The sequence below is a fragment of the Rana temporaria genome, chromosome 1, assembly GCF_905171775.1.
Source record: "Rana temporaria chromosome 1, aRanTem1.1, whole genome shotgun sequence".
Taxonomy (NCBI): Eukaryota; Metazoa; Chordata; class Amphibia; order Anura; family Ranidae; genus Rana; species Rana temporaria.
The window spans coordinates 317,397,326-317,641,118 of record NC_053489.1 but is presented as its reverse complement, the minus strand read 5'-3'; the positions used below and the strand labels follow the sequence as shown (position 1 = coordinate 317,641,118).

At 42.4% G+C, this 243,793-nt stretch overlaps 2 protein-coding genes across 5 annotated transcripts; one reads left to right on the top strand and one right to left on the bottom strand.

Moving 5' to 3' along the window:
- The first annotated feature begins 3,006 nt into the window (after positions 1-3,006).
- NIPSNAP3A (nipsnap homolog 3A) lies at positions 3,007-55,558 on the top strand. The gene is made up of 6 exons (XM_040359455.1): positions 3,007-3,216; positions 28,529-28,736; positions 45,896-46,054; positions 49,817-49,966; positions 50,071-50,157; positions 55,304-55,558. Exons 1-6 carry the CDS (start codon positions 3,127-3,129, stop codon positions 55,378-55,380), a joined length of 771 nt encoding a protein of 256 aa, XP_040215389.1. The 5' UTR covers positions 3,007-3,126; the 3' UTR covers positions 55,381-55,558.
- Positions 55,559-68,259: 12,701 nt separating this feature from the next.
- On the bottom strand, positions 68,260-217,692 carry ABCA1 (ATP binding cassette subfamily A member 1). Of its 4 annotated transcripts, none has more exons than XM_040359419.1 (51): positions 217,414-217,692; positions 181,538-181,688; positions 175,416-175,509; positions 162,761-162,902; positions 159,117-159,229; positions 134,910-135,031; positions 134,064-134,255; positions 128,454-128,537; positions 122,447-122,702; positions 121,689-121,828; positions 119,908-120,024; positions 117,921-118,118; positions 116,320-116,525; positions 115,779-115,955; positions 115,195-115,417; positions 114,876-115,097; positions 114,109-114,313; positions 113,703-113,816; positions 113,378-113,549; positions 112,711-112,842; positions 109,293-109,432; positions 107,573-107,710; positions 106,496-106,716; positions 104,885-105,022; positions 104,443-104,515; positions 103,415-103,626; positions 102,683-102,731; positions 102,468-102,581; positions 102,222-102,370; positions 100,911-101,035; positions 100,001-100,099; positions 98,588-98,777; positions 95,879-95,973; positions 95,751-95,783; positions 95,502-95,607; positions 93,525-93,599; positions 93,032-93,201; positions 91,995-92,172; positions 91,728-91,843; positions 91,437-91,581; positions 91,178-91,301; positions 88,462-88,591; positions 86,821-86,941; positions 86,141-86,203; positions 83,357-83,463; positions 82,891-83,032; positions 80,957-81,091; positions 77,607-77,710; positions 75,162-75,254; positions 72,143-72,386; positions 68,260-69,598 (listed from the first exon to the last, which is right to left on the bottom strand). In XM_040359419.1, the coding sequence occupies exons 2-51, from the start codon at positions 181,601-181,603 to the stop codon at positions 69,458-69,460; spliced, it is 6,945 nt and encodes a 2,314-aa protein (XP_040215353.1). In that variant the 5' UTR covers positions 181,604-181,688; positions 217,414-217,692; the 3' UTR covers positions 68,260-69,457. The 4 variants fall into 4 exon arrangements, with proteins under 4 accessions (XP_040215353.1, XP_040215361.1, XP_040215370.1 ...); XM_040359427.1 differs by having other exon boundaries at positions 103,415-103,617; XM_040359436.1 differs by lacking the exon at positions 104,885-105,022.
- Between the last annotated feature and the right edge of the window lie 26,101 nt (positions 217,693-243,793).

Sequence of the window (243,793 nt, the reverse complement as noted above, 5' to 3'; positions counted from 1 at the left end):
CCCTTTACACCTGTGACCACAGTGTTTCCCCCTTACATCAGAGTCCTTTCCGTACATCATAGTTCTCACTGTTCCCCCTTAAATCAGGGTTCTCAGAGCATCCCTTATGTTAGGGTCCCCAAAGTTCTCTCTTACATCAGAGTCTGCAGAGTCCACCCTTACATTGTAAGGGAACTCTGCGAGTTCAGATGTAAAAGAGGAACTCTGTGGACTCTGATGTGATAGGGGACGCTTGTGATTAACTTAATTTGATTAGAAATGTTCTGTATGCTCTCTGCCTCAAAAGAAGGGGGGGGGGGCACTGATATAAGGGCACTGTGAGCTAATAGGGGTCTCTAATGGGGGATGCTGAGTGCTAATCTAACTGTCCACCGTATTGTAATATGACGGGTGCAAGGTTGCTCTCTTGTTCTGGTCATATGATGTCCCACTCACGTCGCGCTTACAACGCGGATCGATCGGTGGTGCGTTCTGTCCCTGGGACACGGCACATCCCCGATCTTGGTAAAGAGCCATTGACAAAGCTCTTTACCCTTGTGATCAGCTGTGTCCAATCACAGCTGATCACATGTAAACAAGGAAATACTGGTTATCTGCATTCCTCTCCTAAAAGCATCATACACACGATCGGATAATCCAACGGGAATTGTGTGATGACAGGCTGTTGTCGGAAAATCTGACCGTTTGTATGCCTCATCGGACAATTGTTGTCTGATTTTCCGCAGACAAATGTTGGATAGCATGCTTTAAAATTTTCAGGCAACAATTGTGTGTTGTCGGATTTTCCAATCGCGTGTACACAAGTCCATCAGACAAAATTCCAAAGTACAAACACGCATGATCAGAAGCAATGCTCAACATAACACAACATTAGCAGAAGTTGCCCAAAGGGTGGCGCTAAAGAGCTGAAAAAAACACGTTGTTTTGTGTTTGTTGGCCAACGCCCAACGGCCAACGCCCTTGAAATGAAAATCTGTCCATGGGCCAGATTCTCAGTCAGCGGCGTATTTCTGTGGCGGCGTAACGTATCCGATTTACGTTACGCCTCCGCAACTTAGACGGCAAGCGCTGTATTCTCAAAGCACTTGCTCCGTAAGTTGCGGCGGCGTAGCGTAAATCTGCCGGCGTAAGCACGTCTAATTCAAATTTGGATCAGGGGGGCGTGTTTTATGTAAAACTACTGTGACCCAACGTGATTGACGTTTTTGCGGAATGGCGCATGCGCCGTCCGTGGAATTTCCCAGTGTGCATTGCTCCTAATACGCCGCAAGGACGTCATTGGTTTTGACGTGAACGTAAATGACGTCCAGCCCCATTCACGGACGACTTACGCAAACAACGTAACTTTTTCAAATTTTGACGCGGGAACGACGGCCATACTTAACATTGGTACGCCGCACTTATGCCTCATATAGCAGGGGCAACTATACGCCAGGAAAAGCCTAACGTAAACGTTGTAACTTTACTGCGTCGGCCGCGCGTACGTTCAGGAATTCGCGTATCTAGCTAATTTGCATACTCGACGCGGATTTCGACGGAAGCGCCACCTAGCGGTAAAAAAAAAATGCAGTTAAGATCCGACGGCGTAAGAGACTTACGCCTGTCGGATCTAATGGATATCTATGCGTAAATGATTATAAGAATCAGGCGCATAGATACGACGGGTCCGATTAGGACTTACGACGGCGTACATGGCGCTGCGCCGTCGTAAGTCCTTTCAGAATCTGGCCCCGTGTGTACAAGGCTTTACACTGACAGCGTGTGAGGAGAGGAGAGCTGATTGGCAGCATTTCCTCACAGGGGATATGTTCACAGATAATCAGGGCACTGGTCATCAGCGCCTTGATTATTAGTGCAGCCCCAACAGTGCCCACCACTGATGCCAGTCAGTACCTGCTCATCAGTGCCACCTATTAGTGCTGCATATTAGTGCCGACTACCAGTGCCCTTCAGTGCCGTCTCATTATTACCCATCAATGCAGCCTATCAGTGTCCCTCAGTGTAGCCTCATTAACTTTTTTTTCCCCAGGATTTTTTATTTTTGTTGTCTTTTTAGCAAAAAAACTAATTAAATCCAGAGGTGATTTAATTTCACCAAAAGCAAGCTCTATTTCTGTGATGAAAATTATAAAAATATCATATGAGTACAGTGTTGCATGACCGCGCAATTTTCATTCAAATTGCAACAGCACTGAAAGCTTCAAATTGGCCTTGGCAGGAAGAGGGTGAAAGTGCCCAGTTGGCAAGTGGGTAAAGAAAACCTTTCTTTACCCACCTAAATCAGATAGGTTACCGTAACCTATCTGATTTACGTTACGCCGCGGCAAGTTTTTCAGGCAAGTGGTTTATTCAGAAAGCACCTGTAAAGTTGCGGCGGCGTATCGGAATTCCCCCGGCCGGGTAGGGGGCGTTTAAAATTTAAATCAGGCGCGTTCCCGCGCCGAACGAACTGCGCATGCGCTGTCCGTAAACTTTCCCAGCGTGCATTGCTCCAAATGACTTCGCAAGGACGTCATTGGTTTCGACGTGAGCGTAACTTACGTCCAGCTCTTTTCTGAATCGACTTACGCAAACGACGTAAAATTTAAAAACTCGGCGTCGCTTACACCTGTCGGATCTTAGGGAGATCTATGCGGAACCTGATTCTATGAATCAGCCGCATAGATCCGACCGACGGAACTCAGAGATACGGCGGCTTATCAGTAGATACGCCGTCGTATCTTCTTTCTGAATCTGCCCCGCCACGCCACTGTATACCCCACATTGTTATGTGAAAGGTCTATTACTGGTTATGACAATTGAGAGTTGAGAGAAGTGATTGTTAGTGACAAAGTGTAGCGAGCTGTATGCGTCCTATTATTACAAAGTAACAAATCCGTTATATGCTACTTATTACACCACAGAACACAGTCTCTGCTTCCATATCACTCCTGTAGTTTCCCCAGCAGGAATGGTACAGGCCGCTCTCCCTGTGTGCTGGTTGCATTGGTACAGGCGGGGGCGTTGCCCAGCCAGTGCTCAGGAAGGTCACGTGTTGCACGTCCAGGGATCCCTGTGGAAGGAGAGTCCTGAGAGTATAGAGGGGCTGTAACTGATCATAGCGGTGTATAGAAGAAGACAGGAAAGATGCTGTGTACATTGCGCTGTGCCCTGTCTAAGGGGAAAGCGGCTGCAGCACTCACCTCTGCATGGGCTGACCTGACAAGAGGCGTGCAGGTGAGCAGGGTGCACATGTATGACTGCTGCTACATATCACAGGGAATACTGGACGGGCTCAGTGTGTTCAGCTGGTGGACTTCAAACCTTCCTCCTACAAAGTGTGTGAAAGGTGACAGCAGAAAGGATGGGACTGATCTGTAGTAGCAGTCTGATTTCTTCTCCATCGACCTGGTATGGTCATTACAGGAGGTGTCATGCAGGGGGGGTATGGTCATTACAGGAGGTGTCATGCAGGGGGGGTATGGTCATTACAGGAGGTGTCGTGCAGGGGGGGTATGGTCATTACAGGAGGTGTCATGCAGGGGGGGTATGGTCATTACAGGAGGTGTCATGCAGGGGGGGTATGGTCATTACAGGAGGTGTCGTGCAGGGGGGGTATGGTCATTACAGGAGGTGTCGTGCAGGGGGGGTATGGTCATTACAGGAGGTGTCGTGCAGGGGGGGTATGGTCATTACAGGAGGTGTCGTGCAGGGAGGGGTATGGTCATTACAGGAGGTGTCGTGCAGGGAGGGGTATGGTCATTACAGGAGGTGTCGTGCAGGGGGGGGGATGGTCATTACAGGAGGTGTCGTGCAGGGGGGGGTATGGTCATTACAGGAGGTGTCGTGCAGGGGGGGTATGGTCATTACAGGAGGTGTCGTGCAGGGGGGGGTATGGTCATTACAGGAGGTGTCGTATGGTCATTACAGGAGGTGTCGTGCAGGGGGGGTATGGTCATTACAGGAGGTGTCGTGCAGGGGGGGTATGGTCATTACAGGAGGTGTCGTGCAGGGAGGGGTATGGTCATTACAGGAGGTGTCGTGCAGGGAGGGGTATGGTCATTACAGGAGGTGTCGTGCAGGGGGGGGTATGGTCATTACAGGAGGTGTCGTGCAGGGGGGGGGTATGGTCATTACAGGAGGTGTCGTGCAGGGGGGGTATGGTCATTACAGGAGGTGTCGTGCAGGGGGGGTATGGTCATTACAGGAGGTGTCGTATGGTCATTACAGGAGGTGTCGTGCAGGGGGGGTATGGTCATTACAGGAGGTGTCGTGCAGGGGGGGTATGGTCATTACAGGAGGTGTCGTGCAGGGAGGGGTATGGTCATTACAGGAGGTGTCGTGCAGGGGGGGGTATGGTCATTACAGGAGGTGTCGTGCAGGGGGGGGTATGGTCATTACAGGAGGTGTCGTGCAGGGGGGGGTATGGTCATTACAGGAGGTGTCGTGCAGGGGGGGTATGGTCATTACAGGAGGTGTCGTGCAGGGGGGGTATGGTCATTACAGGAGGTGTCGTATGGTCATTACAGGAGGTGTCGTGCAGGGGGGGTATGGTCATTACAGGAGGTGTCGTGCAGGGGGGGGTATGGTCATTACAGGAGGTGTCGTGCAGGGGGGGGTATGGTCATTACAGGAGGTGTCGTGCAGGGGGGGGTATGGTCATTACAGGAGGTGTCGTGCAGGGGGGGTATGGTCATTACAGGAGGTGTCGTGCAGGGGGGGTATGGTCATTACAGGAGGTGTCGTGCAGGGGGGGTATGGTCATTACAGGAGGTGTCGTGCAGGGGGGGTATGGTCATTACAGGAGGTGTCGTGCAGGGGGGGTATGGTCATTACAGGAGGTGTCGTATGGTCATTACAGGAGGTGTCGTGCAGGGGGGGTATGGTCATTACAGGAGGTGTCGTGCAGGGAGGGGTATGGTCATTACAGGAGGTGTCGTGCAGGGGGGGGTATGGTCATTACAGGAGGTGTCGTGCAGGGGGGGGTATGGTCATTACAGGAGGTGTCGTGCAGGGGGGGGTATGGTCATTACAGGAGGTGTCGTGCAGGGGGGGGTATGGTCATTACAGGAGGTGTCGTGCAGGGGGGGTATGGTCATTACAGGAGGTGTCGTGCAGGGGGGGTATGGTCATTACAGGAGGTGTCGTATGGTCATTACAGGAGGTGTCGTGCAGGGGGGGGTATGGTCATTACAGGAGGTGTCGTGCAGGGGGGGGTATGGTCATTACAGGAGGTGTCGTGCAGGGGGGGTATGGTCATTACAGGAGGTGCCGTGCAGGGGGGGGTATGGTCATTACAGGAGGTGTCGTGCAGGGGGGGGGTATGGTCATTACAGGAGGTGTCGTGCAGGGGGGGGTATGGTCATTACAGGAGGTGTCGTGCGGGGGGGGTATGGTCATTACAGGAGGTGTCGTGCAGGGGGGGTATGGTCATTACAGGAGGTGTCGTGCAGGGGGGGTATGGTCATTACAGGAGGTGTCGTGCAGGGGGGGTATGGTCATTACAGGAGGTGTCGTGCAGGGGGGGGTATGGTCATTACAGGAGGTGTCGTATGGTCATTACAAGAGGTGTCGTGCAGGGGGGGTTTGGTCATTACAGGAGGTGTCGTGCAGGGGGGGTATGGTCATTACAGGAGGTGTCGTATGGTCATTACAGGAGGTGTCGTGCAGGGGGGGTATGGTCATTACAGGAGGTGTCGTGCAGGGAGGGGTATGGTCATTACAGGAGGTGTCGTGCAGGGGGGGGTATGGTCATTACAGGAGGTGTCGTGCAGGGGGGGGTATGGTCATTACAGGAGGTGTCGTGCAGGGGGGGTATGGTCATTACAGGAGGTGTCGTGCAGGGGGGGTATGGTCATTACAGGAGGTGTCGTATGGTCATTACAGGAGGTGTCGTGCAGGGGGGGTATGGTCATTACAGGAGGTGTCGTGCAGGGGGGGGTATGGTCATTACAGGAGGTGTCGTGCAGGGGGGGGTATGGTCATTACAGGAGGTGTCGTGCAGGGGGGGGTATGGTCATTACAGGAGGTGTCGTGCAGGGGGGGGGTATGGTCATTACAGGAGGTGTCGTGCAGGGGGGGGTATGGTCATTACAGGAGGTGTCGTGCAGGGGGGGGTATGGTCATTACAGGAGGTGTCGTGCGGGGGGGGGTATGGTCATTACAGGAGGTGTCGTGCGGGGGGGGGTATGGTCATTACAGGAGGTGTCGTGCGGGGGGGGTATGGTCATTACAGGAGGTGTCGTGCAGGGGGGGTATGGTCATTACAGGAGGTGTCGTGCAGGGGGGGGGTATGGTCATTACAGGAGGTGTCGTATGGTCATTACAAGAGGTGTCGTGCAGGGGGGGTTTGGTCATTACAGGAGGTGTCGTGCAGGGGGGGTATGGTCATTACAGGAGGTGTCGTGCAGGGGGGGGGAGGGGTATGGTCATTACAGGCGGTGTCGTATGGTCATTTAAAGAGGTGTCGTGCAGGGGGGGTATGGTCATTTCAAGAGGTGTCGTGCAGGGGGGGTATGGTCATTACAGGAGGTGTGGTGCAGGGGGGGGGGCGGGGTATGGTCATTACAGGAGGTGTGGTGCAGGGGGCGGGGTATGGTCATTACAGGAGGTGTCGTGCAGGGGGGGGTCTGGTCATTACAGGAGGTGTCGTGCAGGGGGGGGGGGTATGGTCATTACAGGAGGTGTCGTGCAGGGGGGGGGGGGTATGGTCATTACAGGAGGTGTCGTGCAGGGGGGGGGGTATGGTCATTACAGGAGGTGTCGTGCAGGGGGGGGGGGTATGGTCATTACAGGAGGTGTCGTGCAGGGGGGGGGGGGTATGGTCATTACAGGAGGTGTCGTGCAGGGGGGGGGGGGGGGGGGTATGGTCATTACAGGAGGTGTCGTGCAGGGGGGGTCTGGTCATTACAGGAGGTGTCGTGCAGGGGGAGGGGGGGTATGGTCATTACAGGCGGTGTCGTATGGTCATTTCAAGAGGTGTCGTGCAGGGGGGGTATGGTCATTTCAAGAGGTGTCGTGCAGGGGGGTATGGTCATTACAGGAGGTGTCGTGCAGGGGGGGTCTGGCCATTACAGGAGGTGTCGTGCAGGGGGGGTCTGGTCATTACAGGAGGTGTGGTGCAGGGGGGGGTCTGGTCATTACAGGAGGTGTGGTGCAGGGGGGGGTCTGGTCATTACAGGAGGTGTCGTGCAGGGGGGGGTCTGGTCATTACAGGAGGTGTCGTGCAGGGTGGGGGGGTCTGGTCATTACAGGAGGTGTCGTGCAGGGGGGGGGGGGTCTGGTCATTACAGGAGGTGTCGTGCAGGGGGGGTATGGTCATTACAGGAGGTGTCGTGCAGGGGGGGGTATGGTCATTACAGGAGGTGTCGTGCAGGGGGGGTATGGTCATTACAGGAGGTGTGGTGCAGGGGGGGTATGGTCATTACAGGAGGTGTGGTGCAGGGGGGGGTCTGGTCATTACAGGAGGTGTCGTGCAGGGGGGGGGGGTCTGGTCATTACAGGAGGTGTCGTGCAGGGTGGGGGGGTCTGGTCATTACAGGAGGTGTCGTGCAGGGGGGGGGGGGTCTGGTCATTACAGGAGGTGTCGTGCAGGGGGGGGGGGTCTGGTCATTACAGGAGGTGTTGTGCAGGGGGGGGGGGGTCTGGTCATTACAGGAGGTGTTGTGCAGGGGGGGGGGGTCTGGTCATTACAGGAGGTGTCGTGCAGGGGGGGGTCTGGTCATTACAGGAGGTGTCGTGCAGGGGGGGGTATGGTCATTACAGGAGGTGTCGTGCAGGGGGGGTATGGTCATTACAGGAGGTGTCGTGCAGGGGGGTATGGTCATTACAGGGGGTGTCGTATGGTCATTACAGGAGGTGTCGTGCAGGGGGGGTATGGTCATTACAGGAGGTGTCGTGCAGGGGGGGGTATGGTCATTACAGGAGGTGTCGTGCAGGGGGGGGTATGGTCATTACAGGAGGTGTCGTGCAGGGGGGGGTATGGTCATTACAGGAGGTGTCGTGCAGGGGGGGGGTATGGTCATTACAGGAGGTGTCGTGCAGGGGGGGGGTATGGTCATTACAGGAGGTGTCGTGCAGGGGGGGGTATGGTCATTACAGGAGGTGTCGTGCAGGGGGGGGTATGGTCATTACAGGAGGTGTCGTGCAGGGGGGGTATGGTCATTACAGGAGGTGTCGTGCAGGGGGGGTATGGTCATTACAGGAGGTGTCGTGCAGGGGGGGGTATGGTCATTACAGGAGGTGTCGTATGGTCATTACAAGAGGTGTCGTGCAGGGGGGGTTTGGTCATTACAGGAGGTGTCGTGCAGGGGGGGTATGGTCATTACAGGAGGTGTCGTGCAGGGGGGGGGAGGGGTATGGTCATTACAGGCGGTGTCGTATGGTCATTTCAAGAGGTGTCGTGCAGGGGGGGTATGGTCATTTCAAGAGGTGTCGTGCAGGGGGGGTATGGTCATTACAGGAGGTGTGGTGCAGGGGGGGGGGTATGGTCATTACAGGAGGTGTGGTGCAGGGGGGGGTCTGGTCATTACAGGAGGTGTCGTGCAGGGGGGGGTCTGGTCATTACAGGAGGTGTCGTGCAGGGGGGGGGTCTGGTCATTACAGGAGGTGTCGTGCAGGGGGGGGGGGGGTATGGTCATTACAGGAGGTGTCGTGCAGGGGGGGGGGGGTATGGTCATTACAGGAGGTGTCGTGCAGGGGGGGTATGGTCATTACAGGAGGTGTCGTGCAGGGGGGGGGTATGGTCATTACAGGAGGTGTCGTGCAGGGGGGGGGGTATGGTCATTACAGGAGGTGTCGTGCAGGGGGGGTCTGGTCATTACAGGAGGTGTCGTGCAGGGGGGGGGGGCATGGTCATTACAGGCGGTGTCGTATGGTCATTTCAAGAGGTGTCGTGCAGGGGGGGTATGGTCATTTCAAGAGGTGTCGTGCAGGGGGGGTATGGTCATTACAGGAGGTGTCGTGCAGGGGGGGTCTGGCCATTACAGGAGGTGTCGTGCAGGGGGGGTCTGGCCATTACAGGAGGTGTCGTGCAGGGGGGGTCTGGTCATTACAGGAGGTGTCGTGCAGGGGGGGTATGGTCATTACAGGAGGTGTGGTGCAGGGGGGGGTATGGTCATTACAGGAGGTGTGGTGCAGGGGGGGGTCTGGTCATTACAGGAGGTGTCGTGCAGGGGGGGGTCTGGTCATTACAGGAGGTGTCGTGCAGGGGGGGGGTCTGGTCATTACAGGAGGTGTCGTGCAGGGGGGTGGGGTCTGGTCATTACAGGAGGTGTCGTGCAGGGGGGGGGGTCTGGTCATTACAGGAGGTGTCGTGCAGGGGGGGGGGGGGGCTCTGGTCATTACAGGAGGTGTCGTGCAGGGGGGGGTATGGTCATTACAGGAGGTGTCGTGCAGGGGGGGGGGTATGGTCATTACAGGAGGTGTCGTGCAGGGGGGGGGGGTATGGTCATTACAGGAGGTGTCGTGCAGGGGGGGGGTATGGTCATTACAGGAGGTGTCGTGCAGGGGGGGGGGGGGTATGGTCATTACAGGAGGTGTCGTGCAGGGGGGGGGGGGGGGTATGGTCATTACAGGAGGTGTCGTGCAGGGGGGTATGGTCATTACAAGAGGTGTCGTGCAGGGGGGGGGGGGGGGGGGTATGGTCATTACAGGAGGGGTCGGGGGGGGGGGGGGTATGGTCATTACAGGAAGTGTCGTGCAGGGGGGGGGGTATGGTCATTACAGGAGGTGTCGTGCAGGGGGGGGGTATGGTCATTACAAGAGGTGTCGTGCAGGGGGGGGGTATGGTCATTACAAGAGGTGTCGTGCAGGGGGGGGGTGTATGGTCATTACAAGAGGTGTCGTGCAGGGGGGGGGGGGTATGGTCATTACAAGAGGTGTCGTGCAGGGGGGGGGGGGTATGGTCATTACAAGAGGTGTCGTGCAGGGGGGGGTATGGTCATTACAAGAGGTGTCGTGCAGGGGGGGGGGGGGGGTATGGTCATTACAAGAGGTGTCGTGCAGGGGGGGGGGGTTATGGTCATTACAAGAGGTGTCGTGCAGGGGGGGTGTATGGTCATTACAAGAGGTGTCGTGCAGGGGGGGGGGTGTATGGTCATTACAAGAGGTGTCGTGCAAGGGGGGGGGTGTATGGTCATTACCGGAGGTGTCGTGCAGGGGGGGGGGGGGGGGTATGGTCATTACAAGAGGTGTCGTGCAGGGGGGGGGGGTGTATGGTCATTACCGGAGGTGTCGTGCAGGGGGGGGGGGGTATGGTCATTACGGAGGTGTCGTGCAGGGGGGGGGGGGGGTATGGTCATTACCGGAGGTGTCGTGCAGGGGGGGGGGGGGGGGGGGGGTATGGTCATTACCTGAGGTGTCGTGCAGGGGGGGGGGGGGGGATATGGTCATTACGGAGGCGTCGTCCTGGGGGGGGTGTATGGTCATTACGGGAGGCGTCGTGCGGGAAGGGTCGTATGGTCATTACGGGAGGCGTCGTCCTGGGGGGGGGGGTATGGTCACTACGGGAGGCGTCGTGCGGGAAGGGTCGTATGGTCATTACGGGAGGCGTCGTCCTGGGGGGGGTATGGTCACTACAGGAGGTGTCGTGCAGGGGGGGGTATGGTCATTACAGGAGGTGTCGTGCAGGGGGGGGGTATGGTCATTACAAGAGGTGTCGTGCAGGGGGGGGGGGGGGTGTATGGTCATTACAAGAGGTGTCGTGCAGGGGGGGGGGGGGGGGTATGGTCATTACAAGAGGTGTCGTGCAGGGGGGGGGGTATGGTCATTACAAGAGGTGTCGTGCAGGGGGGGGGGTATGGTCATTACAAGAGGTGTCGTGCAGGGGGGGGTGTATGGTCATTACAAGAGGTGTCGTGCAGGGGGGGGGGTGTATGGTCATTACAAGAGGTGTCGTGCAGGGGGGGGGGTGTATGGTCATTACCTGAGGTGTCGTGCAGGGGGGGGGGGGGGGTATGGTCATTACCGGAGGTGTCGTGCAGGGGGGGGGGGGGTATGGTCATTACCGGAGGTGTCGTGCAGGGGGGGGGGTATGGTCATTACCTGAGGTGTCGTGCAGGGGGGGGATATGGTCATTACCGGAGGCGTCGTCCTGGGGGGGGTGTATGGTCATTACGGGAGGCGTCGTGCGGGAAGGGTCGTATGGTCATTACGGGAGGCGTCGTCCTGGGGGGGGGGTATGGTCACTACGGGAGGCGTCGTGCGGGAAGGGTCGTATGGTCACTACGGGAGGTGTCGTGCAGGGGGGGGGGTATGGTCACTACAGGAGGTGTCGTGCAGGGGGGGGTATGGTCATTACAGGAGGTGTCGTGCAGGGGGGGGGGGGGGTGTATGGTCATTACAAGAGGTGTCGTGCAGAAACTGATACATTCTGCTGGAGAGTTTGTGCTGTGAAAAACAGACTTGCTGGCAGTGGATTTGATTTAAATCGTGATGGATTGCGGCAGCAGGTGAGTGGATGCCCGCTAACAGGCGCTGCCGTGATGGATCTGAAGACAGGGGCTCTTTAAATGTAAGGAATCTTTAATATTTACAAACAAAATGAAGGTTTCCTATTTAGAATAATAAGCTGTCGGGTTAGTAAAACAGCGATATCAGAACTGATCTAATCATACAGTTTGTAATGTACATAGATTTGCAGAACAGTGGGATAAAGGAATATTCCTGTTTTATCTCATGGTTACTGTGAAATTGTGTGAATGCATCAATGCAGTCAGGTTATCTCAGCTTGCAGAGCTTGGATTCATTAAATGAGTTTACCAAAAATGTAAATATTGCAGAATATACAGCCTCATGCTACATAACCAAGCCCCATTTAATGCTGAATATACTATAATATTAATGGGTCTTAAATAGAAAAACTATCTTTAGATAGCTTTTTACTCCAAAGACATTTTGTTAAAATAAATTTGAGGCAAGAATTATGCCTCCGCCGTTGGGGTCAGCGGGCTGGAGTTATGCCTCCGCCGTTGGGGTCAGCGGGCTGGAGTTATGCCTCCGCCGTTGGGGTCAGCGGGCTGGAGTTATGCCTCCGCCGTTGGGGTCAGCGGGCTGGAGTTATGCCTCCGCCGTTGGGGTCAGCGGGCTGGAGTTATGCCTCTGCCGTTGGGGTCAGCGGGCAGGAGTTATGCCTCCGCCGTTGGGGTCAGCGGGCAGGAGTTATGCCTCCGCCGTTGGGGTCAGCGGGCAGGAGTTATGCCTCCGCCGTTGGGGTCAGCGGGCAGGAGTTATGCCTCCTCCGTTGGGGTCAGCGGGCTGGAGTTATGCCTCCTCCGTTGGGGTCAGCGGGCTGGAGTTATGCCTCCTCCGTTGGGGTCAGCGGGCTGGAGTTATGCCTCCGCCGTTGGGGTCATCGGGCTGGAGTTATGCCTCCGCCGTTGGGGTCAGCTGGCTGGAGATATGCCTCCGCCGTTGGGGTCAGCGGGCTGGAGTTATGCCTCCTCCGTTGGGGTCAGCGGGCAGGAGTTATGCCTCCGCCGTTGGGGTCAGCGGGCTGGAGTTATGCCTCCGCTGTTGGGGTCAGCGGGCTGGAGTTATGCCTCCGCCGTTGGGGTCAGCGGGCTGGAGTTATGCCTCCGCCGTTGGGGTCAGCGGGCTGGAGTTATGCCTCCGCCGTTGGGGTCAGCGGGCAGGAGTTATGCCTCCTCCGTTGGGGTCAGCGGGCTGGAGTTATGCCTCCTCCGTTGGGGTCAGCGGGCAGGAGTTATGCCTCCGCCGTTGGGGTCAGCGGGCTGGAGTTATGCCTCCGCCGTTGGGGTCAGCGGGCTGGAGTTATGCCTCCGCCGTTGGGGTCAGCGGGCTGGAGTTATGCCTCCGCCGTTGGGGTCAGCGGGCTGGAGTTATGCCTCCGCCGTTGGGGTCAGCGGGCAGGAGTTATGCCTCCGCCGTTGGGGTCAGCGGGCAGGAGTTATGCCTCGGCCGTTGGGGTCAGCGGGCAGGAGTTATGCCTCGGCCGTTGGGGTCAGCGGGCAGGAGTTATGCCTCGGCCGTTGGGGTCAGCGGGCTGGAGTTATGCCTCCGCCGTTGGGGTCAGCGGGCTGGAGTTATGCCTCCGCCGTTGGGGTCAGCGGGCTGGAGTTATGCCTCCGCCGTTGGGGTCAGCGGGCTGGAGTTATGCCTCGGCCGTTGGGGTCAGCGGGCTGGAGTTATGCCTCCGCTGTTGGGGTCAGCGGGCTGGAGTTATGCCTCCGCCGTTGGGGTCAGCGGGCTGGAGTTATGCCTCCGCCGTTGGGGTCAGCGGGCAGGAGTTATGCCTCCGCCGTTGGGGTCAGCGGGCAGGAGTTATGCCTCCTCCGTTGGGGTCAGCGGGCTGGAGTTATGCCTCCGCCGTTGGGGTCAGCGGGCTGGAGTTATGCCTCCGCCGTTGGGGTCAGCGGGCTGGAGGTATGCCTCCGCCGTTGGGGTCAGCGGGCTGGAGTTATGCCTCCGCCGTTGGGGTCAGCGGGCTGGAGTTATGCCTCCGCCGTTGGGGTCAGCGGGCTGGAGTTATGCCTCCGCCGTTGGGGTCAGCGGGCAGAAGTTATGCCTCCGCCGTTGGGGTCAGCGGGCTGGAGTTATGCCTCCGCCGTTGGGGGTTAGCGGGCTGGAGTTATGCCTCCGTCGTTGGGGTCAGCGGGCAGAAGTTATGCCTCCGCCGTTGGGGTCAGCGGGCTGGAGTTATGCCTCCGCCGTTGGGGTCAGCGGGCTGGAGTTATGCCTCCGCCGTTGGGGGTTAGCGGGCTGGAGTTATGCCTCCGCCGTTGGGGTCAGCGGGCTGGAGTTATGCCTCCGCCGTTGGGGTCAGCGGGCTGGAGTTATGCCTCCGCCGTTGGGGGTTAGCGGGCTGGAGTTATGCCTCCGTCGTTGGGGTCAGCCTAAAATAACGAAAATAATGCAGTGATTACATCTAAGAATTGGTAAGCTGCAAATATAATAAATGTTTGCTTTTGGATTTAAAGCAGACTTTTAGTCATATTTTTTTCATCTTTGCATCGATTTAAATCATCTGCCATTATTTTAACTTTAACATTTTTTTTCTGCCAGTAAATACCTTATACAGCCCGCTTCCTGTTTCTTGTCTGGTAAAAAGCCTAGGCTTATGACATCGTGCACAGCTCTCACTCTGTTTGCCACGAAGGGAGGGGGGGTGAGTCAAAAGAGGGCCAATGAAAGCGGCAGAGCTTGTGGTGTTCCTCTGTGCGTCTGTGTAAATCCAGGAAGTGAACAGGCAGCAGCTTCAGCTGCCCACAGTTAAAATGGATGCAGCCAGACTCGGTGGAGGGAGATTTCTGCTGCATATTTGGCAAGTACAGAATCACAGTTTATATAAAATATTATGCAAAGTGGTTGGGGGGAAGCTTCAGAATGGCAAAGATGTTTTTATTACAAATTATGTGAGCAGACTCCTCTCTAACATTCCTTTAATGGTTCAAGGTCCGATCAGCAGAATCTTTGGCACTTTTTTTTTAAAACGCATGCCGATGCAAGGACCAGTAAAAAAAAAAAAAGGTATGTGAACAGGAGCAATTCTCACCAGTGTGTTGCACTGGTTTTTGCAGTGTAAAATAAAAAAACTAGAGCAAGCTTTTTTTTTTGGCACTTTGATGCACAGGGAAAACAGCAAGCCGGCCAAGTTTGGCTCATCTGCCCTATCGTAGATTCTTGGCATGTTCCAGGAAGTGTGGAGAAAGTGCTTGTTCAAACACAAAATATGTGTGCGTTTACCTGCACTCAGCGCACTCTGCATTGGGAATGGATAAGGCTCCATGCACACACTGCTAATAGCTTTTTGTAGTAGCGTCTTTAGGAACGTTTAAGAGTGTTTAGAAGCATTAGTGTTTTATTGGCGTTTTTGCAGTAAGAGGGGGGGAGGCTCAAAACGCTATTGATAGCGTTTACTTGGCTCTTCAATCACAGCTGATATTTAGGAGCAGGCGGGTGGAACATAAGAAGATCCCTATCCTGCCAATGTGGCTGAGAATTCCAATGTGTGTCATGGCATTATTTTTGGGCCAGTGACATTTGTGCTCTTGTACATACACCTTTGAAGCTTATCTAGAACCGTGACCTTCCTGTTCACATGAACCATTTAAACATACATGGGACTGTAGGCAAACGGCTAAGGTAACAGGTAAAATATGTACCTGTTAACTGACTGTACAGCCAGTTTATTGACCTGTGTTTTTTACATTTCTGACGGAACAGGCATGTAGTGAACAACAGCAGAGTCTAAACATCTAGGGGCAGATCCACAAAGAAATTACGCCGGCGTATCTATTGATACGCCGGCGTAATTTCAAATTTCCCGCGTTGTATCTTTGTTTTGAATCCTCAAAACAAGATACGACGGCATCTCGGCTAGATCCGACAGGCGTACGTCTTCGTACGCTGTCGGATCTAAGCTGCAATTTTTCGGCGGCCGCTAGGTGGCGTTCCCGTCGAAATTCGCGTAGAGTATGCAAATTAGCTATTTACGGCGATCCACGAACGTACGTCGGCCCGTCGCTTTTTTTTTTTCGTCGTTTGCATTCGGCTTTTTCTGGCGTATAGTTAAAGCTGCTATACTGAGGCGTACTCAATGTTAAGTATGGCCGTCCTTCCCGCGTACAATTTAGAATTTTTTACGTCGTTTGCGTAAGTCGTTTGCGAATAGGAATTTGCGTAGAATGACGTCACCGTCGTAAGCATTGGCGGGTTCCGGTTTAATTTCGAGCATGCGCACTGGGATACCCCCAGGGACGGCGCATGCGCAGTTCCAAAAAAAGTCGCTTACGTCGGGTCACGACGTATTACCATAAAACACGCCCCTATTAGATCCATTTGAATTCCGCACCCTTACGCCGCAAGAGATACACTACGCCACCGTAACTTACGGCGCAAATTCGTTGAGGATTCAAACCAAACAAAAACAAAAGTAAGTTACAGCGGCGTAGCGTATCTTAGATACGCTGCGCCCGGCGCAGATGTCTGTGGATCTGCCCCTTATGTCCATTTCTTTTCCAGGTATGTAACTCGGTACTGAGACCACTGGATCAGCATGACCGCCAGACAACCAGCATTTTCAAAACAAGACAGAAAAGTCAGCCATTATGTTTATTTTTCATGACAACGTTCTGTAAAGGCCATTTCCCCTGTTTCCTCCTTTGCAATGGTAATGCACACAGCGGCCCCTACCACCTCTCTTGAGGCCCCCCACTGGCACGCTTGGCTCCTCCTCTTCTTGGTCTACCATCATAGGAAGCTGCTTCCTATGGTGTGTGTTCATAGACGCACACAGCTCGGCTTGACCCTGCCCCCTGCTGTTTGCTAACAGGATTAGATTTACAGCAAGAGCACAGTGCTGGATCAAGTGAGGACCCGGTTAAGTATTTAGGAGGGGGAGGAGATAAAAAATGCTTGGACACTTTGAACCTTAATGCAGGGACTACATTAGGTAAAAAAATGTGTAGCTTTTACAACTAGCTGCAGACTTTATGCATACGACACACCGCCAAAAAAACATCATTGTACGCAGGTTGAGTGGACAGTGATGCCTGTCAGTGCCACCCATCTGTACAGCATATAAGTGCCCATCAGTGAAAGTGAAAACATAGTTATTTACCAAAATTTTAATTTGGCTACAGTGTTGCATGACCGTGCAATTGTCATTTAAAGTGTGACAGCACTGAAAGCTGAAAATTGGCCTGGACAAGAAGGGGGTAAAAGTGCCCAGTATTGAAGTGGCTAAAGCAACTTAAAGCGGAGTTCCACCCAAAAATGGAACTTCCACTTTTCGGACCCCCCCCCCCCCCCCGTTGTCACATGTGCTACCTTTCAGGGGGGGACAGATATCTGTGTAATGGCACTTTTGGGCTAAGATACCCGAGCTACCCACGGGTATCTATGCCACTTCCTTCACCCCCCGCCGCTGTCTACTGGGAGACACACAGGTTCCATAAGACAGCAGAGACCAGTGAATCGAGCAGTAGGGCACCAGGAAGTGAAGCCACAATACATCAATACATAAAGGTATTGCTAACTAAACCGGTCCATAGTAGAAATGTAAAAATTGCAGTTGTCCATAAGGGGGTGAACAGGTGTGAGAGGTGAAGTGGTTAGACTAGCTGTGAGTCACCATCCTACTCTATGCCACTCACAGATCAAAAAGGCTAGGCCTGCCTAAATGTACCTGTACTAAAGAACAATCTACCTCCTAGCACCTACCTAAGGTAGAGGGTACTACTCACCCCCCACCAGAAATAGGCTGGCTCCTCAGCTGAGGAATGTTGGAAAAAAATGGTTCCTTAGACCAGAAGCAAGGGCATCCCAGAAGATAAATTGGAGGGAGTAAGGGAAATAACTTGGATGGGAGAAACGTATGTACAAATAAATATCAGTAGAAAAATAGACCTCTGGTTTTGTACAATATATACATTCCTGACTAGAAGTACCAACTCCACTGCCAGTAACATCAGTCTCTTCCATTGGCTCTACATCCATCTCAGACTGCACACTCCAAGCTCGCCAACTGCTGGTGGATCCCTCCTGGAGACATGCCCGACAGTATTCCCAGTTGTCCTCTCCTCCTGTTCAGGACAACTCTTGGGTTGTATGGTGTTCCCAGTCAGCTCCAAGCCCTGACCCAAGGGCACCCCTCCCCCCCTTCAGAGTAGGGGCCTGCCTTCAAGGCCCCAATAGCCTAATACTCTATCTCCAGTTCTTCTGGGCTAACTCTGTGTTTAACCACTTAAGCTCCGGACCAATACGCTGTCTAAAGACCAGAGGTGTTTTTACAATTTGGCAATGCGCTGCTTTAACTGGTAATTGCGCGGTCATGCAATGTTGTACCGAAACGAAACTTGCGTCCTTTTCTTCCCACAAATAGAGCTTTATTTTGATGGTATTTGATCGCCTCTGCGATTTTTATTTTTTGCGATATAAACGCAAAAAGACCGTAAATTTTGAAAAAAAAATGATTTTTCTTATAACAAAAAGTAAAAAAAATCGAATAAACTAAATTTTAGTCAAACATTTAGGCCAAAATGTATTCAGCCACATGTCTTTAGTAAAAAAAATCGCAATAAGCGTATATTTATTGGTTTTCGCAAAAGTTATAGCGTCTACAAACTAGGGTACATTTTCTGGAATTTACACAGCTTTTATTTTATGACTGCCTATCTCATTTCTTGAGGTGCTAAAATGGCAAGGCAGTACAAAACCCCCCCAAATGACCCCATTTTGGAAAGTAGACACCCCAAGGAAACTGCTGAGAGGCATGTTGAGTCCATTGAATATTTAATTTTTTTGTCCCAAGTGATTGAATAATGACGAAAAAAAAAAAAAAAAAAAATGTTTACAAAAAGTTGTCACTAAATGATATATTTCTCACACATGCCATGGTTATATGTGGAATTGCACCCCAAAATACATTCTGCTGCTTCTCCTGAGTACGGGGATACCACATGTGTGGGACTTTTTGGGAGCCTAGCCGCATACGGGGCCCCAAAACCCAAGCACCGCCTTCAGCATTTCTAAGGGCACAAATTTTTGATTTCACTCCTCACTACCTATCAAGGTTTCGAAGGCCATAAAATGCCAAAATAGCAAAAAAAAAAACCAAATGACCCCATTTTGGAAAGTAGACACCCTAAGCTATTTGCTGAGAGGCATGTCGAGTCCATGGAATATTTTATATTTTGACACAAGTTGCGGGAATATGACAAACTGATTTTTTTTTGCACAAAGTTGTCACTAAATGATATATTGCTCACACATGCCATAGTTATATGTGGAATTGCACCCCAAAAGACATTCTGCTGCTTCTCCCGAGTACGGGGATACCACATATGTGGGACTTTTTGTGAGCCTAGCCACGTACGGGGCCCCGAAAACAAAGCACCGCCTTCAAGATTTCTAAGGGCATACATTTTTGATTTCACTCCTCACTACCTATCACTACCTATCACAGTTTTGAAGGCCATAAAATGCCAAGATGTCACACAACCCCCCCAAATGACCCCATTTTGGAAAGAAGACACCCCAAGCTATTTGCTGAGAGGCATGTTGAGTCCATGGAATATTTAATTTTATGGCCCCAAGTGATTGAATAATGACCAAAAAAAAAAAAAAAAAATTTTTTACAAAACGTTGTCACTAAATGATATATTTCTCACATATGCCATGGGCATATGTGGAATTGCACCCCAAAAATACATTCTGCTGCTTCTCCTGAGTACGGGGATACCACATGTGTGGGACTTTTTGGGAGCCTAGCCGCGTACGGGACCCCGAAAACCAATCACCGCCTTCAGGATTTCTAAGGGCATAAATTTTTGATTTCACTCCTCACTACCTATCACAGTTTCGAAGGCAATAAAATGCCAAAACAGCACAAAACCCCCCCAAATGACCCCATTTTGGAAAGTAGACACCCCAAGCTATTTGCTGAGAGGCATGTTGAGTCCATGGAATATTTAATTTTTTTGCCCCAAGTCACTGAATAATGACCAAAAAAAAAAAAATACAAAACGTTGTCACTAAATGATATATTTCTCACACATGCCACGGTTATATGTGGAATTGCACCCCAAAATACATTCTGCTGCTTCTCCTGAGTACGGGGATACCACATGTGTGGGACTTTTTGGGAGCCTAGCCGCGTACGGGACCCCGAAAACCAATCACCGCCTTCAGGATTTCTAAGGGCATAAATTTTTGATTTCACTCCTCACTACCTATCACAGTTTCGAAGGCAATAAAATGCCAAAACAGCACAAAACCCCCCCAAATGACCCCATTTTGGAAAGTAGACACCCCAAGCTATTTGCTGAGAGGCATGTTGAGTCCATGGAATATTTAATTTTTTTGCCCCAAGTCACTGAATAATGACCAAAAAAAAAAAAATACAAAACGTTGTCACTAAATGATATATTTCTCACACATGCCACGGTTATATGTGGAATTGCACCCCAAAATACATTCTGCTGCTTCTCCTGAGTACGGGGATACCACATGTGTGGGACTTTTTGGGAGCCTAGCCGCGTACGGGGCCCCGAAAACCAAGCACTGCCTTCAAGATTTGTGTGAGTGAAATCAAAAATTTATGTCCTTAGAAATCTTGAAGGCGGTGCTTGGTTTTCGGGGTCTCATACGCGGCTAGGCTCCCAAAAAGTCCCACACATGTGGTATCCCCGTACTCAGGAGAAGTAGCAGAATGTATTTTGGGGTGCAATTCTACATATAACCATGGCATGTGTGAGAAATATATCATTTAGTGACAATATTTTGTACATTTTTTTATTTTAATTTTTTTTGGTCATGATTCAATCACTTGGGGCAAAAAAATTAAATATTCCATGGACTCAACATGCCTCTCAGCAAATAGCTTGGGGTGTCTACTTTCCAAAATGGGGTCATTTGGGGGTTTTTTGTGCTATTTTGGCATTTTATGGCCTTCGAAACTGTGATAGGTAGTGAGGAGTGAAATCAAAAATTTGCGCCCTTAGAAATGCTGAAGGCGGTGCTTGGTTTTCGGGGTCCCGTACGCGGCTAGGCTCCCAAAAAGTCCCAAACATGTGGTATCCCCGTACTCAGGAGAAGCAGCAGAATGTATTTTAGGGTGCAACTCCACATATAACCATGGCATGTGTGAGCAATATATCATTTAGTGACACATTTTTCTTTTTTTTTTTTTTTTTTTCTCATTATTCAATCACTTTGGACAAAAAAAAAAAAAATCAATGGACTCAACATGCCTCTCAGCAGTTTCCTTGGGGTGTCTTCTTTCCAAAATGGGGTCATTTGGGTTTTTTTTGTGCTATTTTGGCATTTTATGGCCTTCGAAACTGTGATAGGTAGTGAGGAGTGAAATCAAAAATTTACACCCTTAGAAAGCCTGAAGGCGGTGATTGGTTTTTGGGGTCCCGTACGCGGCTAGGCTCCCAAAAAGTCTCACACATGTGGTATCCCCGTACTCAGGAGAAGCAGCAGAATGCATTTTGGGGTGTAATTCCACATATGCCCATGGCATGTTTGAGCAATATATCATTTAGTGACAACTTTGCGCAAAAAAAAATATATATATATATATATATTTATATTTCCCGCAACTTGGGTCAAAATCTAAAATATTCCATGGACTTAAGATGCCTCTCAGCAAATAGCTTGGGGTGTCTACTTTCCAAAATGGGGTCATTTGGGGGGGTTTTCAATTGTCCTGGCATTTTATGCACAACAATTAGAAGCTTATGTCACACATCACCCACTCTTCTAACCACTTGAAGAAAAAGCCCTTTCTGACACTGTTTGTTTACATAAAAACATATTATTTTTTTGCAAGAAAGTAAAGTTGAACCCCCAAACATTATATATTTTTTTAAAGCAAAGGCCCTACAGATTAAAATGGTAGGTGTTGCAAAAAAAATTTCCACACAGTATTTGCGCAGCGTTTTTTCAACGCATTTTTTGGGGAAAAAATACACTTTTTTTTATTTTAAAGCACTAAAACACACTATATTGCCCAAATTATTGATGAAATAAAAATTATGATCTTAGGCCGAGTACATGGATACCAAACACGACATACTTTAAAATTGCGCACAAACGCGCAGTGGCGACAAACTACATACATTTTTAAAAGCCTTTAAAAGCCTTTACAGGTTACCACATTAGATTTACAGAGTAGGTCTACTGCTAAAATGACTGCCCTCGATCTGCCCTTCGCGGTGATACCTCACATGCATGGTGCAATTGCTGTTTACATATGACTCCAGACGGACGCTTGCGTTCGTCTTTGCGCAAGAGCAGGGGGGGACAGGGATGCTTTTTTTTATTTTTTTATTTTTTTATATATTTATTTCGCTTTTTTTATTTTATTTGTTAACTGTTCCTTCCATTTATTTATTTTTTTACCATTTTTATTGTTATCTCAGGGAATGTAAATATCCCTTATGATAGCAATAGTTAGTGACAGGTACTCTTTTTTTTTTTTAAATGGGGTCTATTAGACCCTAGATCTTTCCTCTGCCCTCAAAGCATCTGACCACACCAAGATCGGTGTGATAAAATGCTTTCCCATATTCTCAATGGCGCCGTTTATATCTGGGGGGGGGGACATTCCCTCCCACTGAATGTAAAAGCAGTCTAGAGGCTAATTAGCCGCTAGGACTGCTTTTACATGAAAGCCGACCGCTGGCTGAAAAGAATGATACCAAGATGATGCCTAAACCCGCAGGCATCATTCTGGTATAACCATTCAAAGTCCTGCAACATACCAGTACGTTGATGGTTCTTGTTGGACATGTATTGTAATCTTTTTTTTTTTCATGCAGTCTGTTGGCTGAACAAAAAAAAGATTGATCGGTGGGTATGCCCACCATTAGAATACCTCCCTTCATCCACCCACTTCTAATGATGGGCATACATGCACCATTTATATATGCCGAAGCATGGGGGCATCCTCCCGCAAAAAAGTTATGCCGCGTACGGTCGGACTTTTCTATGCCGCGTACACACGGTCGGACTTTTCTATGCCGTGTACACATGGTCAGACTTTTCCACAGGAAAGCCTCCGTAGGAATGTCAACCGTATGTACGCGGCATTAGGAGCAAAATCGCTCCTCCGCCCCTAATGCCCCCATGCTCCGGCATATATGCTCTTTTTTGAACTGTAGTGGTGAAATCACCTCCTACAGCATTGGAGTCGCGGCTTTATATATCGTGGGAGCAAACGCTGTTGCTGTCACGCTAAATAAATCCGCACTGCAACTGAATGGCGTACCTGCTAAGCAAATGATGGTTAACATTAAAACAAAGTAACATTCCAGTATAACAGTAAGATCATACCATACCTGCAAAGCAAATACCTATAAAAAACATAGTAAAAAATAAAACATTTTTTAACGCAACCTGTGCCTAAAATATATATATATGCCAAAGCATGGGGGCATCCTCCCGCAAAAAAGTTATGCCGCGTACGGTCGGACTTTTCTATGCCGCGTACACACGGTCGGACTTTTCTATGCCGTGTACACATGGTCAGACTTTTCCACGGGAAAGCCTCCGTAGGAATGTCAACCGTATGTACGCGGCATTAGGAGCAAAATCGCTCCTCCGCCCCTGCTGCCCGCATGCTTCGGCATATATGCTCTTTTTTTTAACTGTGGTGGTGAAATCACCTCCTACAGCACTGGAGTCGTGGCTTTATATATCGTGGGAGCAAACGCTGTTGCTGTCAAGATAAATAAGTCCGCGCAACAGCTGAATGGCGTACCTGAAAACAGTAAAATAAATTACATACCTGAAAAGCAAGCATGAAAAAACATAACAACAATAAAACTTTGCAGAATAGAATACAGTAAAAAAGAGCAGAACAATAGAGAGAGAATAGAGAGGGAGAGAACAATAAAACGACAACTATTTTTGGTTTTTTTATTTTATATTTTTTTGTGTGTTTTTATTTTTTACTTTTTTTTTTTTTTTTTTTAACACTTTTTTTTGTAACTGTGAACTGTAACTTCAACTTTTCGGTTCCAGGTTTGGGTCTCTCAAAATGCGATGGCATCTTGGGAGACCCTGTGTGAGTGTGCCTAGCCTGTGAAATGTTTCACCCTACACTAATAATTAACGTGTGTGTGGAAGCGTTCAAAACATTCACCAATACAAAGACCAGGATTGCCAGGACATTTGGGACAAAAATAACGGGTGTCACGCCTAAATCCGCGCTTGGTACAGACACGACATTTTCTTTGGGGGGCTCGTTGGGTAGGGGTACTCGGGAGGACATAAGAAAAATGCCTCTCATGCAGTCGGCTTACTGCATTTGGTAGGAGATGGTGAGGTACAATACCGCCTGGATACAGGAGTTCTGTGATGATATCCCTCTGGAATTGAAGGAAGGATTCATTCCGTCCTGAAGCTCTGTATACGACATGAGCATTCAGTAGAGCCAATTGAAATAAATGTAGAGACACTTTTTTGTACCAGCGTCTCGTCTTACGGGCAATATGATACGGCGCCATCAACTGGTCGTTGAGGTCCACCCCTCCCATATTAAGGTTATATTCGTGGACACAGAGGGGTTTCTCCACAACACCAGTCGCCGTACGAATTTGGACTGTCGTGTCTGCGTGAAGGGTGGTAAGAACGAAAACATTCCTATTGTCCCGCCACTTCACAGCGAGCAAATTTTTACATCTGCAGCAGGCTCTCGCCCCCGGCCTAACACGGGCATCTACAAGCCGCTGGGGGAAGCCCCGGCGATTAGGTCGCACGGTGCCACATGCTCCAATCTGTTGATCAAATAAGTGGCTAAAAAGTGGCACGCTGCTGTAAAAATTGTCCACATACAAATGGTACCCCTTTCCGAATAAGGGTGACACCAAGTCCCAAACAATCTTGCCAGCGCTCCCCATGTAATCTGGGCATCCTTCCGGCTCTACCTGACTATCTTTTCCCTCGTAAACCCTAAAGCTCCATGTGTAGCCTGTGGCCCTGTCACAGAGCTTATAGAGCTTGACCCCGTATCTGGCACGCTTGCTGGGAAGGAACTGTTTGAAAGACAAGCGGCCAGCAAATTTAATCAGGGACTCATCAACGCATACAACCTGCTGGGGATTAAACAAGGCTGCAAAACGTTCGTTGAAATGGTTTACGAGGGGCCGAATTTTGTAGAGCCGGTCAAATTCAGGGTCTCCACGTGGACGACAAAGTGCATTGTCACTGAAATGCAGGAACCGCAGGATCGCCTCGTATCGTCTCCTGGCCATGTGAGCAGAGAAAATGTACATATGGTCAATGGGATGTGTGGACCAATACATCCGCAATGACGGAAATTTGTGTATGCCCATGTTGAGGGTAAGGCCCAGAAAGGTCTTAAATTCGGAAACCTCGAGAGGTTTCCATTCTTTGGCAAGGCGAGACTGGGGGTTAGCGGCGATGTAAGTACCAGCATATAAATTGGTCTGGTCCACAATAGATCTATAGAGATCTTCCGTGAAATACAGCGAATAAAAATCAAGTGACATAAAGTTCGCTGTATCCACCTGAATACCGGGTTGGCCAGTGAATGGGGGAAGTACAGGTGCTGTAGAAGTGGTGGGGACCCAATCAGGATAGGCAAATTCTACAGGAAGGGCACTATGGGCACGACGGGCCTGTCTCTGTCTTTTTCTTGGTGGCAGCGGGACACTACTTGTGCTTGCCACATCGCCAGCTTCAACTGCACTTATGGGACTCGCCACGTCACCAAGTGTTACTGCAGTGCTGGATAAACGACCAGGGTGTACTAGGCCGCTGGTGCTTGCCAATTCACCAGAAGGAATAGCGGCGCTAGTACTGGATCTCTGCTCCATACGAGGGTCCTGCGGTTCTTGCTGCTCAACAACATCAGAATGGGATCGGGTACGCCTGGCCTTAGCAGGGACCTCAACTTCGTCGTGCGAGCTATCTGACATGGAGCCGCTGTCGTAAATGGGTTCATATTCTGAGCCAGAATCTGTCAGATGCGTGACCTCCTCCTCTTCACTATCTGACATGCACATGAACTCCAAGGCCTGCTTATCATTGTACCTTCGGTTTGCCATTTTGGACTCTAAATTTAGTGGTACAATGGTAAGGATTCACAGGTAAAAAAAGCACCTGACTATAGAAAAGCAAATGTAGAAAACGCTTCAAAAAAACTGTAAGCGATCGCAGGGATCAGGCCTGTCTCTGCGAACGCTGCAGTTATGTGTCTTGTGTTTTGTAAGTGACAGTGATCGATCGATACTGCACTTGGGTGGGTTGGGCTGGGCAGAGGGGGAAAACGCAGGTGCTAGCGGGTATCTGGGCTGATTCCGCTAACAATGCGTTTTTGGGTACCCTAAACTGCTGGGTACGCTAGTATAGATCTGATCAGATCAGGTATCGATCCGTTCAGATCCTATACCACTAAGGGGGGTGTATGCTTAGCGAGTGGGTGTAAGCGGTACTGGCTCTAACCTAACGCTGCCTGGGGTGACGCAGACCCTGACTGGCGCTAAAATTAAATTTATATCACCCGCCGGGTGATCAGGGGGTTAAACCTATTGGGTTATATACGGCGGGTGCTCTGATGCTATAAACAGCAAACTAACCAACCAGCGTCAACCGTAACACTTATACGGTGATCACTGGTGAAAGGGTTAACTAGGGGGCAATCAGGGGGTTAAAACCTTTATTCGGTAATATATGGGGGTACCTAACGCTTTCTAAAAACCTGGTGGCGAACCTAAAATAACTAAATAACTAACTGGCTAACCACGTCACCAGTGACACTTATACAGTGATCAGTGGTGAAAGGGTTAACTCTAGGGGCAATCAGGGGTTAAAACCTTTATTTATGGGGGTACCTAACGCTATATAAACCTGGCGGCGAACCTCAAAAAAAACTAACTGCCTAGCGGCAACAGTGACACTAATACAGCGATCAGAAACCGATCGCTTAGTGACACTGGCAATAGGGGTGAAAGGGTTAACTCTAGGGGCAATCAGGGGTTAAAACCTTTATTTATGGGGGTACCTAACGCTATATAAACCTGGCGGCGAACCTCAAAAAAAACTAACTGCCTAGCGGCAACAGTGACACTAATGCAGCGATCAGAAACCGATCGCTTAGTGACACTGGCAATAGGGGTGAAAGGGTTAACTTTAGGGGCAATCAGGGGTTAAACCTTTATGGGGGGGGGGGTGGGGGGCTACCCTGGACCTAAAGGGGCCTAAACCTAACTGCCCTGACACTTTTTTCTGTCACACTGACACTAAAAGCAGTGATCAGAAAATAAATGATCACTGCAATCAGTGACACTGTGACAGGGGGTGATCTGGGGGTGCTGGGGGGGTGATCGGGGGGGGTTATGTGCCTATGTGTGCTGTGTCAGTGTGCTGTTGGTGCAACTCACAGTACAGACGTCTTCTCTCCTCTGGAATCAAACGAAAAGACCGCCAGAGGGGAGAAAACGTCACTTCCTCCCTGCCTGTGTTTACAGTTACACAGGCAGGGAGGGCTCTGCTGGAATTTCATTCGCCGAGGGAGATCGAGAGGGGACGGCTGGAAACCAATAGCCGCCCCCTCCTCCCGGACCTCCCGTACACCGTTCCCGGCCGCCGCATGTACCGGAGGGGGTCCCGATCGGACCCCCGAACCGAGGTAAGGCGGGGACGTACCTATACGCCCATGTGCCTGTACGTGCCATATTGTGGACGTATATGTACATGCGGTGGTCGGGAACTGGTTAAGGAGGCCTGTCCCCTGCCAATCCAAGTTTGGGATTGGTCAGGGCTCCTTGGAACAACCCAGACAGCTCCACCCTTCTTCCCCACCTTCCTTCTAGCAGCATCTAGAACAGGTGTCTCCAAACTACGGCCCTCCAGTTGTTCAGTAACTACAATTCCCGTCATGTCTGTGAATGTCAGTTTTACAATGCCTCATGGGGACGTGTAGTTCCGCAACAGCTGAAGGGCCATAGTTTGGAGATCACTGCTCTAGAAGCAGAAGGGAGGAAACCGAACGATGAGACTAGCTGTGAGTCACCAGCCTACTCTAGGCCTCCCCCCAGCCCACAGATCAGAGCAAACAGGCCTAGCTAGGTCTGCCTAAATGTACATGTACTAGAGAAAAATCTACCTCCTAGCACCTACGTAAGGTAGAGGGTGCTACATATGTATAAAATATCCATACCTAGAATTGCTGTTTATGTCCAGTCTCACTCCTGCGCTTACTCGTCTCCTGTTAATTTGGAGATTCTTTAGAGTCACCAATCCCCAGCAATTTAGATATAGGTTGCCCTGGCCTAGCAACATTAGAATTTGCTCAGGATAGACTATATCTCTCTAGGAAGGGGGCCAATTTCCTGTGTACTATCTGAACTTTAGGCAGTTCTGCTGTTTTCTGCGCTTAGTTTTTCTTGGTACATTTTTCATTGGTAATGTATGAAGGTCAGGATGTTGGCTGGGAGTTCCTTTTTGAAGATGTTGTTTTATAACAGGAGTGTGTCATAACTTGTCAACTACTGGACATGTGGCGTGACAGAAGTTGCATAAGGACTGGTTCACACCAGAACACGGTGTGGGAAAATTGCATTCCTTGTGCGTTTTCCACATCACACTCAGAACACACTGCTTTTGTGGTCTCCAGCAGGTGCCAATGTATTGTTAGTGGCACTCCAAATGCAGGTTGCAAACGTATGTGATTTGGTATAGTGCATTTTTGCAAAGTAGTGCATACACTACCTTTTCTGCATTACAGTGCGACTTGCATGCAAATGAGCTGCAAAATTACACTGCATGGGAACATGAGGGCATCGTCCTAATGGTTTGTCCCAGTGCTGTAAATTTTCTTATCTAAGTTTTCACATAAAACTACCGTAATAAAAAAAAAAAAAAAATACACAAGTTGTGTTTGCAATATGGGATTCATATTGTCATGCACTGCTTTGGGTGCATCTATAAAGAAATGACCACTGGAAGTTTGTATTCTCAGAACTGCTTGGCTTTACATTTATTTGCTGTATATTGTTTTGTCATATTCAGTATTTGTCCTAAAGATTTCTTTAAAAGGCTTATTCTTCTCCCTTAGGCTAAAGCAGCATTTGCAACAGGCCCACGTCAACATGACACAACTTTCTATGAATTCCGCACTTACACTATCAAGCCTTCATCGATGGTAGAATTCACAAAGCTTTCAAATGAGAACTTTCATATACGCATGGCACGTTCAGAGCTGATTGGCTACTGGAGTTATGAATTGGGTGGTCTGAATAAGGTGCTTCATATATGGAAATACGGTAAGTCTTTGTGGAATGTAATAAAAGATTGTCCTGTGTACATTGGTCTTTCAGCGAGGCTTGTTTGATAAAGATACTGGGCCAGATTCAAATAGAAATGTGTTGCGCTGCGGCGGCGTAACGTATCCCATTTACGCTACACCGCCGCAAGTTTACAGCGTAAGTGCTTGGTTCACAAAGCACTTGCCTGTAAACTTGCGGCAGCGTATCGTAAATCCGCCCGGCGCAAGCCTGCCTAATTGAAATGGGGCGGGGACCATTTAAATTAGGCACGTTCCCGCGTCGAACGTACTGCGCATGCTCCGTCCCTAAAATTACCAGACGTGCAGTGCGCTAAATGACGTCGCAAGGACGTCATTGGTTTCGACGTTAAAGTAAATGGCGTCCATCGCCATTCACAGACGACTTACCCAAACGACGTGAAATTTCAAATTTCGACGCGGGAACGACGGCCATACTTAACATTGGCTAAACCACCTAGAGGGCAGCCTTAGTTTTACGCGGCGTATCTCTACGCAAACAACGTAAATTTACAGCGACGGGCAAAGCGGACGTTCGTGAATCGGCGTAACTAGTCATTTGCATATTCTACGCCGACCGCAATGGAATCGCCACCTAGCCGCCGGCCTAGAATTGCATCCTAAGATCCGACGGTGTAAGCCAATTACACCTGTCGGATCTTAGGGCTATCTATGCGTAACTGATTCTATGAATCAGGCGCATAGATACGACAATCGTATCTCTTTTGTGAATCTGGCCCACTATGCTTTATGCATCCACTTTAGTTGGAAATTGTAAAGATTTTTGCAAGTTATAGTTCCCTCTGCTTGTCTTCCTACCTTGGCCTATAAAGTGTACTTGTGCCCCAGCCATTGTCCTGTGTAAAAACCAAAAAAACTTTCAGCAAGCAGTTCAATTTTGTCTGGAGTGAGCTAGCACTGCCCTGTTGAATATCATACAAGTTCTTCATCGAAGCATCCTTATTTAATTTTTTTTTTTTTCTCACTATGACGGAGGATCTAGTGAGGACTTGGGTAAGTATTTAGTAGGGTTGTCCCAATACCGAGCATTTGTGTGAGTACTTGTACTCGCACAAATGCTCCCGATGCATAACCTGGTACCTGGGAATGCAACTGGAACTCAGCGGGCAGAAGGAAATCGCATTAACAGTCTTGCAGCAGTGGAACTAGCGGTAAGCTGGCAGGGGTACAGGGTGCCACCACATATTCCGTCCAAAACGGTGACCAGAGCCGTTGCATTCGGTAAAGGAAGTGATGTTTCGTGTCTCCGTCGGAGGGTAAACATCACAACGTCCATCAGGGGCAGGAGTCAGTGACTGCTCACTTTGATAGCCAATCGGAGGCTACCACCGTGATCAGTTGACCTGGAATCAGGATTTTCAGGTTCCATGGCTCCTGGTGAGTCCTTGGTTTCTGTGCTGGGAGTAGGCTGTGCAGTGCGCTTCCAGCACAAAGATGGATACAGTCCAGTGAGGCTGCATATAAGCATACTGTCAGCGGGGGGAGAGGTTAAGGTAAAAAATAATTAGCCTTTACAACCACTTTAAAGTAGGGCTGAAACAACGAATCCCAGCCGCTTCTCTCTCCTCTTTGACATCAGCGATTTATAAATAAGGTATATAGCGGCTTACTTTTGAAATAAAGTAAACTTGGCAAAACATATTCATATTGGTGTTTCTGTTGGGGGACAAGTGCCCCGTCGTAGGTGTTTCGGGGGGGGGGGAGACAGGTTCCCCCCACGTCGTAGGTGTTTCTGGGGGCAAACAAGTGCCCTGTCGTATGTGTCGGTTTGAGGAATACACAGACCTCTCCCTTCCACACTCTGGTTCGGTTGATTCCTCCAGCCCACTTTGGTCCGGTACCTTACCCCAGCCCACTCTGCCCCTTTTGGGTCTGGTCCCTTGTCCAAACAAACTCCCTTTCTATCGCAACCCCCTCTGGTATGGTTCCTCTCCCACATGCCTCTCTTCCAAACTCCCACCTCCAAGCTACCCTAACACCTGGTCTCCAAACTAACGAACTCCCTCCCACACTCCAGTACTGTCTCCTCTCCCATTCATGGCCAGCCCCCTCATTGCATTATCGGTAATGAATGAGAAGTTTACTTTAGTAGTTATGTTGTGATGTTCCCGGTGAGGGGGAAAAAAATGCAGCAATAAAAAAATAAAAAAAAACACTCTCACTGTTTCACAGTATACATTAACTGTTCATTTGCATTATCTATCTCCCTTTGGGTTTTTAGTACAAAATAAATATGTAAAAAATATTTTGCAGATTTTCAGACAGGACTGTAATATAATATTATGTATGACAGAGTCCCTTGTCCTATACAGTATCCTGTTACGATTGGGTTTTTAGTACACAAAATAAATAAATCGTAACAGGATACTGTATATGACAAGGCACTCTGTCAAACATAATATTAAATTACAGTTCTGTCTGAAAATCTGCAAAAAATATTATTATTATTATGGTGGTCTGAGAATTGATTTAGATATCTATTTTGTTCCCTAACCATATAGCTGGTTATTCATCATATTTAACACTGCAGTGCATATGAATGTTATAGATTTTAATTTTTTTTTTTTTCACTTTACTCTACTTTCTAATACATAAATTGCACTCCGTCTCCGCAGTTTTTTTTGTTTTTAACTTCTAGCTGCAAAAAAAATGCATTATACAAATGGCAGAGGGTGCTGACAGAATGACTGCTGAAAAAAGTGTGACCCAAGTCTTTTAAGGCATGGGAGCATTTTAATTGAAATGCAAAGAAGGTGGTCACCTGCAAAATTTGCAAAACATGCATTGCATGGAAGCACAACTATGATGAACGAGCACATGAAATGGAAACGCATGGGCTTTACAGAGGAGGGCGAAATATCAGAACGGTAAGTTAAACCAAAATGTTATATTGCATAGATATATTACACAGAAATGGCTTTTCCTGCAAACTAACCATTCATATTATCTTTTTTTCATTGCAGAAAGAAACCGCACACCATGACAGTTTGTGCAGCAAAATCATCCTGCACTCCCCAACAATCAGCAGTTATAACAGTTTCTGTCATGAAAAATGCTAGTTGCCGACATGCCACTGTCCATGGTTGAAGACCGAGGATTTAAAAGCATGATCAGTGTACTGAACCCTGGATATACTCTACCATCAAGAACCCGTTGTACTAAACTAGTGGAGAAAAAGTACCAGGAGGCATTTCGCAATGTGAAGGATTCCATCGGTGCTAATGAAGGCAGAATTGCCTTTACTGCAGACATATGGACAAGTATAGCGCCCGAGGCTTTCCTTGGCATTGCATGCCTCTACATAGTGGAAGATGATTTCTATCTGCCTCACTACTATTCCTCTGGAAGACAGACATACAGCAGAAAATATTACAGATTGGTTGGAGGAGGTTACTGCAAACTTTGAAATTCTGGCTCAGAAAATAATTGCCATTGTGCATAACAATGGTGCATATATTGTGGATGCTGCGAAAATCCTGGCGGACACGCATGGCTGGGCCAATATACTCTGCACTGGCCACACCTTGCAGCTGGGGATCAGTGCTGTGTTAAAGAATTCAGGAATTGAGCGAGCTGTTGGTGCTGCAAGAGGACTAGTTGAACCTTTTTTTTTTTTTTAAAGTGAGCTAGCGAGCAACAAATTAAAGGGGAAGCAAATGGGTACATATGAGCACAAGCTTCTTTAAGATGGAAGCGCAAGATGGAATAGAACTTGCTATATGGTTGAATGATTCATTGAACAAAGGTGCCCGGTAACTGCAACTCTGTCTGACCCATCAGTTGCACAAAAGGGCAAACATTATCTGGACTTAAAACCAGACCAGTGGAGTATTCTTTATAACTTTCCACTGCTCTTAAGCCCCATGAATGTTGTACTGTATACATGAGTGGCCAAGAATGTTACTCTATCATCCATGCCTGCACTTGTGAAGGGGCTGGTGCAGTCCAATGAGGGTGCTTCTTTCGATCCATCTCCGCTGAAAAGCTTCCAAGTCACTGCAGCAGATGAATTTCAAAGCAGATGGAAGGGGATCCTTTTTGAACCTGTCGCAAACAGTTATTCTTTCCTCTGCCCTCGACCCAAGATATAGAAGATTACATTTTTTATAACTGCAGAGCAAATCATAAATATACAGACCGAGGCACTACTTGTCTCACTCCTTGAGTCTGGGGGTAGCAGGGAAGAGGGGCAACTTGAGGAGGATATTCATACTCAAGTTCGAAATGAAGTCCAGGCTTATTTTTCAGAGAAGCCACTTGCGAAGGAGGGAAACCCTTTGAATTGATAGAAGGGTCACCAAGAGAAATATCCTACCTTGGCAAATCTAGTGAAATCCTTGTGCATCCCAGGCAGCTCCACGACATCAGAGCGTCTCTTCTCTGTTGCAAGCAACATCGTTTGTAAAAAGAGAGCCAGCCTCAGCCCTGAGCATATGGACATGTTGGCATTTTTACATTCAAATGCAAAGTTTCTTGAACAGTAAGGCTACTTTCACACTGATGCGCTTTACGGGTGCTATAGTGCTAAAAATAGCGCCTGCAAATCACACCACTTGTCAATCCAGGGTTAAAGCCTGCATGCTTTCACACTGGATCGGTGCCCTGGCAGGGCGCTAAAAAAGTTCTGCAAGCTGCATTTTGTAGGCACTTTAGGAGCTGTGTACACACTGCTCCTAAAGCGCTGCTGCCCATTGAAATCAATGGGCAGTGGCGCTTTTTAACCCTTCAGCCATTGGCGGGGCTAAAAGTGCCCCGCTAGCGGCCAAAAAGTGCAGCTAAAACAACTGTAAAGTGAGGATGCCTCAGTGTGAAAGTGACCTTTATAGTACACCTCTTTTCAGAATGTTTGTTTTTATACTCCTTTTATGAATTTGCACAGTTGTGTAATGTAAATTTTAAAGTTTAAGCTTTTTATTTTTCATTATTTTAAATAAACGGAAAAATGGCATATTGAGTTTTTGATTTTATCCGATTTGATTAATCGAAACAATAATCAGCCAACTAATTGATTATGAAAATAATCGTTAGTTTGCAGCCCTACTTTAAAGCTGAATTTTAGAAATTGATTTTATTGCAAAAATATTGAAGGGTGTGGAGGTATTAGAACGCCTGTCAAGTCTGTTGCCCTGTTAAGGAGATTTGCTCACTTTATCCCATCTACTGTTCTCACCAAATTTTGAGTTGGTTATAGAACTGACATAGAGGTTAAATCTCTAAATTGGGAAGCTAGTTCTGATGATCTTAGATTTTAGTGGAGCACCTTAAGTGTTATTAAACCCAGGACCCTGCATTCACTATATCTGGTCTCTTACAGTACACAGTTCATGAAATTATTTTAGTAAATATAAACTGCTAAATACCTTTTATCATCAGCAATATATAGCAGCGTTGTGACTTCTATCAGTGTCCAGCTGAGCTTGTTCTGTGAGGCTGCAGGACCCCTGACCCTCTGTCTGGACAGTGCGGCTTGGCCCTGTGTTGATCACATGTACCATCCCCCCAAAAAAAACTCTATCAGTACACACCAGGCTGAGCATGTGCACAATGCCTCAAATGCCTCTGTACTTAACAGCAGATGGATTGGGGACAGTAAAAGAAGAGGAGGATCAGAGAAAACAGGATCAAATGGCCTTTTTACACAATGTAGAGGATTAACCCCTTAGATTCCACAGTGAGTATGACAGGCATTCCTTACTGCATATACAGACTAATTTTACTGTTGTGGGTTTAGTAACACTTTTTAAGCTACTAAATTTTTCCCATGTACTGTAGCTCTTGTCACATGTGTCTTTACATTAATAGAGGCTCTTTTATATAACACAAAAAAACTAACTACTAAACTGAAAGGACTGTAACGGTACCAAGAAATAAAGTATCACATTTTATAAAGATAAAATGATTGAAAACCTAAAAGTGTACACATGTGACACAAACATAACATCAAGAAGGCACAAAACCAATCTTCATAGTGCTGATGCCCAACAACCCCGCAGCAGTGGGGGATGCAAAATTTGCTGTGGTTTCGACACAGGTTGCGTTTCACAGGACCAAGCCCGCTTCTTCAGGAAATATCTCACAGTGAAACACTAAAAATTAACAATATATATATATCCGTTACAATCACATTATGTCAATTAATATAATGGCTCAAAGGTCTATTGCCTCATACCTCAAGGTTTATACAAAACGGGCAATAACAGGAGTCGATATGCATGGTCTTCATACAGATATAGACGGGACAGTCCACACATGGCCTTATGGAGAAAAAAAAACAACAAACGAACATTTTAATGATATCCTGTATTTATTGGCGCATAACACTCACCTTTTCACCCTGAAAATAGAGGGTCAACTGTGCCTGCGTGTTATACGCAGGGGGCTGTGGAAATTTTTTATTTCCCTGAAACGTCCCTCTTAAAGTTAGGGTGCGTGTTATACGCCGACAAATACGGTATTATATGAAAATCACCAATATATTAAAGAGGTATCGCTAAATTAATACGCATTTAGTGTGAGGGGCTATGGATATTGTGGTGTGGGGTACCCCAACATTTACAAACTACACCCCTACTCCCAATTTTGGAAACAAAGTCTACTAAGGTCATTAATGTTTCCTATACATAGTGTCAACAATAGGGAAACACTCACCCTCCTAGTACCCCAATCACACAAGGATAATAAAAAAATTAAAAATAAATCCCACAGCTAAGTTGCTGGTGTTCAAGCACGGGCAGGTTTCTGATGAATATTTCATAAGAAATGTATAACAGTAGACAACCAAGTGTCACAAATGGATGTTCCTCGCTGCAAACACTACTCCACCTTCCTTCTTTGGTCAACAAGCATATAAAGAGAAAGGAGTGAAGGCTGACCATTCACAATTAGAGCCACCTATTGTGTACAGGTGAGGGAACAGGGAGGAGCTCACATAGATGGGTCCATGAGTGCGTGCCAGAGCTGCACAGACCCACCATAGAGACATTGAACTGTCAGCCATCAGCCCAACCCAGATCCATAGTACTGGCAGGTACAAGCATTTAAATACATGGAGTATGGGTTCCATATATGTGCCTTGCTGTGTGACTGTAAGACCTAATCATCGCCACTAGATGGCACCAGTTGTACATTTACACATTGAGACCATGCACATATAGTAATATAATATACAAATTTAGCCAAAAATAAATTAACGTGACAAACATATATGAAAACAAACCAAAAGCCTGCACTTCTGGGTCTGGGGTGCGCAGGCATGCTTCTTACGATCTGCTCCTGCTGTGATTAGACACAGTGGGAGCTGATCTGTGGGTACCATGGTCTCAATGTCCGCTGTCCCCCGCCAATCATTAGGCAGGAAGCCAGAATGGCGATCTGCCTGTCAGTAGATAAGGCATTGAGCCTTTGTTCCTTTAAAGCAGCAAAATGGACCAATGCCTTCCCATAGTAAAGGCACCACCCCCACAGTGAGAAAATATTGTTAGGCATGCAGTTAACCCTTTGCCCCTGATGTTGGGCCACTTCCCAGACAGTGTCATTGGTACAGTGACGGTGCATATTTTTAGCACTGATCACTGTATTGGTGTCACTGGTTCCCAAAAAAAGTGTCAAAAATGTCAGGTATCCTATTTGCCTGCTGCAATATCGCAGCCCCCCTATAAGTCACTGATCTCTGCCAATATTGGTAGGAAATGTTAATTCCATAAATGCACTGCTCCAAAAAATTTAAGGAACACTTTTGAATCAGAACTCCTGGGATATTGATCTGGTCAGTTAAGTAGCAGAGGGGGAGGGGTGTATACAGAGGGGGTCGTTAATCAGTTTCAGCTGCTTTGCTGTTAATTGAAATTAACAACAGGTGCACTAGATGGGCAACAATGAGACAACCTCCAAAACAGGAATGGTTTTTCAGGTGGAGGTGTCTGACATTTTTTTTTCCCTACTCATCTTTTCTGACTGTTTTTCACTAGTTTTGCATTTGGTTAGGGTCAGTGTCACTACTGGTAGCACAAGGCGATACTTGGACCCTATAAAGGTTGCACAGGCAGTCCAACTCCTCCAGGATGGCACATCAATACGTGTCATTGCCAGAAGGTTTGCCGTGTCTCCCAGCACAGGCTCAAGAGCATGGAGAAGATTCCAGGAGACAGACATTTACTCTAGGAGAGCTGGACAGAGCCGTAGAAGGTCCTTAACCCATCAGCAGGACCAGTATCTGCTTCTTTGTGCAAGGAGGAACAGGATGAGCACTGCCAGAGCCCTACAAAATGACCTCCAGCAGGCCACTGGTGTGAATGTCTCTGACCAAACAATCAGAAACGGACTTCATGGGGATGGCCTGAGGGCCCAACGTCCTCTAGTGTGCTCTGTGCTCACTGCCAGACACACGATTGGCATTTTCCATTGAACACCAGAATTGGCAGGTCCGCCACTGGTGCCCCATGCTTTTCACAGATGAGAGCAGATCACCCTGAGCATATGTGACAGACTTAAAGGGTCTGGAGAAGTCACAGAGAACTTTATGCCGCCTGTAACATCGTTCGGCATGACCGGTTTGGTGGTGGGTCAGTGATGGTCTGGGGAGGCATATCCATGGAGGGACACACAGACCTCTACAGGCTACACCAGTGTTTCTCAACTCCAGTCCTCAAGGCGCACCAACAGGTCATGTTTTCAGGATTTCCCTCAGATGAAATGGCTGTGGTAATTACTAAGGCAGTGAAACTGATTAAATCCCCTGTGAAAAATAATGCAAAGCCTGAAAACATGACCTGTTGGGGCGCCTTGAGGACTGGAGTTGAGAAACACTGGGCTACACAATGGCACCCTGACTGCCATTAGGTATCGGGATGAAATCCTTGGACCCATTGTCAGACCCTACGCTGGTTCAGTGGGTCCTGGGTTTCTCCTGGTGCACGACAATGCCCAGCCTCATGTGGCAAGAGCATGCAGCCAGTTCCTGGAGGATGAAGAAATTTATACCAAAAAACACCTCTGGGACATTATGTTTCGGTCCATCCGGCACTGCCAAGTTGCACCTCAGTCTGTTCAGTAGCTCGGTCATGCTCTAGTCCAGATCAGGGACGAAATACCCCAGGACACCATCCATATCATTAGAAGCATGCCCTGATGTTATCAGGCATGCATACAAGCACTTGGGGGCCATAAAAATTACCGAGGACCATTTTGAGTTGTTGAAATGAAATTTCAGCAAAATGGACAAGCTTGCTGCAATATTTTTTCACTTTGATTTTCGGGGTGTCTTTGAATTCAGCCCTCTGTAGGTGGATCATTTTCATCAAATGATGTGGCATCCTTTCATTCCTAACACATTACTCAGTCCATATCAGTATAGATATCCCAGCATGAGATTTTTGCCTGTTTTGAGATCTGATATGTTTTCAAAGTGTTTCTTTTAATTTTCTTGAGCAGTATATATCACATTGTAGACTAACTTTTTTTGTGCAAACCATTCAATAAATGCTTATGTTTTTTTTTTTTTTTTTCTAACAAAAATATATAGCAGAATACATATTGGCCTAAATTACAGCATGACTGCAACAATCAGTTAAAGTAACACATTGCTTGGATCTCCCACTTATTCTAACTATAAAAGCTACCATTAAAACCTGGGATATGGCGGTGAAAGTTGCATGTCCCAGTTATCTAGGTTTTTCTCCCTCTACCCCGCTGTGGATGAACCCCACACTGCCCCACTTTAATAACTTTTCAGATCCTATGATCTTTGGGATTTTAAAGGAATAAAAATGCTTAAGGACATTACGTGCTATGGGGACTTGTTGACTTTTGCACAATTGAAGGCGCGCCATGATATACCATACCTAACGCTTGTCTTTTTTTTTTCAATATTTTCCTGGGGCATGACTTCCAGGAGCAGTTTTAAGGTTGTGAAAATAGAAACTCTACCATCAGATTTAGAATCCCGTGCTAATGGATGAGGAGCTGGTCAAATACCTTTCAGTGACCTACGAATAATTATTGAAAAAGACACCACAGGCTCTGACTAGATGTAGGGACAGGTGGGCAACCGAGGTACCAGATGTGCAGGGGAAGGACTGGGATGACCTATGGACCCAACATTTTAAACAGCTGGTATCGGACAGAGACACATTTTATTCAATTCAAATTTCTGCATAGGAGATCTTTTTCCTTCCTTTGTCTCAGCGGAGTGCTGTACGATCATCAGTGCATTTTTATAGCACTGATCGCTGTATAAATCGCTGTATAAATGTCACTGGTCCCAAAGTGTTACGATCTGTCCTCCGCAATGTCGCAGTCCCTTTATCCTAGCAAGAAGTAAAAAAAATATATATTTGTGTGTGTGTTTTTGTTTATAACGCAAAAAATAAAAAACGCAGGTGATCAAATACCACCAAATGAAATCTCCCTTATTTTATTCATTTTTTTGTAAAATTTTATTTTTGAGTTGTTAAAGACATACAATAACAAAAAATGCAATGTTGGGTATATTGAATGGATTAGGCCGAACATAATCCTTCTTTGTCCAAAGCCGTTTCCTATAAATTGCCTCTCTAACCACTTGAACCTAAATTTGGCTTTTTATACCTTTTGATACTCTGAAGGTCATTGCACGTTGAGTGGCCAATTGAAATCAATAGAACATGTCAACATATCAATGTGCTTTGTAAAACGCATCGACTAGTGTAACTAGGTCTGGTAATGCATGTAAAAATGTCTATCGCATCACATTTTGCAGCACACAATTAAAAGCATTTTAATGAGAATGCATAGATGTGAAGCCAGCCATACTATGAAATCTCCTTGTTTATAAATCCTGACTCTGTTCCTGTCCATCGGCTGTTCCACACATCTTTTGTATGTCCCAGCTCCTGTTACGTTCTCCATAGTATAATGTTAAAGTGGAAGCTCCAAATCGTCTCTCAACCACATTCTATAACTAATCTCTGTAACCCTGTAATGAAACAAAATTGCTATACATACCTTTTTCTGAAACAGGTCTGGTCTACAGTGGTGGTTGCTGTGTGCAGGAGAGACCTGACAACGGCTGGGGAAATGCCTGGGAAGTGAAATCGCCCATAGATTTACTATAGGGCATCCTTGTCAACTGCCTCCTCTGCGCACTCCTACACACTGAAGTCACTGCTGACAGTTCAGGGTTGGACCGGAGTGGCTGCAGAATAGGTAAGTATAGCGATTTCTTCTTTATAGGGATAGGTCGATTTGGGTTTAGAATGTGGCTGAGAGTAGGTTTAGCGTTCGGTTTTGATTGAACTTCCACTTTATAGTCAAACGTGTTATACAGTACTTGCCTGGTTTGCGCAATGGTATTGCACAGAGTGGCAGCCCCGAACCTACCCTTTTGGGGTCCCCTGCAGGCGTTGTCTGCTTTTACTGATGTGTCCCGATGATAAGCTACATCCTATGAGGGCACAGCTGTTGACTCCCTCCCAGCTGGACTGTTCATCTATTGACTCGTGCAGCATGCCTTCACCCCACCCTTACTCCCTCCTTGCATCATTTGACAGCAGCAGGAGCCAATGTTTTTCCCCCTGAAAACCAGCGACGGGCACAGCGCAGGATCAATACAGAACTCGGGTAAGTGTTCAGGGGGTGGGGTGGGGGGGAAACAGTGGAAGGTGTTTTTACTTTAATCCAGATAATGCATTAAGGTAAAAAAATCCTCCTGGCTTTAGAACCACTTTAATAAACCAATGCAGCAGGGAAAAAGATGACCAGATGTACAGATTCAGGAACCCATATGTTAATATTTTAGCAAGTCCCCAGGAGCTATAAACTAATGCCTTGTACACACGATAGGTTTTCCTGGCGGACTTTTTACTGCCGGGAAAACCGAGGGGAAAGCCGAGAACCTGGAAAACTGCCATGAGAGCTTTGACCGGGTGTGTATGCGCCACTGCAGGCTTTCCACATGGGGAAACTGTCGAGAAAAATACCGCCGGGAATCCCGGCAAGAAAATAGAAGACATGCTCTAATTTTTCCTGCTGGGATTCCCGGCGGGAAAACTGCCATGGAGCACACACACGGCCAGTTTTTCCAGCCAAAAGCTGTCCTTGCAGTTTTCATGCCAGGAAAACCGATCGTGTTTACGAGGCATTAGGTTTGATTTAACTCGCAGAAATTACCAAAAACTGAAAGTGGATGTAAACCCAATTAATGAAATTTGAGCTGGGCACATATATCTGCAGTGTTTTGTTATCTCTCTTCAAAGAGCTAAGTCCCATAGCTTTCTCCTGACCAGTTCCCCTGTTATAAGCCTGATAATTCGTGACAAATTCTCGGACACATCAGATAAAAGCAGCCTGAAATTTCTGTCCAGGGAGGTTGCTATAAATAGGTTAGCAGGCTGCTGGCCATGTTACAAAACACCTCTGAGAGTCTCTGCCTATGATGAGAGGGGGTGTGTGCATTTCCTCCAATCAGCTGTTTTAGCTATCTTGACTGTATGCTCAGATATCACACTCTGTGTTAAACAGGAAAATAAAATTTCTGAACTTTCTAAACAGTATATTACGCTGAAGACAGCAGATATGGATGTAAAAATTATACAGGGAGATTTGTTTCATCTCAGTGTATCATCTGAGGCTGTTCACTTCACTGGGTGTATTAAAGGTTTACATCCACTTTAAGTTTTTGAATGGCCTTCCTGTTTAAATCAGAATATTTGTAATGATGGTGAACTGCGGTACCTGCATTTGTGTTATAACTGGTTGTTATAGTCAGACCATTTGCAGGGTATATGTTTTAGGCATAGTACTCTGTGCTATCCATATTCCCTTTATATGCAGTGTTGGATAAGTGACATATTCTGCTGCGTTATGGCTGGTTAAAAGCAACAATCTCTAGACTGGAAGGGGTATGTTTATTAGATACGAAGAAAGATATTGTGATATTGTATACTGAACCATCACTACATGACAGCTGCCATTGGTGACTTGTATTTGGGTAAGAGAAGATTTCTGGGCTGTTATCCTCACCTTGGCTTCATCGCCTAAAAAGTCAGACGCATAACAGGAGTTCAGACCTTTACTGCATGTTATGTTGCCAGATCATTAATTCACAAGTTCCTATATTGGTCTTCACTGGTTCACTTTGGCACATGTCTTTAAACCTTGCTTTTAAACAAGTTCTGTGATCACCACATACAATTAAATTTTTATAACCACATCATTGCAATAGTTCTTTTTTCCAAACCTCTTGTAGATCAGAAGACGGGTTCTGTGAAATGTGTGACACAGCAATGCTTACTCACAGGACATAGTTACTATGGGCCAGATCCTCAAAAGAGATACGCAGACTTAACTGCTGTTCAGTCTGTGTCTAACTTTGGAAACGATCCTCAAAAGGCTTTTTCCAAAGTTAGGCAGAAGATCCGGCATGTGTAATTGAATTACACTGCCGAATCTTAGGATGCAGTACCGCATCCGCCGCTGGGGGCATGCCGTTTCTAGTATGCAAATTAGCACTTAAGGCGATCCACAAAGCTTTCCAGCTTCGTTTTTTCGCCGTAAGTTTTATTTTGCAAGTGTAAAACTAGGGCTGATGTTACAAAGTGTAAACTAGTCACACCATGTAAAAGCCCATTCCAGCGACGGCATTTGGTATGCATTCCCGAGGGAGAACTCCACGGCAATTTGTAAAAACAAAACCGGCATGGGTTCCCCCCCAGGAGCATACCAGGCCCTTAGGTCTGGTATGGGTTGTAAGGAGACCCCCCTACGCCGAAAAATCGACGTAGGGGTCCCCCTACAATCCATACCAGACCCGTATCCAAAGCACGCTACCCCGGCCGGTCAGGAAGGGAGTGGGGACGAGCGAGCGCCCCCCCCCTCCTGAGCCGTGCCAGGCCGCATGCCCTCAACATGGGGGGGTTGGGTGCTCTGGGGCAGGGGGGCGCACTGCGGGCCCCCCCACCTCAGAGCACCCTGTCCCCATGTTGATGAGGACAGGACCTCTTCCCGACAACCCTTGCCGTTGGTTGTCGGGGTCTGCGGGCGGGGTGCTTATAGGAATCTGGGAGTCCCCTCAAATAAGGGGGCCCCCAGATACCGGCCCCCCACCCTAAGTGAATGGATATGGGGTACATCGTACCCCTATCCATTCACCTGTAGGCAAAAAGTTAAAGTTAGTAAACACACAACACAAGGGTTTTTAAAATAATTTATTATTCTGCTCCGGATGCCCCCCCTGTCTTCTTTATTAGCTCTATTAGCAGGGGGGGCTTCTTCTTCCACTCTCCGGGGGTCTTCTCCGCTCTCCGGGGGGGGTTTCTTCTTCCGCTCTCCGGGGGGGGGCTTCTCCGGACTCCGGGGGTCTTCTTCCATCTTCTCCCCTCTTCCGCTGTTGACTCGGCGAACCCCGGTTCTTCTGCAGATGTCCGGTGCCTTCTTCTTCAGCGCTGGCTGCCTGCTATCTTTGTGTGTTAGCTCAATTTCTAACAGGCAGCCGGCGCGGTCTTCTGTGACATCAGGGTCTTCTCTTCTGTTCTTCTCCCCTCTTCCGATGTTGCCTCGTCGCGTCTTGTCGCTGTAATGATGGAAGCGCGCCTTGCATCCCATTTATATAGGCATCACCGTCCCATCATGCTCCGGTAGGTACCCACGTGGTGGGTGCACGTGGGTAGGCACCCACCACGTGGGTACCTGCCGGAGCATGATGGGACGGTGATGCCTATATAAATGGGATGCAAGGCGCGCTTCCATCATTACAGTGACAAGAGGCGACGAGTCAACATCGGAAGAAGGGAGAAGAACAGAAGAGAAGACCCTGACGTCACAGAAGACCGCGCCGGCTGCCTGTTAGAAATTGAGCTAACACACAAAGATAGCAGGCAGCCAGCGCTGAAGAAGAAGGCACCGGACATCTGCAGAAGAACCAGGGTTCGCAGAGTCAACAGCGGAAGAGGGGAGAAGATGGAAGAAGACCCCCGGAGTCCGGAGAAGCCCCCCCCCGGAGAGCGGAAGAAGAACCCCCCCCCCCCCGGAGAGTGGAGAAGACCCCCGGAGAGTGGAAGAAGAAGCCCCCCCTGCTAATAGAGCTAATAAAGAAGACAGGGGGGGCATCCGGAGAAGAATAATAAATTATTTTAAAAACCCTTGTGTTGTGTGTTTACTAACTTTAACTTTTTGCCTACAGGTGAATGGATAGGGGTACGATGTACCCCATATCCATTCACTTAGGGTGGGGGGCCGGTATCTGGGGGCCCCCTTATTTGAGGGGACTCCCAGATTCCTATAAGCACCCCGCCCGCAGACCCCGACAACCAACGGCAAGGGTTGTCGGGAAGAGGTCCTGTCCTCATCAACATGGGGACAGGGTGCTCTGAGGTGGGGGGGCCCGCAGTGCGCCCCCCTGCCCCAGAGCACCCAACCCCCCCATGTTGAGGGCATGCGGCCTGGCACGGCTCAGGAGGGGGGGGGTGCTCGCTCGTCCCCACTCCCTTCCTGACCGGCCGGGTAGCGTGCTTTGGATACGGGTCTGGTATGGATTGTAGGGGGACCCCTACGTCGATTTTTCGGCGTAGGGGGGTCTCCTTGCAACCCATACCAGACCTAAGGGCCTGGTATGCTCCTGGGGGGTGAACCCATGCCGGTTTTTTCTTTGAAAATTGGCATGGAGTTCTCCCTCAGGAATGCATGCCGAGCGACGCTGTAATTTTTTTCCCGACGCAACTTTTTAAAGCCGTCGCGATCCTCAAAACTCGGCGTAACGTAACTTCGCGCATGCGCAGTACGGCCGGCGCGGGAGCGCGCCTCATTTAAATGGGACTCGCCCCATTTGAATAGGAACGCCTTGCGCCGGCGGAATTTTAGTTACACAGCCTGAAATTTCTAGATAAGTGCTTTGTGGATCGGGCACTTAGGTAGAAATTTTAAGGCAGTGTAACTTAAATGGGATTTTTTAAGTTACGCCAGGTTTTTGTGGATCTGGCCCCAGATGTCTCAGAATTCAAGAAAGTAAAGGTGTGGGCAACTTCACAAAGTTTATAAGATCTTCAAGAGAGCCTACGTCTATTAATCTGAGAGAAGTGAGCCTTTTTCAACCAGGGTGCCTTGAGGTTTCTTCAGGGGGTGCCTTGGCAAAATGCATACAAATTGCCCAAATATTATTTACAAGTCGGCATTTGGATAAATCTGCCTTTTTAGTTACACAAAGCCACAGGTTTTCACTGTGCACCATTACAACTTTCTAGCTGCCGGTGTCCTAACGACCAATGGCTTCATCAGTTGATATGGAGGATGTCCATTGCCTGCATAACATCCTTGTATCCCCTTCTCCTGCCCCTCTGTGGGGTCACAGCTGAGTGATGGAGAAAACTGAGGGAACTGAGAAACCTTGGTATACTAGTCAGTACCAGTTTGTAAAAGTGTATTTGTTCTCGGAAGAATAAATCCCCTATAACGTTGGGTGTCCTACTTGTGTGGTTGTTTCTGCAATATGTAAAACTATTAGTATAGTTTTTACATTTTAGAATGGGGTGCCTTGAGACTGTGTTGATAATTCTCAAAAGGTTGGGAAACACTGGACTAGATATACTGTAACTGGAATACATGTGGAAATGAATATATGATTTTGCCCATAGAATAACTTTAAGGAGTTTGTAAACCCCTTGCGGTTTTTCACCTCCATGCATACTATGCATTGAGGTGAGAAACCTCTTGTGCACTAGAGCTTCCCTTTCACTTACCTGAGCCTTGTCGTTACTGCGCCGGGGACGAGCACACCCGATCCAGCTATTGTCTCGGGTCCTGATTGGATAGATTGATACCAGTGCAGCCATTGGCTCCTGCTGCTGTCTATCAAATCCGATGACATGGGAGCCGAGTCCTGCTGTTTGTGTCAATAGACGCGGCAGCAGTACAGAGGAGCGCACCTGCATGGGTGCCCCAAGGAAGGATGCTTCTCCGGGCACTCGAAGAGGAGGAGCCAGGAGCACCGCTGAGGGACCCCAGAAGAGGAGAATCGGGGACACTCTGTGTAAAATCATCTGCACAGAGGCGGTAAGTATGACTTTGTTTTTTTTTAATGATCCTATAGATAGCCTTTTAAGGTTTTGTTATCATATGTTTTATTATGTTGCATATACTTTTTTTTTATAGACAGCTTTGCACATCGAACGGCTGTACGGTCCAAGCTACCTCAAGACAAAGAGTGGCAGGAAAAATACATATGCAAAGCATTGCCCATGATAGAAAAGCAAGAAATTGAGATTGCTTACTTGGTTCCATGGTGTAAACTGCAGAAGCCAGAGAAAGAAGGTGAGTGCTGGTTACAATGATTCTACCCGATCCTTGTTTCATACATCTAATCGGTTGAATCAGGGGCATATATCCTTACATTACTTTAAAATAGTAAACCCTGAAGTCCATCCCTCCAGAGTTTATTTAAAATCAAGTGGTCCGCTATTAACAGAAAGGTAACACGTTTTCGCTCACAAAGTCTAACGGCCCGTACACACGATCAGAAAATTGTATAAAAATACTGCCTTCAAAGTGATTGTAGGATAATCTGATCATTAGAGCCGGTTCACACTGGGGCGGCACGACTTCGGGAGCAATTCGGCAAGGCGTCCTGAAGACGACTTCAGAGGCGACTTGCAAAATGACTTCTATATAGAAGTCAATGCAAGTCGCCCCGAATCGCCCCCCAAAGTCGTACAATAACCTTTTTCTAAGTTGGAGCGACTTGCGTTGCTCCTATTAGAACGGTTCTATTGAATACAATGGGACGCGACTTGTCAGGCGGCTGAGTACACAGTTTTCGAGAGCCGATCACAATTCATGTGATTTAACTACTTAACCCCCGGACCATATTGCTGGTCAAAGACCAGCGCACTTTTTGCGATTCGGGACTGCAACGCTTTAACTGACAATTGCGCGGTCGTGCGACGTGGCTCCCAATCAAAATTGGCGTCCTTTTTTTCCCACAAATAGAGCTTTCTTTTGGTGGTATTTGATCACCACTGCGGTTTTTATTTTTTGCACCATAAACAAAAATAATATTTTTTACATTTTGCTGTAATAAATATCCCCCAAAAATATATAAAAAAAATGTTTTTTCCTTAGTTTAGGCCGATACGTATTCTTCTACATATTTTTCGTAAAAAAAAATCGCAATAAGCGTTTATTGATTGGTTTGCGCAAAAGTTATAGCGTTTACAAAATAGGGGGTATTTTTATGGCATTTTTATTAATATATTTTTTTTACTAGTAATGGCGGTGATCAGCGATTTTTTTTTCGTTACTGCGACATTATGGCGGACATTTCGGACACTTTTGACAAATTTTTGGGACCATTGGCATTTTTATAGCGATCAGTGCTATAAAAATGCATTAGATTACTATAAAAATGCCACTGGCAGTGAAGGGGTTAACACTAGGGGGCGGGGAAGGGGTTAAGTATGTCCCTTGTGTGTTCTTACTGTGGGGGGGGGGGTGGCCTCACTAGGGGAAACACTGATCTTCTGTTCATACATTGTATAAACAGAAAATCAGCATTTCCCCTGCTGACAGGACCGAGAGCTGTGTGTTTACACACACAGCTCCCGGTCCCCGCTCTGTAACGAGCGATCGCGTGTGCCCGGCGGCGATCGCGCCCGCCGGGCACACGCACGGGAGTCTGGGGCGAGCGGGGGGCGCGCGCCTCCGGCGGCGCGCACGCGCCCCCTAGTGGCGGCTATACGATAGGACGTATAGCTACGGGCTTTCGCCCAGGAGAGCCGACCTGCCGCCGTATAATGACGGTGGCTGGTCGGCTAGTGGTTAATATCTGATGGGGCAAGCATGAAAATGTTTCCCGTATGATACCAGATTGTACGATTTTCATTAAATCAGTACAGTTGTCGTTTAAAAAAAGGTACGAGAATTTGAGTCGCTTTAGTAAACTCTTCATTTTTGATATGAGACTAGCATGCAAAAAAAAAGGACAATCATTCGTCTGATAATATCATCGTGTGTTCCAGGCATTACTCGTTCATATCGTCAAGAGATCTCATTTATAATCTACTTGTGTGCCTAACTTTCATCCTGTGTGACACAGCTGCTTATATTAGCAGAAGAGATCCCATGCAAACGATAAACATCTAAAACAAAGATGCAATTGGAATCCTGAACATATTGGCACTTGTAGATTATTTTTTTACACCACACATCAGTAGCAGAGAGAACACCAGACCCCTAGATATATGTGGTAAAATGGGTTTTACCTGCATACTCCCCAGGCAGGCTGTAATCTGGCAGTGGTAGTAAATGTAAGGGTGTGCGTGCTTTTTCTGTGTAACATATCTGCATCTGTTTGCTAACCACTTGCTGCCCATTCACAGTACATTTACTGGGTGGGCGGCACAGCAAAGTACCCGTGCATGGCTGTGTACTTCCTGGTTGGGCATGCAAGTGCCCCCTGCTGCCCTGTACTATAATTGTCCGCAGCATGAGTTTGTCAGCAGGTTACAGCCAAAGATTATGGCTGTATACCTGCTGATTGGCTGTGTTTAAAAGCACAGGGCCTGGCTGGATTTCTATCCTGCCGTTCGAAAAATCCAGCCAGATCAGTGAGTACAAGCAGCACGCATACACCTGTTGGGCACACCGTTAATCCCTTGATTACCCTCCTGATCACCCCGGTCACCCAGCCAGTGCCATTAGTACAATATCGGTGTACAAAATGATCACTGATCTCTGTATTGGTGTCACTAGCGACGTCCGTGTCAGTTAGTGTTCTCCTCTGCGCCAGATTGCCCACCACAATATCGCAGTCGCACTTTAATTTGCTGATCACCAAGCGCCAGCATCCTAGCTAAGGGAAACCAGCTTTGAAGCCTTGTGGCTTCATGGCCGGCTTTTCACTGCACATACATACGCTGCTCTGTGCTTTGTGATTGGTCCTGGTCATGTGTCGCAAAAGAAGGGGGGGGGACTTTCGCTCGGATCCCCTAGGTCAGGGATCCTCAAACTACGGCCCTCCAGCTGTTGCGGAACTACACATCCCATGAGGCATTGTAAAACTCTGACATTCACAGACATGACTAGGCATGATGAGAATTGTAGTTCCTGAACAACTGGAGGGCCGTAGTTTGAAGACCCCTGGCCTAGGTGATCCAGGCCGAAACGGATACCTGTCTAACTCCTTCCGTACAATTGGCAAACGGATGTTGGCTGTTAGTCCTCCATACACCTGTCATAGGTGTTCCTTGCAAGTGAGAAAAGGCTACATGGCAGACATGGCACCTTCCAGCGTATGTGGAAATGATCACTTGCTGTGTGTGGAAGTGAATCACTTCCACTACAAAGCCAACAGTTGGCTAAAGAGATGTAAACAGATTGCTGGCTGTGCTGCCACACATCTACTACATAGAACCATGGCAGTGAAAGGGTTAAACCACCTTCACTTTCCTCACTGCGTATATGATAGCCCCTTAACACCCAGCTCAGGTTCATTACCAATCAGCATTCAGTACTCGGTGTATGTGCTTTAAAGTGGAACTTCACTCAACGATGACCATCTTTAATCCTTATGCTGCTACATTCATAAATAGATAGGAAAGTATATTATATTTACTTATTTTTTTATTATTATTATTTTTTATTTCATCAGTTACTTCCCAGTTTCCATACCTAGGCAAATTATGGCTTACATCTCAGGAGTCTTCAGGAGGGGAAAGGAGGCTTTCTGAGCCAAGCACACCCTTCTGAATGCATACCTGAGCTACAGGAAGTTAATGTTACATGAATTATCTGCCCTTACACAAGATGGGCACGGTCAGAAATGCTAGGGGGTGTTTTTTCAAAGTGATTTCTCAGTAAAATAAACCATAGGGGACAAGCTTGCTTTGACAGAAAAAAACATTGGCATTTTTGTTTTGTGGGGCTCAGATGAAGTGTAGTTCCATATTTAACCGCTCTGCACCTTGTTGATTTATGTGTATTCACACCTCTGCCAGCCAGTCTTCAGCACATATGTAATAAACTCTTGATGATCAGCACCCTGCTTATTCTAATCCTGAAATATGTTCTCTGTGCCAGGTGTTTATGAATTGGTCACTTATAAATTTAAGCCTGGGGGACCCGCTGTCTGGGGCCAGGCATTTAAAGCTGCCATCTCTACTCATGTTCACAATGGATACGCAAACCTTGTTGGCATTTTCAACACAGAATATGGATTACTCAACCAAGGTAATTTTTATAAGCGCATCATAATTATAGAGCAGTGTTCCTTCTGTCAATAATTTTTCCAAATACTGTGTATATTTATTTTGGCATTTCTTGTATTTGCACAGTCCATGTCCTGTGGTGGAATGAGAACGCTGACAGCCGAGCTGCAGGGAGGCATGTGGCTCATGAGGATGCCAGGGTGGTTGCTGCAGGTAAGTGTTTTTTTTTTTTTTTTTAACAGTAACGTTTATTGGACATACAAACGCATACAAAAGTTCAATGTATATATTTTATGCACATTATTATTATTAATACAGGATTTATATAGCACCAACAGTTTTTGCAGTGCTTTACAACAACGGGGCAAATGGTACAGTTACAATTCAATACAGGTCATTGTTTATTTGGATGTAGCCAACAATGGAGACCTCTATGAACCATTCACATTTTAATAGGGATGTACGGTTTATTTAGAAGTCTTCCAGCTTCTTCAAACCCCCTGATAACTTGCAGGGCTGACCGCTTCTCACTACCTCTTCTGAAAACGTATGTAAAATAACCAGTGAAGGTGATCCTATGTCCATTTTTTCCAGTGATTTTTTTCAAGTAAATACCATTAGAAGCATAACCCCAGCTGATTCTTTCACTTGCAGAATCTGAGCAGTTGTGAAATATATATATATTTTTTTCCTCTGCCCTCGTATTCTGGTAACCTATAAGAACCAGTTACCCTCTATTTTAAAGTTCACCCAAAATAGACACCTGCTTATATACAGCTTGAAACTAAAGCCTGTTAAGGGCTTATTTGAACACTGCTTGTAGCTTGCCAAAGCCTGCTTATGCCTACTAAAATCTTATTTAAAGCTAAACTCTGATAAAAATTCACCCTTGCATTGTTAGGGGTAAGGCCCAGTTCAAACACGGCGTCCAGTTGCCGGAGAGGTAAACTACTGCGGTTTTCTCTCAGGCAGCTGGCCGCTATGTCTGTGGTAGGCTCACTTTTTTTTTTTTTCCTCCACTTTGAAGTGTACAAAATTGCACTTCATTTTATGTTGCTATACAGCAGCATAATGTGCTGTACAGTGCACTTAGATAAATGCAGCAAGTCTGTGTTATGGTGTGAATGGGACACACAGAAAACAGTTGTTTTCTGGGTGTGCTTGTGGCGACCAACGTTTTACAATGCTGTATAACGCCCGTGACCGCACTATGTGTGAATACAGTCTAAATGCTCATTGCTTTTTCTGTCCGCCCTTGAAAAAGATACTTGCCTTATTCCTCACTCCGGAAGGCTCTCTCCCAGTGTCATTGGTCTCAGGCTCTCCGACACTATCGCATACAATGCAGGGCCAGCAAATCCTTCTTTGTAAATGAGAATGCCAACGGTTCACTCACAGCCTGTGAGTTAAAGAGAGTTAACAAAAGCACCAGATGCAGGACAGGGGAATAAAGGGGTAGGGAAAGAGATTAAGGCAGGGTTCGGCAAAATCTGGGCGCCAGGTCGCAATTGCGACTAGAATTGGCACCTGGGGAAGGAAGCATAGGCCTGCAGAAGGCCACAAAGCCGCGGCCTCAATTACCGTCCGGCACGGCCCGACGCGATCGTGTGGCTGGGGAGGTGGGGGCGCAAAATGATAGAGATAGATAGATAGATATATATATATATATATATATATATATATATATATATATATATATATATATATATATATATATATATATATATATATATATCTATCTATCTATCTAGGGCCGAAACAACTAATCGATTATGAAATTAATCGATTACAATTTTCATAATCGATTAATCGGCCAGTAACATAATGGGGTTAAAAAAAAAATGAGCCCTTTATAGTACAAAAAAGCAAATCGCTACTGTAAATATTACTTTCACTGTCCCACAGTAAAAAAATGAACCCCTTCACAGTAGCGATTATTTGCTCTTTTTGTACTTATTTGTTTTTTTTTAACCCCATTATGTTACTAAACATCTCAGGCCTGGGTCATACCTCTGTTTTTTGGTGCTTTTTGCAGAAACACACTACAATTCATTTACATGTTTTTCTATGGGACACATTCACATCCATGATTTTTTTTCAGCTTCTGCGTATTTGGAAAGGGCAAGGAGTTTTTAACGCAAAACAGTGCTATTTTTTTTTTTTGGTTCAATATACTTCAATGGAGAAGCTGCAGAAAAGCATGTAATGTGTTTTTGCAGCAATTTGTGTTTTGTAATCTGCCCAACAACAAATTGGCTCCCAAATTTTTTTTTTTAAGGCTATTATCCGATTTAATCGAAACAATAATCGACCAACTAATCGATTATGAAAATCGTTAGTTGCAGCCCTATATCTATCTATCTATCCACCCACCCAAAATCCATACCAGACCCTTATCCGAGCACACAGCCCGGCAGGTCAGGAAAGGGGGTGTGGACGAGCGAGCGCCACCCCCCCTTCCTGAACCATACCAGGCCGCATTCCCTCAACTCTGCGCCCCGTACACCAAAGCACCTTGTCCCCATGTTGATGAGGACAAGGGCCTCTTCCCTACAACCCTGGCTGTTGGTTGTCGGAGTCTGTGGGCGGGGAGCTTATCAGAATCTGGAAGCCTTATTTAACAAGGGGGCCCCCAGATCCCAGCCCCCCACCCTATGTGAATGATTATGGGGTACATTGTACCCCTACCTGCGGTTTTTAAGTAATTTTTTTAAGACTGCTCTGGCATCTTACTCTCCCCTCTCCGGCTCTTGTCCCTCTTCTGGTGACGTCTTCTGCCTTTGCTGGGTCTTCTAGCCCTCTGCGGTTCTTTTCCCTCTGTCCGCTGTCTTGTGCCTTTGCTGTGTCTTCTAGGCTCTGCGGTTCTTCTCCCTCTGTCCGCTGTCTTCTGCCTTTGCAGAGTCTTCTCCGCTGTCTTCTTGCTCTTTTGCCGGGTCTTCTCACTCTATTGTTCTTACGATGTTAACGCGACACTTCTAGGTGCGTGGTGTGACACTACTTATATTGGCATGGGGCTGGGGTCACCGGGTGATGTCATATGGAGGCCCTGCCCCTTATAACATCACCGCCTCGGTGCATTGGGTGGGACACTTGCTCGTCCCCACCCCCCTTTCTTGACCTGCAGGGCTGTGTGCTCGGATAAGGTTCTGGTATGGATGTTGGGGGGGGGGGGGGGCCTTAATATCAATACCAGACCGAAGGGCCTGGTATGCTCTTGGAGGGCGAACCCATGCCTTTTTTTTTGGATTTTTACATTTTGCATGGAGTTCCCCCTCAAGATTATCAGAGCACAACTCACATTCCAAAGTCGGATCTGTTAAGACAGTGATCTGACTTTGATTCGACTTCAGTGATATTCAATGGGCTGAAGTAGGATCAAAGTCGAACCAAAGTAGTGCAGGGACTACTTTGAAGTTGGCAGGACTTGAAGTCGTACTAATATAAATGGTTGTCATTGGAAATCATGGGGAACGACTTGTCATACGACTTTTCAGTCCCAAGTCACAGGACAAGTCGTACAAGGGAGAAAGGGGCCTTGCATTGATAGTTTTGCTTTTGGTGACATCATCCGCAGCTCAATTAGCCAGGAGAACTTTGCACTTTTAAAATGTAGAAGGACTGTTACATTTAGTATGCTGCAGCTGTCGGGGGCATTCAGTTTTAGTGTAACCATTTCCTTACATTATACTTGGCTTCAGCAAACCTGCAAGTGGAATTTTTTTTTTCTTCTTCTTCTTAACCCTTATTAAAGCAGAGCTTGCAGTAAAATGCAGTTTGCTTAAACTGTCCACGTTCTCTGCCCCTTCAGAAATCACTTACCATTAGTAGGTGTAAAATATATAGGTGCATTTAACCCCTCTTATCCATGTCTGATTTGTAAAGGATTTAATGCAAGGTCCACTTTAACATCTTTCTCAGCGTCATCTCTTTTGCTATTAGCCATTTACTGTTTGAATGTTGTTTTTATTGTGTATTTTTTTTTTATTATGTTTCATTTCCTGTTCTTTGCAGTATTAGTGATTAAAAAAAAACTATATTAATAGTACTTGATCTAAAACTATAAGGCCTCATGCACACTGGGCATGTAGCCCCAGTGCTCTAGGCTCTGGTGTTTAGGTGTGGGTGGAAGGCACAGGCGCACCATCCAGCCCTGCTGCCAGCAGCCTGTAAAAGTCTATTAGCGGCTGACAGCTGTTGCAGCTGGACGTTACGCCATGTGGTACTACCGTTTAGGGCAGTAGGCTCAGGGTCAATTACCTGGAACACAAGCAGTCTGCGCTACAGGTATTTGTCTCTGGGCGCATACTGCCATAAATGTTGGTACCGCTGCAGCAGGTGGGCCATAAGTGAAACCTATAAACTTACGCAGGGCTTTAAATATATATTGTACATTCACACCAGTCCCTGCCCTCAAGGAACTTACAATTTAAGATCCCTAACTCGCATACACACACACACACTAAGGTCAATTTAGACAGGAGCCAATTACCTACCAGCATGTCTTTGGAGTGTCGGAGGAAACCAGAGTACCCAGATGAAACCCTTGCAAGCACAGTGAGAACATGCAAACTCTGTGCAGGTATTGCCATGGTTGGTATTTGAACCCTGGTGCTGCTAGGTGGAAGTGCTAACCACTTAGCCACAGTGCTGCCCATGTATTTAATATAATCCAGGTAAACTCCTGTGTTCATGTGCATTGTGTTAAGGCAGCCCATTCATTTGTATGTGCTGGTAATGTAACGCAGTGCAAAAAAACAGACCTGCACCAATTTGTATTGGTGTGTTATGATGCCCATTCAAAATGTAACAAATTGTGGTGCATTTGCAGTAAATTGCATTTCTACCACATTCTTCTAATACATAGATCTGAACAGCATCTGACTGATATCTGAAAGTTAACATTTTCTAGGGTAAAACAGGTTCATTATATGAATGGCTCCACCAGCAGCATATTCTCTCCTCTTCGTTCCCCCAGCACTCTGTTCTGTAGTTGAAGCAGGAAAAATGACACTGTACTTCCAGGAGTAGGGAGGCATGTGGCCTGTTGTCATATCTGTCATGCAAAGTGCTTGTGCTTGCTGATTGGCACTTGGTGCTGTCATATGGAGGTGGGTAAATTTATCCAGGACTCACTCTCTTCACTGCAGCTGCTGACTAGAGCAAATAGAAGGTAAGTGGGAGCACCTTGTGGGGTTAACAGTTAAAAAAAACTGTTAATTTTCCCTGCATGGACAAAGCACAGGTTCACTTTAACCTACCACTGTCAGAGTATGTGTGTGCTGTTGAACATAAATATGATTAATTTATTTTTGCTTGCAATTTTGTCTTTTTTATGTGGTGTGTTTTTTTTTTCCTACAGTGAGAGAAAGCGTGAGATTTCTTGACTCCCAGAGAAATGCGCTTCTGATTCCAGCACCCTTTTCTCCATTAAAATAACTACGGTTAATTATGATGCACAATTAAATTGAACAGCTTTAATGGATATGTCAATCACTGTGTGCTTTTATTAAACTAATTTGAATCTTTAAATCTGTGTGTCTGTTACATATAGCTTCAAAAAAATAATTTCTGTAATTGAACCGTTGTGTATATAATAAATTTGCAAATTTTTTTATGCGTTTTGCTATTTTCTTAAATTGGGTTTGTTAAACAAATTGTGAGTTATGTATAAAACTATACTCCATTTTGTAATGCCTTGCTTATGTATTGCACACTGCACTCATTGTGCACATGGCACGAATAACACTGGTCTACAAGGAAAAAGCCTCGGAAATGAAGGAAGCAAAATTTTACCAGAATTGGGTCATGAATAAAGAAAAATGAAGTCCTGAGTATTAATTGGCTCCAGTTTCCAAGATACAGCTTCAGGTTAAAATTGCGAGGGGGATGTGCGATTTATGCTCCTTAACTTTTCTGCGAAACGTGATTTAGCAATGAGAATGGTGTCACATCAATCATTATAAATCTATATTTTTATTGATACCAATAACATAACTTTCCATTCATTTTTTTTTTTTCATGCTCCCTCTACACCATTGGGATTGCTAAAGGCATGGACTCTTTCTTCTTGTTTAGCCAATGACGCAGATAAGTTGCACATTTAATGCAACAATAATGAGAGGCCCAACTCTTGTACTGATTCCATATTTTGCATCCAAAATTTTACCGCTGCCGTCATACTGCACTTTTGAGATGCAAATGTAACCTCGCCACAACTGTAGCAGAAGTTTACACAGTTTAGAAGCATCTTGGCTTCTCAGGGAAAATATCACGCAACTGTTCCTTGGAAATATTAGGCAATGACACTTTCACAAGCCACCAGATGTTACTGTATGATGCGTAGATCTGATCAAGACAAATGTACCTTGCATCAAAAGAACAATACATTACAGTTGGGTAACAACCTTTTAGTCTCAAAGTGAAGATAAATGTATACACTTCCAAAATGTGCCATTTTCATTGTTCTAACGCACTTTGTCAAGGTTACGAGGCATCATGATCATCAGACATCTCCATCCCTTGTAGGCAAATTTATATTGTGAAATATCTTAAACTTTAGCCAACCTGCACCTGTTTTCTATTTCATCTAATCAAAGGGCCAGATCCACAAAAGGGATACGCCGGCGTATCTACTGATACGCAGTCGTATCCCTGTTTCCCCTGTTCACAGAATCAGTTACGCATAGATATTCCTAAGATCCGGCAGGTGTAATTGTTTTACACTGCCGGATCTTAGGATGCAGTACCGCGGCCGCTGCTGGGGGGAGTTTGCGTCGTAATCCAGCGTCGGGTATGCAAATGAGGAGTTACGTTGATCCTCAAAGCTTTTTCGCGTTCGCTACGTCGCCGCTACGTTAGTTTCCCGTCGCTTAGTTACACTTTTGTGAGGCAGCCCTACTTTTACACAGCAGGCGTTCTGGCCGTCCTTCCCGCGTTGAATTTTTAAATTTTACGTCGTTTGCGTAAGCCATACGGAAATACGCTACGCGCCGTTCAAAAAATGACGTCACGTCGCGCAATGCACGTCGGGAAAAAAGCGTCGGGAGCATGCGCAGTACGTCCGGCGCGGGAGCGCTCCTAATTTAAATGGGACTCGCCCCATTTGAATTGGCCCGCCTTGCGCCGGACGGAGTTGAGTTACACCGCCGCAAATTTCCAGGTAAGTGTTTTGTGGATCGGTACCTAACGTAGGAAATTTGCGTCAGTGTAACTTAAATCTAAAAAGTTACGTTGCGCTGCCGGGCTGTGGATCTGGCCCAAAATATTTAAGGATTTACACATTTTATCTTTGAGGTCCATAATTTTTACAAATTTTTAGACCAGTATAATGTTTTCATTCCGTATGCACGTTCTTTTGAGACCGGATAAAGATTAGCCTGCTTATGTTACGCCCCTTTGTTACCATAAAAGTACAACTATAATATTAATGTGATACCTACGTAAGCATGTGTATAAAAAAAAAAATACTTCAGTTGCGCCAAATAAACAGACTAGTGATTTGGAAAGGTTCTGAGTGTATATTTTTTGATCTAGAACTGACATTCACAAGGAAGCATGTGATGTGCATGCGTCACAAGAAGGGGAAATGGGAGGCGTGACTGTCTGGGGAGAGCACTGACTGACTACACTGATGGCTGCATACATTCTCTTACAGTGCCGGAATTCATAAGAAAGCGTGAGACGCGCATGCATCACAAGAAGGGTAAATGAGAGGTGGGATTGAGTGGGGCACAGATGGCTGGCTGGGGGGGAGCAGGGACTGATAACAGTACATGGAAGCATCAGTGAGCAGCCACTTTTGACTGCGCAAATCTATAATTGTCGTCGGAAAGAGGAATAGATAGTATTGTCGTTTTAATTTTATAAATGGGTTATTAGAAATAGAAAAAAAAGTGTATAATGCAAAAGTCGATAGTCCTAAAAATCTAAGGGAGATTATAATTTTTGGCTGGACTTCCACTTTATATAGCATAAAATGAACTGTGGATGGCTGGGCAGCAATTGACAAAATATGCAAGTATGCACACCATACTAACACATGATGCCGTAATTGGTGGTTGTGCTCTCTTTCAGTGATGAGAGGTGTCTTCTCCACACGGGGCACCTGAGCCCCTGCAAGGTAAATCTTGATGAATTTACCCAGCCTGAAAAGTCCTGGTGCTGGATACAGTCACCCATAGACATGAATAGCTGTGCGTGGCTGTATTTGTGTATACACTGCTTGCATATAACTTCTTAATAGCATTCAAGCTTTTGCAAAAATAGAATGGTTTCTTTCTACGTGGGGAAAAATGCAACAGAATTGCATGGGTTCAGGTGCCCGTGTGTAAAAGGTCTTATGTAAAGTAACCATTCTGTCTTTACAACTTTAGTTCAGTCAGTGTAATTTGTTAACCATCTGCTTTGCCTTTAAAGCAGTATTAAACTCAAAAGCAAACATTTATTATATTGCAGCTTAGCAATTCTTTGTGATGGCTGCTCTCATTTTCTTTTTTATGCTTTTTTTCTTCTATATTTATCTGGTGGTACATCCACGAAATCTGGTGTTACAATGATGAGTTTTATTTATTTATCTAAAATCTTTATCCCAAAAGAAAAGTTTGGCTTTACTTTGTCAGTGTATATAAATCTGCTAGTACATCTAACACTCCCCTCCCCCCAGGCTGACAATGCAGCTATCCAAAGGTGCCCCGCCATCCAGAGTGGGATCACTATATTACAGGAGGTGTCTTACTGACCAGATCACCAGGTGCAAACAATAAATCAACACATCTGTGACTAAAGTGTTTTGGAAGAAGTTACTGTTTTTGGACCCCGAACTCATGCTGCGAGCTGTATGCAGCTTAGATGTGAACTCAGGCTTGCCAAAATTTAGGTTGGCTCCATTCTTTGGCATTGTGGTAACACGTTTGACCGCACTATATAGGTGCATCTCATAAAATTAGAATACTATCAAAAAGTTCATTTATTTTGGTAATTAAATACAAAAAGTGAAACTCGTATATTGTATATAGATGCGTTACACACAGAGTGATATATTTCAAGCATTTCTTTATTTTAATGTTGATCATTATGGCTTACAGCTAGTGAAAAAACGAAATTCAGTATAACATTTGAATATTAAATAAATATTAATAAAGAAAAAAAAAATTTTAATACAGAAATATTGGCTTATTGAAAATTATGTGCACTCGGTTGGGCTCCTTTTGCATGAATTACTGCATCGATTTGGGGAGCCGTGTCATCTACTGGTTTTGGTCCACTGTGTTTTATCAAGTCCAAAGTCAGTGCAGCCCTCTACCAGGAAATTCTAGAGCACTTCATGCTTCCTTCTGCTGACCAGCTTTATGGAGATGCTGATTTCATTTTCCGGCATGACTTGGCACCTGCCCAAACTGCCAAAAGTACTAATACCTGGTTTAATGACCATGACATCACTGTGCTCGATTGGCCAGTAAACTTGCCTGACCTAAACCTCATAGAGAATCTGTGGGGTATTGTCAAGAGAAAGATGAGAGATACCAGACCCGACAATACAGATGAGCTGAGGGCAGCTATCAAAGCAACACGGGCTTCCATAACACCTCAGGCTGATCGCCGCCATGCCACGCTGCATTGATGCAGTAATTCATGCAAAAGGAGCCTCAACCAAGTATTGAGTGTATACTATACTGTACATGGACATTTTCAGTAAGCCAACATTTATGTATTAATTTTTTTTTTTTTTTTGGTCTTATGTAATCTAGTTTTCTGAGATACTGAATTTTGGGTTTTTACGAGTGGTGAGCCATAATCATCAAAATTAAAAGAAAATGCTTGAAATATATCACTCTGTGTAAGACATCTATATAAAATATGAGTTTCACTTTTTAAATTGAATTACTGAAATAAATGAACTTTTTGATAATATTCAAATTTTATGAGATGCACCTGTAGTGCACAACGCATCCTAAAACATGAACTGTTTTGTGATACAATGAATTTTTAGTTGTGGCCCTGGATCTTATTGAACATGCAATTTTGCAATGTGCACATTTGTGCCTTGTGGCATGCTGTAAATAAAACATGCAGGTACACTAAAAAGTCGGTTGTGTTTCATTGGCAGTCTATTAAAAATGAATGGTCTGCCTTGTGGGAAAATGAACCACAAAGGTGTTTATCTGGCCTCAAAGTGTAAATTGCCTCATTCTTTATCAAACTTCTTGTAGCAGTTCACAGTCACAGTTATATACATAAAAACAAAACGGTAGCTTGGCATTAGCTTTCTGTAACCACAGCCATAGGATTCATCTACGGATATGGCTAGGTTGGATGGTTATAATGTAATAAATCCAAAGGTAGAGCACAACATCATAGTGCTTAATATTTGATTTACTGATAACAGAAAAGTCTAAAAAATTGTACTTAATGCAAATCGCACACTGCGGAAATATTACTTATCATTACCACTAGTACTTTTGACCGGCGAATAGTGAATTGGGTGCATGTTATGAACCTACTTTTGACATTTAATATAAATATATATATATTGGTCCTAGATACAGGTAGTCCCCGAGTTACGAACACAATAAGGACTGTATGTTTGTTCGTAAGTCGAAGTTGTTCATAAGTGTAACTTCCGGTCGGAACACTGCATTCGTAAGTGTTCGTAAGTGTAACTGCCGCCTGTGCATGGATGTGGTATGTTCCAAGCACTTGCTATGTTATCTGGGGCATAGTACGGCAGTGTGGGATGTGTCTGGAGGTGCTCAAAAGGTATCCTGGACCAGCGTGGAGCACAAGTGGCCGGCGTTTGGGACCGTTCGTAAGTAGGAGTCGTTCGTAACTCGGGACTGCCTGCATCTCCATGTGGGGTGTGTAATAAATCAGGCCGACAAGAGCTAGTTGTATGCCGTCTGTATAATCTTCTTTGTGAAGTTAGAGTATAACTAAAGATAAAACTTTTTTGTTTTCAGTTTTGAAAAGAGTGGAGATGAATTAGACCCTCTCTCAGGTTTTTCACCCTCAGTCTTTGTCCTCATGACCATTATCACCCAAAGTGAATAAAAATCCCAAATGTTGGGTTGTCACCAGAATACAAGAATAGAGAGGAAATCTTCCTATAGGGAAACTAGTTCTGGTGACAACCGGGGATTCCCTCACTCCGGAAAGATCTCCGCTCACTTCCGGGTTTGGCTATGGGACACAAAGTGAAGGGAAGTTTCCCCTTTGGGACACAGAGGGAAAAAACCTTGTGGACAGTCTTCCCAGAAAAGTTGAAGCTGTTATAGCTGCAGAGGGTGGGCCAACTCAATATTTAACCCTACGGACTAAGACTGGGATGCCATTAAAGTTCATGTGCGTGTAAAGGCAGGTGTCCTAATACTTTTGACAATATAGTGTGAAACATACATATATTTTATATATATAGATATATATATGAATATAAAAGCATATATTCTTTATACAGTATGTGTGTGTGTATATATATATATATATATATATATATATATATATACAGTATATATATGTGTGTGTGTGGATAATCCCTGAGGTTAGGCTCTCTGGGATTCTACCATGTGGATTTTCAGGCACTTCAGTCAAAGCACAGGTTTAATAAAAATTATGGCGAACAGCCCTGCAATTGTTTGGGTTGGTAAATGACTCTTGTTACGTTTTAAAATTTTAAGTGGTTGTAAACCTCAGACATAAAATATGAACAAAGTATATACCACTATAGTGTGCACTTGTTTTAATTAGAAGCACTAAGGCCTCATGTACACTGCTGCTGATAAACAGACATTTAGAAGCAGTTGGACTTTTTTTTTCCAGCTGTCCCTGAACTCTCTTCTGTTATCTGTCCATGTACACAGAGTTTAGAATCGTTTAGAGGCAGTTGAGTTTAGTGGCATTTTCTTGTAAGCAAACAATTGCATTCAGGAAGGAAGTTTACTGGCATTTCAAACACCAAATGCTTGTAACTGCTTGTAAACTTGTGAAAATTCTGTAACCCGAGTTGAGGCATGTTTTTGTTTATAAGTGTTTATAAAGAGGAACATGTAAGATATGGGAAAAACACAATTTTCACCACATGCTGTTGCCTGCACAGGGAGGGGAGACAGAAAGACGGACATTGAGAGACAGAGAGAAATAAATAAACAGAGAGAGAGAGAGAGACACACACACACAGACAGAGAGACAGAAAGAGAGAAACAGAGAGAGAAAGAAAGAAAGAGGGAAAGAGAAACAGACAGGGAGAGAGAAAGAAACAGAGACAAAGAGAGAAAGAGGCCGACAGAGAGAGAGAGAGAAACAGACAGAGAGAAAGACAGACAGAGAGAGAACTAGACAGAGAGGGAGAGAGAGAAACAGAGAGAGAGAGAGGACGACAGAGAAAGAGAGAAAAAGACAGAGAGAAACAGAGAGAAAGACAGACAGAGAGATAGAGAAATAGACAGAGAGAAATAGAGAGGGAGAGAGACAGAGAGATAAACAGACAGAGAGAGACGCAGACAGAGAGACTGAAACAGAGAGAGACAGACAAAGAGAGAGAGAAACAAACAGAGGGAGAGAGAGAAACAGACAAACTGACTGACAAAGAGACAGACAGAGAATCCATAGTTAAAGCGGGAGTTCACCCGAAAAAATGTTTTTAACCTTAGATTGATGCTCATTTTGTCAAGAGGAATCAGGTAGTTTTTTTTTAAATCGAAGCCGTACTTACCGTTTTAGAGATGCATCTTCTCCGCCGCTTCTGGGTATGGTCTTCGGGACTGGGCGTTCCTACTTGATTGACAGGCTTTCGACAGGCTTCCGACGGTCGCATACATTGCGTCACGAGTAGCCGAAAGAAGCCGAATGTCGGCGCGGCTCTATACGGCGCCTGCACACCGACGTTCGGCTACTTTCGGAAAATCGTGACGCGATAGATGCGACCGTCGGAAGCCTGTCAATCAAGTAGGAACGCCCAATCCCGCAGCCCGTACCCGGAAGCGGCGGAGAAGATGCATCTCTAAAACGGTAAGTATGGCTTCGATTTTAACCACTTCCCTACCGGCCCATAGTAAAATGACGTCCACAAAGAACCTCTGCCGTTCAGAGTGGACGTCATATGACGTCCTGGGCTTTGTGGGGGGATATCTGAATGATGCCTGCAGCTAGAGGCATCATTCAGATATCCTTCTAAACTGCCGGCGATTCTGCACAACGTAAGAACGATCATAGCGGCGGTTCCGCCGCTAGATCGTTCTTACAGGCGGCGGGAGGGGACATCCCCCCCCTCCCGCCGCCATCCGGTGCTTCTCCGGGCTCTCCCGTGCCATCGGGGGCCCGGAGAACGAATCGTCCGGCGCGCGCAGGAAGCATAGAGATGACTGGTGACCAGATGGTCACCAGTCATCTCTATGACCGTCGGAGGACCCGGGCGCGATGTGATGACGTCACGCCCGGGTCCCCGTAAGTAAACAAAGCCGCGATTGCGGCTGCTAAGCAACAGCAAGCATGAGATCGGTGAATTTTTTTCACCGATTTCATGCTTTCCAGCCTGGAGGAGAGATGTGGGGTCTTATTGACCCCGCATCTCTCCATAAAGAGGACCTGTCACACACATTCCTATTACAAGGGATGTTTACATTCCTTGTAATAGGAATAAAAGTGATCAAAAAAAAAAAATTAAAAAAAAAGTGTAAAAAAAGAAATAAATATATAAAAAAAAAAAAAAGAAATAAAATTTATTTTTTTAACGCCCCTGTCCCCGGTAGCTTGCGCGCAGAAGCGAACGCACACGCAAGTCCCGCCGACATATGTAAACGCCGTTTAAACCACACATGTGAGGTATCGCCGCGTGCGTTAGAGTGCCAGCAACAATTCTAGCACTAGATCTCCTCTGTAAATCTAAACTGGTAACCTGTAAAATGTTTCAAATCGTTGCCTATGGAGATTTTTAAGTACCGAAGTTTGGCGCCATTCCATGAGTGTGCGCAATTTTAAAGCGTGACATGTTAGGTATCTATTTACTCGGTGTAACATCATCTTTCCTATTTTACAAAAAAATTGGGCTAACTTTACTGTTTTTTAATTTTTTTAATTCATGAAACAATTTTTTTCCAAAAAAAAGGCGTTTGAAAAATTATTGCGCAAATACCGTGCAAGATAAAAGGTTTCAATGACCGTCGTTTTATTCCCTAGGGTGTCTGCTAAAAAAACATATATAATGTTTGGGGGTTCTGCGTAATTTTCTAGCAAAAAAATTATGATTTGTACATGTAGGAGAGAAGTGCCAGAATAGGCCTGGTATGGATGGGTGTATAACTGCCCTGTATGGAAGAGGTTAAAAAAACTACCCGATTCCCCTTGACAAAATGAGCATCAATCTAAGGTTAAAAATTAACATTTCCGGGTGAACCTCCACTTTAAAGCACACTGCTGTCTCTTCTCTCATAGAATGGCTGAAATAGTTAATAATTTATACGTTTTCCCTGCATTGTGGACATTTGGGAGGGTCTCCTGAGGTTATCTTTAACAAACGCTTCTAACCTCATAACTGCTGCTAAACTAGTATAAACTCAGTATGTAAAAGCTGTAAAATTGAAGTTTTTCACTGTTGGGTACTATCTGTCCAGTTAAATTGTTCAGGAGAGGTTGCAAAACATCTTGTGTGCATTAAGCCTGTACACAGGACTTTTTTACAATCTCTCCTGAACGATTCAGCTTGACAGATAGTAACCCATGTTTAAAACGTCCATTTTTCCGCGTTTACATGCCGCGTTTAGGCGCGTTTGCATTTAGAACCTTTTTAAAAATGAAAAACTCCTGCAAACTAAATGTGGCTAAATGCGAGTTGAAATACCTCTAAACTCAGCTTCTGAACCTATTTTTGTTGCGTTCTAAAAAAAGCCTGTAAACTCAACTGCCTAGAAAAGACTGTAAACGACCCTGTGTACATTGTGTTTATCAAATGAAGTGTGGAAAATGAGAAATCAATATTGTCAGATTTTTTATTATTATTTGACTTATTACAAGGCAATTAACATGGATCTATATCTAAACAAATTTTTAATACTTAAACAGTTATTAACAATACAAATAGTTTTTTTCAGTCATGGAAATTTCAACTGAAGTATTAAACTTATAATCTAATATACTGTAAAACCTTTTTTTTCTTTTCTGTTTTTATGCAACATTAATGGGTATTCCAGTGCAAAAATAGATCCCATTAAAGACAGCTTAAAGTGCTTGGAATGAAGGACCAAAGAGTGAAACAATGTATGAAAAACATCACATCACCTCACGTAGAAGAAATGTTTCTGAATGGGAGCCACGTTCCAGAAGCAGGAAAAGCTCCCAGACCATTTATAATACATACAGGAAAGAATAGACTTAGTGGCACATGGAGTCTGACTTATCTATTAGTTTTGGATTAGTAGGAAAGAATTCATTTACACAATGGGCCAGTTTAAGCGTTGTGATTACCCACCTACCACGATGTGTTAAGGGAAAAAAGCTGGAGACTTTTTAGACCTTGAGATAAAGACAGACATACACATTACCACAGTTATTCCATGATGACTATACAATGAATAAGGGTCAAGTGGTGATCAGGTATAAATAAGCATCCTAAAAACTCAAAAGTAAGAATTGTGCGTTTAACCTATCATTCATTGTGGTGGACTTACTAAAGGAGAAAAGCATGTTCACTCTGCAGAATTCATTTTTACTTTCCAAGAGAATTTTCCCTTAGCTACACTTTGCAAAGATTACCCAACTATATGCAAGAAAAGAAAAAAAAAAACAGGATTTTTACTTGCACATAATTGGTCCATAGAAGTTAGCAGGTTTTCACCTCATTCTCTAAGCTAAAAATTCACTCTGCAAAGTTCCTTTAATAAATCAGGGTCATTGTGTGGTCAGTGTATGGCAAACCTAGCTGTGGCATAACACCATTGATGCATTTGTCTGGAAGAAATCACAAAGCAGAACTCTACTAATATATATATATATATATATATATATATATATATATACGCACACACACACACACATATATATATATATATATATATATATATATAGTTATGTTTTTATTTGAAGTTCTGCTCTCCCCAGAATGCTGTTCTCTGATGATGTATGCAACACAACCAGTGTCAGCATGGTTCAAGTGTGGCACTAATATGAGTGTAACAATACGTTATCAATACTCTGTTAAAGTTGATCATTATGGTAGAAATATTGATAACTTGGCACTGCACCCATGGCATAATTTAGGCACATGAAAATTGCCACTGATTACTTCAGATAATCTTGATAACCTGTCCTTATCATCCAGCAATAACGGTAACTGGTAAGGCAATGCTTAAAGAACAAGAAAATCAACTTTTCCCCATGAAACATAAGGTGCTGGGCTTTATAATGCTTCTTGCATAGACTGAGGTAAAAAAATAACAATTGCATTGATAAGTACATTAAACTTGTTCTAGTACTTAAATTTTAGGAAGAATTTTTTATTTATTTTTTAACAGTAAAGTTAGGAAGGATTCTTAATAAAAGCAATACCAAATGGCCTTCCTTCCAACGTTGCCTATTGTTGGCTGTTAACTTGGGTAACAATAACCTGCCATTGTCACCTTCATTCTTATTTCCAACTAGCTCGGTAGCTAGTGAGGTAATATTGTCCCATCCAAACCAGAATTAAAGATGGCTGCAAATAAATCAAGATTGTCTCAACAGTGGCTCCATTTGTATGAAGCAAGACTCAGGCTACTTGGAAAAATCTCCTGATGTCCAATCATGAACAGAGGTAACCCATAATTGCCTTGTGAAGCAGTAACAGAAGATTGCATGCATGCTCTGTATAGTGGATGAACATGTTAAATGAAGGTAGCTTTGTTTGGTGTCAGATCATTCAGATTTGAACAGATTTCACTAATATATTGCCCCCCCCCCCTAAAGGATAACTAATAAGTATACTTTTAGATAATCTAAGGTTACCACCCATTATTTGCAATATATAGATCAAACATCTCCCTCTTCCACCCATGCACTGCTGTTTGTAGCTACTTTATAATTCCCTATAGAAAAATAGCTGTGCAGGAGCAGTTCCACTGGCCCTTCAGCTCACAGAAGAACTAAAACCTCCCCATGTGATGAGTAAGTAATGGCATTTGTAAGGTGATGTACTGATGGTGGTCTATGATGGGGCATATGAGTTGAGAGAGTTGAGTTGAGCATATGTAATCAATAGGAAAGACAAGAGTATTTTTCTTCTAGAACAGTTACTCTAAAACACTGATCAAGTAAACTGAGCAAATCAGCCCTAAACACTGCAAAATTAACAAAGACAACATGGTGGCTGAAAATGAGACATTTCTGCTTGCGTGTAGACTGTAACATTGAAGAAAAACACTATAACATTATGAATGGAGTCCTGCATTGCTCTAAAGCAGCCTTTCTCAACCTTTTTTTTTAACACAGAGGAACCCTTAAAATAACGTTCCAGACTCGGGAACCCCTGCTAAATATTACTATATCTACAACTCATAGTACATTAGGTTGATGGTCAGTAGAAAGAATGCTCCTTACACTTATGGTCATTGGGAAGAATTACCCTCTTACAGATAGCTAAAAAGACCAATGGTGTCAGTGGGAACTTATCTAAGAAGCAGAAATTGATCATTGCTCAATGAACCCCTAACAACCTCTACAGGAACCCTGATTGAGAAACCCTGCTCTAAAGGTTGGCTTTCACATAGGCTGTTCCACATAGATTTGTATTAGCAATTCGAAAGGCCTTAGCTAAAACTTAAAATAACAAGTGAGGCATTTTGAAAGTGGAGGGAGGGCTCCATTGCCAGGTCGTGTAAACTAAACCTAATATTAGGTTACATTGCCTGCATCGTGGGCACTGAGGGCCTTCGTCCCCTTTACACTAAACACTTTCCTGATGTCAGCACCTCTGTTTGTGGCTGTCAAAGCACCAGGTCATGTGACACAAAGCATGTCAATAGGGCTCCTTGTTCAGCAAGACAGGTAAAACTCTATTTTACCCAACCACCCACCCCAACACCTCTCAAATTGTTCAAAGTAGGCTTATATTTTAAGTTAGGTCTACTTCAAGGCAAAGAAATTAAGTGATGTAACCCACAGCAATCATTCAGAATTCATCTTTCACCAATCTGAAATTTGATTGGCTGCACGGTTATCGCATCTTGCCCAAAATATAATTGCTCTATCCATTGCCCTATTATAGAATACCATGTATATGCTGACTGTTTGCTGAGGATTTGCTGAGGATGAGATATGACAATTTGTAGCATACAGACAAAACTGAAACACAATCCATTAAGAACATAAGCGGTGTAATGTAAAATGACTGTGGCTGAGATGTATACTTTGGGTACTAAGCTTATCTTCCTCGCTCTACTTATATCCAAGCTTCACGCATGGAAAGACTATTATTTCAAATTCTTGGCTTGTTGATGAAAATGCACTGGAGTACCAAAAAGAGTGCATCAGTTTTTTTCTTTTTTTTTATAAAAGGAAGAGCATGTCACATGCAGGTAATTGCACATGATCACAAATATCCTAAAGTAAACTAGAAGTCATAATCAAAATAAAAACAAAAATATATTACTTGAAGTTCTAAAATTTAAAAAAGCCCTAAAGACATTAGTCAAATGTCAAAATAACAACAAAAGACACCTGTAACAATGCTACAGAACAAAAAACAACTTTAGAAAACATGGATCTAAAGCAGTATAAAAAAAAATAAGAAAAAGTACTATATTGTGGTCTGCATCCACACACGATACGTTGTGGCTCATGTTTTTTGATTTGCTAACATTTATTAATGAGAATATAGTAAACTCTAGATAATTTAAATAAATTACAAATACTGGATGCAGTCAGTCTTTCTATTGGGATTTCACACTGGCCTGATCTGAAATGCTGATAATGGCTTCTCTAGTAGGAGTCTCTGCAAAATTGTGGACTGTGCTATAAAGCAGATATAAAAAAAAAATACACAGGGCAGTCTTAGTGGTGACAACACATCTCCTGAAGCCCACACATATATCCCCAATATTAAAGATAGTCCTTCTGAACAGACCAAGTTTGGTTCTCCTGACGAATATCAAAGCCCCATACAGTAATAAATAGTAACTGGTCAAGATTTGTCAGTGGTAAGATCGTTGCAGTCCTGGAACAGAACATGGTAGACATATGTAGCAACCCCACTTTTCGGCAGGATACAGTGGGTGCAACATTACAGATTCACATTGTCATACTGTTGGCCTCTAAGTTCAAGTCTTCTACTTGTACAGTACAACAAGGCAACACAAGAGGCACTGCCTCTGTTCTGGAATTGTATTTTTCATTTTGCATTGATTTGCATTGCATTGAGTGGTAGCTCTGTAGTCCAGTTTATGATGCCTCCCTCAGTGCTCAGGTGTTAGTGACCTGACCTCTGGCATTCACTTTCCATGACCTGGCCAAGGGAGGCTTTTTATGAAAATCCTCTGTACTTGTCCAGTTTGACTTGTCACACACAGCTTTCTTTAACCTTCTCATCCTGGAGAAATGATGTCAGGACAGCCATATCTACAACAGTCTGGTTTTTGTGCAATGACAAGTCCTTCAAATGATCATCATCACTTTGGTCCTTGGCAAAATTAACAAACACCTAGAGAAAAAAATACAAATAGTCCATGTTACTTTGCAAGTAGGGAAAATTCTATTTTTAAACACTTCTTCTTAAAAGATATTTTGAGTTCTTATTGCCGGGTTCCACTTTTATATTATAACATTATCTTGTTATGTTATTAAATGTATAAGTGTGTAGACTATTCATTAGAGCAATGTTTCTCAACCTTTTATCATTCAAGGCACCCTTCAAAATTGTGCACAATCTCGAGGCACACCATTCTAAATGATAGAAAAATAAAAACTATGGGACTAAACATAATCCATCAACATCCACACTCGTAGGACACCCAACGTTAGTGATTTATTCTTCTGAAGCAAATACACCTTTGCACACTGATACTGACTAGTATTCCAACATTTCTCTTCTCAGTTTCTTGCCCTCACTCAGCTAATGGGACCCCAGTGCTGGCGGAGAGGGGCAAACAAGGATGCTGTACAGGCACCTGATGTCCTCCTTATCAACCGATGACATCATTGGTTGATAGGACGCCGGTGGCTAGAAAGTTTTAATGGTGCAGAACCCCTCCCTCTTAGATTGTAACCTCGCAGGAGCAGGGCTCCTCTAACCCTCTTGTTTTGAACTGTACTGTTGGTGTAGTGTCTACCTACATTGTAAATTGCAAACTTTTGGCGCTATATAAATCCTGTATAATAATAATAATAATACAACAACACACATAGATAGGAACATCAGATTCCTGTCTGAATTCACAGTTGGCACTGCGATCTGTAAACTGGGGGTGTCATTAACTTTGTCTTGACACCCGCAGCAGTTCGTAGAGGGCTGTGTAAACTGCCTGCAGGGGGAGATACGATGCGGGAACCCGCAGTGGAATCAAGCTGGTTCTCGCACTGCAATGGTGTGAACCCAGAATGAATGAGGGAAAATCAATTGATTCCCTTTCATCCAAGGAAAACAGCATACATGAAGGAATCCTCCTTGCCTGCAGCTGTCTGAATACTCGAACAGTGACTGAATTCGACTGGACACAGTCAATGTGAAAGAAGTAGAAGTATACAGTTTCCAGATGCTGTAAAACAGTAATGCCCTGTACACACGATCGGTCAATCAGATGAGAACGGTCTGATGGATTTTTCCATCAGTTAACGGATGAAGCTGACTGATGATCAGTCGTGCCTACACACCATCAGTTAAAAAAACGATCGTGTCAGAACGCAGTGACGTAAAACACAACGACGTGCTGAAAAAAATGAAGTTCAATGCTTCCAAGCATGCGTCTACTTGATTCTGAGCATGCGTGGATTTTTAACCGATGGACGTATCCACAGACGATCGTTTTTTTTCTATCGGTTAGGTATCCATCGGTTAATTTTAAAACAAGTTTCAAATTTTTTAACCGATGGATAAATAACTGAAGGGGCCTACACACGATCGGTTTGGTATGATGAAAACGGTCCATATGCCGCTGTGTACGCGGCATAACAGTTGAAGACACAGACCACAACTGTGAACCGTTAGGTAGATGTACTCATAAAGTTTGTGTCCCGCTACTGAGGGAAGTAACATAGGCACATCACGTGACTAGTCAGTCAAAATGGCAGCGTCTGTAGTGGAGAAGGCGTTTTGTGTTCTCGAATTGAGCAAAACAGAATCTGTAACTGTTGTGCAATGGCATTTTTGATCATGATTTGGAAAATAACCTCCAACCAGAAAATCTATCTACGATTGGCATCAAAAATTTTAAACCATTTGCTGTTTGTGCAAACTTTAAAGTCCTGGACATGTATCGGAAGAAATCGTCAAATGTTTTTTCGCTGCCATTCAACGAAGCCTGGGAAAATCAACACGGAGGGTCGTGAAGTGCAGTGCAGTGCATAATGTTAATCAAAGGCACGATAGATGAAAAGCTATTACCTTCCCTAGAGCCTCTTTCTACCTTAATCTGTCTGATTACTTGACTTTCACAGGCATGTGAACCAATAATATTACACCATTCACATGTATATACTGTAAATATTTAAATGTTTAAAAGAAGGGTAATAAAGCAGTACTCGCTTTCCTTTTATAAAGCTTATTTGTGGACAATGCTGTTTGATATCTAAATGCACTGCATGGTATTTTGGTGAAAATTTGAATAGATACACTAGGTGGCGCCAGTCAGTTAGAGATAACTAATAGCCTAGGCTAGAACATTGAATAAGATGGTAACAGAAAAACTGCAGTGGGCCCCCGAGACAAAAGAATTAGCTTGTTTATGCAGAAAGACCATCTTTAGATTGAAATGTTGACTTTCAATTGCCCGGTTGATGACAAGACATTATTTAATAAACCCCTTTGACACATATATGTATATATATATATAGAGAGAGAGAGAGATCTTTCTCTCTCTATATATATATCTATAGATCTATATAGATAGATAGATAGATAGATAGATAGATAGATAGATAGATAGATAGATAGATAGATAGATAGATAGATCTATATATAGATGTATATATCTATATAAATATATATCTATCTATATAAAAACACACTATTACACACATAGATACTCACTTGGTCAAGAGTGGTCTGAGAGACTGAATAATCTTCAATGTGAAGTTTTTTCTTGTTCTTGGATAAGATGCTGAAGATCCTAGCCAAGGAAGAGTGTGAGGACCGCAGTTGGTACTGCAGCATTCCTCTATGTTTTTCCTTTAACATGCTCCCTGGGAAGGCATGGCTGAAGAAATCCTCCACAGGTTTTAGGTCTGGATTTGAACCTCCTATCCGTACTACAATTGTGTACCCATCTCCAAACCTGTCAGACAGGAAGAATCAGAACACTTTTATTATCTCAGTATATACAGACATCGAGATCAAAGACAAAAGCACAGTGAACAAATATTGTAAACTACTTTTTAATGCTACGTTGTGAAATCCGGACCAATATATAGTAAAAAAAAAAGAATGTGCAAATGTACAGATAAAAGTCAATAGGGCAATGTACAAAGTGCAGTACTCAAATATAAGACTGAAAGGTAATCAATCAGCGCAAATGAAAATAATAATAAATACAAGCAGCTGAACACTCAGGCCCCATACACACCATAGAATCTATCCGCAGATAAATCCCATCAAATGGGTTTCTGCGGATAGATCCTATGGTGTGTACACTCCGTCGGATATCTATCCGCAGATAAATCTCCCCTGGAATGGATTTCCAGCAGATAAATATTTGTCGACATGCACAGAATATCTATCTGCTGGAATCCATTCCAACGGATGGATCCGCTCGTCTGTACAGACTTACCGGATCCATCCGTCCAAAGGGATTCCCCGCACGCGCCGTAATGAATAGACGCATGCGTGGAATTCCTTATATGACAGTGTCGCGCCCGTCGCCGCGTCATAATAGCGGCGACGGCGCGACACGTCATCGGCAGAGGATTTCAGCGCGGATTTCAATGCGATGGTGTGTACACGCCATCGCATTGAAATCCTCTGAAATCTTAGAGAGGATTTATCCGCGGATACGGTCCGCTGAACCGTATCTGCGGATAAATTCTATCGTGTGTATGGGGCCTCAGGGTCCATAAATCAAATACCAGCATGGAATATAAAAGTAGTAGTGCAGCGCTGTGAACAATGAATAGCACACAATGAAATATAAAAGTTCATATATATATATATATTGTGACAGGAAGTCAGGTAAATCTGTGGGTGTTGTCACAGTCGGGACATACATTTCTGCCTTGTTAGACAATACACCAATCATTATTAGGCGGCGGCTGCCAGAAATAGCCAGGAAGGCTAAGGGCCATTGGAAGACTCCAGCTGTTCAGAGTGAGGAAATTAAAGGCCTCTATAAAGTAGCCAAGAGGATAACCACTAATGGGCTGCAACATCCTGAGTCTGTGTGAGTAGGAGAGCAGTGCCAGCCAGAAAGCCTTGTGTAAAGGTGAGAAGAGGATTGATTTTTCTGTGTGATAAAAATCAAAAGACTATTGTTTTGTGCTGTATGACCAGCACTGTCTACCCAGCAGTAGGCTGTGTTAGACTTCATAGATAGGTTCCTGTGTGGAAGGTAGACGCCCAGAGTGGCTAGGATTTATTTTATGTTTGATTTTGTTTATGCTGTTTGAATGCTTGCAATTGTTTTCCAGCAAGATGGAAAAATAAACCAGAAACTTTGTTTTCAACCGTCTTCGACTGCCAGTCTGTATAAATTCAGTGTGTGGTGAACCCAACCAAGGGGTCAAACACCCCGCTACCAAGCTAACCCCTCACAATATATATATACAAAAAACTTGATTTTTTTTCTAGGAGTGGGACAGAAGTTCTCATCTTACTGCAGGAACACAGTGCTATATATAGCTAAGACTACATGACTGGTCTTAATTCAGTCTTGAAAATCAAAATAACATCTATGAAGCTGTGAAGTAAGGCTGGCCATTGACGCCTGCTGATCAAGCGGAGATACAAGCCGTCTTTGGCCAGTCTTCAAACCGCGATAGATAAGGATCGATTGATTGATCAACTTGGGTACAACCAGCCAGCTGGATTTTGGAGGCGATTATCGCTATCAGCTGGTATAGCCTCTAGCAATAATCACTGTCTTCTCCCAGTGGGGATGGCTTACACTTCTTCTGCCCGCCGAGTGAAGACAATGGCCTGGCAGGAGGGATTCCCACAACAACAGTGTTTGTGTTGATGGGGAAATCAAGCAAATTTCTTTCCTGCAAACCATGGTTGCAGGAAACAAATTCAATCAGTGTATGACCGGCTTTAATTCAGTCTTGAAAATCAAAATAACTTCTATAAAGCTGTGAAGTAAGTAAGGCCGGCCAATAAAGCCTGCTGATCCAGCGGAGATCCGAACCGTCTATGGCCAGCCTTCGAACCATAATCAATGAAGATTGATCGATCAACTTGGATACTGCCAGCTGGTATAGCTGCTAGCAATAATCACTGTTGTTCCCCAGCGGGAATGGCTTCCCCGGCCAGGCGAATACAATGGCTTGGTGGGAGGGATTCCCCTGTCAACACTATCTTTTATTGCAGGAAATAAATGAGCTCTGTTGTATGGGCTGCTTAAGCCTTTAAGTCTTCATGCACACTGAGGCTCTTTTAAGCTTCTGTTTTTTAAACGCGTTTAGGCGTGTCAAGCGCTTGGGCACATATTCATTTCATTGGCCAGAACATTAATTGACTCTGGCCATTGCAATGAAAAGACGTATGAAAAAACATGTTTACAGGCGTTTATGTGCGTCAGGATTTTTTTTTAGGTCAGAACGCTCCACTCAAGTAATGTTTTTATTTCTGCCTTTAAACTCCTGTAAATGTCTATAGTGTGCATGGACACTTAGGTTAACATGGAGGGGAGTTTAGAGGCAGAGGGAAAAAAAAAAGCTCAAACGCCTGTAAAAGCGTTTTTGACCACAAGTGTTCATGAGGCCTAATACTTGGGACAAGACAAAATTGCTATTGATTGTGGACTAAGCACTAACCACCAATTTTCGTAGAATAAGCAGATTTAAACCTTTAGAAAAACTTGGTGCAGCAATCATAAGATTCATAAGAAAAAAATATTTACTTGTTCTTGAGATGCTGTACACTTCCCAGACACCTGAACTTTCCATTAACCATGATAGCCATTCTTGTACAGAGAGCTTCACATTCTTCCATACTGTTAAAGGGTATAAATAAAAGGTTAGAATTATAATCACAGTAATGAGATCATTGTAACACAGACATGATAAGTGTGTGTGTGTGTGTATATATATATATATATATATATATATATATATGCGCACATAAATTTCTATATATACACATTTCCATGTCATTTTCTGCTTTTGAATAATTACACAAGTACAGAGAGCTTCACATTCTTCAATACTGTTAAAGGGTATAAATAAAATGTTAAAACTATATCACAATATTGATATCATTGTAACACAGAACTGATGTGTGTGTGTGTATATATATATATATATATATATATATATATATATATATATGTATATATATATGTGTGTGTGTGTGTGTATATATATATATATATATATATATATATATATATATATATAGTGGCCCAGATTCAAGAAGCACTTGCGCCCGCGCAACCATAGTTGCGCGGCGCAAGTGCTTACTTGCTCCGGTGTAACGAGTGCTCCTGATTCAGGAACCTCGTTACACCGAATGCAGCCTAGGATGTGACAAACATAAGCCTCCTTATGCCTTCACATCCCAGGCTGCATTCTTGCGTTGGCCGCTAGGGGGCGCGGCCTTTGTGATCGGCGTGTAGTATGCAAATTGCATACTACCACCGATTCACAAAAGTTGCGCGGGCCCTGCGTACGCAAGGTACGGAGTTTCCGTACGGCGCCTTTAGCATAAGGTTGCTCCTGCTAATAGCAGGCGCAGCCAATGCTAAAGTATAGCTGCGCCTCCCGCTCGCGACGTTCAAATTTCACGTCGTTTACGTAAGTGAACCGTGAATGGCGCTGGACGCCATTCACGTTCACTTACAAGCAAATGACGTCCTTGCGACGTCATTTGCCGCAATGCACGTCGGGAAAGTTTCCCGACGGAGCATGCGCTGTTCGCTCGGCTCGGGAGCGCGCCTAATTTAAATGATTCCCGCCCCCGGCGGGATCATTTACATTAGGCAGCCTTGCGCCCGGCTGCTTAGCATATTGCCCGCGCAATTTACGGAGCAACTGCTCCGTGAATCGCGGGCAAAGCGCAATATTTGCGTGGGCGCAGAGAAAAAAATTTGCTCTTTGCCCACGCAAATATTGCGCGATTCTACTTGAATCTGGGCCAGTGTGTGTGTGTATCGCTTGTCTACTTTCATAGCAGGTGCTGCTGTAAATTTAGAGGGGATCAGAGAGTTAGTTGCCTCTGACCATGTTTATTTGGCTAAAATTTAAGGGCCTCTGTTCCAGCTCTGGCTATACTGTGTGACCATGCTGTTGTCTGGGGGATCCTCTCTTCCCCAGATGGCAGGTGGCGGCAGTGGGGTCAGGGTCGTGTGGATGCTTCTTCTCGGCAGCCAATCAGGAGGGTTGATCGCCTCGCTGTGCATGCTGGGAAGAGGTATTTAGGGGGCAGACGCCATTGGTTCAGGGTCGTCGTCCCGCCGCCATCCGCCTGGGCAGTCGTCCCACCACCCCCGTGTATGGCCCTCCTGGCCGGGGTGTGTGTTAGGGTGTTTCTGGTTCTGGGACCACGTTGGTCCGGAGCCACTAATCTACCTATGGGCCCGGTGGGTATACTGGGTCCGCAATTTGCAAGTGGTCCTGCGATGTCCGTTCCGAGGGAGGAAGCCGATCGATGGAGAACCTGTCTGGGGGATACCGAGCACAAGGCTGGTGTCTCAGGAGAGGCCTACTTGCTCATCGAAGGACACTTCGTTTCTGAGAGGCTGGACGATGGTCGCCTATCAGTTCCTTACATAACTAAAGCTGTTTGAAGGAGATCTGGGTTCTGAATCCAGTTGAGGAGCATTTTGGACCGAAACTATCTCCAACTTTAGGAGGGTCTGTGGCAGAGACTTCACCCTAACATTTCCGAGTGACACCCTGGCTGCTAGGCTAGTGAGAGAGGCCTATCCAGGTGCACTTTACCCACTCTGGCTAGAGTGGCGAGGAAAGTTGTTGTTGGAAGCAGGACTGTTTCCAGTAACCAGTTAACCCTGAATCCGCCATTTTCCATTTCTTCTATCCATTCACCTATTGCTACTTTTACCCGGTTGGGTAATAAAGCACAAAAAAGACATCGACAGTGTGGACAATAACTTTATTACAACTCTCATCCAGTACCGTAGACGGCGAGCTTCTAGCCCCAGCTTGTTCAATTAAGCTTTGGTAATAAAACCTGGAAGCTCATTGGTTTCTATGCAGAAGTGAACCTGATTTTGCACTTTCCAGCTTTAGTAAATAAACCTCATTGTGTACTTAAATGTGGGGTATGCCTGTATACATTTCCATGTCATTTTCTGCTTTTGATTAATTACACAAAGAAAAGCACAAACCTGTGAGATGTGAGTACAACTGATCTTCCTTCTTTTATGATACTTAGGGCACAGTTCCATAAGAAGCGCCTTGCCTTAGGATCCATGCCTGTAGTTGGTTCATCCTGTATAAAAACACATGAACTTATTTTAAAGACAGTTCATATCTTGCAAAGCTAGCATTCCATTTTTCACTTTCACACATGGTTTGTATGTCATTACTTTAGTATAAAGACTGTACGAAGGAATGTACTCATAGAAGTACATATCCTACACCATCCAATTATCATGAGCACAAACAGGAGAAGAAAACTGAATCCCTTGCCCTCAGATGCCACTTAGTATTATCTGTTATTTCTAATAAGTTCACCTTTTGGACAAAAAAATAAATAAATGCACATTTGTAACATATTACACCCTGAATATGGGTGTAACAGTTAGGCTTCATTTCCACTGACGTTTTTACTGCCACTTTTCTGAGCGTTTTTTACAGCTTAAAAACGCCTGTCCATGTTATTCTATGGCATCATGCCCACATAGGCGTTTTTGAGCTGCAAATGGCACTGGCGTTTTTGAGCTGTAAAAAAAACGCAGGACCAGGGCGTTCTGAAGCTCTAGAGTAGAGCTGTAAAAACACCAGACGTTAAAAAATGCTTAAAAACGTGTGAAAATGCTCAAAAACGCTACCACAACGTTTTTGAGCTCCGGGCTCACAAAAAAAAAAAAAAAAAAATTTTTTTTTACAAAATAAACATGGACAGGCGTTTTTAAGCTGTAAAAAAGGCTAACAAGAGTGGCTGTAAAAACGCCAGTGGAAACAAAGCCTTAGCATGATACAAATGTTGAACTTATCCTTCAGCCCACATGTGATGTGTGATTCCAGTGCCGGTTCCCGCATCACATCTCTCCCGCAGGTAGTTCACACTGCCACCTGCGAACCGCTGTGGGTGTCGATACAATGTTAATGACACCCCCAGATCAGTTCACAGATCGCAGTGCGAATTGTGAACTCGCAGAGGAATCAGATCGCATGGGCGAGAACACCCGTGCGATCCAATTCCAGTGCGTGGGGGGAAAAAAAGTCCCTGCACTATTTTCCTTGCAAATCTAATGTGAGTTCAGCCATAAAACTGTATGGCTGAACTCACATTGCACAGACATCGCATGTGATCAGCACCACAGTGCCGGTGCGAATCACAGGCGATGTCTGTGTTCGCATATGTGTGAACCCGGGCTTAATGATAGCATCTGATTGGTCACTACACAAATAATTTTCCAAAGAATTACTAGCAGTGTCTCAATTAAAGTACCTACAAATTTTGGTTTTAATTCCACTATTTACTGATCGTCTGCATTTAGCCACACCACTTATGTTTTTTCTCCCTTTTTGGTCTCTTAAAAATACTCCAAATTGATTTGTTATATCTGCTATAAGAATGCAAAAAATGCCTGTTCATTCTGTCAGTAATGTTGTGACCTGACAACTTCCTTTGCTCTCTGCCTGTGCCGCACTTATTAGTTACATTGCTCTCAGCTGTCTCTGTGGACTACAGAACTCCTCCCCTGTACATTATAAAGAAGAGAAGCAGGAGAAGTGTACAAATCTAGGAAGACAGTGCTGTCCCTCCATACAGTTACAGTACATTGAGCAACCGCTGTCACCCTAAAGCCTCGTACACACGATCGGATATTCATCAGACAAAGCGTAGGACTTTTGTCCGAAGGACGTTGGGCAGGAACTTGTATTGCATACAAACGGCAAACAATTGTCGGTCAACAAACACGAAAATACATGTTTTTTCAGCTCTTTAGCACCACCCTTTGGGCAACTTCTGCTAATGTTGTGTTATGGTGAGCATTGCTTCTGAGCATGCGTGTTTGTACTTTGGAGTTTTGTCCGACGGACTTCTGTACACACGCTCGGATAATCCGACAACACACATTTGTTGACGGACAATTTTAAAGCATGCTATGCCCCATTTGTCTGCGGAAAATCCGACATCAATCGTCCGATGAAGCATACAAACGGTCAGATTTTCCGACAACAGCCTGTCATCACACAATTCCCGTTGGATAATCCGATCGTGTGTACGAGGCTTAAGACAGGGAGTGTGCTACTGGCAGATCACTAGGTGAAAAAAAAAAGCAAAACTGAAAAAAGAAAGCTAATGCAGACACATCTAAGGACTAGTAAGAAACAAACTATTTACCATTTAACTATGCTATAAAGTGGTATTATTTTCCTCTCTGTTTTCACCTGATTATCTGGCCGGTAACACACCTCCTGTATTGAAGTGACCCCACTCTGGATGAATGGGCACAGGGGGCACCCTTTGGACAGGAGCATTTTCAGGGGGGTGGGGGGTTCTAGATGTACTGGTAGATTTCACTACAATAACAAATTGAAGACAAATCTGCAGCTAATACTATATAAGCAGCTACTGCAAACAGTTTCATTTTCCTTTTGAGATAAAGGTTTTACATAAATAAATAAATACAAGCTAGTCATTGTAAGCACCCCTTTCAGTGTTAAATGATTTGTCTTATCCCTGTAACTGAGTGAAGGAAGCGGGGGCACTAGGAATATTGATCATCTAAATTTATATGAATAAATAATGACTAATCAATAATAAAAAATAATCAGCAACAATAATTCATCATAAATAGTGAGAAAATATAAGGTGAATAATATTAGTGATAATAAACAATAATGTCCATCATAGTACAGACTTCCTATTGAGGAGATATCTTTAGCCAATGTGCAGAAAAAAGTCCAAACGGTGAATAATAAACAATTGCTTGCAAGATGATTCCACTTAATCAGTACAGGCTTCGACCTCCACCACAAGAAGAATAAGATGTAATCACCGAAAAAAAAGCGATGCTTCCTGACGACGTGGCAATCACGAAACGTACGTCGAGGCGCACTGGTCACGCAAAAATCTACGTACTTCCGGTCACGCTGGTCCTCTCTTCCTGAGAGGTGGAACGCACGCTGACTGCAGGCTTCCTGAAGCGTGGGATCGTCTCTCCACACGCCATTCAACGCAGACCAGCCTCAGTGCCGGGTTAAGGCACTTTTCAAGTAAGGGGCCATTTGGCGTTACCTGTCTTATATTACTTTTAAATAAAACGTTATTATTCTATGGCGATCTCTCTTTTGATTTACTTCATGTGGTGTTGAATGACGATATCGAGACCTCAGGAGCTACGTGTGGAATCTAAGGTTATAACCCATGCCTATTTGACCTCTTTTTAACTATTGGGGTCAACATCTTGTGGTAAGGTGCCATGAGCACTCCTTTTTTTGCGGTGATTTATTTCATTATTAGTATTTATCAGTGTATTAGAAACATCTAAAGTTTACTTACTAGAAACACCACTGGTGGTCCTCCGATCAAAGCAATAGCAGTGGATAATTTCCGCCTGTTCCCACCACTGTAGCCCCCTGCACATTTCTCAGAGTATTTCACTAGTCCGAGCTTCCGTACTGCCCATTCGGCAACCTAATAACACATAGAGACAATGTCAGAATTGCTGTGGCTGCTGAGAATAGGCCAAGACATTGATATTCAGAACTACCAGTAACAATCAAAGGCACTTGCACTGACACTTGCTTATCTGGTCAGACAATGCATAAACCAACGCTAATAATAATAATTGAATTAGGTATCTTATATGTAAAATACAAATTGGTTATACACTGTGGATTGAGGACAAAATGTAATACAAATTTTTATGCCAGGGTGATTCAGGTTAGTGGGCTTTGTCTGAAAAGTGAGATTTATTAACACTGACAGCGTGCCATCCGGGATCATGCAAAACTGAAGAAATGTGCCATCTAGCCAGGCTGTATCTCACACAATGGCACTGCAGTTCAGTAGGTTAGGCTTGTCTCTATGGAGAGTATAGAGCTCCCAGGCACAAAGAAAAGAGGCACTGTATTGCAATATGATTCGGTATCAGTTGCTACACATACAATCTAACTATTAAAAAAATAGGGTAAAAAAAAAGTGTCTTGTAATGCATGCAGTATTTGTTTAATCACGGTCAATAATAATAGAACTAGGAATGTACCGATACCATTTTTTTTAAGACTATAAGTACGAATACCACTACAAATAGCTATTTTTGTCATGTGACAGTTTTTTAGGGCTCAGTCACACCATACACGCTGACTCACCTACAGAGGTGAGCACACAGGGTGCGCCAGGTGTGCCTGGGCACACCCTAATCACCCTATGTGGTGCAGATTATCCCTGTTTAGACTCCTGATATTTCACCAAAGCCCCCTAACAGGCTCCTAAATTTTTTCTTTTTTAAATAAAATTGTAAAGAAAATAATAATAATAAAAAAAAAATACTGACAGCATCCACTAGCCTACTCACACCAGTCTCTGCCCTAATGACACTGTCCACTGCTCTACTGACATCGTCAGTATATATACACATGCACACACATATGTGTTTAAGATTTGGGGTGCACACCCTAATGCAATAGGCTGTGCCCACCTATGCTCTCCTGCCTGAGTGCAAGGTTGATACTGAACCCTCTGGATGGACTGCTGGATGAGGGAAATCGTTTATATTTTTCCCTTTCATGTAATCCTGATACAGTGTTTTCCTGAAAATAAGCTCAGGTCTTATATTAATTTTTGGCAACAAAAGACACAGTAGGGCTTATTTTCGGGGTAGGTCTTACCATGTAATGTGCTATCTTCTCTCCCCCTCTCTCTCCCAGCCTAACAGGAATCCCCAGTGTGAACCGAGTTAAAACGCTTGTAAAATCCTATGATCCACTCTATTACAGTAGTATATAATGTATAATGTGTGTGTTTCTTCAATTGTGCCAAATACCTTTGTTTATAGCGCCGCTCTGCGCTTCTGTTTCCCGCCGGACCACTCTTCCCTTCAATTATATTACAGAAACACACACATTGTACATTATATCCTACTGTAATAGAGTGGATTATAGGATTTTGCAGGCATTTTAAACTAGGAATATTTTCGGGTTAGGGCTTATATTGCAGCCCTCCTGGAAATTAGCGCTAGGTCTTATTTTATGGGTAGGTCTTATTTTTGGGGAAACACGGTAGCACCTTTACTATATGACAATTTTCAAGTATCTGTTTATCAGCTGAAGGTTAAGATAGAAGGGCTTTACAGACTGACACTTCTGATCTGGGAAAGAGTATATGTAAAAAAATAAAAACTTAACCACTACTCAAGAGGTAAGCTTGACACCAAAAAAATTGACATTTAGATTACAGATGCCCATTGCTTTATCTTTAAGGATTTACATTACCTTGCAAACCTCCTTTTCGGGTACACCACGCAGTAAAGCATAAAGCTCCAGGTGTTCTCTCCCTGTCAACAGCTCATTAATAGCATCAAACTGAGGACAGTACCCCATGTTCTGATGGACTTCCTGCATGTTAGACAGGATGCTGCAAAACAAAGGTAAATTATTTAGTTATCCATATATTCCATCATTACATTATCATTACAACGATGCAAACTTATCAAAACATTTACTAAAATTCATGTCACACATGTCATTCCTTTACAATAAAAAATGTTTTCCGCTTCTCTGCTGTGTTAGCTTCACAGTTATTCATAATGTAATAGGTACTTAGAAAAAGGACTATTTGACTTTTGTGTGGCCCAACCCATAAAGGTGTTTGTTTAAACATTGCCAAACATACCCTATTCTCTACTGCAATTAAACAAAATGATTAATTATGATTATGACAGATATGGTCATTACTCACCTGTGACCCTTCAGGAAAGCTTCGCCAGCAGTCACATCGGTATCTCCAGTAAGCATCTTGAAAGTAGTGGTTTTACCAGCACCATTAACTCCTAGCAGTCCAAAGCACTAAAAGTAACACAGCATTAGGTAAGCTCTAGTACTAGGTAACAATAAGTTCACAATTACATTACAAGGATTCACATAAACACATATAAGTACATTTATGTATCCCCTAAATGTACGAAGATTACGCTTTTCCTTTAAATTGAGAAAAACTTAGAAAAATTTTCTTAACAATGTATTGACTTATAATAAGAATGTTGCCAATATGTCACAGTGGGATCAGCATGTGTTCTTGATTTCGTCTTAAACTTAAATGCTCAGAAAACCATGGTGCTGCCTTTACTATCGCAAACAAAAATATGTAAATATTCCTTATGCTGGCCATAGACATAACAGGAGAGTTGGACATGCAAGTATTTTCTGACCTCCTCGTGAATTCCCCTTTACTAGTTTCTCCCCTTAAAGGGGCCTAATAGTCGCATGAGAGTTCCTGTTTAGGGTAATGGAAGTCAATAGCAGACCGTTCTGGTTCTAGAGGAAACAATAGTGAGTGGGTAAGGTTTTCTAACCTTCTCAACCGCTTTGTTCCTTGTCTCTCAATTCAGTCAAAAAAAGTTTGGTCTGGAGCAGGGGTCTCCAAACATTCTAAACAAAGGGCTCGTTTATTGTCCTTCAGACTCTTGGAGGGCCGGACTTTGACCAGCGGGAGTAGAAATTTTCCTGGCATCATTGTTAGTGGTATTAGGGGGAAGAATAGTGCCCTATTGCTGGTATCATAGGGAGTAATAGTACTCTATTAGTTGTGTCAGTGGGAGAAATGATGCTCCATTGTCGGTGTCAGATGGCAGAATAGTGGGAGGGATAGTGCCCCAAGGGCCCGATAAAGGCAAGAAAAGGGCCGCAGTTTGGAGACCACTGGTCTGGAGGATAGTAAGTAATCTGTTGTGTATCATTACCTTAAAGTGGAACTTTAGGCCAGTATTGAAGATGGGCAAACAGGCAGGAATTGTGATGTAGAACAGACCAACCTGCCTGAACCCCTTTGTACAGTGAGTTACGCACCCACTGCACACTGTACACAATCAGCAATGTCGAATCTTAGCAAATCTCCATCTGGCCAATGACAGCGGCTGGCAATCGAGAACCAGAAGCTAGCTGCCTTAAGAGGTCAGTGGCTGGGCAGGGAGCTTGGGGATGCCGCATTGCTGAAGCCCAGAGAAGCATCCATGAAAGGTCAAAGGCTTCTCTGATGCCAGAGTGGCTTTGACTGCTGTTATATTTATGAATACATCAGTGGAATAACCTTTTCAAAATACCTGTGCCCCTGTATTGACAGAAATATGGGGTCTGCCAACGCTTGTTCTGGGTCAGTGAAGGAAGTATACAGACAACAGCCTAACATGACCCTCTGATCCATCTTGTATTGAATCATATTGTTACTATACTGTCTGCATCCATTTTGTAAAGCACTGTCTTTGGCACTATATAAATCTTGCATAATAATAATGAAAACTAATAAGAAAAGAGCTAAGATTTCAGTGCTTCTGTTGTGAACCTTAAAGATTAATTTCTCCACAGTATTTATAACTACATAGGGTGAAAGCTTCCATATATATTTTCTGACAGTTTTTTTTTAAGTAGTAAAGGATTTTTTTAAATTTATATATAGAGATTGGGTGTTAGAAACCACCCACGTCAGGTCTTAATTGCTGTCTGTTTCCCATTAGGGAGATTCACTCTCTCTGACTGTACTGATCACCAATGTCATCAGCAATGAAAATGAGGCTAAATTAAAAAATGTGTTGCCACCCACATTTCTTTCGAATTGGGACACTTGTGCTTATGACATCTGTCTTGAGAACATTTTCCTCATCTTAGAAAGATACCCTCCCACTTCCTGTTGTGTCTACAGGTCAGGAATTAAAGGAGAATATCCCATATGAGATAAAAAATGGCAACCCCCCCTAAAAAAACAAAACACTGGAAGTGGCTTTTGATGCACTTAAAATACACTGCTAGGTGATCTGTCTCTAAGGAGTAATATCAAACAGATTGCTCTCCAGTGTTTCTATTTTAAAGTCCCTAGTTTTGATACAAATCTATATTGGCTGGCATCCGCTGGTTTAAGAGAAACTCGACAATATTCAACAAGTGTGTGCAGCAGCCTGTCCAATAGAAGCCAAACTAATGCCTGGCTTCTGTTGGACCCCCTGTCAGGACACAATAACTCAGCGGGAATATTCCTCTACTATCACATACACATAGGTAGAACAGCAAACTCCCAGAGAGCTCTTCAGTTTTTCTTTTCATTTAGCCCACTGGGTTGAACGGAAAAAAAAACCTACCTCTGTTTACCAGGCCTAGATTCCTCTAATATTTATAGTGCCCACCCTTTAAATTACTGCTTTGCCATTTTCAAATGTAACTCTTAGAAAAATAAAATACATATAGGAACCATAATGCCTAGTAAGGCGTTGGCATTTTAGGTTATTAATGTTCTCCAGAAACACTATAAAATTTGGTCAGTATGAGCATTTATTATTATTTTATACAAAACGCAATGCATACAGTACAATGCATGCATTTTTCAAATAGACAATTGGTGTTTTGTGTTTTACTTATGTATAGAAAAAATTGTGAATGCTGAGTAGTGTTTCAGAAGTTAGGAAGGTATGACACCATTTCTTTGTTGGCTAATTCTATTTTATAAAAATAAAATGGATTGGGCTATTAATCCTACCTCTCCAGGAGGGATTCCCACGCACAGTCTGTCAACAGCTGGCTTTCGCTTTGTTCTATAGATCTAAAAGAGAAAAGTCTTATTTAAATAACACATAATATGCACCAACTATACTATATTAAAGTTTAATGCATGTAATATAAAATTGCATCTACTATACTGCAACACTGAGCTCCTAAACTTTGCAATTAGTTATTGCACCGTTAATAAATAATTGCACTGTTAAAAAATAATCCTAATGACAACTTGAAATATATTTTCAAAATAGCAGAACTAGGAGTTCCAGCATGACTTTTCAGACTCTAATTGCAACATACAACACATACTAGGCTACGAGCTAATGCTGATATATATATATATATATATATATATATATATATATATATATATATATATATATATATATATATAAAAACACAACTCTTTAACATTTACTTACAATAAATTCATAACCAGTGCCTTTTTTTCTAAGTTTTATCTTTGTCATTGTGAGCCCTATTTGAAAAATTCCAGATATTTCTAAAATATTTTCAGTGTCCCTGCAGCGCTGAGGGGGTAAATCCATGGTGTGATGTGAGGCAGGTGTGATGCTTGCCTGCCATGTGCCTCAGGTAACATACTGATCTTAAGTCAGCCAAAGGGAGCAGCATCATAACTTAGCTAGTATGAGCATGTCCTACCTTTGTCAGTCCTTTGATTTCCAGTATATCGCTCCGGCCCCCCTCATTTAATATCCTCTGCCTTTCCCTTGCCACGTCTTCATCCTCATCAATTATTGGCGGAAGCTTTGCAGTCACGGGTCTGCAGAGATAGAAGCAGTGCCTTGTGTATTATTTTTTTTATTGTAAATGCCTGACGACTAGCCAGAATGGAAGATACATTAGCATGACAATTTCAGACTCAGTATATATTATAAACATACAGATGCTTTCCTTTAAAATTTAAAATGTTCTTCTATTTCCCCAGGTCTTGCCCACAAAAAATTCTTCACCCCCCAGATCTTCTATAGCTTCCTGCGATCCCGCCCTACTCCACAGTACAAATCGCCAGGAATGACGGCCCGGATTCAGAAAGGATTTCCGACGGCGTATCTCCAGATACGCCGTCGTAAGTCCAAATCTGCGCCGTCGCATCTATACGCCTATTCAGAAAGGCATTTACGCTAGAATTGGTCCAAGATACGACTGACGTAAGTCTCTTACGCCGTCGTATCTTCGGGTGCATGTTTACGCTGGGCACTAGGGGCGCTTCCGTATATTTCCGCGTCAAATATGCAAATGAGCTAGATACGCCGATTCACAAACGTACTTGCGCCCGGCGTATTAAAATACGCTGTTTACGTAAGGCGTACGACCGGCGTAACTTTACCCCTCATAAAGCAGGGGTAAGTCATGTTAAGGTATGGACGTCGGAAACGTCGGAACAGCGTCGTATTTTACGTTGTTTGCGTAAGTCGTACGTGAATGGGGATGGGTGTAGGTTACGTTCACGTCGACTAAGCATTGAGCCGGCGTAATTTACGGAGAAAATTCGACGTGATACTGAGCATGCGCGCGCATGCGCCGTTTGTTAGGCGCGTCATTTACATGGGGTCACAATTCATTTCCATACAACACGCCCCCTACCAGCCTACTTTGAATTACGCGGGCTTACGCCGGTCCATATACGTTACGCCGCCGTAACTTCGGGCGCAAGTTCTTTCTGAATACAGTACTCGCCTCTCAAAGTTACTGGGGCGTAGCGTATATGAGAAACGCTACGCCTGCATATAGTTACGCCATTCTATCTGAATCCGGGCCGACATGTTTCTTCCCCCTCAGCCTCCTGGGATACCATGTCACTTATTCCTGGAGGCTGCAGCAGGAGTAGAGGTTCACAGTGGCTGGTTGGCACAGCTGGCACGTATCATTGGATACCTGCTGCCTGAACGCGGAAGAGGCAGCCAATGTCCAATGAATGTGGAGGACCAAGACGGTAGCAACAGATCTCAGCAGGACAACATTGGATCTGCAGGTGAGTAACTGAATTTATGGCAAAACTGAATGACAGATAAGTGGAAAATAAAAAAAGAAACAGATAGTGCTTACATGCTCCTACGGCTAGAATTGCCATTACTTTCTATACACATGTATAGTGCATACAAGCTTAGGCATACAAGGACAAGTGTAGGAAATAGAAATACAACTGGTTTGGTTAGCCCTGGACAAGCTGAACATGCCACTACATAATAAGTAAGCTCTTTTGTGCTAATAGAAAGGTTGTGCGAAAGCAAGAAAGTCGATCACTGCATACATTTAATTTTTTTTTAAATAATGACCTACCTTGGTTTAATGAAGAAACGATATTGGATAAGCAGGGTTATAATGAAGAAAACCAATCCCTCCACAGCCATGGCAAAGAGATTCTTTCCAACCAGGTCCCAGGACATGGGGGAGACAAAACGGTTTTCACCTGTATCAAGGGTACATGTCCAAAATCAGTCAACCCATAATATTAGATAAGCAGTGCAATAGAATAAATTAAGCTGGATATATGAATTTTCACAATGATCTACCTACTAGGTTTATTAGGAATCTTACACTTCTATTGTGTGCTGCTGACAAATGGGAAATGTACAATATTTTTAGTACATATACATTTTTGGACAGTATTGTAACATTCACCCTTAATTATTTTTGATGTAAACATTTTCAAATGTGTGGTGTTTGGCATTTTCCTAAAAGCACACAGCATTGTAGGCTCTCTCCAATAATATTACATATCACACTACAATTAGCATTTCTGAGAAACGCTTAGAAAAAAATAATCAATACTGGATAAGCCAAAAGAACAATAATGATGTTGCTCCTCCACTAAGGGCTAAGTGTATTTTCTTACATAATTAACTACTGCATCATCCCACTGGGTGCAGCAAAAAGGAAAAAACACAACCAGGTAACTGCCACTGACCAGCCTACCTGGGACTAGTGCAATGCTTATTATCCTAAGGGTTTTTCAATAAAGGCAAGGTTCTTCACTTTTACACATGGGCCAAGTATAAATGGAAAAAGGTATAAGACAAATATAAATTGAAAATATTACTTACAAGCAGACTACATACATAATACAATTTATTTATATAGTATCTCACAAAAGTGAGTACACCCCTCACATTTTAGTAAATATTTTATCATATCTTTTCATGTGACAACACTGAGGAAATTACACTTTGCTACAATGTAAAGTAGTGAGTGTACAGCTTGTGTAACAGTGTAAATTTGCTGTCCCCTCAAAATAACTCAACACACAGCCATTAATGTCTAAACCGCTGACAACAAAAGTGAGTATACCCTTAAGTGAAAATGTCCAAATTGGGCCCAATTAGCAATTTTCTCTCCCCGGTGTCATGTGCCTTGTTAGTGTTAGAAGGTCTCAGGTGTGAATGGGGAGCAGGTGTGAAATTTGTTTTTAACGCTCTCACTCCCTCATACTGGTCACTGGAAGTTCAACATGGCACCTCATGGCAAAGAACTCTCTGAGGATCTGAAAAAAAGAATTGTTTCTTTTCATAAAGATGGCCTGGGCTATAAGAAGATTGCCAAGACCTTGAAACTGAGCTGCAGCATGGTGGCCAAGACATACAGCGGTTTAACAGGACAGGCTCCACTCAGAACAGGCCTCGCCATGGTCAACCAAAGAAGTTAAGTGTACATGCTCAGCGTCATATGCAGAGGTTGTCTTCAGGAAATAGACATACGGGTGCTGCCAGCATTGCTGCAGAGGTTGATGGGGTGTGGGGGTCAGTGTTCAAACCATATGCCGCACTCTGCATCACATTGGTCTGCATGACTGTCATCCCAGAATGAAGCCTCTTCTAAAGATGATGCACAAAAAAGCCCACAAACAGTTTGCTGAAGACAAGCAGACTAAGGACATGGATTACTGGAACCATGTCCTGTGGTCTGATGAGAGTAAGATAAACTTATTTGGTTCAGATGGTGCCAAGCGTGTGTGGCGGCAACCAGGTGAGGAGTCAAAATGCAAGTGTGTCTTGCCTACAGTCAAGCATGGTGGTGGGAGTGTCATAGTCTGGGGCTGCATGAGTGCTGTCGGCACTGGGAAGCTACTATTCATTGAGGGAACCATGAATACCAACATGTACTGTGACATACTAAAGCAGAGCACGATCCCCTCCCTTTAGAGACTGGGCCGCAGGGCAGTATTCCAACATGACAACAACCCCAAACACACTTCCAAGATGACCACTGCCTTGCTAAAGAATCTGAGGATAAAGGTGATGGATTGGCCAATCATGTCTCCAGACCTAAACCCTATTGAGCATCTGTGGGGCATCCTTAAATGGAAGGGGGAGGAGTGCAAGGTCTCCAAAATCCACCAGCTTTGTGATGTGGAAGAGGACTCCAGTGGCAACCTGTGAAGCTCTGCTGAACTCCATGCTCAAAAGGATTAAGGCAGTGCTGGAAAATATTGGTGGCCACATCAAATATTGACACTTTGGGCCCAATTTGGACATTTTCGTTAAGGGGCGTACTCACTTTTGTTGCTAGCGGTTTAGACATTAATTGCACTGTTATACAAGCTGTACTCTCACTACGTTACATTGTAGAAAAGTGTCACCTCTTCAGTGTTGTCACGTGAAAAGATATAATAATATATTTACAAAGATGTGAGGGGTGTACTCACTTTTGTAAGATACTGTGTGTGTGTATATATATATATATATATATATATATATATATATATATATTCACAAGGCAATGGAGGAGAACTGCACACGGTATATAACGAGTGCCAGCAAACAGGTCTTCCCACCGACCATATATATAAATATGAATACATATATATATATATATATACACACACACACACACACACTACAAATAGTCTACAGTTTCACTTAAAAATTAGTCGGATTATGCTGGTGCCTCTTCAGACTTGCTTACAGAAAGACACACAGGGACATCTAATCTGTCATAGTGATATCTGCTTTCATATATCCAGTTTTAAAGACTTTAAATAGACAATAAGACTACCCACCAAATCTTTCTAGAGCATCTGCCATGGCTTGATTCTTCACCATATCAATAAGTCCTCTTCCCAAGCAGAAGTGGGGGAAAACCAACAGCACTGACTTTAATATATCATTGATGTTGTTTAGTTTCTAATAGGAAAAAATACAATTCTGTTATCTAAAGCCATGTATAGTATAGATTTAAGTACAAATAATCCTAAATCAGTTTTGAAGCTGGTAAAAGAAATTGCTTTGCTTAAAAATCCGGTAAGCATAATTACTTACATTATTGGTAAAAAGTTCCAGCACAAAAGTGGCCACGCTGCCATTGATCCCAATGAATAGATTAACACTAGTCAACACTACATAAGCTGTACTGGGGATCTTGAACAAAAAGGAAGCTGGGTACATCAGTGGGGTTATGGACCATCTGTGAGATAAAGACATTTAACGTCATCTCTCATGTTAACAAATTTTAATTTAATTATTGTTAACAACTAACTTGAACAACAATATTTCAGAGTTCCTAAAATGTAAATAAACCTATATGTGTAAATAATTAAACACATTTCTCACCCATAAAGCAGAAGCAAAAGGGCCAAGACAGGTAAATTGGAAGAAGATACGTAGGAGTCTTGTTGGAAGCAGACAAATATTATAACGACCAGTGTAGCTGGCACTATGTAGTTACACTAAAAGAGAAAAAAAAATCAACAGTTTATACCTTTTCATAGTCATCCTAATAAGTTAACAAAATAATAAGTTAACAAAATAACTTAAAAAATATGTCACCCCCAAAATAAAAAAGAGCATATTTTTTAGATAATTATTTTAGTCTCTTACCATATCCCACACAAAGTTGGCTAACCAGTAGATAACTGGTTTTACTCCACTGATGCACTGCATGTGTTTGGCCTTGCTCACTCTCTCTTGGATCAGGAAAACCACAAAACTGGCTGGCACAAAGGACATGGCAAATATAACACAGATGGAAACCAAGACGTCTACAGATGTGGTCATCCTGAACAAGAACATAAACCATATGTAACTGACAATAGCACAGAAAATATAAATAAATGCATGAAATAGTGTATGAAGTATGAAGTATTTAGAAATATCTAAGCTGAACTCCAGGCAAGCAGCTATTTGAAAAAAACATATATGGAAAATGTTTACTGGCAATAAATCAGATTCAGGAAGCCCTGTCAGACAGCACTGCAGCAGTAGCACATCATGGTTGTGAACAAACACCTAGCCTGCTGGCAAAAAAGAAGCTAGAAACCTCTGCTCACTATGTTCTCTTCACCTGTCTGCATGTTTACTGTCAGCTTCCACTCATTCTCCCTGTACTGTTATACAAGATATTACAGAAGACCAATATCTGGACAAGTCTATCCATTAAAACGAACAACATTTAGGAATAGCCGTTTATTTATTTTATTAATGGATGTAACTTATAGCTCAGTTTTGTCGGCGGACCTGAACGGCTGCTTCATGCAAGCCTATGGAGCGTCGGATGTCAGCGGAGACATGTCCGCTGACATTCGACACGATCCAATAAAATCAGAGGTATGGCTATACGTCGCCATCCATGGCGGATCGGGTGAGATCTGATGAAAACGGACATGCTGTCCATTTTCATCAAATCTCTCCATAGGAGACAGCAGCGCTCGACAAGCCCTTCCCCGCTCAGTGAGCAGAGAGGGACCTGTCCTCCGCCAGCTCAGCGGAGATCAGCGGAGAGATCTCCTGCTGAGCTGGCGGACTCCGTAGCAACGTCTGAATGAAGCCTTATACACAAATGTATTTGCCTGGAGTTACTAATAGCAAATAAAAAATTATATATATATATCGTTTGAGACTTGAGATTTGGTACTTACAGTGCAACCTCAGAAAGTTGCTCTTTAGTGAGATTTAGTGGGTGATTAAAAGCCGTGATCCCATATTTGGCAGGATTTTCTCCTTCAGGTAGCTTGGAGCGCAGGATGGCATTATTCATCACGTTAAGAAATGAAGTAATAGCATGCCAGCCTTTGTTGTTAAACCATACCTGTAATAACAGCAATGTTGATATGAGACCACACCAACCAGTGACACTAATTTATGTAAAACAATGCATTAAACAATAACACTTCTATCTCTTAACAAGGAAGTGAAGCATGTGGACAGTTCATTCACATACAACACGAAACCAGCATGTATAGTATGCCCATTGCAGGGGTGAGGATATCTTAGTGCATACCATTGGTCTTTAGCAGTTACACCCATTCCACACTGTTTGTATAGCTTGTACAACTCATTCACAATAATTAGATTATACTGTGTATTGCAATATGACAAGATGACAAAAAAAAAAAAAAAACACACACATACCTTTACATTATCCTTTGCATCTAGTCCTTTCATGAAGACCCCAAAGCTATCAAGGAAACGATTGGCAGCCCCATTCTGTATAAACAACAAAATCACAGAAATGCAATTTCAGATATAATTATTTCAGATTCACGTCTAGTAAAAGCTGAAATGTACAGGGCCAGTGTACTAAGTAATGCTATAAAATAAAATGTCATGCGTTAATGATTTCTTCTAGCATGAAATCATAATTTCTTAATTTATGCTGTATTGTAGTCTACAACTTATTTTTTTGAAAATACTGTAACAAGTCTATAATATGTAATGCTTTCTCAAGCTGGAAAACAACTCTGAAATGTGAATGTGCGTATAAATGATTATATTCAGAAGCTTGACCTAGAAAGTCAGACTCAGTAGGGGTTTGTTTGCTAAATGCAAATAGACTGTTAACTTTGCAAGGGAATTTGCACTTTGCAATGGAATTTTCCATTAACTTGGTGAATGAAGTGGAAATTCACTTTGCAAAGAATACCCAATCATAAGCAATGACAATAAAACACATTGGGTTTTTGCTTGCACATGCTTGGATGATGGAAGTCAGCATAGCCTCCCCACATGCAATAAGCTAAGGGAAAATGCCCCTTTTGCTTTTAAGAATCAACCAAAACCAAATGTTTCAAAAGCAAAGTCTAGGTTTTTAATTATTTGCTGTTGAATTCAAAGCTGTTCACAAAGTTACCTAGCTGGAAATGTTGATAACCAACAATCATTTTGACTAGAGTTACCCTTTACATTTTCCTCTTAGTATTTTACTTTTGGTGTCTTGCTTTCTTGATGTATATACAATAAAGACCCAATATTTAGATACAATTGAGATCCCTGCAAAGATTCTTGATACCAATTACGCAGAATCATGACTCCTTAGGCAAACTTCCTCTGGGAAATTACTATTTCAAGTCCCAGAAGCTTGCCTCCCCCCCCCTTTAATTCTTTATTTAGGTAAAGAATTCAGAGTTTACAACAATTAAGCAAGTGTTAGGCCTCGTACACACAACCGTTTTCCTCGACAGAATCCATCAAGAAACTTGGTGGCAGAGCTTTTTTGCCGAGGAAAACGGTTGTGTGTATGTTTTTCATCGAGAAAACTGTTGAGGAACTCGATGAGAAAAAAAGAGAACAAGTTCTCTTTTTCCTCATCGGGTGTGTCAATTTCCTCGTCGGGCTGGTTTTTGACGAGAAACACGTTCGTGTGTATGCTTAGAAACCCGCGCAAGCTCAGAATAAAGTATGAGAGATGGGAGCGCACCTTCGGTAAAAGTAGCGTTTGTAATGGAGATAGCACATTCGTCACGCTGTAACAGTCTGAAAAGTGCAAATCGTCTCTTACCAAACTTACTAACATGCAGTAACATGAGATTAGCAAAAGCAGCCCCAAGGGTTGTGCCAGTGGAATCAAACTTCCCCTGCCATTATATGTGTTGTACGTCACCGCGATTGAGAATGAGGAGATTTGGTCTTGACAGTGTGTACACAAAGAAAGCTTGTCAAGTTTCTCCACAAGCCTGACAAGGAACTCATCGAGGAAAACGATGTGTCTTTTACGACGAGTTCCTCGGTCGTGTGTACGAGGCCTTACAGTAGTAAACAGGTCGATAACAAATGGGAGGATTTAACCTAATAAGACGTGGTGGTGGAGTTCTCCTAAGTATACCAAAGGGTAATGGGTTGCATACCAAAAAGGGAAGCATATTCTCACAAATTCTCATTTTTTTAAGTATGTATAGGGGGGGGGGGGGCAACTATTCCCATCCTTTATGCATCCACGTGTTTCAACAAGCTATGTTCTTAATATGGGCCCAATAAGACACACTCTCTCTCAAATATACTCCACATTAAAAACTACACCTGATGGCTATAAGCCATCTTACATTCAAAATACGGAAGATGACCTCTTGTCAAATCTTTTGACTCAGAACAATGCAGATGTTTTTTTTTTACCTGTGCTAGGTCCAGGCGTCTTTTGATGTGTCTAATGGAAGCAACGACCTCCTCACTTGGTGGAAGTGGTGGGGAACTGCTTGCCCCCAAGGAGAAACCTCCATACCTAGGAAGCCAAACAATTTAGAAATCTAGTCAGAAATCTATATAAGATTTAATGTCTACATTATTTTCAGATCATTTTGTATTTATAGTATTGTTGCATCTAGTCCGATGAAAAAAAAAAACACCTAATGATTAAGAACATACCTGAACTCATTGACCAAGATCTTGTTCTTTAAGCTGAAAGAAAAGATACAAATGTATAAATAAAATAAAAAAATTATGTGATCTTGTAAAGCAAAAATGTAAGTACTAACAAATAAGACAACGCTTACCTTTTCCCAATGATTTGCGCATATGTTTTCACAAGATAATCAGATATGTTCCTGCCTGTGAGATTCTGCAAGGTGTCTGATGTGTTTTGTACTTTCTGTTTAAAAAGAACACAAATATAAGAATAATTTACACACTAAATTCATTGTTCTGTATGTCTGTGTACTACGTCTAGCAGAGATTTATCTTTAATTTATACATACAGGGCTAGATTCAGAGAGGAGATACGCCGGCGTATCTTCAGATACGCCGTCGTATCTCTGAGTCCGGCCGGTCGTATCTATGCGCCTGATTCATAGAATCAGTTACGCATAGATTTCCCTAAGATACGACCGGCGTAAGTGTTTTACACCGTCGTATCTTAGGCTGCATATTTACGCTGGCCGCTAGGTGGCGCTTCCGTATAGTTAAGCGAGGAATATGCAAATGAGCTAGATACGCCGATTCAGAAACGTACGTCCGGCCGGCGCATTTTTTTACGTCGTTTACGTTAAGCTTTTTTCGGCGTATAGTTACCCCTGCTATATGAGGTGTATCCTATGGAAAATATGGCTATCGTTCCCGCGTCGAGTTTTAAAAATTTTACGTCGTTTGCTTAAGTCATTCGCGAATAGGGATGTACGTAATTTACGTTCACTTCGAAAGCAATGACGTTTTGTGACGGATTTTCGAGCATGCGCACTGGGATTTTTTTTTTTTTTTGCGCCTTTTTTTGCGCTGTTCGTAAGAAACGTCAAATGCGGGGTCACAGTTAATATACATAAAACACGCCCACATCATCCACATTTGAATTATGCGGGCTTACGCCGACACAGATACGTTACGCCGCCGTAACTTAGGGCGCAAGTTCTTTCTGAATACAGAACTTGCGCCCTAAATTACGGCGGCGTAACGTATCTGAGATACGTTACGCCGGCCTTAAAGATAGACAAATCTATCTGAATCTAGCCCACAGTACCTATAAGTGATATTTTGGGCTCTGTGTTTTCTTGTAAATAGCTATACAACTCAAACACATTATATTGAATTAAACACATTACAATACTGATTAAACATCTAATATCATAACATATGTTGTTTGAAAAAATGACAGTACAGGCAATTTTATACTCTATTAGCTAGATTCACAAAGAGTTAGGCCGGCGTATCAGTAGATACGCCGACCTAACTCGGAATCTGCGCCGTCCTAAGTTTAAGTGTATTCTCAAACAGAGATGCACTTAAACCTATCTAAGATACGACGGCTTGCGCCGTCGTATCTTAGGGTGCAATATTTATGCTGGCCGCTAGGTGGCGCTTCCATTGAGTTTGGCGTAGAATATGTAAATCACTAGATACGCCTATTCACGAACGTACGTGCGCCCGTCGCAGTAAAGATACGCCGTTTCTGTAAGAGATAGGCCGCCTAAAGATAAACATGCCCCTTAGGTGGCGTAGCCAATGTTAAGTATGGCCGTCGTTCCCGCGTCGAAATTTGAAAATTTTACGTCGTTTGCGTAAGTCGTCCGTGACTAGGGCTGGACGTAATTTACGTCCACGTCGAAACCAATACGTCCTTGCGGCGTACTTTGCCGCAATGCACACTGGGATATGTACACGGACAGCGCATGCGCCGTTCGTAAAAACACCCCCCATTTACATAAAACACGCCACCCCAGCCTAATTTGAATTATGCGCGCTTACGCCGGCCACATTTAAGCTACACCGCCGTAACTTAGCAGGCAAGTACTTTGTGAATACAGTACTTGCCTAGCTAACTTACGGTGGTGTAGTGTAAATATGATATGCTACGCCGCAGCAAAGATGCGTCATTGTACCTGAATCTAGCTATATGTGCATATATCCCCGATAGTCTGCTGCATTAAACACCAGTATAACATTCACTCTTAGATTATAGGCATTTGCCTTCTATTAAGATGATGTTTGTGGTTTTTCACTTTTACCTGTGTAAAATAAAGGAGAGCTCTTCAATTGCACCTTACTGTTTCGATCCATGTATAGGCAGGGAAGTTCTATCCATCGGCTTCTGTACAACTGCCCTGTTGTATTTTCCACACTCAGCACCACAGACTATAGCCTGCAATGCCGATCAGTGTTTTCTGATGGCAGGGAAGTCTCCCTGCTGTCACAATACAATAGTCCAGAAGAGAGGATTGCTCCATCCTCATTGAGGGTGGGAATGAGGACTCGGGTCAGTTTTTTCTTTCAACCAGAAAAAATCTGACGCATCTATGGGCTTCCTAAAAATGTACTTCATCCAAAAGATCAGGATGACATTTCTTTTAAATAAGCAATACACATGGATGCTAAGTACCCCTTTTCATTATCACTCAACAGTTAGCTTTAATTCGTTTTAAAGAATTCTCAAATAATCAGCATGCAAACTTAGGCAATATTTATATGTAGGAATACCATTCAGTTTTCCGGCATTTAATATATCAGGCTCAGTGTCTTTAATGAAATGTACTATTTATTTAAAGTTGCTTCTAAAAAAGAATGGACCATAAATTATATAGCATGCTCGGTGCCAGCATATTCTCAGAATAAAAGGTTTAATGCACAATGTGGAACAGGATATGCTGCAATACATTTTTAAGGCAATGGTCTACTATCTGTACATCCACAGAATAAATAAACATATTAAAAAATCGAAACCAATCTCTGATTTTAATGCACCCCAACCTTATTATTTAATGTAATCTTTAGCATACCTGAAAGGGTGGCATCCCACCAGCCCCAGGTGGACACACTGGAAGCATCTTCTTTACATTCTCATTGCTGCATTCACAGGCTGGTGAAGGGTTTTCCATTGTCCAATTCCCATACATAAATAGATCCTCTACAGACTGAGAGACAAACTGAGTTCTCCATTCTCTATCTTCACCAGAGCAAGGGACACCCCTGTTAAATATACAATAAAGGGTCAGCCCACCCAAAACTGGAAGTTTTACATATACCTCCAATTTTAGTAATGCAATTTCTGATTTCCTAAGTCTACATATCTGTCGTGGAAATTACGAAGGGTCCGTGAGGTTCTACAGGTACCTTTGCGATCAGTCAACATCTCCATGTGCCAAGGGAGATCACTTATCCTAGGTGCATAATTTTGCTGACTGGGAGCTATGTAGTCTCAGCTGACAATGAAAACATACTGTATTCTGTAGATAGTGGTACAGTGGAGTATGGGGAATAACTCTAGTCAGAAAGTCATGGCTTTAATTCGTTTTTTACACCTGGCCATAGATGGATTGAAATTTGGCCAGTTCAGCATTTTGATTTATCAGTTTTTTTCCCATTCAACCTAGTGAATGACTCCTCTTGAACGGGATGAACTGTTCGAAAATTTGTGTTCGATCAGCGCATGCAGCCAATCAAATACAGCCCTGGTCAGTGTAATACAATAGTTCAACGCTGAGGATTCCTTCATCCACTTCGAATGTGTGAATGGGGAAATCTGTTGGCCAGCTTAAAGCAACATAAATTACTCATAGTAGTTCCCTGTATCTAAAGAGGTAATATATGTACCTCTTTGGTGGCCCAGGACTCCTATCGTCACTCTATTGAAATGCTGCCACTTCAGCTCGAATCTCTAGCCTTTGACACTTCCAGTAGTGTTCGGTGCCTAAGTCCCCCACAAATAATGTGGTTCCTCCCATTAACCCCACATCAACGCTGTGTTCTCTAGTGCATCTGAAATATGGAACCACAGGTCACAGAGAGGGAACAGACACCAGATACTCCTGAAGTGCCGAATGTTAAGTTTGATGGAAGCTGCAGGTTCAAATAAGCCAGAAAAATTATGTAAAACTATTAAGATGTTTCTTATATTACAGGGAATTACTTTGAGGAATCATGAGGGGCAATGACAGTGTCACTTTCATAAATGAGGTACCCTGTAGGAACTCCACAATTACTCAGTATTGTTGATTAGTAATATAAGGAGTCCAAGGCTTGGTCTTTTTACTTAATCTCAACTACCTACTTCATAAATCACTGAATTGATTTATTTTAAAAAAATGTATAATGTATCTTATTACTATAAAGAAATTAAGATGCCTTGATGCTATTGCAATGAAACAATAAGTACAGCAAGTGATGTGAAATGCACACAAGGCCACACTTACTTAACAGAATAGCCATCCATGCATGCAGTTCCAAATCCAGGTTTTTCAAGCAAAGCTTTCAAGAGAGTCTCAGTACCAGGGTCCCCCGGGGCATCATTACTACAAAGAAGAAAAAGAAACGAGTCACAGAAGGCATGCTCTTTAAAAAAGAAATTTGGAGTATAATCTTGTATATTGTTGTATATTATATAATCTTGTATATTGTTCTTTAGAAATATGGAAATATTAAATTCCTTTCCTCCAGGTACCTAAGTATATACAATGATATACATTACCTATTCTAGAAATGCAATGCACATGTTTGAAATATAATATATTATGCCACGTACACACCATCACTTTATGTGATTGAAAAAAACGACGTTTTTAAAAACGTCAATTTTAATGACCGTGTGTGGGGGAAAAAAATTGAAGCATGCTTCAATTTTTTGTGTCGTTTTTCAAAACGTCGTTTTTTGTTTCACAGAAATTGACCGTGTGTAGCAAAAAACGACATTTAAAACAACGTTTTTGAACCCGTGCATGCCCAGAAGCAAGTTATGAAGCGAGCTTCAATGGAAAAAAGTGGTGAACGTAACCTCGCTTTGCTAGAGCATTGTGAAAAAACGATGGTGTGTAGGCAACGTCGTTTTTGGAAAATTGAAGTTTCAAAAACGTTGTTTTTTACTTCACAGAAAATGACGTTTTTTTTCATCACAGAAAGTGATGGTGTGTACGCGGCATTAGAGCCATGAATTTAGACGTTTTTGATTTTTTTTTCCTTTGAGTTACATGACAGTATGGATTTCATCATGCAGGTTTAAAAGGGGAACATTTATCATGTTAAGCCTCTAAACTCAGAATTTGGATGGCCAGGGCAAGAAAAAATAACACATTTGTTTAAGCATAATACATCTGTCACATGACATACCTGAAGAAGGTATACTGTTCGTCATACATCCAAGGCTCAATCTCAAGGCTGGGGTATTTACCAAACGGGGGCACTATAAGGCTAAACATCAGTGCAATGAGTACAAACACAGCTGGAAGCACAATCTGAAAGAGAAAATGAAGCAGAGAGGGGTTTATTTTTATTTTCTATTAAATATAGGAAATAACATGAAAACAATCTCATATCCTACTTTTGTAGAATTTCTAGCCTCTAGGTTTTTGTCCCTGATTGTGCTGTTACTTACAGTTCTAGAGCCTGACTAGGAAAAGTTTCACTCTATACACTGCTTATGTTTCCAGCTCTGAACACTCAGCGTCCAAGAAAAGCTGTACTGAGAAATATACGTATAGGGGTTGATTTACCAAAGCTGGAAAGTGCTCTGCATAGAAATCAATCAGCTTCCATTTTTTTTTTGTCAAAGCATAATTGAAAAAGAGGAAGTTAGAAGCTGATTGTTTAATGCACAGTTGCACCAGATTTTGCACTTTCCATAGGGCAGCCTTTGCTAAACTTGCTTCAGAAACTGCTAACTGCTTGGTGAGACACAGGGCTTAGTGACTGATTTGAAGTATGCAGATCTATGATTAGGCCCTGTTATGGGTGAAAGGCCTTAGAGCAGGGGTGTCAAACTCAATTTCATTGTGGGCCGCATTAGCATTATGATTGCCCTCAAAAGGGCCGGTTGTGTCTGTAAGATTAGATGTCCAGCGCATCCCCTCCCCTTACATTAGATGTCAAAAGCCACCCCACCATCAGAAGTTGAGTCCCCCACTCTCCCTTACATCACAGTGTACCCCCTTTCCTTATGCTGCTACAGGAAGAAGCTGGATGCATTGCTTGAAAGCAGAAAGTAAGGATCTGGGGGAGAACCAGAGGAGGGCTGGAGCTCTCCAGCAGTTGCAAGAGAGATGCGAGGGCCACATGAAATGGCCTGAAGGGTCGGATTAGGCCCGCAGGCCTTGTGTTTGACACCTGTGCGTTAGAGTGAGACCACAGGTGGGAAGTCTGCAGTGTGTGTTGTATGTTATTTGCAGGCTCAAAAAAAAAAAAATAGAGATTGAGTACATCTATCTTTGAATTTGCAGATCAGGAGTTGTGACTTCACTCGGACGTCTCTAGCTGCAAACATAAGGAATAATCCAGCCACTAATAAAGGAGTGACGTTACAGACAGCCAGTCCACTGTGACTCTCAAAAGGTCAGCCCAGGTACAAATTTCTTTCCTTACAGATTTTTTTTTATTTTTAGAAATTAACAGGGAAAAGGCATCCTCACAAGTACTTTAATTCACCTGGGCAAAAAAGCCTTTCCTGCTGCGTTTGGCATACAGCAACCTCTTCCAAAGTAAGGCGGTGAACTGCTGCCTCATCAAACTCCAGCTTTTCATGCGGTAAGAGCCTTTGCCATCAACGCCACTCAGATAATCTGTCTCTCGGGACTCTGCAGATACAAACGTACAGTGATTGTAGCCGCTATAGTATTCTTGTAGGAAAACATTTGAATACTGCAACTAATATATCATATATCTCATATATACCAGGGTCCAAGTCAGAGTCATTGGTATCAAAGTTGTCATCCTCAGTAAACGGTTTCAGGCAGCTTTGATGGTCTCCAAATGCATATCTCTTTCTTCTAGCAGGGAGTAAGCCATCTATGAAGATGATATAAGAGATTCATATTTTCAATCATTCAACTGCCTGTAAGAGGTCATCAAGCAGACTGGAATTGATATAGCAGAATAAAGGAGATTACCTGATGTTTCCGCATCCACACCAGTATCCTCAGCCACTTTCAGGAAGATCTGCAAAAACAAATCACCGATTAGGAAACAAATATAATAAAACCATATTTATTTTAGATGGTGTTACATGCTCACAAAAGCCTGTAGATGTTGATATTACTATTCAGAAAATTGGATTTACATTTCTTTTTCGCTTATAATACAAAAACATTGAGGTATTTCCTTTTGGGACTACTAGTTAGCAAAGCGTCTACTCATCATTTTGATCTCATGTGGTGTTATGTTTTTTCAGGTAATCGCAATGACAACAATAGCAATTACACACAAGTAGATTAATGCATTAATAAAGTCTGCAGCTTGATAGCCTATGGCTTTGCCTGTATTATTAAGTTTGTGAGTCACCATAATGAGCATTCCAATATTGTTTACAAATAGGATAAAGATATATATAATACAATGTATGGGGTACAATAGAATGCTCTGTCCAAAGGATTGTGTTTAATTATCTTAAAAAGCGTGGTTCCTATAAAGTGAGAAAAGCAGGGGTGTTGGCCATACCATCTAATCAGACTGCCATTTTTGTAAAGCAGCTATAAAAGGATCTGACTCGTAGACACTCTACGTCTTCCTCGTTTTCAAAATGCCTATGTGATCATATAGTAACAAACCAAATTTTGTCATGATGGTATGTGCAAACAAAAATTCAAAAGCAGAAAGAAGATATGAAACATGAGTCATCTAACCTCTTCTAGGGTGGTGTCTGAGACTCCGTAACTGGAAATTCCAAGGTCAAAGAGACGATCATCTATTTCATGAAAAAGTTCCACAAAGGCCCCTTCCTTGGCAGCTTCGTAAGGTAGGACGTAAGTCAGCTCGTGTCCGATGTCCTCCACAAGCCGTGCGTCAGGCACATGTTTGTTGATGAGGTTTGAAATCACAGAGACGTCTGTCAGACCCATACAAGACAACATAAAAAGTATTCTATGAGATTTTATTTTTGGAGGGAGCAGTGTTACTTTTTCCATATTGTGGCATCTTGTAGCCCTTTATGTGACCCAAGGAATCCTGGTTGAAACGCTGCTTTATTTTCAACAAGTTCACTGTGCTTCTGCCTCAATTGTCCCAAAGGAATGGGCAGAGAGACTGGCTTTAAAAGTGAACACTGTTTAGGAAATTCTTTATGCAGGGCAAAGCAACAGGTTTACCTTATTGCTCTCCTCTCCAAAGCTACTTTCCTTGGATCTCCCAGTGACTGTCCAGCCAACAGTCCAGCATGTAACTCACTCTCCTTTCTCCCATGTGACAGTGCTGTTGCTTAGGCCAGCCATACACGATTTGAATCTCAGCCGGATTTGCTTGCAATTATTGTAAGCAGCTGCTATAGCCGTTTGCGATAATCACTGTCTTCTCCCAACAGGGACGGCTTCCCCTGCCCTTCCTCACCGATAGAAGACAATGGTCCGGGCGGAGGGATTCCTGCATCAACACTGTTGATGGGGCAAATCAAGTGAAATTTGCTTTGCGTTTGGTGTCCTTAGTGATTGGCACAGTGCTATGACATGGGGAGGGGAGGCAGACCAAACTGAAGCTTGCAAAGGGCTTTCTCTCCTCACTTCCAGAGGATAAAAAAAGAGTAAGTTTGAAAGTATGTGCTACTGGGGAGGGCAGCATACAAGTTATACCTGTAGCATTACCCTGTATGAGAACAGCAAAGGTTACATTTTTGTACAAGGAAACTACCAATGCATTTAGAAGTATTAGTTATAATTACCTATTGTAAGAGTGTCACTTTCATGGTCACTACCGAGGCCTGCATCCGAGCTACTCTGAGAGACGCTATCCTCCTGAAAATTAAAAATAAATAAATAAAATGAAATAAATTGCAAACTGAATTAGATCAAAGTAGCCCAGGCAAATTAAGCTCACTTTAGAAGGACAAACAGCAGCAGATGTACTTGTAGGAAAAGGAAGGCAGTGAAAGATTGTTAGTTTCCGATGTTGTGCTCTGAGCACTTTCATACCTTATACAGTGGTAACAATGAAATCAGTAGCCACTGTAGTTTGGTGTGGTTGCTGGATAAATCTTATTCCAGCACCATCAGTCTCAGGGATAACAGTGCTGGTGATTACAACAGTTATTGGTCGTATTTCTGATTGGACAGAAGGAAAAGTTAGGTATGAGGTTAGAAAAGGAGTTGGTTGCTAATAATTACCCCACTCTTGGCTTCTCTCTTCCGTTGCCCATGTTTGTTATGTTTAGTAATCACCGTTCCTGTAGGCCCCACTTCTGAGGGTGCTGCCAGCATCGGGCTCTGACTCTGTTTGGAAGCAGGAGCTGAAATGCTGCTGTCCTGACCACAAATGACGGGGTACCGTCATCCCAAATGTTAATTTAGAAAACTAATGTAGGCCCTTTAAGCGATAACCAAATTACTGAACTTTCTCCTTTCATTGTAAGAAACATACAGTATTTCTCTTGTTATGTGGTAATATGCAGGATAAATGTACTAAAGAATACCATGCACACGAAGCAAGCTCATCCTTGGGAGCAGCCAATAGTGCCCCACAGTGCACATATACAACAAACATGTGGATTTTTACAGTCTTGAAGATCATTATTTGTGAGGATTCCTTTATGCCAGGCACACATAGTAAATGGTAAAATACAAGCAATGAACACAGGATAAAAAAATGTATTACGTTTTCTTGCAGCAACATTCATCATATAGGAGTGCCATTGATTTTTCTAGCATTTACAATATTTTCAATATACGCTTACGATATTGCTATGATTTCATGGTAATACAAATTCATCATCATTATGCAGGCATGATGTACACTCAGGGAACAGGACCTACTGTAGATCTTATTTTGACACAAAGGCCCTGTACAGTTTACATTCACCACGATAACATTTGTATTCTTTAATAATGTTTTTTGTAAAGTAGTTATATTCACTGCAACCAACTAGGGGAAGCATAGTTTAAGGCCTTGTACACACGACCAAGAATCTCGTCGTAAAAGAAACATCGTTTTCCTCGACGAGTTTCTTGTCAGGCTTGTTGAGAATCTTGTCAAACTTTCCTTGCATATACACTGTCAAGACAAAATCTTGTCGTTCTCAAACGCGGTGACGTACAACACGTACAACGGCACTATAAAGGGGAAGTTCAATTCCACTGGCGACACCCTTGGGGCTGCTTTTGCTAATCTCATGTTACTGCGTGTTAGTAAAAGTTTGGTGAGAGACGATTCGCGCTTTTCAGTCCATTACAGCGTGACGCATGTGCTATCTCCATTACGAACGCTACTTTTACCGAAGGTGCGCTCCCGTCTCATACTTTATTCTGAACATGCGCGGGTTTCTAAGCATACACACGATGAGGAAATTGAGACTCCCGACGAGAAAAAAAGAGAACATGTTTTCTCAACGAAAAACATACACACGGCCGTTTTTCTCGGCAAAAAAGCTCTGCCAGCATTTTTCTTGATGGATTTTGCCGAGGAAAACGGTCGTGTAAACGAGGCCTCAGACCACAATATTTTAAATTACCTTATTACCCTTCACTTTCTATTCATGCGACACCAAAAAAAAAAAAAGGATAACAGGGTCACCAGGACAGCAAATCAAAGATGGCAACCAGAACCACACGGTGGTCCTAACAACCCACTCATTTAAAAAAGCATTTCGCTATATATTTAGGTGAGTGTTTGCGTATTTATTGCTATAACAAGGGTACACATACAGTATGTAGGACATACTTTTTTTAACCATAAAAACATAGGAAGCTGTTTTCACAGGTAAAATCTTGGACTAAACATACCTTTTTCAGATAAGACATTGTACTGCTGCTGTTCCTGCAGGAACTAAGTGAAGAGTCGGTGTCTCTCTTCACTAATGTTAGGTAGTAGCCAGTCCCCAGTTGGTTCTTTAGAAAGAGAGATGAGCCAACACAGCACAGTTTTCCATGGGATATTATAGCGATCCGATCACCCAGAATGTCAGCCTCATCCATGTGATGTGTGGATAGGATGATTGTCCGTCCTGGAAAAATGTTGTTGATTGGAAAACTTTGAGGCATAATACATAAACATAATACATGAACAGTTTTTGCATATAAAAACTTGACATATAGAATAAACCTGTCGGTTTACTTTTCCTTTTATTTTGGGCTTTTTAAGCAGGGGTGGCCTTTAGTAAAAACTGCATGTCAAAATTATCAATGGTTCAAAAGATATAGGTAAGTGAAGTTATAGGTAAATCTTGACTTTTCATGTAAAAGTCAAGCTAGACCTTGCCCATGCCCTAAGCCTCCCTATTGGTTGATTAATGTAACGGGAGACTTCACAGAGCAACAAGACAGTAAGAGGGGGTAGTGCTTGAGTGTTACAGGAACAATTCTAATTCATATATAAATTCTGCTACTTTAGTCCTGCATGTTTACATCATACACTCAGAATTAAACAGGTTTGTTATTAGCTTACTTAAATATACCTCTATGGTACAGATCCACCAAATGCTTTTTTTCTAAGTTCTTGGCAGATCTCTGACATGTCATCTGGGAGGAAATCTACCCCAATGTAAAAGGGCTAAAATGGACATATCAGTCATTATACCAGTAGATTATACCTTATATATTTTATTGCTATCTTAGACCCAAAAATCTTTCAGCAAGTCAAAGTGAAGGCAACAAATAATCTTCACTGTACTCATAGTGGTTTGTCTAATGTAAGAAAAGCCTGACCGCATCTCATTATCTTATTCCTTGGAAAGGCACCATAAAAATGGCCTCCAGGTACATAACTGAAATCTGGGCAGCTGCCAATATACATTATATTTTCCATTATAAACAATGAATTATACTACAAAAGATGCACAGGAAGTTATAAACATGGATTACCTTGTCTATATTTAAGAAGCAGGTCCCAGATACCTCTGCGGGAATATGGGTCAACTCCAGCTGTGGGCTCATCAAGGATGACAACATTTGATCCACCCACAAAGGCTAAGGCTACTGACAGCTTCCTTTGCATACCACCTGTAAGACAAATGTCAAGTTCCTTTTTTAACACCATGTAAAGCCAGGATAGCATTGGGTTTGTACATTCAATATTGAATGATTAAAGGATAATGAAGCAGAATTAATGTGTTCCCTGTTACCTGTTGATGGATGCATTTATTGTTCAGAAATAATAACACTAAATTGAATCCTTTTTTTTTCTAATACTGTTCTTCCCTAACGCAGTACACATTTATAAATAAAGGGTATTTACACATAACCCTTGGTTAAACAGGGTATTAATATGGTAGGCTTGTTAAAATGTATAGTAATACAATTGCTGTAGTCTCATGGTAATAATCCAAACCAAACAGACATCTAAGGTCATTTAACTATCTAAATCTGCCTATATAAGGACATTTTTTCTGGTACTTGCTGAACTGAACATATATCTGGGGCCATGTATGGGCACTGTGGGCATACAGAGGTCAATCTACCAATCGACTTCTTTACAACCGCACTGCTGGGAAATTAACTCTCAATCAGTGCTGCAGGCTACAGCCTGTGGCGCTGATCGGTGTATTCTGATGGCAGGGAAGCCTCTCTGCTGTCAGAATACACTGACACAGCTGGGAGAATTCCCCCATCTGCTTTAAATGTGTCACTGGGGGAATTGGGTCAGTTTTTTTGGTTGAACAAAAAAAAAACAGACTCACGTAAGTTAATTCTAAAGACAGGAGTGCCACTCCATGCATCTACCATTGTAGTGGTGCAGTTGTAAAGGCGTATATATATATATATATATATATATATATATATATATAAGTCACCAAACCGTTTCCTAAAAAGATTTGTGGTATTTTCCTTGTGTGACAATAATTGTACAGAATTTCTGCTGTGTTGAAAATGCACAGCAGCTCAACAGTCTTGAAGAGATTTATGGGAGATGTCTTGACAATAACAATCCTGTCATGCGAGTACTGTGGCCATGACAATCAAAGGCTAAAAACCTGTTTCTATTTAATCTTGCCTTTTAAAATGAAAACCCACATTTGCCATTTATGTGGCCCACAGGGGTCCCTGGGTCATTCAAGATCATATCAATACCCCTAGCCATGGCCATGCTCCACTTTTTCAGCTAAGTTAGAATTGGTCTTTAAATAAAACAAACGAAAAACAAAGCCACACATTCTGACTGTCTATGATAACCTGTCTGTACTGCTGAGTTTGCCCAATCTGGCTTTAATTTGAAAAAGATAGTTGCCTGGCAGTGTACAGATTCAATACCTCTGAATTACCGTACTTACCTGAAACAAGCATGGATTCAATTAAAAAAAGGAGTAGTCAGATTTTCTTATCCCTATGCTTGTCAAGGTCAGGGACTTTGAAAGTAATGAAGCCAAATCATCAGCATACCAGCCAAGCCTCTAATTTTTTCAAAATCAAAGGTCAGCAATGGTAAACCTACCTCAGGGACTTCAGTTCATTTACTATGGGTAACACATCAGATATTTGTTTCATTTGTTGTAGGTTTAAAACAAATGCAAATAGTTGCATATTCATTAATTTATTAAATCCACACTATATATATATTATATATATATATATATATATATATTACCTGACAGCTGATTTGTCTTGCATTTTTTCTTATTGGGAAGGCCAACGTCAATTACCATCTGTTCCATTTCTGTTTTTACCTTCTCTTCTGAGAGTCCTTTCAGTCGTGCATAAAACCAGATGTGTTCTTCAACAGTAAGCCTAGAGGGAAATGTAGAGAGGCACAGATGAGGAAGCATATCCGCATGCCTCGCTAAAGCTCCATAGACACGGACGTACGCTAAAGGAAAAGGGCCTACGACTCGCAAATGTTGACAGACTATGTTCACTTACAAATGAGGAACCTTATTCCCATGTATTTTTATATAGTCATATGCAGAGTCATTATCATTAACAAAATATATTCCTTCATTTCTGAAGTGACAAACTTAAAAAGCAATTATGTAGATAATGCACACAATGGCTTTAAAAAGAATACACAAATCTTCTTCATGCATGACCTATTATTTTTCTAAACTATATGAACAGTACTTAAAATACATCTGCAAAATACCTGGGAAATTCTAATTGACAATAGGATAAAAACAATGTAGAGGTGACCTCCGCTGTAAACTATGTCACTGCTATCAATTGATGCAGTTATAGGCAGCTTAAGTTACCTTTAAATCTCTACTTATCCAGTAGGAGCAAAGCTTATCCCACCTTCCTCAGGTCTCCCTATCGAGCATTCAATGTAATGTGTGGCTTCTCTGGCTCACAGAGAATTTTGGGAGGCAGGAGGGTGCTGCTGCATAATCATGTGTTTTTCATTGGGCCTTTGTAGCCCATTTTGACATATTTTAACATGCTTTTTGATGCGTTTTCACACTTTCCTCATTTTTTTAAAGCAGAAGGAGCTTGGTTGTTAAACAGAAAACCCTGACATAAAACACAACTACATCCATTTTAAATGCACTTTTCATGCAATCCCATGGAGGTCTATGGGGCCAAAAACACAGTAATCTGCACCAAAAATTTTAAAAAATTGCACTGTACCATATTGCATTGATCTGAATTTCCATTGCCGTGCATTGCTGCTTTTTCCTGTTATTGCTTTGGTTGGGCCAACAAATAATTGCCCAGTTTGAAGCTATAAACCAGTTATTGTAACTCAGACTTAAATGATAAAATGGAAGCACGTTTCTATATAAATAAAAATGTGAACTAAAAGATAATTCTAAGAAATTAGTTCACAACCGTGTAACAGAGCTGTCAGTTTACAAAGTATAAGATGAGCTCATTATCTTGAATGAGTTAATGCTCAAAGAGTAAAGATGAATGCATTATCGCAATCTGTTTATTGCTAAATGTTGGAACTGTAAATCACCACAGATAACTAAAGGCTTCTAATGCTGAATCACCAGTTTTCTTTACAAGTCACCTTACATTAGGCTTATCAAATGATCAGGTATTAGAACATGGGAAAATATGCAGGTGTCAACATACATTTTTTACGCGCTTTTCATTTTTTTAAAGACGTGACTTAACAAGTTGCCTGTAATTCACTCTGCATTCTTTAAATGTCTATAATAATGGAACTCAAGCTCTTTGTAATATTGTAAGATATGAAATATACAGCTGAGTTATAACAACAGAGTTGTACAGTTATGTACCTATGTTAAGTAAGCCGCCACCAATAAAGCACAGAGTACACAGTACTGATATCTCCTTCAGAAATACTATACTATAATACTTTTTCCTTGGCTCTCATGTTGTTCCAATGGGGTTAAAGGAGGTAAGGAGTAGAGCATGTTGGCTTTGCAAAGGAATTTTCATCTAGCTTAGTGAATGTGGTGAGAATTCACATTGCAAAGATTACCCAATCGTACAAGCAAAGTAAAAAACAAGATTTTTCTTTGCACATAACTTGATTGAAATCAGTAGTGTTTCACAGCATTCACTTTGCTAAACATTATAGCCATTACTGCTATAGTAAATGAACCCCAATCTCTCTTTCTCTCATATATATATATATATATATATATATATATATATATATATATATATATATACACACATACATACACACATATATGTAGAACAGCCATAAACATGCCAAAAGCTGCAATTAAATAATGCAGAAAAGATTATTAGGACACTTTTAAATGAAATGTGATTTTTTTTCTGCTCATGTTTTGCCTTCCCTGGGTTTGCCCTTCTTCCTCAACACTTGAACTCGCACCCGAATGGGCCCTAAAATCATACAGGATTCTTTTTCAAAAACGGCAGCTGTCCCGGACATATGTGAACTGGCTCCATTGAAAGCCGGTTCGGTTCACATGCCATGCCAATGGGATGCGGTTCTAAATGCTTCCAATTCACATATATATATATTTACAGCTAATGCCGTGTACACACGATCGTTTTTTCCGATGAAAAAAGTCAGATGGACTTTTTTCATCGTAAAAAAACGATTGTGTGTGGGCCCCATCTGACTTTTTTCCATCGGTGTAAAAAAATAGAAAATGTTTTAAATTTTTCCGATGAAAAAAAAAAAAACGATAGGAAATTCCGATCGTCTGTGTGGAACTCCATTGGAGAAAAATCCATGCATGCTCCGAATCAAGTCGACCCATGCTCGGAGGCATTGAACTTCATTTTTTTTTGGCTCGTCGTAGTGTTTTACGTCACCACGTTTTGGACAGTCGGAATTTAGTCTGAAGTGTGTAAGCAAGACTGATGAAAGTCAGCTTCATCGGAATTCCAACGAAAAATTACATCAGATTTTATTCCATCGGAAATCCGGTCGTGTGCACGCGGCATAAGAGTAAGGCTGAAGTTCAGCTTTAACAATATAACCCCTTATTGTGAAAATGTCAGTCACATCAGACTTTGGAGGCAACAGAAATAGAGGTCCTGTGTTTACAATATCAGGGGATTACAGGTAAGAAAATGATGGTAGTTGTCCACTTGGCAATCACAAGTGAATACAAAAAAATGTGGAGTAGCGCTTAAATAAAAAATAATAATTGAAGGCCTCCAAATGACGAAAGGCTGTTGTGAAAATGTCAATCAAGATACCAAAGTACATGTGAATAAAATCAATTAGTCAAACAATCAATAGTCCAAGTGAAAAACAAAAATGGAGCGTGACGCCCCAGGCAGTAAATCAGATCTGGCTCCAATGTGGATAAATGCAACTTGCTGACCCTTACCACAAACAAAGGTCCTCCAACAGCCTTTCGTCATTTGGAGGCCTTCAATTATTATTTTTTATTTAAGCGCTACTCCACATTTTTTTGTATAAGATTTTATGTTAGTATAACATTTTTGAGTTAGCAGCTTGTTCACTATTGTATTCAATTTTATTGGTAAGCGCACTTTTTCCCTTTCTCAAATCACAAGTGAATGCATCCCATTTTTCCTTAAAGGCCTACTTTGTTTGGAAAACCAAGTATATACAAATTATAACGCAAGATAAAAGCATTTCAGATACTCACATATCAAAGAGTACATTATGTTGAGGACAAACTCCCAAGTTTTGTCTGATAGAATTGAGCTCTGTTCGAATGTCTTTTCCCATTATGTAAGCTGTGCCAGAGGTTGGTGGGAATAGCCCAGTCAATATAGACCTTCAAGAAAAATTATAAAAAATAGGCATTGTGTTTTATTGTTTTTAAAATTATTATTGTATTGACTGAATTATGAAAAACACAGACTTTAACAAATGTAAACCCTACCACATTACCAAAACGTATACATGATTATGCCTTAACATTGTTTAGAAAATTCTAAAGCTTCATGTTCGATCGAAGAGTTATTATAGAAAATAATAACTCTTCGATCGAACATGAAGCTTTAGAATTGCTCAGTATCTGTATTTTATATGTGGGGGCACAAGGCTGCCATGTTTGCTAAACTATTATAGTTGATATACTGGCTACGAACCTGAGCTTGTAAAAATGCTAACCAGGTTGTTCTATGCTTCTATGTTTCAGTCCTGTCCAGAGGCACCTGGAAAGCTTGGATAACTTTGAATGAGATTATGTAACCCAGATACAAAAAACTAAATGGGTAGACTTTCTACAATAAGAACATACGCTTTGTTTACTGGATAGGAGTTCACTGGTTGATTTTACTTTCTGTCTGGAAAAGTACCCTACTTACATTGTTGTCGTTTTTCCAGCTCCATTGTGTCCTAAAAAGGAAGTGATCTGCCCTTCATAGAAGCTCAATGACAGGCCATCCACTGCCACTTTTTTTCCATCACGATAAATCTTCACCAGGTTCTGGATGGAGACTCCTAGCTGAAGGTGAGCAGGTTCTTCTTCCATGCAGACTAAAATATAAAATAATATGTTTTCTTCAAATAAATAAAACATACCTGTATGTCTGATATAATTTAATACTATAATATATGATTTAATATATAATAAATAATCATGTTAGTTGTATATTTTGTAAAGTAATAAATGGCTTTAAATTTGATTACCTTCAGATGGTCCTTTTTGTAAGGACGGGTGGTGAAAGTTCTCATTCGGTTCTTCTCCACACCAATATGACTTTGTGAAGGGGAAGTACCAAGCTCTAGGTATTCCATACTGGCCTATACATTAAAGCAATAAAATTAAGGTGGATAAAAAGAGGAACAAAGAAGCTTAAAACAAATACATGTGTTGTCTTCTTCCTATTCATTCTATCTTTTGAAAATCGATTATATGATTACATTCAAAAGTTATAATAATCAGTGGACATGGGAAGAACATACACTAAGGGCAACAAAACAAGGTCTGATGTTAAGATTCCATAAAAAACTGAAATGAGTGGGCCATATTCTTCAAGTTAATATATATCATATACCACGATGTGGTATGACCAGATTAATAATGATAACTCACCTGGAAAAACAGCTTCAAAATACCAAGTCATCACTCCATACAAAAGTGTGTCAAAAAGCATCATGAAGCCAGAGGTTGTGAGACTGTACCCATCTTCCTGGAGAGGACTGTCCAAAAGATTGGACCACTGTACGCCAACACCTTGCTCCTCAAAGAGGGCAAAAACTTCACAGCCAAATCCAAAAGCCACAGGTGACAAAAAGCTCTGCAAGAACAATGTAGACATAAAAGATATTAGGAAAGACTAAAACAGTTATGTCAGAAATGAAATGTACAAAACAGTCTGAAAGAAGCCCAGTATTTATGACTGGCACTAACCACGGTCCAATGTATATTTTAAGTCACATGGAACATAGTAACACAGTTTTATTAAATTTTTATTGCGATTTGTAAAAAAAAAAAGTATAATTGTAAAAGTTTATAAAATGTCCTATACCTCAGTGGTCATCAACCCTGTCCTGTCCTCAGGGCCCACTAACAGGCCAGGTTTTATGTATTACCTTGAGGAGATGCAGACTAGAATACAGCAATCACTGAGCAGCAAATGATATCACCTGTGATGTATTTCAGTTATCTTGCAAACCTGGCCTGTTAGTGGGCTCTGAGGACAGGGTTGATGACCACTGTTATGCCTCACAAATTAAAATAGCAATTTACATTTTATATGAAGTATGTGATTTCTACTCAGAAACTATTCAAAATAACAAGCATATATAACTGCACAGTAGATTCAGATTCTAAGCAATATCAGAAAATAACATTCTTACAGCAAAAATCTTGAGAGAGAATCCAACGTAGTCCTGCCAAGCTACACACAGAACATAAGGCAAGTAAAGGGTAAAGTAGATGATGCCACCACAAGCTGCTGCCAAGTTGGCTCTTGAGAAAAGGGTGCTGATCAGAAAGCATTGTGAGATGGTCACCACTCCGAAAATAGACAAGAAGACAAAGACCACACTTGGATCACTATACGGTAGAAGGTTTCCCGTCTGGTAACGAAATATGGAAATATGATTAGTGAAAAATAGACATACATTGCATATTATAACATAGCTCATGTACATTATCTTTTTGTGTTGACATTACCTTCAAGATTAGGACCAACAAAGCAGCACTCATTAGAAGAGGAATAAAACTACTAATAAACCAGCTCAGCCATAGAATTCCATTGTCAAGACCCATAATTCTCATGGTTTCTTTCAGACGAGCTTCTTTCTCATAAACTATACCCTTGATGATTACAGCTACAGAATAGATCCAGGCTAAGGTCATAAACAAGGGCAGTGATCGACTCATAACACGAAGAAATCTAAAAAAGAAAAAAATGTCTAATTAAGCTTCATTGAGACAAATTTACAATTCAAACATCTTACATCCTTCTTTTCGCAAGACTGTTCATATATAGAAGCCAAGATGTTCCTCACCAGAGGCAGAAACTGAGCAGATTTAAAAGGTCATGCAAAATTAAAAAGCAAACTATAAAACACTATGAAATCACAAAATACATAGAAAAAAGGTAAGTGACTTCTAATCTTACCATCAGAAGGTATGAATAACAGTTCCTATACACTATCTATCTAATGTTCTAATGAGAAAAATAAGGTGTCCAACTAGAAAACCAACAACTTTAGTCTGAATGCTCCAAACAGTGACCTTTAGTTTTTACATACATGTCATCCACATAGCATGGGTAGGGCATTTGCTGGACATAGACTCCTGTCCTCTTCTCTGTTCCAGTCTGTATTCTGATGATGGCTTGTTCAATAACATCCTGCAGGTATGCAAACCCTCCCCAGATGTAACGCATGTCTTCAAATGGATCAGCACGAGGGCCTGGATCCCAATAGCTAATAATACATTTAAAAATAAATTGTCAACTATTTATTTGAATTTTTGTTTAATATATATCAATATAGTAATATATTAAGACTGAAACAATGGCATAGAAAAACAATTACTAAACTCAGAACAAAAGTTTTCAAATAAAAAAAAATCTGTCAACATCAGAAATTGTATTTTTTATTTTTTTACAAACATAGTCAGGGTCAAGGTTAACATATCACTGGCTTCTTATCTAGTTTGCTGGTAAAGAACTAGTAGCAAGATATTGAAATCATCTCTCCTGTGAACTCTGGACCTGTGAGATTATACAGTGTAGAGCAGAGATCAATAACATAAAAAATAAAAAATAAAAAGCTTAGGTATGCTCACCCATCCTTAATTTTATTGGTTCTTTCCACATTGTCTATATCCATGCGTATTTTATACTTTATGTGTTGAGGCAACACTGTGTCATTTTCTGGAAGGTCCACAAAGACTACACCTGCCCAGAACTTTCTCTCATTTAGAAGTTCCGCGGATTTATCAATAAGCTTTTCCTCTGTATCCACTGGTTCTAACTTGTCCAGGTTGACACACTGAAAAGGAAAGTTGTTAAAAAAAAATTACCTTGTATTCTTTTATGAGCGATTGCAAGGCATATTACCTAATGCATTTGCATTGAAAATATATGTGATCCTGTATTAAAAATTGTATTGTAACTGTACTGTCTGCCTTCATGCTGTAATGTGCTGCGCAAACTGTTGGCGCTAATATAAATCCTGTATAAAATCAATCATGATTGCAATAAAACACCAGTTAATCAAGAAATCAAACAATAAAATTATGTTTGTGTTACATGTAAATAAAGATAAAAGCAATAAACCACCAATTGTAGTGATACCTATAGATATCAGATGTCTTTATCTTTTACAAGTTGTCTAAAGCAGTGGCACTCCAGCTGTTGCAGAACTACAAGTCCCATCATGCCTCTGGGAGTAATTGTAACTGCCAACCTTGCAATGCTTCATGGGAAATGTAGATCCACAACAGCTGGAGCGCCACAGGTTGCCTATTCCTGTTCTAAACCTTTCTCGATTTAAGACGCCATTTAAAAACTCTGCACAACATACACCTTTGCACATTGGTATAGGCTAGTATCCCAACATTTCTCTTCTGCCTCAATTTTCCCTCACAAAGCTAATGAAACCCCAGTGCTGATGGTAAGGGGCAGGAGAGGGGCAAACAAGGATGCTATTCAAGCACTGAATGTTCTCTTTATTAAAGTGGTTGCAAAGGCACAAGGTTTTTTTACCTTCATGCATTCTATGCATAAAGGTAAAATACCTTCTGTGTGCAGGAGCGCCCCCCATACTTACCTGAGCCCCCTCTCGATCTAGCGATGTTCACAAGAGCCTTGCCTTTCCAGGAACTCACACTCCCAATTGGCTTTTGGCAGCAGCAGGAGACCTTCGCTCCCGCTGCTGTCAATCGCAGCCAGTGAGCCAATCAGGAGACGAAGGGGGCGGGGCTGAGCCATGACTCCATGTGTGAATAGACACACAGTGCCACAGGTCAGGAGCGTGCCTGCTTGGGTGCCCCAAAAAGAAAAGGGTTTGCTGTGGGGGCAACCGGCAGGAGGGAAGAGCCAAGAGCACCAGTGTGGGACCAGAGAAGAGGGCAAAACCACTGCACAGAGCAGGTAAGTATAACATGCTTGTTATTGAAAAAACAAAACAAGACTAATAAAGATTTGTCTGATGACGTCATGAGTTGTTCGGACGCTGCTAGCTGGCCCACAACACACTGCCCAGGGTTGTGCATCTATGTTTGCATTTATAAGTGGACTTTTTTCCAAGGGTGGATTGCTATCTCTAATACATAGTATACTAAGTACCCTAAAAACTCAGATTATTAAGGAAAAATAAGTCTTTCAAGACATTAGAAAGCATGAAAGGTAGAATGAATGATTATGTGCGACGCCATCAACTAACCTCCATGAATCGTGACATGGTCAATACAACACGGTCTGTCTCATTAAGAGCTTCTCTCCAAGTGTAAAAGGTTCCACTCCCATCCCGTGCTTCAAATACGTCTTTGGCTAAAAACCTTGAGATGTCTGCTGATGTCCAGCCTGTAGAATTAAGTTGGCGATCTAGGAACTGTTTGCTCCCTTTATTGGTCAACAGAGTCTGAAAGCAAGTTTTGTTTATTGTTAATTACTGTTATTTTCATGGCATACAGGATAGTTAAATTACCATCTACTAATGTAACTTTATATCTGACAAGTTCAATTTTACTATAAGGTTTAGAGAATAGGATGATCCTTAGCCTCGAAAAGGCCATACCAAGTAGGCTGATATTTAGCCATTCATTCGATGTAGAGTTTGAATGTCTAGAGATTTCTATATAGAGCTACAGAATACATTATTTGGTACATATTTAGCATGATTACAGAGAGCTGGCCCTTGAAGTCAGCCAAAACTCTGGTGGGGAACTCTCACTTGAATCGGCACTGATCTTTACTCTCTTGAAGAAAAACCTTCAGTATTCAATACTTCCAGGAGTACTGTATACCTAGAGCTTTTTATCATTCATTATCATGAAAATGTTAATCCAGATCTTCTAAATGAAAGTTGTAATATCCATTTAATAATCCAGTTCTTTATATTTACTGTAATTAGAATGTATAGACTAATATTTACTGTAATTAGAACGTATAGACTGTAATAGCATGTTTCTATTACCTTGCAATAAATATGCTTAGTCCTATTAGCACATTGCTTTAACCACTTCCCGACCCCCGCATGTACATATACGTCCACAATATGGCACGTACAGGCACATGGGCGTACACGTACGTCCTCGCCTATTAGCGGGTGGGGGGTCCGATCGGGACCCCCCCCGCTACATGCGGAGGTCGGGTCCGCTCGGGGAGCGATCCGGGACCACGGCGCGGCTATTTGTTTATAGCCGCTCCGTCGCGATCGCTCCCCGGAGCTGAAGAACGAGGAGAGCCGTGTGTAAACACGGCTTCCCCGTCCTTCACTATGGCGGCGCATCGATCGCGTCATTCCCTTTATAGGGAAGACACGATCGATGACGTCATTCCTACAGCCACACCCCCAAACAGTTGTAAACACATACTAGGTGCACCCTAACTCCTACAGCGCCACCTGTGGTTAACTCCCAAACTGCAACTGTCATTTTCACAATAAAGAATGCAATTTAAATGCATTTTTTGCTGTGAAAATGACAATGGTCCCAAAAATGTGTCAAAATTGTCCGAAGTGTCCGCCATAATGTCGCAGTCACGAAAAAAATTGCTGATCGCCGCCATTAGTAGTAAAAAAAAAATAAAAAATAAAAATGCAATAAAACTATCCCCTATTTTGTAAACACTATAAATTTTGCGCAAACCAATCGATAAACGCTTATTGCGATTTTTTTTACTAAAAATAGGTAGAAGAATACGTATCGGCCTAAACTGAGGAAAAAAAATGTTTTTATATATGTTTTTGGGGGATATTTATTACAGCAAAAAGTAAAAAATATTGCTTTTTTTTCAAAATTGTCGCTCTATTTTTGTTTATAGCGCAAAAACTAAAAACCGCAGATGTGATCAAATACCACCAAAAGAAAGCTCTATTTGTGGGGAAAAAAGGACGCCAATTTTGTTTGGGAGCCACGTCGCACGACCGCGCAATTGTCTGTTAAAGCGACGCAGTCCCGAACTGTAAAACCACCTTGGGTCTTTAGGCTGCATATTGGTCCGGGGCTTAAGTGGTTAAATAAAGATTTTTCTACCGTTTCTCAAAAACACCCAAAAACACCAGAATGCTTTCTGCACACTACCTACAAAAAACTTTTATTGTGTGTCTTGGATAATGAAAGACAGATACTATTATTAAAAATCCAAGCATTCTTTGTATGATTCCAATACAATTAATACCAGTGAAGGTTCATTAATGATGAACTTACCCTAATAAGATCCATTTCCTTGCTGCTTTCTATAAATGTTTTAATCAGTGGCCGAACTTCTTCCCACATTGCTCCAAGATCCTGAAACACGCTCAACTCTTGGAAAGTTTTGTTGACCTGAAATAAAGCCATAGTAAAAAAAAAAAATTTAAGTGTTTGGTAATATCATGTAATAATCATATTGCTATCATAGAACCAAACCCATTGTATTGCTATTATAAGATCAACACAAACAGAATGTGGTAAACATAGTAAGCGGCAAAATTCATATAAAATATTGTAGATTGTAAGCTCTTCTGAACAGAGCCTCTTAACCCCCGCAAATACTGCAGCTGCTGACTTTTAAAAATGGACACTTACCTGTCCAGCGCGCCCACGATGTTGTCAGCCAAGGACGAGCAATCGCTCGTCCCTCGGCTGCACCCGTCGCCATCCTCGGTTAGGGAATCGGGAAGTGAAGCGTTGCGTCACTTTTCCTCGCTCTCTCCTGGGAACAGTGGGCCAAATTCTCAAAAACGCTGCCTAACTTAACTTTCAGCAGTTAAGTTACACAGGCGTTAAATTTCTACCTAAGTGCCCGATCCACAAAGCACTTACCTAGAAATTACACGCCGTGTAACCTAAGTGCCTCCGTCGCAAGGCGGTCGTCTCCTCGAGGGGGCGATTCCTATTCAAATGAGGCGCGCTCCCGCGCCGGACGTACTGCGCATGCGTGACGTCATTTTTCCCGACGTGCAGCGCGCAAACGTAATTTACGCCGGGCTTTGTGGATTGCGACGGGACAATAAAGTTACGACGGGTGAAAAAAAAAATACGCGCCGGGAAAAAAAATTCAAATTTAAAAAAAAATCGCGGCGATCGAAAAAAAGGTCTGGTTTTACATGGTGTACTAACTTTACACATTGTAAAACCAGCCCTAATTTAACGCGTGCAAATCGTAACTTACGCAGAAAACACAAAGCTTAAAAGCTTTGTGGATCTGCCTAAGTACTCATTTGCATACGCTAGCCAGCATTTCGACTCGAAATGCCCCCAGCGGCGGATGCGGTACTGCATCCTAAGATCCGACAGTGTAAGTGTCTTACAGATGTCGGATCTTCTGACTATCTTTGGAAAAATCCTTCTGAGGATCGTTTCCAAAGATAGCCACAGGGATACGCAGGCTGAACAGCAGTTCCGCCTGCGTATCTCCTTTGAAGATTTGGCCCTTAATCTCTTGATTTGCCTAAATGCGTGTGCAATACACAGCTTTAGGCATGTTTTTTTTTAAGCTGCCTTTTCCTACAAGGAGTAAGAGGCATTCAGAGGAGAAATTCACATGGCCAATGCGCATGAGCCCTAAGTATGCAATCAATTTTTGGTAAACAGAAGGAGGAGCATGTAAAGGGTTAAAAAATAAACTGGAAGTTGTTATCAAACAACTAAGTAAGTCATTGCATGACAGCATGTCCATGTGATTTCTAACACAAATATACATTGCACACAAGTATATAGCAGAGAGATCACCTCACAGGATGCAAACATTGTTCTAAAGCTCCATGTGCTGAAAATGTAAACACAGTGCTCAGTATATGAGAATACACCATTGGTATTCTGTATGTTTTATTCACTAAGTGGTGCAAAAAAGGGCTGCTGGGCACCCGAGGAAAACGCTTTGGCTTGCCACATCATGGAAAGAGACAGGCAAAGATAAAGAACCACTAGTTCCTATCAGATACTTGAGTATCATATTATTTTTGCACACTAGTAACAGTAACTAAAACAGTTTCTGAGCTTCTTACCTCTGACATTAACAGGCGCGTGGCTGGAGTGTTTGGCGTATATAGGATTTTGCCGACAAGTAGGGGTTTTAGTGCTCTCCAGATCATTCTGTAAAGTGGGCTGGACTCCAGTGTCATCATCAGATCATTACAATAAGGTGCTAAAGGAAGAAATAACAATTTAGTGCAATAGACTAATATATATCTATATATATATATATATATATACATACACACACACACACACTGAGCAAAATTATAAACGCAACACTTTTGTATTTGCCCCTATTTATCATGAGCTGAACTCAAAGATCTACGAATGTACACAAAAGGCCTATTTCTCTCAAATATTGTTCATAATTCTGTCTAAGGCTAGGTTCACACTGCTGCGAATTCTATTGCGAAGTTGAGCCGCTGCAATAATTCAAATTCGACAATAAAAGGCCACTCTAAAAAAGTTTAATACAGCATTGTTAATTCATTGATTGTATTATAAGATACTGTATAAAAGCATACATATTGCAGCACGTTTTCCCAGAAGGGACAAAGAGCACAACCCATCAATGCATTATAAAATGGTGACCAGCAGAACTAATAATTCAATATGGCAATAGCTGCTACCAAATTATCCCCTCACAATATCCTCACGGTCATGAAAGCACTGATATCATTATATAAAAAAATATTTAGTTCACAATCTCTATTCTCCTCTAAAACAGCCAATAATGCAGAATAAAGTGAAAGATTCTAGAACTGTTGATTAATAGAAATGTACATACTTGTAGAATTGTCATAGGCAGAACCAGAGTCTTCCTCTGTGCCATTTTCTCCACCTTCAGTGGCTCCAAAGAGTGCCTTGTAGTTATTGTCTTCATACCAGTTGAGGGACTTGATCTTCAATCCACCTCCCTCAGGATGGCCACACACAATACGTGATACCGCTTGATATAATGAGGTTGGTGAAGATGTGGAGTTCCCACTAGTAAGGAACATGACTTCCTGCCTCATTTCTGCCCAGCTCTTCATAGTTATAACCTGAATAGATCAAAAAGCTTTCGGTCAGGCTCTGAATCAGGTAAGTTAAAGTGTGACAATGCACAAGCCTCCCAATGCAAAGTTCTGCAAACTAGTAAGGCAAAGGGCTAGTACACAGAAGGCTATTTCTGGTCTTAAGCTGGTAATATACTGATACATTTCATACAGGCTGAATGACAATGACACTATATAGCATGGATGGATAAATATACAGTGCCACTATTGTATTCAGACAGCCGGCGATAGTGGCTGTCAAAATACCTGTATGGTGGTTGCATCTATTTGAATGCCGCTGCTGTACGTCCAGCAACTTTTACCCCAGGTCCTTCGGTCTTTAATAGAAGGATGTCAGGTTAGAGGGTGCCGACATGGCCACCTACTAAGCAAATTTCACCCATCAGTAACCAGCTGAAAAATTCCTGTATGGCCAGCTTCACACACCCTGCCGATATTACGAAGGTACTACAGAACTGCGATATCACATTGTTGTCATCACCGTAACATTGCATACAAGCAGCAACATGTTGGTCTCTCCATGAAGGAGGATCAGTAAAACCTCCACAGACCTTATTATACTACATCATGTTGTAGACTACTTGGGTCCAGTCCAAAGTACTAAGTATAGAGCATCTCTTAACCCCCCTGGCGGTATTCCCGAGTCTGACTTGGGGTTAGATTTTCATGCTGCGAGCGGTAACCCAGAGTCAGACTCGGGCTCGCCTCACTGGATCCACAGACTTTGTTTACTTACCTTGTCCATGGATCCAGCGATGCCACCGCGCTGTGTGAGCGAGCGGGACCTCGCTCGATTCACACAGCGTCCTCCTGTGCCGCCGATCTCCGTTCCCTGCGATGTTACGACGCACGGGAGCGGAGAACGGCGCCAAATTCAAAAACGTAAACAAACACATTACATACAGTATACTGTAATCTTATAGATTACAGTACTGTATGTAAAAAATACACACCCCCTTGTCCCTAGTGGTCTGCCCAGTGCCCTACATGTTCTTTTATATAATAAAAACTGTTCTTTCTGCCTGCAAGCTGTAGATTGTCCATAGCAACCAAAAGTGTCCCTTTATGTCAAAAATGGTTTTAGAGCAGCTAGAAAACAGCGATAATAAATTATAATCACTTGCAGAATTGTGCGATAGCGATTTGTGGGGAAATTCGTCATAAAAAAAAATGACAGCAACAATTCTGCAACTGCAAATTTCAGTGATTTTGATTTGATTACATTATTGAATAATTTTTATTATAATTATATTATTATTTGTTATAATTATTTATAATTATTTATTATATTATAATTTATAATTTTGTTTTTAAAAAAATGTCATACCCGGGATGCCTATTAGACTCTTGTTTGGACAGATTTAAGTGAGTTATTTCTAAAAATTACAGGCCTACAATATAAAACGCCAAATTTCCTTGCAAATAATGGTACCGCTTTCAGCATGTTTTTTCTGAAAGAATCATACCGCCAGGGAGGTTAAACAAACCCCCCCACACCTACTATAAATAAAAGTGTAAGTGGCTCTAATAAAAACTTGGATGCATTTCGTATGCAAGGATAGGCGATTATAATTCATAGAGCTGACTTCCAGTCATCCAGGATATGGAGGATAAGGAGAAGCTTCCTGCTTTGTACATAGAAGACAAAGAATCCTTCTTATGTATAGGTGCCTTCTCCTTAGCCTGCAAAGACAGACATTATTAAAATATCCATGTTCTAAAAGCAACTAAAATGTGCCAAAACATTTACAAAATTGTTGTAAATGAAATAAATTAGATCTTTGCTACCAGTCAGTTAAGCTGTTACAGTGCATGTTTTGACATTCAAATTCCAGTAAGAGAACAATGAGCGTGGGGTCAGTTCAGTAAACATTGAGAAAGAGAGGAGTAAGGCGCAAACAGCACAGACTGTTCTGTACAATGAAAAGACTGAAGTTTCCTCCAGAGCATGGGAATGTTTGTGACGCCCACCCTGGGACTGCTGCCAACTTTGTTTTACGAAAGTCTCATTTAGCCACATCAGCAAGATGAGAAATACAAGCTTTGTCCATCGTTTTTATACTCCTTGCCCAGACCTGGGGGCTGCCTACCACAGGCATCAGCTGTACACAGCTCCCATTAGACAAGTTTCTGCTAGTCTGAGATTTAGGGGTTTTATTTAAAGCGGAGGTTCACCCTAAAAACATGTATATACCATTACATTCAGCATACTTCCAACATGTACAGTATGCTGTTTTTTTGTTTTTTTCCGCTGTACATACCGTATTATTGTTCTTTTCCACCTGGCTTCCGGGTTCTCACTCCCGCAGGAGTAGGTGTTCCTATACAGCGGCACAATGTCACCTGGGACTTAGCCCAGATGATTGACGTGCTTTATAAAAACTTCCCCCCGGCGGATAATTCGCGTCACGAGTTTCCGAAAATAGCCGAACTGGGAGTCGGCTCTATATGGCACCTGCACAGTCAGCTCTACACGGTTCCTATTCTGTGCGCAGGCACTGTATAGAGCCGACTCCCAGTTCGGCTATTTTCGGAAACTCGTGACGCGCCTTATCCGCCGGGGGGACGTTTTTATAAAGCACGTCAATCAGGTGACATTGCGCCACTGCATAGGAACGCCTACTCTTGCGGGAGTGAGAACCCGGAAGCCGGGTGGAAAAGAACAATAATACGGTATGTACAACGAAAAAAAAACAAAAAAAACAGCATACTGTACATGTCGGATGTATGCTGAATGTAATGGTATATACATGTTTTTAGGGTGAACCTCCGCTTTAACTTGTTACACTTAACTGTATTGAACAATTTAGCTGCTGCGATTACACATATATATGGCCGTTTGTACAAACTGCACTTTACTACAAACTCTCTCCCTGTGCGTTAACTCCCATGTTCTATTCCCAACCATCCATATTATGATTGTGCAGTAAAGGAGGGCCTGTAGGGGGAGAACAACAATGCCTATGTCACTCTAGCTTTTATAAATGAGGGCCAGCACTGAAAGGGTTAGAGTTGCTCCTTTACTACTACATATATTATAATGTGCAATCAGCCTTTCAAGTTTTTTCAATAACTATGTATCTAATGTTGTTGGCCTAAAAAATGCGTTCTAGACAAAACTTTATGTTGGCATTTGGATAAATTCGGGAATGGATAGCATCTCTCTCAAATTCTTGCTGTGGTCTGTAAACCCAAAAGAGAAGATTTTGCTTACTTCCTGCATTCTGAATGATCTTTTACTATTATGAATGGACAAGCAGTGCTGGTTGTTCATTCATACCAGTGATAGATCTCTCAGAGCTGTAGGGTTGATTTACTAAAATTGCATGGTAGCTAATCAGCTTCTAACTGCAGCTTGTTCAATTAAGCTTTGACAATAAAACTTGGAATCTGATTGGTTTCTATGCTCTGTATGCCTATTGGAGCTACAGCCCAGGCGATGGATAAACTTTCACTATTTATGAATGGGCGATCAGTGATGTTGAGTCAGTGCCGTTTGTAACACAGCCCAAGATTGCTGATTGTTAATTCATAAAACTGAAACCTCAAACAGTGCTACAGTGTTCTGTGATCTATTGGTCAGTCTAATGGATCGTTTTCATCAGACTAACCGATCGTGTGTGGGCCCCATCGGTTAAAAAACTAGGAACTTGTTTTAAAATTATCGGATGGTTAACTAACCGATAGAAAAAAATGATCGTCTGTGGGGACGTCCATTGGTTAAAAATCAATGCATGCTCAGAATCAAGTTGACGCATGCTCGGAAGCATTGAACTTCATTTTTCTCAGCACGTTGTTGTGTTTTACGTCACCGCGTTCTGACATGATCGTTTTTTTTACCGATGGTGTGTAGGCACGACTGATCATCAGTCAGCTTCATCGGATAACTGATGGAAAAATCCATCAGACTGTTTTCATCGGATGGACCGATCGTGTGTACAGGGCATTAAAGTATCACTGATAAACACACGGATATACAGAGAACAGCTGTGTGATCTGTGCTACTATTAATCACAAATCCATGTCCTCTTTAGCAGCATTATTGGATGGGGATAACCTGTCCGGGAAGACTGCTTAAAAATAAAGGGATGGATTTGAATGTGGTAAAGTCCTATATGCAATATGTCCCCCTAGGGAGTTAAAAAAACAACGTATAATGATAAAAACAAAATATGTGTAATGATGGTTCTTCTTTAAAAATAAACCCCAAGCCTTTGATTCTGTGGATTGCCCTCAAGCAAAGAAAATATTTGAGAATAAATGTTAGGGTTCCCTTCAAGCCTTGCCATTCCATTAAGGTGTACTAAGGCAGTCCTGAAATATGATCTGCGCCATTTTGTCACAATGTCAATGAAAACACACATCAGTGAATAAGCATAGGTTGTAGTGTGCTGCAGCACAAGTGCATTGGGTGTGTTGACTTGGTGTGATTGGGTGCTGCTCAAAAGAAATAGCACTACAGTACATGAATCAGGATAGAGCATGTAAAAACATACGTTACTGCAATGCATAGGTGGGAAGTTGGCCTAAGACACCTAAAATATAGGGGCTGTCATTGCTGATAAAAGAACACTAGTTATGTAGTGGTCTCTACATTTAGGCTCCATTCACACTTGTGCGACTTGTCATGCAACTTCAAAGTTGCATGACAAGTAGTTTCCCATGTTCTCCAATGATAACAATATATATGTGCAGCTTAAAGTTGCAGCAACTTCAAGGTAGTTCATGGTCCGACTTTCAAGCAACTTGAGGGCCATAGACTTCAATGTTAACCCTCAAAAGTTGCATGAAAGTCGTACCTGAATGTTATACAATGCAACAATTGTCCATTATCACTGATCAAAGCCATATCCAATTTGCACCCAAATCAAAGTTGCGTCAAAGTTGTACTCCAAAGTCAGCGCAATTTTGGAGTCGTACAAGTTTGAATGGAGCCCTAGACTCCCACTGCTGAGATCAGACTTTGAGCAGACTTTTAGTGCAATTATGTGATGCAACATGAATGTAATTTGCATATTTAACAATGGATTGATGTGAATGGACACCTTTGGAAACAATGTGAGATTTTGATTGCCATGAAATTCAGTTTGACTCAAATCACATCTCATATCTCACTAGTGTGAACCAGGTCTCATTAATTTTTAAATGAGTGACCTGGAACAACAATGCAGATTGGAAAAATAAGAGAGAAGTAATGCCGCGTACACACAATCAGGCTTTTGCCCAACCAAAAGCTCATCAGAATTCCGACGAATTCCATCGAAGTAAAATAGAACATGTTCTATATTTAAACTCCGATGGAATTCATCAGAATTTCTCCGATGGGGCTACACATGGTCAGCAATGACACCCTACATATTCTTTTAGTACAGGTTTCTTTTTTTTTTATCTCAGACTATATTTTTCAGGATTCTTTATAACATTTTATTTCCCCGATTTTTGTGAATTTAAAGGTGCTAAATTCTAACAATAAAGCAGCAGAAAACTAGCAGTTGCTGGTGACTGAAAAGCTATGCAGTTTTTATCAACCAAAGTTACATAAATACAGGCCTACAAGAGTGAAAATAGCACAAACATTCTCCACTTGGTCATGGCCCACGGCAGATATATAGTGCACAATTTAAACAACTGTTCTGCAACGATTGGAAGCTGGTTGTTTGTGGTTGGGATAATGAATGATGACACAGTCGCTGTAAAATACCCTCAAGCTCTGACAAGTCGCCACCCTATACTTACTTCTTTGGCGAGCTGACCCAGGCTGTGCAGCATGTTATCTGTAACCTCTCTCAGGACAGGGAAAGAGTTTGAAGACATTTCTTTCTATAATTAGCAGAATGAAAAGAAGAAACCACTGGTTACTAATTTTTCCAAAAATAAAATGGTTTTCATCACAAAATGTTATTCTATAGTACCCACAAGTTGTGAGACCCACCTTACATTTTAAAGGAGACTATACCATACACATCACTTTGTTTGCTATGCACAGCATTATGTTTTCTGATCATAAATCTTGTCTTTAAAGCAGGGGTCTGAAACTGGCGGCCCTCCATCTGTTGCAAAACTACAAGTCCCATCATGCCTCTGAATATGGGAGTCATGTTTGCAGTTGTTAGCCTTGCAATGCTTCATGGGACTTGTAGTTTTGCAACAGCTGGAGGGCCACCAGTTTCAGACCCTTGCTTTAAAGCATATCTAAAACCAAAATATATTTTCTCATTCTGGTAAGAGTAATGAGGAGTTACGTCCTCAGTCTGTTTTTTATTGGTAACTTTGTCCCCTTCAGGGAACTCTGCTTTCTATCTGATTGGTGACAATGGTCACTAAAAATTTGTGAAAATACAATATTTTGCCCTGTCACGAGAAAAAGAGGGGACATATTCCAATTGGAGAATTTTTCCTGTGTCCACTATCTAAGTCAGGCCTCGTACACACGACGGGCGAAACACATCGTTTTGCTCGTCGAGTTCCTTGTTAGGCTGTCGAGGAACTCGACGAGACAATTTTCTTCATTCCCGTCGAGGAAAAAGAGAACATACTCTCTTTTTGGCTCGTCGAGTTCCTCGACAGCTTCCTCGTTGAAAAATGTACACACGACCGGTTTCCTCGGCAAAAAAAAAACAAAACAGCACGTTTCTTGCTGGTTTTTGCCGAGAAACTCGGTCGTGTGTTCGAGGCCTCAGTCCTTACTCCATTTAAAAAGAACCAAAATGGCTTTAGATATACTTTACATCAACTTTTTAATTGGAGTACAAAGTGTAATCATTTATTGCAAACTGTTGAAAGAATATTATATATAATGTGGGTTAGAAGCTCAGTGGGAGAGGGGTTCAACAGTAAACTATTTGTTAATATTTTTACCCCTGCAATGTACAACGTGTAATGCTGCTGGCTTCTGCACTTTCACTACTTCCAGAAGGAGTTACAGTGGACAGTGCAGTCTCCAGACAGTCTGTTAGCTTAAAGATGGGGGGAGTAGGATGGTGCAGCAGGGGAGTATCTTGTCATACCAAATATTGACTAGTCCCTCCACACAATGCTGCAAGAGAAAGAAGTCCCCCATCATGATACAAGAAATCTGGGGCAGTGATCACGGAACCAGCTTAAACAAGGCACGGATTAAAAGATAAACAAAGCTGCATCACTAAGTGATTATATCAGCTGCTAAAAGTACTGAAGGGTTTAATTTTAAAGTAACAAATTATTTTATGGATGCACATATAAATTGAAGAAACTGAGTGAATGAAAGCCCACTTTTTGATGTAATAAAACCTTTTGTTGTCTTGGTTCATTGTTGTCCGTACATAAATAATGTAATGGTGGAACTCTAAGGTCAGAACTAAATCACAAGATTACTGTGAATAGTCAGCTATGGTAAGAATCACGCTGGGTTTGACCAGTTTTCATAAGAACCATGCAATTATTCAATAGCCATTACACTGAAAGAAGAACAATGGCACTTTCTCATGATACTGACTGAACTGGAGCACAGTGACTTAATAGATTCTTGGAAGTCCTCACACTGAACTCTGGATAATGTGTCAAAGAATGCTTCACATCCCAGTTCACATACAAACCAAAGCGCACACTGTAAGTGGAGGTACACATCTATGGTTTACCATGTTTGCAGAGCTAATAGATGGCTTGTGGGCTCTGGAAAGGTTTTAGGTGTAATGAATAAGGAATCGTGCATTGTGCTTTTCTGCTATTGTCAGTCTCTAATAAGAATAATTATATATATATATATATATATATATATATATATATATATATATATATATATATATAAAAAATATAAAAAAAGAACATCTGAGGAGCTTGTCATTTATGAACTGAAGAGCATACAGTAGGCTGATGTCAGACAGGCGACTCTACCACTAGCGATCCTGCCACTGCCAATTTGTTGAAATCACAAGGCAGCAGGATTTCTAGGAGGCTGCCTATCTGTGCCTGTAGAATCGCTCCCTCTGTAGCCGAGGCAGAGATGTTACTCCTATCCCTAGTGATTGAGATTCAGTAACGTTGGACCAGCGGATATCATCATCTTGCTGCATCTGGCTACAGAGGGAACAATTCCACAGGGACAGACAGGAAGCCACTGTATCGATCCTGCTGCTGGTGATTTGTCCAAATCAGAAGAACTGCCCAGTCTGATATCAGCCTAAGGCAGGCCATAGATGATGCAATTTTCTTTTCTGTAACCATGGCTTGCAAGAAAGAAAATTGCTCAATTACCCCATCAATACAGTGAGGCCTCGTACACACGACCGAGTTTCTCGGCAAAAACCAGCAAGAAACTGTTTTTTTTTGCCGAGGAAACCGGTCGTGTGGACACTTTTCGATAAGGAAACTGTCAAGGATCTCGTCGAGCCAAAAAGAGAACATGTTCTCTTTTTCCTTGACGGCAATGGAGAAATTTGGCTCGCCGAGATCCATGACAGCCTAACAAGGAACTCGACGAGCAAAACTATGTGTTTTGCCCGTTGAGTTTCTCGGTCGTGTGTACGAGGCCTCAGTGTTGATGGGGTAATTCCTCCTGTAGCGCCATTGTGTTCTTTCGGCAGGAGGGCACAGGAAGCCATCCCTGCAGGGAAAACAGAGTGAGTATTGCTAGCAGCTACTGCCGCTGGTAACATGCTTGATAATCCGACTATCTGGTTCAATGAAACCGTTTTGCACATGTGCGGGGTGGCCGCAGTGCGGTTTGGAAAAGGGTCCTGTGTGTTTTTGAGTCCGGTTAGGGTGCAAATTCAGCTAAGAATTTTCAGCTGAATTGCATCTGAACCACTAAACAGAAACACACCAGACTCCAGACTGCAAACCGCAGTCGCATATGTGTGAACCTAGCCTGATTCTGTCTTTTGCAAAAAGTTCACTATTTCATGCAGACAGTGGTCCACAAGAGACAATTGTAGTGTGAATTTAGCAGGCTGACCCTGCAAACATGTCCTCAAATTTACCCTGTAATTGTGAAGCTTTATCTCAAATAGCCATTCGCAACAGCACTTCCTATCTCACTTATCCTAACAAAGCTAGAAAGAAAGCTAAGTGACTGGTGATCTCTGTGGCTTTTTATGCCATAATCAGTCTCATATATGCTTTGTATTTTTTGTATATATATTTTATCACTGATGCACCAATGTGAGGTGCGGCAATGCCCTTGAATTTTTGCATGTTTAGGTGCATCACGTGTAGGGTAGCTTATTATTAATAATGATCTGTCCTATTCAGAGCAATTGCAAAAAAGAAGTGTGGGTGCTTTTTTTCAGACTACAACGCATGTCAATAAGTTACCCTGCATTGTGGTGCAATTTAGCACATGACACTTTAAATAATCTTTAATTAGGAAAAAATAAATGTAAAAAAATATAAGTAGTGAAACACACATTGCACTGCTCCCTTCCAGAGCCAGCACTGTCACTAGCCCACACAGTAAAACACTGCGTTTTATTGTGGGGCCTAGTGTGAACATAGCCTAAAGCTGGATACACACAATATAATTTTCTTTAGATTTTTTCTTTTAGGCCTCGTACAGACGAGGTGACATGTCCGATGAAAACGGTCCGCGGACCGTTTTCATCGGACATGTCCGCTCTGAGATTTCGCTCTGATGGTTGTACACACCATCAAACCGAAATCCCGGCGGACAGGATACGCGGTGACGTGGCCGCGTCGTCACCGCGACAATGACGCGGCGACGTGCGCGACCCTGGAAAGTCAATGCTTCCACGCATGCGTCGAATCACTTTGATGCATGCGAGGGCTTTCGGCCGAGCAGACATGTCCGGTGAGTCGTACAGACGACCGAACATGTCCGACGGACAGGCTTCCAGCGGACATGTTTCTTAGCATGCTAAGAAACATTCGTCTGCTGGAAACTTGTCCGCTCGGCCGGGAATCCGGTCCGGTCGGCCGTACAGACGACCGAACATGTCCGCAGAAACTGGTCCGCGGACCAGTTTCAGCAAACATGTTCTGTCGTGTGTACGAGGCCTTAGATGTACCAAAACCATATAATATGAGGTTAAACTTAAACACTTTCAATGTGTATGCATTTAGGCAGGCTGAAAGTAAATCTAAAGGAAATCGAACAGCAAAAGTTGTATAGTGTGTATGCAGCATTAGTTTGAACAGAGCCTAATTCCATGTACACACGATCAGGCTTTTGCTCGGCCAAATTACATGGGAATTCCGACAGAATTCCATCGGAAAAATATAGAACATGTTCTATATCTAAAGTCCGATGGAATTCATTGGGATTTCCGATGAAAAAACTCAGATGGGGCTACACACGATCGGAAAATCCGATGGAAAAAGTCCATCAGACTTTTTCCATCAGAAATTCCAATCGTGTGTACGGGGCATAAGTTGCACTTGATAAGCAGAACTACATACAGACGTGACAGTGTGTTACAATGAGTTCCAGTGCAACACTTTGAAAACAGAGAAAGCTAGTGTACAATCGTAGATTATAAAGCAATACTGCATGTAATTTCTGAAACAATGGTTAGTAGGTCATTATTGTCCAATGTACTGGTACAAAATCTGACGCATAACTAGAATTCAGATATATGTCTGGGACTTGGGAGAAAATGTTCTTGGCAGAACCGCACAGTCTAGCAGAACACAACACTTCTGTGTGTGGTTTTGACTAAAGCATTATTGTGTTGCTTATATTTTACTTGATCCGGTGGCTCGTGAATGAGTGGGGTAGCAAAATCAAAATAAAAGCAATACAGTGATAGGTACCATTAAAAGATGACTAGCTGGGATAATGCCATGCACCTGGCCCTGACATATCTGGATCTGTCACCGAGGGTAATATTACTCTTGCATCCCGCATGCCCAGAGGAGAACGTGAGCTAAGCTATTTTCTTATCAGATTGCTAAGCACTGCTAAACTGTGTGACCTTAGTTACATACTCATTGCTTGTCTCGACGTCCCTGCACTACGCACATTTCACCATGCCTTCCTATCTCATGCTGCTGCTGTGCAACACTATCTACATGTGGACAGCACCAAGATAGTGATACAGCAAAGTCACATCTCTTTAAGGAATCTGTTCACTTCAAATAAATGAATCCCAACTCATTAAAACAACCATTAAATATAATATCAAACACCAATTTATCCTGAAAGCAAAATGTACAGCTCCTCTAGTCTAGTGATGTGTGTGTGTGTGTGTGTGTGTGTGTGTGGGGGGGGGGGGGGGGGGGGTTAAAAACAGGTATCGGAAGGTTTTTTACCTTAATGCGGAGAGGCATTTAAATAGAAAACCTTTTGAGTTCAGATCCACTTTAAAGTTCCATTGTTGCACTCCAGTGTGAACGTGCCGTTCTTTTACTCACCGTTATGGGCTTCAAAAGATCAATGTTGGAACGGAACTCATGCTCCAGCAGATTGAGCTTGTCCTCTGGAAGAGCACAGATTACCGTCTGGCTAAATTTTGCAACTTCTTCATTGTGAATGGTGACATATTCTGCCAGCCTAGAGCTATTGCATAGATCCTTCAATCGTATTTGAAACCCAGACACCAAAACCTGAATAAAGAAAGCAGTTGTAGGGTCATTGTAAATTTATATCAATCCTATCCATGCTTATGAAGGACTATATTGAAAAAAAACAATGAAATAAATAGAATAATTATGCTTATATTTCCATATGGGCAATCATTTCAACAAGTATCGTCCTACAATACACACAATGCATGCATTTATTGAGTTTCCGACTAATATTCATGAGAATGCAGCTTTTAACTTAACTTCATGAATTTAGCACAGGCCTTATAAATAATACATCAGAATAAGTGATGTGTCACTGCTTGCTAGCAATTTCATTACTGGAGGGCCCTCATTGAATTATGTGTATTGTATGCACGAGAACCTAGTAGTCAGTTAAAATACTAAAGGCACAGGCCCTTAACTTGCCCTGTGTCAAAAACATATCTATTGATCTGAACAATTCAGAAGCTGGAGTCGGTCTACCTCATTTGACCTAATGTGTGAAACAATATGAACTTGCTTGTAACTGGGTGTCAGCTGGAAAATATAGCTTAGGGATTTCACATCTTGACTAGGAGCATATGACAAGTGCTGTAATTGTAATGTGTTACAAACCATGCCACACTCAAATATCACTTATGGGTGGGCTTAGCCATAAATAGTAAGTACGGTATAAACTGTTTACGCTAGTACCTGTTCCAGTTTCAGATCTGCATCCATTATTTCTTCCACTACAATGGGAGGCATGCTTATGTTTTGCTGAAGGAAGGTAGTGAATTTCCCATTATCCATCAAGCAGTCCCTAAGCTTCAAGCCTGTAAAAGACAGCAGAAATACATTTAATGTAAGTATATATGTAAGTATGAGATCAATATAATGTTTACCAAAAATATATAAATTATAGGAAGCTGAATTATGACCGAATAATGAAATATTGCTATTATGACTCATCCTGGGGCACATTTATAACTGCTGTCTGTGGGCATACATCTCTTGGCAACCCAAGCCATACTCATCTATGCACCAAACATATAGATATGCTTTTCTATCAAGAATATTCTCTGGGTTAGCTAAACATGGCAGAATTGTGGGTCACATTTTATATAACCTGATATTTGATTTTAATGGCAATTTCACTGCTACAGCCTTGGCACATGTGCACTGTGTCTAATACTAAATACAGTACTAAATTACTATATATTCATCTGTATTTGGCTCTGAGTGGGTGTTCTGCAGGCCTTTATACCTCTCTTTACATATTCATTTATATGTTTCCACCAATAGACAACAGCTAGACTGCTCTCCAGTTTAACCAGCTTCTGGTAAAGGAACTACTGGTGTAATGTCGCAAATGTATATATTTTTAATTCTTTCCCCATGTACTGTATATACCGCCGTCATTTGCACAAGACTCTGCCCAAAAGGAACCACATTCACTAAGCTCTGGGGCGAAATTCCTTAGCAAAGTGAAAAGCCTATTTGCCTTTATTAACTCAACCCCCATGACTCTCCTCCCAGCCATCATATAATGCACTGTTTTATGCCTAAAGGCCCGTACACACGGTCTGACTTTTTGCCAACAAACTTCAAATTGAGCAAGTTTGCAAAAAAATCCGACCGTGTGTACGCTCCATCGCACAAACGTTTTCGTTTTTCATTGGACAAAAGTTCGCTCTGCAAACGGACAAACTTTTCGGCAACAAAAGTCCGATGGTGCCTAGTCTGACCGTGTGTACAGCAAGCCATCGGACTTTTGTACAAAGTTCAAATACGCAAGCCAAGAACCAATGTTAAAATCAACCAACAATAGCAGAAGTTGAACTAAAGGGTGGCGGTAAAGAGCAGAAAATGTGATGTTGGGAAAGTTTTAGGAAAGTTTGCAGAAAAGTCCGAGCGTGTGTATGCTATGGGTGTGCCCGGCCAACTCCCTTCAGACAAAAATCCAAGGAAAAGTTTGTTTGAAGTCGGATCGTGTGTATGAGGCTTTAGCATCTAATCGCCAGGCCTTGAAAGCTGTCATGTGAAGGAAGGGGATGAGTCCTAAACTTCAACCCAGTGATTCTGCCAATGGGTTCATTAGACTAGCAGGGGAGAAGGTATGTGATCACCATTCTCACTGATCTAAAGCAAACCTACATGTTCACATTTGATAACATTTTTACATTGCTAGGTTATGGAAAAAAGGATAAGATGCCCGCCCACCCCCCCATACAAAACATGAAAATTCTATACACGTGGGACTAAAACCAAGGTTGTAAATTCCACAAAAGCAGGCCAACCACTGTCACCATGCTGGCTATTGCTTATAAAATTGCACCTTCCAAAGTACTTAAACCACTTTCTGCATTATTCTATGAGATGAACATTTTGCAAAGTATACTAAGCAATAAGAAGCAATGCAAATTTTCAACAGACTTTACAGTAGCAAACTGAAATCTGATTCTTATCTTCATCCCTACTGACTTCTGCACACCAGTGTGAGTGTTTCTGAGGTAAACTCATTTCCAACAATGAAACATCTGAGGCATTTTCATTTCTGAACAATGTCAATTACGTTGGCATAAAACTCAGAGCCATTGAACCCTATGCCATTCATCTGAAAGGCTGAAAAACTAGGGGGTACTTACATTGGCAGTTTTAACTATACCCAGGCTTGATTCAGTCTGGTTCATTTGAGTAGTGTGACTACCCAGACTGGGTTATTTCATGTACTACTTTAATCACTGCTATTTTTGTTATTAAACAAGCCTAAGAACACCTATTAGCATAACTGCTTTAATGTAAAAAGAAGAAGGTATTATTTATAGTAGAAGAGAGAGAACTGTCCTACGCAACATACTACGCTTATCCTCTGATTGCATTTTGCACTCCTGTATTGCACAGCATCTGGTTGTGTAGATCAACATTCTACAAGAAAACATGAGATATCATGTTGGAGTATACATTAATTATATGTGTTTACTAGGATCACCAGCAATTGTGCAACCGCTTTCACTGACTCGGCAGATCTGTACAGTCACAGATCTCTTTAAATAGACACGAAGAACCAAATAACAACAGAAGTATGGCATGTAGTAAATATTAGCCTGGCACACACAGTAACCCGCAGAACAAGATTCTAATGAAGAGTAGACCTACAAACATTTTATCTCAGGCTGTAGCCTTGTGAGTAAGACATGCATAAGTCTGAGTAAGTCTGCATAATTTACTGCTGACAGACATGCTTGAAAAACAATACTTAGCTTACAAAGCAAAAATACAACATGAAAAGGAAGTGATAAAGCGCAGCCGTGTTTTATTATGAACACTCATATACGTCAGCTTCATAACAGTAAAATAAACCCACTTTCCAGGACTTTAGTAGGATGGCAATGCTACGGTTTGATTTGGGAAACATTGAGGTTTTTATTGCTGACATCCTGAAAATTCTAGTTGTCTGGTTGTTGGGGGTTATTTACGAAAGACAAATCCACTTAGAACTACAAGTGCACTGCAAGTGCACTTGAAAGTGCTCTTGTAAGTGCAATTGCTGTAGATCGCAGGGGAAGCTCTGAAATTAGGTGAAGCTCTGCTGATTTGATCATCCAATCATGTGCAAGCAAAAATGCTGTTTTTTATTTTCCTTCCATGTCCCCCTCAGATTTACTGTGACTGCAATTTCAGTGCACTTTCAAGTGCACTTGCAGTGCACTTGTAGTGCAAAGTGGATTAGCCTTTCATAAATAACCCCCGTTGTGTTGACCCAATAGCTTCAATACTTCAAGGCGCTGATCTGGAACAAGTACACAGATCAACAAAGGCAAAAGGAGAAGCCGCTTTTCTGCATATTAGTTCTGGGTCAGTGTCTCAGGAAACTGAATAAAGCAGAAGAGTCAGTCAGCACCAAAGCCAGCAATTTGGCATTTTTTAGAAGGCAGTCAGTCATGTTACTGTTATGACAGATTTCTGTTAAATAACCTTCAATGAGTAGTAATAACATCTACTGACACAAATATTAAAATATTATACTAATTAATTTATTTCTATTTCTGTGAGGTACATGTTCTTGTCTTCATCCCTAATGACTCCTGTACACCACCAGTTTGAGTGTTTCTGAGGTAAACTCATTTCCAACAATGAAACATCTGAGGCATTTTCATTTCTAAACAATGTCAATTACGTTGGCATAAAACTCAGAGCCATTGAACCCTATGCCATTTATCTGAAAGGCTGAAAAACTAGGGGGTACTTACATTGGCAGTTTTAACTATACCCGAGCTTGATTCAGTCTGGTTCATTTGTGTAGTGTGACTGCCCAGACTGTGCCCAAAAACAGTTAGTGCCTTGCGCATTTGGGCCATCTAGGCACAATGGGGTTGATTTACTAAAACTGGAGAGGGCAAAATCTGATGCAGCTGTACATGGTAGCCAAATCAGCTTCTAACTTCAGCTTGTTCACTTAAAGCGGGGGTTCCGCGGGAAATCTGTTTTTTTTTATCTGTGCATCTACCGCTTTTAATATAGTTATCATTGTACTCACGTCTCTGAATTTTATAGCCATTCGCATGCACATTCGGCCGTAAAGAATTATTTATAAAAATTCCTCCTGTAAGGTTCCATCTTGCTTGTGGGCACTGCGAAGCCCACAAGCAAATACTTCCGGGATTCAGTGATCTCGCGATATCTCGTCATTGTGTGTTAGGAATCGTCTCCTGGGAAGCGACACACTGTGCTCCCAGGAGACATTGCGATCCTGTCGCATGAAACACTGGGCCGCTGAGGAACAGAGAGACACGCCCACTCCCGTGGGAGGGATAGCAGGAAGTGGCTGCTATTATCTTCAGAATAAAGGTATTGAAACCATTTAAAAAATTAAGGATAGCGGAATGTAGAAGTAAATACGGAGCTAGTCTGAATAAGGTGTAGTTGATATTGAGGGTGAACCTCTGCTTTAAGCTTTGACAAAACACACCTGGAAGCTGAGCTGTACCAGATTTTGCCCTTTCAAGTTTTAGTAAATCAACCCCAGTTTGTCCCTCTGTGTTTTCGTGTGCCTGGGAAGGACAGGTGCAATGTCCAGCCCGCTGCCTGAAGGGTGTCAAAAGTCTATGGCAGCCAGTAGCCTGATGCGGCTGAACGCTGTACTAAGTGGCAGCCACATTTAGGCCTCTATGCATTCTGGGACTAAGGCCTGGCACACAAAAGAGGGATGCATTGCTCCTAGATGGTCCTGTGTACAAAGGGCCTTAAGCATATCATGCCTTAGAGCACTTAGACGAGGTGGTCCCAGGCATAGTTCACTTCAGTGTAAATGCAAACCATGCCTGAGCACAGAACATTTTCCAAGATAACTGAGCTTGGAAGCAGGAATCATTATGGCCCTCTATACTCCAAAAGGAATCATAGATATTTTTTGAATCAAGCTAAATTCATCATATAATGCCCAGGTTTTCTATGATGATGATGAAGCCTATTTTATCCAATACTAGTCATTTCGCATTATGTGTAGCTCTTAGGCCTCATGCACACTATACATTTAGCCCCTGTGCATGAGACGTCTAGTATTTCTGTGCATTTGTCCCTGGGTGGATACTTTTCTAAATGTTAACACCGCTTAGTGCACCATCCAGCCCAGTCTAACCATATCAGCTTACAGCATCTCAAGCGTTTTACAGGCTGACAGCAGTCAGGCTCAACGTTGCTCCTGTGCCTGCCTGCCACCCCCACAAAAAAAAAAAAACGGAATCTTATGCACAGGTTAAAAGCCTAGTGTGTACGAGGAGGTCCTTACACTAAAATGCATTTATTTACTGTTGTACTATAATAGGGCTTGTGGAAGATATTTTCCTGGCATAGACAAAACTCTAAGCCCGCGTACACACGATCAGTCCACCCGATGAGAACGGTCCGAAGGACCGTTCTCATCGGTTAACTGATGAAGCTGACTGATGGTCTGATGTGCCTACACACCATCAGTTAAAAAAAACGATCGAGTCCAACGCGGTGACGTAAAACACAACGACGTGCTGAGAATATTAAGTTCAATGCTTCCAAGCATGCGTCGACTTGATTCTGAGCATGCGTGGGTTTTTAACCGATGCTTTTGCATACTAACCGTCAGTTTTGACCTATCGGTTAGGCGTCCATCGGTTCAATTTTAAAGCAAGTTCTAAAAATTTTGACCGAAGGATAACTGACCGATGGGGCCCACACACCATCGGTTTGGACCGATGAAACGGTCCTTCAGTCCGTTTCCATCAGTTTTGACCGACCGTGTGTACGCGGCCTCAAAGTATCTGACATGACAGTCAGATTTGAGAATGAGGCATTCCTTAATACTACTATGACAAGATCTGTCTCTGTCTCATGATTATGTGTCCATCAGAATGCACATTTATAAAACAAGTGACAGCGGAAAAAAAAATACACAGCTCTTGGCACTCAGTCAGCTTGGATGCTTTTTAATAAATGCCCAAAGAAGCTCCTGGCACACAGTGAGTTTGCAATAGGAACACTGCTATTTTCTGAGTGGGTGGAATTGTCAGGTTACTGTCGGTCACTGCCCTCTTGAGCATACATCAGCAGCATTTTTTTAACTACTTTTCTCTTATATGACCTTGGATCGATAGGTATTAAAGATCATGCATTGTATAACATTTCATGTGCTTTGAGATAACACTTGTATACCAATGACTCATTTTATTTTATCCCAATTTTAAAATGATGATGATAAAGTAAGAAGATTTTCACCGCTCCAGGTGAGCCCTATAGACAATCAGGGACGGTCGGATTACCAAGGTGCTGGCAATGCACGTAGCAGTAGCAATAGGAGGAAGGAGATGGACAGCCGCACTCCGAAATAACTTTTCAAAAAAGTTGTCTTTTATTTTCAAGCAGGAACATGCATAATCACCACAACCATAAACCAGGACAGCCGACTAGTTTCGCACTCTTGCTAGTGCTTAATCATGGCGAAAATAAAAGACTTTTTTGAAAAGTTATTTCGGAGTGCGGCTGTCCATCTCCTTCCTCCTATTGCTAATGATGACAAAGTAGTTCACCAGAATTAAATATGTAGGTTTAAGGGCCCTTTCACACGGGGCAGGATCAGTAATGATCCGCCCCATGAACCTCCGCTTGCTCAGCGGGGATCGCTCCGTTGATCACCGCTGAGCCGTCGGAAGACAGGGCGGTCCCCGCACAATGTGCAGGGACCGCCATGTCTTTTCTCTGCTCTCCTCTATGGGGGGGATCGGATGAACACGGACCATCTGTCTGTGTTCACCCGATCCGATGACGGATGGAAAAATAGGGTTTTCCTCTGTCTGCAGAATCAGAGGAATGCGGAATCGGGCGAGATTGGGTTGACACCCGCGATCTCATAGGGACCAATGTATGTCCCTTTTTCGGATACACGGATAGATGAAAAAGTGGACATACGGTCGCCCGCGTGAAAGAGCCCTTTTTAAATATTTTTTTTGGTATGTTCTGAAACAAAAAGTAAAAATGTATTTTGTCAGCTAACTGTAAAATATTTGCACAGTTTCAGGCCACACGTGGAGTTGTAGGCTTCTTTTCACATGGTTACCTTAAATGCGTTGACAAAAAAAAGCCTGTTGTTTACTGAGGTCAATAGCCCAAGCACTAAGTACACATACATAGTTGTATAGGTCAAATAAATAACAGTTTCCCACTTCCCCTCTCTTGGCTCTGTAAAGTTGCCTGCAGAATTACAGTTAGAGAGAGACCATCTGAAGAAAACAGCTTATGTTGCATTTTGTTTTTCTAAAGCACATAATATAAGCATATACATAATAATTAGGTATAAACCATTGTTAGGATTTGTAAAAAAAACAAAAATATGATATATATATATATATATATATATGAGAGAGAGAGAGGGAGAGCGAGAGTGTGTGTGTGAGTAGGGGGACAGCCTCAACTGGTATTGGCATCGGTAAATCATATAAAGACAGGGACACCCAGGTCTGTCCTGGACTTTTATTCAGTAAAGCAGTAAACAATGGGAGTCCAAAGCCTACAACAAATCGAAAATATGCTTGCCTGACCCACTTACTATACTCAGGTCAGTTCCTGACTCAGGCCTCGTACACACAACCGAGTTTCTCGGCAAAAACCAGCAAGAAACTTGCTGGGAGATATTTTTTGACGAGAAAACCGGTCGTGTGTACATTTTCGCCGAGGAAACTGTCGAGAAACTCGACGAGCCAAAAAGAGAGCATGTTCTCTATTTCCTTGACGGGAATGGAGAAAATTGGCTTGTCGAGTTCCTCGACAGCCTAACAAGGAACTCGACGAGGAAAACGATGTGTTTCGCCCGTCGAGTTCCTCGGTCGTGTGTACGAGGCTTCAGGCTTCATGTACACTGGATGTTTGAAAAGCTCTTCTGAACGCTGCAATTTGGCAGGTAGTAACCGACATTAAAAAACGTCAGTTTTGCCACTTTTTCCATGCTGCGTTAAGGGGAGTTAATGAGCATTTTTGTTTAGAAGCGTTTTCAATGAGGAATCATTCTCTCTCTCACATAGCTGAGACTATCAATGGGTTCTAGCTACAAGGAATGGAGGCTTTATCCCAGCCAAAGCTCAACAAAGGCTCTGGGCTTTAGGGCCCAGTAAAAATCATATTTGTATTCTGGGAAAACAAAAAGATTTGCATTCTCCACATCACTCCTGAATCATGGAGCCCCTCACCATATGTAATACACCTAGATGACACACCGTAGTGAGATATATATATATATATATATATATACACGCACACACGCACACTCACACACACTGTATAAATATATCCATTACACAGATACAATGTTTTTTTCAGAAAGACTTTGGTGAACATTTTTATAAACAGTTAAACAGAGCATATACTGACTGAAAAGTAATTTAAAACCAGAGGCTGTATCTGCTGTGCAGACCAAATTCTTCTGCTTATTGGAAGGTCATCAGAAGCTGGTTTTGGGGCAGACCAAATAACCAACGTGTCAACATGACACGCTCACCCTCCTGGAAACATAACCCAAATATCCTTGTGACACGAGTCAAAAATACAACTTTAACAGAAAGCTTAAAGGTATACCTTTCGGGGTTTTTAAAAATGCACTGAGGTAATGGTATATGTCATCTGAACTGCTGACAGTTGAACCTGCTACTCATAGAATAGTGAAAAATGTACTACAAAATTCTAAATGCTGAAATTCTATATACGAATAGCATACACAGACACACATTAACATACACACACACACACACACTTAGGCTGATTTCACCAAGCAAGCTAGAGGGGTCACTAGCAACAGGGTTGCCTGTCCTTGTAGAATCACTCCCTCTGAAGCTGAGGCAGAGAGATGTCAATCTGTTGCTGACTCGAACACTGCTGAATCTCGCTTACTAGTGATGTGAGTGATATCTCGCTGCCTCAGCTAGCTAGTGACCACGTCCATTGATATGATCCTGCCTCTGGCCTTAGCGATCCAGCTGCCGCTGGGATTTTCCACTAGCAGCAGAATCGCCCATCTGGCATAAGCCTTCATAAACCTGTCAAGATACAAAAAAGGAGGGTTTCTAAAAGTTAAGGCTCTGTGAACCTTCTCCTGGCTTTTATTATCCAGTGAGTAACTGAACTTTTTCAGATCAGACAGCGAAGAGAGTATCGGGATGACAGGTCAGAGCCTCCACCTTTTAGTCAGAAGTGGTAGTCTCCATACTTCTATCCTCATGTGTTTACTAAAAAGTACAGACACTACCTAAATTTACCTCCAAATCTTTGCCTAGTTTGTTAACCTTTTTTCAGTTAAGGCGCCCTTTTCAATCTTGAGGCACCCTTTTCAAAAATGTAAAAAAATTAAACTAATAGTTTTACATAACGCAGCAACAGCCACATATGTAGGACACCCAATGTTAGAAGGACACTGGCACTGTCTAGTATTCCAATGTTTCTCTTCTCCCTCATTCACCTAATCATGTGACCCCAGTGCTGGCTGGGAGGGGTAAACAAGGATGCTATGCAGGTGCCTGGGGTCCTCCTTATCAACCAATGATGTAATTGGTTGTCAGGACGCTGGAAGGTAGTAATAGTGCAAAATTAAAACCTGTGGTTTAGTGCAACTAGAGGGCAGGTTTCATCCACCTGCTGGTTTGTATAGAAATTTTGGACAATTTGTAGGCATTTTGCCAAGGTACCACTGAAGAAACATAAAAGACACCCTGGTGGAAAAAAAGCTGGCCTAGAGCATGCTACAGCATTATTATATTATTTTACCTTGTTCCTTTAGCAACAATCAGCTTGCATTACCCCTGTGACATCATTACCAGACTTGTAAAAAAATTGAGGTGTACTTTGGTAGTAAGTTTATTTCTATTGACGCAGGCACACCCCCAAAACTAAACCATTTCCTACATATAGTATAGTGTGTTGGAAAGCTTTCGAGAGTCAAGGTAGCTGCACTGTTTTGCTGGGAAAGACTTAAATAAATGCATGTGAAGAGGGACAGAGAAGGTTAGATGAAAGGGAGATTAATTAATTGCAGAAAAGGCACCATGCTGTCAGCTCAAATAGGAAGTTAGGAGCACACTGGAATTCTGGCAGATCAACGTGTATTTTTATGTATTTGCAGAACAAACACTTGGGAAACTGAGTGTATTGCATAGATGCAATGAATATCTTTTATTTTGCCTTGACATATACCTCTTTATCATTTGTGATGACATTTTATAATGTCAGACTGACCGTTTGCTTTGCAATTGACTTGGCATTTACAATGTAACTGCTGCCTTTTTATCCTTAGCAATATGCCAAATGGGTTTGCATTCTGACAACAGAAACAAAAATGCTTGCAATGAAATTCCATGGTCAGGTGGAAGCTCTATGGCCCAGTCATCCAAGCAAGAAATGTGTCCGTCCGATTAGATGTTGCAAGACCACAGAGGCTTGTAACATGCAGTTGCACATTTTAGGGGGATAAACAAAGACTGGTGCAAGCCAAAAAAAGGGGCCAATTTCTATATGCCCACCTAACTGGTGCGGTAAATTGCTAAAAGTGCCTTGCACCGATTTGTTAATATGTCCCATGGTGGTGCGGCAGAATTCTGGCACATATCTGAAGTAACTTCTAACTTCTACTGGGATCATCCTAAACTTCCTCCTTCTCCCCTCCCATTGCTGGCTGTCTATAAAACCCCTCAACCCTCGCTGTTGGACCTTTCTCAACACAGCATTTATGCCACTCGGATAGTGTACAGGTCATTCTCAAAAAATTAGCATATTGTGATAAAGTTCATTATTTTCTGTAATGTACTGATAAACATTAGACTTTCATATGTTTTAGATGCATTACACACAACTGAAGTAGTTCAAGCCTTTTTATTGTTTTAATATTGATGATTTTGGCATACAGCTCATGAAAACCCCAAATTCCTATCTCAAAAAATTAGCATATTTCATCCGACCAATAAAAGAAAAGTGTTTTTAATAGAAAAAAAGTCAACCTTCAAATAATTATGTTCAGTTATGCACTCAATACTTGGTCGGGAATGCTTTTGCAGAAATTACTGCTTCAATGCGGCGTGGCATGGAGGCAATCAGCCTGTGGCACTGCTGAGGTGTTATGGAGGCCCAGGATGCTTCGGTAGCGGCCTTAAGCTCATCCGGAGTGTTGGGTCTTGCGTCTCTCAACTTTCTCTTCCCAATATCCCACAGGTTCTCTATGGGGTTCAGGTCAGGAGAGTTGGCAGGCCAATTGAGCACCATCACTGACTGTGGGTACTTGACACTGGACTTCAGGCATTTTGGCATTTCCCTCTCCCCAGTCTTCCTCCAGACTCTGGCACCTTGATTACCGAATGACATGCAAAATTTGCTTTCATCCGAAAAAAGTACTTTGGACCACTGAGCAACAGTCCAGTGTTGCTTCTCTGTAGCCCAGGTCAGGCGCTTCTGCCGCTGTTTCTGGTTCAAAAGTGGCTTGACCTGGGGAATGCGGCACCTGTAGCCCATTTCCTGCACACGCCTGTACACGGTGGCTCTGGATGTTTCTACTCCAGACTCAGTCCACTGCTTCTGCAGGTCCACAAGGTCTGGAATCGGTCCTTCTCCACAATCTTCCTCAGGGTCCGGTCACCTCTTCTCGTTGTGCAGCGTTTTCTGCCACACTTTTTCCTTCCCACAGACTTCCCACTGAGGTGCCTTGATACAGCACTCTGGGAACAGCCTATTCGTTCAGAAATTTCTTTCTGTGTCTTACCCTCTTGCTTGAGGGTGTCAATGATGTCCTTCTGGACAGCAGTCAGGTCGGCAGTCTTACCCATGATTGCGGTTTGGAGTAATGAGCCAGGCTGGGAGTTTTTAAAAGCCTCAGGAATCTTTTGCAGGTGTTTAGAGTTAATAAGTTGATTCAGATGATTAGGTTAAGAGCTCGTTTAGAGAACCTTTTCATGATATGCTAATTTTTTGAGATAGGAATTTGGGGTTTTCATGAGTTGTATGCCAAAATCATCAATATTAAAACAATAAAAAGGCTTGAACTACTTCAGTTGTGTGTAAAGAATCTAAAATATATGCAAGTCTAATGTTTATCAGTACATTACAGAAAATAATGAACTTTATCACAATATGCTAATTTTTTGAGAATGACCTGTATTTTTTTCAAATTAGAACATTGGCGCTTCTTTATTTTGGCACACGTAATCAGACATTTATTGAAACTGTCATGTAGCACTTTTGACATGATTTGGTGTAGCTGGTGCCACTCCACAATAAGTTATATGTCCTAAAACATTGATAATTTACTACATGTACCAATACTTACACCACAAACCGATGTTTTTTTATCTTTGTTAAGTCCCCCCTTTAAAGCACTGAAAATACTCATCGGATCCCTACCGTAAGATATCAGCTACAGGTGTCTACATGAAGTTATACAATGTTTACCCAAGGACCATGCACTTGTATCATATAATCTTTTATAATGACTTTTTACAACAGACATTTGCAAAGACACAAAGATAAAATAACCCCTTAACAGTTTCACAGCATCTGGCAAGCAGAGCTTTGCAGCAAAAATAATACAATCAATGCTGGGGTTATCGGTGGTATTTCTACTTGTGTCACTAAAGCAAACAGAACAAAAATGTAAATGATAGTTTCAATAGCAAATTAAGTTTACACATACTAGTAGTTTAGGGTGGGGATAAATGCTTTGAAACTGCAGTTGGGAGGTAAACCAAGCCTCAATCCAGCCCGGTGTTCTAAAGGGGACCCAACATGTTAAGTAGAAAGCAGAGATAAACCACTTCAGAACGTGTCACAGTGTGTGGTCTAATTATAAAGAATTTTGCTTGTTTTCATAGGCACCTTTTGCATTTTAGGAAAGCAAATGTCATAACACATTTTTGCAACATATTTCAAAAAATAACATTGTACAATTTTGTGCTTAAAAATAATCATAAAGACTGCACACAGAAAACAGTAAAAAAATCTGCCAGTCAGAGAAGAAAAGTATTAAAATAGAACAAAAAGCTGAAAACACCCCCCCCCCCCATAAAAAAAAAAACAATGAAACAGGCCCTTCAGTCATGGAGGTGCTTAAAGGGGTTGTAAAGGTAAAACATGTTTCCCCTAAATAGCTTCCTTTACCTTAGTGCAGTCCTCCTTCACTTACCTCATCCTTCCATTTTGCTTTTAAATGTCCTTATTTCTTCTGAGAAATCCTCACTTCCTGTTTTTCTGTCTGTAACTCCACACAGTAATGCAAGGCTTTCTCCCTGGTGTGGAGTGTCGTGCTTGCCCCCTCCCTTGAAGGGAGAGGGGGCGAGCAGGAGAGTCAGGACAACCACTAACACACGACTCCTTTCTCTATCTGCAACGTAGAGAGAATCCTCACTCTCCTGCTCAAGGGAGGGGGCGAGCATGACACTCCACACCAGGGAGGAATTTTTGCATTACTGTGTGGAGTTACAGACAGAAGAACAGGAAGTGAGGATTTCTCAGAAGAAATAAGGACATTTAAAAGCAAAATGGAAGGATGAGGTAAGTGAAGGAGGACTGAACTAAGGTAAAGAGAGCTATTTAGGGGGAATTTTTTTTACCTTTACAACCCCTTTAATGCTTTCCCTAAAACAGGCCTTTACCTGAAAAGTAGCCGTTATTATTGCATTAATTGTTCTCATTTTCTCTGTCCTCGCTTAGGCAAGGGAGATCGCCTCATCTCCCAGGCGCAAGCAAACAAGGCTGGTTACTTTGAGTCACCTATGTTATCTAACATAAACATAAAAGGCATCTTTACCTAAACCAACATTAATGCTCCATAAATGACACTACTACCAGCTGCTCAGCATTTTCTGAGCTAAAGTGAGTTATAGGGCAAATATTTGCTCAGCTTGCAATATTTTTTTATCATGTGCTTGCCATCAATGCCAGATTGGCCCCTATGTATGAAGATCTGATATGGGAAGGCAATTATCTATCGAAGAATTTTGAACCTTGTAAAAATTGCTTCATTTATTAGAAGGCTCTTAATCAAAGCTAGTACTTTATGGAACTGATAACGCAAGCTCCTAGTCTGTTACCTGTAATTAATCTCCACAACTGCTCATTTAGTGGAAGTGTAGATAAAGAGAAAGGTGGCCCATGCTTATCTCAAAAATGAGGAGACCCAAAGTGTGAAGCGAAGGTCAATTAAATCAAACCAGATTTACTAAAGCTTTACTTTCTTTTATTTTCACCTGTCATCTGATTGGTACATATGTTGTCTTTCAACAGACCAAATTGTCCTGCAGATGTAGCAGTAATGCCTCAAACACACGATCAGTTTTCCCGACGGGAGATTTTGGCCGGGAATCCCAGCTGTGTGTATGCTCCTCGCAGTTTTTCTGACGGGAAAACTGCCCAAAAGTTCTCCCTTTTCCCGGCGGACTTTTGCCTGTCGGTTTTTAGCGATGGAACATTCACGGCCGGGATTCCCGGCCAAAGATCGATTGCAGTTTTCCTGTCTGGAAAACCGGCCACGTGTAGGGGAAAGACTGAACCATGCAGGTTCTCGGCTTTCCCCTCGGGATTTCCGACGGGAATTTTTCCCGTCGGAAATCCTGCACGTGTGTATGGGGCATTAGAATTGACACAAACCATTTACACTGAAAGTGGTACATACATTGATTAACTTCTATTTATGTAAAACTGTTATCCCCCCCAAAAAATTATCAAAATCTACTAGTGCATCTAACACTCCCCTCCCCCCCAGACTGACAATGCTGCTGTCAAAAGTGCTCCTGTGCTTCATTCAGAGTAGGGGCGCTCTAATACAGGAGGTGTTCTACTGGCCAGATCACCAGAGGAAAACAGAGGGATGAAAGCTAAAAAAAATAAAATAATAATAAATTCTAATATACCAGTTCAATTTAAAGTATATGTAAAAGATAAAAACTTTAATTTAGGACAGAGTATAAAATGGTTAAGGGTTCTGACAGCTTTTTATTTTACAATCTGTTTCCCATTAGGGATATTTCACTCCACTTCCTGTCTAGTAGACATAACAGGAAGTGGAAGGCAATCTCTCTAAAGTAAGAAAAATATCTTCTTAGACAGTTGTCACCCAAAAAAGTATCAGAATATTTCCCCTCTGGATTTTTCTCACATTCAGTCCCAATGACTATAGCTACCAAGACATATCGAGAAGGGACACAAGAGTGCAAAAACTTGACACAGCTTCTAGCCCATAACCACTCTATCCTAAACAAAACATGTTTTGGTTTTAAGACTTCTAATCTTTGAATCAAGGAGTCTTCTGTTTTTTTAGAGAACAGTGGAGGGAATATGACCTCCTTATGATCCCTATATGCCAAGTTCCATGATATGGTGGTTCCATGTTATAAAGGCCTGCAGTGTCCTATTGTTCCTATAAAGGGGATGTAAAGGTACAATTTTTTTTCCCTAAATAACTTCCTTTACCTTAGTGCAGTCCTCCTTCACTTACCTCATTCTTCCATTTTGCTTTTAAATGTCCTTATTTCTTCTGAGAAATCCTCACTTCCTGTTCTTCTGTCTGTAACTCCACACAGTAATGCAAGGCTTTCTCCCTGGTGTGTAGTGTCCTGCTTGCCCCCTCCCTTGGACTACAGGAGAGTCAGGACGCCCACTAACACACAGCTCCTTTATCTGCCACGTAGAGAGCATCCTGACTCTCCTGTTGTCCAAGGGAGGGGGAAAGCATGACACTCCACACCAGGGAGAAAGCCTTGCATTACTGTGTGGCGTTACAGACAGAAGAACAGGAAGTGAGGATTTCTCAGAAGAAATAAGGACATTTAAAAGCAAAATGGAAGGATGAGGTAAGTGAAGGAGGACTGCACTAAGGTAAAGGAAGCTATTTAGGGGGAAAAAATTGTACCTTTACAACCCCTTTTTTTTTTCCACAAGAAATCCTTTACAACCCCTTTAATATTAACAATATATGTTTCATGTGGATGAAACCAGGCTTTATGAAATGTTAGGAGAAAGATTGTAAAGACACATAACTTATGAAACTTTAGATTTATCGGAGCTGGCTTTATCTAAAGAATAATGGCAAGTTTAAACAGAACTCCAGACAGAACATGAAATTTGGTCATTACTATGCAAAGAGAATCTCGTATTTCGAATGAACTCCGAAAAAAGTAATTTATCAAATAGGTTTTCACCAGTAGCAGGAAATAAGATCTGTCCAAAAATGTTCCAGACAACAATGTAGCTATTACACGACATATATTTCCATCTACCAGAGGCTCCTCCCTTCATACATACAGGAAGCATTCAAATCCCCCGGAGATTGATTTGTAGTCATCAGTACTGTTGCTTCTCCAGCTCACATCTATTCGAATATGGAGGAACTGTTGGTCCTTTACAAGCTTTGTACATCTGATTAAATGAACATTTGAGACTATGTAAATGTTATACTGTGCCAAAGGGGATCAACAAAAAGCAAGAAAGTAGCTCTGGTCAAAATACAGAAAGAGCGAAGCAAGTTAGAATACAACTGGTCACATTGCAAAACAAATAACATATCCCCTTCGGAGGAGCATAATTAGTTGTAGGATATGAAATATAACATACAGTCACCGGCCACTTTATTAAGTACACCTTGTTAGCACCGGGTTGGACCCCCTTTTACCTTCAGAACTGCCTTAATTCAACAAGGTGTTGGAAACATTCCTCTGAGATTTTGGTCCATAGTGACATGATAGCATCACGCAGCTGTAGATTTGTCAGCTTCACATCCATGATGCGAATCTCCCACCACATCCCAAAGATTCTCTATTGAATTGAGATCTGGTGACTGTGGAGGCCATTGGAGTACAGTGATCTCATTGTCATGTTCATAAAACCAGTTGTGAGATGATTTGAGCTTTGTGACATGGTGCATTATCCTTCTGGAAGGAGCCATCAGAAGATGGGTACATTGTAGTTATAAAGGGATGGACATGGTCAGCAACAATACTCAGGTAGGTCGTGGCATTTAAACAATGCTCAATTGGTATTAAGGGACCAAAAGTGTGCCAAGAAAATATCCCCCACGCCATTACACCACCATCACCAGCCTGAAGCGTTGATACAAAGCAGGATGGATCCATACTTTCATGTTATTTATGCCAAATTCTGACCCTACCATCTGAATGTTGCAGCTGAAATCAAGACTCATCAGACCAGGCAATGTTTTTTCCAATCTTCTGTCCAATTTTGGTGAGCCTGTGTGAATTGTAGCCTCAGTTTCCTGTTCTCAGGTGTCAGGTATGGCATCCACTGTGGTCTTCTGCTGCTGTAGCCCATCTACTTCAGGGATCGATGTGTTGTGTGTTCAGAGATGGTATTCTGCATACCTTGGTTGTAACGAGTGGTTATTTGAGTTACTGTTGCCTTTCTATCACCTCAAACCAGTTTGCCCATCTTCCTCTGACATCAACAATGCATTCTCATCCACACAACTGCTGATCACTTGATATTTTCTCTTTTTTGGTCTCTGTAAATCCTAGAGATGAAAATTCCAGTAGATCAGCAGTTTTTGAAATACTCAGACCAGCCCATCTGGCACCAACAACCATGCCACATTCAAAGTCACTTAAATGCCAGGTTTTAAGTGTTTGAACTTCAGAAAGTTGTCTTCACCACATCTAGAGGCCTAAATGCATTGAGTTGCTGCCAATGTGGTTGGCTAATTAGCAATTTGTGTTACCAAGCAATTGAACAGGTGTACCTAATAAAGTGACCGGTAAACATATGTCCTAGCACACCACACTAAGCATCAACATAAACCCCTCAAAGCTGTGCCATAAGTTGAGCGGTTGGATGACCTGGCTCTAAATTCCCTCATACTCATGTAACAATTGAACAGCCATAAAATATTCACATCTACTGCATGCATTAATCCTGATCACTAGCATTTTAACTTATATCAAAAGTGTAGTACAACAATTCCGATGTGTGCAATCATATTAATAATTGAATACTGTGAATAAATGATAGCGTTCCTTAAAACCAACGATGAAAAAAAAGTGTCTGTGTGATTTTTTAAGTCTGCATAATACAGTACCTTGCAATGTGAAGCAATGTGCAGAACTGTTTGTTTGTATGTATAATATGAATAATTGTATCCTACAGAGAACAGCATTTTCTACCTAATGTACCCAATGTACGCACAGCAAGATTGCAGTTTACATTAGGTAGAAAACACTGTTCTCTGGAGGGTACAAGAATTGATATTATACATACAAACAGTTGGTTCTGCACATTGTATGATATTGCAAGGTAAAGACAGACTTAAAAAAAAAACACACAGACCCTTTTTCGATTGTTGGTTTTTAAGGAACTCTATCATTTATTCACAGTATTAATTTATATATATGATTGCACACATATGGGAACTGCTGCGCTACATTTTTGATATAATAATAATAATAACAATTTTTAGGATGTGGGAACATGTCTAGGTGTGAACATGTCCAATAGACAATAGTGGGATTTTTCTGCATGGTCGTGCAATGGACGAAACTTGACAAACTGTACAGGTGTGAACAGGGACTGGTCTTTACACAGGCCCATAAAGTACCTATCTGGAGAATAACAGCACATGTGTTTGTGATGTTTGGAAGCATGAGGTATGTGATCAGCTTACATCTAGCTTATTTCCAAATTTCCACCAAATTGACTGGTTCTTCTCCCGTCCTTCATTTCATTTTTGTACATAACGTACCTAGATTTTTGAAAAACTGTATTCGCTGTTTAAATGTTTTATGACACCTAATGCAACAAAAATGTGAAGCTCATTTTGATATTATACTTTAGGTTCAGTCATGTCTACATGCGGTCTAGTATGCAGAGGCTTCCCTGAGGGACAGACATTCATCTTAGTTTCATATTCATAGTTCTCCATCACAAAGGCTATGAAGTTTTATGTTCTGACGTATTTTCTCTCTCATGGTTATTGCTCTAGGACATAAGTCTTGTGGTGCCTCTCAAGATATAGTACTGTGTCATATTTCAAACTGAGCATACAGGTGGGATATACCAAGATAACATCATATGCAATAGCATTCCGGGTACTGGCATGGAGGGTTATGATAAGCAGCTACTACTTCTAATTAAACATAGCTACACATGAAAATATATTAACACATTCCATGATTAAGACTGATGCACTGCATTCAATTACATGACATATGATTCAACACTGCATCACCTGCCATTAGAACCAAGAGTTTACATGTGGAGATATGCATATTTCTGAGGCCCCGTACACGCGACCGAGTTTCTTGGCAGAATTCAGCCAGAAACTCGATCGGAGCTGAATTCTGCCGAGAAACCCGGGCGGGTGTACACTTTTGGCCGAGGAAGCCGACGAGGATCTCGGCGAGGAAATAGAGAACATTTTCTCTATTTCCTCGTTGTTCAATGGGAAATTTCGGCTCGCCGAGATCCTTGGCGGCTTCACAAGGAACTCGACGAGCAAAACGATGTGTTTTGCCCGTCGAGTTCCTCGGACGTGTGTACGAGGCCTGAAGTTCTCATACAAATCTATTGCAACTTTGATATGCAATTATGACATGTGATATCATTTTGAACATCTTTCAAAATGCATTTATTCATTTCAATTACAGGCAAAAATACTATACAACACAGAGGATAATGAAAATAGATGTATTAACAAACAAAAAGATCTAACCAGTTTTGCGAAAAGAAACTATAGAAAAGATTTACTAAAAATATTTACCAAAAGACAGCAAAGAGCTCCAATGTGTAGTGACCATTCACAAGTCAACTTCAATGAGATTTTTATGTAATAAGAACAATAAAGGTTGATTTCTGCTTGGTTTATTTATTATCGTTCCCAGCACTTACTCACTGCCTTTTTCATAAAGGTTCTAACAGTCTAAAGCTTGCAACATCTTTCTACATACCTACACTGCAAGTCAAAATATCTTAGAACCAAAATAAAAGACTAGATTAGTCTCAGAATATTCTGAAAATGTCTCATTATTACTTCATAATCATGAAACATATTACAGAAACAATGTGAGAAAGTACTAATATCTTGCATACTTCCTTATGAGTGGGGTTCTCTCTTTCTATTTGATTGGGTTAAACTCAGATTATAAAAGATGTGGCTCAATGAGACAGCAGGATTGATAACTGTTTATTCAAAATGGTTAATTTTATGCAAAGAGTTTACAGACTTGATGACAGACACTTCTAGTGAAGTATTTTAGTGGTTACGCTAGTCTATGGTTAAGATAACGGTAAGCGTTAAGTTAAGAGTTGAGGTCCAAATCAGTGTTAGGAGTTACATTTTAGTGCTAGAATAAAAGTTAACGGTTATTTCTCATTGTTAAAGCTGAAGTTTAGTTTAGCACATTTTTACATTTGTCCAGGTTAGACCAAGGTGTGTATGTTTATATTCTACCTGTGGGATCCCCGTATTAGGTGGAAATCACTGCAGTAGGCATTGGATGGAGATCACCACCCACCTACTACTGCTACTATAGTGATATCCACAAGCTTCTGGGTAACATTACCAAACTGCTGCCCTGCTGATCTCAGAGAAAGCTTTGCATTCATTGAAAAAATGTAAAGTAGTCCATGAGTGGCGCCTGTGCTGAGCCAGCAACCTTCTGTGTTCACAATGCAGCAGGGAAGCCACTCAGCATGGGACCCAGAAGCTAGTGGAGATCACAGTAGTAGCCGTTCCGACTATGGTGATTTCCAGCTTCCAGGGAGATTGGAAACGTTTGGCACATACATACATAGGCCCAAGCTGGACCAATGGAACTGCGTTAAAACTGCCATATGTTAACTTCAGATTTAAGTTAGGGGTGTAGGGGGCAGTAAATGATAAAGGGTAATATTTTTTTGGAATTTTGGAGACTCAGGGAAGCAGTGACATGTCTTCTACACCTGCACTGTCATGTGGAAGGGAACCACATATCTAGCTTTCCCATATCCAGAAGCAGCGGGTAAATTTGCCAGCTGTGATGAAGGATTGATGGAGGAGATCTAGTAAGGTTAATATTAGTTGGCAAGTAGGAATCCTTTGCAAGCCACCAGTCACCATGCCCTAATACTGTTTAAGTGTTAGGTTTTACTAAATTGGCAAAACTGCACACTTTTTAATCTACATTTATTTTGGTACTGAAAGTATTGTGTCAAAAACGACTTCTTCAGGCTCTCAGTACCAAAAAGCCAACAAAAATAAAAGTCAATATTTGTTTTTCTGTATGCCTCCTGGATTTCATTGGTAGGAAACACACTCAACCTGTGTCCAACAACTGTAATCTATAGACCTGGATCACAAAGGGGCGACCTGTCAGGTGACTTAGCCCGCTGACATGTCGTGCTCCATTCTGTACAATGGAACCATTCTAATAGTATCCTACAGAGAACAGTATTTTCTACTACCTAATGTACCTTATGTATGCGCAGCAAGATTGCACTTTACATTAGGTAGAAAATACTGTTTTCTGGCAGATACAATAATTCATATTATACATACAAACAGTTGGTTCTGCACATTGTATGATAGTGCATTGTAAATACAGACTTAAAAAAAAATATCACACAGACCCTTTTTCCCTCCAATCAGCTGTCTCACAGTGTATGGCAATAATGCACACCCACAGGTAAATCAGAAAGAGAAAATTCTAACAGGACGTTCACTTTCTAAACAGTATATAAAGCGGAAGACAGCAAATATACATGTAGAACTTGTATAGGAGGATTTGTTTCATCTCTGTGTATCATCTGAGGCTGTTCACTTCACTGGGTATATGTGAGAGTTTACATCCACTTTAACAATGGTGTAACATTCCCCAGTACAGACTCCAAAATGTAGACGAAAAAACTGGAGTCTGTCTAGCTATGGGAAAATGAAACATTTCTTATAGGCTTTTGTGAATGGGCAGAGCAAAAACCAACTGCAGTAAAATCTTGCCATTAGAGCCAGCAAGAGATATAAATTGATTCTCAACTACTGCTATCCGAAATTAAAATATCTGCTCTGCTTATATCCGCTGGTGACCCTGATAACATTAACAGCAAAAAAAAAAAAAAAGCAGTACTGCTTGCAACAGTGATTTCTACTCTTTACAAAGAGCAGTGATTTCATAAGACTTTCCTTAAAGCAGAACAGAAACCAGTCTCAGCGACTGATAAATGTCATGTGATTAATGTCATCTTCTCCATGAATACATTTTCAGTATACGTAAGCAATACAAAATAGCTGATCATTTTTGCAATACTAGGAACCTTTATAAAGTAGGAAGTCTGATCAGAAGCCTTGTACTGTGCAGCATAGCAACAAAAAACAAACAGAATGGCCCACATTCGCCAATGTGCAACTGGAAGAAAAAGTGTTTATTTTGACCACAACATGTTCTAAAGCCCCGTACACATGATCGGACTCCACCGGAAATTCCGACCGTGTTTATGCCCCCATCTGACTTTTTTCATCGGAAATTCAGAGGAATTCCGTCGGAGTTCTCTTTTACTCCGATGGAATTCCATCAGAATTCCGACCATGTGTACGGGGCATAAGGTTCTCGCTTTAGTTTTCAATGTAAAAAAAAAACAAAATGACAGCTGGAATACGATTGGTTTCTATTGGAAGCTTAGAAATCTTTGATATACCAATCCACACACCTTTACAAAGTATAGACAGCTACATGAACCATCCATAAATTATAGTTACAATGATCTCAAAGCTTTCCTTAAAGGCAACCTTTATCAATATGTGATATCAGACTCAGCCTCTCATGGCTTCACTGCTTAGCTCTACTGCCCCTAAACAGGCCATGGGTCACAGAATAGCTGCTTCCAATAGTAGCTCCTAAGAAAAGTCTTCGGTTTCTATCTGTCAATTGGCTGAGGCCTCGTACACACGACCGAGGAACTCGACGGGCGAAACACATGGTTTTCCTCGTCGAGTTTCTTGTTAGGCTGTCGAGGAACTCGACAAGGCAAGTTTCCCCATTCCCGTAGAGGAAAAAGAAGACATGCTCTCTTTTTGGCTCGACGGGATCCTCGACAGTTTCCTCGTCGAAAAATGTACACACGACCGGTTTCCTCGGCAAAAAAAAAAAATCCCAGAAACTCGGTCGTGTGTACGAGGCCTGACACTGGAAATCAGTAAAACACTTGGATTTTCTATGACTATAAGTATATATATATGTGACCTACCAGGATAGGTCTACAGTATGCTGCTCAGTGACAACCCTGTCATAAGCAAAATCAGCTGCCCAGTATCTTTTGCTTTGGCTAATATATCAACTACCTTAAAGCCCAACTATGGGAAACTTGACAATTTGTTGATTTCCCAGAGTTGGGCTTTTATCTAACAAAATGTAGCGACCTGCAAAACACCTAATCTGCAGATAATCTGTGCAGTTTCAGACTGTAAGATAGAATCCACCTCAAATTAAATAAATACATCCCCCCCCCCCACACTAATATAAACAACAAGAGTACTCTGATTGTAGTTAGGAGTGACAAATCTTGGGGGCAACCTTCATCAATCATTACATTCTTCATTGCTCTTTAAAATTCACTGGCCCCTACTGACAACACGTTTATTTTCCCATTTCTTTTTATGCGGGCCAATGATTGGTATGCAGAGTTCATTTATTGATGCACCTGCTTAGAAATCAAGTACAACCTCTGTACTGTAAAATCATCAATACTGTAGAGGTGTACTAAATAACTGAGAAACTATGAACTGTATCAGCACAGCAATAGCCCTTTGCTCTGCACTGATTGTGTGATATCCAGCATACTATTGCTGCGTTGATTGATGTTGATAAAAGAAGACTTTCCACAAGGCTCACCTTACTACAGAGAACTAACTCTTGCTTATAATATATTGTATTAGTAATTATTTAACACTTTATATATCTCCTTTTCCTCTCATTTACTTATACTGCAAAAAAATACATTGAACCCTGTATGAAAGAGCATTCACTAGTGAGAGTGGCAAGTTGAATTAGCATTTGATTTATCGGAAGAGGTCTACTGTCTTTTCAGAGGACATTTGTAAGCACAGTTAATACAATACTATACAATTCTGGAGGGGTTAAAGCAATTCCTGAAACAAATATTTATAAAATAAAAATAATGAATTATTAATAATAAAATAATTGCAGTAAAGTCACTCATACTACATGCGCTAAGTATCAACCTTGAGTCCATGGCTTACACAGTATTGTCCATAAGGTGGTATTTTGGTTCACCCAAAAGCATTTCAGTGGACATTCACTTGCATGCTTGCAATTAAAAATGGCATTCACCCAGGACTGCTTTCTCCATTTAAAGAGGGTTATTTGCAAGCATGTATTATTTCAGTGAAATCACATGTATAAAACAGTTATTTATTAGAAACAGTAAATGGCTTACCTGTGCCCCGAAACCTATGTAAATTTGTCAAGAATTTGTGCAAGTCCTTCCCACTGGTGTCTTTGCGACTGTATAGCAGCAATTTCCGTGCATCCGAGAACAAGCGAGAAACTCTAAAGAATAAATAATCACAATGTCTGAATTAGGTCATGAAAAGTGAAAGATAAAATAATTACATACTAAATTGACACAAAATAATTTAGTGCTTTTGCTGTAAAAATTATGGATGAATTGCTCCAGAGTGTCTGTAGCTACAGAGGTTAGTAAGGGCTTATCCTAAAGCCCAGTTACTGCTTCTTAGGAATATCCCTGATGTAAAGCGCTGCGCAAACTGTTGGCGCTATATAAATCCTGTATAATAATAATAATAATAATAATGTAAATATTTGAATATCCATAGCATGAGGAAGTCACGTTGTAAATTGTAAACACATTGATAATTAGGTATATTAATATTTCATTATTTATTTGAACTGAACATATAGCTCACATCCTGTCCAGCAATTACATATATGTAATTGCTGGGGTTTTATACTGTATCTACTTATATCAACAAGTCCTATGCAGCCTAGGGCTAACGCTTCCCTCCAACCACTTTGCATATTATTTTATATAAACTGTGATTCTGTAATTGCCAAATATGCTGCAGAAATCTCCCTTCACTGAGTCTGGCTGCAACCATTTTAACTGTGGCAGCTGAAGCTGCTGCCTGTTCACTTCCTGGACTCACACAGAGGCACACCTCCAGCTCAGAAGCTCTCATCGTCCCTCTTATGACTCATCCCCCCTCCCTTCCTGGCAAACTCTCACAAAAGTGATAGAGAGAGCTGTGCATGATGTCAAAAGCCTAGGCTTTTTACCAGACAAGAAACAGGAAGTAGGCTGTATAAGATATCGACTGACAGAAAAAAAATGTTTTTCTATCCAAAGTTAAAACAAGGGCAGCAAAAAAATACTGAAGGTCCGCTTTAAGAAATCTGTTTAAATGTGACACCTTGCACTGCATGCAGGATGACTCCTATTTACATTAGTTATATAGGTTGTCATGCACAAGTCAGAGCAGCAGTCTAAGAGGTGGATCCTTGGCATACCTTAAGTTGGCCATGCACTAGTACATTTTTAAACAAAAGTTTGTTCGAAAATTCTCATCAGTACATTTAATGACTTGACGAATATCATTCGAAAGTACTTTACAATTTCATTTTTAATATTTGGTTTTGAAACAAATGTATTTTTCATCCTTGTCCTTCAAACTTTGTCACTGTGGTCAAAACAACATTGATTTGACCCCGCTAATGATCTGAGCTAAAAGTAACTTTTTTTATAAATTCTTTTTTTTTTTTTAAGTGTATTTTTTTGTGCGTGTACTCGAGAGAGGAGCCGGACTGCAGGAGTTGGGAGTAGGCAGGCCTCCCCCAGAGGCAATCTGTCACCTTTCTCCATGCCCCGGGTGGCAATGGCCGGTGTGTGAGGGGGTCCTCCCACACAGCCCGCCCTACCTGCTCCGCTTTGAAGCTCAACGGGCAGAGGGACTCCCTATAAGGGAGTGAGAGGATTTGCCCGCTCAACCAGCCCCGTTAGTCCTTCGCCTCTCTTTTTTTAGAGACCGCGTGGTCAAAGTGAGTGCATGTTAACCCAATTTCGAGTGCGTGTAAGTGTGGTGGTTTTTGTGGGAGGGGGGTGGGTATACTAAGCGCAGGCTTACCTCGCATAGCACACCCACCGGGAGCCGGGCTGAGACCACCAAACTCAATTCACATGTAGCCGAGACCGGGATCCGAACCCCTAGCTGCAGAGGTGAATGGCTTGTCAGCACAGTGCCAATCGCGTTGAGCCACCGCAGCTCCACTTTTTTTTATAAATTCTTTATTTAAAAAAAAAGAGCATGCGGAAATACAGAGAACACACTAATGCATATCACAGTAAATTAGACGATTCCCATAATCCCATACATAGATCATACTGTATAGAGGAGAAATCTGCTATCAGAGGGAAGTCGCAGCACGTATCAAGGGACTAAAAGGCTCTAAAAGGCACAGCACTTTAGTGCTGACAATAAAGATAGATCCGAACAAGCAAAAGAAAATTAAATAGAGAGCAGAGGGAAGGGGAGGAAGAAAAACAATAATTAAACTCTAACAAATATCTTCTAGTGCAGTGATGGCAAACCTTGGCACCCCAGATGTTTTGGAACTACATTTCTCATGATGCTCATGCACTCTGCAGTGTAGTTGAGCATCATGGGAAATGTAGTTCCAAAACATCTGGGGTGCCAAGGTTCGCCATCACTGTTCTAGTGTATGGCCAGCTTAAATAAGTTGCTTGTTGATCGTTGCTGCATGTGTATGGCAAGATCTATTTCCCATAAAATGTCAACTTTTTTTAAGAATCTTCAAAAGTGGATACTTTAAGTCAGTTAATCTTTTCTACTGATCAGTTGTTATGTAGATATAAATCCAGCTAAGATTTCCATCCACATGGACAATGTAACTTTTGAAGACACAAGTAATTTTTTAGAGAGTTTTATTATTAGTTATTATTAGTTCCAATTATTACTATTAGCCCAAACTTAAAGGGGTTGTAAAGGTTATTTTTTTATTTTCTAAATAGGTTCATTTAAGCTAGTGCATTGTTGGTTCACTTACCTTTTCCTTCGATTTCCCTTCTAAATGTTTTTTCTCTTTGTCTTCTTTGCCTGAATTTCTCATATCCTGTTCCTCCTCAGTAAGCTGTTTTGGCTGACTTACCCCCAGCCAGAATGTCTCGGATGATGGTGGCAAGCTTACTGAGGAGAAACAGGAAGTGAGAAATTCGGACAAAGAAAACATTTTTTAGAAGGGAAATCGAAGGAAAAGGTAAGTGAACCAACAATGCACTAGCTTAAAGGAACCTATTTAGATAATACAAAACACACCTTTACAACCCCTTTAAATTCAAAGCCACTATAGATTTTCTAGACCGGGTCAAAAAATTTAATGTGGCCTCCTTTTAGCCATGGCAACCAAGACAACAGAACAGTTATTTCATGCTAATGAGATTGAGAAAAAACTTCATAGAAAATAAGTCAGCCAATGTGGAATCCATGTGTACATCTTAACGGAAAAAAGTAACAAGTAGGAATGTGTAATGGCGTTTGACCAAATCATTACAAGGCATATAACTGTCCAGGTGAAAACATTTTATTTCTCAAAACAAGTGAAGCTGCATCTCCAACATTTGTTGTATCAGTTCTGATGGCAAACCACACGAACAATAATTTCTTCCAAATATAGATAGTTGTAGGTAGCGTTCTGTATAAGTTGAAAGAAGAACTTAAAGATTTTCAGATTCGACACTGACCGCAGGAATTCTACACATTTTTTAGGGGTAATTACATCATCCGAAGACCAAATTATTTCTTAATATAGCCAACGGCTGACTGGCTTTACAATTACTTTACTAATTAGAAAATACTGAACAGAAGATTACCAAATCAGATATAGCCACACCAGTGAGACATTTTTGTCAGACAAGAGCAATTTTCACGCCCTAACATCTATAAACATTGTGCACTAGGAATAACTGTAGCAGACTAATGCTGGAAATAGAAGACTACTTCCTATTCACTATCATCATGCAAGTGATAGCAAATAAACATAACTTACATTGACCTATTGAAGTTTCCAACCACTCCCGGTGATTCCCCTGGTGTCGGATACCGGAAACATGGGTTATTGGCATTGCAGATAATCCCTTGCATCCACGGCAATGTCCCAGCAGATGGCATTGCCTTGTTTGGAAAATGACCTGTTGGCAAAACACAGAATAAGCACAAATAATAAATAATACATAATAACAATAAAAATGCCTAAAAAAATGTAAACTTTTAAAAAATAAATAACCTCTCTTGGGAGCAGCTGTAAAGTAAATCAACATGTATGCTTGCTTAATGGTAACATAGCTGGAAGGGCTAGTGCTTCATTACTATGGAGTCTGCTGCAGGCCTTTGAAGCTGGAAAATGTTTGCATATTAAATATGACCCTGATGAAAATGTTATGCACATTAGCAAATGTTAACAGACATAAATTCAAGCTTCCCAAGAGGTCTGATTTGCTTTATACTCTGAAAAACTTGCATCTTGAATACAGCTAACCAGCATAAATAACTTTATGAAGTTTATTCTGTAGGATAATGCAACTATAATCTAGACCAGGGGTCTAACTTTTCAATACAAAGGTCTCATCATATATTTTACAAATATTCGCAGGCCAAAAAAGATCAGTTTGTAAGTGAACATATCAAATGTAAATTAATAAATACATTTTACTTGGAGTTTCTTTGTAATCAGCAGATGATTAAGAACAAAAAAATAAATAAAAAGAATCTAAGGAATTTCAAATAAACCTGAGCCCATCAGAGTCAACAACTTACAGCAGAGTCCCCATCAAAGTACCTTTTATATTGGAGTTCCTCTTACATCAGTTTCCCCCTTACATTAGAGGGCTGCCTAAAATCTTGCAGACCAAAAATGATGTCTGACGCTCTCAGTATGATACATTTATTATGTTAATAGATGTTGTACTAATAACCCACATTGTCACAGTCTTGCATCAAGTTAACTATGTCTTAAGCTGGTCATACATGAAGCAAATTGTGTCCAGTTCATAATGAATCAGCCACAATGTGATTAGTGGATAGTCTTGTTGGCACAACAGCAGGGGATTACGGTATTTCATCCACGCTGTGTATGGTCAGATTTAATATGCAGCCCAACAGGCACCAGAATTTGACCACACAGCTCACTGCACTTTAGAATCTAACAGCACTGGCTACACACCCTGTCTTACACAGCACTGGAAGTCTGCATGAGGATGCTTTTGACAATGGGTGTGACCATTTTCATCTATATTAGCATTTAGCACTGAAGTTGATCATACACTAATATAATTTTTGTTCGAAAATAGATTTTCCTTTTTCATTCTAAGTGATGAAAAAAAGGACAAGATGGAAATTTTTTCTCAAGCATTCGGGAAATTGCATTCATTCCAGAATAAAGTACCTTTGAATGTCATTCATCCAATCTCTGTAGGCATTCTACTGATGAGATTTTTCATATGAATGTCCGTAAGAAAATCTACCAGTGTATGTCCAACTTAAGAAAAAAATTGTAATTCAAGGCATGGCTGACATGACCTTAAATGGGCTTCAACATTTCTGCTTTAGGAGCACAGAACTTTATCCCAGAAAAGTTTAGCTCATGTACAGTGGCATGTAGTTGCCATCATCCCTTAAATCAATTAGAAACTGAAAAAACCTCAATGGGAATGGGATTTTTAAGGCAACAAATATAGAACAACAAGGTCATAAAAAAGTATAAATTTATTACAAAATATAAATATATTAGAAAAACAATATCGAGGATAATTATAAAACTTTTCGAAAAATACTGTCGGTGACGGACAGTATTTTTCTAAAAGTTTTATAATTATCCTCGATATTGTTTTTCTAATGTATTTATATGTTGTAATAAATTTATACTTTTTTATGACCTTGTTGTTCTATATTTGTTGCCTTAAAAATCCCATTCCCATTGAAGGTTTTTTCAGTTTATAACAGAACTTTATCCCAACCACACATCGCCCTTAAGAGTAGGCATCAATGTTGCCCAAACTTGCCACTGACATCATGGGATTTTCTAAGCGCATGACACTGAGAGCAAGAGAGGCTCTACTTTTCCACAACCAAGCATTATCGGGTTTTAAGACGCTCCAGTTCATGACTCCATATTACACCTGCTTTCAAGATTGCTACCCCAATCACGTGATCCGTATATATTTTGCCAGGAAGGGGAAACATTTAGCTTTAGTACACTATAACCTAATTGGTGACATTTCAAAACACAGTGTGCCGTGTCCACTTTTAGTTGCAAAACAATGTGGATCACTCTAGATCAAACTTCCTATTGCAACAGCAGCTGGTAAACAGTATGCTGATTCTAGAAAAGTTGGGTTTCTGAGAAAGTACATGAGTAACATGACTTTGTGTCCACAAACAAAATCTGCTCTCGGTACATGACACTTGGTCAAAGGTCTCAGATATTGCTTCATTTTGTAGACCTTTTTAATTCCCGTTAACTACAAATTAACTGTAGGTGGTTTTACCAGTATTTGTGACAAAGGGTGTGATGACCACCCCAAGCAAAAGGAGAGCTTCACTCATTTTCTAGTAAGAGCTAAACACTAGAATCTGATTTGAGTTTTTGTTTATTCAATATTTCAAGAAAAAAAGGCTAAAACTAAACTTATATTTTGAAACTGGATAGATAACAGCATCTCACAACGCTGTTGTTTTTTAATTTTCATGAGCTCATCAGCAAGTGTAGCTTGAAATCATTTTTTTTAATCGATCAAATATGTCCATGTACAGTATGCCGGAGAACTGATCGCAGTTTAGATTCATTAAATTATTGTTTTTAACAGACCATTGGTCACATTATGTCATGTTACATCAAAATCTTCAGTCAGTAGAGAAGTGTATAAAAGCAGATGGTACAGCGCTAAGATGTCCATAATGATAACAATAAAGCACCCTCCGTGGGATCTTCACTGCAAATTAACGAATAAGATGAACATGCAGAGATCTTCGTGATAAATGTGACACCTCCAACAATATGAATAAAGATGGCCGCTCACCTCACAGCATGGACCCTATGATGAAAAGGGTCAAACCAGCCTTTCCTTATGGGTATAATGGGTGATATATGGTGAATCCAGTTCACTTCAATGAAGGCAGTGATATCACAGATGGTGAAGCTCTCTCAGAAATGGCATAATTCATGTAATACAAAAAGTAATACCATAGTGCTCTCCGATAAGAAAAAATATTTAATAAGTAAAAACAATTGAGAACCTACAAACAAAGCACTCGGTCAGTGCTAGCTTGAATGGCATGTGAATAGATGAGCGATGACCGCGGGTGACGTCACAACGCTAACCTATGTTCCGGACCATATATCACCCATTATACCCGTAAGGAAAGACTGGTTTGACCCTTTTCATCATAGGGTCCATGCTGTGAGGTGAGCGGCCATCTTTATTCATATTGGTGGAGGTGTCACATTTATCACAAAGATCTCTGCATGTTCATCTTATTCCTTAATTTGCACTGAAGATCTCACGGAGGGTGCTTTATTGTTATCATTATGGACTTGTCATCTTTGCGCTGCACCATCTGCTTTTATATTTATTTGAGGGATTTGGAATTTTGACCCTGGTGTTCAGCAGCTCTTATCTGGGTCTTTGTCATTTTGCGCTGATTTGTTATCTTTTATATAAGTAGAGAAGTGTAGAATTGCTTGTTTGGGATCACTGGTACCCAAACTGACCACGGATCACTATGGGGTTTATTTACTAAAGGGGGACATGCAAGGAAAATAAAAAACAGCATTTTTGCTTGTACATGATTGGATGATAAAATCAGCAGAGATTCCCCTCATTTCAGATCTTCCCCTCAGATCTGCAGCGACTGTGATTCCAAGTGCAAAGTGGATTTCCCTTTCGTAAATAAACCCCATATGTGTGTTTCCACCTTTACGCACATGCAACAATCACTTAACCTCCCTAGCGGTATGATTATTTCCGATTTTAGGCGCTGAAAGCGGTACCATTATTTGCAAGGAAATTTGGAGTTTTATACTGTAGGCCTGTAATTCTTAGGAATAACTCACTTAAATCTGACCAAACAGGAGTCTAGTAGGCATCCCGGGTATGAATTTTTTTTTAAAACAAAATGATAAATTATAATATAATAAATAATTATAAATAATTCTAACAAATAATAATATAATTATAATAAAAATTATTCAATAATGTAATCAACTCAAAATCACAGAAATTTGCTCAGTTGCAGAATTGTCGCTGTCATTACTTTTATTTTTTTATGACGAATTTTCCCACAAATCGATATCGCACAATTCTGCAAGTGATAATAATTTATTATCGCTGTTTTCTAGCTGCTCTAAAACCATTTTTGACATAAAGGGACATATTTGGTTGCTATGGACAATCTACAGTTTGCAGGGAGAAAGAACAGTTTTTATTATATAAAAGAACACGTAGGACACTGGGCAGACCACTAGTGACAAAGGGAGGGGTGTATTTTTTACATACAGTACTGTAATCTATAAGATTACAGTATACTGTATGTAAGGTGTTTGTTTACCTTTTTGAATTTGCCGCCGTTCTCCGCTCCCGTGTGTCGTAACGTCGCAGGGAACGGAGATCGGCGGCACACAGAGGCACTGTGTGAATCGAGCGAGGACCCGCTCGCTCACACAGCGCGGTGGCATCGCTGGATCCAGGGACAAGGTAAGTAAACCAAGCCTGTGGATGCTGCGAGGCGAGCCGAGTCTGACTCGGGGTTACCGATCGCAGCACAAAAATGTAACCCCGAGTCAGACTCGGAAATACCGCCAGGGGGGTTAAAATGAATCTGTCATGAGAGAAAAATGGGGGCTGGTGTTGCTGACCTTCTTTTAAGAAAGTCGGTTCCCTGGCTGTAATACTGATGCTTTTGTTTAAATTCTGTCTGAATCCGTGACAAGTGAACAAGTATAGATAAGGAATTCAGACCCTTTTCTGACACTAATTTACACTTGTTCTGGGTCAGACACTGTCAGATAAGGTTTTAAAAGGATGCCAGCAATGGCAACCCCAGTATTACATTATGATAGTAAATTTAAGGCATGTGGGGACATCTTTAAGGAGGATCAAAGCATTTGTTACCCCAGCACCTCATATTCCTGATATGTGCCTATGTACTTGTATGAGAAAGTATCCTGTTCTTTGTATTACATCCTTTATGTTAAATCCCTGGTGTTCCTGCTAGCCCCCTTGCTTTCCTATTTAAAACTGACCACACTAACCAGAAGAGCACACAGTGGTCAGTTCTCTAGTGCTGCTGGGAACTCAGTTTGCTCTCCTCCAATGATCAGACTTGTCCTGACATGCTCCCACTGCACAGCCATTCATTGAGAAGATCAGTTTGATGCCGTTTCTCCTCCCCCCCCAGCACTTATGCAGCTGAGAACAGAGGGAATGTGATCACCTTTATAAAAAAAGGTATTTATAATGTTTTTTTTATATCTATACAAAAATGTATTGCATTTAATTTCTATTTTAAACTGAATAGGTTGTTTTACAAGCTGATCGTTTACAATCACTTTAATTCAAATAGCTCAAGTGTCCTCTCCAAACTATCCCCATACTGTCTACAAAATGACCACTTAAAAGATCAGGGTAACTATAAATCTGCCATCTGACAAATGAAGACACACCGCAATTAGATGCATTTGAAAGGCAGCTATGATACTTAATATCATGCATCAATTTTCTTTCAAAGCTTTGTATCTGACTGGTGGGAGGCAGCAATTGTTCTTTATTGCACAGGCTGTTAACATAAGCCATGCTAGTGATGGACCTTTGAGCAATTTATTTTCCTTATAAACAGCAGATATCTGTTGATTGCACAGGTCAAAGTGACTGAGAACTGATAAAACTTGATGTATGAGTAAACAGAATATTCTCAGATGAAATTAGGCAAAAGTACACTCCAGTCAAAATTAAACCTTGACATGTATGTAGGGAGCACGTCACCTACTATTATTTTTTTTTTCTTTATAAAAGCTTTGATGTAGTACTTCATCTTGCTGCGTTTGTCGGTAATCTGATGAAAACCTCTGCCTATAATGCAGAAAAGGATCTGAAATACACCTACTGCAGGCCCCTTTCTGTACTTCATATACAGAAATCTAATGTAAAAAAAGCCTTTTCTAAAAAGGTTTCTCACGACCACCAATCAGATTTAAACCCGCATTGGAAATTTAAGGCTCCATGCACACTGGGCAGTTCCCTTGGCAGAAAAAACGCTCATATAGATGTGCGTTTAGGAGTGTTTAGTGTTTTTTATGTCAAAAAGCTACAATGAAGAACGCAAACCAGAAGGTTTTTTTTTTTTCTGATTAGATTCCAGTTCTAGTGAATGACATAAAATGCAGAACAAAGTAAATTGAGTGAGCATTTGTCCATAAGACCTGCTCCGTAAAAATGATTTTAGGGAGTAATGGGGACGTTTTGGATTACAGAAGGAATGGGGTCAAGAACGTCTGTAGCCTTTCTCTGAATCAACAGAACATGTTGATGTCAATTAAATTTTGGATGGTAACTTGATGCCATCTGTGAAAAAAGCTGAAGTTAAAGAGAAGATGGCTTCTACAAATGCATAATGATCCTAAACACACCTCAAAATCCACGGGGGATTACATCAAGAGGCATAAACTGAAGGTTTTGCCATGGCCTTCACAATCTCCTGACCTCAACATAATTGAAAATCAATGGATAGACCTTAAAAGAGCAGTGCGTGACAGACAGCCCAGAAATCTCAAAGAACTGGAAGACTTTTGTAAGGAAGAATGGGCAAAGATACCTCAAACAAGAATTGAAAGACTACTACTTTACTTGCATTTTGCCATCATATAGGTTTGACAGATGGTGGGAACTCTAGGCCAACATGTAAATACACTAATGTTGTACTGGAAGCAAATAATAACTTTTGTAAGCCATGAAACAACTAGCACCTTAGCTATGTTTGTTTCCGAGTCACCCATGGGGTTGATTTACTAAAAGTGGAGGGTGTAAAATTTGGTGCAGCTCTGCATAGAAACCACTCAGCTTAACTAAACCACAAAGCTTAACGAGGTTATATAATAACCTATAATAAGGCTTACCTATAGGTACAGTAAATATCTCCTAAACGTGCACTGTTTAGGAGGTATTTACTTTAAACTGCGTCGATGATGTCACTGGCGCATGCGCTGTGAAGAAACACCCCCTCCTTGCTGTTTCTTCACTAGTAAGTGCCATGACTGGCGGCTGCGTGGGAGCCAGAATTTGCGGTCCCGGAAGGAAGAGGAGCAAACATGGATGCGGCCTCCAGCGGGAACAGCACGGGCTTCTTTTGCAGGCAAGTGTCACATAATGTGTAAGTATGCGATGAATACTAGCATATTATGATTTTACTTTGCATGGAACAAGGTTAGGTCAGAAAAAATGCAAATGGGAAATAACACCCTACACCCTTAAAGACCATGTTCTCCCCCGATCCCTGCTGCACATGACTGCAGTGACCAGTTAGTCAACTGCTCTTAGCCCTCCCTTTGTGTCCTTAGGGAAAGAAGAATAGCATGGTTTTCAGACCCCAGGACCATACACCGGGATGCATAGACCAGGAAGGGTGGGTTCGAAGTTTGCAGGGTGTTAGTTCACTTTTTTTTTAAAAGGGTAATTAAACTTTTAAGAAATAAACATTTATTTGTGCACCTTTTTGCAAGAGTTATTGCTTACAGCTAAAAAGCTGATAGCTAAACAATGGAACCAAGCTGGGGAGCCCATTTTACACAATGAAAAGGTGAAGATTAATAAAACACTTCCATATAAGAAACTGATCTATGACCACAGAGAAGCCTGAAAAAATAACAGACGAATGTAGGTTATGAGGCAGGTGCAATCTTCTACTTGCTGTCCATTAGGCCCCTTTCGCACTGAGGAGTTTTTCAGGCGGTACATCGCTAAAAATAGCGCTGCTATACCGCCTGAAAAACTCCTGCCCAGCCTTCTCAATGTGAAAGCCCAAGGGCTTTCACACTGAGGCGATGCGCTGGCAGGAGAGAAAAAAATCTCCTGCAAGCAGCATCTTTGAAACGGTGAGAGGAGCAGTATGTATACCGCTCCTTCCCATTTAAAACAATGGGAAACCGCGGTAATACCGCCCGCAATGCGCCTCTGCAGAGGCGCATTGCGGGCAGTATTAACCCTATATCGGCCACTAGCGGGGGTTAATACCGCACCGCTAGCGGGCAAATCCCACGGCAATTCCGACGCTATAGCGCCGCTATTTTTAGCGGTGCTATACCGCCACCGCGCCCCCCGCCTCAGTGGGAAAGGGGCCTTAGGCACAGCTCCTACTTGATCTTGGGGTGGCACAATGACACTTTTTGTTTAGGTTTTCATAGTTTCTCAATCTAATATATAAAATTATGAGGGCCTTTCTATATTATTTGCACTTATTTACCAGGAATAGTCTGTGACTAGGTATTTCATTTAATTTGTCTTCAGTAATTTTATAACTTGCCAATTGTCTATGCAATACATTCCTTCTGGTTATGCTAAATTGCATAGACCTTGTCTTATTGAGTCTTTTGACTGAATATATACAAAATAGGTTAGGACAAATTCTTTGTCAGCATTGATGTTGTTACTTTATGCCCAATTATGCCAATTTCAATAATAGTAAAAATTCTTGCATTAGGCCCCTTTCACACTAACTGTCCGATCCGGTTCGCCTGTCTGTTTTTCAGGCGGACCCACCTCTATTCTCCTCAATGAGGCTGTGGGTGTAGAAGGACATGTGTCTGTCCAATCTACTAAAAACAGACGGATGGGGATCTGTTCCCCTCTGTCTAGCAGATTGAATGGCAGTCGGGTGTAAACGGACAGGCGGTCTGTTTACATCTGACCGCCCATAGAGGAGAGCGAGCTGTGTCTGTGGGACCAACCATCCACCTGCTCAGCAGGGATCTGTTCTGTGAGAAAGGGGTCTTACACACACACACATCTGCTACTCTAGTGAGTAGAACCAGGGACATTAATTGCTTCATTAGGAACTACGAATGTCACCAGTCTAAGAGTCGGTTCACACTAGGGCGACACGACTTCCAGCGCGACTTTCAGAGGCGACTCCGACACGACTTAAACATGAACCACAGGGCGATCTGGGGCAATTTACAACACAACTTGAAGTCGTCTCCAGGACAGGAGACTTTCCAGTGGCCAATAAAACAACAATCAGCTCTGGGAGAGGGAGGGGGAGGGAGGGGGGCAGGAGAGGTTTGCCTGAGAAATGTATGTTATCTTCCTGGAAAGTCGCTTCAGTTAAGACAGTGATCCGACTTCTGAGGCGACTTCCATTGAAATCAATTGGTACAAATCGCCTACAAGTCGGATTGAAGTAGTACAGGAACCTTTTCTGAAGTCGGATCGCCTTGAGTCGCGTGTATTAACACCACTCCCATTCACTTCCATTGTTTTTCTCTACAGCGCGACTTGGGACGACTTGAGGCGACATGAAGTCGGATCGCAAGTCGCCCCAGTGTGAACCGGCTCTAACTTTGCGTTGAAATTTTTTTTATCCAAATCAAAGGACATGTGCATGAATCGGTTTGTTCAGAATCTAGATTTTCTGCACCCAAACCAGTAGCCTCTAAACTAAAAACCCTCAAACATTACTGCTGAGATAAATTACATAATATAAAAGTTATTCTAAGCTCACATTTTCTATTTAAAAATAAATCATCTACAGTAGAAAATGTTTCAGTAATGTTAACACTTTTTAAAGGAGGGACAGTCTAAAATAACTGTTCAATAAATAACATTCAATTTAAGCCTTGAACGTGGCACACTGCAGGTGATTGTAACATAATAGCTTTTTGCACTGGGTCATGGTGTTACAAAGATCGAAAGCTGAACATTTTTGGTAGTCTGTCAAGGTTTAGTACCATGAAATCTTTGTCCTTAGCCAGAGTCAACAAGAATTGCAAATCTCGCCTATGCACTGTAGAAAACAGCTGAAAGAACATTTTTAGACCAGTTTGAAGGACCAGCGACAGAGATCAAAGAATAATAATATAAAAACACATGTAACTTCTTCTGTAAATCACAGCTACTGTACTACAATTTTACAAAATGTGCCTTTAATATATGAAACACTTTCAGCTGCTTCCATGAAAAGCCCAGAGCACCTGCAAAAGCATGTTTTGACGTGTCCTCAAACGAGTTACATTTACAACGTGTTACTAAAAATAAGCGTCAGTTGTTCATTTTCCTGCCTGAACAGTGGTAGCATGGGATGTTCTGCCATCAAAAAAAAGTTTTTTTTTTATACACTGGAATCAAACTGGCAGAAAAAAAAAATATATAAAAATATAATGGCTGGCTTTATTATAATGAACAGTAAACAAAGCTATCTGCTTTGTTATGTGAAACCCCAGAAAAAGCACAATGATTACAAAGTAGGTCATATGCTCTGACAAGTTAAAGTGTAAGTAAACCCCCCTATGGGAGAAACTGTTTTATGGATGGGTCTACTTCCGCTTTAAATGACCATGAAGCACATAGCTTTACCACTGCTTTATAAATGATTCACCTACATTTTCTTAAAACTCAAGAGCATTGGAATTGATTTACTAAAGGAGAAATGGCATTTACCTTGCTAAGAGAAAGAGAGGAATCCCCCAGGGTGGGGCTTTAGCGGTAACAGCTCATTGATTCAAAAAGCGTAAATTTAGCAATAAAAGTTTATTTATACAATAAATACAAAAATATAAATATTAAAAACAGAGTTCATAGGTAGGTGTCTGACTAGTCCACAGGAGTTCATTCAGGCCCCTGTGAACCCCTGTGGACTAGTCAGACACCTACCTATGAACTCTGTTTTTAATATTTATATTTTTGTATTTATTGTATAAATAAACTTTTATTGCTAAAGTTATGCTTTTTGAATCAATGAGCTGTTACCGCTAAAGCCCCACCCTGGGGGATTCCTCTCTTTCCTATTATATATAGGGGTGTTGGTAACACACATAGGTTTTCCTTGTTGATGTTTTTTTTGCAACTCTGCTAAGAGAAGGTTCCCTTAGCAGACTGAAGTTGCGTTAACTTCAATTGTCCAATCATTTGGAAGCAAAAATCCTGCTGTTTAAAACATTTCTTTTGTACGCTGATTGGTTGATTAAAGTGAACATAGCTTCACCTGTGGCTCCCAAATCGGGACTGTCCCTGTTTTAGAACCAAATTTCTCTTTTCTAATTTCCTTTTCAGCTGTCCCTCTTTTTTTCTTATGTATCAGAATTCCAATAAAAAAGGCACTGTCACTTCATATATAGATACAGTAAATATGGAAAACAATATTTATTAATGTTAAGCTGGCTACACACATTGCGATGTTATACAATCTTTAGAAAATGTCCTTTAGATCTGTCAAAATTATATGGTAGAAGCCCCACTTAAACAGTCCAATTCATCTGTATCCATTACACAGACTCTGAGGCCCCGTACACACGTCTGAGAAACTCGACGGGCAAAACACATAGTTTTGCTCGTCGAGTTCCTAGTGAAGCAGTCGAGGATCTCGCAGAGCCAACTTTTCCCATTGACTAACGAGGAAATAGAGAACATGTTCTCTTTTTGGCCCGATGAGATCCTCGTCGGTTTCCTCGGCGAAAAGTGTACACACGACCGGTTTTCTCGGCAGAATACGTCTGCCATCGAGTTTTTGGCTGAATTCTGCCGAGAAACTCGGTCGTGTGTACGGGGCCTCATACTACATAATTGTTGGCAGGTCTAAAGAAGATTGTACAATCAAATTGCAAAATATAAACCTACATATTTAAATATCTAAACATGTAAAATAAAAATCGACATTTATTGACTGACAGATACATGACAAGGAAATATAGAGCAGATATGTATTTATAGCCGAGGTTGCCGAAAAGAGGGTACCTTGTAAGGGCCTGGGCCTCATCAGTTCAACAGGGGGGCCTGGGCAGCTGACAAGCAAAAGGAAGGTTAGCCTGGATAGAAAGGGTGGTGGGGGCGGCATTTACTGGAACTGATCCCCTGTAGTTCCCCCCTTGCAGCAGCTAAAAGCAAGTTACCCCTCATCTCCCTCCTGCCAGCTTAGGGCTCCTGCAGGGGGGGAACCACACGGGATTGGTTCCAGTAAATGGCATCTCCATCACTGTCCAGGTTCCCCTTCCTTCTCCTAGCCCCAAATGCACTCTGTCTGTATTTGGGGCCGTAGACGTGCACCCACACTCCTGTCAAATTAAGACCTGTGACTGTGTTTGTACAGCTGCTGCATCCTTTTAGCGTAACAGCATCCATGTGAATCAGCCCCAAGATCCCATTCATATACAGAGCTTTATTTCTGAACTCAATACAGTTTTATCTTTTTGATTTAGCAGATTTTGATTTTGTATTTGTGTCCTCTGTTAATGATTTTAGTGTATTTTTTTTTTTTCACAAGAAAATTTTAGTGTATTTTTTACACTACCTGTCGGGTAGGCTATACGGGGCCCTGTGATTTCTAACAGGGGCCCTGTTTACAGTTATCAATATCACAAGTTTATCGCCATTTATAATATGCTTTATAACTTTCATTTTTGAACACATGACAATACTGGAATTGGTTTACACTTTAATACTTACATTCATGTTGTTCATAGGGTGGATAGGAAAGTCGCACAGAGATCAGAATGAAGAAGATGAAGAGAGGCCAAGCTACCTCAACAAGCAGCTGCAGCTGTAAAAAAAAAAAAAAAAAGTATATGAATTTATCATACTTATTATGTTATCTATTATAGATAATAAGGATTTTGTCAAGAAGAACAGAAAATAAAATTGGTCAGGAAGAGGTTAATCAAAAGGATTTTGTGAAGGAATTGCACAAATCATTTAACACAGAGGGGGCCCCACTTCAATTCAATTCCAAGAACTGCATCTTGTTCCCTGTAAGAAGGTTAACTGAACCAGTCCAATCTCTCTAGGGGGTCTTTTCAGGAAAAATAAAAGCTCTCTCCATATGCAGGGCTACTGCCAATTTCATCTTAGGCCTTTTCACTGATGTGCCTTTGAGTGGCCCACGTCTCCTGGAAACTAAGTTAGACCCATCAAGTATGCCTTCCACAGGCCTTCTCAGTAGAAAAAGTTTTATTCACATTCAGGAAGAGCTGCTAGAGGCTATGTGGGCTTATAAATTATTTTAATAAATCTCAAGTCTCATTTTATTCATCATCACCTTAAATTCCAAATAAAGTAACCTCAAAAGATTGTTTAACTCCCTGTTTTCTTTGAATACAAATAAAATTCAGTTGTTTTAGTCTTTTATGCCTATAAGTATCCTAGATATTGTTTCTACAGTATACGTGACTTTATAAAATGTTAAATATTCCCCTTTTAAAGTGAACCTATTAAGATAGAAATATAGGGAGCTGCCATTGCTGACTGTTATCCTGATGATGGTATTCCTTCCAAGTGCAACAGTGACCTGGAAAAGGGAAAGAGCCTCGTACACACGACCGAGGAATTCGACGGGCGAAACACATCGTTTTCCTCGTCGAGTTCCTTGTTAGGCTGTCGAGGAACTCGACAAGCCAATTTTCTCCATTCCCGTCAAGGAAATAGAGAACATGCTCTCCTTTTGGCTCGTCGAGTTTCTCGACAGTTTCCTCGACGAAAATGTACACACGACCGGTTTCCTCGGCAAAAAAAATATCTCCCAGCAAGTTTCTTGCTGGTTTTTGCCGAGAAACTCGGTCATGTGTACGAGACCTGAGAATACGGAAAAGCCTAAACTCATATTTAGGTTGTTCCAGGTCAGTAACTCAAAGTACAGTAGTATAGCCATGTTCAGGGTGACAAACCTAGGGTCTCAATCTTAAAAAGCAAGGGATTAATAGAAACTTTCATATTTATTTCCTCAATGGTTACCACTAAACAATGCAGTTAAAATGTATCTAAAATATTTATTTGTTAGGCTGCCTATACCACTTTGTGTTGAGTAGCTATATTAGTACCATACATATAAAGCGTTTAAAAGATCTAGCTGTATTGTGCTAAGCTGATTGTCAAGACCAGACATGATAAATTGCAACCTTGCCTGAAGTCATGTCATTGTATGAACCTTGTTAACCTCACTAGTGAAATGCAAGCCTCTCGATAGGCACTACTGAGAAACCCAGGTTTCTGGTGGCTAGTGTTTAAAAGAATGCACTTTGTGGAGTTGTGGTGGTAACCAAAAACCAATAAACCATTTCTTTAGTTCAGTCCTTTGCCTGCTGGTCACTCAAAAGGTTGTCCTCCACATATTGGCCAAAACCCAATGTCCAAGTTTCTAATTCTCTGTTTATACAATTCAAGAGAAAACACAAACCTGCTGTTTTCAAAGGGCAGGCAGGCTCCCTGGTATGTAGCACTTACCAAACTTTCTGAAACTAGGCCAAATATAGCCAATTATCGTGTATCTAAAGCCAACACTTTTTGTTGAAATATGGATACAGTAAAGAATGGTTAAAACCCCATCAGGTTATTTTCTTGAGCCCTACAGCAAATATTGCACCATCCTGACACTACCAATGAGTACAAAAATATAGCAATCCTATTTAAGAAATACCAATCAAGTTTTCACACCCCACCGTATTATGTTATGGTAATTTCAAATGAGTTAGTCTAAAATAAGGTCTTCTACTGTCAAATCTTTCTATAATTTATGTCTAGCCAGCCAATATTTTCTCAAATGTATTAAGAGACAGCCCATTGTATTTAACAATGTGTCATGATATGAGGCAAGAAAAGCTTTTATCTGAGTCAGGAGCTTTACTTATTGATTTCCCTTCAGTGGCCTACAAATGATGGCATGTATGCTGTTTATGCTTTTGAATTTCAATTTAGGATCTGCTAAAATAATCAGTATTAATCTACAAGTATTAATAGTGACTGAGAACAGATAAATAGAGTGGACTGGGTTTGCCTCATAAGGCAGAGAGTACACCCATAGTAATTAATCAATACATATGTTTTATCACTCTAGGTACAGTAATCAAAATGTATCTTTTATCATTCTAGGTACAGAAAAATGGAATCTGGTTTGTTGCTAATTACTTGGTACTTTCCAGGTATATAGTATGTATAAATCAATTGATCTTTACCTTGCTCCCACATGACAGCGATACTGTTTGGCAGTTGACCACTCAAATGTCAGTGCTGTTACTTGGCAGTATGGATAGAGTCTTCATTGGTGTATAAGCTACAACTAGCCTATATAGAACATGTTCATCCCCAGTAATAAATACAGCAGCGGGCAACAAAAGGTAAGTGTAAGATGCTGCAAAGACTTCCTTTAAAATTGAATCTTTAGCTTTTCCCACCATGGTCAACTTTCTGCTCCTTCTGAGGAACATGAAGCTCTGAGTTTGCTAAATGACTATATACTTGTTAGACAAGGATCTCCAAACTATGGTCCTCCAGCTGTTGTGGAACTACATGCCCCATGAGGCATTGTAAAACTCTGAAGCCTCGTACACACGACCGAGGAACTCGACGGGCGAAACACATCGTTTTCCTCGTCGAGTTCCTTGTTAGGCTGTCGAGGAACTCGACAAGCCAATTTTCTCCATTCCCGTCAAGGAAATAGAGAACATGCTCTCTTTTTGGCTCGTCGAGTTTCTCGACAGTTTCCTCGCTGAAAAATGTACACACGACCAGTTTCCTCGGCAAAAAAATATCTCCCAGCAAGTTTATTGCTGGTTTTTGCCGAGAAACTCGGCCGTGTGTACGAGGCCTGACATTCACAAACATGACTGGGCATGATGGGAATTGTAGTTCCTGAACAACTGAAGGCCCATTGTTTGGGGGACCCCTGGTTTAGAGTAAGCCAGATGGAAGAATCGGACCTGTAAAAAGATCAATACCCCCCAAACCATATCTGTATGAAGATTAAGAGTTTTGATTTCTGATTTTTTACTTATACACTGCATTAGGAATTGCTATAGAAGCTCTTTTGACTGATTCAATTCCCAAAGCAAACTCTTAAGCTAGCATTCAAAAGTAGAGTTGTACTTTAAGAATCGACTAAGATCACTAATGTTTTAAAGGTTTACCCGGGGCAGCTCATATGCAACGGAATACAGAATCCTTTAACTATATACTGTAGCTATACATACATACATACATACATACATACATATACATATATATATATATATATATATATATATATATATATATAAATGGTTCAATATGAACTTTGAACTTTTTAATTTCTTTAGGAATAAAAATGTATACAAGATTGACTGAGGTGCCATAAATCGGTGTAAAACATTAGTATGAGCGCAAAAACTTGACATAAATGCAAAGTGTTGGTCATTTTCTAAAACAGGTTGATTATATTTCCTTAAGGATCACAAAGAATATTAGATGCTCTCTCTTTCCTTTAGTCAGCAAGCTGGGTGCTTTTCCGGAGATGACCCCTGACCCAGTGTGTTCATGTCATATGGTCAACAATGATAATGAGCCAAGGCTCGGAAACATTTTGCTTGTTCAACTGCCCACTCAGCAGATATCATATTCAGGCCAAAAAGATAAAGTTGTCTGCAAAATGATGCAACTATGTAGGTGCACCTCTGAAACAGATGGCAAGCTGTGTCAAAGCTGAAAACAAAAAACTACACATAAAAACACATTTTTTCACTAATTTAAAATCCAATACCCTGCATACATTGTCTACTGTATTAGCTGGGTTCCAAACAATCATCAATGAATCTTGATATGAGCTAATTAAAATAATCAAATGTATTTTAAAATACAGATAGCAAAGATATCTATTTCTGACCTAATATGCCTGTATAGCTGTGAAAGCGAGGGGCAGCATTGTAAACCAATCAGGGTTCTATATACAGTGCTGTCCATCTAACTCTGGCGGCTACATTACAGGAGGAGAGAGAATATTAAGCCCCTGTTCTGTTATTGTCCATTTGCTGGCTGGGTCAGACTGTTTTGCTGGGCTGCAGTTGCAGAAAGGTCTCAAAATAGGACCTGATTGTACTGTCTTACAGGAGTGTCTGCATCCAAAGACATTTTATTGTATTTATACATAATTCATCTTACCTAAAAATGCAAGTTATATCAAATTACCACATCTATAAAAAAACTCATCAATAATTTACTGACTGCATACCCTTGCATCATCTGGTAATACTGATGTCATCACAAAAAAATTCTAAATGAATCCAGATTAGCAACAAGAGTGATTTTTTTTCTACATACACAGAAAAGTCACACAGATAAATATGTGGCCTTATTTAAAGTGGTGTATGTATAGTAACTGATGACAACCAATCCAACCAACTGGGATTCATATTTTAGGATTTAACAGTGGCAGTGAACTTAATTTAGATGGTTAAACAGCATGTAACACACCGGGTGCAAAGTAACAAGGTTAAGCATGCTGGGACATGCAGTTCTACAACAAGCTGAAAGTACATTTGGCTGGCTTTGGGGTTAAGTCAATAGCAGATAGCAAAGCAATAAAAGTCTACTAATTCTGATTCATGACTCTGGGTGAACATATGTTATCCATATCTCTGCAAACACTTACAAAGACATTTTTATTATTATGTAACTGACAACTGTGAATAGCAACATCTGCAGTTGTGTAAACCTAGTCTCAAGAATACACTGTACAGAGAAATTAGGAAAGCCTGTGTGTGTTGTGTTAAGAAATGGAACATAATTTGTTTCTACTCTTATAAAATTGAGTTTGCATAACAATGGGGGTTATTTATGAAAGGCAAAGCCACTTTGCACTACAAGTGCAAATTGCACTTGAAATTGCACTGAAAGTGGACTTGGAAGTGCAATCGCTGTAGATCTAAGAGGGACATGCAAGGAAAATACAAAAAAGAATTTTAGCTTGCACATGATTGGATGATAAAATCAGCGAAGCTTCCCCTCATTTAAGTTCTACTCCTCAGATTTACAGCCACTGCACTTCCAAGTGCACGTTCAGTGCAATTTCAAGTGCACTTTGCATTATAAGTGCAAAGTGGATTTGCCTTTCGTAAATAACACCCAATGTCTGTAGAAATCAACATATAAAGGAATCAAATCTGTGAAGAAGAGTTTACACCAGATGCATTGTCTTACAATCATTTGCATTTTCCAGTGCAGGCAAAATGCAAGCAAATAAGAAAATACAATACAAAATATAAAATTCAATGGAATTTATCAAAATTGGATCTGGCGCAGCTGTGCATGACAACCAATCCCATTGTAAAGTGTAGCGCACCCGCAGTGTGAACAGTTACATAGAATTTATTCAAGAATAGTTGCCATGCGCTTTGGTCGCCCTAGAAAAGCGCACCAGTGTAAATGGGACCTAACAGAGCAAACTGAAGAAAGAAGCTGGCTGGTTGTTATGCACAACTGCTACAGGTTTTGTCTGCCCTATTACTTTCTATACCACTCATTCCCAGCAAAATTCGATGTTAAAAAACTACTCATTCCCAGCAAAATTCGATGTTAAAAAAGCCCTGCATGCTGCATTTGGATGCATTGAGTTTGCCATTCAAATTTGTGAAAACTGAGATCTTTCCAACATGCAATGCAAGTGAACACGGTTGTCAATGTGTGTTAATCCAATGCACATAAAATGATGAATGTTATACCAAAAACATTACAAGAGACAAATAGATAATTAAGCAAAATAACATAACCAATTCTCAACAAAAATGAAAGGACATGTTACAGACATGTAGAAGAAGTCATAAACTTACGGTCTGCCTCCGTCGGTAGGTAAAGTTTTTCCAGAGAAGGAGTCCTAGTTGCGTACAGTAAGTCATCTTCCCCCTGAGAGTGCACACTGCTTCACCTCTGCGGCTCTGGCAGAAGTTGTTGCAGTACCAAAGGCTTTAGGTTGCTCATTAACTGAAAAAGAGAAAAGGGAAATGGCTATAAGCTTCCTGAGTTGAAGGGAAAAAAAACCTGTTGCACACTCTTATTTACTGTGAAGGACAGGTACATAACAATGATAGCTGCTAATATGGGCAATATATTCAAGTGTCCGATAATGACCTGAAACTATGAAGCAATTCACGAGTCAATGAAAATATCTCTCACTTCAATGAATGTCTTTCTCGGGTGAACAATAGAGACATAACTGGCTTCTATACTTAGCCATTACAGCATTCTAGACAGTCCCAGTGAATTGGTGCAAGATTCACATTATGGTGTTGATTTACTAAAATTGGAGAGTGCAAAATCTGGTGTAGCTCTGCATAGAAACCAATCAGCGTCCAGGTTGTCAAAGCTTAACCTCCCTGGCGGTATGATTCTTTCAGAAAAAAGGTGCTGAAAGCGGTACCATTATTTGCAAGGAAATTTGGCGTTTCATACTGTAGGCCTGTAATTCTTAGGAATAACTCACTTAAATCTGACCAAACAAGAGTCTAGTAGGCATCCCGGGTATGACATTTTTTTAAAAACAAAATTATACATTATAATATAATAAATAATTAAAAATAATTATAACAAATAATAATATAATTATAATAAAAATTATTCAATAATGTAATCAACTCAAAATCACTGAAATTTGCTCAGTTGCAGAATTGTCGCTGTCATTACTTTTATTTTTTATGACGAATTTCCCCACAAATCGCTATCGCACAAGTCTGCAAGTGATTATAATTTATTATCGCTGTTTTCTAGCTGCTCTAAAACCATTTTTGGCATAAAGGGACACTTTTGGTTGCTATTGACAATGTCCAGTTTGCAGGCAGAAAGAACAGTTTTTATTATACAAAAGTACATGCAGAACACTGGGCAGACCACTAGGGACAAAGGGGGTGTGTATTTTTTACATACAGTACTGTAATCTATAAGATTACAGTATACTGTATGTAAGGTGTTTGTTTACCTTTTTGAATTTGGCGCCGTTCTCCGCTCCCGTGCGTCGTAACGTCGCAGGGAACGGAGATAGGCGGGACAGAGGCACTGTATGAATCGAGCGAGGTCCCGCTCGCTCACACAGCGCGGTGGCATTGCTGGATCCAGGGACAAGGTAAGTAAACCAAGCCTGTGGATTCTGCGAGGCGAGCCTGAGTCTGACTCGGGGTTACCGATCACAGCACAGAAATTTAACCCTGAGTCAGACTCGGGAATACCGCCAGGGGGGTTAATTGAACAAGTTGAAGTTAGAAGCTGATTGGCTCCCATGCACAGCTGCACTAGATTTTTCACTTACCAGTTTTAGTAAATCAACCTCTACGTGTTTGTCATTAAGGACCTGCTTGATCCTAACATGGTCATATGATTAGAGGTCGACCGATATATCGGTCGGCCGATATATCGGCCGATATTTGGCCGTTTTTAAGAAATCGGCATCGGCCGATTATTGTAAAAAAATCGGCCGATTTTCGGCTGCCGCGCTAAAACCCCGCTCCACCTACAGCAGCACGAGAAATGAATCCTTCAGCCACGCTGCTGGTAGCCTGCGCGCCGGCCCCGCCCCCCTTACCTCGGCGGGCTGTAGCAGAAAGCAAACTTGTCACAAGCCTGAGCAGCTGCAGTACAAGTTGTCTGCGCAAAGAGATCACAAAAGCTTCCTGCATGCTGGGACGTTGGCGGGATTACTGAACATGGGCTCTAGGCTACGGCTCCAGCCGTAGCCTAGAGCCCATGTTCAGTAATCCCGCCACCGTCCCAGCATGCAGGAAGCTTTTGTGATCTCTTCGCGCAGACAAGCAACTACTGCAGCTGCTCAGGCTTGTGACAAGTTTGCTTTCTGCTACAGCCCGCCGAGGTAAGGGGGGGCGGGGCCGGCGCGCAGGCTACCAGCAGCGTGGCTGAAGGATTCATTTCTCGTGCTGCTGGAGACTGGGGTAATGTACAGTATTCCTATCATCTCTGATAGGTGCCTCGGCTCTCTAGTGATTGTACATAGTACTCCAACTCACGTGGGAGCTCACAGGTGTCATCCAATGGACAGTGCTGGAGGGAACAGTGTGTACATGTTAGAGCACACCCCTCTCCTGTATACACACTCATTTTATATATATCCATCCCCACCCACGGCCAGCTCCATCCATCCACCCCCCTCTACAAAGCATCTCCCACCCACGGCCAGCTCCATCCATCCATCCCCCTTCACAATGCATCCCCCACCCACGGCCAGCTCCATCCATCCATCCCCCTTCACAATGCATCCCCCACCCACGGCCAGCTCCATCCATCCATCCCCCTTCACAATACATCCCCCACCCACGGCCAGCTGCATCCATCCATCCCCCTTCACAATGCATCCCCCACCCACGGCCAGCTTCATCCATCCATCCCCCTTCACAATACATCCCCCACCCACGGCCAGCTGCATCCATCCATCCCCCTTCACAATACATCCCCCACCCACGGCCAGCTCCATCCATCCCCCTTCACAATACATCCCCCACCCACGGCCAGCTCCATCCATCCATCCATCCATCCCCCTTCACAATGCATCCCCCACCCACGGCCAGCTGCATCCATCCATCCCCCTTCACAATGCATCCCCCACCCACGGCCAGCTGCATCCATCCATCCCCCTTCACAATACATCCCCCACCCACGGCCAGCTGCATCCATCCATCCCCCTTCACAATGCATCCCCCACCCACGGCCAGCTGCATCCATCCATCCCCCTTCACAACACATCCACCGCCAGCACCATCCATCTATCCCCCTCCACAACACATCCCCCACCCACACCCAGCACCATCCATCCATCCCCCTCCACAATGCATCCCCCACGCACAGCCAGCACCATCTTTCCCCCTCCACAACGCATCTCCCACCCACGCCCAGCACCATCCATCCTCCTCCACAATGCATCCCAATCCAAAAATCGGCCCAAAATATCGGCCGCAAAAATCGGCCTCATATATCGGCCATCGGCTGCCCCGATTTCTAAATATCGGCATCGGCATCGGCCAGAGAAAAACCCATATCGGTCGACCTCTACATATGATATCATGGCACTCTTACAGTCACCCTTTTACCCAACATGTACATCTTCTATTCAGGAAATGTTCCGGAATACAGAACAACCACAAAAGGCTTCACAGTTCTATATCAAATAAAGGAAGTATATAGTAAGTAAGTACCTTGTACAATTAGGACCTGCTTTGGTCTACAGGCATACCCCACTTTTGTGTACACAATGGGGTTTATTTACTAAAGCTGGAAAGTGCAAAATCAGGCTCACTTCTGCATAGAAACCAATGAGCTTCTAACCCCAGCTTTTTCAATTAAGCCTGGTAATAAAACCTGGAAGCTCATTGGTTTCTATGCAGAAGTGAGCCTGATTTTGCACTTTCCAGCTTTGGTAAATAAACCCCATTGTGTTCTTAAAAGTGGGATATGCCTGTATACTTCTGTATCTACTGATCATTTTGATGTGGTTTTTACACAAAGCAGCCTCTGATTATACTTCATAGTTTTATTGCCATTATAATTGTAATTTAAAAAAAATAGATAAAAAAGTTTTGACCTGACTGTAAGCATGCACCAAGCTATTGTTTGATTATACACATTTTTTCTGATCCTTAAACATTCAAAAGGAACCCTTATAGACTTTAATTTCTATAACAATTGAATTTACAAGTGCTTTCACGAGACATTATTGTACATACTACTTCTCAATTAAAAAGTAAATAATACTCACCTGCTTGATTTAGAAGGGTGGGACCACTAATGTAATTATACGTTCAAGCTCACTTGTGTAATATGGAACACTGCTGTCTATACTATGGAAGGTATGCTCAAATGTAACACAAGTGAGCACACAAAAATGTGATCTTAAAACACACATTTTGAAATCCATGTTGTTCTGTTCCATTTGGGGATTCCACTGTTGTGGTCTTTATTTGTTCATCTCTTGCATCCCATTCCTAGTTCCTGGCTTGGAGAATTTATCATTCTAAGGCCTCGTACACACGACCAAGTTTCTCGGCAAAAACCAGCAAGAAGCTTACTGGGTTTTTTTTTTTTTGCTGAGGAAACCGGTCGTGTGTACACTTTTCAATGAGGAAACCGTCGAGGATCTCGTCGGACCAAAAAGAAAGCATGTCTTAATTTCCTCGACGGGAATGGGAAAATTTGGCTCGCCGAGATCCTCGGCGGCTTCACAAGGAACTCGACGAGCAAAACGATGTGTTTCGCCTGTCAAATTCCTCGGACGTGTGTACGAGGCTTCAGATGAAGCTATTTAATCCATACCAGCAATTATTTTAATTACTACGTATTGATTTTAATTTGTTGCTAATTATGTGTTAGTTAAATTTCTGTAGCATGCTAAGGTAATTTATACCTTTAATTTCTGAGTTGGTACTCTTAGGCCTCGTACACACAACCGTTTTCCTTGACAAAATCCATCAAGAAAATTGACGCTTGTGTGTAAGTTTTTCGTCGAGAAAACTGTTGTGGATCTTGACGAGAAAAAAAGAGAGCATGTTCTCTTTTTTCTCGTCGGGAGTCTCAATTTCCTCGTTGTGTTTCTCGTCGGGCTGGTTTACGACTAGAAACACATTTGCGTGTATGCTTAGAAACCCGCGCATGCTCAGAATAAAGTATGAGACGGGAGCGCACCTTCGGTAAAAGTAGCGTTCGTAATGGAAATAGCACATTCGTCACGCTGTAACAGACTGAAAAGCGCGAATCGTCTCTCACCAAACTTTTACTTAACACGCGGTAATACGAGATTAGCAAAAGCAGCCCCAAGGGTTGTGCCAGTGGAATTGAACTTCCCATTTATAGTGCCGTCGTAGGTGTTGTACGTCACCGCTTTTGAGAACGATGAGATTTTGTCTTGACAGTGTGTATGCAAAGAAAGCTTGACAAGATTCTCGACAAGCCTGAGGAGAAAATCGTCGAGGAAAACAACGTTTCAACGTTTCATTTACACACGTCGTGTGTACGAGGCCTTACTGGCTGTCCAAACTTTCTACTTATAACAAAGCCAAATCTTTGTATAGATTAATTAAGAAACAAAAAAAAATTAAATTTACATAGTTTTCAGAAATACCTGAACACGTTTTTGCATCAGAATCCTGTATGGCACCGAGAGACACAGTGCTGTCTACCACTGATGCTCTTTATATACTTTGGAAACGTCTGGCAATTTCAGTCACTTTAACATTCTTATGATTGCAAAATCAGCCAAGCAATCTTAAGTCGGGCATACATAGGTTGAAGTTTGGCCGGTACAGCAGGGACCAACCAAATTTCAATTTATAAGTGGGCAGGCTGGTTGTACAGAAGTCAATCGTGCCAATCAACTTCTGTACAACCAGCCTGTTGAAAAATATTTCACATAGTCAGCACCACTGGCTTTAGCAGGCACTACTGATCACTGAATTATGACGGTGGGGAATTCTCTCTGCCATCAGGACTTAAAGTGATACTAAAGTTTTTGCCTAAAAATAAAAAAACATGTTACACTTAACTGCTCTGTGTAGTGATTTTGCATAGAGCAGCTCAGATCCTCCTCTTCTCGGGGTCCCTCTTTGTCTCTCCTGGCCCCTCCCCCCTGACAAGTGCTCCCACAGCAAGCAGTTTGCTATGGGGGTACCCGAGCTGAGCCGCAGCTCTGTGTGTCCATTCAGATACGGAGCCCCAGCTAGGCCCTGCCCCCACCCCCGCTCACTGACTTTGATTGACATCAGGTGGAGCCAATGGCGCTCCGCTGCTGTCTCAGCCAATGAGGAGGAGAGTCCTGGGCAGCCGAGTCTCTCCTGCTACATCGTTGGATAGAGATGGGCTCAGGTAAGCATTAGAGGGGCTGCATTAAGATAAAAAAACGTCTGCCTTTACAATCACTTTAAAGTGATTGTAAAGGCAGAAGGTTTTTTATCTTAATGCATTCTATCCTTCCGTGTGCAGCAGCCACCCTCATATTTACCTAAGATCCATCTAGATCCAGCGATGTTGCAGGAGTGTCTCGGCTGCCCGGGACTCCCCTCCTCAGCAGCGCGGCGCCATTGGCTCCCGCTACTGTGAATCAAAGTCAGTCAGCCAATGAGGAGAGAAAGGGGGACGGGCTGGGCCGCGGCTCCATGTCTGAATGGACACAAGGAGATGTGGCTTGGCTTGGGTGCCCCCATAGCAAGCTGCCTGCTGTGGGGCACTCAGGAGGAAGGGGCCAGGAAAGCCAGCGAGGGACCCGTGACGAGAAGGATCTGGGCTGCTCTGTGCAAAACCACAGCACAGAGCGGGTGAGTATGACATGTTTGTTATTGTTAATTAAAAAAACAAGACTTTAGTTTCACTTTGATTGCTCAGTGGGAGTCAATCCCACATCCACATTGAGTGTGTAGATAGGGGAATTGGTAATTTTTTTTCATGGAACCCACTGGTTGAACGAAAAAAGAAAAAAGGCTCATGTAAAGGCTGCCTTACACAAAAATGAAAAGAATCAAAACTGTCGGAACTGTTTGTATTTGTGGTTGAACATGTGTGTATGGCAGGCATGAAGCCTCGTACACACGGCCGAGGAACTCGACGTGCCAAACACATCGAGTTCCTCGGCCAGTTCAGCACTGAAGCCGCCTAGGAGCTCGGCGGGACGAGAGCTCCCATAGAACAACGAGGAAATAGAGAACATGTTCTCTATTTCCTCGCCGAGCTCCTCGTCGGCTTCCTCGGCCGAAAGTGTACACACGGCCGGGTTTCTCGGCAGAATTCAGCCAGAAACTCGGTCGGAAGCTGAATTCTGCCGAGGAAACTGGTCGTGTGTACGGGGCCTTAGAGTTTCTCAGGATGGGACCAGTCCTAGATCAGAGTTTCTTAGAAAATGTTTGCTTTTATTCTGCTTTAATCATATCCATGGCATAGATTACGGCCCTGTTTGGGCTGAAACGCATTAGTGTTTAAGCATACATGAAGCTTGTCTCCAAAAAAGTTACTAAAGTAATCACGGAATTGAGTGCTGTTTCATATCTTATAAATTTGATTACGGTGGACGGGAACCTTACCTGGAGCGGCTGTGAGTTATTTTTCTCAGTATTTGCTACCCCTGGTAGATGCTCTTTGGCCTCAAGGCTGGTTGGACAGAACTACAAATCTTTTGGCAGATAAAGTATATCAACTTTGTATTTCACTGTCTGTCTGCTTTAACTAATGATTTATTTATTTTCAGTTCTTTCTTCTGGAAGAGAACAATTTTGTAGATTTATGGCATGTGTGAACCAAGTCTTGTATTTGGCCGCCATCTACTTGTTAGAATGATCACAGGGATCTTTGTTCAGGCCGCTCGGCCCAAAGCAACCCTCAATATTTTACAACAGGCATATAGACAGTAACAGCCAGTCCAGTAGACATGTTAGGACTGAACAAACACTGGTTTCTTTATAATATCTATGTATGCAAGTAATTAAAACATTTGTGTTCACTTCGATGTTCACCCAATAGCCTGACAACCTAAGTTTTAAATCAGCTCTGAGACAATGGGGAAAAATTCCAGAACTATTTGGAGGGGGTTACCATGCTTTTTTTTTTATATATATATTGTTGTGCACACAGATGTCCCTTTTGAGGCACCCAGAGAAGCTATTTCGAGCACATTCAGTTGGAAGCTTAAAAGGGAGCACCCAGATTGACTGAATGGAATATATATATATATATATATATATATATATATATATATATATATATATATATATATATAAAATGTATGTAAGAACTGGATGGATTGAAAGCTCCCAGTTGGCCTAGCAGCGTCTTGGAACCTCAACACATAAATTGTATTCATGACTAACCGAAAAAAGCCAACCTGCCATTTTTTATATAAAATTGTCATGCTCATATAAAATTGATCCTTTACAATAGATCAAAAAGTATTGTAAAGATTAAGGTGCTTAAAAGAGAAGTGCAAGACCTAAAAAAACAAACATTCAAACTCACCTAGATGGCTGTAGCATCAGATCGCTGCCTCTACACTGAGAACTGAGTGATCAAAGACTGCTGATTACTCCGTTCTTAGGCTTCAGAGAGTTAGTGACTGTCATTCACTGGTTCTCTGCTCTGCCTTTCCAGCACTCTCTGGAGCGCTTGGCTGTTGAGGGGGTGGGAACAGCTGGCTCAGCCTCTCAGTGGCACGCTGAACACACGACCGGGTTTCTCGACAAAAACCAGCAAGAAAACTGATTCTTGCCGAGATTCCCATTCGTGTGTATGAGGCATTCAGGTTTCTCGTCTGGAAATCTGGCCAGAATCTCGACGAGTAAAAAAAGAGAACCTGCTCTTTTTTCTCGTCGAGATTCTTGTCGGCCTGTTTCCCAACGTGAAACCCGAGAGTCTGTATACTTACCTGTTGCCGTGGAAACCCGCGCATTCTCGAAATGTCTTTGACGCATGCGCGGTAGCTTCCACGGCATAGGTAGGGTGAAGCAAGATGGCGGCGACGGCATCGAATGTGACGAGCGCGTGCTCGTCATACGCGATGACGTCACGTGTTCTTTCCTTTCAAGAGAACCGCGGTTCTTTTGAAATGAAAGTCAGTACACTCCAGCGGCAAGAGTTTCTTGCTAAGAATCTCGTCAGGGAAAACGACGGGTTTTTCCTGACGAGATTCTCAGACATGTGTATGAGGCCTGACAGTAGATTACGGCTGCTAGGAACTCAACTTTTTAGTTTTGCCCTCCTTGTAATAAATTTGCTATAAAATAACAAATTTGTCACAGTCTAGGCAATAGTTTTGCACAGCGCAGTCCTTAACCTTCTTTTCTGGGGTACCCCACTTGTGCTTCTGGCTCCCCCCCCAAGCTACTTGCTTTGGAGGCACTTGTGCACTCTCTCCTGAGCTGGCTCTGTGTCCATAAAACACAGTGTTTTATGTCAATCACTGGCTGTGATTGACAGCAGTAGGAGCTATTGGCTCCCGCTGCTGTGTCTGAGCCAATGAGGAGGGAGAGTGCCTAGAGAGCCTCTGCTCACATGCACATCACTGGATCGAGATTGGGCTCAGGCAAGTATAGGGGGGCTAACTGCATGCAGAAGTTTTTTTTACCTGAATGCATAGAATAGAATGCATTCAGGTAAAAAACCTTCTGCCTTTAGTACCACTTTAAGTAAATCCCTTTTCAGACAGTTGTGACTGAAACAAGTGACCCCTCTAATCCCATTCTAGTGAAAAACCAACATGTTTTATTTTACTTTACTTTCAGTCCCTATGACCGTGATCAGGGCAAATAGAGAGGGCAAATCTACTCAGCGAGGGCACAGACAGAAATAAATACCTGACGGGTTTTCACATACTATACTGACTGTAATTATGAAGCTAGCATTTTCATTAAAGTGGTTGTAAACCCACTTTTTTACTTTTACCTACAGGTAAGCCTATAACATGCGCAGGGGGGAATCCACGGCGAAAGGACCGGCATCCGCCGGACCCTGCCAATTTTAAATCTCCCGCGCGCACGCGCGGGAGTGACGTCATCGCCGCTCCAGCCAATCACAGCGCTGGAGCTGCGATACCCGGAAGACACGCCGGAGCAAGATGACATCCTGCTCGGCGTGGACCAGGTAAGTGGTGTTCACCTCGTTCTGAGGTAAGTATTTCATAATCGGCTCGTATGCGGTGCATACTAGCCGATTATGCCTTTTGCCTTGCAGGTTTTAAAAAAAAAAGTTTATGCGGTTTACAACCGCTTTAAACAAAAAATGAATGCAGGATATGGAAAGAGTCAGTCATGTTTCTACAAGTTCATGGCATAGTTCCACTATCTATTCTCAGAATGCTCCCCAAGCACTCCCCTTTTCCCCTGCAGATATCCAGAGAACAGAAAGGCAGAAGGTCAGAGCACACTTTTTAGTGTTAGAAAAACAGGCATCAATGTTTTATGGTTCACCGCAATCATAGAAATGTAGGCATGTAATATAGAAAGGAATGGTAAACCACGTGTTCCTGAAGAAATCATGGTCATCTTCCCTTTCTATTGTCAACAATGGCAATAACCCTACATTTGGTATAGTATCCAGTGTATTTTTATTTCAATCAAACCTGCTCATCCAGCATTTCCTGAAATAATCACTGGCTTTTTAATGCAGGGATGGTGTCAACAAGCGGAAGGTGACAACATATATTTTGGCCATTACTAGTTCATGCAGTAACTCCTTTGGAATGCATCTTATAAAAATATGATGAGCAGAGATCTCTACATTAAACGAATTAGTCACTTATAAGCTTTGCACATATTAGTCCCTAACAAAACAATACTTTATCTACTTAACATGTCATTAAGAGACAACCCTTTACAGTTTATGCCATGATAAGCACATTTTAACGGACCATACCTTTGTTCAGAGCCATAACTATAACAACAGAAAAATGAATAATGGACCCTGGTCTTTCTAATCTCCATATGGAAGGCAATTCCTCTGCTTATACAGAACACTTATGCCTCGTACACACGATCGGTTTTCCTGACAGGAAAAGTGCGATGTGAGGTTTTTGTCAGGAAAACCAACCGTGTGTATGCTCCATCACACGTTTTCTGTTTTTCTGCCAAGAAAAGATTGAGAGCAGGATCCCAATTTTCCTGACAGGAAAAAAAAAATTGCTAATCGCGGTCGTCTGTATGCAATTACGACGCGCAAAAAAACACGCATACTCAGAATCAAGCAGAAGAGCCGAACTGCCTATTGAACTTCATTGATCTTGGCTCGTTGTACGTCTTGTACGTCACCGCGTTCTTGGCAGTCGGAATTTCAGCCAAGATTTGAGTGATCGTGTGTATGCAAGACAAATGTTAGCCGTTTTCGTGCTCAAAAAAAAAACACGTTTTTTCTTGAAATGCCTCTAAACGCAGCTTCTGAACCCTTTTTTTGCATGAAACTACTGTAAATGACCCTGTGTACATGTATTGATAAGATAACAAGGAGAAGAGTTCAGGAGCAGTTGAAAAAAATGCCCAACTGCTCCTACGGCCCCTTTCAGACTGGGGCGGGAGCCGCGGTGGCGGCATAACGCCGCTAAAAATAGCGGCGCTATACCGCCGGGATTGCCGCGGGAATCAGCCGCTAGCGGTGCGGTATTAACCCCCGCTAGCGGCCGATAAAGGGTTAATACCGCCGGCAATGCGCTTCTATAGACGCGCATTGCGGGCGGTATTGCCGCGGTTTCCCATTGTTTTCAATGGGAAGGAGCGGTATACATGCTGCTCCTCTCACCGCTCCAAAGATGATGCTGACAGGAGATTTTTTTGTCTCCCGCCAGCGCATCGCCTCAGTGTGAAAGCCCTCTGGCTTTCACATTGAGTCTGCAGTGAAGGAGTTTTTCAGGCGGGATAGCAGCGATATTTTTAGCGCTGTACCGCCTGAAAAACTCCTCAATGTGAAAGGGGTCTTAACATCCGTTTACCAGCAGCAGTGTACATGAGGGCTATGTTTTCAAAGCAATTGTATAAGGCTCCATGTACATTAGCAATTCCTACACTTGAGTTTAGGAGCTTTTGGTGTTTTTCTTTGGTTTCCAAGCTGCCTATGCAGTCAATTCATCCAAATTATTTATCTATTGCTACTGCTAACTGCATAAGTCATTGTGTAGCCAGACAGCTCTGGGTCCATGTGTCTCTCTGCTTCATAGTAGTTATGTGGCCTACCAAGGGCATGGTTACACTCTTGGTGTATCACATTACCTATTTATTGCAAAATATATATATATATATTTTCTGTTGCCATATTGTGCTGTACGCTTCATGTACCGTGCTTCTATTCAACTGTGCTGTCCAACAGTCAAAAGTGTGTACAGAAAAGTGATGATCATTGATTTTAGGAGATGTGGACTCCACCAGCCTAGGATTTACCCACATGTGATGACTGCCATTTACATCGGAAAATATAACATAACTTAGTGAATATATTGCATTTCCGCGTTGTTGCCCTAACCCTACCTCTGTAGGTACAGCCTGTCGACTTTTATGGTAAATTTGACTTTGCAATCCAACAATCCAAGCAGTCTTTTAACAAGGTCCTGAAAAATATCGCAAATACAGTGGAACCTTTGATTAGGAGCATAATCCGTTCCAGGAGAATGCTTTTAATCCAAAGCACTTGCATATCAAAGCGAGTTTCCCCATAGAAGTCAATGGAAATGAAGATAATTTGTTCTGCATTGACTTCTATTGCATGCAATACCACATGTGGCCACGGGTGGGGGGGTGCCAGAGAGACTCAGAAATACTCGGAGACAGCACGGCTAAACTTGGGAACCCTTGGAAATACTCAATTCCAGAGTGTATTTCCGAACTGTTCACCGGCGCCCCTGCACATCTGGCCGAATACGGTTGATTGCATGCTGGGAGAAACTGTTCTACTCTTTCTGGTTTTTATTAATAAGGTGCCAGGGCAGTGAAAACGTATAATTTTTTCTTAAAGCGGTGGTTCACCTGAATTTTTTTTTTTAAAAGCCTGCAGCTACAAATACAGCAGCTGCTGATTTAAAAAAAATGGACACGTACCTGTCCAGGTCGCCCGCGACGTCGGCAGCTGAATCCGAGCGGTAGCTCCCCATTGTGTCTGGGAGCCGAGTGTTTCCCAGAACACAACGGGGGAGTGACACGGAGGGGCCGGACTCCCGCGGGAGTCTATACCAGAAAGCGGTGCAAATACCTGTTTTATACAGGTATCTGCACCCCTCCCCCCTGAAAGGTGTCAAATGTGACACCGTAGGGGGGAGGGTTCCGAAAAGCGGAGGTTCACTTTTGGGTGAACCTCCACTTTAATACAATAGTACTCTATGATCACTGCTGTATATGATCACAAAATATAAAGTGTCAGAGTTTGTAAGTAGGAGAATATGTCTAATGTAACCTAACTTATTTGATAAGATAACCTTCTTTAACAGACATTAAATCAATATAGGACATTACTACATGATGTATCTAATAGATACTGTGAATGTTACACATGAACTAAATGCACTTGTTTACGCTGCTGCCTTATGTTACCAACTTCAGATTCTTTGTCTTCCGATAATGTTCACCCCAGGTGACCTTTCATACCTACCCTTTCAGACCAGCGGTGCTACTGAGTTACACAAATGTAAACGACATGCTGTTTATGGACATGGAATGTGAAGAGTTAACTTTCAAAAATACTTCTAAACGTACTTCATGCTAAAAGTACACTTGCCACTTTGCAAAGAAAGACACTGGAAGCTTAAGATGTATACAAGGTACAGTGTAACCTTGGATTACAAGCACAATCTGTTCCAGGAGAATGCTTGTAATCCAAAGCACTCGCATATCAAAGCAAGTTTCCCCATAGAAGTAAATAGAAATGAAGATAGTTTGTTCCGCATTGACTTCTATTGCATGCAATACCACATGTGCCCAGAGGTAGGGGGGGGCGCCGGAGAGACCTGGAAATACTCGGAGACAGCTTGCTTGAACTCGAAATACTCGGAATGGAGACCGCAGACCAAGTCAGGATAAAAAAAATAAAAAAAAGTTGCTCGTCTTTTAAAACGCTCGTAAACTGTGTTACTCGTAAACCAAGGTTCCACTGTAAAACTACAACTTTATTTGTATGATATGGCTAAAATGGGGATGGCTGGCCCCCTGATCAGATGTTTTAATGCTTTCTTTGTCACTGCTGGGGAGATGTATCGTCACTGTTAGCCCTGGTGACCACTGTCACAGAGACAAAAAGTGAAGGGAAACCCAAAATTTTGAGTTGTCTCTTAGGCCCCGTACAGACGACCGAACATGTCTGCTGAAACTGGTCCGCGGACCAGTTTCAGCAGACATGTTCGGTCGTCTGTACAGCCGAGTGGACAGGTTTCCAGCGGACATTTGTCCACCCGACCGTTTGAGCGTACAAATGTTTCTTAGCATGCTAAGAAACATGTCCGCTGGAATTCTGTCCGTCGGACATGTTCGGTCGTCTGTACAGACTTACCGTACATGTCGGAGCGGCCGCCATCCCTCGCATGAGGCGAATCACTTCGACGCATGCGTGGAAGCATTGAACTTCCAGGGCCGCACACGTCGCAGCGTCATCGTCGCGGCGACGGCGCGGCCTCGTCACCGCGTATCGTGTATGCGCGGATTTCTGTATGATGGTGTGTACAGCCATCATACAGAAATCTCCGGGCTGACATGTCCGCTGAAAACGGTCCGGCGGACCGTTTTCATCGGACTTGTTTGCCCGTGTGTACGAGGCCTAAGATTCCCAAGATTTTAAGGAAATCCTCCAAAGAGGACACCTGTACTTGTGACAGCTCTCCTAGGTGGGGATTCTTCTCACTTTGGAGAGATTTCCTCCTGCGTTAGCAGGACAGGAAGTGAATGGAAATCTCCTCAGTAGGGCAGAGGCTGCAAACACACACAAAAAAAGAAGCTGATAGGGCTTTAATCTTTGTATTCTGTACACTCCTGGATCTTATTGGCTTGCTGCTCCTCCCATCAGTTTTTCTCTGACTGATCGTGCAACTATAGGAGGAAAGAACCTCCCATCTATCTATTCAAGTACATTTTTGTAAATTTGCAAACAATGTTTTTTTGATAAGCAAACAGTTTTCTCTTTAATGTGTTTCAATGAATACAATTTTTGTACAGGTTCTCTCTTCCAGAGGACACAAACAAATTTGGCAAGGTGCAGTGATTTATGAAGATCCTTTGCTGTTATTCTATGTCTTTTATCCTATCAGCGCTGCACATTGCGCTCTTGTGTTTTGTGCGGGATGCCCACTCATATGGAGGATATAAACAGTACTGTGAGGTTGATTTACTAAAGTTGGAGAGGGCAACATCTAGTGCAACTCTGCATAGAAATCAATCAGCTTTAGGTTTAGTTGTTAAAGCTTAATTGAACAAGCTGAAGTTAGAAGCTGATTGGCTACTATGAAAAGCTGCACCAGATTTCTGATTCTCCAGTTGTAGTAAATCAACCCCTGTATGCAGGGCCGGATTTTCTCTCCCTGCTGCCCCAAGGCCAGGTTCCACAATGCACCCCCTCCCTGCCAACCGAACCACCCCCCCAAATCAACGGAGAATGGCAACTGGTTAGTTCAAATATTTTTTGTTTCTTTCTTTTTTAATTTTTTATCACGTTTTTTATTTTGTAGCTTGTCGTTTACTTTTTTTTATTTTTGTATAATTTTCTTATTTATTTTTCTTATTCTTCACTTTTTAATTATTTTTTTATTTTTATAATTTAATTATTATTTCTTATTTTTATTTTTTGTATCAATTTTTTTCACTTAACTTAATTTCTATCACAGAGGAGAAAGCAATTCCCTGTGTGATAGCAATTGGAGGTGACAGGTTCTCTTTATTGACCCTGTCACCTCCAAAACAGGAGTCCTAGCACTGTGCTAGAACTCCTGTCACAGCTGAGATGGGAAGAGCACAGCTCACCCCTCTCACTGTGTACATCGGCGGCAGAGACAGTCACAGGAGACAAACTCTGTGGCCTGGGGGAGGACAGAGTCCCGAAGACAGAGCCAGTAGAGAGAGGTATGTGGGGGGGGGGGGGAAGGACGGACGGCAGCACACATTTTACAAGTGATTGCGGCGACATCGCCAAAATCACTTGTTGACGAGGGAGCGGATTCCAGAAAGCAACTTACCGCCCTTAACTAGCCGTCGGGGGATTCCATGCCACTGCCGCCCCTCTACACCCTGCCGCCCCAAGGCCCGGCCTTGGTGGCCTTGTGGGAAATCCGGGCCTGCCTGTATGCCCTTCATTTAAAGCCTATTTGTCTGTAGCTTTAGACTGAGGAACAACCAGGCCCTAGAGGTGCCTTTGTGGTATTTTTCGGTTTTATGGATCAATAAAGTTCTTTTAAAGGGGTTGTAAAGGTTAGTTTTTATTTTCTTAATAGGTTCCTTTAAGCTAGTGAAGCTAGTGCATTGTTGGTTCACTTACCTTTTCCTTCGATTTCCCTTCTACATTTTTTTTTCTTTGTTTGAATTTCCCACTTACTGTAAGCTTGTCCCCATCACCCCCTGGGGGTTAGTCAGCCAGAACAGCTTACTGAGGAGGAACAGGAAGCGAGAAATCCAAACAAAGAAAAAAACATTGAGAAGGGAAATGGAAGGAAAAGGTAAGTGAATCAACAATGCACTAGCTTAAAGGAACCTATTTAGAAACCCCTTTAAGATCCCAAGGACCTTTCTTGTTAAGACTAGATTCTGTCAGTAACAAAAATCATTTTATTGGGCGTTGTGCCCATACTATAGCCATAGTTTTAATCTGATCTCTTCAGTTGGAATACCAATTACCCACTTTTTAAGATTATTTTAGAGGCTATGTATTCATCCTTTTCTATGCAAGACTATGACTGTAAAACCATTTGTATGATTAGGGATAATGAGAATGTTGTATGCTGTTAAAGAAGCCTCATTTTTATTACATGGCTGAAGACCAGACTGCATTTTAGGGGTCTTTAAAAAACAGAAATCCTGATCATTTAAAACAACATTATTAGGATGTGAATTAATTCTAATTATCAGAAATGCTATTATTGGAGCTTTGAAACCCAATCTTATCAAGATATCTTCTCTGAGCGTACACAAAAAATCAATGGCAGACTATAATCCTACATGTGAGACAACCTTTCTGTTCTATTTTAAGGCTGCATATTGCTGTCCAGTAAGTACTCTTGCTGATCAATAGCAGTGTGCACTTACACAATGTTCATTTTGACCAAACAGCAAAATGATCTTTTACATGTGGCCTCGGATCATAACAGCATCTTCAGACTAAGTACTGAGAAAATATACATGGAATGGCCAGTTCTTAAAGCGGCGTTCCACTCAAAAGTGGTAATTCCGCTGATCTGCTTCCTCCCCCCCTCCAGTGCCACATTTGGAACCTTTCAGTAGGAGGGGAACGGGTACCTGCTTTTGACAGGTGCCCTTCCCCACTTTTGGGAGATGGCACCGCAGCGCCATCCCTTGGAAGTTCAGCCCCCTCCTCCTTTCCCCCGCCACCAGGCCAATTAGAAAGCGCAGCATGATTCACGCATGCGCAGTAGGTAAAGGCTTCACATTATGGCCTCCCTGGACAGATTAGGCTGCATTCACACCTAGGCGTAGGCGATTTGTGGCGTTTTTTACCGCAATTTGCCGCGACAAAACGCAGCGTTTTTAACCGCGTTTTTGTATAGGTCATTGTCGGGTATGGAGAACGCCGAAGCCGCCCGATATGCCACGACAAAAAAGGGTCCGGGACTTGTTTGAGCTTCAGGCGTTCGGCGTGGAGATGTGAACCATCTCCATAGAGAATCATGTTATTTCTCCCCTCCAGCGTATTGTAGCGTAAGCAATTAGCAGACCTCCAGCTGTTGCAGAACTACAATTCCCATGAGGCATAGCAAGACTCTGACAGCCATAAGCATGACACCCAGAGGCAAAGGCATGATGGGACTTGTAGTTTTGCAACAGCTGGAGGTCCTCTAATTGCATATCCCTGAGCTTACGTATTTATAGCTGCTGACTTACATCTTTTTCCCCAGGCGGAACACTGCTTTCCCTGAAACATTTTCACCTTTATTAGGTCTTTATTTCACATCTGTACATTTGACCTTGGCCTACCTTGCTATTTTACGCACTTGATTCTGGCCTTCAAGTGGATGTAAAGCCAAGTCATGAAATTTGAGCTGGGCACATATATCTGCAGTGTTTTTATTATCTCTCTTCAAGGCACTATGTCCCACAGCTGTCTCCTGGTCCATTCTTTTGTTATCAGCATGATAACTTCTGACAAGTTCTCAGTCAACTGAGATAAAAGCAGCCTGAAATTTGTGTCGTGGGAGGTTGCTTTAAATAGATTAGCACAGAGCTGCTTGATTCACAGAACAGCTCTGAGGCCTCGTACACACGGCCGAGTTTCTCGGCAAAAAACAGCAAGAAGCTTGCTGGGTTTTTTTGTTTGGCGAGGAAACCGGTCGTGTGTACATTTTTCAACGAGGAAACCACCGAGGATCTCGTCGGGCCAAAAAGAGAACATGTTCTCTATTTCCTTGATGGCAATGGGAAAATTTGGCTCGCCGAGATCCTCGGCGGCTTCACAAGGAACTCGACGAGCAAAACGATGTGTTTCGCCCGTCGAGTTCCTCGGACGTGTGTACGGGGCCTAAGAGTCTTTGCCTATGAGGAGAGGGGGGTGTGTGCCTTTTTTCCAATCAACTGTCTTGGCTGTATTTCCCAGGCTTTACTGCAGTACTGTACAGGAAGAGAAAATCTCTTAACACAATCTGAACTTTCTAAAGAATATATAAAGATGAAGACAGCAGATATACATGTAAAACTTAGGTAGGGAGATTTGTTTCATATCTGTGTATCATCTGAGGCTGTTCACTTCACTGGGTATATGTGAGGGTTTACATCCACTTTAAGAATAATGCTGTTATTGTCAAAGACTGTTTTACCATTACTCTTCTGTACCTTTTATCTGCCCTTTGTAGTGTGGTTGGATTCCAAAAGGCTGAGGAGCCCTTGATATAAGAAATCCAGACTGACAAAAGTTGATGGCAGATCTTTTTTAGGTTTTTGAAAATTCCACCTGAGGGTACATACTGTAAGTGAACTTTAGCACTTGGATAAGATTAACAACTTGAACTATGTCTTGGGTTATTGTCAAGTCAAAGGTTAGTGCTTCACAGTGCTATTTAAACACTGTCCACCTACAGAAAGTGCCTTTCTGACACGTGTAAGAATTTAATCACTTGGTTATTCTTCACCTACAGTGATTATGATCTCTATGAATCCATATCATGTCAGCCAAACAGATAGCATGTTTCCATAGAATTAGAATGACTGAAGATTACAGTCTAATTGGTTACTCTACTGAAGGTTACAGTTTGACTGGCTACTATAGGTGGCAGCATACCACACTTTTTTTAAGAATTTGTGCTAAATATGTTCATTGGACCCTACCGTTTTCCAACATTTAAAAAAATAAATAAAAAAAAAATGACTGGTGATCTCAACATTTCCAACCACTTTCAAGCCTTCTATTGGTGAATATTCTGAGCTCCTATAAAGCAAACCCGTCAATTCCATTGGTTTTTACATACAAACACAATAAAGTGATCACATTCCCTCTGTTCCCAGTTGCATAAGAGCTGGGGAGCAGAAACAGCAGCACACTGATCTAACCAGTGAGTGGATGTGCAGGGGTGGGCACGTCAGGACAAGTCTGATCATTGATGGAGAGCACACCGAGTTCCCAGCATAGCTAGAGAACTGACCACGGTGTGTTCTCCTGCTTAGTGTGGTACATTTTTGATAGGAAAGCAGAGGGACTGGCAAGAACGCCAGGGATTTCACACAAAAGAAGCAATACAAAGAGAACAGGATACTGATGGAATGTAAATCCATTTCCAGAGCATTAAAGCAATATTAAAGCCTTGTTTTGTTTTTTAAAGTGGAGGTTCACCCTAAAAACAAGTATTTATCATTCAATCCAGCATACTGCCGACATGTACAGTACAGTATGCTGTTTTTTTTTTGTTTACATACCGTAGTATAGGTATTTCTTCCCCCGGCTTCCGGGTAGTGAATCCCGCAGGACTGGGCGTTCCTATTCCAGACTAAGTGATTGACGTATGACAAAAGCTTGCCCAATGGTGCATAATGCGCGTCACCAGTTTCCGAAAGAAGCCGAACTGCGAGTCGGCGCTATGCGGCGCCTGCACACCAACTTTCGGCTTTTTTCGGAAACTGGCGACGTGCCTTTTGCGCCGGGGGGGCAAGCTTTTGTCATACGTCAATCAATTATTATCGAATAGGAACGCCCAGTCCCGCGGGATTCACTACCCGGAAGCCAGGGGAAGAAATACCTATACTACGGTATGTAAACCGAAAAAAAAAAAAAAAACAGCATACTGTACATGTCGGCAGTATGCTGGATTGAATGGTAAATACTTGTTTTTAGGGTGAACCTCCACTTTAAGTAACAAACATGTAATAATTACCTGCTCTGTGCATAGGTTTTGCACAGAGCAGCCTGGATCCTCCTCTTCTCGGGTACCACACCGGTGCTCCTGTATCCTCCCTCCTGCCGCAGCTTCACACACAGAGACGTGGCTTGGCCCCATCCCCTCTGTCTCCCGATTGGCTCACTGTCTGTGATTGACAGCAGCAGGAGCCAAAAGCCCATCAGGAGTGTAAGTCCGCGGGGAGGCAAGGCTCTCATGGACATCGTTGGATTGAGAGGGGCTCAGGTAAGTGTTGGGGGGCTGCTGCACAAATATGATTTTAAGACTATATGCATTAACTAGTTCTACCCTGTGAAATTTCAAATAACAAAAATATCATTACAGTACAAAGAGCAAAATCAAATGACCAAAAGTAAATCATAAACAAGGGACCTAGACTAAAGATTTTGACCCTGCTGTGACATTTAAGTCTTCCTTAAAGCATAAGTAAATCCATCAATTTAACAATTCCAAAAAACAGTTACATTCCTGGCACATTGGTTGTTCTCTCAACCAAACTGTCAAATCTTCCAATCATCGGTGTCATAACTGAGCACATGTGCAGCATCATGGCAGTTGTAGGGGCCAAGATGGCAGCTTCCTTGGCTGAAAACGATAGGAGGGTTTACTTCCACTTAAAGTAGGTGCAGCTAATGCTGTGTAGCTTCTGCTATTTAAAAAAAAGTGGTTTTCAGATCCTGTAGTGAATAATACAGGACCTGACAAATACATCTACCATGTTTTAAAAAAAAAACGCATTTTCAATCTGTCACATTAGCTAAGAAATGTAAAAATGTGAGTACTACATACATAGGTGTGTGCAGCCTATAGCATTAGGGTGTGCACCCCAAAGCTCAAACACACACTACTGATCACTCATGATATTCATTTAGAAAGGGAAGGTGCCAGAAAATGACCTACTTACCGGCCCCTTCCCCCACTGATTCTAAAACATACCCACAGCAACAGCCGGCGGGAGAGGAGAGGAGGGAAGCCAGAAGCGCTGTAGGGAAAAGGGGAGGAGCCAGGGCACTAGGAGGAATTTGTGCTGCACAGGGTGTGCCTGGGCACACCTGGCACACCCTGTGCGCACCCATATGACTACATATATTGAGCACATATGTGTTACCTGAATGCATTGTATTCCTTACAAAAAAAAATGATATGTTCTTTAGACAAATGACAGTTCTCTTCCCAAGCCTCCAGAATCCCGGCAAAGAGACATTTTTGATTTGTATTCAATGTAGTATGAAAAAGCTGTGATGAGGGTTTCACAGAAATGCCATTAGGGAGGATATAGATAGCAGGTCCCCAGAGGGCACTGGCCTGAATGGTTGCAACATTTCCAATAATCTTGATCCTCTGACTTAACTTCACAAATCTATTTTAGCTCAGTCAATATATCTTAAAAGCCGAATGATCTAAAGCCTCGTACACACGGCCGAGGAACTCGACGTGCCAAACACATCGAGTTCCTCGGCCAGTTCAGCACTGAAGCCGCCGAGGAGCTCGGCGGGACGAGTTCTCCCATAGAACAACGAGGAAATAGAGAACATGTTCTCTATTTCCTCGCCGAGCTCCTCGTCGGCTTCCTCGGCCGAAAGTGTACACACGGCCAGTTTCCTCGGCAGAATTCAGCCAGAAACTCGGTCGGAAGCTGAATTCTGCCGAGGAAACTGGTCGTGTGTACGAGGCCTAAGACCTGAGGTTGATTTCAGAGGGACTTCATCGGGGTTATTAGTGCCTTCATATGCCAAGAAACCTGAGATTGTAAAGTATCTTTAAATACTGTTTAATTGTTGGTTTGTAAACATGATGCACTGGATTTTTTGGCAAGCATTCCATTCCTTCTGGCAAGCCAGGTCTGTGTGACCTCACCGTGGCCAAAAAAAAGAACCCAGACAGAACACTTAGACTTTGCCTACACCCTCTACAGTAATGAATTTCTAATAAAGATACTGTAAGCTAATTAAAGGAAACAGATACTGGGCTGGACTGGACTGGGCCTGGAGATTATTATTAAAGCCCAACTAAACCTTCAGTTTAAATCAGGGAAATGCTTTTCAGGTGTTTAAAAAAAAAAAAGTGGGCAAAGTCTTAAGAGTTTTTTTAAACTAGTCACAGCTTGAATATAGCATGCTATATAGCATGCATGTCCCCTGCCAGCAGGCTATAGAGAAAGATTGCAGCTCTCCATTTCAAAACGGTGGTCTTTCAACAGAGGTTTGAGGCTGCTCCACCCGAGTCAGAGCTAGAGCTCTCCAATCAGCAGGGAGCATTAGCTCATATGGAACAAAGGTCCTCCCTCTACAGCAGTGGTTCTCGACCTGGGGGTCGGGACCCCCTCGGGGGTCAAATGATGATTTGCCAGGGGTCACCAAATCCTTGGCTGTTCCTGAAGCCTGCACTCCCAGGAAGGGAGATAAGAGGGGGAAGAACAAAGAAAAAGGGAGAGAAAGTAAAAAAAGAGAGCAAGAAAGACAGTTAGAGGGATGGGGGAATAAAACAAGAAATTAGGATAGAGAGAAATGAAAGGGAAAGAAAGGAGAACAAAGAGAAAGAGTGGTACATCCCAAATTGTACTATAAGGGGTTTTAATATTGTATGAGTGGAAGGCACTCAGGGAGCGCTAAATGTCCACGGGTTAGGGGCGCAAATTACTTGTCTTGCCTTGGGTGCATTCAACCCACGCTATGAAAATAATTTTACTGTTAGGGGTCCCCACAACTTGGAAAATGTTATCAAGGGGTCACGGCACTGGTAGGTTGAGAACCACTGCTCTACAGCATGCTGGCAGGGGACAGGTTTATTTTATGTTTTACTTAGGCTGTGGCTGTTTTATTTTTTAAGGACATAGAATAAGACTTTGCATATCTTTTATTCTACCTTAAAAAATGTTCATCCCATGAATATATATATATATATATATATATATATATATATATATATATATATATATATATTCGGTATACACACCCACACACTATACACAAAAACAGTGATGAAGGATTTGTTAATTTCTAAAAAAAAAGGTTCAATCCGTAAAAATGGGAAGAACTATTTGAGTGTCCATACATATTAACAAGCCAAACCTAAATGTGACCCCCCTACTAGAATAATAAAGAGGCCTTAAAGGGGTTGTAAAATCAGAAGGATTTTTATCAAAATGCATTCTATGCATTAAGATAAAAATCCTTCTGTGTGCAGCAGCCCCCCTCAGCTCAACTTACATGAGCCACCTCTCTGTCCAGCAAGGTCCACGAGTGTCTCGGCCGTCCGAGACTCTCCCACCTGATTGGCTGAGACACAGTAGTGGTGCCAGTGGCTCCCGCTGCTGTTAATCAAAGTCAGTTAGCCAATCAGGAGAAAGAGGGGGTGGGACCGAACCGCAGCTCCGTGTCTGAATGGACGCAGGGAGCTGCAGCTCGTCACAGGTGCCCCAAGCAACTTATTGTGGGGGCACTCAATTGGAGGGAAGGGCCAGGATCACAGAAGAGAAGGATCCAGGCTGCTCTGTTCAAATCCACTAGACAGGGCAAGTATGACACATTTTTTATTTTTATAAAAAAAATAAAAAAAGAGACTTTACTTTAAAGTGATGATAAACTAAAATGTTCTTAACCCCAAAAAGTTGCTTCTATTGCTCTATTGTCTATTGCTCTACTGTCATATAGACATTATATGACTTGTAGAACAAACCTACAAAAGTCATAATATGTGATTCATTCTTGAAACATAGTTGTAATTAAGCTGCATAATTGAAATTAATAGTAAAAACCCTTTTATGGAATATCTAAGCCAAAACCCATCCATTATTTTATACACATCTAGACTGCATATAATGTTTCTAAATCTTTTATTACTAACTTAATAGCTTGTTAACTTACAACACTCAACAGATCTTATTAAGGAATTTACTCTGTATCGCCACCTATTATCCATAGCCAGTACTGCAGCATTTTTTTCCGGATTTTCTTCACAAGCTGAATTTTACCTGTAGAGAATTCCAGTCACTTACATTTACCCCCTAAAATTACTATGACCGGCATCATTACTATGTGCAAACTAAAATCACCTGGTACACATAAAACTGCAATCTAACAAAATATAAGTTTCAGAATTATTTTCATATATATTATCTAAAGAGCCAACATCTGTTTAGCCAGTCAATAATTTACTCTTAGATTTGTTGACTATTCATATGCTATTCCAAAAGTTATGAATTAAAAAAAAAAAATATTGAAGACTTTACACTTGTGATTAAGTGAATGGGCACTTGACATCCAGTGCTTATAACCCCTATACAGTGATACATAGGTTCACGAACGCTTCTGTTCACGAACAACTCGGTTCACGAACAGAAAAGTTCATAAAAATATGCTCCGGTTCACGAACTCCGCCTCGGTTCACGAACAGGAGCCGCGGCAATTTTAATGCTATTTCCAGGCTGTCACATGGTCGTGACTTCCTGTAGGAAGACTATGGAGAGAAGAAGACACACAGAAAGAAGTACTGTGAGTACTCTGCAAACATTTTAAGTGATTTTTTGATTTTTGGTGTGCTTTTTAGCACATACAGTACTGTACTGTACTACAGTACTGTCCTTGCTGTATTGTACAGTTCACTGGACACCCAATATGGCTCCCAATAAGCATAGTGGAAAGAAGAAAGTGCGGAGCAGCAATGAAGGTGACAAGAACAGCAATGCAGGTGACAATGTGAAAAGTGGAAATGCAAGTGAAAATGTGCAAAGTGGAAATGCAAGTGACAATGTGAAAAGTGGAAATGCAGGTGACAAGAATGTGCAGCGCAAGCATGGTGGCAAAAAGAAAGTGCAGAGCAGTAGTAAAGGTGACAGCAAGGTTGTGAAGAAAATAACCATTGAGCTGAAGAAGGAAATTATAGAAAAGCATGACCACCTGCCTTCCTCCATGCCAGAAGTCATCTCAAGCAAGGTTAGTGTCCTCTCTTTATACATTACTATACTGTACTAATGTGTATTGTAATTTGTTTCATATTTTTGTGCTTCAAAAACCCCCAAAAAAAGGTCAGCACGGATTAACCGGATTTACATTGAACCCTATGGGAAAATGTGCCTCGGTTCGTGACCAATTTGGTTCGCGACCAGAGTCAGTTCACAAATTAAGTTCGTGAACCGAGGTATCACTGTATATAGCAGGCAAATGGCATGTAATGCTAAATACTGTACTTGCTCTTAAACAAACTATTGTTTCAGTTTTGAGTGGAAAAGTATGAATCTTCCCTTCTAACACTTGTAACTCTACTAGAGAAACTTCATCACATTAACACTTTATTCAACCACAAGATCACAATTTAGCTGCCATTATTAAGCAATTATTGTTGAATTATTTCAAGTCTATTTTAGACCAACTCTGCACTAGGTTGCCCTATAGATATAAAAAGCTAGTATCTAATTTACCAACCGCCACAGAAAACTAGAATATCTGTTTTTAGTAGAGTTGGCCTTTACTGTCCATTAAAGTAGAGTTTCCCCCGCGACATTTATGTCCTTTAAAACCAGCTAGCCCAGACCACTTCATTGTTTCTCTTCCTATGTCCCTGTGCATAAACTGCTATGGAGTTGTCACAATTACAAAAATCGATTAAGTCAATGTGGGTGTCCAAAGGCACCCAAAGTATTTTAGGAGACATGTATCCTAACTTTTATTGTTTTACAGCAAGCAAGCTTTTCGCCTTTAGGACACACTCGACTAAAGTTCAGGTCTTCTAGTGTTTTCTCACGATTATTTTAACATCTGTGTTCCTTGCCCCCATAAAGGGGGAGTCCTTTCCCCTGAAACGTAATAGTTATATCTGATGCCCCTAACTAATAAAATTTTTAACCTTTTTTTGTAGGTGAAATGAACATTTGTATTAGGTGCTCCTTACTACAAATCCAAAAGCTGACCATCTGTTGAGCGATAATGTTCATCATGATCAGGGAGGTAGCAACATAAGACCTGAACCAGGAACACACTGCTATCCTCAGAGATTTACCTAATCCAAGGAGATTAATATCCATCAGAACCAATCCTTATTTTTCATCAGTCCAGTGCTATCAGATGATGCTGAGTAGAAGTTAGGTGATGCAGCAGGACAATGACCCTAAGCATTTAAGTAAATCCACCACAGACTGGCTTCAGAGAAAGAAAATGTGGCTTTTGAAGTGACCCAGACAGATCCCAGACATTAATCCCATAGAGATGCTGTGGAATGACCTCAAGATAGCCATTGACAACGGATATCCTACAAATGTGTTTGAGCTGAAGCAGTTTTGTAAGGAGGAATGGTCAAAAATTCCTCCTGAATGTCGTGCAGGTCTGATACAGGGCTACCAAAAGCACATTGTTGTCAGAGGAGGTTCAACCAGCTATTAAATCCAAGGCTTCACTTACTTTTTCCTGCATTGGCCCGGATTCACGTAGAGCGGCGCATTGACCAACTGCAAATGCCAAATTGTATGTTCTACAGATCTGCCTTACATTCACCGGGCCAGATTCACAGAGAATTGCCCAGGCGCAGCGTATCAGAGATACGCTACGCCGCCGTATCTTACCTGGCGGAATTTCGAATCCCGGAAGATTTTGCGCCGTAAGTTATGGCGGCGTAGTGTATTTCTCGGCGTGTATTTCAAATTGGGCGGGTAGGGGGCGTGATTCATTTAAATGAAGCGCGTCCCCTCGCCAATTGAACTGCGCATGCTCCGTTTTGAAATTTCCCGCCGTTCTTTGCGCGAAATGACGTCGCACCGACGTCATTTTTTGAACTTCGACGTGAGTTACGTCCTTTCCTATTCACGGACGACTTACGCAAAAAAAAAAAAAATTTAAAATTTGATGCGGGAACGACGGCCATACTTTAACATGGCAAGTCTATCTATACGCCACAAAATAGCAGCTTTAACTATACGCCGGGAAAAGCAGACTAGCGACAACGTAAGAGAATGCGACGGCCGCGCGTACCTTCGTGGATCGCCGGAAAAAGCTAATTAGCATACCCGTCGCGGAAAACTCCACCCAGCGGGCGCCAAAGTATTGCACCTACGATCCGAAAGCGTACGAAGCCGTACACCTGTCGGATCGAAGCCAGAAGCAGTCATATCTTGGTTTGAGGATTCAAACTAAAGATACGACGCAGCAAATTTGAAAGTACGCCGGTGTATCAGTAGATACGCCGGCGTACTTCTTCTGTGAATCTGGCCCACCATTCCTAAAAATGAGGTGGCCTATCGATGTAAAGTTGGCAATAGGTGGATATTGAATTATGTTGGGTAGTGCTATTTGCTGACAACATATGACTTCATCTATTGTTACCCCATGCAATCTGGAAGTTTAGAATATAGGCAAATGTATCACGTGACTGCTATGTGACACAAACCAATGGCACAATTAATGGACATATGATGACTGTATAAACAAGCAGGCATGGTCATTGCCAGATCACGGTCATTATCCCATCTGTACCATAACCCTTTAATCAGACAGCAGCTGCAGGATTTGTTCTTCATTTGCACATGGATGATTCCTAGCAAATTAACCCTTTCCTCTTGACTGGTGCAATGCAAGTGCCTCCACGCATCAGGCCTTCTACCAGAGATCACGTGTAATAAAATAAGCATAAAGGGATGCTTTTAGGCCTAATAGTCATAATCAGTCCAATGTAAGCACTTAGTTATCTAGCACATGGAAACAAATACTCCAAATGCATTCCCACAATTGTTCAGAAATGGCTAAATCTATTAAGGAAAGTGAATTCAGATAATGGTTTTAAAAAGTTATAAGTCAGAGAAATATCAAGAATTCCAGCAACATCCAGGGTTTCCTCTCATTCTGAAAAACATCCTTTGTGTTATTGGCTCTGTACATGTTATTAGCTCAACAATGGGTCGCACATTCTTTCTATGTGATAGTTCTATGCCGTGCATGTTCTGCTGGTTTCTCTTCTACAAACTCCATATACACTTTTCTGTAGATTATTCCAATTCCATATAGTTCTCAAAAAAACTTTAAAGTATATGTTTAACATTAACATTCCAATCAAATTTATTCCAATCAAATGTAACCGATGCAATAGATATGTTGTCTGACAAGCACCAATCATTCCTTCAAAGAGAGGCTTTCATGTACGCTGACATCAAGAAAAATAAAAACGTGCACAGTGATCAGCTTCTCCAAAACTGTATGTTAGAAATGAATAAATGAAATGAATGACTCCTGACATATTCCAGACATCACTTACAGGCACCTATACATATTAATCTGCACATAGGAGTTTAGTGCTACCTGCCAGTGCATAGTATACGATCACAAAGGACAGTTTTGAGAGTCTAGTACATTGGTGTCCAAACTGCGGACTGGGGGCCGAGTCTGGCCCTTTGCTTGCCTTTATCTGGCTCTTGAAGCATATGCCTCCCATTGATATGAGACACTATTCTGCCAACTGACACCAACAGTAGGGCACCATTTCTCCCACTGACACCAACAGTGGGGCACTATTCCTCCCACTAATACCAAATGTGGCGATTGTTTCTTTGCATTGATGCCAGGAAACTTCTGCTGGCCATAGTCCGGCCCTCCCAAAAGTATGAACAACAATAAACTGGCCCTTCTGTTTCAAAAGTTTGGAGACCCCTGGTCTAGTATAAAAGGGTGATGAGAAGTTTGGACATTTTTAACCAATTCTTTATTCTCAATGAAATATCAAGCATTTGATCATTAATTCCCCGTTCACATCTGTATCATGCTAACCTGGCTTGTGCAAACAGCGGCCCCAATTTTCTTCTTCTGGGTTCCCTCTGCCAGTGCTCCAGGCTCCTCCTCTTCTGAAAGTACCCCCTGTGGAAAGGCTCGCTCCTGAGCCACCTTGTCTGCATCCATTGACATAGACCGGGCAGCTTGGCCCCACCCCCTGCTCCCTCGTCACAGCAATTTATTGATGGCTCCTGCTGCTATCAATCTGCCCAGTGAGGACTTCTTGTGCCTATCTCTGGATCGGGCTCAGGTAAGAATAAATGGGGGGGGGGATCCTGCAGCACAGAAGAACCCCCCTTTAAAGCAGAGCTTCACCCAAAAGATGAAGTTCAGCATTAAGGCTTCCTCCCCCACTCCTGGTGAAGAAATTGCACTTTTGGGGAGCGTGTACCTGATTTTGACAGGTGCCCGGCTTCCACTTCTGCTCCCATTGCCTAGGCGATCAAAAGCAAAAGTTCTCCTCCCCCTCCCTTCAGTCTTCTGGAACATGGGACAGGTCCCAGAAGACTGCAGGACCATTCGAAATCGGGCTGTGAAGTGGCAAGCTGTCCCACAGTTAACATCCAGGCACAGAGGATAGCTGACAGGAGGGGAGAACAGCTGGGGTGAGGACATCGCTGGATTGTAGGACAGTTTTGTGGCTGCTGATCTTTTTACACAGGAGACTGGAGCTCCTCTTTAAGTTTGAATGGGCTGTCAACGCATGGCGATGTCTCAAAAAAAGAAATGTGACTTTTTTCTTTCTTTTTTTTTTAACACATTGCACCAAAACCCACGACATGTACATTGTGGTGAATAATTGGTCATGCCCTGGGATACCATTCTAAATGAAAGGCACTGCCATGCAACAGACTTTGGGCCAGATTCAGGTACATTTACGTTGCTCCGCGGCAGCGTAACGTATCTGATTTACGTTACACCGCCGCAAGTTTACAGCGTAAGTGCCTGATTCACAAAGCTCTTACCAGTAAACTTGCGACGGTGTAACGTAAATCCGCTCGGCGCAAGCCCGCCTAATTCAAATGGGGCGGGCACCATTTAAATTAGGCGCGTTCCCGCGCCGAACGTACTGCGCATGCTCCGTCGGGAAAATTACCCGACGTGCATTGCGCTAAATGACGTCGCAAGGACGTCATTGGTTTGAAGTTAACGTAAATGGCGTCCAGCGCCATTCAGACGACTTACGCAAACGACGTGATTTTTTAAATTTCGACGCGGGAACGACGGCCATACTTAACATTGCTTAGACCACCTAGGAGGCAGCCTTAACTTTACGACGCGTATCGCTACGGAAACGACGTAAATTTAGATTGACGGGCATCGCGGACGTTCGTGAATCGCCGTAACTAGTCATTTGCATATTCTACGCCAACCGCAATGGCCTCGCCACCTAGCGGCCAGCCTAGAATTGCATCCTAAGATCCGACGGTGTAAGTCAATTACACCTGTCGGATCTTAGGGCTATCTATGCGTAACTGATTCTATGAATCAGCCGCATAGTTAGGACGGGCAGATCACAGAGATACGACGGCGTATCAGGAGATACGCCATCGTATCTCTTTTGTGAATCTGGCCCAAAATGTTTGCATGTACCAATAACACATGGTAAATTGCGTTGTACTACAATGCAAAGCTCTGAAGAGGGAGTATTGAATGGTAACAGCAAAATGAACCTGTGTTTACCCAAATCATACAATCACGTGCAAGGCAAAATTACATTTTTTATTTCATTATTTCCCCTGATAAGGTATTTAAAATGGACATTTTTTAAAGCAAATTAAGCCCCATATGCAGTTTTAATGCAGACACATTTTGTTAGATCTCATTCTGCAATCTTGGTGCTTTGCCATAAACTTAATGTATCGTTAAGGGTCAAGCACAAAAAAAAAAAAACACTTGCCCAAGGCAGAGAAAAAAATTGCAGCCTCAGCAATTTATGCTGGTAAGAACATTTACATTATTCTGAGTAATTAAACCCCGTAAGTTCCCGTTAAAGTAATAATGCAACTGAAATGACAGCTGCCCTATGCTGTTTTTTTAACCAAAAGAATATGCAAAAAAGTCCTAATCTAAATAAGAGCTTATGTATATTCAGTGGCATTTTCAGTACATCACATTGTTCCTTGCTTTGTTACTGATCTATGTATGCAAAATGGGATCTGCATTATCGCTTTACGTCTTTATTGGGTGATTACATGTTTACTGACTCATACTGACTAGCCAGTTTTATCCAGATTGTTCAGATTCAGTTCCCCAAATGAAGAATGTCCCACTTTTTGCTCAATCTGTCAAGTAACCTACTAAAAGGTTACTGCCGGTCATTGTTCGGCCATCTCCCTCTCTCTACAGCTCCAACGCCTGGCTTATGTGAGAAGTGGCCCTTAATCGCAGGAGCTGCAGATGAATGATTAGGGATCATAGAAGATATGAATAATGTAGAACCCCAAATCAGTGTTATGTAACAGGCAGAATGGCATTTTTCAGGATCGCCTAAACAGAGGCTGTGAACAGAGCCGCTGTGGAACTACAAATCCCAACAGTCCCAAGACAGTAGTTCTATGGCACTGAAAGAGTCTAAACTTGCATGTATGCCATACGGTGTAGCTGCATGATATACAAATTACTAACATCTGTAGCTTGTATGAAGTATGGGAGGGGGAGATTGTGTAACCTTGTAACAAAATATGTCTACCGAACCTTCTTACACTAAAGGAGGAGAAATCATTTCAGATCTCAGGGAACCCCTGCTAAAATAAATTAATTGGGGATTCAGGGAAACAATATTGCCCTGTTTACATTGGTGGTCAGTGGAAAAAATGCCCCCTTATAGTGGTGGTCAGTGGGAAGAATGTGCCTTACTGGGGTGGTCAGTGGGAAAAAATATCCCTAAGGTGGTCAGTGGAAAGAATGCCCCTTATATTGGTGGTCAGTGGGAGGAGTGCTCCTTATTGCGGTGGTCAGTGGAAAGAATGCCCCTTATATTGGTGGTCAGTGGGAGGAATGATACTTATTGCGGTGGTCAATGGGAAGAGTGTCCTATATAGTGGTGGCCAAGAGGAAAAATGACCCTTATAGTGGTGATCGGTGGAAAGAGTGTGCCTTATAGTGGTGGTCAGTGGAAAGAATGTGCCTTACGGTGGTGGTCAGTGGGAGAAAATATCCCTAAGGTGGTCAGTGAAAAGAATGCCCCTTATATTGGTGGTCAGTGGGAGGAGTGCTCCTTATTGCGGTGGTCAGTGGAAAGAATGCCCCTTATATTGGTGGTCAGTGGGAGGAATGATACTTATTGCGGTGGTCAATGGGAAGAGTGTCCTATATAGTGGTGGCCAAGAGGAAAAATGACCCTTATAGTGGTGATCGGTGGAAAGAGTGTGCCTTATAGTGGTGGTCAGTGGAAAGAATGTGCCTTACGGTGGTGGTCAGTGGGAGAAAATATCCCTAAGGTGGTCAGTGAAAAGAATGCCCCTTATATTGGTGGTCAGTGGGAGGAGTGCTCCTTATTGCGGTGGTCAGTGGAAAGAATGCCCCTTATATTGGTGGTCAGTGGGAGGAATGATACTTATTGCGGTGGTCAATGGGAAGAGTGTCCTATATAGTGGTGGCCAAGAGGAAAAATGACCCTTATAGTGGTGATCGGTGGAAAGAGTGTGCCTTATAGTGGTGGTCAGTGGAAAGAATGTGCCTTACGGTGGTGGTCAGTGGGAGAAAATATCCCTAAGGTGGTCAGTGAAAAGAATGCCCCTTATATTGGTGATCATTGGGAAGAATGCTCCTTATAGCGGTGATCAGTGGAAAGAATGCCCATTATAGTGTTGATCAGTGGAAAGAATGTGCCTTATAGTGGTAATCAATGGGAAGAGTGTCCTATATAGTGGTGGTCAATAGGAAAAATTACCCTTACATTGGTGGTCAGTGGAAAAAATGCCCCTTATAGTGGTGGTCAGCGGGAAGAATGTGCCTTATGGTAGTGGTCAGTGGGAAAAAATATTCCATAGGTGGTCAGTGGACGAATGTCCCATATATTGGTGGTCAGTGGGAAAAAATGCACCTTATAGCCGTGGTCAGAAAGAAGAATGCCCCTAATAGTGGTGGTCAGAAAGAAGAATGCCCCTAATAGTGGTGGTCAGTGCGAATAATTTCCCTTAGACACCTTTCACACTGGGTCGCTTTGCAGGCGCTATAATGCTAAAAATAGCGCCTGCAAAGCGTCCTGAAACGGCTGCTGCCGTCTCCAGTGTGAAAACCCCAAGGGCTTTCACACTGGAGCGTTGCGCTAGCAGGATGGTAAAAAAAGTCCATCTTTGGAGCGGTGAAGGAGCAGTGTGTATACTGCTCCTCCACATTGAAATCAATGGGCACTGTGGCTATACCGCCGGCAAAGCGCCTCTGCCGCTAGCGGGGAGTAAAAGTGGCCCGCTAGTGACCGAATAGCGCCGCGAAACTGACGGGAAAGCGCCACTTAAAATATTGTCGCTTTACCGCCGACGCTGGTAAAAAAGGGGCCTTATAGCAGTGGTCAGTGGGAAGAATGCCTGTTATAGTGGTGGTCAGTGAGAAGAACTTCCTTTATAGTGATAGTCAGTGGAAAAAATACATCCTATATTGGTGGTCAGTGGGAAGAATGCCCCTTATAGTGGTGGTCAGAGAGAAGAATGCCCCCAATAGTGGTGGTCAGTGCGAATAATGTCCCTTATCGCAGTAGAAAAAATGCCCCTTACATTGATATCCAGTGGGAAGAATGCCCAGTTTATATTGAAGAATGCCCCTTATTGTGGTGGTCAGAGAGAAGAATGCCCCTAATAGTGGTGGTCAGTGCGAATAATGTCCCTTATCGCAGTAGGAAAAATGCCCCTTACATTGATATCCAGTGGGAAGAATTCCCCCTTTATATTGGAGAATGCCCCTTATAGTGGTGGTCAGAGAGAAGAATGCCCCTAATCGTGGTGGTCAGTGTGAATAATGTCCCTTATCGCAGTAGGAAAAATGCCCCTTACATTGATATCCAGTGTGAAGAATGCCCCCTTTATATTGGAGAATGCCCCTTATAGTGGTGGTCAGAAAGAAGAATGCCCCTAATAGTGGTGGTCAGTGCGAAAATGTCCCTTATAGCAGTAGGAAAAATGCCCCTTACATTCATATCCAGTGGGAAGAATGCCCCCTTTATATTGGAGAATGCCCCTTATAGTGGTGGTCAGAGAGAAGAATGCCCCTAATCGTGGTGGTCAGTGCGAAAATGTCCCTTATAGCAGTAGGAAAAATGCCCCTTACATTGATATCCAGTGGGAAGAATGCCCCCTTTATATTGGAGAATGCCCCTTATAGTGGTGGTCAGAAAGAAGAATGCCCCTAATAGTGGTGGTCAGTGCGAATAATGTCCCTTATCGCAGTAGGAAAAATGCCCCTTACATTGATATCCAGTGGGAAGAATGCTCCCTTTATATTGGAGAATGCCCCTTATAGTGGTGGTCAGAGAGAAGAATGCCCCTAATAGTGGTGGTCAGTGCGAAAATGTCCCTTATAGCAGTAGAAAAAATGCCCCTTACATTGATATCCATTGGGAAGAATGCCCCCTTTACATAGGAGGTCAGTAGAAAGAATGCCCCCTTACAGTGGTGGTCAATGGGGAAAAAAAGCCCCTTATAATGGAGGTCAGTGGAAAGAATGGCGCCTACAGTAGTAGCCAGAATGCCAACCTTACAGACAGCTAAAAAAATGTGTTGTCATACTGATGGCTCGGCCAAGTGGTGTTGACCCCAGAACTATGCAGGCACCATCACATAGGAGGTCAATCAGCCACAGCTCAAGGACCCCCAAGCAACCTCTGGAGGAACCCTAGGCTTCCACGGCACCCAGGCTGAGGATGGCTGATCTACAGCTTCGATAAACAAACAGTTTGCTCTTGTAGATAGGTCGTTCAGCCCATGAATTCTTATTATCGTGACATGAAAAGAAGTGGTGTAGTGCAATGTTTATTCTTCTATGTGATATTTTACAAAAGTATTGTACAGTATTGTGTTTTGCATATGTACGTTGTTGCTTGTTGGAGTAAATAGATGCCAAACAAAAAATGTTGCTCTTCCTCGTAAACAACAACAATAAAGTATCTCAGCTTGCTTATATAATAGTGAAGAAGTATGAAAATCGGGGAGTCTCAGTTTGAGAAGCCTGGGAGAATTAAGAAGAAAGACTCGCTATTGGGGTCAATTCTTAGATCCAAAGCCAGACTGGCACCAAGTGAGTTCCGAGTCCGATCTCCTATTCTTCATGATATCCTTTCCATCGAATGGTGGCCATACACGCTTCTATTTTATTACCCTGTAGATGTTCAAATCGATCAAAACAATTGACGAGATCACACAGCTACAATTCCCTTCCGATTGATTTAGACTCAGCTTGGATCGTTTTTTTTTCAATCAAACTAAGTCGATCGGACAGGGTGAAAAATGACCGAACATATTGAATCAATTTCGATCAAATTCTGAGGTCAAGTGGTGAAAAACATTGAGAACTTAGTATCATCCAACAAATTCGGATTTCTTGTGGGTGGCATATCCATTGAGTGCGTGGTTGACTATCAAATTGATCGAAAAAAAAAAAAAAATGTTGTTGTTTATGGAAGCTTGTACAATAGAGAAGACAAGTTAGGAGATGCCCATCGCCTTTCCCATCACACACAACCCTCCTTTGTCACCAAGCTGGCACATCTGATGACCTTGGCCGGGTCACAGACCTGCTGGACACCACAATCAGACCATGCAAGGTGACATCTGGCAGGTGACACACAAAAAGCGACAGATGGGGAGAAGAAGAAGAGGAATCATCAATGATTTAAATCCCTCTCAGTAAATGCAATCTTCTTCTTCTAAGAAATCCTGGAGATGTGCCATGGCTTTGGATAAGTTGGAAAATCAGGGCGACTTACCTTGTTAGTGGGTTCCGATCGTGGGTGAGCTCATGAGATCCCCTATTCAGAGGAGTCCCGAGTCTCTCCAGTCCGGACAAAGCTCCTGTGATGCTCTCTCCTCGGTGTGCTGAGATGCTATATGTTTGTCAGTCTCCCCTCTGCACACTATCCCCCCTCCTCCTTTCTCTCTCTGCCTCCGACAGTAAAAAAAAAGGCAGGCAGTGGTTTTTTAACCCGGAGTTCCTTTTATAGATAGGAGGCTGTGCAGTACACCAGGGGTTACTATCGGTCACAGCTGTCCTGCTCAAGTGTGTTTATATGGCTCAGCGCTGGGCTGCCAGCACGTGTAGACAGGCCCCGCCTCTTAAAAGGGCAATCCACTCCATGGCTCCTATATCTGGGGGAGCTCAGCTTGTTTTCGTTTAGAAGAAGACTCCATTTTCCCCCCCAACTTCATTCATTCGTTTCATTTACAGAGGATAATCTATAGAGGATTCTATAGTCTATTCTTTACAGTTTGCTGCTAGGGAGGTCTCCCTGTCTAATGTAGGGATGCGGTTCCTGTTCTGTCTCATGCTTCTCTATAGGACTTCGCTGTTCAATAACAAATGACGTCACCTTTTCCTCAAGCTTTTCAGGCATACATTGTAAAGGGCTGGAGAAGGAACTACAGTATAGGACTACGCTGCAATGATATATTGCTGAGCATGCGCTTTTCATACGGAGGCGCTTATGTGCGTGTCAGAATATACACTCACCGGACACTTTATTAGGTACACCTTGTATGGCAGTGATAATCTTGGCAGCAAATTTCCATTTTGTTTAAGGCCCCGTACAGACGAGCGGACAGTCCGATGAAAACGGTCCGCCGGACCGTTTTCATCGGACATGTCCGCTCGGAGATTTCGGTCTGATGGCTGTACACACCATCAAACCGAAATCCGCGCGGTGATGTGGCGGTGACGTTGACGCCGCCACGTCACCAAACCAGGAAGTAAAATACTTCCACGCATGCGTCGAATCCATTCGACGCATGCGAGAGATATCTGTCCGCTGGTTAGGTGTACTAACCAGCGGACATGTCCGCCGGACAGCTTTCCAGCGGACATGTTTCTTAGCATGCTAAGAAACATTTGTCCGCTGGAAATCTGTCTGCTAGCCTGTACACACGATCGGATCTGTCCGCTGACACTGGTCTGCGGACCAGTTTCAGCGGACATGTCCGGTCGTGTGTACGAGGCCTTAGTCTTAAGTCCCCGTACACACGATCGGATTTTCCGACGGGAGTTGTGTGATGACAGGCTGTTGTCGGATAATCCAAGCGTTTGTACGCACCATCGGACAATACAATTGTCAGATTTTCTGATGGGAGTTCTGTGATGACAGCCTGTTGTCGGATAATCCAAGCGTTTGTACGCACCATCGGACAATTGTCGGATTTTCTGACAGGAGTTGTGTGATGACAGGCTGTTGTCGGATAATCCAAGCGTTTGTACGCACCATCGGACAATTGTCAGATTTTCCGACGGGAGTTGTGTGATGACAGGCTGTTGTCGGATAATCCAAGCGTTTGTACGCACCATCGGACAATTGTCAGATTTTCTGACGGGAGTTGTGTGATGACAGGCTGTTGTCGGGAAATCCAAGCGTTTGTACGCACCATCGGACAATTGTCAGATTTTCTGACGGGAGTTCTGTGATGACAGGCTGTTGTCGGATAATCCAAGCGTTTGTACGCACCATCGGACAATTGTCAGATTTTCTGACGGGAGTTCTGTGATGACAGGCTGCTGTCGGATAATCCAAGCGTTTGTACGCACCATCGGACAATTGTCAGATTTTCTGACGGGAGTTGTGTCGTGATGGGCTGTTGTCGGATAATCCAACTGTTTGTATGCTCCATCAGACAATTTTCCGCGGACAAATGTTGGATAGCATGCTTTTCAATTTTCCGACAAAAATGTGTGTTGTCGGATTATCCGATTGTGTGTACAGAAGTTCATCGGACAAAAATCCAAAGTACAAACACGCATGCTAACCATAACACAACATTAGCAGAAGTTGCCCAAAGGGTGGCGCTAAAGAGCTGAAAAACCACATAGTTTAGTATTTGTTGGCCAACAATTCTTTTCCGCTTGTATGCAATACAGGTTTACGGCCAACGCCCTTCGGACAAAAGTTATACGATTTGTCCGATGGAAATCCGATCGTGTGTAGAAGGCTTTAGTCTTAAGCCCTGTACACACGGGCGAGAATCCTGTTGAAAAAAACCTATCGGTTTTCTCGACGGGATTCCTGGCAAGATGTTCTTGCCAAGCCCTGTGTACAGATGCTCATTCAAAAGAACTGCCGTTTTTAGGCCCCTTTCACACGTGCGGACCACATGTCTGCATTTTCATCCATCCGTTTGCGGATGAAAAAGGGACATACATTGGTCCCTATGTGATTGCGGGTGTCAGCGGATGAACATCCTCTGACACCCGTAATCACCCGCCTCCGCAAAGATCCGATTTTGCGGACGGAAGAAAATCCTATTTTTTCTTCCGTCATCGGATGAACACGGACACACGGTCCGTTTTCATCCGATCCCCCATAGGGGAGAGCGGAGAAAAGACAGGGCGGTCCCTGCACAGTGTGCGGGGACCGCCCTGTCAGCTGACGGCTCAGCAGGGATTTTACGGAGCGATCCCCGCTGAGCTTACGAACACACGGAGGCGGATCAGTACTGATCCGCCCCATGTGAAAGGGCCCTTAGGCATTTGCGTTTAACAGCGTTTCTTTGAAAGCCAAAAAATTGATTCAGACGCAGAAGATTTCCACGTTTCAGACGTCAAACGCGACTAAAGGCGGTAACCCGTGTTTAGCAGTGTTTCGTTTATAGGCATTTTTCATTTTTTGCCATTTAAAAAAAATAAGTATTTGTTTTTTAAACGCAAACGCGGCAAAACGCCACTAAACGCGGCATGTAAACACAGCAAAACGAACGTTTAAAACATGGGTTACTATCTGTCAAATTTTATTATTTAGGTAGTTGTAAAAACATCCCGTGTCTTTTGACTAAAATGCAATTTTCGTTTTTTGTCATCTCAATTGTTTTAGTTTTAGTCGTATTTTAGCCATCTCAATTGTTTTTGTCGTATTTTAGTTGACTAAATTATCACTGCTTGCTAGTACTGGACCCCTTTGCCTTCAGAACGGCCTTAATTCCTTATGGCATAGATTCAACAAGGTGTTGGAAATCTTCCTCAGAGATTTCGGTCCATAGTGACATGATAGCATCACACAGTTGCTGCAGATTTGTCGGCTGCACATCCATGATGAGAATCTCCCATTCCATCGCATCCCAAAGATTCTCTATTGGATGAGATCTGGTGACTGTGGAGGCCATTGGAGTACAGTGATCTCATTGTCATGAAACCAGTGGTGAGATGATTTGAGCTTTGGGACATGGTGCATTATCCTTCTGGAAGGAGCCATCAGAAGATGGGAACACTGTAGTCATAAAGGGATGGACATGGTCAGCAACAATACTCAGGCTGTGGTGTTTAAACAATGCTCAATTGGTACTAAGGGGCCCAAAGTGTGCCAAGAAAATATCCCCCACACTATTTCACTACCACCACCAGCCTGAACCATTGATACAAGGCAGAATGGATCCATACTTTCATGACTGTTGCAGCTGAAATCGAAACTCATCAGACCAGGCAACGTTTTCCCAATCTTCTATTGTGCAATTTTGGTGAGACTGTGTGAATTGTAGCCTCAGTCTCCTGTTCTCACCTGACAGAAGTGGCACCCAGTGTGGTCTTCTGCTTCAAGGTTGGAGGTGTGTGTTCAGAGATGGTATTCTGCATACCTTGGTTATAACGAGTGATTATTTGAGTTTCTGTTGCCTTTCTAACATCTCAAACCAGATGCCCATTCTTCTCTGACCTCTGACATCAACAAGGCATTTTCGAGGTTTGCCGAGGTGAGCCGAGGTGTCCTCGGGCCTTTTCGGTCATTTCTGAGGCTCTCCGGCGCCCCTCGTCTCTGGCCGCATGCGGTATTGCATCCCATTGAAGTCAATGCGGAACAAATTATTTTCGTTTCCATTGACTTCAATTGGGAAACTCGCTTTGATATGCGAGTACTTTGGATTACGAGCATTCTCCGGGAACGGATTATGCTCGTAATCCGAGGTTCCACTGTACATTTTTTTGCAAATCTCTAAGGCATATTTACCTTACCCTCCTGCCAACCGCTCATAGTAAATAATAAACATACGTTGTTAGCTTGCTTCTGGGTTTGTGATTTCAGTCAATGTTTTCTCTGGAAACCTGCAGACACACTGAGATCTGTGAGTAAAAGCAGCACACATTACACTTATTAGGCACACACTTAAAGTGGAGGTTCACCCTAAAACAATTATATAACATTACATCCAGCATACTAACGACATGTACAGTATGCTGGTATTTTTTTTTTTCGCCGTACATACCGTTTAATTGTTATTTTCCCCCCGGCTTCCGAGTTCTGATTCCCGCGGGACTGGGCGTTCCTATTGAGAGGTTAGATGATTGACGTCTGGTGAAAAACTTCCCATGGCGCATAAAGCGTGTCGCCAGTTTTCCGTAAATAGCCGACCTGCGAGTCGGCGCTATACAGCGCCTGCGCCCGCCGTGTAGAGCTGACTGCGCAGGCGCCATATAGAGCCGACTTGCAGGCCGGCTATTTACGGAAAACTGGTGACGCACTTTATGAGACATGGGAAGTTTTTCACCAGACGTCAATCATCTAACCTCTCAATAGGAACGCCCAGTCCCGCGGGAATCAGAACCCGGAAGCCGGGGGGAAAATAGCAATTAAACGGTATGTATGGAGAAAAAAATATACCAGCATATTGTACATGTCGTTAGTATGCTGGATGTAATGTTAGATAATTGTTTTAGGGTGAACCTCCACTTTAACCCATTGATTTCCCCTCGATCAGATGGTCCCCAGCCATCTCTATGACCCTCGGAGGCAGGAAGTGATGTCATATTGTCACTTCCGGCGCTGCAGATGTAAATGTAAGTCTGGTTGGAGCTTCCTTTCAGTTTTTTTTTTTGCTGGAAAGCCTGAGATCTATTTTTTTTTATCTCAGCCTTTCCAGCATAGAGGAGAGATCTGGGGACTTATAGACCCCATATCTCTCCATAAAGAGGACCTGTCATGCCCTATTCCTATTACAAGGGATGTTTACATTCCTTGCAATAGCAATAAAAGTGTTAAAAATTTTTATAAAAAAATAATCAATTAAAAGCACGCCTAGGTCGCGCTCGCATGTGTAAACAGTGTTCAAACCACACATGTGAGGTATCGTCACAAACGTTAGAGAGAGAGCAATAATTCTAGCCCAAGACCTCCTCTGTAGCTGTAAGCCTGTAAAAAAAAATTAAACCTGGCTTATGGAGATTGCTTAGTGTCTGCTGCCATTTTACAAGCGTTCACAATTTTAAAGCGTGACATGTTAGGTATCTATTTACCCAGCGTAACAACATATTTCACATTATGTGAAAAAAATTGGGGAAAATGTGTTTTTTTTCATGAAAGTGTTTTTTTTTTTAAAAAAAGAGTTTAAAAAATGTCTGCACAAATATCGTTTGACATAAAAATTGCAACAACCACCATTTTATTCCCTAAGTTCTCTGCTATAAAAAATATAATGTTTGGGGGGTTCTAAGTAATTTTCTAGCCAAAAAAAAAAAAAATTTCCATATAAAAGAGAAATGTCAGAATTGGCCAGGTTGGCAAGTGGTAACCAGAACTAGACTTGCCTTATGAAGAGTTTATGAGCAATCTCCATTAGCAACTGGGAACCTTTGTGTATATATATATATTTTATAATGAGAAACAAGGATTAGTTTGTATGCAATATTGTTGTTGGTAATGGTTGGTTAATATAGCTAGTTGTACACATATGACAGGCTTTAGATTGAGAACCTAATTCATTTAACAGTTCCTTTTGATCTGCAGGAATGTTAGGTGTGTGTGATATGGGAGACTATTTACCTATCGTAAGTTCAAAGAAAGAGATACCATCTCTAAGTTTAATACTGTAGTGAAGACCTGACAGGGCCAAATTCATTAGCTAGATAAAGACCTTGTAGTCCCCTGTGTTAAAGCGGAGTTCCACCCAATTTTGAGAGGTGGATAATGGGGATGTATTACGTTCAAGAGATAATGGGGGGGGGGGGTATTACGTTCAAGAGATAATGGGGGGCCAGGCCACAGCCCAGGACGTCACATCCTTTTCTGTGGCAAGCCCCCCCCTATTGTTTTCTGGGACCTGTGTGTGTCCCAGAAGACAAGCTGGCCATTCACAAAGCGCCGCTCGACTCGCGCATGTGCAGTCAGAAACCCTGAGTTAGGCCGCAAGGCTCCACTACCAGTTTCCTTGGAATGGCAGCACCTGCGTCCGATCTGATGGATGGATCGGCCTCTGGGGACCAACATCACGGGCTCCCTGGACAGGTAAGTGTCCTTATTAAAAGTCAGCAGCTACAGTGTTTGTAGCTACTTACTTTGATCAACCCTTTATCCAAGTCAAAAAAACATTTGATATGCAGAGAATATTTCTCTGATCTGTTCAGGAATGGACAATTTGCCCTGGCTATGATCTTGCATAGTTAAGTGCCCCATTCAAGAGAAGGTGATGACCTTCTCTTTAATTAATGTTTCTTCTAACTAATTACAGTGGAACCTCGTATTGCGAGTAACACGTTTAACGAGCGTTTCGCAATACGAGCTTTTTTTTTCCAAAAGTGTCTCGCAAAACGAGCAGGATTCAAGCCTCTGCGGTGTGCAGTACTGCATTTGGCCAGAGGTGCGGGGGCACCGGTGACACTCGGAGACGTTCGGAAATACTTGGAATACTCTGTTCCCGAGTGTTTCCTGAGCCTTTCCAAGGGTTTCGGACTGCATCCGAGTATTTCCGAGTCTCTCCAGCGCCTGCCCCACCTCTGGACACATGCAGTATTGCATGCAATAGAAGTCAATGCGGAACAAAATATCTTCATTTTCCTTTGAATTCTATGGGGAAACTCGCTTTGATATGCAAGTGCTTTGGATTACAAGCACTAGACTATCATAGGCTGGCTGCATCTCCATGGACTAATATAGGCTGTCTGCTGCTCCATTGACTATCATAGGCTGCCTGCATCTCCATGGACTAACATAGGCTGCCTGCATCTCCATGGATTAACATAGGCTGCCTGCATCTCCATGGACTAACATAGGCTGCCTGCATCTCCATGGACTAACATAGGCTGCCTGCATCTCCATGGACTAACATAGGCTGCCTGCATCTCCATGGACTAACATAGGCTGCCTGCATCTCCATGGATTAACATAGGCTGCCTGCATCTCCATGGACTAACATAGGCTGCCTGCATCTCCATGGACTAACATAGGCTGCCTGCATCTGCATGGACTAACATAGGCTGCCTGCATCTGCATGGACTAACATAGGCTGCCTGCATCTCCATGGACTAACATAGGCTGCCTGCATCTCCATGGACTAACATAGGCTGCCTGCATCTCCATGGACTAACATAGGCTGCCTGCATCTCTATTGACTAACATAGGCTGCCTGCATCTCCATGGACTAACATAGGCTGTCTGCATCTCTATTGAATAACATAGGCTGCCTGCATCTCTATTGACTAACATAGGCTGCCTGCATCTCCATGGACTAACATAGGCTGCCTGCATCTCCATGGACTAACATAGGCTGCCTGCATCTCCATGGACTAACATAGGCTGCCTGCATCTCCATGGACTAACATAGGCTGCCTGCATCTCCATGGACTAACATAGGCTGCCTGCATCTGCATGGACTAACATAGGCTGCCTGCATCTCCATGGACTAACATAGGCTGCCTGCATCTCCATGGACTAACATAGGCTGCCTGCATCTCCATGGACTAACATAGGCTGCCTGCATCTCCATGGACTAACATAGGCTGCCTGCATCTCTATTGACTAACATAGGCTGCCTGCATCTCCATGGACTAACATAGGCTGTCTGCATCTCTATTGAATAACATAGGCTGCCTGCATCTCTATTGACTAACATAGGCTGCCTGCATCTCCATGGACTAACATAGGCTGCCTGCATCTCCATGGACTAACATAGGCTGCCTGCATCTCCATGGACTAACATAGGCTGCCTGCATCTCTATTGACTAACATAGGCTGCCTGCATCTCCATGGACTAACATAGGCTGTCTGCATCTCTATTGAATAACATAGGCTGCCTGCATCTCTATTGACTAACATAGGCTGCCTGCATCTCTATTGACTAACATAGGCTGCCTGCATCTCCATGGACTAACATAGGCTGCCTGCATCTCCATGGACTAACATAGGCTGCCTGCATCTCCATGAACTAACATAGGCTGCCTGCATCTCTATTGACTAACATAGGCTGCCTGCATCTCCATGGACTAACATAGGCTGCCTGCATCTCCATGGACTAACATAGGCTGCCTGCATCTCCATGGACTAACATAGGCTGCCTGCATCTCTATTGAATAACATAGGCTGCCTGCATCTCTATTGAATAACATAGGCTGCCTGCATCTCTATTGACTAACATAGGCTGCCTGCATCTCTATTGACTAACATAGGCTGCCTGCATCTCCATGGACTAACATAGGCTGCCTGCATCTCCATGGACTAACATAGGCTGCCTGCATCTCCATGAACTAACATAGGCTGCCTGCATCTCTATTGACTAACATAGGCTGCCTGCATCTGCATGGACTAACATAGGCTGCCTGCATCTCTATTGACTAACATAGGCTGCCTGCATCTCCATGGACTAACATAGGCTGCCTGCATCTCTATTGACTAACATAGGCTGCCTGCATCTCCATGGACTAACATAGGCTGCCTGCATCTCTATTGACTAACATAGGCTGCCTGCATCTCCATGGACTAACATAGGCTGCCTGCATCTCCATGGACTAACATAGGCTGCCTGCATCTCCATGGACTAACATAGGCTGCCTGCATCTCTATTGAATAACATAGGCTGCCTGCATCTCCATGGACTAACATAGGCTGCCTGCATCTCTATTGAATAACATAGGCTGCCTGCATCTCCATGGACTAACATAGGCTGCCTGCATCTCTATTGAATAACATAGGCTGCCTGCATCTCTATTGACTAACATAGGCTGCCTGCATCTCTATTGACTAACATAGGCTGCCTGCATCTCCATGGACTAACATAGGCTGCCTGCATCTCTATTGAATAACATAGGTTGCCTGCACGCAGCTCCATGCTGCTCCAGATGCATAAACAAAGGGCTCTTGCACGCGGTATGAGCCGCTGCGCCCATGCCCTTAAAGATAGTTCATATGTATTATTTAACTCGAGCATCCATAAATCTGTCAATTTTTATCACATCCAAAAACAACTTTAATTTATGGGGAAAACCAGACTTAGTACTGAAATATGATAATGCGCTAAAACAGAACATTATCCCAGTACATTTTCCTTATCATAGGTTCTTAATTTTGATTTCGAAACTTGATGAACTTGATTGCACATGACCTGACTGTTACCTTTTCTAACACTCCTCTGCTGTGACTAGTTTAAAAATGCTGAATATAAATTTGAGGCTTCAGCTGTAAGATAACAGTGCGACAGAGGTCTATGCTGTATACAGTAACTAGGCTGTCTCAATAGAATTACAAAGGTTTGGGCAGATGAGACAGTTCATACACAGTATATGTATGTATAACCAGGGCTTGTGCCCTGACACTGGTACAGGCACCTCCATCTGGCACTGTTCCGGTTTGCAGAGCTACTAAGCATCTTATTGGTCACTTGACTTCATTGAGGATGCAAGAAAGGTGGTACTTGTTCTGCCTGTCCAGTCAGTCCTGACCAGCGCACCATCCTAGTGAGACCCCACAGTCTAATACCACTGCACTCTTTACCAGGGGTGGACTGACAACTCATGGGGCCCCTGGGCAATAGAAGATTACAGATGGCCACCACGCCAGGAGGCAGTGCAGAGGCAGGGCAGCAAAAATCTCTGGATTTTCACATCAAAAGCATGTCGGTTTCGCACATATCAGGGGCAGATGTAAAAAAAACACAGATTTTTACATCCTGTCCCTGGTTTTATTAAGCCTGGCAACCCTGATGGGGCCCCCTAGTGGCATGGGGCCCTCGGGCAGTGCCCGAGAGTCCCAATGGTCAGTCCGCCCCTGATCTTTACACTGAGCTATGTATACCATACTATACCACTGCACCCTTTATGTTATATTTGGAAATTACATAGTCATTCCTCCCAACTTTCTGAGATGAGGGACAATTATTAGCAAAAGTATGTAGGCATAGGACACACCCCCTGTTACACCCCCTTAAAGGAGAATTGTAAAAAAAAAATTATCGCTTAAACCCCTGATTTATTTTTTTACCACTACTATACTCTTATACTGGCTTTGAAATTTACTAATGCAGCAATATAGAAATTGGATGAAGAGTTTAGCACTGGGAAACACTTTTTGATAGATAAGCTGTGCATTTTATATACAACTATATAGCTCAGACCAAGAGGGACAAATGAGGAGGAAAGAGGGACGGAGGGACATTGTTTAAAATGAGAGACAATCTCTCTAAATCCGGGACAGTTTGGAGCTATGTATAGTTACTGACAAAAACGTTTAGTGTCTCAACGGTTGCTTGTTTCTAAGTAGTCGCTGACTATTTTATAAAGTTCTTCATGTAAACCAGGCATGTCCAAAGTCAGGCCCGGGGGCCAAATGTGGCCCCCCTGTTGATTTAATATGGCCCCCCCTGGGTATTTGGATATATATATATTGTTTGTGGCCCCCAGGGCCACAAAAGATATATACTGTATTTATTGACGCTGCCTTGGAGGGGACAGGGAGGGGGCAGGACGAGCGCCGTCAGATTACATAAAAATAATCTCCTGTTTACTCAGCAGCGTCTCTATTGGAAGTCCCGTCTCCTGGGATGCCATTGGACGAATGTTCTGTCTATCATCGGAGGCAGGACTTTGTATTAAAGAGGCCACAGGGTAAACAAGACATTCTCCTGTTTGTAATCTGTCGGCACTTGTCCCGCCCCCTCCCTCTGCCCTCCGAGGTATGGCTACATTTATGGCACATGTGAGGCTGCATTGGTTGCAATGATGAGGTTGCAATGGTAAGCCTGCATTGGTTGCAATGTTAAGGCTGCATTCATGGCAATGGTAAGGATGCATTCATGGCAATGGAAAGCCCAAGCTCATCCTTAGTCCTAAGCAGCGCTCTGGGATTCGTTGGGGCCACAAATAAAATATATACAGTATATCCAAATAACACGCCCAAGCTCATCTCTTCACCACACACAGCCACAAAGGCAAGAGAATTGTTGTTGGGCAGTGTATTAGTGCTCAGACGAACACACTTAGACAGAATTTTAATGGTTCAAAGAATGTCAGGCAAAATAGTCGGCCCTCGCGCATGCTCACTTAATCAAATCTGGCCCTCTTTGAAAAAAGTTTGGACACCCCTGATGTAAACGATCACCTTGTAAAACAACCCATTCAGTTAAAAATAGAAATTAAATGCAAAACATTTTTGTATAGATATAAAAAATAAAATAAAACATTATAAATACATTTTATCCCTTTTTTTTTTAAATCTTTTTATTGGCATTTTATCCCTTTGTTAATAAGTGATTACATCCCCTCTGTTCTCAGCTGCATAAGACCTGGGGGAGGAGAAACAGCAGCACACTGAGCTTTCCAGCGAATGGTTGTGCAGCATGGGCATGTAAGGACAAGTCTGATCATTGGAGGAGAGTATACCAAGAACTGACTATGGTGTGCTCTTCTGCTTAGCGTGATCATTTTTTAACAGGAAGGCAAGTGGGACTAGAAGGAACACCAGGGATTTCACACAAAGGAAGCAATACAAAGAGAGCAGGATACTTCCTCATACAAGTACAGCAGGCACATCAGGAATATGAAGTGTTGGGGTAACAAACTCATATTTAAGGGAAACCTTTATTTGTGAGAGCCACTTTACTACTCTTGTCCAGGGCCCCAGGGGTGAGTACCCGCACCTATTCTCTGACAAATAAACAACTGTATATTAAATTGTCTACCAGGGATTCCTCTCCGTAAGAGTACTGACCTTGTTTTGCACAATTCCATTTAGATTCCGGCTTCGAAAACGAAATTTTCCCTTTTGGGGATTTATATGTATAGGGATTCAGCCCGCAATTAAATTAGAAATACCCAGAAGATAATGGTGGAGTAGCAGCTTTAAACTCTTCATTATATTTCCCTAACCTCACAAAAATGTGAAAGATAACTGAATCTCTCATTTCTAAGGTCTACTTTAAAAAAGAGCAAATCTCCCACACTTATAATTTCTTGATATTATCTGAGCAGTATTAAAGGAAAAGTTTTACGATAAATTAAATTGGTTAAATCCAGTGTAAATGCTGCCACTGTGCCATGAAATGCTCCCACTGTGTCCATCGAATGCCGCCACTGTGATCCCCCCCGCCCACCCGCCTTCTGCCCGACACTTACCCTGTCTCAGTGGGGCAGTGGGTGAGCGGTGTGCTCCATGGCATGGGTCTTCTCCCGTCCTCTCCTATAGGCGATTGGACACCTGGCGTCCAATCACAGCGCCTCTCATTTCAGGCAATCAGGTGATGCATAACAGACCCTAGCATCTGATTGGCAGAGTGGCGGTTCAGTGTTAGAACAGCGAATATTCATTCGCTGTTCTAACACAGCTGGGTGAAATGCGATCGCCAAGCATGGCGCTCGCAGGTCACCGTTTTTGACATCTATTAGAGTCTATGGCTCTAATTAGGTGCTTCAAAAACACCCCCCATTGCTGTAATTCAAGCGCCCGACGCCTGCCTGAATAGGGGGTGTCAGCAGCGGCCATGGATAGATTAATGCACAGCATGAATCTATCCATTGGTCATTGAAGGGGTGGCTGGAGAGAGGGGGCGTCACCCATGCACCCTTATGGATGCACCCCCACTGTCCACAAATTTATGTGGAAGCCACATCACCTCTTCGAGGCCCCTCTGTGAAGTGTGGTCTTTAACTCTAATATATAAGAGCATCCATATTGGAGCATTTATATAAAAAAAAATTGAAGGCCAGAAATGGCACATTCGCACCTAAAGACCCAGACATAAATGGCCTTATTATATTAATTGCTATACAGTATATTTACCAAGATGGACAATTTAGTTAGAGACCACACTTAGTTAGAGACCACACTTAGTTAGAGACCACACTTAGAGACCACACTTCAATCACAATGACCAGCCGATGTTTACGCGCCTTACTCCCATCGCTTAAAGACAGATTTTCAGCTGTGGTAAGGTTTTTTTTATAACCCGTAAACTTGGCTGGTGTCATTTTCCAAATTGATCAATGCTCAGGATTCCCACCTGTGTATTTACATTAGACAGAGAGCAAAGGTAGGGATCTTACTACAAGAACTACAGATGACACGGCAGTGCAAAATTGGCCAGAAGAAAAAAAGCTTTAATAGGAATTGTAGGCTTACATTTACTAGAGAGAAAAACACAAAGAGGTGTTATCACAAGAGAACGCAGAGGAAAAAAGCAGTGTACAATTGGTCAGCAGCAGGACAATTTTAAATAGTACATTTAGGCGAAATGTATTGGATACAAAGAGCACAGGTAGGGAGTTTACTACAAGAATTAAAGGGGTTGTAAAGGTTTGTTTTTTATTTTCGAAATATGTTCATTTAAGCTAGTGCATTGTTGGTTCACTAACCTTTTCTTTCCATTTCCCTTCTAAATGTTTTTTTTCTTTGTCTGAATTTCTCACTTCCTGTTTCTCCTCAGTAAGCTTGCCTCCATCATCCGAGCTGTTCTGGCTAGTGGTTAGTCAGCCAGAACAGCTTACTGAGGAGAAACAGGAAGTGAAAAAATTCAGACAAAGAAAAAAAACATTTAGAATGGAAATCGAAGGAAAAGGTAAGCGAACCAACAAAGCACTAGCTTAAAGGAACCTATTTAGAAAATCAAAAAACAAATCTTTAAAACCCCTTTAAAGTGATCGTAAAGTCTCATTTAAATAAATGAATAAAAATAAAAATGTTATTACTTACCTAGACTCGCATTCAGTTTTTATTTCTTTTTACCACTACCAAACCCATGAAATTTTAAGCAACTTGGGGGCACCTGAGCCAAGTCATAGCGACGTGTGTCCATTCAGACACATTGCCTGACTTGGCTCGCCCCTCTCTCCCCTGATTGGCTAACTGACTTTGATTGACAGCCGTGGGAGCCAATGACGCCGCTGCTGTGTTTTAGCCAATCGGGAGGGGAGTCCCGGATGGCTAAGACACCCGTGTACTTCGCTGGAGAGAGATGGGGCTCAGGTAAGTAATTAGGGGGTGCTGTGACTTTGATTGACAGCCGTGGGAGCCAATGACACAACTGCTGTGTTTTAGCCAATCAGGAGGTAAGTCCCGGATGGCTAAGACACCCGTGGACTTCGCTGGAGAGAGATGGGGCTCAGATAAGTAATTAGGGGGTGCTGTGCTATTGACCAGCAGCAGGACACTTTTATTCAGGAATAATAAGCCTAACTGTTGTATGCCTAACTTTTATTTTATCTATAGAGAGAAGGTGTGCAGTTAACGTTAGTAATATACTGTGAGGAAGTTTAGGTGCACACTATTGTTGCACTTTATTTTTCTTTTAAAATTATGCAGTGGTGCGCTGCAAACAAAAGGCTGCTCCAAAAACAGATAGCCAGAAACAAGTGAATGCAATGCTTTGGGCACCACAAAATTAAAAATAGCCCTTCAACACAAAATAAAAAATATAATACCCTTAAAGGAGTTCTCTAAGCTAAAACTTTTAACCCCCGCTGTGCCCGGGCTGTAAAACTATACAAAATAAACTTTCACTTACCTGCCTACGATCCCCCGTTGTTCCGATATCGCCATCCCGTTCTCCGGTCCCGGTCTCTTCCACTTCCTGCGGGTCGGTGACTCACAGTGCGCTCAGCCTATCAGCGGCCGCGACGGGACATTGCTGCGGCCGCTGATAGGCTGAGCGCACTATGAGTCACCGACCCGCAGGAAGTGGAACAGACCGGGACCGGAGAACGGGACGGCGATATCGGAACAACAGGGGATCGTAGGCAGGTAAGTGAAAGTTTATTTTCTATAGTTTTACAGCCCGGGCACAGCGGGGGTTAAAAGTTTTAGCTTAGAGAACTCCCTTAAGTTCTAGCAAAGCATTATTGTTACAAGAATTAGGTTGTCAAATGACTGCATTAGTTCACAACAGTGAACCTCAAGCAGGTAGAATTTGTGTTAAACTCATGGTAGACGCAAACTTCATTCCTAATCCAAACTAAGTGGTTGCTCCCAGAAATTTGAGAAAACCTGGCACAGCTGTCTTGATACTATGGCTACTTTTGATTTAAGGTTATATAAAGTATTTTATATACTAATGGAGTACTAATGGGAATGATCACTTAGCATACTAAATTAGTTGAAACTGTGTTAATGTTGAATAACCTAATATCCAAACTAAGAATTTTTGTTTGCACATTTTTAAAGTGAACATGGTGTCACCGCATTTACAAAGCTAAGTAACATTTATTTTGCAAAGTGAACAAACATATTCCCCTAGTACTTCAAACCCACGATTACTTGCTTGTAGACTTCTTGCTTACAGTAGTTGTGTACTCACTCTGATGTTAGCTTATGCAATGTCAATTATAAATAAATGTGAAGCCTATGCTTTTTTAGTTTTACATAAAGTAGAGATGGGTTAAACCCTTATCAGGTTATTTTTGCTGCCTTTGTCCAGCTGGGGAGATTCCCTTACACTTCCTGTCCTAGACACATAACAGGAAATGAGAGGTGTGGATATTCCCAGCAGGGACACAAAAAAGAAATACGGGTCTAAATCATCCTTATTCTCTTTAAAACAAATTAAATAAATAAACAAACAAACGTCTTTATATACAAGTTATCAATTTATTCAAGGAAACCATGTATAGTCATTGAGATAATGACAATGCAAACTCGTATATACTTTAGGAACATATCAAGTTGGCCTATAAGTGCAACATCTCTATTTGTATGCAAAAGAACTAAAAACGACTGCACATGGTGGGACTTTAAAGAAACAACACAAGTTAAAAATATAAAGTTTATTGTACATTCAAAAATTTCATAATTTAAAAAACATTTAAAAACATTTTTAAAAGTAGTAAAAATGTTTGTAACAATCTTATTTTAAATAAAGAATGGAATTGTTTTCCCAAAATGATCGCAGTTAAGGTACATGTGCTTATAATCCAACGTTAATCAAAGTAACATAATCAATTGTTTCTTTCAGCAAAACTCAACATATTTCGTGTAATAAATACACTTCATCAGGAGCTTCAAGTGGTTGAACCCAGATAAAAAAAAGACTGCAAGACAAAGGCATAATGAGTTAGTATGCATTGCATACTAGCTCATTATGAAATACCTACCTTAGAACAATGCTGTTGCAGTGGTCCCGGCACATCGATGTGACCGGCGACATGTCTCCCGGAGGTACATTTCCAGGTTCGCGGGCTCCGGACCTGTGATTGGCCGGAGCCACGATGACGTCACTTGAACAAGCTGTTTCTTGAGTGCGCATCATCGCAATTATGGCTATGTGTCACAACTCTGGTGAACGGGAGTGAACCACAACTGCAGATAGCAAGGATTTCAATGCACTTCTCTATGTTATGTGAGAATTCAGTATTGGACCCCAGGCGTCACTCCAATCAGAGAACAGGAGTTTGGGGGTTCTCTACATCATCTCTCTCTCACATAAAGGAATGCGTTGAGCTACTAGGGGTGGACGCATTACAACATGCGTCCAACGCCTAGTGTTTTAAAAGGTTACGATGCACGTGAAGATTCCAATGCACTTCTGTATGCAAGTGATTATCAGTACGGGACCCCAGGCATCACTCCAATCAGTGAACAGGAGTTTGGGGGTTCTCTACATCATATCACCTTAACAAAAGGAAATGCATTAGGCCACTAAGGAAGCAGGTAAGAAATACCTCAACCCTTAGCATAGAAAAGATAAGGAGAACATGTTCAGTAACTTAGGGTATGGGCTCATAAACAAGTAACAACTTATGTCAAGCATGTAGTAAATAGGATTTGTGGTAGCAACTAATTGTAACACTATTAAACGCTCACGCCAAAATCGCATCTATATCGGTATTTCTCGACACTTAAATGTCTGTGCTTCCAGTGTAGAGATGATCATTCCACCATGTTTCCCATCGGAAGCCCCCAGAAGATTTATCCCCCAATTGGCCACCAAATGCGGCCATCTGGGAAGGGAGTAACCGCTCAAGGTGGGTGTGTTGGGAAAATCAGCAACGGTTCAGGAAATCAAGGGTGCTGGCAATGCACGAAGCAATTGATATAAGGAAAGACGGAATGGACAGCCGCACTCAAAAAAAAAACATAAGGTTGTCTTTATTGTAAAAAATTTATAAAAAATGCACTACAAAACAAGCAGAACACAGGGAAAACAGCCTACGCGTTTCACACTCTGATCAGTGCTTGGTCATGGCTCATCTGTGGTGGCTACGACATGTGGGGAAACATCCCTGATTAGGATGCATACAACAATAAAAATATTTTGCCTTGAGATGTACAGTATTTTAACTTATAGAAGATGATATGTTATTTTATGCAATATACCTATATGCTCACCTCGTGAATCCATATATAGAGTATATATATTTCCATCCTTGGTTCTGGGAACAGTCAAGACAAAATTGCAGGCTTTTTTCAGCTCCAAATCTTCAAATGCAAAATGGATTATGTAATGATGTATTACTTTTCGACCAATACAATAAGGTTTGTACATAACTTACTACTTACTTTGTAATCTATATATTGCATATATTACGACACCTTAATTCAATTCACAATGACACCTTAATTCAATTTACAACTTGTTAACCTAATAATAAAGAGCCTTATTTTTTATTTTTATTATGTGACAATTTTTTTTTTTTCTCATTGGACTCGCCTGAAAATCACTATTACTTTTTTTTAAAATAATGATCATTGTCGTGGTGTGTTAACATTGTAAAATTGTAAATTGAGCACCTAGGTATCAATACAAGGATACTGTATGCAAAGTGCATCTTAACGTGCATCTTAAGGTCGTTTGCGTAAGGCTTTTTCCAGCGTAACGTTACTCCTGCTATATGAGGCATAGCCAATGTTAAGTATGGATTTAGGGCCAGCGTCGAATTTTGCGTCGTTTACGTAAGTCGTTTGCGTAAGTCGTTCGCGAATAGGGCTTTGCGTAAATTGCGTTCACGTCGAAAGCATTGACTATTTGCAATGTGATTAGGAGCATGCACACTGGGATACTTACATGGCCGGCGCATGCGCCGTTCGTGATAAACGTCATTTACGTGGGGTTATGTTTTATTTACATAAAACATGCCCACCTCTTGATAATTTGAATTTGGCGCGCTTACGCCGGCAGATTTACGATACGCCGCCGCAACTTACGGAGCAAGTGCTTTGTGAATACTGCACTTGCCTCTCTAAATTGTGGTAGGGTAGCGTAAATAACATACGCTACACCCGCACAAATTTACGTCTCCCTACCTGAATCTAGCCCTATGTGTAATAATGTTAAGATTTCCTTCAATGCAATGTTCTCACCATGTTCCATGCTCAAAACTATTCCATTATCTTCAAATTTGTGGGGCCATGGACTGAGATTTGGGGGTTTACTTTGTGTAGATGTTTGTACCAGCCCAACTCCCATTTTTGTTATCCTGATCCCTTCCCCTTCTTCTTCCCTTTTTCCTACTCTGCAACCCTCTTCTTTATTACTCTATTGCTATTTTTTTGGATCTTTTACCTTTGCAGTATACATTTTTCTTGCCTTGGTAAAAGCTTGAGAAGTACTCCCTTCCCCAATACAACACTCAAATTCTGATGAGGTACTTTACCTAATTTGTCACCAAGACCCCCAGAGAAACCTAAAATACATAGAGTCCCCACTGCATGGAACACTCATCACTCATGTGGCAACTGGGGTTACATACAGTACATCAAATTGCCACATAAAAATGTACATACTCAATGTAACCCTATCCCCCCTTTTTTTAATACTCAATGTACTCATATCTATACATTAATTTCATACCCTATTTCACTCTTGTACGATTGAAGCGTAAGCATGTTTTTGTTCTAGGGTTGCATAATGAATATGTAATAATATTTGGAAGGATACAAACACGCACTTTAGAATAATAAACACTGCATGCTGTTTTGCAGCTGACTGCCTCACGCACTTATACATCAGCAGAATGGCACAGGCAGGCAAAGCAACGTATATACTGTATACGTTACTTTGAATCTGCCGCCTAGCGGTTGCGGGCGGACACACGCCCGCCGTGGTCTCCGTGACCGTGACCGTGGGACCCGTGGACTCGATGTCTGCCGGTGTCCCGCGATCGGGTCACGGAATGGCAGAACGGGGGTATGCCTTTGTAAACAAGGCATCTCCCTTTTCTGCCTAGTGACAGGACACTGATCATCTGCTCCCTCTCATCGGGAGCAGTGATCAGTATCGTGTCACAGTAAGCCCCGCCCCCACACCGTTAGAATCACTCCCTAGGATACACTTAACCCCTTCCCCACCCATTCTGGTTAACTCCTTCACTGCCAGTGTCATTTACACAGTAATCAGTGCATTTTTATAGCACTGATCGCTGTATAAATGACAATGGTCCCAAAACAGCGTCAAAAGTGTCCGATGTGTCTGCCATAATGTCGCAGTCACGATAAAAATCACAGATCGCCTCCATAACTAGAAAAAAATAATAATAATAAAACTGCTATAAAACTACTCCCTATTTTGTAGACAATATAACTTTTGCGCAAACCAATCACTATACGCTTATTGTAATTTTTTTTACCAAAAATATGTAGAAGAATACGTATCGGCCTAAACCGAGGAAAACAAAACGTTTTTTTTATATATTTTTGGGGGATATTTATTATAGAAAAAAGTTAAAAATATTCCTTTTTTTTTTTTTTTAAATCGACGCTCTATTTTTACTTATAGCGCAAAAAATAAAAACGCAGAGGTGGTGAAATACCACCAAAAGAAAGCTCTATTTGTGGGAAAAAAGTAAATTTTGTTTGGGAGCCACGTCACACGACCGCGCAATTGTCAGTTAAAGCAACGCAGTGCCGAATAGCAAAAAATGGTCCAGTCATTTGGCAGCCAAATCCTCTGGGTTGAAGTGGTTAAAATACCTTTCCATTGTGAAATAGGATATGATTCACATGACAAAAGAACAAGCACAACTCTGCCAGTTGTTTAAATGAATTTTTCTCCAGGGGTTAAGGTATGGTGCTTGTTTGCATAAGAACATGTTTTTTATCCCTAGTAGAAATAAATGTTACCAAAGTTACTCTTACTAGTTACTAGTTACTCTAGGTTAAGCGAATTTCTAAAAAAAAATGAAAATTGAGTACTTGTGTTTAGAGGCTGTCATACAAACATCAAAGAATTGGCACATCATTGAAGCAGAACTAAAGGCAAACGTATTTTTGGATAGAGAAGGGAGGGTAATAACCCCTTTCAGTCTTTTTTTTCCTTTTGTGTCCCATTGATGAGATTTTCTTTCCTGTCCCATAGCCAGATAAGAAAGTGAGAGAGATGCCTTGAAAGGGAGGGAATTTCTTGTTGTCACCAAGATCACCTGAACTCGTGTCTCTATTGGAAGGTCTCCAGATAATAATAAAAACCTGACAGGTGTTTTAATCCCTCTCCACTCTATTGAAAACGAAAAAAAAACTATTTTTTTTTTTTTTTTACCTTTTTTTGTTATTTTAAAGAAGTTTTATTTAGAAATAACATGAAAAACATTTACAGCACATGCCCCAGAGTACATATAACACATATAAACAAAAAACGGCTCTATCTTCCAACAATGTCATATCATCACACATCGACAAATCCACATTTCTGGCGCCACATCATAAGTCTACAATAGTATTCCGAGACAACAAAGCAGCAGGAAAAGTGCATGTCAGGATAGAGTGAAGAGACTGCTTTACAATATTCTATCCAAAATTAAATCAACCAGGGATAGCCCTGGTGTATCCAACCAGGGGGACCATAATTTATCAAATTTGTCCTCTATGTTGATAAATGTATTTTTTTCAAAATGTAGCATATCGCCTATTTGGATGATCCACTCTTTCAGCAAGGGTGGGTCAGCTCATTTCCAATGTTTAGGAATCAGTTTATAGGCCTGAAAGAGAGCTGGTTATTGCTTTTCAGGGATATCTGCCACCGGAAGTATCCAGAAAACCTAAAAGGCTTTTGTTGGGGTCCTCACGAATGTCAGCCTGAAATACCTTGTTAAGGGTATTACCGACTCACTCCCATGGTCCCTAGAGCATCTGGTACAAATAGGATCCTCTCTCATCCCCATTTTGAACAACCTTGCTGATGGAATATGCAGTTCAGTTTTGGGCCCCAGTTCTCAAAAAGGATATCGGAGAACTGGAGAAAGTGCAGAGAAGGGCAACCAAACTCATAAGAGGCATGGAGGAGCTCAGCTATGAGGAAAGATTAGAGGAACTGAATGTATTCTCTCTTGAGAAGAGGAGAATTAGGGGGGATATGATCAACATGTACAAATATATAAGAGGTCCATACAGTGAACTTGGTGTTGAGTTATTCACTTTACGGTCAACACTGAGGACAAGGGGGCACTCTACGTCTAGAGGAAAAGAGATTTCACCTCCAAATACGGAAAGGTTTTTTCACAGTAAGAGCTGTGAAAATGTGGAACAGACTCCCTCCAGAGGTAGTTCTGGCCAGCTCAGTAGATTGCTTTAAGAAAGGCCTGGATACTTTCCTAAATGTACATAAAATAACTGAGTACTAAGGGCCAGATCCACAAAGAGGCGCCGTAACTTAACTATTCTGATTTAAGTTACACTGCCGCAAAATTTCTACCTAAGTGCCCGATCCACAAAGCACGTACCTAGAAATTTTCGGCTGTGTAACTTAAATCCGGCCGGCGCAAGGCGTTCCCAATTTAAATGGGGCGAGTCCCATTTAAATTAGGCGCGCTCCCACGCCGGACGTACTGCGCATGCTCGTGACGTAATTTTCCCGACCGGCATAGCGCGAAATTACGTTACGCCGTGTTTTGTGAATCGCGCCGGGTAAAAAAAGTTGCGTCGGGAAAAAAAAACATACAGCGGGACAAAAATAATTAAAAAAAATAAATAATCAGCGTCGCTGCAAAGAAGGGTCTACTTTTACAAGGTGTAAACAGTTTACACTTTGTAAAAGCAGCCCTAATTTTACGATTGCAACGTAAGTATTTACGGAGATTTCACAAAGCTAAACCACTTCGTGGATCTCCGTAAGTGCTCATTTGCATACGCGAAGCCGCATTTCGACTCAAAATGCCCCCAGCGGCGGATGCGGTACTGCATCCTAAGATCCGGCAGTGTAAGTCCCTTACACATGCCGGATCTTCTGCCTATCTTTGGGAAACTGATTCTGTGGATCAGTTCCAAAGATAGAAACAGGGATACGACGGCGTATCAGTAGATACGCCACGTATCCTTTTTGAGGATCTGGCCCTATGATTTGTAGGTAAAGTTGATCCAGGGTAAATCCGATTGCCTCTCGGGGGATCAGGAAGGAATTTTTTCCCCTGCTGTAGCAAATTGGATCATGCTCTGCTGGGGTTTTTTGCCTTCCTCTGGATCAACTGTGGGTATGGAGTTGGGTGTATGGGATTGTACTGTGTTTTTTATTTTGTTTGTTTATTTTTTGTGGTTGAACTGGATGGACTTGTGTCTTTTTTCAACCTGACTAACTATGTAACTATGTAACTATGTAAGGTGGACCCGGAAGAGAATATAAAGCTGTGAAAGACACTGAGAGCAAAGCTGCACCGCTTGCATGGCTTCCTCCCACAGTTCCTCCTCAAAGTCCCCCACATGTCTCTCCCACCTGCATGCAGTTCTAGATAGATAGCCTCAGAAAAATAATTAGCAACATGGATATAAAACTTCTGTAAGAAATAACATTTGTCATGGAGTCAAATATAGGGGTGGGCAACTGCACCCATAGGTCAGCTCCTATCTGTGCCCTAATAGCAAGTTTTAATTGTAAGTAATAGAGGTACATGGATTGTGGCAGGTGAAACTTAGCTTGCAGATCAGAGAAAGAACACAGCTTACCATTGGCAAAAATTTGAAACATATGTGTGATACCATAAAATTTCCACTTTGCCCCATATTGCAGAGATTTCAGCTCTGAATAGTTTCCATTACCCCAATGTAAGCTAAATCTAGTGAGACCAGCAACATCCTGCATTTGCTTCACCTTATTCCATTTTTTTTATTTGCATAAGAACATATGTGGTGAAGAGTTTGTTAGACTTGCTAAAGGCCAATGCCTCTAAACCCATTGCAACAATGTCTACGCCCATCAAATACTGCAACAGGTTAGTGGTGGAATCTACACTGTCACCTTCTACAGCTGACTCCAGAGGCATAGCTCTCGCAATATGTTGCAACTAATCCACAAGATAATAGAGCCATGGGTTGGGCAGAGCCAGACCGCCCTCATCCTTAGGCCTTTGGAGCAGGGCCATCTTAATAGCATCATGGGTCCCTGGGCAAAGTAATGCTCTGGGGCCCCTACAATGATGACATATAGGTAAACAGACATCAAGTAGGTATCAGGCAGACTGCCTCCCCTGTGTATCTATCACTCTCAGTGCCATCATGGGGCCCCCAATTTTGGGGCAGTGTGGGCTCAAGGACCACCTAATTTGGGGATGGGATAGTGCAGGGGCCCCCCATGCAGCTGGGGCCCCTGGGCAGTGCCCAGGTGTGCCCTCTCATTAAGGCAGCCCTGCTTTGGAGCTGTTCCAGCTTAACTCTCATAAACTTAGTATGCCATAGAAATTATCAAAAAGTTGAATTAATATTGTAAAACATTTTTAAAGGGATAACCATCAGGGAGTTTTATAGGATATATAACAAATTGTGGCATAGAAATACATTTTATGAGGTTAGTTTTCAACATTTTACCTTCAGTTATACTTTAACTTACTAGAATACTGGAGTCATAACGCAGAATATGTTGAGCTTATATGACCTTTGCGTCTTTTTAAAGCCGAGTTCCAGTTTTACCTTTCTTTTCTCCAAAGTCTAGTAATGCTGCTGATTTGCATACAGATATTAATTTGAATAGCCTCTTTGTTGTCATCTATGAACAATCAATGTAAGCAATCTAAGTTTCCTCTCTGTCCTGAGCGACTCACTAAGGCCAGACATACATGGTTCGAATCCTGCTGAACCGGCCAAGATTTTAACTATTAATGGGTAGGCTGAATGAACCAAGTTGATTAATCAATCAACTTGGGTACAACCAGCCTGCCGGATTCGCTTCTGATTATCGCAAGCAGCTGCTATAGCTGCTAGTGATAATCGCTGTCTTCCCCCGGCAGAGGCGCCCTCACTTGCCTCCCCCACCAGGGGAAGATAATGGCTGATTCCCCTATCAGCACTGTCTGTGTTGATGGGGGGAACTGTGTAAATTATTTTCCTGCAATCCTATCAATTGCTCCAAATTTTAATCGATGATGAATCATCTGTCTTTGTTCTCTTGTACCTGAATACATCAAGACTCACTAAATGATTTTCCACCTCTAGAAGATCATTGTCATAAATTAACCACTTGCTCTCCGGAACATTTACCCCCTTCATGACCAGGCCATTTTTCCCGATACGGCACTGCGTTAATTTACCTGCCAATGGCGCACGCGGTTGTGCGGCGCTGTACCCAAATAAAATTTATGTCCTTTTTTTCCCCCACAAGTAGAGCTTTCTTTTGGTGGTATTTGATCACCACTGCTTTTTTTATTTTTTGCGTTATAAACAAAAAAATACCGACAATTTTGAAAAAAACTAAAAAATTGTTTACTTTCTGCTATAAAACATACCCAATAATAATAATAATAATTATAATAATAATAATAATAAAAAAAAAAAAAGAATTTCGTCATCAATTTAGGTCAATACATATTTGCTACATATTTTTGGTACAACAGTTATAGTGTCTACAAACTATGGTATTTTTTTATTTAATTATGTGATATTGCTGTTGACATTCTGACACTTGTGGGAACCAGTGAACCTAATACAGTGATCAGTGCTAAAAAATATGCCCTTTCACTGTACTAATGACACTGGCTGGGAAGGGGTTAACATCAGGGGCAATCAAAGGGTTAACTGTGTGTCTAGCCTGAGCTTTATTAATCTGTGGGAGGTTCTTTTACTAGGGGAAGGCACAGGATCCATGTCTTTCCTCCTGTCAGAATGGCTATCTTGTGGTCTTGGCAGACCACTCTGCTTGATCATCGGCGGGTGCTGGCGGACATTGAGTCCATGGTACCTGCTGCTCTGCGGACATGTGTGTCCCCTACCCCGATGATCCAGAACGCGTACATATACGTGATCTGGCACACAGGTGCTGCCCTGTAGCAGTAAAACTGCTATAGGGCAGAACTGAAGTAGTTAAATTTACCTTTTTTTTGTGTATAGGTATTCTATTGCCATATGTTGTCAGAGCCGGTTCACACTGGGGCGGCACGACTTCGGAGGTGACTCGGCAAGGTGTCCTGAAGACGACTTCAGAGGCGACTTGCAAAATGACTTCTGTATAGAAGTCAATGCAAAAAGCCCCGAGTCGCCCCCGAAGTCGTACAAGAACCTTTTTCTAAGTCGGAGCGACTTGCGTCACTCCTATTAGAACGGTTCTATTGAATAGAATGGGACGTGACTTGTCAGACGGCTGAGTCGCCTGACGAGTCACCCCAGTGTGAACCGGCTCTTATCGCTTCTGTTTATTTAACTAATGTAGCGTCACCCCCATGAGGGCCACTGGAAGATGACTGACCCCATAGATTGCCCTGACCTTGCAAACTTCCCAACACCTCTGGGTTTGGGCATATTTCAAAGTGATAATGCAATTTACACAGACACCAGACTGTAGAAAAGTCAACAATTATTTTACTTACGTTTTTTGAAGCAGATGAGAACAAAAATGACTTTCAGTGTTAGACTCTTACTTTGGTAAACATGCAAACGTGTATGCAATGCAGAGAGTTCACAATACACAAACGGTAGTAACTAGTAGGTCCTGAAATAACCCATGACCCCAGGTATACAATTTAAGAGAATTACCTTTTATGTCAGATTGCTCTCTTCAAATCTTGATGCCATGGGCCCAACAAGTTTG

Excerpts from the sequence above, each read along its gene's own strand:
- ABCA1 (XM_040359419.1), bottom strand. The coding sequence starts at position 181,603 with ATGACTTACTGTACGCAACTAGGACTCCTTCTCTGGAAAAACTTTACC. Across the intron at positions 118,119-119,907 it reads AGGAAATGGATCTTATTAGG|ACTCTGTTGACCAATAAAGG; the intron begins GTAAGTTCATCA and ends ACTTGCTTTCAG. Across the intron at positions 88,592-91,177 it reads AGATGCTCTAGAAAGATTTG|GTGAAAACCGTTTTGTCTCC; the intron begins GTGGGTAGTCTT and ends CCCTTGATACAG.
- NIPSNAP3A (XM_040359455.1), top strand. The coding sequence starts at position 3,127 with ATGCTGTGTACATTGCGCTGTGCCCTGTCTAAGGGGAAAGCGGCTGCA. Across the intron at positions 3,217-28,528 it reads ACCTGACAAGAGGCGTGCAG|GCTAAAGCAGCATTTGCAAC; the intron begins GTGAGCAGGGTG and ends CTTCTCCCTTAG. Across the intron at positions 50,158-55,303 it reads TGCCAGGGTGGTTGCTGCAG|TGAGAGAAAGCGTGAGATTT; the intron begins GTAAGTGTTTTT and ends TTTTTCCTACAG.